Raw genomic sequence first — 223,840 nt, forward strand, 5'->3', positions numbered from 1 at the left:
ATACTTAGACTTCAACAAACAAAATTTGATAACACAATCCCAAGGGAAAAAATGGAACTCTCTGCATCAAAATCCACAGTTAATTACCGATTTACCACGAAAATCGTCTGTAACTGCATTTAGATTGGCAACAGGCCATGATTGTTTGGCCAAACACCTGCATAGAATTGGAATATATCAGTCCCCTAACTGCCCATTGTGCAACTCAAACCAAGAAAGGATTCGGAACACCTCAAAATCTGTGCTTCAGTGGCTGGCCATGGTAATATCTTTGAAAAATATTGGAGTGCAAGAGGTCAAATGACTTTATTGTCAAACGCCTGGCTTTAGAAAACAACAACATTTTAATGTGAAAAATCACCACCCCTAGCCACACTTCATCAAACCGGATAACACAGAAAATCAATTCTTGATAAAATTATACTCGCCAATTAGTGCGTTCGCATTCCACACCCTATTAAAATCCATCTGTACTAGTGGTCAACCCTATACATAGTGACACCCGATTTCTGTTAATTGAATCATTGAGTTAAAATCTGAATAGATATGAACAAGACTCATTCTGTATTATGACCGTGATTTTCACGAATTTTACTTGTTTTTTTTTTTTTTTTTTTTAGTTTTTTGGGAATCTGGCAATTTTTTATGAATATTACTGAAACATACATTTATCGGGTCACGAAATTCAATTATTTTATTTTTGACAATGAAACTTAAAAAAAACACAGTAAGAAAATGGGTGTCTTTCACGTTGTTTCACGTGAAAAGCACGGCTCCTCAGCTGTGAAAAATGAAATTGTGTTCGTCACACATGCACAGTTTTTAGGTTCATTACACACTAAGACAATAAAAAGAAATGTATAAAAGATTTTTACCACATTTTCAGGAAGAGTATGCAACGAAGACTAAGGAATAATTTATTGTGGTCATTTGGCAAGTTGACCTGGTTGGCGAGCTGGTATAGCACTGGTATGCCCAAGGTTGCGGGTTCGATGGCATTTAAGTGTGCTTAAATGCGACAGGCTCATGTCAGTAGATTTACTGGCATGTAAAAGAACTCCTGCGGGACAAAATTCCGGCACATCCGGCGACACTGATATAACCTCTGCAGTTGCGAGCGTAGTTAAATAAAACTTTTTCCTTAGCATCGCCACAGATACACTTGATTGTACTTGTCACTAGAAAGTTATTGAAATTTATATTTTCCCCGCCATTCATAAAATATTTTGATATGATACCTCTTGCACAAAAGGAGTGATCTATAACTGAAACTCGATTAATATATTTCAGTATCATTTGTATTTATCCTGGTAATAATGAACAGTTTGACTCGTAGACATTTTGTTTTTACAGCATTAACTTCCCATGATTGTACGAGAAGATTCGAAGAGAACGGCAGTTACGTAGACATTCAGCTCCCCACTACTACCAATAATGCACAACACAATGTCAATACGGCGGTTGCTGTCGTCTGCGATACATCGAACTTTTCTGTTCATTTTCGAGTTCGGCATTTTTTCCGGTTATTATATGCTTATCTAAGTTTTGTTAACTCTCGCTAGTGGTTTTATATTTTATTTTATCCGTCTTAGTATTTATTTTATTATTGTAAATATTTTTGTTTTATTACTATTATTATTATTATTATTATTATTATTATTATTATTATTATTAGTGTTATTATTATTAATGAATTATTTTGTATTACAATATTTGTATCATTTCTGTCACTATTATTCTACTACTATTATTATTATTATTATTATTATTATTATCATTATTATTATTATTATTATTGTTACTATTATTTTATATCATCAGCATTATTATTTGAACCCTGTAAAATTTATGTAGACAACTGGACTGTACCCGAACACGAGCATATGCTCATTTCGGGTATCTATCCAAATGTAAATTCAAATGTAAATTGTAAATAAATTTGAATTTGGCAGCCAAGCAGGTCTATCATTGTGTGCAAATGAACATAGGTCTGTTTTTTTTTTTTTTTTTTTTTTTCTTAATATTCACGTAACACATTTCTCGATCTTGTATGTTGCCAGCCTTATTAAAACTGGGAAAGCCTGTAGGGGGAATGAGTATTTTATTACCGGTACTATTTTTTTTATTTATTTTCATGTTTAAATTCAAACTTTTCTTCACGATTTACATGTTTAAATATAATAGAGTTTTTTCATGACATATATTTAAATAGCGACTTTTTCACGATTTACATAAGTAAATAACGACTTCGCCCATGGATTTCAGTAGTTTTATTTATCGACTATGATGCAATTCATTCACCTTTCACTGTGTCCCTACCTTTAGAGTATAATGTTAAATTATCAAAAGATGTTTTAATTTCTACTCTCAGCCCCTTCTTCCTTATACTTACTCACTGGCTTTTAAGGAACCCGGAGGTTCATTGCCACCCTCACATAAGCCTGCCATTGGTCCCTATCCTGTGCTAGATTAATCCAGTCTCTATCATCATATTCCACCTCCCTCAATCCATTTTAATATTATCCTCCCATCTACGTCTCGGCTCCCTAAAGGTCTTTTTCCCTCCGGCCTCCCAACTAACACTCTATATGAATTTCTGGATTCGCCCATACGTGCTACATGCCCTGACCATCTCAAACGTCTGGATTTAATGTTCCTAATTATGTCAGGTGAAGAATACAATGCGTGCAGTTCTGTATTGTGTAACTTTCTCCATTCTCCTGTAACTTCATCCCTCTTAGCCCCAAATATTTTCCTAAGCACCTTATTCTCAAACACCCTTAATCTCTGTTCCTCTTTCAAAGTGAGAGTCCAAGTTTCAAAACCATAAAGAACAACCGGTAATATAACTGTTTTATAAATTCTAACTTTCAGATTTTTTGACAGCAGACTGGATGATAAAAGCTTCTCAACCGAATAATAACAGGCATTTCCCATATTTATTCTGTGTTCAATTTCCTCCCGAGTATCATTTATATTTGTTACTGTTGCTTCAAGATATTTGAACTTCTCCACCTCTTCAAAAGATAAATTTCCAATTTTTATATTTCCATTTCGTACAATATTCTCGTCACGAGACATAATCATATACTTTGTCTTTTCGGGATTTACTTCCAAACCTATCTCTTTACTTGCTTCCAGTAAAATTTCCGTGTTTTCCCTAATCGTTTGTGGATTTTCTCCTAACATATTCACGTCATCTGCATAGACAAGCAGCTGATGTAACCCGTTCAATTCCAAACCCTCTCTGTTATCCTGGACTTTCCTAATGGCATACTCTAGAGCGAAGTTAAAAAGCAAAGGTGATAGTGCATCTCCTTGCTTTACCCCACAGTGAATTGGATACGCATCTGACAGAAACTGACCTATACGAACTCTACTGTACGTTTCACTGAGACAAATACAAAAAATAAATAAATAAAATAAAATGTAGCAGGAGCGGAAGTGAGGAACATGGAAGAATGTATAATTTTGCGTTAAATCTCACTTCCGAATTTATGGATTTTACATAGAACAGTAGAACTTGGAATGACATTTTTATTTATTAAATATTATTTTGGTGTTATACAGTTTCGGTAAGTCAGCATGGTACATGTTTCAAATATAGAGGCTACATATTTCTTATTTAAATGTTCCATATTTTACAAAGAAAAAAATACAACACATACACTGTAATTAACTAACATATATATTCTCAAATTTGTATACATGATTGTGTTTGGTGGACTTTTATAAACTGTCAAAAATGTCCAGCATTCAGACAAACTTAAAAACAGGATTTGTGAAAATATCACAGCAATAGTGGCAAGTAAAATAACTGAAAATAAAATAAACGGACACATTAATTTTGGTATTTTCAACAATTCCCACCACAAAAGTATTTTTTTCCTAATGTTTGAAAGAGCAGAAATATATATGTATATTGCTCTAGTTTGTCATCGGCGACTTTATGATTGACAAAAATATCTTATCAGCACCTGTGCGACGTAATATCAGTCTTCTTAACAAAATATAAGCACAACACTTTACATAATCTTGCTTTTTATATACACTATAAACACAACCATACCTCTTGCAAGCAAGCTGAATGGTTTATCATGATTCTATGTCACTCTTTATACAGAATTCATCAAGTTTAATATGAATAAAACTACTTAATTCAAAAACATATTGCCTTAAAAATAAATAGTACATTTGTGAATAAAATGTTACAATATCTTTTTATTACAGGGAAGTTATTTTTCTTAATTCAAACTCATATCTTTCATATTTTCTGAAAATGCTTCGCACATACTTCAACAACGTTGTTTGCATATCTATAATTCTTTTTTAAAGTGCGTGTCACTGAATTTAAAGTTTAGGTACATTCGCAAAAGCTTAAACTTGAATTAATTACTTTCCATTGCCTATATATACATTTTTGACTGAGCTCTTTTATTGCTGCATCAAGATTTTCCATTAGAACGACAATCTTATTGCGCACTCCAGTTCATTACATATTTTTAAGAACTTTTTTGTTTCTTAACATTCTGTTATGTGATCGTAAATGCACATCACTAAATTTCAAGTTTAGGTATATTTATAAAGACTCAAATTTGAATTCATAATGAAGTCCGTACGCACACTTCAGTCTGAGTTCTTTGAATATTGAAACAAGACTCATTTTTAATCAATAACATTCTGTGCAAGTTAATGAACTTCGTAATTTTGAAAATGAACTTATCCCTGTACATATTCTTTTGTGTATCCGTAAATATTCTGGAAGTGTGTTCTAGAATTCCAAGTTATGTATGTTCATAAAGGCTAAACGCCTAAATTGACGATTTATCATAAACTTGTGTGTATATTTTTGTCCGAGCTCTTTGAATGTTAAATCGAGATTAAATTTCAATTAAGATTATGCCTATACCCATTGCAGGTATTTATCTATTATCTAAGTACAATGCACATAAAACATTGCCATTTAACAACAGTTTACGTCTTGTGAAACTGTCACATGGCTGTTTACATGTATTCTCAAGGCTTTTAATCCAGATTATACATGAAGAAGCGATATAAAAACAAAGTGGCTAAAATAATATTCAAGCATACATCCTAAGGTATATTTTGTGTCTGTATGCGACATATATTTTGAACATAAATAAAGCTGGAATTTGATCATTAATTTAACATTTTCAAATAGCTCAAACTATTGTCTTAAAGGAGAAAAATTAATTTGTATCTTGCAATAAACTATTACTTCATGTAAGTAATTGGTTATGTCTGTTACGATTTGAGCACATTTCATTATTTTTCTACAAAAGATAAAAGAAAGACATTTTTTCAATACATATTAACTCAAAACAATATATTAGAAATATGTCTTTCCAAATATTTTTATTTAAAAAGTCCTGCACAGCCTTTTGTTCAGAATGCTGTACACTGCTTTTCACCTATGATCAATGATCACAGTCAAATGGCTCTTACTCTCATCTGTCATTATTACAAACGGGGAGGGGGATATTTTTTCTTCTAAGAAAAATATTCATCAAGTTTTCTAGGCCAGGGCTGAGGCTGGTAATGAACTGTGTTTTGGTTTCATTTTATTGAGAAAAACTTTTATGCAGCCATTAAAATCAGCACTAATAAGGACATAACCTCCACAGCCTTTCGTGCGTTGAGCTACAACTGGGTCTTCTACTTTTAAAGACTGATTGGTGTCTGTTGTTCCCTCCTGATCTTCAATCTGTCTTATAATATTATCTGGATTAGGAGCAAATACAGCACAGGTAACCACAGCGTTATGAGCCTTGATTCCTTCCCAAAAATCATTCCTGTCTCTACGAACTGATGAGAATTTTGAATAATCATGGTGCGTTTTCCATATGTAAATACATTGATTTTCAGATCCACTAATAATATATTTTCCGTCATGACTGAAACTAGCTTTTATCTGACTGCTAACATTGACGTAACCTTTGTATTTACAGGAAAGGTTGAGGTCCCGGAGGTCATACAGTCGAATGCGGCTGTCGTTGGAAGTGACAAGAATCTTGTCTTCACCTGGCATCGGTTCAATACCACTGATCTTTCTCCCTGTTGAGTTCTTCCCACGTGTTGATCGAACATGTATTTGCGTGTGGTACTTCAGTTGGTCAGTATTGTAAAAAATACAACGGCCGTCATATGACCCCACAACAGCAAATTTACCATTCTGGCAAAAATTTGCAGCAGTAATGAGTTTTGTCTGACCGTCCACCTCGTTCCACACTGCTACTTTCTTATCAGGAATGTTCCACAGACGTAGTTTTCCATCCAGAGAGCCGCTAAGAAAATAGCGGTCGTCTCTAGGATGGAAAGCAATGGCTGTCACAAAATCAATGTGTTGGAAGCAACAAAGACATTCTTTCCTTGATATATGCCACAGTCTTACAGTTTTATCCATCGAAGACGACAAAACAAAGTAATTCTTGGACCATGACACATCTAATAAATCTGATGTATGACCTGTGTAAGTGCAGAAAGGTTTTGGCATAAATGGACTTCGATCATCACTTTTCATGTCGGCAAATGCAGCATTCGGATCTTCTGCTGAATGTTGTGATACCAAGGACTCTTGAGATGGTGTTGGAGAAACCTTTTCTGCATTATATTTTGTTCTCATATCCTATAACAAAAAGAAATATTGTTACAAATAATTTTTAATTAAACATTTAGACAAAAAATTAGAGAAACATTTTCTGCATCACAGTTTGTTCTTGTATGCCCAAATGTTGGATGTCTACAAACAAATGTACGAATTGTATCATGTAAGTAATGAGGGCATGAGCTATTCCATCTCAAATCAACCGAAATGTAGAGAAAATTGACTTTACAATTTCTAAATACAATAAAACTTTTTTTTTTGTACGTAGAGAACTGTGATACAATACTTTGTGCAAAGTTTGACTCATCAGAACTTCATAGTGTTTAAATTAATAATATTTAAATTTATCGTATTTTCATAAAATTAGCAACTTTAAACTGTTGTAGCTCCGAAACCCTTTCACCCAATGATCAGAATCATGGTTTATTTTGATGCTGAGAAGTTAAAGTTTATATTGACATATAAACATATTTTCTTACTTTTTATGGAAATGGAGAAATTTAGATTTTTCCTCATTAAGACGCCTTTGCCAAGGAAAAAATATTTTAAAAGTATATAGTTAGATTCCGCTTTGAAAGTACAAATAAACACATATTTTTTACTGATGGCAAGTTGATAAGAATGTATTGAAAATATCAAATAAAGGAAATAAATAGTACGCGCATGAACTAACCAGCTGACCGTGAGGCGAGAGCTAGCCGAGGTAAGCAAGGCCAGGAGACATAAACACGTGATGTGTCATCTAGCAGTCATGACTGTGCTAGCTTTATCACAGGTTTTCATAAACACAGGAGTACAATGACGCCCAATGCTTGCTTATCTTCAGCTCTTGGGTTGTGCGTGCGGTACTGCGCCGTTCAAGACTAGGCGTGTGAAAATAATTTATTTCTGTGGCCGGGAGGAAAAAGGTCTGAAGTCAATCTTTGGTGAAAATGAGAATTTAAAATATTCTGAAAGCGGAAACAATTCTCTACAATCTGGTAAAATGGTTAAAGTCAAATAAGACTCCTGACTGGATTTATAGAGCGTTACTAAATGTCTAAGTACTTTTTGAATCAAGCACACACAGAATAAAGGACTTAAGAATATTTATTTTAATATTTTATTCCTTTTTAAATTATAAAAATCTCCTTTTCACAAAAAATTGACTTAAGACCTTTTTCCTCCCGGCCACAGATTTAATACCCTCGAAACTTATTGCTGTACCACTAAACAAACAATGCCGAATCCCTCTTAATAATGCAAGGTTTTTTCTCAATATTTTTTTACATTTTTACAAATTAGCAAAAAGCCTAAAAGTAAGTAAAATCAGATTATCTGTCTTCTGTATACAATAAAAATAATGATTACTTCTTAACATAACCTACCAAATGTCAGCTTCAAAATAAGCTCTCGTTCAATGTTCTGCAATAAATGGTTCCAGAGTTCTGAGCACTGAAAGAGGCTTGTTTTTATAAAATATGCTAAATTTGTTGGTCAATAATACGAAAACCGTTTGACTTTCGATAGTATATTTTTGAAAATGCACTCTCCTCAGCACCTTGTATAAATAGGGAAAAAAATTAGAGTATAAAAAAATGCGAGGTTTTTTACTGATCGATTTCATATGGAATAGCCCACATAGAAACTTCATTGATAAACATCAGCAGTAGAACCTATTAAGTTTTAACAAAATATTACTAGTTTTTCACATATACTCTTTAGATGAATCACGTACTAAACAGTGCTAACGAAATTACAACAAATGTGATCTCATACATAACAAAAGATTAGATTATAGCTTAAAACTTAAATATGAGATTATTATTATTCCATTCAGAGAATTGCTAAATGTCTATTGACATCTCTTGCCACTAAAGGTCTCATCTGGTGCAGGAATGGAGGAGGTACAGGCCGAGATCTGCAAATGGTTCTTTTTGGTGGGATACAAAAGGGAGTACATATGCAACAATGTGTCAAGTTCTTAGATTTTAGCCTCTGCCAATGTAATTCAGGATCTTCCAACACCAAAGAGGAATGTATCTTTTCCAATCGTCTTTTTTTAATTAGTTTATTTTACGATGTTTTATCAACTGCAATGGTTATCTAGCATCTGAATAAAATGAAGGTGATAATGCCAGTGAAATGAATCTAGGGTCCAGCGCCAAAAGTTAACCAGCATTTGCTCTTAATGAATTGAGAGAAAACCCTGGAAAAAACCTCAACCAGGTAACTTAACCCAACCGGGATTTGAACCCAGGTCTGCTCATTTCACAGTTAGACATGTTGTTACTCCACAGCAGTGGACTTTTCCAATAGTCAGACAGCTTTGAAAGCAATGAAAACAACGAAAAATTTATGTGTGACATCCAGGTGACGAATGGGATTGCTACTAAGAGATCAATAAGCTGTTTACTGATTTATACATGGTCAGGGAATTTCATTGCAGATACTCTTCATTGTCATATCTATAATGTTCTACTGAGAACATTTCATTTTCCACATTTGCATACCTTATATTATACACTGTATCCAGCTTAAAACAGCGATAAAAGACATTGTTGTAACTGAAAATATATATGACAAACAGACATCATTCTACCGAGATTTGGTAGTGCACCTCTTGTAAGTTATGTAACAATGATGTGGCTGTCATGGACTCTTAACTAGATTGAAAAATAAACAAAATGTTAATTTTGTTTTATAAAGCTACAGCCATATGAATGCTTCAGGAGAAAATCTCTGGTGTTCTTTGCTCAGTAGAAAAAAAGGTGCCTTGTCAGAGAAACAGACACGACCCAAAAATGAGAGCTGTCTTCGTCAAGACACTCTTAGCAAAAGCCAGCCTTCTAACTTTATCTTCTGCTGTGATCAGCAGATTTTATATATTCGCAGATATAGCATTTTGTACAAAACATTATTAATTATACTGAAGGAAGTTGGAAGTTGCAATCTTTGTTGTCGATTTTATTTTCTTAGGCTTCTTGTAAACGAGTTCGAATCCATTCAGTGTCTTTCTTCTTCAATACATTTTCGCTTGGAATGCTTACTAGTTTTTGGCAAAAAAAACTTCCAGCTTGCTTAAACTTGTCATTATTCTCTTGAAATCAGGAATAAGATTGTGTCTGAAGGTTTAACTCCCTAAGAAACTGCCACTGTACATAATTAACAGACTTTATCTCTGCTAACCAAACAACACACAAGATTTTCTACTGATGCATGCATGTGGCTGTAGATTTATAGAATTAACAGTTTGTTTATTTTTCAGTCTAGTTACGACTCAATGACAACCACATAATTGTTAAATAAATTGAAAGAGGTGCTCTACCAAACCTCGATAGAATTATTTATATTCATTGCATACATTTTCAGCTATAACCATTCTTTTATTTATATTTTTTATATATTTTGATGTACCGAAGTACATATGATATTTCCATGCAGATATTCTGCGTCATCATATGATGAAAGAGTGATGGAACGGAGAAAAATTCTCTCCGGCGCCGGGATTTGAACCCAGGTTTTCAGCTCTACGTGCTGATGCTTTATCCACTAAGCCACGCCAGATACAACCCCGACGCCGGTTAGAATCGTCTCAGATTAAGCTCCATCTCTTGGGTTCCCTCTAGTGGCCGCCCTCTCCACTACGTCATAGATGTCTATGAACGCAGGACCGAAGTCCATACATGTGTTGAGGTGCACTCGAATGAGTGACTGGTTGGCCGGGATCCGACGGTATGGGCGCCGTCTTAAATCACAAAGTGATTTATTACGCATATCATACATATTTTGATGTACCGAAGTACATATGATATTTCCATGCAGATATTCTGCGTCATCATATGATGAAAGAGTGATGGAACGGAGAAAAATTCCGTTCCATCACTCTTTCATCACATTCTTTTATTGCTGTTTTAAGCTGGACACAGTGTATTTAAGAATAACAAGTATTTTCTGCACTACAATTTGTGCTTATATTCTGAAATAAAATGGAAAAAGAATTAAATTCCTATTAATAATCTCTATCTTTTAAATTAGTATGGATTCCACTAAAAAATGGGAGAAAAATTTAATCATTGTAGTTTGTGCACATAATCTAAAATATAACAAGTATTATCTGTCATTTTCTATTAATAATTTCTAATTTTTAAACTCAACATAGCATTCTCACCAACGAATCAAAATTTCGAAAATAATTTAACATCTTTATATTTTTTTCTTAATTTGGTATAATTTCCATATTAAAAATTAGACCAAGAAACCACATTTAATTGTAGTTTGTTTTATAGAATTAAAAGTAATTCAAATATTGTGTTATATTCAGCAGGGCTATCTTCGATATGGGGCTACAGCCCATGGAGCATGGGGGGAGCAAAACATAACAAGTAAAAGATATGAAAGACAACCTGGAATTGCCCATTGTACAAACCATCACCATTATCAGTCATTATACAAGCTTGTTGTAATAAGATTGCATTCTTATTTCTAATCAGTTATTATGCTATAGAACAACTGGCAATAAATTTATATTTAAAATATAGGTAGGTGTTGACCAAGGGAGGAAGAGTTTTCCTTGAGTCATGGTTATTTCTTATGAAAAGACAGGATCCTGATGTTCATAGAAAGAGAAAAATGAGGAAAAAGGGAGAAAGATTAGAAGGGGGAGTAAAAGTAGAGGTCCATACTTGTGGAGTAACGGTTAGCGCGTCTGGCTGCGAAACCAAGTGGCCAGAGTTCGATTCCCGATTGGGGTAAGTTACAGTACCTGGTTGAAGTTTTTTCCGAGGTTTTCCCTCAATCCAATATGAGCAAATGCTGGGTAACTTTCGGTGCTGAACTCTGGACTCATTTCACCGGCATTATCACCTTCATCTCATTCAGACGCTAAGTAACCTAAGACAGCGTTTCTCAAACTTTTTTGCAGTGCAGACCACTTTTTCAAGTCAGAACAGTTCTGCGGACCACCTTACTTTTGTTCCCTTCAAAAGCAAATTCATAATTTTTGTAGCATATTTTAATACCAGTATACTTACTGTATATTTTAAAAAAGAATTAATTAATTAAAATTAATTTATTTCAATTAATTTTATATTACTATTAACTAATTAAGTTAATGTTAATAGAAGAAAAGTCATTTTGGTTTTTTTTTTTTATAATTCAAGGTACTAGAGTTTGGATAATCTTTAACTAATTAACTAAAGAAAATAAATAAATGTTGGTACTCGCATTAATGAGAAGAATAAGCCTGCCGATTCTTCCACAGTTGTTCTATACTTGGATGTATGCTGGTAAGTTTAAGTCGGAGATAGTCACATACATCATCTTTTTCGGTACCGGTACTTTGTTTTTATTAGAGTTAGTGATGAAAACCCTTTCTCACACAGATATGTAGAAGCAAACTGAATTATAATCTCTAAAGCATCATTGTACACTTCACTATATTCTCCTTTCACTTGTAACAAGGTCCAGAAATTAAACACACCTTCCGCTTCGAATTTCATTTTAAGTGCGGTGTCATTCGAGAGTTCAATTAACTGTTCTCTTTCACTCAATGAAAGTTTGTTACTTTCAATATCACAATGAAAGTGATCACGGACCCATGAAAATTCGTCATATTTACTTGGAAAATAAGTTTCAAATTGTGACCTCAGAGCTGTATTATTGATTATGACATACAGTATGTGACCATTTCAATGTGCAGACTGGGTGTCGGCAAAACTATTTTTTTAGTAGGTTATTTTACGACGCTTTATCAACATCTTAGGTTATTTAGCGTCTGAATGAGATGAAGGTGATAATGCCGGTGAAATGAGTCCGGGGTCCAGCACCGATAGTTACCCAGTATTTGCTCATATTGGGTTGAGGAAAAACCCCAGAAAAAACCTCAACCAGGTAACTTGTCCCGACCAGGAATCAAACCTGGGCCACCTGCTTTCATGGCCAGATGCGCTAACCGTTACTCCACAGGTGTGGACAGGACAAAACTATTAAGAATGTTATAAATACATGAATAGGTTCGGTACTTTGGTCCTCTGTTATGAATTCTGGTGGTCCCTGGCTGGGTTACAGGCACCAGATGAGCTATAGTGTGATACGCAATTCGTTTGAATTTTATTTTTTCTTCTGTCTTTTTTGAAGGACCCCAACGGCAGACCTCGAGGACCACAGGTGGTCCGCAGACCATAGTTTGAGAAATGCTGACCTAAGATATTGATAAAGCGTCGTAAAATAACCTCCTAAAAAAAAGTAGGGAAGACGATGCAGAAGAAAGGGATAAAAAAGAGGGGAATGAAGGAAGCAAAGTAACAAGAAATCTCCATACAACAACAATTTTTCACAATTCCAAACTAAAATATATATATATATATATATATATATATATATATATATATATATATATATATATATATATATATATATATATATATATAATTTGAACTGGTAATGGAAATTACGAGAAAACGGCTCAACAGATTTTAACGAGTGACCCATCATTTTGAAGCTTGGCATCCAAAGATTTTCAGGAAAATAGTAACTTTCAGTGAAGCGTTAGCTTTCCTACATAATTTTCCTATTTTTCAAAATCCATCTTTTGTCAGTTTTGAGAACTAATTCAGAATAAAACACGAAGGCCATGACTTGCAGGATTGCTGACATATTTAGAGTTCAGATGACTCAGATTCTTTCACAAATCTTCATTTGTGTAATTTTTTGATAACGTATAAAAATAACTTACAGGTCTGATTCTCTGGTCTGTAGTTTTCCGAGTACAGCTGTGTATTGGATATTAAGAACTACAAAACTTAAGAATGTTTGATGACATTATTACCATTAAAAATGAAATATTATAGTTAATGCAATTATACACATAATACTATACTGATGATATGAAAGTGAAACTTTTTGGGGTTTATATAAGTAGACGAAGAGAAACAATATTTTATATTAGACCTTCATTTCTATAATTTACTGAGTAACAGTACATATATTTACTGGAAACTTATAACACTTACGTAAGATAACAATATTCTTATTAAAAATGAAATACTTTTACAGTTATTAATCAAGTGATGTGGGTCTTTTCCATATATTTAATGGTGGTGTGGTATAGATATTTATATGTCTGATTTTCTCATTTTCCTTGGTAGTAATTGAGTCATGCTTCCTATTTTAGCTGCGTCTTTAAACTACATCAAAATTAATTTCATATTTCTTTGGTTTAATGAATTAGATTTGTAATCGCTGCCAAGCATATTTAGTTGTAGGGAAAATAGCAGGCCATTTCACTTCTTGCTACCGTGATGAGTAAGTTTATTTCCCGCAACCAACAACGAATGAAACACTGAAACTGCTAATTATTTACGATGAACAATTTTATTTAGAGCGCATGTAAGATTCTACAGCTCTGACATATCATTCACCTCATTTTCCGCATCTCAGCAATAGATTCCTCACAACAGCCTATATTACTGAAAATAAACGGGATAACATTCATTGTTACACAAATTAATCCAGCTGTATTTGGTAGATCAGTATTGTCTGGAAGAAGCCCAAAAATTACAATTCCTAAGAAAAGACCAAAAGGTATTATTTACTGATAAAATAAGAGACTATAAGATTTTGTAATCTCTTGATCACCTCAGCAAGATGTCTTAGTGGGAAAAAGTGATTCTGCCCTCTACATTTCAAGGTAGTTCACGAAACATGCAGCAGCTATACCAAGATGCTAAGTCTTTTGTTCAAAGCATGACAAACCTTACATTTTCTTAACTTTCACCTACAATCCGCAATGACCTGAAATAGCTGCAGCATTACTCCCACATGAAAAACTCACTGATCGTCCTGACATTGTTACTTAAGTTTTCGCATTGAAACTCAAGAACTGAAGACAGATAGATTCAAGGTAAAGTATTTGGCAAAAAAGAAACATTCAGATGGAGTATGTTTCACTATTAGGGAAGCAAATAACTTTCGAAATGTCTGGTATTCTTCATTGAAAATAAATCTGAACAATTTTTATTTGAACTTCTTATGGACTTAGTGCTGCACAGGGCACTAGTTTACATATAAGAGCAATGAAAGAAAAGAGTGAAGCAGAAAACCTTATATTACCTGGAAGTAGGTGAAGGCATTGCGCACTACCCACACACGCAATACTCGATCTTGGCCAGCAGTAGCTAAGAGTCTCCCACATGATGAGAACTTCATACACCAAACTGGACCCACGTGTTCTCCACCCAGATCTTGCACGTGCTGTAAACTATCAAATTCATAAGGTCCCTTATGGCTTCCAGATGCTTTCAGTTTAATATACTGCTCTTCTGGGTAAACGTCATCCACAATATCCATTACATCTTCTTTGTGCCGGGCATGGGATACTTCCTGAGCAATTGATTTCGCCTTATTCATAGTTTTCTTTAGCTTAGAACCAAACATTTTTTTCAATTGTGCTGCTCGACTTATCTTGTTGACATCAACCTCCTCACCAGATGGTACTTCTAGTTTCTTACTATCAACACTCTCTTCATCAGACTCCTTTTCTCGTTTCTCCAGGCTTGTATTGCTCACATACTCAGAAGTAAGCCTCATGATATGCAACGAGAGTGGATTTATGCACTGAGGTAACTTATCTTCAGCAATACTAAGTGGTACACGTTCTCCTGTATCCAAATTAAGGACTGTAACTTGTTCCAAGATTTCCTGCACATAAAAAGAAAACAAAATCTTAATATCGAGTTTTGAAGTCCTCTGATAACTAAATGTGAATGAAAATGTTTTTAAAACAGGTATTGTTAATAAATTTATTATTTAAACTACTTATGACTATCGAAAATACAGTGTAGATAAATTTTTACAAAGCATGTTATTTGATAGCTCATGGAGGAAGTTTTATTTGTAAAGAAATCGTGAGATTTACTCCTATATTTCAAGGTATGATAATTAATATATAATATAATATAATTAAATATGTACCAAACCTACATGCACATAGAATTATTCCAATTCCGAAACAACTAAGTAAACTAAAAGAACTCCAAAAGGAAATAACATTTCAATGGATACCTAGTCACTGTGGTATACCTGGAAACGAGAAAGTCGATAATATTGCAAAACAGGCAACATATTTGCAACCAAGACCTCTTCAAGTGATATCTCTATCCAATGCTTTTACTTCAGTAAAGTCTCATTTTACAAACCTATGGATTAACAATTGGCTCTCTTCTGACAAAGGAAAAATTTTACAGTCTGTACAAAAGAAACCAAATGATCTGGAAATGTACAAAAACTTGCCAAGACATTTTTAACAAGAGCCAGAACAGGTCACAATTGTACCTACACCGATTTCACATTTCTGATAATCCTACTTGTCTGTGGTGTAATAATCATGATGAAGATCTGGAACACATTCTGCCATACTGTCCATCCATAAATCACAAAAGAAGTAAATTAAAATCATCAGTACTGGTTGCAGAAGGCACAGCCCTGCAGTATATATTCACTACACCCCAACTCTGGCAACTAGCTACAGGCATCTATAATGAACACCGATCAAAATACCCCTCATTTCTCGTGAAAAACAACAACTTAATAGACTACAGTGGACTATAGTGGACTTTATGTTGTCAGCAAACAGCTGGATACATTAGGAAGATTGATTGATAATTAATTATGTTTATTTATGACAGTATATTTTTCTGTAATGAAGTCTCAACTGGGAAGCACCGGTACCACCACTGTCACCACATACCATCATCATTATTAAGTCTTACAAATTATGTATTCTATTCTGTAGCAGTTGAATTCACAGATTCAGGGCAGATATTTATGACTAGAGGGGTCTGATTATTCTACGCTCAGTTGCCAGGAATAGGCATATGTAACGAGCCCAACAGAGTGCAACTCCTCTGGTCATACCTACCTGCCCTGATAATGGAACATGTATGTAGCTCCGAAATGCTGGAAATGTTAAATTCCAGGACATGGTGGAATACCCAAAACTTTATTTCTGATATTAAAATTGCTGTTTAAACAAGTAATGTGTATCTATGCATAGAGTTTAATAGCCTATATCTACAAGTGTGTGGCCGGGAGGAAAGAAGTCTTAAGTCAATTTTTTGTGAAAATGAGATTTTTATATATTCTGAAAGGGGAAACAATTCTCTACAATCTGGTAAAACAGTTAAAGTCAAATAAGACTTCTGACTGAATTTATAGGGAGTTACCAAATGTCCTAAGTACTTTTTGAATCAAGCACACACAGAATAAAGAAAGGACTTAAGAATATTTAATACTTTTCAAACATCACATGTTTACTTTCCATGCTTCCCTATTAAAAAGGTCTAACTTGTATTTTAGCTATTTTATCACATGCTGATGCCCTTTCCTTTTAAAACTTTAAGCACCAGGTAAACAGTCCTATATTGTTTAAGCCCTATTTTGCATTCCTAATAATTTACATTTCTCATTTATTTTGACACGAAAAAGGTCTTACGTTTAAATAGTCTCTTCTTGTCAGTTTGGGTTGGTAGTCTTAAAAGGGCTTAAGTGCGGCTATTTTTGGAAATAATCAAGGAAATTGTTAAATGAGCAACATTACCTATTTTAGAAAAAATATAAACAAATAATACCCAGGAAAAGCCTCTTGATTAAAATAACTCTATAATTGACACCAATTTCAATCTTTCTACTGCTCTCCTGAAAAGTATAAAATTTTTACTTAAGATCTTTTTCCCTCCTGGCCACAGAAGTAGACAATGTAGACTACGTAATCTATTTTTTAGCTCGGTGAATTTGAGTCTGTGCAATGCAAGTACAAAATAAATACATGGAAATACGAGGCGCATCCAGAAAGTAAGTTTCCCTATTAAAAAAAAAAAAAAAAAAAGAACACACACTTTCAGGAAAACATTTATTGGCAACAGGTACAGCAATGTTTCAGCTATTTTTCAACATAGCCACCATCAGAATTGAGACACTTGTCGTATCGTGGGATCAACTTTTGTATCCCTCTGTCATAGAACTCTGCCGCCTGTGAATGGAACCAGAGTGTGACAGACGTCTTCAGCTCGTCGTCGTTGCCAAAACGCTCACCGGAGGACAGGAATTTCTTGAGGTACAAGAAAACGTGAAAATCGCTGGAAGCAAGATCAGGACTGTAGGCTGGATGATCAAACTACTCCCAGCCAAATTCCGTCAAAACAGCTGCCGTGCGCCGAGCCGTATGTGGACGAGCATTGTCATGGAGGAGCACAACACCTGCAGTAAGCATTCCACGCCTCTTGTTTTGAATGGCACGTCGCAATTTTCGCAGTGTTTCACAGTAATGGTCAGCGTTCACTGTTTCACCTCTTGGAAGGAAGTCAATGAGCAGAATGCCCTTCCTGTCCCAGAACACCGTGCACATCACTTTCCGTACCGACAGCATCTGTTTGAATTTCGTCCTGACCGGAGATCCACTATGCCACCAATGCATTGACTGCTGCTTGGTTTCCGGGGTGAAGTGCGAAATTCAAGTCTCATCGCCCATGACGATCCTGTCGAGGAACTCGTCGCCGTCATTGTGATACCGTTGCAGAAATGTCAGTGCTGCTCCTAAAAGTTGCATTTTGTGTTCGGGTGTCAGGTTTTTCGGCACCCACCTGGCACACACTTTTTTGAACAGCAGGTGCTTAGTGACAATCTCATGCAACAAGGATCGCGATATCTGTGGAAAATGGCTGCTCAGCTCCATAATCATGAAGCGATGGTTCTCCATGATGCACTGCCGCACCAGCTCAACACGATCATCATTGATGAGGGACATTAGCCCACTGCGCTCTTCATCATGGACACTTTGACGACCTTCGGAAAACAGCCTACACCAGCGACGCACCATCTGCTTACTCATGATGTTCAGCCCATAGACCTGACAGAGCTGCCGATGAATTTCAATTGGCGCAATGCTTTGTGCATTAAAGAACTTTATCACCGACCGAACCTCGCAGGCGGCGGGAGAAGGAATAAGAGCTTCCATTTCGGACCACTGCTGCCACACTACTGGCACCAGGCGGGACCTGTCCGGCTGGCATATGATTGATACATCATAGATCTGTTACGCATGCACAATTGACACGGCTAATTACGTTTACTTTCAAGGGGAAAAAATCGGGAAACTTACTTTCTGGATGCGCCTTGTACTTATTACAAGTGACAATGCATTTAAGGAAGTAAAACCAGCTGCCAAAGGATTAAAATTTGACTATGAGTTTCTTGTTGAGGTACAAGATAACGTTTGCCCTTTTGGTCCAATTTGTACACTAATAACTCTTCTCAGAAACCAGGCACTTCAACTGCAGATACAGTACATTTGTGGTTGGACCTCAAAATTCCCAGCTAATTTCTGAAGTTGGCAAATAATATGGAATCAAAGAAAGAAATGATCATTAATAATTAAACTCTGACTGTTTTCTAATGCCAGGCGTTTGACAATAAAGTCATCTGACCTCTTGCACTTCAATATTTTTCAAAGATATTGTCATGGTCAGCCACTGAAGCACAGATTTGGAGATGTTCCGAATCCATTTCTTGGTCTGAGTTGCACAATGGACAAAATGCACAAATAATGTAGTGATGCCCAACTTTCGCTGTCAAGTAAAAATTTTCAGAAAGTACAAGATTTGCTATCAGATAAGTTGAATCATGAAGGAATAAACAGTCCTTATGAGTTTCAACAAAGAACTGGGATGTTAAAAAAATATCACTAACCCAAGTGTTTCGGAGTATGGGTAAACTTCATCATCAAGCTTTATCTAATTTAGCTTTGAAATTTCAGAAAACACCTGCTTCTTCTGCACAAGTGTAACGTGTATTTTCTAACTGGTCATACATCCAGAAATCATACAGATTTTGGAAGATCATCAAAACTACAGCACATCTATTATATTCACAAAATGATAGATAACAGTGATGCTGTCGACATTTGCCATGTTCCTGAAGCTTTAGATAAGTGGTCCGAAAAAATGAATAACTTTGCTCCTCCCCAGAATCCAGCCATTCAAAAAGACTGGGATGAGATTATTGCAGGTCAAATACTTGATTCCCTTATTTCCTCTTTCACATCTGACAAGGACATCGCTCATATTAAAGCTCTCCAAGAGAAGGAATCTGGATCTTGGCTCCATGCTCTGCCTTCCTCCTATGTTGGTACCTTGATGGACGGTAAATCTTTCCAAATCGCTACTGCATTGCGTCTGGGCTGCAAAATTTGCCATGTACACCAATGTATATGCGGAGAGACTGTGGATTCTTTTGGACACCATGCCTTAAGCTGTGCCAGAAGTAAAGGTCGCATTCCTAGGCATTCTGCTATTAATAACATCATTAGTAGATCTTTAATCTCCTGTGACATTCCAACTCTTCTTGAACCATCTGGTATTAGCCGGTCGGATGGTAAATGACCTGACTGCTTGACATTAATTCCTTGGTGCAAAGGTAAATCACTCATCTGGGATTTTACATGTGTAGATACATTAGCCCTTTCCCATTTAAAATCTTCTGTCAATTGTGCTGGATCTGCTGCTGAATCCGCTTATCATGCTAAATGAAGTAAATATGAACATTTAACATCAAATTACATCTTCGTCGCTTTTGCAGTTGAGACCTTTGGTCCATGGTGTAGAGACGCTAAAGATCTACTGACCCAAATTGCTACATGCCTACTGTCCCATACCGGCGATCCTAGATGTATCAATTTCCTTCATCAACGCATTGGAATAGCGGTTCAGCAAGGGAATGCTACCTCCATCCTGGGATCATTTCCTAACTCTATTTCGATGGCTGAGTTCTTTCTCATTTAATGTGTACCTGCTTCAGCACAGGAAGAAAGTTCACAAGAAGATAACTTCCATGAAGAAAGGAAAGAGGAGTCTGATCTTTAATGAAGCCATGATCTTCAGTGTGCCCGCTTACACATTACAGCAGTCAACGCAAACCACGCAACGAAGATTCAATTAAGTATTGGTAGGCCTACAATAGTTCTATTCGGACACAAGTATTGAACAGTGCAGATAATTACTGAAAATATTTAATGCTAATGTTACTTTGTAAAAAAAATAAGTATAAAGTTGTCGTGTACACAGTATAATTAATATAATAAGTATGTATGATTTTATTCATATTTCACGAGCAATGCCTTATTGGTGTCCAGTTATGATGTTCAAACCTATCTTCGGACAGTTGACTAAACAACAACAATATAGGCCTAATATGTTCAAAACATTTTGCTGAACATAAAGTGGAAAAGAAAAGTTCAATTTTGTAGTTATTTATTGATTTGGTTTCTCATAAAACAATAAAACTACATTTTACATATATTCACTGATAGATTACATAGTGTAATAAAAAAAAAGCCATGCAGACTACACGTAGAAAACATGCATATGACTTGAGGCTTTCTCAGCATTTGATGTAGAATAACTCTTCTCGGGTTCTCAGCCAGGTGAGTTGGAGATTTGCTTCCAAGCTTTTGATGGCTAGCTCTGCCATCTTCTTCAGGGAATGAAGTGATGTGGGACCATGTCTAGCCGGTATATATGCAATAGTAGGGCTTCCCGCTGCGGGCCAATCAGGAGCTAGTTCCTAGTCCCGACCACCAGGCGCATTCTGAATGGTGGAAGTGATAGCCAATCAGGAGCTAATTGCTGTGCCCGACTGTCTGCTGTGTGCTGGTGATCGAAGCGTATTGATGGTAGGTTACCATGCTGTACTCAGCTGTAGACCCTGTCTCTGTTGAAACTATTGCCATCTAGTTGGACAAACCACCCGCAGAAGAACAAGAGGAGATGAAGGGCATGGCATACATCCCTTTCTATGGCCCCATCTCGGGCAAGATTGGCAGACTGCTAAGAAAACACAGGATTAAGACCATCCATAAGCCGCCCACAAAGATCCAGAATTGCTGAGACCAGTTAAGGACGACCTTGGTCTTAGGACACCTGGTGTCTACAAAATACCTTGTGAGTGTGGGAAATGCTACATTGGGCAGATGGGACGCACCATTATGGAACGCGGCAAGGAACATCAATGCAGCATAAGACTATATTACCCCGATAAGTCTGCAGTAGCCCAACACAGCCTAGAAACAGGTCACAAGATAGATTTCGGCGCCACCACCATCTTGGACAAGACATCAGGTTACTGGGACTTGGTTATCAAGGAAGCCATCGAAATCCAGCTAGATGGCAATAATTTCAACAGAGACGGTAGTCTACAGCTGAGTACATTGAAACCTGCCATCAATACGCTTCGATCACCAGCACACGGCAGACAGTCAGGACCAGCAACTAGCTCCTGATTGGCTACTGCTTCCACCAACCACAATGCGCCTGGCGGTCGGGACTAGGAATTAGCTCCTGATTGGCCCGCAGCGGGAAGCCCTACTTTTGCATATATACCGGCTAGACATGGTCCCACATCACTTCATTCCCTGAAGAAGATGGCAGAGCTAGCCATTGAAAGCTTGGAAGCTAATCTCCAACTCACCTGGCTGAGAACCCGAGAAGAGTTATTCTAAAACATGCGTAAATGCAATATTAGGGTCTACAGCACTTCTTTAAACTGTTCCTATACCATAATCAAGGTCTTAATTAAGTAAATATTGTCTTAAAAGAGTTAATTCTGTCTTCAAATTTAAGGGTGATTTTCAGAGTTCTTTACGAATAAAAGCAAAAGCTTACTTTAATTTTTTCTATTAATCTTTCTTCTCCCAACTATAATCATATTTAATGTCATATTAAAATATAGGGAGGCCGAAATGTATTATATACTGCTTCTTTCTTTTGTTTTTAATACACATAGATATTGCTTCCAAACTTTAAGGCTGGATTTTGTAATGATATTTTATAGCAAATCATAATTACAGATTGGATTTATGCCCAATATGCATGTTACATGTAACACTCTGTAACATGTTCAAAAGTAACATTCTAGGACGAATATGCCTTAATCAATGATTCTACATTAATATGGTTGTGCACACAGGCACACATCTGAAATGAAGCTTACTGTCATTTTTTTAAAGAAAAATCCATATCTCACTAATATTTCATGTTTTGCAACATCACATCATATAACAATATCAAAACATAAACGACCGAAACATTTCTTACCAGATCACTAAGCTGTTTTCCTGAGTCAGTTCTTGTCCTTACAAACATGTTCAGTTGTGACATCATTCCTTGTTCATCTCCTGCTGAGCGTCTTCTCTCCTTAGAACCTCTAGGACTTAGAGCCTTTTTCCGAGTCCCCACACTGGAACGTCCAATACTGTTGCTACTCATGGAGCCTACTGGGCTACTAGATGCATGACTTGATTTGGTACTCAGAAGTTCAGCTTTTAATCTTTCCAATCGCTCAAGCTCTTCAGAGGAAGGCCCTTCTGCTTTTGCTCTGTCTTCATCCTATATAAAAAAAATACATTTATTCAGTTTGTAAAAAGACACGAATATGAGATTCGAGAATTTATGGCTATAAGGAAGAGTAATATAAACTTTAAAGCTATCTTATTTGGAACACCAAAAATCATACCATCCAGTCAATCAGCCAAGTTTAATATTGAAAAGAACCATATAATGAAACAAAGAGGCAAATATAGTACCAAAAGGATTGAAGTATGGTGTCAGTCCAATGCAGAAGCAAAATCATTCTCTGTAATATAAAAAAAAAGAATAAATTCCATGTTTCATTAGGTAGTACATTTAAAGACCGAGAATTAAAACGAAAAGGCAACATTAATGAAAGACAGAGACACTCTAAAAATTTTACGATGGAACTCTAGGTCTTTAAGAAACAAAATGGATTTCGGAATATGTATGATAAGACTTTCTTGTGTTAAATTCTAACGTACTTTGTTTACATGTTTCGACCTTTTATGAGTCATCCTCAGAAATGGTCGTTGTTGGTCTTGGCGCCTCTTGTTTTGTTTCCTGTGAGGGTGTGTTCGTGTGGTACAACTCAATTTCAGAACACACACACTCTTTGACTCTACATTATACCACACGAACACACCCTCACAGGAAACAAAACAAGAGGCTCCAACACCAACAACGACCAGTTCTGAGAATGACCCATAAAAGGTCGAAAAATGTAAACAAGGTATGTTAGAATTTAACACAAGAAAGTCTTATCATACATATTCCGAAGTGATACAGTGTTAAAAGTTGTGTAATCAAGATGTATAAAATGGATTTATTACAGCTAAAAGTTCAAGACAAAAAGCCTTCTACTAAGGTTGGATAAAAAGTAATGCCAACAGTTCGTTGTTTCTGACATGGCTTTATTCACAGGGGTACAACATTTACGTACCTTCTATACAGCCACCCCCCTTATTTATTACCTTTTGCCAAATGTTTGGAAGGTGTCGTACACTATCAGCACGTCCATCTTTGTTGATGTTTCGTATTGACCGCCCTATAGCACGGATAAGTTCATATCTGGTATTGTACTGGGTCCCTCGCAGTGGTTCTTTCACTTTGGTGAAAAGATCGTAATCGCATGGACTCATATCGGGTGAGTACGGTGGATGTTCCAGAATCTCCCATTACCAGCAGCGCAAGAGGTCCTTGACAGCAGCAGCGGTATGACACTCATGAAGAATGATGGGATTCTGTACCACCAAGTGTCGTCGTTTTCTCCTGAGGGCTAGACGAAGGTAGTGCTGCAAGAACCTGCAGTAGTAGTCCGTGTTTGCCGTCTGCCTTGGAGGTACAGCATGGTGCAGTATTACCCCAACAATGTCATACGCCACAATGAATATCACCTTCACAGCACTTTGTGTAGGGCACACTTTCTTCGGACGAGAAGAACCTGGATGCTTCCATTCATTTGATTGACGTTTCAAGTTTGGTTGGTTCGTATGAGCGAGCCCAGGTTTCGTCCATAGCGATGATTCGTCCAAGAAAGTCGTCATCTTTCCTTTGGTACCGGTCCAACAAGGCCTGTGCGATTGCATAGCGGTGCCATGGTTAAAACTCGGAAATTTCATGGGGTATCCAACGCCCTGTAATTTTGCGGTAACCCAGAATGTCTTGTAGAATGTGCAGCACAGTTTGACACATACTCCGACTTCCGCTGCTAACTCACGCGCAGTCCATCAGCGATCAGCATCCAACAGGGAAGCAAGGAGTTGAACTGTGTTGTCCTCCATGCTGGGTCGTCTTGTACAGAGGTTGTCCTGAACGGCATCCCTGTCTTCTTGGAATGCTTCTACGACCTCGTGTCACTTCAATTTTGACCCAGGAACGTTGCTCTAGTTTTGTAAACATGGTCTTAGGGAGCTCGCACTATCCCTCTGAAAGTCAACGTTCTACACACTGCAGTAGATTGACAGAGTACTGTCGCTGCTGGCTGCACTAACTCATCTAACAGTCCTTGTTCATGTCCACACAGCTGGCAGCTCTCGAACGCACCATCATCACGTGACAGCAGTGTTGCCATAACTTTTTATCCAACCTATGTATAATATGTATACAAGAATCTTTTCAGATTGATGATATTTTAAAATTTTACAAATTTACTGGCAACAAAATTTTTAATCTTTTTTGTGAAGATAGAGCCAGTGGAGTGTTGCTACTATGATCCACAACTCCTTTCATGTAATTGAATCTAAATAACAATTTAAAGGCCAAATTAAATAATGGATGTATAATATTATGTTACCGGTACTGGCAATTGAAATTTGTAAACAGGTTTGAAATTGATTTTTAGATGTGCACATGGCGAGAAGTACTTGATGTCACGTCAGTACGACGCCAAGTCTTCACCTAAGAAAGAACTGGACATGACCATGAACTCCATGCAGAGTCAAGCCTGATTATTAGCGACTGCATACATCACAGTCAGCTTCCAATTATTAAATATAAAATCACTGCTTTCAAATGAGTTTCATTTGCTGCCATTTCATTTTACTTTTTTTTTTTCAATTTCTGTTAGTTAATCATTTATTATCACTTTTTTTGAAGTCGTACAAAATTTTGTCCAATATTCTTTTGAGAATATTAACTCCATATGTAGATGAAATTATTGGGGATCATCAGTGTGGTTTTAGGCATAATAGATCAACTATTGACCAGATATATTTTATTCGACAGATAATGGAGAAAAAATGGGAGTATAAGGGTACAGTGCATCAGTTATTCATAGATTTTAAAAAGGCATATGACTCAGTTAAAAGAGAAGTATTATATGATATTCTTATTGAATTTTGTATTCCAAAGAAACTAGTTTGATTAGTTAATATGTGTCTCAGTGAAACATACAGCAGAGTTCATATAGGTCAGTTTCTGTCAGATGCCTTTCCAATTCACTGTGGGCCAAAGCAAGGAGATGCATTACCACCTTTACTTTTTAATTTTGCTCTAGAGTATGCCATTAGGAAAGTCCAGGATAACAGAGAGGGTTTGGAATTGAACGGGTTACATCAGCTGCTAATCTATACGGATGACGTGAATATGTTAGGAGAAAATCCACAAACGATTAGGGAAAACATGGGAATTTTACTTGAAGCAAGTAAAGAAATAGGTTTGGAAGTAAATCCCGAAAAGCCAAAGTATATGATTATGTCTCGTGACGAGAATATTGTACGAAATGGAAATATAAAAATTGGAAATTTATCCTTTCAAGAAGTGGAAAAATTCAAATACCTGGGTGCAACAGTAACAAATATAAATGATACTCGGGAGGAAATTAAATACACAATAAATATGGGAAATGCCTGTTGAGAAGCTTTTATCATCCAGTCTGTCAAAAAATCTGAAAGTTAGAATTTATGAAACAGTTATATTACCGGTTGTTCTATATGGTTGTGAAAATTGGACTCTCACTTTGAAAGAGGAACAAAGGTTAAGGGTGTTTGAGAATAAGGTGCTTAGGAAAATATTTGGGGCTAAGAGGGATGAAGTTACAGGAGAATGAAAAAGTTACACAATACAGAACTGCACGCATTGTATTCTTCACCTGACGTAATTAGGAACATTAAATCCAGACATTTGAGATGGGCAGGGCATGTAGCACGTATAGGCGAATCTAGAAATGCATATAGAGTGTTAGTTGGGAGGCAGGAGGGAGTAAGACTTTTGGGGAGGCCGAGAAGTAGATGGGAAGATAATATTAAGATGGATTTGAATGAGGTGGGATATGATGATAGAGATTGGATTAATCTTGCTGAGGATAGGGACCAATGGCGGGCTTATGGGAGGGCGGCAATGAACCTCCGGGTTCCTTAAAAGTCAATAAGTAAGTAAGTAAGTTAGTAATCAGTTATGTTATATCTAGGGCTGTCAACTCTCTCATATTTCCCAGGATGTCCCGTATTTTGCCCCAAATTTTTAACGGACTTCCAGCTTCCATATTATTCTTCTCTTCGAGCATTTTTCCCCCTTATTTTTGCATAATATAACAATTTTTATTCTGGACATTTGATTTTGCCATGAATAATGATCATCTGTATGATGAATTCTGTTGTTCAAACCAGGAATTAAAATGTGCAGCCTTTTTAGAAAGTAATGTTTGCCAGAAATGGGTTTCAGTGCTCACCCGTTTAAAATCAAACCATATTAATGTTATAAATTTGGAAAAAGTGGTGAGTATTGTTCTAAGCAGTAATGCTCATACAAAGAGGGTGATTTATCTCAAACAATAATTGGACAGATGTTCAAAACAGGAGCATGACACAATTAATCAAATCAGAGCTACAAATTGTCGTCTAATTCAACTATTACACGGGACAAAATCTGTCTCAAACTACTTTTAATTTAAACCTAGCTGCCGAAGTGTAGAATAAAGTTGTATTTTAGTAACTGAACCGAATAATTTGTCAATTTTCTATGTGAAATTTTGTCGATTCCTTAGCCTCCCATATTTTTTTGGAAAAAAGTTGGCATACACATAATTTTCTTATGTGTGAATCTGTTATGTATAAAATAGTACGTACAACAACTGCAGCTGCTGAGGATCATACATAGTCAAATATACGAACCAATAATTTAATAAGAAATCGCACAAAGATATTGCTGCTTTTCTTAATGCTGCAGTAGTTGTGCTGATCTGTGAGGCCACACTAGTTCCTTTTCGTTATTGCAAATAAGACTGTAAGTCCATAGTTCTGATATGCTATATAACTTTCAACAAACTATTCATAATTGACATACTAATGCTTGCCACATTTAGTTCACTCTGGTGATATTAAGTCATTGTTACATGCATATCAATAGCATCTGAAGTACGAGGCGTGTTCTTGAAGTAAGTTCCGTTTTCAATTATAGCCGTCGCATTGCTGCAATCGTTATTTCGTCCATGCGTGTTTTCTTCTTCAGTCCTCAGGCAAGCTGTGCATGCAGTTTCAGAGCTTCAGTCCGTGTGTGTGGTTAGTTGTGATCAGTTGAAATGTTTAAAGTGATCGAGCACCCCGCCAACTGTGAGATGTGGTCTGTTATCAGTTTCTTGAATGCGAGAAACATCAAACCAGCTGACATTCATCGTCAACTTTGTGAGGTGTATGGTGATGATGCCATTAGTAATGGAATGGTCAGGAGATGGGTTAGGAAGTTCAACAAGGGCTGCATCTCTGTGCATGACGAGCAGCGTACAGGTCGGCCATCTTTGATCAATGATGATTTGGTGCGTGCTGTCGATGAAAAAATTCATGAGGACAGGAGGTTCACAATTTCTTCACTTTCCTTGAATTTTCCACAAATGTCGCGGAGTGTTCTCTACAAAATTGTGACAAATTGATTACTATACCGAAAATTGTGCTCATGATGGGTACCCAAGATGCTCACCGAGGAACACAAAACCAAACGAGCTTCCAGTGCATTGAGCTTTCTCACACATTACAGTAAGCAAGGCGATGAGTTTCTTGATCATATCGTGACAGGTAACGAGACTTGGGTGTCTCACATGACACCTGAATCGAAGCAGCAGTCCATGGAATGGAGGCACACTGCATCACCAAGGAAAAAGAAATTCAAACAAACCATGTCAACACGCAAAATCATATGCACTGTTTTTTGGGACAAGAGGAGTCCTACTCATCGAATTCTTGCCTCGGGGTGAAACCATTAATAGAGAAACCTATTGTCAGACCTTGAAGAAGCTCTGTCGTGCAATTCAGAACAAAAGACGTGGGATGCTGACCGATGGAGTTGTGTTGCTTCATGACAAAGCTCGGCCACACACAGCTCGTGACACTCAAAAATCTCAACTCGAAATTTGGCTGGGAACAAATTAACCATCCCCCCTACAGTCTGGATTTGGCTCCGAGTGACTTTCAAGAAGTTCCTTGGTGGTCAACGTTTTGATGGTGACGATGAAGTGAAAACAGCAGTGCGGGAGTGGTTCACATCACAGGCGGGCGAATTCTACAATGAGGGGATAGAAAGACTTGTGCCACGACTCGATAAATGCCTCAATAATGGTGGAGATTATGTTGAGAAGTAATTGAAGTGTGGGGAATACAATGCAACAAAAATGGTTTGTAAATATCTTCCCGTTTACTTACTACACCCTTTTGGAACTTACTTTAAGAACACACCTCGTAAGAAGCCACGCGAACTTTACCATTACAAATTAACTTACTCTTCTGAAGTATTTTATTTACAATTATTGCTGTAATTATTGATCCAAATGTCCCAGACTGCAATGTTTCTTGCTACAAAATAATTTTGTCATACATTTAGATTTGAAAATGAATCAAAAGAAGAGAATATGTTTAATCATGATATCCCTAACAAGATAATGGTGCAGAGTTAGCAGAGGCAGATGATGAAATTGACTATTATAGTAATGAGAAGGAATATGTTATAGAAACAAGACATGAGTGTGCAGACACTGAACAAGAAACAGACAGTAATGACTTCTGACACAGCTGTATGCCTTTATGTTGACTTTTCAATTCAATTATTTTCACAAAGTACTTATTGTGCTGTTGTTTAGCCAACTGTCTGTCCGAAGACAAGTCTGAACCTCATAAGTGACACCAATAAGACACCACTTATGAGGCAACCAGGCCAGGAGATAGTGGGGTAGGGTGGCCAGTTTCTTTCCCCCCTCAATTGCATACATCGCCAACTAGCTACATATTATAATAATCAGACTTCAGATGTATACAAAAATTGTTCTTCCTCTGACACATATCACATATCATCAAGTGAGCTGTACTGCCTGATATAGGATGACCAGATGTCCTCTTTTGTCCGGACATGTCCTCCTTTTTAGGCCTTTGTCCGGGGTCCGGGCAGATTTCTAAAAAAATCAAGAAATGTCCTCCTTTTTGTAACTTGTATGCTTGATATTTTTAAATTATCTGATTTGACGCCTTTTTCAAGTAACTTGCCTGTAGGTGGCAGCAGCATTGATGGAATATATTCTTTGCCAACGATTATAATAACTCTCTTTGCTCTTCTTGTCATGGTCGTTGCTCACAGGTAGCTAGTAAATCGAGAGATTGAGCTGCGAATGTAAATCTAAAAATATATTTTCTGTCCTCTTTAATAATTATAGTTCCCTTGACTTTCATATGTAGCTAACTGTAAAATCATTATTATTAAGATTTTTCATAATTATTTTGTAATAAAATAGATATTAATATATTTTTATGTATGATATAAGCCTAAATCTATACTGTAAATATTTTGTAATAAAATAGATATTTATGTAACTTAAAATATAATAAAGGCCTAAGGCTAAATCTAAGTACATATTTTCTGCCAATGTCCTCGTTTTCGAAGTTTTGTGTCCTGTTTATCGATGTGGATCTGGTCACCTTAGCCTGATAATAGATGTACATAACAGCCAGAGCTTCAATCAGAGATAACTTACTGTATGTTCATTCTTAATTAGTTAATTGTTTTTTTATATCAATATAATCAACTAAATAATTGATGTATAATATTTGAAAATATCTAAAAATCAATTTCAATCCAGTTTAAAAATTTCAATTACCGTACCAGTACTGGTAACATAAATTCCTCAAAAACGAAATGGCATCTGTCAGGCATGACCTTCTGTAACTCTGAATTGCCTGCAAACACTGCAGGGTTAACAGAATATAGATAATTGACAAAATATAATATGTCTGAGGAAAAAGAACAAATAAATACGACGAAATCCCGCTTTACTGAACTTCACTTAACTGAAATCTGGTTTAACCGAAACAATGGAGTTAAAATACATCATATTTTTGGATTATAACAGGCACTTCTTTATTAAAAAAAATATTGTCTAACATATAACCAGGGCTGGGCAGTATTTGAAATACATTTGTATTTTGTATTTTGTAATTTGTAAGGATTTTCAAAAGTATTTTGTATTTAAATACATAAAATTGATGTATTTTGTATTTCAAATACTCAAAATACTTTCTTCTTCTTCTTATTCTTCTTTTTGTCCTTTAAGTTTTGGATTTGGATTTGAAGAATGAACTTTTGTCTTATTTGCCTATCCATTTCAGATGTGCTAGCCATACACTTAGTTTTCTTGCCACAACTGATTTCCTTAATGCCATAAAGAAATCTCCAACAGCATCAAGGATCCATCTCCCAACACTTGTTAAATGTTCAGTATTATGCAATGCGTTTAGGAGACCCAAATCCTCAGAAATTATATCAGATGTCTTGAAATATTCATTAAAGTTTCCTTGCCAAACTCGATGGAATTCGCTTCATGACTCAATCTCTCAAATATTGCAATTCAAACATGATATAAACAGTATATGTGAAAAACTGGGATTGCCAACCTTCAAAGATGTTGATTTCAGTACCTTGAAGTACATTTTGCAGTTCTGAAACCCATTGCCGTAGTCCTTGATTCAATGGAAAATGCGAAGATGTGCTAGTATGGTCAATTTTTGCCCACATTAATTTCCCTCAAAAACAGATTACATAGCCTATTCTGTTATCTAGTAATCTACGCCATGTATTGCAAGTAACTTCAACCCTAATAAGTTCGCTTTCATCAAGATTTAAACCGATATTTGATCTGACCCCAGAAGCAAATTGAACTATTTTGGCACCTTGCTTCCACCCATCATTTAAAATGGATGGCTACCTGACACTGCCTCACCAAATGATAATAAAAGGATACAGAATATGTGTGTGAAATCGGCTGATCAGTTCTCTGCTACACTTTTGGTCAGTTCAGACGATGAAAACAATTTTTGATTTCAACTCAAGTGCACCAGACTTTGAAAAGCAAAAAGGAAAGAACTTGTATACTGCGGAGTATGAGCTCATACAATTCTTCAATGGCAAAGGGACAACCTTGTGCACTCTGGAGAATTACCCAACAGTGAAACAAGCTTTTATAAAGTATAATGCAAGTTTGTGTTCCTCTGGGCCTGTAGAAAGATTGTTCTGTTTTGCAGGATTTATTCATTCATCAGCAAAGGATCCTCATCTGATTAACTTTTTGAGAAACTATTGTTTTGAAAGGGAGCAGTAATTATTTTCAGATGTAGCATAATTTCATTGCTGACTGGGAAAAGGAAGAATGTTCAGTTACAGTTTATATAAAACTTCGAGATAAAAATACTTTTAATGTTAATATAATATTTCAGATTTTCAGTAATATTCTTATTTCTCTATATATTTTATCGAGTATTTGAAATACAAATGTATTTTGATTATTTGAAATACATTTGCATTTTGGTTAATTTTTTAAAAGTATTTTGTATTTGTATTTCAAATACTATTCTTTGAAGTATTTTGTATTTGTATTTGAAATACTTGGATGTCAGTATTTTGCCCAGCCCTGCATATAACTGCGTCTTGTGTTCTGAAGTCTGTCAATACATGCCAATGGGACAGCTACTGTCTTGTTCTCACCGCAAAGCAAGGTTACAAATAAGGGTTAATGCTCTGTTGAATGCAGTAGGTAGAAAAATCTTTCCATTCCTCAGTTCACAGGTGTATGTTGGTCCCATTATGTGAAGTTATTCTTTGTTTATGTACCTTTTATTTCATCTATTCTCCAATCCAAAAATTGTGAAACCAGTTATGGCTGAATGAGAGATGACAACTGAATCTGTATTATTCACTTCCGTGATGCTATAGGTGTTAAGTAGTTCTTAGTGCATGTATGTTAAATTATTTTGTGCGAGATCGTACATATTTGCTTGGTTTCCGCACAAATCCAATCAGCGGAAAGTCTAAAATTCCACATTCAGTACTCCCAACCTAACACACATAACAATTTCCCTCTTCTTACCTCTTAAGTGACATATTGATTTTACTGCTTTAGGCTTTTAACATATTATTTTTAGAGACGTTCAATATAGTAATAATTATAAATTGGAAACTTACCACTGCAATTTCACCTAAATTGCACTGTTAATTATTGTTTTTAAATATTTGCAAAAATTAAGTAAGTTAAACTCTACAACTCCACTAAAGTTACTGCATTCGTGATGCAAGTAACATTAAGGAAGCCGTGAAAAAATCAACAAGATTCCAGACTCATCATAGACTGGGGGGAAAAAAAGACAAACGTATATCACGGCCTGCTGGAGTATAGTAAACACAGAAAACATTTTAAAGCACCAATGTTGAAGATAGGTATTTTTGTTTTGCAAATTTGCCGTCATTGAACAGAAACCAAGATGGAGATTTCATTGCAACTAATTAGAAATTCCTCTTTCAGGTATGTAATAAACGATCTTCGCACAAAATAATGTACGATACACGAGCGGTATGTTTTCTTTCAATTCTCGGAAATTAAAAAAAGCTTAACTACGTTTCGCTTTTTCAAACTTTTTCTCGAACATGAAAACTTCAACATACCGCTCTTGTAAAGCATATTACTATTACCCATTTTATCAAAATGTGTGCTTTTACGATTTCAACAAAATGTACCGGTAAATGTATTATTACTGATTATAACCATCGAACAAGAACTTGAAGCTGTGAGATGAGTGGAAAATGACGTGATATTACGGAACACTACAGCAGATTATGTAATTAGTGCCTCAACTGTCTCGGATTGGACAAGAGCAAAATCAAAACTTTTAATTCCTCTAAAATATTAATCTGCAGCTCTATGGTTAATCTACCTAACAGTCTACAATTCATGAAATAATGAATGAATTCAAAACTACAGAATCGGTATTGTACAAGAAAAGACAAAGGCGTCATGTTTCAACAGAGGAAAAGTTGGATGATATCAGTGCTCGATTGGAACAATTGAACAATTGCCGCAATAATTCATCATGAAGTCAGCACAACAAGCAGGGGTCAGCTGTACATCAGCACATAGTGCTATAAAATTACTAAAATTTCAACTTAACAAGGTTACAGAAGTGCATGTCTTATTAGTCTGGAGATCCGCAGAGGAGACTCAATTTTTGCAACTGGTTTCTTCAGTCTGTAAATGACGGCCATTTAGATTCATGATTAGTGATTTTAGTGATGGTTCAATTAGTGAAGAACCGTAACCTGCTCGATTCCCAGACCTAACACCATACAATTTCTATTTTCTATTTATGGGGCAGTTTAAAAACTAAGAATATAAATCAAATCCACTAATATTGGACCAGCTGCAAAAAAAACATACGAAAAGCAGCCCACATAGCAGAGCTGCAACGTGTGAACCAAAATGTGTTTAGATGGTGCAACACCTGCTTCTCAGCAAACGGGTAACACTTCTAACATCGTTTTTTTTAACACTTTCACAATTTCAAATTGTAAAAAACTGTTCTGTTCTACAGTTTATCTTGTCTCTTCTTGACTTACAACCAAGTGCTCAGTGTGCGCAGCTGCTCTGTGCACTGTCACTTCCACTCTACTTCTACAAGCATGCAAAGATAAAAGGTATGCACTATATACCAAAATTCATATTTATGTAAATAAAAGAAACAAAGATGGTTTAATGTAACAGTGGATAAAGCGTGAAAAGAAGCAGGAAAAAACATATACCTGGAAAACATGGATAAAAATCATGTTTCAACACATGAAAAAAATATTATGTTTTATAAAGTAAAATAAAAGTAAAAGTAGACGACATCCTGCCAAATGTAATAGGGCAGTTTTAATGTGACAATTAGTATATTCATGCAATGAACATTCATTAACCACTCTCTCTTGTAAACATAATTTACATAAATAGCTAAGATTCAAGGTTTAATTATCTATTATATTAATTACAAACTAAGTATTTTTCCAGACGATCAATTTTTTCACTATTGACTTGTACGGTACTTGGCTGTTCGTCATTCACCAGGGTTGCCAGATTTTAGATCTATCAAGGAGGGACATCCTTTTCCACCATAAGTAGTACTTACATTTTGTCTTAAAGAAAGAGTGATATGAATTTGGGCAGAGTTGACATTTTCATGACTATACAAAATAAATAAAAATTTTCCCGCAGCTGAAAAAAGTAATATGAATCTCAAAATTGCAATTTGAATAAAAGCCATAATATAGATACAGCTATCCAAGTACACACAATATTTATCTGGCTGTTAAGTTATAACACATTTCTCTGGCGTCTTTCTGCAGGGCTTGTGGCAATAATATGTTATGCCAAATTATTAACCTAAATGACTTAATAATAGCTCTGTCTGGCATCACATGTGACAAAATATTTAAATTTCAATGTTTATTAATTGATAACAATGGCACAACTTATTTACACCTAAATTCATATTTAATTTGTGCCTTAGCATATTAATGCTCCAAACACATCATTTAGCATACATTTTTAGAGCTTCCTACATATTTATCACTGAACTTTAGGATTTTCAACAAGCTTCTGTCCATTCTCTGTGCCATGCATTTCTGATGAACGTCTCTTTTTAAATGTTTAGAAATATCATATTCACCACTGAATTTGCTGTTACAAACCTTACACTTGCCAAAATATTCGTTTTTTTCCAATGTGCAAACCAACATTGTTAAGAAAATAAATTGAAATTTAATGTAATTATTTAGGCCTGGAAGAAAATAGTTACTATGTAATGATAAAATTATTCAAGTGATGTTAATTCTCTAAAAGAGCGACTTTTTGCATCCCATCTCGAATCGAGCGGGACCTGGGACTTTTATATGAAAATCAGGATATGTCCCGCCAAATCGGGACATCTGGCAACCCTGTCATTCACCCATATGAAGTCAACTGTATACACCAATTTACTGACAGAGTCATTGCACATGGTGTGCCATGGGAGGCTGGTCTACATTACACCCACCATGAGATGATGGGGATTTGTTGGGATGCCATAGGGAAACCAGAGGTCCCAGAAAAACCTCTCAGTTACCTGGACCATGGACTTACTCAACACAAGTTCAAAATCTGAGGTACACCAGGGCTCGAACCCAGGTTTACAGGATTATAAGTCCAGCACTCTAGCCACTAGACTACTATAGCGGTTGATCAAAGGAATGTAGGATGTGGTAGGTTATTTTACGATGCTTCATCAACATCTAAGGTTATTTAGCATCTGAATGAGATGAAGGTGATAATGCCGGAGAAATGAGTCTGGGGTCCAACACCGAAAGTTACCCAGCATTTACTAAAATTGTGTAGGATGTGGTAATCAGTAATTGAAGCATCGGCTGGAACAACATTGTAAGTTACAAAATTTTCATTCAGCATGTTTCCATGTAATAATGTTGTATGTCATGTTACTTTGCTATACTCTTTGGCTTGCAACTGTCCATCAATGCAGTACGTGAAATTTGTCCACTCAAAAGTTTGCTACCCTATAAGAACAACGTTGTACGTGTACACATTTTTGCAGCTCCTGTAAATTTTACTAAATGTAACTTATAACGTTGTTCCAGCCGATGCTTCAATTATTTATTTAACACCTCTTTTTAACTACAGGAAATTATACAGAGATAACGGAACAACAACATTAAAGCAATGCAGAATAGAAATGATATGTAAAGTTCAATGTATTTGCAAAAACCTTGCCCTGCTACTTCTTTGTCCAGTACAAGTCTCACAGAATCTGCCGTGAATTGAAACCCAATTCCTTTTGGAGAGCAGAAATCATTTAACTCACTAAGTCGAAGATAGGACTGTAAGCTACTTTGTAGTGATGATAACAGACAGGTACAGATCTTTAGAGTCCACAATGTTATTACAATAAGAAGGTGAGTGACAGACTATTATGTTTGGGCTTCAGTTATTGTTGTCTTTTAATATACAGTAAAACCTCGATAAGACACACCTGCTTATTACGCTATCCCGTGTAATATGCTTTTTTTGTCCGGTCCCTGCACATTTCATATATAACGCCATTATAAAATACCCCATTTGTTGCGCTCAAGTCCCACATAATATGCTGATTTTGTGGAATATTTTCGATGTAATTTTCAGCAATGTACTGTAACAGCAATAAAACATCTTGGTCATTGAACTCACTGGTGCCATTAACCTGAAAAGTATTGGTATTCGACCCTTTTACTTGCGCATTTAAACCTTCATACCTTAGTATATCCCACCCTCTTGTTACGCTTTCTTATTCGACTCCTTACCTGCACGGTTAAAGCCTACATACAGTTACAATACCCCATCCTCTTGCTAACCCTCTCTCTCAAACACCATTCCTCACTCAGTCGTAATAAAATTCTGGAAATTTTTGCTGGCCAGTTTGTTGTCCTTTAGTGTATTGAAGTGTCTGTGAATGTGATTACAATGAGTGTTAAACAAAAAGCGCTGTGTCGAAAAAATTGGAAATCTTACGAAAGTACGATGAGAACAATACTCTTACACAGAAACAACACTCTGATCCATTAGGAATCTCATCATCGACATTAAGGACGATAACAAAAAATCGCGACTCAATCACTACAGTTGCGACGTCGGGAGGATGTAAGCGCAGGAAACTGAAGTGTGGTAAACATAGAACTTGGAGTACATGCACACGGCAAACAACTATGGGTACTCCCATTTCTTCTACCAGTATTCCACCATTGCTCCAGTAATCATCATGTGGTGCTATGTAGTTCACTTCTCATAGTGAATTGAGGGCTACAATGTCTATGGTAGCAAAAAAGAACTACAACTTTGGTGGATTATTCATAGATGACACTTGGCAGAATGGCACACCTGGATAAAATAAAAGTTTCGGGAAATGGCTTAGAATATCTTCAGGCAGTATTTTCTGTCTCAAATAACAGCAACTGTCTTTCTTTACCAAATTATTAACGAACTAACATTATGAGCAGGGAAATAATCAAGAAGACAAGCATATCTAACAAGTTTTTAACATAATAGTAATGCAACATTTCTAAGAAATTAGATGTAATTAAAGTAACATTATCTTGTTATGGGTATTGTAAGACAACTATAGACCCTGAATTTTTTTATAAATATTTAGGGTTACCATATCAAAGTTTTATTTTAAGAAAGTATGAGATTATTAGAGAAATAAACGGAAGTTCTTGCTGGACCAAGTAACACACTGCACTTATTAAACGAGACATTTACATATCTGTTTCTTTTCACAACTTCATTACATTTTTCTGTTGATTTTTAAATGCCTTGCTTAATGACAAGTCTATTCTCGTTTTACCAAAACATGCTACAAAAACAACAGATGCAACATGATTTTTATAATTTTCAGGACGCGTGTGCAGCATACAGAAACTATCCATATTCTTGATATCATCTTTTGTCCAGGCGTTTTTTTTTTCACTTGAAAAAAAGTAAACACGGCCAGCAAAAGAGTCGTATACAGTGATTCTGTATACCAAGATACATTAAAATGTCTTTCGAAACCTCCACATTTTGTTATTTATTGTTCACATTGTTGAATAGATTGTAATGCTGCTGACAAGTAAAATAAAGAAAACCTCCATGTGATTTAGTCTTCAAGTCTTTTAATTCAGGAGTTGGTCTGGCATTCAAAACAATATTACTTTTTCTCACTAAATGTACATGATCCTAAAGAACGGTTTTAAAAGCTCTCTATAACAGCCACAATCATAGATAGGAAAATACTTCACCAGTAAATTTAGAAGCCATACTTGGGGAGTGAAGGGAAAGGAAGAATAACACATGTTTGCCTTTATGTCTAACCGGCAAATAATCACATTACAGTCACACCATGGCACTGAAGATCACTGACACCCAGCCTTGGCGAGTTTGCCATTCAAGCGCTGCAGGCAACATGTGGCGTAAATCAGAAACACGTACACATGTATTCCATTATGGGAAAGTCGTGGATTTAATTGTTGACAGAAAATACAAATTAAGAAACTTATTTTAATTGGTTATTTAACGATGCTGTATCAACTACTAGGTTATTAAGCGTCGATGAGATTGGTGATAGCGAGATGATATTCGGCGAGATGAGGCCAAGGATTCACCATAGATTACCTTGCATTCACATTACGGTTGGGAAAAACCTCGGAAAAAAACCCAACCAGGTAATCAGCCCAAGCAGGGATCGAACCCGCACCCGAACACAACTTCAGACTGGCAGGCAAGCACCTTAACCGACTGAGCCATGCCGGTGGCCCAAATTAAGAAATTATATAATAAGGAATATACTTAATTTCTATTATTTTGTATGTTGCCGGCGGCAACATTGGCAACGTAGATGCCACGCCCCTACAGAATGTACACCTAATATTTAAGACAAATATTAATTCACTTGACCACACTTAATTGAAATATAGGCATATGAATGATACAAATATATGCGTGTATGTTTAAAACTTGGAAAAGACATATAAAAATTAAGATATGAGCCATTCAGAGAAGTGATGTAAGTCAAAATTGGGTAATGAGGTTTAAAGTAAAAATTCTGTAAAATACAGCGCAAAATAGTAATTAATATGAATAATTTCGAGGGAAAAATTGTTCCGGAGCCGGGTATCGAACCCGGGACCTTTGGTTTAACGTACCAACGCTCTACCACTGAGCTACCCGGGAACTCTAACCAACACCGATCCAATTTTTCCCTCTATATCCACAGACCTCAAAGAGGGCTGACAACCGTCAAGCAACCAACTTCAAGTGCACACTAACTCCGTGTGACTTACAGTTGGGACGTTCGTTCTGTGCCGGTGAGAATCATGTGGTAGCTAGCCAGTGAGCCTACACTCTCGCGCATGCGCGGAATATGGCAAGTGGCCAGTCTCGCAGAAAGCCTTGGCTGTGTAACGTCGTCCTGCCACGTGCTTGATAATTGCTGTTTGTTAGTTTAGTTAGTTCATATTCATATTGTTTATTTATTATCGTGGCAAATTGCAGTTGTGTGTGTTTGTGTAGACTAAAATGCCTCCTATTCAGTCTAAACTTGGCGCAAAAACACTGCATAGCCAAACTCGGGAAGTTGTGAACAATATACATTCTTTCATGAAGAGTGAAGCAGCTTCTGGAGACTTTTTAATACCGCTGAAAAAGGTGCAAGAACGAGTGAGTGCAGCAACTAAAGTGCCCGAAAGAACAATAAGAAAGATAATTAAAGAAGGGAAACAGTGTGAGGAAGAAGGGACCTCTTTTGGAATGCCCGGTAAAGTTCATTGTGTACCGAAACGCATCACAGATGTTGATGATTTTGATAAAAGAGTTATACGACAGACAATTTATAATTTTTATATAAATGACAAAACAGTGCCCACTGTCAGTAAACTGCTACCTAAACTAAAAGATGCCATAAACTTTAACGGCGGTAGTACAAGTTTAAAGATCATTTTACGTGATATGGGGTTTAAATGGAAGAAGACAAGAAATAATAAAGCGGTATTACAGGAAAGGCATGATATTCGAGAACAGCGCGTATCGTATTTACGCGCAATAAAGAAATACAGAGAAGAAGGTAGGCCTCTAATATACGAGGATGAAACGTATATTCATAGCACGCATACAAGACCAAAAAATTGGAGTGCTGACAAAACCTCAGGTTTACTGGCGCCTATTTCGAAAGGACCTAGGCTTATTATTGTTCATGCAGGGGGTCGAGCGGGTTTTGTACCTGGCGCATTTCTGATGTTTAAATCGAACAGGAAAACTGGAGACTACCATCATGAAATGAATGCCAACAATTACCAGAAGCGGATAACGGAAAAGTTGATTCCGAATTTGCCCCCTAGATCTGTTTTTATAATAGATAACACACCTTACCATAACGTGCAGTTGCATAAAGCTCCCTCAAGTAATTCAAAGAAAAGTGATATGCAGGACTGGCTTAGAAGAAACAATGTGCAGTTTCAGGAAAATATGCTGAAAGTGGAGCTTTACGGGCTCATTAAAACACATAAGCCACTTCATAAAACTTACGTGATTGACAATCTCTTAGCTATGAATGGACATTGTGTACTCAGATTGCCACAGTATTCACCTGAGCTAAATCCATTGGAATTGATTTGGGCAGATATCAAGCAGTGGGTAGCCGGTCAAAACTCAACTTTTAAATTAGAGCAAGTGATGAAATTGTGCCAACAACGGGTTGATGACATCAGTGTAGAAAAATGGGAAAAAGTATGTGAACATGTTGAAAAAATCGAAGATGAATATATTGAACAGGAAGGAATTATGGAAAATGTAATTGAAAGCTTCATAATTACGGGCGGAGACAGCAGTAGTGAAAGCAACGACGATGAAGATGATGATCATAACGAAAATCACGACGACAATGGTGGTGATATATCTGGTATCGAAAGTTTGTCTGATGATTAGATATATTGATTGCATCTGTTTCTCTTCATTGCTATATAATTGAACCATGGATATCATGTTATGTTTATAATCAGTTTGTATTTATTATGATAACACGTGTGATGTGATAAGTGATACTGGACAACTGTGAGTGGAATGCACCGTTCATCGCACATCCTGGAACCAACTGCGCATGATGATGTCACTACATGCTGCAGATCCCAGCCGAGGCGGTAAGTCACGTGTTTCTATAAACTCACTCTGTTGCTCAAGTAACCAAGCACACCGGCACAGAACGACCGTCCCAACTGTAAATTGTGGTTTTCTGTTAACGAACAGTGACGTGTATTATGCAAATCAAGATTTCAGGTATAACTCCCTGTAATTAATATGTTCTTCGTGTTATCCACTGACTATCACTAGTTTAAATAAATTGAATATTAATTGCTACTTTGCGCTGTATTTTACAGAATGTTTACTTCAACCCTCATTACCCAATTTTGACTTACACCACTTCTGCTCTAAATGGCTCATATGCAAAATATAGTGATGACGCTCCAGAAGACACTAAGCCTATCAAATGCCAAATCTCACCTTCCTGTGGTACATCCTGCTCCCAAAGTAAGACGATGGTGAAAGAACTCCAGCAAGCTGTTCTATCATATAACAAGTGGAGCAAAATGTATAGTACATTTACATAATGAAACTCTGCCTAGAAGTTTGTTTATTCTAGGACGTCCATAATTTCTTTTGCAATGAATCACTGGCTCATAAAGTTACCAATTCAGGCCATGAAGGCCTTTATTAATTTAAAGAGTGTTACTGCTGTTCAACATTTCTTATAGGTACCAGCAGCATCCTCAAAATCATTGCATTTCTGACAGAAGGACAATAAAACATGCAATCGGTTCAGTGTTGGAAGGAACATGGGACAGTACAAAACCAGAAATTGTCAGGTAGGCCAAGAACTGTCTGAACATCTGAGAATGTCAATCGTATTCGAGCATACATGTAGCGAAGCCCACAGTGCTCAGCTTTTCGACATTTGCAGACAATGGAAATCTCTTGGTGATCACTTCACTGCATATTGGAAGCAGATTTGAAATTAAAGCTGCAGCTTCTACAGATGTTACATCCAAATGACTGCCAAATGAGAATAGCATTTTATGCACAACTTCGAGAAATGATTCCTGTTAAGAATGATATACTGCCTAATTTGCTTATGTCAAATGAAACACATTTCCATTTAACCAGATTTGTCACCAACAAAACTTCCGGTATTGGTCAGACACAAACCTTCCAATGCTTCACAAAACCCCACTGCACAGCTCTAAGGTCACAGTGTGGTATGGGATAATTGCCCCATCGAGAAGTCTCAGGACTATACTGTTACAGTTAATGCAGAACAGTATCTCCACCTGTTCAACACCTACCTGATACTCGAATTAAGAAGATCAGGGCTTCATGACACTATGTGGTTCCAGCAAGATGGGGCCACTGCCTACAATGCCAGAATCAATATGAGAAGACTGCAACAGCTGTATCCACAACAACTCATTCACAACTTGACGATGTCCAGTGGCCTTCCAAATCTCACGACCTATCAGCTCTTAGATTTTTCTCTGGAGCTACCTCAAAGCAAGGACTTTTCCACTCGCCAGCAAACAATTGGAGAATTCCAAGCTGCCATCCCTGTTGAAATTGCAGCCATTCCGTAGGACATATTACAGACAGCTTTCAAAATCAACTACAGAATTGTGAAGTGAAGGAAGGGAGGCATTTACCACATATCATTTTTAAGAAATAAGGATCTGTTGACATTAACATAAATTGCACTGTCTACACACTGTTTTCAAATAAGTCACAAATCTGGGTCTGCGGACATTCTTTCATAATTTTTTATTCTTTTCGTACAATACATTTTGCTCCACCTTGTCTAAGGAAATTGCTGTGTAAAAGAGGGATTAATGTCCTCCCTGAGTGGTACAAAATGATGTGAAATGTTTTCATAAAGTCCTACTACATACCAGACTGTAGGATTTTCCAATTGCAAAGCCAGACACACTTGCTTAGCAGGCACATCTGCACGGAATTATTGTAATACTAAACTGTCTCTATTGTGTACTATGTAACAACTTTTCATTAATCAGGGATAAGGAACATTTACTTCAGTGTTGACTAGAAGAAAGTAAAAGACAAAATAGTCTACTTAATAGCATTATATAAGGCATACATGGGCACAATTTTCGGTTACGTGAGGCACTCGATTTGAAATAGTTTGTTTACTAGGAGAGGAGACTGCAGAGTAGGATGGGAAATATAAACTGCTGTGACCTGCGTCACCTTATCGTAATCGCTAAGGCGGTCAGTGGCGAATTATTAGGAAAGCGCCTGGTTAATGTGAGAGACTCGAAAACTTTTATTCAATTTGGCAAATTAATTCGGCGGCTTTAATCATAAACCTCTTTACTATTTCTCCATCACTGAATTGATTTAAATCACAGGCGAGAAATTGCGTAACTAGCCAATAATATTCCATCATGTTGTCTACGTTTATTTTCTTGAATATTCTGGCATTTATCAAGATTACTTAATAGATTTGCACGTTCTCGACCTAAAATAATTTCAGAAAATCATATTTCCTTTTCTACACACATTTGATATTTTTTTTATAAATTTCTTTTGGAAATAATACGTACAAACAACATTTAATTCCTCGTAGGCTACTTTTTAATGGAACGTGTTTAAGGTATAATGTCGTATTTAGTATACTATGCAAATGTTAAGATCATAAATTTTCTTCGGAATAGTACGAAAAATAACATTTAATTTGTCTTACCTTCTAATTCAGCATGTTCTTTATGATATAAGGAGTAATGTCGTTATATATTAAATTTATTAATGCCTAATAGGATTTTCGAGCATAACATACATCGTATGTTCTCCCCTTCTAAACAGCAAAAAAAAACTCTTCCTCCAATTTCTCATGAAATAATCATTTTCTAACGCGTACACACTGCTTTGATAATGCCATTATGCCACCACTAATATTGCTTATAAAACTGATATAGAACCTGCCCACGCCTAGGAGCTGCGTGAGGGAGGAACGGGGACTGTGAAGATGATGTCACTCAGAGCGATAAGCTCCGTGAAGGTCAGGTCATTATTTCTCAAGTGAGGCACGATGCCCATCTATGATATAAGGGGAGTCCAATGCAAATGATTAAATTAAGACAATTAATACTACCACGTAAAAATTAATGAACTCTTCATCAGTACTCTAAACCTATGAATAAAAACCAAACCATTAACATTTAAAGGACAATGGGAACATCAAATGTAGTCACATGCTTTGTATAAGGAGCATCACAAATAGCATTATGTCGTCAACTTTTACCAGTATCAATATAAATATCTGATATCCATACAAAAGCAATAAACTCACTTGTGGTTTCACCACATATTGTCCTTTGGTTGCAGACCTAATATCTAACGAATGTTCAAATTCCCTTGTCAATGACTCGATTGTGCTGGCTGGACTTGGAAGAGGTGATGTCTGTGGATATGCTTCCTCTGAAGGTGGTGGCTGGGGAAGAAGTACAGCATATCATGTATTAATTGTGTATAACAAAATTAGCTGGTTTCACCAATCATAATAATAACCACATTGGTATCATAAAATCTTTAAATCGTGAAAGAGATCATTTTCATTAAAATGATCTGTAATTTCCGAAATTCGTCAAAAGAAAGGTCAAATCTGAAGAAGGGCTTTCATGCTAACAACTGAATTAACAATTATTGCTGAACCTGATCGGATCAATGACGAAGTTTCACACGGTTGGTGATTTTCATTATATTTTGTTTTAGATGTAAGTTGTGAATTATTTTAAACTATTATACGAATTCTGTAGTGACAGCCATTCTGAGATATATATATATATATATATATATATATATATATATATATATATATATATACATATATATATACATACATACATACATATACATACATACATACATACATACATATATACACACCAGGTGTTTCAGACCACACGTATCAGCCTTTTTTTCTCGAAAACTATATGATACTGGTTGTTCATAAAAAAATTTTGATAACCAAAATCTATGTGAAGAATCGATTGGTGGCAGTACCATTTCCCGTAACAAACCAAAGTAGGAGTACCTGTGGTCAACTTAGAAATTTCAAATGAGAACATGGGTCATTGAAGGTGCCACTGGAAACTACTTTTAAAAAGAAACAACTTTTACTGAAACTTTTTTTTCTAATCTTTATTGTTTACTCACAAAGCAAGAAAAATGGTATTTTCTGAGAAATGTATGTTGTTTATATATGTACACTTTCCATAGTAAATGTTCAAAATATCCGCCACCCTGTGCTAAACAATGTTCTGATCTCCTCCTAACATCCGTGATTGCATGGAGACCTTCAGCACAGCTGAGAGACGTACAGGCTTCTCTAATTCTTTGTTTCATATCTTCTGTAGTTGTTGGATGCACCTGGTAGAATATGTCTTTAATTCTCCCCTTCAAGAAGAAGTCATTTGGAGCGAAGTCACGAGATAGGCCAGGCCAGGCCATTGGTCCTCCTTGTCCAATCCACTGTAGAGGAATAACTGGTTAATAACTTGCCGAGCCCTATGTGAAAAGAGAGCCAGACAGCCACTCTGTTGAAGCCACATCGTTAACCAAAGTGCAAGGAGAACATCACGAAGCAACTGGTGCAAAATGTTTCGGAGGAAGCGTGTGTTCTATCATTCAAGTTCTCCTCAAAACAGTATGGTCCTATGATTCAGTGTCCAAGGAGATCACACCATGTGTTCAGGCTCCACACGTGCTGGTAATCCACTTCATGTAGCCAGTGTAGATTAACCGGAGACCAGTAATGGGAATTGTAGAGATTCACCTGACCATTACTTTTAAAAGTTGCTTCATCAGTCCACAGAATTCTGAGCTCGAAATCACGGTCCATGTTTAGAAACCAGTTGCAGAAATCAACACGAGTCTGGAAGTCCTGTCCCCCAAGTTCCTGATGGAGATGAATATGGTATGAACGAAATTTGTTGTCTTCGAGAATTCTAAACACTGTATTATGATGCAATCTTGAGTCATGGGCAATCCTTCTTGTGGGGGAGAATTAAAGACATGATCTATCAGGTGTCGACCTGGTTGGCAAGTTGGTATAGCGCTGGCCTTCTATGCCCAACGTTGCGGGTTCGATCCCAGGCCAGGTCGATGGCATTTAAATGTGCTTAAATGCGACAGGCTCATGTCAGTATATTTATTGACATATAAAAGAACTCCTGAGGGACAAAATTCCGGCACATCCGGCGACACTGATACAACCTCTGCAGTTGCGAGCATCGTTAAATAAAACATAACAGTTTAACATTTTCTATCAGGTGCGTCCAACAACTAGAGAACACATAAAACAAAGAAGTAGAGAAGCCACACCATGTGTGTCCCTCAGCTGTGCTGAAGGTCTCTGTGCAATCACGGATGTCAGGAGGAGATCAGAACATTGTTTAGCACAGGGTTTGAACACTTACTATGAAAAGTGTACGTACATAAACAACATACAACATTTCTCAGAAAATACCATTTTTCTTGCTTTGTGAGTAAACAATAAAAGTTAGAAAAAAAAATTCAGTAAAAGTTGTTTCTTTTTAAAAGTAGTTTCCAATGGCACCTTCAATGACCCATGTTCTTATTTGAAATTTCGAAGTTGACCACAGGTACCCCTACTTCAGCTTTTTTACAGGAAATGGTACTGCCACCAATTGATTCTTTACACAGGTTTTGGTTATCAAAATTTGTTTATGAACAACCAGTATCATATAGATTTCGAGAAAAAAGGCTGATACGGGTGGTCTGAAACACCCATGGGCGCGCGCGACGCACGCGCACGCACACACACACACACACACACACACACACACACACACACACACACACACACACGCACACACACAAAATCTCAATATTCTTTACCAGAAAGGAGTAGCACGTTTTTTGCTGGATAATAATGAGTTTATAAAATACAAGTGGTACTGTCTGTCAGAACAAGTCATGTTGAAAGCTCTGTAGACATAAGTTACCTTGTTTTCATTATGCTATACTCTCCAATCACAGTTATCATTAATGTCTTATCAGGACTGAAGTTCCAGCTTTTCTGTAATATTGTTTATATTTGAAGTTGTATTTCTACCAAAAGTCCAGCACTTATATCACAACAAATGCATATGATATAGCATTAGTCAATCCTTAGTGTGACTTACTCTGCTAGACTTTCCTATCACATAATCTTTGCTTCTAAGGAAATACATACCCTGTTATATGCTTACACTTGACAGTTTTTTCTAGCACATTTCCAAATGAAAGTTGCATAAAATAAGCCTATTTAGCCTAGTATATTTGACGTGTTCTCTTCTCCATCACAAAATTATAACAACTGAAAAGCTTATAATCAGATTCTACATCGCAGTTTTACAAAGAAATCTGCACACAGAATCATATTCTCAGTATCAGACCAAAACAGAGGTTCCATAATACATTTATTAACTATGCCGCATTGTAACAAATTTTTAGAAATATTAATGTTACTGATTTCAGGAACATTCTCGTTCATACAATCAGAAACTTATCTCACAATTTATCATATTTGTAAACACAGGTTATAACTTTAATAATGGCAAGTATTTATTTATTAGGAATATACAAGTGATACATCTGTGAAACTTCTACAGTCCTTGAATGTAGTAACCAGCATTGTCTACAACTCGTTGCCAGCGATGTGGAAGTCGTAGTATTCCTGTACCAGCTTCTGTTCTGTTGATGTTTCTGATGGACTGCCCTACCCTGCAGAATATCGAGAACAGTCCGGAATTGAACGTCGCGAACTGGTTCCTTCAACTTTGGGATTAAGTCATAATCACAGGGGCTTAAGTCCGGTGAATGTGGTGAATGGAAAAGCACTTACCACCCCCAGAGATGATACATCAGCTACAGGGTGTGCCGTATGCGCCCTTGCGTTATCCTGCAAAATGATGGGAGGGTTCTGAATAACATGTAGGCGCTTTCTTCACAATGCTGGTCTCAGATTATGCTCCAAAAAATAACGGAAATATTGTGCATTAACATTCTGTCTTTGCGGGACAGTATGTGTTAGGATGACGCTGTCAGTCGTACACAACAATCTGCATAACTTTCACATTCGTAGGGGAATGACGCACCACTGTTTGCGTGGTGACCGTAATGACGCCACTCATTTGATTGGCACTTAAGTAGAGATTCATATGACCTGGCCCATGTCTCATCAAGCGCAACAATACACCATAAGAAGGCGTCTTCTACACGATCATAACGCTCCAAGTGAGTTTGAGTGATGCCGTATCGTATCCATCGCTGTGCCTCCGTTAAATCCCAGGGAACCCACCGAGATGCAATTTTTCTCATTTTTAGGCGATTCTTTAGAATACAAAACACAGTCATATGCGATACTCCTATGTCTTGGGCTAACTCATGTACTGTCTGTCGTCGATCGTTGTCTAATAGCGCGGAAACTTCCTCTTCACTAACACTCGGACAACCCAGCCGAGCCATGTTTTTCATGCTGTCATGCCCCTCGTTGAAGGCTTGAACCCACCTCGCCACAGTCCTGTATGGTAACGCCGTCTCTCCACATGCCTCAACAAGACCGTCATGACATTGTTGTGCTGTACAACCACAGGCAGACTGAGTTTTCAGCCAAGATCGCTGCTCCTGGTTTGTAAACTTGGGGAAACACAACTACTTAGAGCTGTAACTAACAGGAGACTAACTTCAAATCTCCACAGTGCATGCGCTGTGAGTCAGATGGAAAAGTTCTTTTAGGGGGGAAGAGGGCAGACATAGAGTAACATGTGGTAGAAGTGACAACAATTAACTCCGTCTCGTTTCGCTTTTACAGCAGTGTTGCCACTATTACAGTTACACCACAGTCTAGTATATACAGTCGTGAAGCTCAATACGTAGTAAATATGCAAACATTAGATAGTTGCTCACCACTAGGATTGCTAATATCGCCTCATTACAGGCAATGCAAAATAGTACAGGCACAGTCTATTGTTTCTAGCACCCTCAAAACTCAAGCTTCGTGACTGTATATAGTAGACTGTGGTTACACCCCATGTAATACTAAGAGAACGAAACATAAGGAACTGGCACTCCTACCACCTCTCAGCATTATAGTCAGGCAAGCAGCACACCAGCTCTTAAAGATAATCTTCTTGCATAACTAGTGACTTATTTACTTGTATTTAATGAAATGAAGAAAATTTTACCTGAATTTCGGAGCAGTTGCTCAAAATGTCGTCCATTACATTCTAAACACAAGATGCAGCACTGTATAAAGTTCTGGAACACTCCATACATATAGTCAGGAAAACTGTATGTACTAATATCGTCTCACAACAATCTCGCACCTCAGTAAGAATGACAGCAACTTAGTTTAGAGATCAGCCCAGGACACAATGCGTGGGTTTTTCTTATCAGTTATTGCATCACATTCGTGCCTAGACAGCCATCTGAACTCTACTGAGAAATAAGTATGTTAAACATGGTTATATATACAGAACAACAACGTATCTACTGAAGAAAAAGTCGTGCAAGTTGTGTTCACTCAAATTTTGGCGGCACTCTTCAGAGACTATACAACCATCGAAACACTCCATTGTTAAATTATTTAATAAGTGGTGAAAAACAAGTTCCATTCTCAATAAGAAGAAATGGAACAATGGATAATACCCACGGCAGAGCAATGTCGATAGTCGACGTTACTCGCTGGCCACTAGTCACCGGGCCGTACCGAGCCATGTCAAACAGAAGACAATCTTAATGGTGGTAGTAAAATTCGCGACTATATTCTTAAATAAATCACTCTATTAGTCAAGTGCAAGATTTATGCAGTACAACGACGATGTTTTGAATGCACTAAAAGAAAATGCTTATGTAGTAAGATCTTAAAGTAGGTTATGACAACGAAATGAAGAGGAAAAAGGTGTGGTTCACAGAATATCATTTAAATAACGGAAAGTAAATTTCTGGTTAATGTTCACCAAAGCATTAAGTACATAATTATGACCACGTTGCAGTTTTATTTGTGGCCTAGACAAAATACCTTGACTTTTACGAAAAAAAAAAAAAAAAAAACTTTTAGGGGCCATGAAATTATTCACCGCTTTAATTATATTACCATCTATCAATATTACGAAACAAAAACTGTCATAAAGGCCATGACCAACTAGAAACATCGATACCGAAGAGATAAATCCATTTGGCCATGATGAAACAAAAGAAAATGCGAGAGAGATTTTAGTTCGAGATAAAATGGACACACAATTTTGATGACCATACTGTTAGTAATTGGAGATCACTTGTAAGATCTGTCTTAATCTTCTATATGTAGAAATGTCGTCCAAGCAAATTGGTAGTCCAGGGAAAAAATCATTGCAATAGATAATAGTAACAGTGGTGCTATCTCTCAGTAATGTTCAGAACGAAGGAGTTAGAGAGAAAAAGAAAAAAATTTCTCCTTCTAATGACACCACAGACCAAAATCATGTTCTTATGTTGGCAACATTGTGTATGTAGTTAAATTTGGTGGTAAACGTAACATCACGGTTCAAAGATACTGTGGTAATTCTCCAGTATAGTGGAAGAAATAATGTTACACATGCCTAATACATAATATTAGCAAGAATGAGGTCCAGCGAGTGGTCCAGGACTTCATCACTGCACCATGTGTATAGAACATAATGGAGGTCCCTTTGAACAACTTCTCTGAAATTTCTGTACACTTAAATAAATAACTCACTAGTTACACGTAAGATCACTTTCCACACTGCAGTGTCATGAGATGGTAGGTGTACTAGTTCCTTATGCTTGACTCTTCTTTGCTATTTTTATTAGTATAAGTAATGCCATTAACAGTTGAAAATAATCATTTTAAGGATTATTTTTGTTTGATAAACGTAAACATTGATTACTTTTATTCTATTAATTATTTTTGTTATAATTGGTGTGGCTTTTTTAACTTTTAGTTAGAAATTGATGTTTAAATTTTGTTGCTTTGCTTCTACTGTATTTGCCAGGTCTTCTAATCGATATTGCTGTCATGAAAAAAAATTCAACTTCTAATGAACTTAACCTAAATACTCATTATACTTAAAGTGCTAAAATGAAAGTTTATTTTCTTAAACTTCTCTGTCACTTTCACTGTTACCACTGGACCATACATATCTATCCTTTCACCTACAGAAGAATCAAGTAAGCTATTAGTACAAATACTTTTATGCAACAGAACAATGAAATGTCACTTGTAACTAGTTAAGTACGGATATGGAATAAAAAGACGGTGTACAGTCTTTGTGGAACACAGTTCTTCTGATTTATATTAGTCACAAACAAATTCACTTGTTAAATATCACTCCATACTCTTCCAAAATAGGCCACATTTCCTCAGTTGTCTTGATAATAATAGGTTGCTTTGTAAGATAACATTATGAAAACTATTACATAAGAATTAGTCTACGCTGACAAATAAGAAATTGCATACAGAAGACAATAACATGGAAAGTAAAAACAATATACCTAATGTTTTGATGATAAATAATCAGTTGATCAGGTACCTAAAGTTAGTGCGAGATCTACACCATCTCTATCTGCCAACAATATCTCGGTAGACCAAGTTCAACGTTGTTGAATAAAAGAGTACAATGCGGTTAACCTCAAAAAAAGAAAGATGACAAAATGATGGTGACAATGCAACTGATAGGCATAATGGCCCCAGTAATTAATTTACCTTCTCTCGAAACAAACCATCTTTTGGTATCACCATAAACGTAAAAAATATTTGTCCAAAAATGAATGAGTGGAAGAAATATCATGGCATAATTTTCTAAACTATTTTTGTGATCAAAATAAAACATCTAAATTAGTAATAAATCAGTGATATGCTTCCTGTTAACAATAAGGTTACAGAATATTATTCTGAATATAGCAAGTTTGGAGAAAGGATTCCAGAATATCATTTCAGTGCATGCCAGCTGAAAATGCTTCATAATGAACGAAAGCATTATCGAAATGAGAGAGAATTCTTTTAGTAAATGGCACTGATGAAACAATTCTGGTTTTGTATGACATTAAAAAGAAGTACTATTTTATTCGAAAAAAAAAAAAGTAAATTCGAAGTACTATTATACAGATGATTATTCATTACTTCGGAGCAAGCATTCTTGAAGATAATCCATACCGAGGTTCTCCAAAGGGCAGCTCTGAGCTTTACCATGCAGTCCTCAGTACTCCTGTTTTGTAGTTTAAAATAAGAAACAAAGTAACATTCTTTAAAAGTAAAATTTCAATTATAGAGTATTCAAATAATTGAACATTTTGGTTTTCTGTAAAAGAATTTACAGTTCTGCATCATTTAATAAGTTAAGAAACTCCAGTCAAAGATCAAGTTTCTAAAACCAAAATTACAACAGAATAGATAGATAATGCTGAATCATAAGGAAGTCACAAAATTCCAATGTTTTATTTTCGACAATGAAACATTCAAAATAAATTCGAAATTAATGGGTTTGTCTTCCATGTTCAATCATGTGGAAAGCATGGCTGTTCAGCAGTAAAAACTAAAATGCGTGTGTTGCGCATGCACAATGCTTAGGTTCGTGACACATTAACACAACAAGAAGAAATTTATAAAAGATATTTACCATATTTTCAGCAAGAATACGCAAAGAAGACTAAGGAATAATGTATTTTAATAATTCAGCAGCCAAGCGTGCAAATGCACAAAGGCCTAATGTTTTTGATATTCATGTGACTTTTTCTCCATCTAGGTAGAATATAACCGGCCTTATTAATATCAGTTTGCTCATTAAGGTCGCCATTTCCCTGTTGCGGAAATTGTCTCTGGGTTAAATTTGAATGGAGCCATGCTGTACTAATGATAAAACCAGATTACTTAAGTTCTACTGAATACAGGGTGTTTAAAAAATACAGGGCATAATTTCAGGTATGTATTTCCCACATGTAGACAATCAAAATAGTTCATTACAACATGTGTCCGGAAATGCTTCATTTCCGAGTTATGGCCTTCACAACATTGAAATTCACCGGAACGTTTTTCTTTCTGCAGGTCGTTGTCATTACAGAAGATGTTCAAAATGTCCACCTCCTGTTTGAATACAGACCTCATATCGATGTCTCATTGACCTGCGAACACGATCCCAAACTCCAGGAGTATTGCGTATGTCCTCAGAACATGCCACAATTCGATTCCGAAGGGATTCCAAATCAGGCACCGGAGACGAATAAACCAATGATTTTAAATGGCCCCACAAGTAGAAATCGAGAGGGTTCAGATCAGGTGAGCATGGAGGCCAAGCAATTGGGCCACCTCTACCTATCCATCGATCAGGAAACCTTCGATCCAAGTACCGGTGAGCCGTACGACTGAAGTGTGCAGGAGCGCCATCATGCAAGAAGTGAATGTGTTGACGATTGATCAGTGGAGTGTCTTCTAAAACATGAGGTATGGTGTTTTCCAGGAAGTTTGTGTACGCCTGCCCCGTAAGTCTGTTTACAAGTACATGGGGTCCAACTAATCGATCACCAATGATACCGGCCCACATGTTGAGGGAGAACCGCACCTGGTGATGAGATGGAACAGTTGCACGTGGGTTTTCATACGCCCATACATGCTGATTGTGGAAATTTGTTATGCCATCTCGTGTGAACTGTGCTTCATCTGTAAATAATACTAAGGCAGGAAAGTTCGGATTTACACCACACTGCTGCAAGAACCAATGACAGAACCTAACTCTTGCAGGGTAATCTGCTGGTGACAGGGCCTGTACACGTTGCAAATGATAAAGATACAACTGATACTCTTTCAACAGTCTCCAGACAGTCGTATGAGGAACAATGACTTGCAACGCTACCCTTCGTGTGCTGATAGAAGGAGTCATGTTCACAGCCTCCAGAATCTCCTCCTGTACTTCTGAAGTTGTAGATCTTGGTTGTCCCCTTCCCAAACCAGGAGAGTTAAATTTTCCATACTCGCACAGACGCTAATGGAGACGTACAAATGTCTTCCGATCTGGACATTGTCGCTGTGGGTACCTCTCCTGGTACAAACGACGAGCCAGTGCAGCATTGCCGTCCGCCTTACTGTACATGAAGTGTATCTCTGCCAGCTCTTGATTTGAATACATGTCGCACAGTCTAACGCCTACACAACACTGAATGTAACCTTCACCTCAGAATGAACTGTCAGAGTGCCCTCTTAATGTCTCCTTTGACAGCAACGACCTGCAGAAAGAAAAACGTTCCGGTGAATTTCAATGTTGTGAAGGCCATAACTAGGAAATAAAGCATTTCCGGACACATGTTGTAATGAACTATTTTGATTGACTACATGTGGGAAATACATACCTGAAATTATGCCCCGTATTTTTTAAACATCCTGTATAATGATCGATAAAGTGTAGCATCAAAATACTTTTACTATATATTTCATATAACGAAATGATGTTTATCAGATGTAATCTGATGAATGTTGGTGAAACCAGCTCTATGTAAATTAGCATATTAATTATGACCACATTTTAACTGTTAGTCGAAATGTTAGTTGAGGTAAGCATGTAATAAACATTATAATTATTAACTGCACGGGATATAAGGAATATTATGTTTAGAATTCTGCTCACAGTCAGTGTTCTTGGTGTTTGAGGTTTACATTTCTTTTTTCTTCTTGGTGGTGCAACAGGAACTGGAACACTTGACTCCATTCCTCCATCAAAGCTTATCCCATTAATGTTGTTCACATTCTTTGTACTTGCTATGACATCAGGTTCTTGTAAGGGAACAGTCATTTGTGATGAATGAGGCTGTTCATTCTGATCATCTCGGACTAGTTGACAAACTTTAGATGTCTCTTCTCTTTCATTATTACCACATTTCTGAGCTGGTGTAACTGCAGAGTCAGTGGAAAGATTATGTGAACTCTGTGATGTTAAAGATGATGTTTCTGGTAATGAATCATCATCCTTCCCAACTGATGCAGTTGGTAACACAGATGGAGGTAATGTTTGGCTATCACGACTGATAGTTCCCACTGGAAATGTAAAACAAAACAAAGATTTAAAAATAAAGCAGTACTATAATAATGATACACATTAATCAATGTTTGGTCCCAGCACTGTTGGGGTAATAAATGTGACTCAGGGTCCAAGGTTATACTTAGGTGTGTGTTTGAATTTCAGTTGGACCTGATTGGGCTTCTTTCCAAGGATTTCCCCAATTACAAAGGCAAATGTTAGGTAATTCCATGATTCATCTCACCAAATACCTTTCACTTTCATCATTCTAAATGATACTAAATAGCCTCAGAATTGATGCATTGTTGTTAAATAAAGGATTAAGATAAAAAAGTAATGTTAACTGATTTTGTATCTCACAATTTAATGGAAAATACATTCAATGAAGTTCAAAATATAACTCTAAAGTCAACTTGAAGCACGAAACACTACTTTTGTCCTTGATATTATCCTTAAAAACAAGTTCCGCTGTCACTCAATATCAGCTCTGCAAATTTTATTGCTGCTATTTCAGAAGTAAACAAATATCCTTGTTAAAAGATGAAAACCATAACGCCACAGCACAGTGGATAACAGATCAATGTAACACACATGCTAATGAGATTGCTAAAATAACTAAAATGCTTTGAAATTACTGCCTGTTCTAAAGAAATTCCATATATTAGTTATATTACCAACAAAATAAATTCTTCACTTGTGAATACAGACATGGTAGGAGAACATTATATTAAGCTCAAGGAAAAAAAAAATCTCTATCTCTCTCTCGCTATCTCTTTACCTCTCTCTCTCTCTCTCTCTCTCTCTCTATATATATATATATATATATATATATATATATATATATATATATATATATATATATATATATATATATATATATATATATCTCCCTCTGTCTCTATCTCTCTCTCTCACACGCACGCACACACAGCCACAGAGATATAAAATGGTTGGATGTGTTTTTTTAACTGAGCACCAAATGGTAGTTGTCAGCATAAATTGAACATGCATATAAAGCACAATCTATATCTATACTAATAATAAAACTGTAACCTAAATTTTTCTGGTAATTTTCGCTTTTACAAAAATAATTGGTGTTAGCATGCATAATGAACTGTCCTGAAACCGAAAATCTCATTTTTGAAATTTTTGTTTGTATGTCTGTATGTTTGTTACCTTTTCACGCAATAATGGCTGAATCAATTTCTATGAAAATTGGTATATAAATTAAGTTGGGTCTCACTCAAAATTTAGACTACATGGCATTCAAAATACTTTCTTTAAAGGGGGGGGGGGGGTTATAAGGGAATCTGAATTAAATAAATCGAAATATTTCGCTTATTATCGATTTTTTAGGAGAATGTTATATAACAAAATTAGATTTGAAAAAGGTTTCCGACAAGTTTTATTCAATGCAAAATTTTTGATAGGACTAATATTTAATAAGATTTATCAAATGCAGTTGCCATCATTCTGCAAACCATCCAACTTAAGTTATCGCGCATAACAAAATTGGTGTTCTGAAGTACATCACAACAATTTGGTGTCAGAGAAGCAACACGACACAACATTATTATTATTATTATTATTATTATTATTATTATTATTATTACTATCATCATCATCATAAACAATGAAAAAAGAATCAAGAAGAGGACCAACCAAGGATTCACTTTATCATTCCATAATGCTGACAGCTGAAGAAACTAGTGTGTGAAAGTCTATTGTATTTCACCACTTTGTGAATAATATCAGGTGAACATGATGTTCACAGCATGATAATACATCCTTACTATTGCTTAACAGCTAAAAGAAAGAAAAACACGTTCTCTCTCTCATTCCCCTTCACTCTCTCCCTCCTCCCTAACCCTCATATTAACATATTAATAATATAATATATCACCTGTATTATCCATTGAACCACTAAGTATTCTACCCACTCGACCAAGTGACGTCATACTCTGCAAACTCAAGGCATCATGTTCAATAATACGGAATGGATGGGAGGTTTTGCTTGAGATAGCAAAGACTCCTTCAACAGATGAAGTCTGACTGTCAGGAGGTGAGGCATTATTAAGCCCAGTATCTTCATCATCTGTTTGCATTCTCTGACGAAGTTCCTGAAATCGACGTCGACCCTGATGGCTTCCTGCAATCTTTTTTTCCAGATCCTGGAAAAGAAATAATGCTAGTGATAATGAAAGGCACACACAGCTAATAAAGTGTCTTGTAACTACTATTTCTGTACTGCTCGGGAAAAGTGGCACAAGTCAAAAATGTTAATTTTACAGGAGAAGGAAAAAAACTGTCTTCACACTGGTTTATGTCGATTTGATTTTCTTCTGTATGAATTATTGTAATGGGAGAAATACTTACGTCTCTTTTCCCAAGTGAGCAGATGTTCCATAAGTTATCAATAAATTAATAAAAAATGTTTGTGGAAATTGACTTATGCCACTTTTCCCAAGCATTGCAGATTTATTCCTGTCTTATAAAGGCTCTTTCTAAATACCACTTTGGGTAAAATATAGAAATCAAATAACAACTTGGACCATTATTGCACACACTCAATTACAGTTGCACACAGCAGATATCTCTTATACAAAAAATTAGGTTAGGTTGGCTAAGCTTAGTCCCTAATTCAGAAACAAGGTTACAAGATTTGGTGAGGCGATAGTTATCCATTGTAAAAATGATTATGTTACCTTGGCTTAACTTAGCCCGAGACGAATGACAGGATTAGGTTAGAGGGTTTGGTTAGAGCAGCGTTTCTCGAACTTTTCTGAAGTGGGGACCACTTTTTTAAGTCAGAACAGTTCTGCGGACCACCTTATTCTTGTTCCCTTCGAAAGCAAATTTATCATTTTTGTAGTATATCTTAATATCAATATACTTATATTTTGAAATAGAATTAATTAATTAAAATTAATTAAATGAAATTAATTTTATATTAGTATTAACTAATTAAGCTAATGTTAATAGAAGAAAATTCATTTTTGTTTCTTTGATATTTGGATAATCTTTAACTTAAAAATAAATGTTGGTACTCACATTAATGAGATGGATGAGCCTGCCGATTCTTGCACATTTGTTCTATATTTGGATGTATGCTGGTAAGCTTAAGTCGGAGATTGTCACATACATCAAGTCGATTTCGGTAGCCTACTTTATTTTTATTAGAATTAGTGATGAAAACCCTTTCTCACACAGATACGTAGAAACAAACTGAATTATAATCTCTAAAGCACCATTGTACAGTTCACTATATTCTCTTTTCACTTGTGATGCTGTCCTGAAATTAATCATACCTTCCGCTTGGAATTTCATTTTAAGTCCGGTCTCATTCAAGAGTTCAATTAACTATTCTTTTTCACTCAATGAAAGTTTGTTAGTTTCAATATCTCAATGAAAGTGATCACAAACCCATGAAAATTCATCATATTTACTTGGAAAATAAGTTCATTAATATTATATTTTGTGTACGACACACAGTACATGACCATTTCAATGTGCAGACTGGGTGTCGGCAAAACTATTAAGAAATTCATAAATACATGAAAAGGTTCGGTCCTCTGTTATGAATTTGGTGGTCCCTGGCTGGGTTACAGGGGTGGCGACAGATGTGCAGGAAAAAGATGGCGAGAAACACCACGTTCATAGTGCTTTAAATCCCTCTTTTGTTGTTGAGAGTAGAGTGGGAAGTCGGTAGACGGATAGGGTAATAAATTTCATAAATATCAGTACTGAGAGAAAAAGTGAAAGACGATTGCCATGTGTCATTTCCAAACTCTGAGCTTTTTGGCTATAGAGTGATATGCAATTCATTTGAATTTTATTTTTTCTTCTGCCTTTTTTGAAGGACCACAAGGGCAGACCTCGAGAACCACAGGTGGTCCGCGGACCATAGTTTGAGAAATGCTGGGTTAGAGGATAGCTAACTTTTGGAGGAAAGATTAGGTTAGCTTAGCTAACGATACTTGGGGATGGAGTGGAATAGGTGGTTCATTAGATGTCTGAGGATGAATACAGTAGCAACATCCTTAAGGGATGTCACGAACTTATGACTATTGTATACACTGTCGAACTGGATGAAATAAACCAAGTACCCTTTCTGATACTTTGTCATTTCATATGACGACTACGAACATCTCCAACACGACAGTAGTCGGCCTGGGTAGCATACTTGGAATAGCGCTGGCCTTCTGTACTCAAGGTTGCGGATTCGATTCAGCCCACATAGATGGCATTTAAGTGTGTTTAAATGCGACAGGCTCATGTCAGTAGATTTAGTGGCATGTAAAAAAAACTCCTGCAGGATAAAATTCCGACACACTGGCGATGCTGATATAACCTCTCCAGTTGCGAGCGTTGTTAAATAAACCATAGAGAATAAAAAAAAAAAAAAGACGACAGTACCACGTATACCCATTGCTTACATCAGGGCTGGGCACATTACGTGATTCTGAGAAATGAGCGCTGTGTGCTTTAAAGACCGGGTCTCGAAAGCGGTGTGACGTATGCATACTGTACATCATTCAGTGTCGGTGCAGTGGTGACTCTGCAGAATAAAGGTGAACTTTGAAGACGGAGCTTTCGCTCATACACTAAAGCGTCCCGCTACTCCCAATGCTTTTAATGTATCATGGGAGGAGGAGTTCTTTTTGGTAGAGAGAAGTGGATTAGCAAAGTGTTTAATTTGGCATAAAACACTCCAACTGATTAAGAGGTTCAATATCCAACGACATTATTCTTTACAACATGCTACTGAATATGACAAATATGTTGGTAATGAACGCTTTAAATTAATACAACTTAAAGAAAATGTTTCTCAGGTACATTATATTAGAGTATCTATTCGATATTTGCATTGCATTATAAGTTATTATACACTTAGTAATATATAATTTTAAATTATACAAGTATTATGATATATAATATTATATATCATGAACTGTAATATACTACACTATGATATATCATAATATTTGTATAATTTAAAATTATATATTACTAAGTGTACTATAATAACTTATAATGCAATATAAATATCGAATAGATTCTCTAATATAATGTACCTGAGAAACTTTTTCTTTAAGTTGTATTAATTTATGGTCATATCATAATTATCATATCATATATCATATCATGTCATATCATATCATATCATATATTGCATCGCATCATATTATATTATACTATATTATATTATATTATATATTAACAGGATGACAATAATACACTTAGTGAATCGGCTATGAGAATTAGCTACAAAATTTGCCACGAAATTGCAAAGGAATTGAAAACATTCAACGAAAGTGAATTCATCAAGCGATGTTTAATTATATTGGCAGATGAACTCTGTCCACAGCAAGTAGGGGAAGTGGAAGCCATATGCCTGTCTCGTAGAACCGTGGTGAGGAGGTTGCAGTATGTGCGTATGGTTTATGTAAATAAGCCTAATGATTTGTGTGTGTGCATAGAGCGAAGTTTATTCCATTAAATTAATAAGAGTGTTATAAAGTCTGTACTGTACAATGGATTGATGTAATATCCTTATAACTTATTATGTACTGACAGACTGACTGACTAGAACAACCGTGGCTCTTGTTACATTAATGCAGGGAAGGTAGCTGTAATGCGAGTCCGCCACTGCGTGAGCGTTCTGCTCTGGCTTGGAATTGAAGTGCCTTGCGGAGCGAGAGCAGCTCTGGCCGACTAGACTGAGCCGCTCTCATGCCTGGCCCTGGCTTACATCGACCTACGAAATAATTTCGTGAAAATGAAAACACTGGGTAATTTTGCGAGAAGATCCGTCTTGCAACCACTCAGTGTAATTACATTTCTAGCATCTTGACACAACACTACTAATCCTGATATACACCAATAAGATCTGTTCTGTCTCTGTTATAGCTGCTGCAACTGGCAGTCCTTGTAAGTACTCTAGATACATGTAGTGTATTGGATGCTGGCTGTCTTGGTCATAACTGATATTTTCCTTCTCTATTAATTTCACTATTTTTAACAAATAACCACCTGACATATCATTCTATCAATTTTCGGATTCATAGGATCTCAACCCAAACGAACCAAAATTTCAATCAATATCAATTTAGAACAGGTTTCAAATTTTAATTACCTAGGGTGTAATGTTACATATGACCAACCAAGCGATCAAGAAACTATCCAGATTTCTACAGCTCCTGGGAACAATGAAACGAACTCTAATGAAAAGAGTCTGGAAGGAAACAATACTGAAATTTTATAAGACAATGGCAATACCATTGTTAACATATGGAGCCGAAAATTGGGTACTGACCAAGCAACAACGTAGAAGAATAGAGGTGGCAGAGATGAGATTATTAAGCCATCTTGCTGGTTACAGATTGAAAGATCAGAAAAGAAACAGTGAAATTCGTGAAGAGTTACAAATACAAAGTCTTCTTGACTTCATAGGCTTTTCTAGACAGCAGTGGTACCAACATCTGATGAGAATGGACATAAACCGCACTCCTCTACAGATGTTCCTGTATCAACCAGTTGGTAGAAGGGATCTTGGCAGGCCCAGAAAGAGATGGAAAGAACAGTTCTGATTTCCTGGAAATGGAACAGGCCTAAGGGCCTAAACCATGATGTATTTGATGATGATGATGATGATGATGACGACATATCATTCTAACCTCTTACATCGACTGTGATGTAATATAAGGTAGGTGCCAGGAAAGAATTGATTGTAATTTTCTTCAACCGCTTCTATGACTCTGTGATTAAAAGCATTATTATGTTGGATAGTATTGGTTCGAATCCTATCTGCTCCAGTGCAAAGTACATGTACAATGTAATATATAAACTGTGATAGATGTAAGGTTGATTGACTGTGTGGGATAACTCATATGCATGGAGACTTGGTGTTACGTTACCCAATAACACTTCATAACTGCCTTATGTCACCAGAGGTCATTAATTGTTATTGGACAAGATAATGCCATGCCTCTACACAGGTGAGTTCGCCAATGCAGTGTAAAACACAACCTTACATAATTCCCAGTATAATAAGATCGTTTGTGATACAGAATGTAACAGTTGGCTGAGATAAATGAAGACAGAAAACAGTAAAGAGAAAGAAGAAAGAGACTTGGAGAGTGGAGAGAAGAAAGAAAGGAATAGGGGTGGAGGGAAGAGATGAGGGATGACTCTCATAAAAAATCATTTTTCAACCAAGTTTCATTTTTTGTAAGCTCTGCAATATATTGTGCGCCATGTTGAAAGACCTGGCCGCGTCAGGAGTCGAATGCGCATCCGGCAGAAGGGAGGGCGCGCGGGAAGGCAGGCGGCAGAGAGAGGAGGGCGAGCTTCAGTGGGCACTGGGGCATGGCGTGGGGAAAGGAAACGTGGGCTTTGGCAAGCGTTTGCGCCATGGTGGAGAGAGAGGGAAGGAAAATCGACTGCGGCAGAAGTGGAGAAACGTTCCGAAAACGATTTTTGTGGAAACAGTTTGTTCTCGAAGATCGAAGGTACGAGTTCGTGTGACTTAACAGATAAAAGGAAGCCAGCTTTCGGGTCTGAAGACAGTTTTGTGAACCAGTCATGAACGAGCAAGGAAGCCAGTCTTCGGGACCAGAGTTCAATGCGGAATAGCCGCAAAGCTAGTTTTAGTTTGGACAGCAAGTTCAGTTGGTGAATCAGCAGTGCCCAGGCGGAGGCAACGCGTCCAGGAGTCTTGGGATCGATATGCAGTAACTGTGGCAGCGTCCAGGCAGAAGCAACGCGTCCGGGAGTCTTTGGTTCAATATACTGTGAACTTGAGTGAATGAGCTAGAAGAACTAGCCAAGGTAAACGAACTGTGAACTGAGAACTGACAGTTTTGTTTTGTAAATAGTGCTTTGTGAACATTAGTTGAGATTAGGAGTACATTGTTGTTCTCAATAATCCAAATGAATTGTCATTGTCGTCTGTGGAGTGCAATAACGAATACTGTGTGGAGTGGAATACCCATTGTTGACAGGTGTATGGTTATTGTTGTGAATAAAAGTTACATTGGTGGAGGTGAATTAAAGAAAATAAAAGCACAATATGTTTCTGGTTTTGCACGACAACTCAAGATGCATTATATAGATTCCAAACTTTTACCACTACATTAGTCCAAATGAAGATGTGACAATATACTTAAATCAGTAACTATAATATTTCGACAAACTTTACAACTAGCATTCCCAATAAGGCAATGAAATTCTAAATATAATTTAAAAAACAAATGGTATAAGAATTAATATCAAACTCATATACTCTACAAATCTAACAAATGATAATCTGAACCTTTAAGTTTGTAATCTACATTAGTAATTCAAAGAAGAAACCGTATCTACTTCTCAAGAAATTGTATTGTTGTCAGATATCTGTGTACAATGTCAATAAATGAAAAACGGTAATTTCCAAGGAAAGATGCTCTCCCTTTCTCACCAAACATAATTTAAATTAAACGAAACAATGTCAGATTAATTAAGTTTGGTGAGAAAGGCAGAGCGATCTATACTTGGAAAATAGTCCTTCCAACTGCCAGATCCTCCCCCCCCCAAAAAAAATAATTTTTTTAAATAACACCTGGAATAGAGCTCTGTATTCATTAAGAATGATCAACTGAGAGTCATGATAATATGCGCGATCGGTTGCTTGTTCCACAGGTTGGCAGCAGCGTGTCCTGACTCCAATGAAAGCAAAATATCCAACCAAAGCATCACAGACAACCAGTCATACGAAGGGTATCATAGACTGAAAACTGTCTTCAATTGATGTGTTTACAGTAAGCGCTATGGAAATTATTAAACACCTGTTAACCTAGAAGGTGTACAAGCTATTAGATTGAATAAAAAATTACAATAAAATATTTAAATAATAAAATAATAAATCAATAAAAATAAAATAAAATTTTAACAAACTATGTTGTCTATGAGAATATACTCTAAATATAAAGTATAGGTAAGCAACACTAAAAAAAGATAAAAAAAAAACATGCTAGTCTTTATCCTCTAGTTGAACGGAACAGTTAACTTATCACATTTTGTAACAGTGTTGGTGGTAGAAGGCACAAGACAAAAATAAATACAATAAAGAAACCAATGAGGAAATTAATAAAGAAACCAACGAGGAAATTCTAGATGAGAGTGAACAAAAATTATTAATTTTAAAACCAAATGGCAATTTTTCCATTGATTCTTTTAATGTTGGAATAACTTCAGCACGAATTTTGTTTGCTCCATCTTGACATTTCGTGATATGGTCGTTAAATGTGGAATAATAGAATCTGCATACATGTTACCGTAAGTAGCACCGAAGTCAATCATAGTCTGCTATTAAGCATCTCTTAATATGCATTACTCTAAAAATGTTAAGCAAAGTGAACATGTAGATTTGGTTTATTTTCATTAAATACTGTGACTGAAATAGATTATGTCTGCTTTTGAAGAAATTTGACGTGCATCACAAAATCTCTGTTCTTTTTATGCAATCACATATTTACTAAGTTACATTAAACATTTTCGTTACTAATATAATGAGTTTAACAAGATGGATGCTGAATAACTCTTAAAGAATTGTGTTATTCAAAAATGTTTTCTTGTTTAAATGTTCAAATACTTCCTAATTCTCGTGCTACCTGAAATAAAAACAAAATGGTAACCTTCTTAAGCAGGCTGTTTTGGGTATCAGGCATTAAAAGGTGATGTAACTGCAGTGCAAGAACCTTGAGCTCTTGCGAGTGACCAAATAAATGTTTCAACCGACTAGTTATAAATTCTCAACTGTATGCGCTCGGGCATATCATTTCCCGGCTGCCTTCTTCACAACCGAGAACTGATCAGCAAGTTCAGTCAGCTGTTTTCAAGAGAATGCAGAGGTCTAATCTGGAAAGAAGACATGCTTATCTTTCAGTATAAAACATATGAAGAGAGACACGACTTAGTCAAGTTAAGGGAATGGTAGGTACATATGGGCAAATCATAAAACAGTGAATGCTAAGCTCCACCCACGACCCCTTTCCACTTTTACCCTACAAGCTCACCACACACTCTAGCAGGAAAGAGTGGAAATAGGGGTTTAGGATGGGGTGACATCTAGTGGAGGAAAGTGGAACAAAAAGAGTGAATGTGGCAACTATGAAGCAAAATAGGAACTTCGTCCTGTTTCCCTCTGTCTCTTCTCTCTGCTTCATGTCTTTATTTTTTTTTTTTTATGACTTTGCGGAGGGCAGTATTCGATCCGTCGATCTTCCTAACGAAATGCACGCATGCTTTTTGGTCACGCTTTAGACCTCTCGGCTACCGAGACGAGTTGGTGGTAGAAGGGAAAATGAATCTATTTATGTTCAAGGAAACTGCCATAACGTATTGCAGAAATGCAATGTATGTCGGATAAGTCTTGTTGTCTAATGCACATTAATTTGGTTGTATTGTGTTGTGATGTGTTGTAAAATATGAAATACGTGCGAGGTGGAAGGCAGTGATCCGCCGAAGTGGGGAAGATAGTAGGGAGAGAGAGAGAGAGAGAGAGAGAGAGAGAGAGAGCAGGCGAGCGAGGTGCCGAGCCGCAAGGGTGGGGATAACTTCCCCTACTGGCGTTCCCTGTTTTACAATTTATCCGTACATATATACAGTAATATAGTAAATGAATTCTCTAAATTATTGGGTACTGGTATTAATATTTAACAGAGCCCTTAATGAAAATAGGATTACATACGGAAACCTAATATAGGCTACTATCTGATAATAACCATGCACTGCAAAGGACTCAGGCAGATATCTTGAAAAAAATATATAAAAAAAACTATGATGTACTTTAGTAAACTAGAAAAAAATAACACAAGATACATATTGGTTACAGGAAACCACCACCACCACCATTGAGCATTTCTCAAGAAGTGCCTCGTCACATGAAGTTCCCGAATCAAACCACAATGTACCAATACAAAAAAAAAAATCTTAACTTAAAAAGCAGACCAATGGTTTATATCAAAGGCAAGCCATCAGTGCTGAAGTTGAGTGCAGAAGAGCAAAATATGGAATAAGTGGAAGAATAAGAAGTGTGTATTAAAGCTAGTAATGCAAGAAGGAAAATTTTCTGCCTCACCAAATTATTGCGGCTTTGCTCCCTTCCTTACAGCCTCAAGAGATGCACATGTATTGATCATTCAATATTCTCATTAGTCATCAGCTTAGGCAAGTGGCATACTGCATCACATGTTCCATCTCAGACAGAACAGTTTTGTCTCGGATCATCTGATGCAAGTGTTTACACATATTGCAGCATACTGCATTAGACATTCGTCCCAGTCAATCATGGACCATTCTGATCTTGAATGAAATGGTGATGTCATTCACTGACAGAGGCCATTGAACATTTCATTCTGCCAATACTTGTCTGCTCACTCCCTTACCTGATTTGCTCTATGTCCAGTGTGGGCTATATTCAGCGGTAAAATAATTTTTACATTGTATTTGCTAGTATTTTCCATGTGAATTTAAAATGACTGTAGATGCGAAGACACTTGTTGTTTGTGTGTATGCAAGGCTCCCACATTTTAAACATACAATGAAATCAATCTTCTTAATGTATCCAGCTATTTGCTGACAACATATGGGCTATTCCATCTCAAATCGACCGAAATATAGTGAAAATTGATCTTGCAATTTTTAAATACAATGAAACTTTTTCTGTCCGTAGACAACTGTGATATAATGCTTTGCGCAAAGTTTGAGGCATCAGAACTTAATAGTGTTTAAATTAATGATATTTAAATTTATCGTATTTTCATAAAATTAGCAACTTCAAACTGTTGTGGCTCCGAAACCCTTTCACCCAATGATCAAAATCATGGTTTATTTTGATGCTGAGAAGTTAAAGTTTATATTGACATATAAACAAATTTTCTTACTTTTTATGGAAATGGAGAAATTTAGATTTTTCTTCATTAAGACGCCTTGGACCACGAAAAAATATTTTGAAATATATGGTTAGATTCCGCATTGAAAGTACAAATAAACACATATTTTTTACTGGTGGTTCGTTGATAAGAAAGTATTGAAAATATCAAATAAAGAAAATAAATAGTACGCATGAACTAACCGGCTGACTGTGAGGCGGGAGATAGCCGAGGGAAGCAAGGCCAGTAGACATAAACACGTCATGTGTCGTCTAGCAGTCATGGCTGTGGTAGCTTTATCACAGGTTTTCATAAACACAGGAGTAAAATGCGCCCAACACTCGCTTATCTTCAGCTCTCGACCATTGCATGCTGGACTGCATCGTTCAAGTCTAGGCGTGTGAAAATAATCTATTTAATACCCTCGAAACTTATTGTCGAGCCACTAAGCAAACAATGCCGAATCTCTCTTAATAATGCAAAATTTTTTCTCAATATTTTTTTACATTTTTACAAATGGCCAAAAAGCCTAAAAGCAAGTAAAATCAGATTATCTGTCTCTCTGTGTACAATAAAAATAAGGATTACTTCTTAACATAACCTACCAAATGTCAGCTTCAAAATAAGCTCTCGTTCAATGTTCTGCAAAAAATGCTTCCAGAGTTCTGAGCACTGAAAGAGGCTTGTTTTTATAAAATACGCTAAATTTGTCGGTCAATAATACGAAAACCGTTTGACTTCCGATAGTATATTTTTGAAAATGCACTCCCCTCAGCACCTTGTATAAGTAGGGAAAAAATTAGAGTATAAAAAAAAATGCGAGGTTTTTTACTGATCGATTTCATATGGGATAGCCCATATAGTCTATTCAGTTGTTGTTTTTCACGAGAAATGAGGGGTATTTTGATCGGTGTTCATTATAGATGCCTGTTTCTAGTAGCCAGAGTTGGGGTGTAGTCAATATATACTGCAGGGCTGTGTCTTCTGCAACTGGTACTGATGATTTTAATAAACATAAAAGTACTTGGATTTATAAATGTATTAATTGCTTTCGCAACTTCTTCTCACAATTTATCTACTGGGTCCTTCTTGTGCTGTTCTTTCATTGTATGTTTGTACATTTCCAGGTCATTTGGTTTCTTTTGTATAGACTGTAAAATTTTTCCTTTGTCAGAAGAGAGCCAATTGTTGATCCATAGGTTTGTAAAATGAGACTTCACTGAAGCAAAAGCACTGGATAGAGATATCACTTGAAGAGGTCTTGGTTGCAAATATGTTGCCTGTTTTGCAATATTATCGACCTTCTCGTTTCCAGGTATACCACAATGACTAGGTATCCATTGAAATGTTATTTCCTTTTGGAGTTCTTTCAGTTTACTTAGTTGTTTCTGAATTGGAATAATTCTATGTGCATATAGGTTTGGTACACATTTAATTATATTAAATATAGTCTCCTCCAGTCTTGACACTGAATTGCTAGCTATTGATGCTGCTCTTCAGTGTGTTACTCAAATTTCTGAAAAATCTATCTGTATACTTACCGACTCCAAGGGGGTTATATTTAATATAATTAAATATGTACCAAATCTATATGCACATGGAATTATTCCAATTCAGAAACAACTAAGTAAACTGAAAGAACTCCAAAAGGAAATAACATTTCACGGATACCTAGTCATTGTGGTATACCTGGGAATGAGAAAGTCGATAATATTGCAAAACAGGCAACATATTTGCAACCAAAACCTCTTCAAGTGATATCTCTATCCAGTGCTTTTGCTTCAGTAAAGTCTCATTTTACAAACCTATGGATCAAAAATTGGCTCTCTTCTGACAAAGGAAAAATTTTACAGTCTGTACAAAAGAAACCAAATGACCCGGAAATGTACAAACATACAATGAAAGAACAGCACAAGAAGGACCCAGTAGATAAACTGTGAGAAGTTGCGAAAGCAATTAATACATTTACAAATCCAAGTATGTTTATTTTTTGGTTCGAGGGATGAACTGAACAATTTCTATATATGTGGTTTTCTTCTTCTAAGTACATAAAATGATATATCATTGTTACGATTTTGTCACCAGTAGGGAACAGATTTCTAGGTCCATATGTATTTTGTTTGCTATGTACTAGACTATGTTATTCAGATAGGCCTCTCTCTACGTTTATGTACACAGGATCCCCCTATTAAAATTCAATAGGACCCAAACTGTCTAAATTAACCATAAACTCCTATAAATGTCTGTTCCTAATAAATGTCTTCTTAGTACTTTGGATATATTTAAAATAAAAATACCGGTACTAAAAACACTAACATTTCTAAAAAGCTACAAAAATGCTATTTAAAATGTAAAAAGAAATTATCTTATGGACAAATGTTGGTCTGGCAAGTTCGTCCTATATTGGTCTTAGAAGGGGAGAGAAGAAGATTTTACAAAATTTCAATGGAACCGAAGTTCGCTTGCAAAGTCCATCCTAACATGAAGCTGTTCCACTGAAGTTGAAGCATGATCTAGTCATCTCACGCAGACTACGTGGGCGGCAGCATGTGGCAATCTTATGGAATATAAGTATTTTCGTCCACAGCGTATCCAAGGTCATGTTTCAACCACAGTGGAACGACCTGTAGGTTGTTCAATTTAGACAAAAGGTTACAAATTAGTTTTTGCGTCAATGTACCCCCGTTATACAAAATGAAACTGACCAATCAGTCATCAGTCTCTCTCACTGATATAATTTGAGTCTTCAGTTCAGTAGCACTCATTGTCAGCACCAGTTCTTTGTACAGACACAGAAACAAAATTTGGGCCATCTGAATTTTCCAAGTTCCAGTTATAACATACTGCACATGTTCAGTGTTTATGCTATCCCGTGTAATACGCTTTTTTTGTCTGGTCCCTGCACATTTCATTTATAACGCCTTTATAAAATATCCCGTTTGTTGCGCTCAAGTCCTGCATAATACGCTGATTTTGTGAAATATTTTCGATGTAATTTTCAGCAATGTACTGTAACAGCAATGAAACATCTTGGTCATTGAACTCACTGGTGCCATTAACCTGAAAAGTATTGGTATTCTACCTTTTACCTGCGCATTTAAACTTTCATACTTCATACCTTACCTTACCTCACCCTCTTGTTACGCTCTCTTATTCGATACCTTATCTGCGTGGTTAAAGCCTACATACAGTTACAATACCTCAACCATCTTGCTAACCCTCTCTCTCAAACGACATTCCTCACTCGGCCGTAATAAAATTCTGGAAATTTTTGCTGGGCAGTTTGTTGTGTATTGAAGTGTCTGTGAATGTGATTAGAATGAGTGTTAAACGAAAAGCCCTTTCTGTGTCGGAAAAATTGAAAATCTTACGGAAGTACGATGAGAACAGTACTCTTACTCAGAAACAACTCAGATGCAATAGGAATCCCATCATCGACATTAAGAACGATAATAAAAAATCGCGACTCAATCACTACAGCTGCAATGTCGGGAGGATGTAATCGTAGAAACTGAAGTGTGGTAAACATGAGGACTTGGAGAACACGCACACGGCAAACAACTATAAATGTTTTTTTTTTTTCGAAAGAATTAAGTACAGTACATATTGTAAATGTCTTTGACGTACAGTACAGTAATTACATAATGGAGTAATACTATATTACCTTTCATGAATCATGTATTTCAATAAAGAAAAATGCTAATAGATACTGTATATAAGTCAAAATTAGTATACCCGCCTAATACGCAGTCCCGGTTAATATACGTTTTACACCCGGTCCCTTGAGCAGCGTCTTATCGGAGTTTTACTGTATGTTATAACTGAAACTTGAAAAATTCAGGTGGCCCAAATTTTGTTTTTGTGTTTGTACATAAATTCCACTTAAAATGGAATATTTACTACAATTAAAATTATTAATTTTATATAAACTCCTAAAAGTCCTAAATTTCTGTTTTTAACGCTAGAAATCCGTTTCTTAGTCATCAGTTGCCATCATGTCATAATTGAGAGTAGCAATATAATGTATGTCATGACAAAACTCTGTTCAAAGATCATTTAGAATATTTATTTGTTTAATCTGAAAGGATTAAGGCCATAGGGCCTTCTCTTCCATCCTGTCACATAGCACATACATCATCGGAGACAGATGGAAACAGTTTTGTCCAGTACTGGTGTATCCAAGACAGGATTAACTTGACTGAGACACAATGTCCAGTACAATATGCTGTCAGCCTAAGTCGTAAGTCATTTAACTTTTGATGACTGTGTCAATACTGACTCCAAAATAATGCCACTGTACTAACTAAAACAAGAACTAACAAGTATAATTTTCTGAGAGCTTTACTGATCTAATCTAAATTATCACGACAGTATTTGCTCCACATGGGGTTGATGTGTACCTACCATTTTAAAATAATTAGTTATTCTTGGCTGAGAAAAAAATAATATAATGTGTGGTTCGTGATTTTCCATCCTCTGTTACCATAGCAAGTGCGAAGTTCTGTTTCATTGACTGTGGTCTACTAATGCCTGAGAAAATGCTTTTGTCTAGTTAATTTGCAAATAAAATTTATTTTTAAATTCTGATCAGTTTTGAATTATACGGGTACAATTTTCATATAACTATTAGAAAAAATATGCATTGTGTAAATCAGTGTTCCGCAACCAGTGTGACGTGGCACACTGGTGTGCCTCCACAAGGTGAAAGTTGTGACGTGAACTTTTACCTATTATTGTGAGAAATTAATAAAATAAAATTAAAGTAAAAAATTGCCTATTTTAAGTAAGATGGTACTTGTTTTATCTTTATTACATGCTGCGAATTTTATGTCGTCAAAGAAATTAAGTGTAATTTATTTACTCAACACTGTTGTTGTATCATTGTTTGCTTAGTGATATATTAATTTTTGTATTCTCGCCTCTACCGCTGCGCCAGCTACAGTGCGGTTTCTTAAACACTTACCGTATGTTTTGTGTACCATACCCAGGCCTTTCGGAACATTATATTTTATTACTTTATTGTCTGCCACTTTGTCAGAAGCTGAGAGCATGACTGATCTGACTAGGAATTGTTGCCAGGTTTGAAGTTTCCCATTTCTTACAATAACTGACAGCTTAAGATATTCGTTATAATAAACGACAATAACCGATCCCTCTCTGACATTTTTAAAAACATTTATGATTTTCGCAGACAGTATATCTGAGTTACTAAACCCTCTCAATGTCACGTACAGGTTCAATAAAACGTGTCAGATTACCCTTAGCAGAGGATTTTTCAAGAAATGTTTCTGCATGATTTTTCCAAATTCCAAAAATTTCGCTAGAAGGTGGTGTGAGAAAAATGTTTGACAAATAAGATTGGTCATTTGGATGGCCAATCACAAGACACCAATTATTTCATGTCTCAAAGCAACAATAGTTACAATTATTTCAGTTCTATCACAGTTGTGCTCTGAAGTGGTCATAAATTGTAATTGTGCGACAGTTTTACTATTTTCTATTAATAGTGATCTATTTTATACTTTCAAGATGGACAAGTCCTTTGTACAGAGTGTTTTGTCCGTGAGTGCAAGTAGTGAAACCATTGAGCCCAAAAAAAGGAATAAAAAGTAGTGCACCGGTAGTTTAGTGATAATTATTTATCTTACAGGTTTTTTTGGTGTAGTGTCTGTGGTGAAAAACTCAGTAATGCCACTATGGTTCCCAGTAAACTGAAACCACATTTGTTAACGAAATTAAAACATCAAAGAGGGAGATACTCAGATCCATCGATGAAGAAATGAGGCTTGCAGTGTCAATGATTCCACCACAGATCAGCCACCTGTGTGCAGCTAAGCAGGCCCAAGTATCACATTGAAGGTATGAGTAAAGTTATTTACTTTAATATTGGTAATAGAAATGTGTATTTTCTACAGTGAATTAAAGTTCATAAATTGTTAATAAGATAATGAAAGAGTCGCTTTCTCTTTTACAATAATGATGACAATAATAATAATAATAATAATAATAATAATAATAATAATAATAACACTAATAATAATAATTTTATTATTATTAATATTATTATTATTATTATTATTATTATTATTATTATTAACTTGATTCTATTACGTAATTATATGAAGAGAGTCACATCATAGGTTTTGAGGGGATTAACATTTTGTGGTGCCGTGTTGAGTCTAGGCCCGTCTAGGGTGTGCCGTGAGTAAAAAAAGGTTGCGGAACACTGGTGTAATAGTGGCTATATGAGCAACAGTTCATATACCAATCAGGATAAAAAGTGGATAATACCATTATATTGTTGTTAATTAATGCTGTGTTCTTGGCAATACAGCCATTAACTCTCTTGCTTTCCAATATTTCATACACAGTGTGTTTAGAGGAAAGAGCTGGACATCACTGAAAATGATTCTGAATCATATCTTCCAGTGGACAAAGTGATGAAGAAATAATTCTAATTTTGTTCAAGTGTTTTGAGTCATGCATGCCCTGTGAATAATCAAAAGGATGCAACTGCATTTTTCCTTGAATACTCAGGAATTATATTTTGTTGTATACATTAAGACACTATCAGCATTTCTTAGCAAGATAATCAGCAGCTAAATTACCAGACAATCTACAGCAGCTGTCATCAGCATACTGCACTCTCGGGCTAGTGTCTCTTACCTGCAGGTCTCTTACAGCACCAACATGCATCAGTGGTTGCTGCATATTTTGTTGCACTCCTTGCACTCTACCCATTTCAAAGAGTGCTGACGACCACTGATCTACAGTGTGCTGGTACCAATTGAAAAAGCATCTTTTTCTTGAGCTTCATCGAATGGTGTATAATTTTGAAACAATTCTTTTTTTTTTTTTTTTTTTTACTTTAAGTGACATTGGTTGTTATAGCAATAATAGCGGTTTTAGAATCATTGAATATAACAGTTTGTTGCAAATAAGAGATTCAATACAACATATTTTGAAGCGTCAAATAGATGGCTTTAACTTCTCCATCAAAATTTGTAGATCCAACCTGAAGATTTATAAAACGAGAATAGTGCACATGTAGCACGAGCAGCTGCTCCAATTTGGTTGAACAAAGGGATCCTTCAGTAAAAATATGAAGTCTTTTTTGTCAGGAAATTCACTACTATGAATGGTTTTCCAATGCTAGCAATTTTAGGATATCACAAACCAATCAAAATACCCTCATTTCTCATGAAAAACAAGAACTGAAAAGACTACAGAGGACTATAGTGGACTTTATGTTGCCAGCAAACAGCTGGATACATTAAGAAGATTGATTGATAAAACTTGGAAAAACCAACAAGCTAGGGATCCACACCTGTTGAATAATGATTAGCGCGTCTGGCCACGAAACCAGGTGACCCGGGTTCGATTCCCAGTTGGGGTAAGTTACCTGGTTGAGGTTTTTTCTGGGGTTTTCCTTCAACCCAAATATGAGCAAATGCTGGGTAAATTTAGGTGCTGGATGCCAGACTCTTTTCACCGGCATTATCACCTTCTTCTCATTCAAATGCTAAATAACCTAAGATGTTGATAAAGTGTAAAATAACCTACTTAAAAAAAAAAAAAAACAAGAAAAGTCTTAGTACATACAGAGTGATTCACGAGGAAAGGTAAAGAATTTAGGATACGATATCTTAGGCCATTTTGAGTGGAAAATGTTCATATGAACATAGGTCCGTTTTCGAACGATGGCGGAGCTAGATGCATTTTTTTGGTAAAACGGCTCGCCCCAATGTGAATCAGACGTTACCATATGCTACGTCAGACGTGAGACAAGGTCAAGTTCGCAATGAATAACGTAACATTGGAATCTGCATTGTGAGCGATGTAGATAACAGAGAAAAACCTGGTGGTGGAGCATTACAAATGTCCAATCGCCTGCCCTTGTCTGATGTAATGACACAGAACCCGCACATAACACAAATAGCCTATACTGTCATCAATTCACAGCAGTTGTCAGATACCTACAGTACAGTAGTTATACAGGTACAGTTATCGGAAGTGTTAAGTTGTGTTTTTCAAGATGCCTTATAAACTTTCGACTGCAGAATACGCCGATATTGTGTATGTTTATGGTTTGTGTGATGGAAGTTCCTTGCGTACCGTCGCTGAATATGAATGACACTTTCCGAACAGAAGGGTACCATATCGAAGAGTACTTACTGTCTATGGGGTTGGATGAAAGACTTGGTATAGCAAAGGAAGGGGGAAACAAGAGAGGCGCTAATCAACTGTATTTTGGATGCAGCATTGACAACAGTTATGTGCAACTCTCCTGAGCGATGAGCGCGATTCACGCCCGAGCGCAACAGTGCATTGAAGCAGAAGGAGGTACTTTTGAAAATGTGCGAAAACATCGACCCCAACGTCTAGAATATTAGGTAGTAAGCATACATGAATATAAACTTTAAATTTGTCCATTATCTGCCTCTAAATGCGAGTTAATAAAATGGAATCTTAGAAGTTTTTGTGAAATCAAAGAGCCATATCTCTGTCACCATTCGAAAACGGACATATTCATATGAACTTTTTGACTCAGAATGACTTCAGATTTCACATCCTAAATGTTTTACTTTTCCTCGTGAATCACCCTGTATATATATTAAAAAACCTTAGGAGAAAATGTTCAGGAAAATTCGCAATTTTGTCATAAAAATGATAAAATATAGCAGTTTTAGAGGCACAGAGGTAGAGCTTCATACCTACTCTCTTGACCTCAGCACTAAAATGAGGTGATATTGTCGTCACTATGCTTTGACTGCCTTTAGAGAAGATCCAGTTCTCAATTTATAGGAGACTGAGCGAAGTCATCAGCAGTCAATAAACTCATCAAACATTCTAACACAAATTCATATTTTCTACCTAAGCCACCACAGTGGTCTAGTGGCTAGATCGTGGGACTTGTAATCCTGTGGACCCGCGTTCAATCCCCGGCATATCCCCAATTTATAATTTGCAACAGAGGTTTTTCCATGAGCTCTGGTTCCCCTTTGGCATCCCAACAGATCTCCATCATCATCTCATCCCATAATGGGTGTAGTGTAGACCAGCCTCCTATGGCACAACCTGAGCAATGACTCCATTGGCAAATTGGTCGACACAACTTGCTTCATATAGGTGAATGATGAACAGTCAAGTACGCACCATTAGTAAAAAAAAAAAATCTACCTTCTTTTTAGGTAGTCGTGATTAACATGATAAATTGTTGAAAGTAAGTCTAACAGCACCACTATGATGGGCTATGCATTAAGTCTCATAGTATTTATAAGTCACATCAGTATTTCTGTCTGCTGTGAGGAGAGGTACTGTTTGCTAGTTTATGGGCAATAGAATAAGCATGAATCATAAATCACGAATGTATAACATCATTAATGTGTTGAAGTTATCAGTCTCTATAGTCTTGTAATATTGTAAGATGCAGTGTGGTTCGCTACAATCTGGAACAGTGTATATTTATTTACACCTGTTAGGTAAAGTACAAAAGTTAGGAAAATCGAATGGAAAAAGTCCACTGAATGCAGTAAAAGAAGTCTTCGATGATAGCATGATTAACAGAAGATGGTGGTCTTCAAGATTACTTACTTACTGGCTTTTAAGGAACCCGAAGGTTCACTGCCACTCTCACATTAGCCCGCCATTGGTCCCTATCCTGAGCAAGGTCAATCCAGACTCTATCATCATATCCCACCTCCCTCAAATTGATTTTAATATTATCTTCCCATCTACGTCTCGGCCTCCCTAAAGGTCTTTTTCCCTCCGACCTCCCAACTAACACTCTATATGCATTTCTGGATTCGCCCTTATGTGCTACATGTCCTGCCCATCTCAAACATCTGGATTTAATGTTCCTAATTATGTCAGGTGAAGAATACAATGTGTGCAGTTCTGCGTTGTGTAACTTTCTCCATTCTCCTGTAACTTCATTCCTTTTACCCCCAAATATTTTCCTAAGCACCTTATTCTCAAACACCCTTAACCTATGTTCCTCTCTCAAAGTGAGAGTCCAAGTTTCACAACCATAAAGAACAACCGGTAATATAACCGTTTTATAAATTCTAACTTTCAGATTTTTTGACAGCAGACTGGATGATAAAAGCTTCTCATCCGAACAATAACAGACATTTCCCATATTTATTCTGTGTTTAATTTCCTCCCGAGAATCATTTATATTTGTTACTGTTGCTCCCAGGTATTTGAATTTTTCCATCTCTTCAAAGGATAAATTTCCTATTTTTATATTTCCATTTCGTACAATATTCTCGTCACGAGACATAATCATATACTTTGTCTTTTCGGGATTTACTTCCAAACCTATCTCTTCACTTGCTTCAAGTAAAATTCCCGTGCTTTCCCTAATCATTTGTGGATTTTCTCCTAACATATTCATGTCATCCGCATAGACAAGCAGCTGATGTAACCCATTCAATTCCAAACCCTCTCTGTTATCCTGGAGTTTCCTAATGGCATACTCTAGAGCAAAGTTAAAAAGTAAAGGTCTTCAAGATTGCTTGATTTAAATCAAGTGAGTTTGATTTATGGGGAACATTGAAGAAAAATTGTATGAATATTTTCGTGGGTTATTTTACGACACTTTATCAACTTCTGGGGTTATATAGCATCTGAATGATATGAAGGTGATAATGCCAGTGAAATGAGTCCAGGATCCAGCACCAAAGTTACTCAGCATTTGTTCTTGATTGGTTGAGGGGAAAACCCTGGAAAGAACCTCAACCAGGTAACTTCACCCAACCATAATTTGAACATGGGTCCGCTCATTTCACAGTCAGGCATGCTAACCGTTATTCCAAAGCGGTGGACTGTGTATGAATATAATCCGAATACAACAGAAGAATTAGAAGATAATATTCTCAAGTTATAACAGCTAGAGCTACACCAGTTGAACTTCAAAGAGTACCCAGAACTTACTCTAGAGATACTGTGTCTCGATTGTGATTGGGGGGGAGGGGGGTGAGGGTGGACATTTTCAGACTCTCGTGTATAGGTAAGAGTGAATTATTGAACGAATATTCTATTGTTCATACACTATTACCCAATGCTTTTCACATGTGAAACCTGCTTCATTACTTTCCACAGAGTGTTCAACCAGAAGATGACTATAGTCCAGATCAGCTTACTTCAAACCCTAAGGGTGAAACCTAACCATTTTTCCCCCATTACTACATATGCTAGTGGATTATGCTGAATTTCTAGTTTGCAGGTTGAATTTTCTTTAGCCAATTTCGTTTCGAATTTCGATACTAACAAATACTACAAATGGTAGTGATTTTGTAATTGGTATGTTGGCAGCTGAGACAACTATCGACAATATTTCTCGGTACTGGAGTTCCATGAATTAAAATTGTACTAGATTTCTGAGCCGGTTACTGGAAGCTAGTGAAATTTGAACATACCAATAATTAATATCAGTAATAAAAAAAAAACTGAACAAATATCAGAAGTTAATTAGGCCTATACTTGAGAGTTCAAATAAACAACAAGACTTTAGAACAATAAATATAGAAGCAAACACACTGAAAAAGCAGTCCAAATAATTATCAGAATGCATGAAGAATGACAGTAGAAAGTAAAGTTCGTAATAGCCTATTTACAAAATAGCAGTTCGATCAATTTTAGCATATACAACAAAGTCGAGGGCAAATACAGAAGAAATCAAATTATAGAATGAAAATTTTATGGACTAGCTATTCAAGGAAAAACATAATTTGACAATACAGAAATTAAGTAAAGTAACAGTAACATTCCAAGATAGAGCCTTATTACTAAATTTATTAAAGACAAAAAGAAATGTATCTACCAGCAAGAACACATTAACAGAGACTAGTGAGGAGAATAACTAAAGATCGACCCTTAGTTGGGAAAGAGGAAGGCCACTTAAACAATGGGTGGGAAGTGGGTACACATCATCATAAATACCTGTATAGAAGCTTGAACTGGGGGAAAAAATACGATGCATATCCTACAACAGAAGATGACTTCATAGCACATCCTTCGTGTCTCTCTTATAAGTTGAATACCGTACCAGTACCTCGGATATTAGCCTACTATTAACAGTTATACTCACAGAACAAAACAGATGTTGATAAATAAAAATTCCAGAAGAGTAAATAGAATCTGCATTTAAAGACAGGTTTAATGGAATACGCAGTTATGAAATAGTGCTGCTCAACACTGAAATTCTCTCAGTTCATGTTAATATATTAACCTTTCTAATCTACCGATAATACAATATTTTATATGTGCTGCAACGGTAAAGTTAATTCTCAAACTAGTGACAGTCATGACTTACAACATTTTCATTTTTTTCCGAATCTATTACAGAAGATGTTTGTGGAAGATCAGAATTGACAGTGCCACCTTCATCTAAAGCAGTTTCCGTTTCTGGTTCATTTTCTTTGACCGACACACTGCTTTCTGAATCTGTTCTTGGTATAATAATTGTTTCTTTACTACTTCTGTTTCTCCTGAAATAAAAAAGAACATCTTTAAATCTGGGGGATCTTCAATTAAATTGGGAATAGGTTAAGTGTCTCATTAACGAGTACATAGCATCGATTTACTGCATGATAAGCTTGACATATGCATTACAATAAAAAAATTATTAATTTCAGCAGGTAATTACTACAAATAATACTATGTCTTTGATAACCCGCGACTTGGAAATAAATAAGAAGGGTTTAAGCTCCAAGTCAAATCACAAATGATCAAAACACAACATCGCGATCATGTTTACCGTGAACTACGATTTGGCGTCAAATCTTCTGCGTCATAAAATTCCTCAGAATCACTACTCCCAGACATGTTTGTCTTTTAATGTTTTTCCGAAGAGACATAAATTCTACGATAAAACACTACTTTGGTCATCACACTCTCACAACCGACAGCCATGTCTAACCTGTAATGAAGGAAGTACCCAATAGGGGAGATACATTTTATGCATATTTTTGTTTGATTGGCTAATACTGATATAACCTCAAACCCGAAGTTCCCATCGTACAAAAGTAAGATGGAGGATCTCGCAGTCGAAGTATGCGGCGAGAATGGGGCCTATTATAAGGTTTGTATTAATTAAAGTAAGCTAAAGCGGCAATATTTTTTATTTTAATTTAACACAATTACATAGCGAGCACATTCTGCGAAGAGATTTAGGTCACAAAGGTGTTACTTTATGAGAATCGTGGATTTAAATGGCACCAAAGAACGCGGCTAGGACGCCATGTCTCATTTGACAGGGCGTGATTTTCCCCATGTGCCTCATTGTCGTCCTTATTTAAGCTTGCTCGGGCTTTTACACTCATCTTCTACCCATAAATTGTTTATATTTCAATGTTTATAGCATACTTACTACTTGAACAATTCGTTGGCTAACATATATTCATTCTGTTGCCTACAACTTCACTAACCTAGCCTCCGTGGGCAAGCCCAAGATCTACCGGTTTTGTTGACCTGCAAAGATAAATGCTTCAATATCTGCAGTCCTGGTGACACTTGAAAGAAATTTCGTAGTATGAAAAACCTCTCTGAGCAAATTAATTTAATGTTTTAAGTTGTATAATCCATAAACAGTTTACTTAGATATCTGAAACTATATATAGCGATATCAGAGGCTATAGGTCAATGGTCCAAGAGTGTCCCAAAATTATTCAATTTGTTTATATTTTGATGGACATTATTTTAGTTTTGAAATGTACAATTGTTTAAGCGATTGAAAACCACTAAATCAGAATTAAATGATTCATTAACTTTAATTATGCTCTAGCGTTCATAACCTCTTACAAATTATGACCAATGTAAATGGAAGATGGCTGATTCTAGCAACTAAATGCTAAATAGAACATACATATGGATATGAAATATCGTAACATTATATAATACTGTCTTTTGTTATGAATTAATACCTTTATTTTACATACCCCATGTCTCTTTTTTTCAGGCCTTTGTGACAGATGTGTTTGATGAGGAAGTATCAGTAGCCTTTGAAAATGAGTAAGTAATATTCTGTTCTCTTTTCTTTTCAGACGTATTTACGTTTGTTTCAGGACTGTTCATTTTACTGCACTCTGCATTGTTCAATTACTTTCATTAATTTGAGCACTTCTAAAAAATTAATTGTTGCATGTTTTCAGTTGGCAGCCAGAGTCAAAATTTCCGTTTTCCCAAGTGCGTCTTCCTCCAGAAGGTGTTCCAGGGAAACCTGACTTCACAGAGAACCAGGAAATCGAGGTATACTCTCGGGCCAATGAGCAAGAAGCGTGTGGTTGGTGGAAGGCCATCATTAAGGTGAGATGTTATATAAAATTGTCTTTGACATGAACTGGGAAAAGCATTTTGCTTATAAGCTACAGTGGGTTTCTCTTGTGAATAATATGGCATTTATTTACCACGTGAGGTTGTGAATTATTTATTATTGGAAGAAGAATGGCCCCATTTCATTGTAATTTGTTTTCCAAATAGAATTAACCTAGGTACAGGGCAAACATGATTAGGCTACTATGTTACTGGGTTTTTTTATTCGTGGTATTATTTAATCTAAAACAGAACAGTGATTACAGAAATATTTAATATAGGTCTTCTTGCGGTAATTAGCATGCAACCCCCGATCTTTTGCAAGGTATGTGACAAGGTTAGTGGGTTAGTTGAAGGGATATCTAAGTGACGTGAGGCCGAGGAATATGTGAAAATATTTCAATGATTTAAGATTCTCGGCCTCAAGTCACTTAGATATCCCCTCAACAAACCCACTAACCTTGTCACATATCTTGTAAAAGACCAGCGGTTCCTTACTAATACCCTTTTTGCACACAGAAGTATCCTCTCAGTTTGTAAAGTCTTGCAAATTATGGTAGGTGAGTTAAGCAGATATAATATGTAATCTATAAAAGTTAATGTAAGTTTTATAAAATTAATTACATAACAGTATCCTAAAAATTGTAATACAGATTTGCAGTTTACAATTCAGTACACGACAATATTGGTTTATATGGCAACAAGAATTGTTACAATCGACATAATTGAATTAATGTAGTGCAGTTACATCAACTTAAGTCTAAAATTTTTTATTGCTATCTCGTATTTTACCGTTTGGGTAGCACATAAATTACAATTAAAAATTAAACAAAAAATAGGGTCACCAAAGAACCATAAACATTTCCACTTCATATATTTTTAGTATTACTCGTACTATAACAATTTTATTTATAGTAAATAAACTTACGCACACATAATCGAGTATAAATATATAACGTATTGATTTCCTATCATAATTTAAAGACATTTTAACAATGTAGGAATGAAAGATACATTTAATCTATAGAAGATAACTTGTTTGCTACAACATCTTTAGTCATCTTTGGTGATCAGAAAGTCAACATGACTGTATAGGCCTGTTGTCCTAACTTTTCAGATTAATATAAACAAATTTAATTTTATGGATGTAAGTTAGTTTCGTAAGTAGGTCTAGGTACCGAGTTTGAATTGATTTTAGTTTTAGCAAGAGTAAAATATTATGATAGAAACAAACTGGAATGTTGTGATAATGTAGCAATTTATTCTCTGTTAAGTGAGCAGAAGTATAAGAATTATTGTCTTTTAGATGTAATACAATTTGAGACAGTTATTGTTGTTATGTAAATACTAAATATTAAATTTTAAGACCCTTAAATTGGTAACAATACATTTTTAAAATGTGAGGAGATAAAATTATTTTAAGTCTCACTTGACTGACAAAAATGAAGCTTTTACTTAGCCTATATAGGCTACCCTGGTGTTGAAATTGTCTCTTAGCGTTTTTGTGTTGAGTAACTTGAACAAGTTTCTAATAGGGAGATATTTTTCGAAATATTCAGAGTTCCGAGATTTTATCTGAAAAATTTTTAAAGATGCCTATTTCATATTAATGTAAATTTTCATGGAATATTGTTTTGGGATATCTGTTGAGGCATACTACATACTACTTAACGAAGGACTACACTATTAGAGGAAATATTTTAACATTAAGTGCAGGATTTCTGTTTCTAAAAGAAGTAAATTATTGAGAGTAAATTTTCTCCTCATGTCTGTCCTATTAGTTGAAGATTAAGCACTACAAAAATATATTACATTATTGGAAAATTCTTTTGTTTTCGTGTAGAGATTGACTGCAACAAGTGCCTGAAAAAATATGCATCTGACTTTCTGATGCTGGTTTCCCATTTCACCAGTAATACTAAACAAATTTTAACTTTTAATTAAGTAATGTATTTATTTTTGCACGAAATATGTAATTTTTTGTGTGTTTGGTTGCATGGAGTTCAGATATGCCATCAGACCTTACCTAGCATTACCCTTGTGGTCACTCAAAATTCTTTGAGCTGATGTCTATAATTTAGAATTTATATATATAAACACACATAACTAGTATTGTATTCATCACAGTAGGTTGTTCTGACTTGAATAAAATAACAAGAGAACTTATCTAGGAAGAATTTTCAGGTCATTCTCCCGCTCACCCTTTTTCACACTGCACATTGTAGTCATTGTACTTTCCACCATTTGCTTTCCTTTTTGCGATCATCTGGAGTTTTTCTTTTGAGTGCCCAGTGCTAATCTGCAAGCGTTCCTGAGTTTCCATCTCCTTTGGTACCATTTTTCCATTTCAGCAGTATCTTACCATGTTCGTCATTAACATACCCAAGATTTCAAGGGGAAAGAAATCTAAATGTGAATAGAGGAAGTACTTTTTGAGTAACAAATTATAACCACAGTCTACTATATACAGTCACGAAGCTTGGGGTGATTTTTTGCATTTATCGCGATAGTTGCTAGCCGCTTGGAGCGCTGTTAGTACTAGGAACAATAGACTGTGTCACTGCCATCGTGATCTAATACAGGCCGTAAGGCAGACCATGTGACTCACTTAACCCAATCACGAAGGGCAGCGTTTCAACCATATAAATTAATTGGAATGCATAAAGAGTAACATATATTTCTCTAAAATGTAGTGTAATTGCATTAATAAAATTTAAAGCAATGATTAGGAGACACTTCAGACATAATTCCTTAAGAGTTAACCCGAATCTGCCTAGCGGTACCGTATGGTACCACAGGTACATACAGTAGTTTCCAGTCACTGTGTTGGCAACAATGATTATTTTCACAATTTCTCATTGTTTAATTTACTCACTGCCATTCCAGTCCTTGTTAGGAAAATAATATTTTGAAGTTATTTGGCTTGATATGCGTAGTGGCGTTCGGTAATTATACACATTTTCTTGAATCACTCAATTTTAGTATCTGTTTGAAGTAAATATTTGAATACATTCAATTAGCATTATAATTTTGAATAAATTCTGATTTCATATATTGGAAAAGGCTTATAGTAAAGCATTCAATTCATGTTTTCACTATAAGTATATGAACTGCCAAATATATATGACGTAGAGTTAGTCTGGTACCTTATGATACCACTAGGCAGATGCCGTAGCATTTTGTAAGGAATCCATTTTTCCTCTTTATAGATTCATATTGATAATTTATTATGGTTCCTGGGACATAACACTTACTGAAGCTGTAAGAATCATAGAGGATGACAGTATAATAATTTAAGTACTATCTGTATTGAACCATCAGATGCCACAGTGAATTCTGATGAAGATTACAGAGAGGAAGGTACAGGTGGTTTACTTGATAATCTCTTAGGAAATCAATTTTATTACGGTGAAAGGCATATGATTTATCTAACTGTGATGAAGATAGTGATGTGACAAATAAAGAACGTTAGAAGAAATAAGAAAACACAAAGAAAACTTTTAATTTGAAGAATCGAAAGAGGTTTGAGTCTAAGAATGAAGATGAGATGAGGACAAGTAGTTCAATTCCGTGCTCACAAAATACAGAAAGAAAGCATAACCAAGAAGGAAACAATCAAACTCACACGAAAACCAACTTCATAGATACATGATGAACATCTCCCTTCTAACAGTAGCATTTTATAGAGGAATAGCCTACAGAATTATTTGAAGTATTCTTTGACTTTAATGTTATTGATTTTATTTTGTAACAGAAAACCAGTGTTATGCTTTATTTTTAAATGGTTTACAAATAACAGATGAAGAAATGAAGTCCTTAATCGGAATTCTTCTCTTCAATGGCTACAGTTTTGTACCTGGCAGAAGATGCTACTAGGAAAATGCACTGGACACGCAATGAATTAGTTTACAATTGCATGTGGTGTGATCGATTTCAAATATCATGTGATTTGTCCATTATGCCGATAATACCAAATTTTAGATCGGCAAGACAAAATGTGAAAGCTCCGACCTCTGATAAATCTGATGAAGGAGAGATTTATGAAAAATTACATTCTGGCATAATGTATGAATTTTGATGAATGTATATAGACGTCATCTTGCAAACATTTCATCAGGGGAAAGGTTCGGCTTCAATTGTGGTGCCAAACATTGCTTATGGGCATTTCTGATATCTTCCGACTGTACGCACTTTGATAACCTGTGAGGACTAGCTGGCTGGCTGGCTGTCCTCGTATACTCAAGCAATGCATTAGGAGTGAAGTGGGAACTCTATGTAAAATGTTTTGAAAAATGATATGTAAAATCTTAGGAAGTGCAACTAAAACAAGGAGCATTGAGGTGCAAACCCTTGCTATTTGTAAAAGCTAGCTCCATTGCCCTGTTATTATCATACAAGAAATAAAATAATAAAATATAGTGAATGATATAGTGAAGTTTTTCTGTCATTCCAATAAATAACGACTTAAAATGATGAAATCTGAAGAAAAGAAATTTTGCACCCTTATCTGCCTAGCGGTACCGTATGGTACCACCCCTTATCTTTGAAAGTAGATGATTTTAAACAAAACCGAGTTTAATTCCATAATAAGGACCTAAGTTTGAACAAATGTTGAAGAAATTACAAAAATTGCCACATGTCAGAAAACCAGGCAGATTGGGGTAAGGTGTAATATTATTTTTGGTGTGAAAATTACGTTGTTCGTATGTGTAATACCAGCCTTTATTTCGATTAAATATTGCGAAATTCTAGTACATTTATTTATCCACGATTCAATAATATTCAGTTGCACCGCACGAATATTTAGATATATTGAAATTATAGGTTATGTTTACTGTACCAGTTGCCCATTTCTGTCTAATTTTAGTGGTCTCCAATGCCCTGCCACTACATATGTATGTTATGTCATATGGAAATTACAGGTTATGTTTACAATATTTAACTTATTCCTATATTCGCAATTATACATTATAATTAAACATAATGTCATGTATGATACCCGTCACATTCTATTTGTCTGCATTTTAATACTACAATTGAGTACTGAATTATTGTAAGTATTTATCTACTACCTAAGAGACGAAGTAACACAATCGTATGTACACTAATTTCATAGGAGTGGTATGGTAAATTTTCTGTCTACAATTAAGGAAGGTACATGTGCTAAATTAAAATCACAATATAAATTCGTTTTTATTGAACCTCAAAATAGCTTCCATTCTAAACTATGTTGATGCGAACAGATTATGTTAACACGTAAAATTCTCTTCACATTAAAGTAACACAGTTTCGTAATTATTTCTGCAACATATTACGCAACAAGAAGTAAACAGAACTTATGGATACATTACACTAAATAAAACTTAGCAATGATACGCAATAAAGTTATAATATAATATTTCACTGAGCTCCATACACTGAAATAGAAAACCCGAACATACATTACGGCCTGGTCTAGATCGAAAAGGCGTTGACTGTGCCGTATTTTGCTTTGTTGTGAAAAGTTGTGTAAACTGTGAAATGTTCGTTATCAGTTGTAATAACTGTAAATGGCTAAAATACAATAATTTAAATAATAATATGGAACAAGGAGACGTTTGTGGTACTATAAATATTGTAAGAAAAAGAGGTCAGAGTTATCCTTCTTCCGAAAGATCCAGGAAGGTGAGTTTATAAAATATAATATATACTTTATGAAAATAATATATAAACCTTATGTATTTCATATTTCAATAGTGGAAGGAAAGTGTTAATTTTTTTCAAAAGAATACGATATCGAAAGTACAATACATTTTATCGTCTGCTGGGGAAAGGGTCTGTGCTGAGGCGATAGTAGCGATCCTGGTGGTTAGCAACTATCTATGGATGCGTATTTCAAGTGTCTGTGTTTGCATATTTAGTAAGTATTGAGCTTCGTGACTGTATATACTAGACTGTGTTATAACCAAGGTTTCTAATCAATCAGCCAGTCACCATGGAACAGTGAACTCTTCACCAGTCCCACAAAGCTCCTTTACTCTGTTCTGTCAATTGCTAGGTCTTCCCAGTTACCACCACTTTGTTCCAGACATTCTTTTGTGTTTTCGTCCTTCTATTTAATCACACATTGATCTTCCTGGAGGCCTTTTGCTTTCGAATGTTCAGATTATATTTTTCATTTTTCTTTCATCATCCATATGAAGCATTGCCCTGCTTCTTGTAATCCTTTTGCAGTTATGCATGTTTGTGACTGGATACCTATTAAATATCATGAATATCAATGTTACTTCTAATTTTTAACTTACTTTCTGCTGAGGTTATATTGATTATCTAAAATTATTTTAAAACCTTAAGAATAATTAGACCTGTAGTTCAATGTGTGACAAATGTTTTCTTATCTAGAAGCCAGGTAATTTTCCTAGTATATATATATATATATATATGTATATATATATATATAAGGGCTATTCATAAAGTGACTTCCGTTAATTTTTTACAAACCTGTGAATGATGCTACAGAATTGGGTTACAATACGTTTGAAAGTATACACGCTAGTTTATTTTTCCACATAGTTTCCAGTCACATTGAGACACTTGTCGTAGCGTTTGACGAGCTTTGAAATTCCGCAATCGTAGAATTCGGCTGCCTGCGACTGAAGCGAACCTACGACGCTGGTTTTCAATTCTTCGTCATCGTCAAAGCGCTTCGAGCCAAGCCACGTCTTCATGTGCATGAAGAGATTGTAATCGCTAGGTGCCAAATCTGGGGTATAGGGAGGGTGATCCGATACTTCACAGTTGAACTCTTGCAGTTTGGTCGCAGTACGACGCACTGTTTGCAGCTGGGCGTTGTCATGCAGGAAAATCACCCCAGAGCTCAACATGCCACGTTTGTTTTAAATAGCCCCTTTTCAAGTTTGTTAGTGTGTTACAGTAATGCTCAGCATTAATTGTGGCATTCCTCTCCAAGAATTCCATCAGCAAAATTCCTTTTGTGCCATGAGTTTCCTCGTGGAAAGTGTTTGACAACACTTTGTGAGTTTTTTCAGGGAGTGAATGTGGCCCCACTGCATTGATTGAGGCTTTGTCTCATCTACTGTCACAATCTGATCGAGAATAGCATCACCTTCTATTTCGTAACGCTCGAGAAAGGGCAGTATTGCTCCCATCTGCTGAGCCTTTAGTTCCCCAGAAAGGAGTTAAGGCACCCATCTGGCAGAAAGTTTCCGGTAGCCCAAATCTTCGGTAATCACTCTGTACAGAAGAGTACAACTAATCTGTGGAAATTCCTCACTAAGCTCCGACATGGTGAACCTGCGGTTTGCTCTAACCCTTTCATCAACCAAACGAATCAGATCTGCATTCACGATACTCGGTCGACCACTTCTCTCTTCATCATGGACATTGGTTCGCCCATTTTTGAACATATGGCACCATTGTCTTACACCACCTTCACTCATTACGTCTGGCCCATAAACTTCACAAAGTTGGGATGGATTTCACTAGCTTTACAGTTTTTGGCCACAAGAAATCTTATTACACAACGTACCTCACGCCTGGCAGGACTTGCGATTGCAGCACACATTTTGACAGCATGTGGCTCAGAGAGGAACAAAGACACGACCTTGACTCTACCGCTGCTCGACGCATACTACTTCAAGGTACACTCCACTGCAAGAGCGGCGCCACTGTCTCTGTTGTTATGCACACTATATGAAAACGGAAGTTACTTTATGAATAGCCCTCGTGTATGTATGTATATATATATATATATATATATATATATATATATATATATATATAGTAGAACCTCTATTATCCATGGTAATGAAGAGGGTGGACTGGACGGTTAATCGGATAATCCATATCATAAAATATTTTCATAAGTCCATACTACAGTCTCATATCTTCCTCCATAGTGCTGTGTTTAGCATGCTAGATACTGGATCAGAAGTTCACTATTTTAATTCTGATTGTCAACGACGGATTTATAAGGGCCAAGGAAATTCCTTAAGATGGTTGTTTGCAGAAGAATAGGAATAGTAGAGGGCTTCTGTTATAGATCTACATACTGTATGTTATACACTTTATCATTATTTTTCATCAAATCGCGCACAGTTGTAACGCCAATCACGTATTCTGATGCGAAATGAGCCCCAGTTTCTCTTTTCCCAAACCTCTCAATTATTTGCATTTTTATTTCGACACTTAGCAAGACACTTTTGACATCCGTGGAAGATATTTTGCATAGAAGTTATAAAGTACGGGCATTCGAACAGTAGAACAAGGACTGAATGCTGCACAGGTTTGCTGTATAACTATTGTGCAGAAGTTCTTGGGACTATTTTACAAGTTGGGAAAACACCTTCAAGTAACTGTTCTTATTGCCTGCAGTAGTACTATGTAAAAGTCAAGGCTTGTAATAAAACACTGTAGAGAAAATAGGTACTAATATAAGGTATAGTACTAAGTTTCTTACATGTTTATTTCCGCTTTAAAGAAAGAAAGGAAAGGGTGACAGAAAGACTGTTGGATAATCTGCTGATTGGTTAATAGGGTGACGGATAATCAAGGTTCTACTGTATATGTCCTTAAAGTCGGGAAATGGATTATATATATATATACACACACACAATAATAATCCATTTCCCGACTTTAAGGACATTTTTACCATTAAATGTAAAATTACGAATTAAAATAGACGGGGGAATACACAATGAAGAAAGGTCCAAGACCATTATCTCGTACAGAACGAAAATGATATGGATTGAATTGATTTGTAAAATGAAGGATGCTCAGTATGCCAGCTTAATGTTCGATGGATCCATAGACAAAGTAGGTTTTGAAGAAATTGAGTAGTTTAATATCAAAGACGGACATCTGTCGTCTCCAGAGTTTTGATCTAGAGGCAGTTTTTTGTTGCACAGTGTTCTTTGTAACATTTAACACAATTTATTTTATAAATGTAGTGTTAGAATTTTCATACGGTTTCACTATAACTGGAAAGGGCATGAAAAATTGTATAAAAATCCACAGCTATCTAAATTTCGATCTGAGGTCAGATGTCCGCCTTTGATATTAAGCTACTCAAATGATTTTGTATGTATGATGTGAACAGAACACTGAACGTACAAAACATTTCCTTCACTTGTATCACTTGAAAGGGCAACAGCTGATAGTTACTTATCCTATTAAAAACTAGAAATACATGTACTTTTGAAATGGTTTTCATCCGAGTCTACTAAATTAATTGTTAATTGACATACAGCATCTACTGATAGTGCAGCGAGTATGATTGGTTCTGAAAGGTGTTATTGAGATAAAACATAACCTATCTTTCCTTTCTACCAATGAACAAATAAGCTCATTTTCACATCATACAAATCCATAATTCTTATTTGCTCCCAAAAATATATCAATATGTATCGTATAATAGTGCGATATTCATACTCACAGATTCTAAGGCAGCAATCTTTGCACCTAACTCACATAAAATTATGTCAGTCCAAATTCAGGAATGCCAGAAAATGATACAACTATACTCTTTTCGCTGTAAGAAAAATCCTAATGTAAACACAAGCACATGGCTGTCATACCCGTGATTGGCTCCCAGTCAAATCACTCGCACAAAGCAGGAAAATATAGTTCCATATTTGAAACTCGCGACCTTGTATTATTTTAAAATAAAAATTGAATTCTAGTTATTAAATACGACGAAACATATAACTTCACTCATATGTAAAACGCTACGTCAAAGAAAAGCTATTTGTATATTTTGTTATTTACTGTGTAAGCGGATGAAGACTAAGAGTAACACCAAGGTAATCTGTTCTTGTAATACTCTGGCGTCACTTGAACTTGTTCTCGTTAGCACGTGATAATATGGCTTCTGCAGCCTCAATGTGTGTGGTTACTGAACATAAAGTGAAGAGAAAGAAATAGTGTTGAATGTATATAGTTAGTTAAGTGAGTTGAATTCATTTAATTAATTATAAAGTAACAGTTTCCTAGGCAAAGAATGTATAGTAGTGAGGTTAGGTCTACTTTGACGAGTAACGGGAAATGTTTAACATGAAACAGAATGTACAACAGTGGGCAGGATCACTTACTGAGAATCTCTGATGCCAAACGGCGGCCAATGAAGTCTCACTTCAGTCACATGCCATTGTTTACTGTAGGATTATTCTTAGAACGAAAAGATTATACTTCACAAGTTACAGAAAAAAGACCACTTGCAATGGATACCTGTACATTGTGGAATTGCTGGCAAAAAAATTGCTGATCTCCTTGCAAAAAGAGGCTGCAAATTAATTCCAAGTAAAACTAAGAATTTACCTTTCATATCTATAAAACGACTAATTAAAAATAAATATAAAGACAAATATACCGGTACAGAATTTATACACAAACAAGCTAAGGATAAAAAATGGGATATTTTAATCAATAAACCAGAAATCATTCTGCAAACACCCCATAAAATGGCAGTAGCAAAATTTAAACTAATTACCGAGCATGATTATTTAGCAAAACATCTAAACAAATTCGGTATCTATGCAAATTCAAATTGTCCCTTGCAACAAAGAAGAGGATATGGCTGAAGAACATCTTCAAACCTGTGAAGCATTACCTGCTGGATCCATCACAGAGAGATACTGGAGAGCGAGAGAGCTAATGGCTTCATTACCAGAGCCAAGCATTTGATAACAACAACTTGTGTCTAGGGCCCCAAATCCTGAGAGGCTAGGCCAAGGAAAATGATGATGATGATGATAATAATAATAATAATAATAATAGTGGTTGGTACACTAAATAAAAGTAAAGTTTGTTTTTTGCTAAATTACCAAAAAGGGAGTCCGACTCTTTATCTGTCTTGGGGCCCAGGATCTCTATATCTTTGCCTGGATATATATGATATGATATATATTTCTCAATATACTCGGTCCTGCTGACCCTTCACATTTCTGTATTTGGGCCAGCATTTCCTTACTTACACTATTTACAATTTTAACATAGCCGTGATGTGACCCTTGAAGCCTGTTCCTCATGTCCTTTTCACTTTCACTTACCAAAATCATTTCTTGTCCTATTTCTATATTTCTCTAAACACACACCTTCATCTCAAACAGCAGAAATAACTAAAATGCTCTCTCAATTAATATCACTCAATAAAAGAATTGTATTCCAATGGATACCATCCCATTGTGGAATCCTGGGAAACGAGAATGCTGATGCTTTGGCAAAGAAGGGCAGCACTGCTACTTACAGACCTGTTACTAAATGTATGTATTACTCTGTGAAGAGATTTATTAAATCTACATACTTAGATTTCAACAAACAAAATTTGATAACACAATCCCAAGGGAAAAAATGGAACTCTCTGCATCAAAATCCACAGTTAATTCCCGATTTATCACGAAAATCGTCTGTAGCTGCATTTAGATTGGCAACAGGCCATGATTGTTTGGCTAAACACCTGCATAGAATTGGAATATATCAGTCCCCTAACTGCCCATTGTGCAACTCAAACCAAGAAATGGATTCGGAACACCTCAAAATCTGTGCTTCATTGGCTGGTCATGATAATATCTTTGAAAAATATTGGAGTGCAAGAGGTCAAATGACTTTATTGTCAAACGCCTGGCATTAGAAAACAACAACATTCAACTTCATTCCCCTTTCCATAACTAAACTAAATACTGCCGTCTTGTAGATAACATAATACATTTAACCTTATTTAATATAGAAAACCTAACCTTCGTAGAATATTTCCCTAAAAATTTACCCTATTATAAACTACACTGACTAAGCACTTCTTATATTACACATTTGCGCTCATAGCCTAGCACATTTGTTTCACTTTATTTATAACAATATTTGAACAAAACTATTATTCAATAACCCTGAAAAAGTGTCACAGTTCGATTTCAATTATCCATTACATAACTTACATCTGCTATTGTTTGAACCCACTAACACACCATTTTCTGAGATTGTAAACAGTTTTTTCTTCTCTATTGACCCCTCATTTCGCACTCGTAGTACGATTTGCACTCTCAGTACTTCCCCTGCTATTCCCCGCACTTCTTTCATTTCCTTGTTCACTACTCTTCGATGGTTCAGCATTCTTCTCTCCCCCCTTCTGCCTTCTAACTCCAAGGTCTCCAACTCTGTTGCTATTCGATGCTTTGCTAGTTTTGCCGACTTGGCCTTGGGGTGACGTCATTCCTGCTCGTCTACTTGATGATGCAGCCGCTGCCTTTGAGTTCATCGCCTGAATGGAATCTGATGATAATGCTGATTTTCTCCGACATCCTTCTATCGCAATCTCCTGTGTCGCTGTCCTCTTGCCTTCCGCAACTTTACCTTTTCTATTCATTCCACTATTATTTACAATTTCTCTTACTCTCTCTTTTATCTCTATTCTTTTTCTTTCATCAATGTTCTCCCCATTTGACGATTCATTTAAGTTTTCTAAACAAAATTCGACATCGAATAATTCTCCATTAATTTTCAATTTATCTTTAATTAATTTAGCGTAATGTCCATTTTTTCTAGCTGCTTTCATAAACGGCACTAAGACACTCCTACACCTCATCTCGTATTCAAAATCTTCATCTATACTAATGCTTGAATCTTTCAATGCTTTCTTGCTATCCATGATCTTCTCTTTAATCATCCTGTTTGCCAGTTTCACCAAGATGGGCCTATTTTCCCCATGACCCATTCTATACACCTCTTTCACTTCTCCATTCCCAATGTCAATACCTAACCACTCCCAGCACACATTCACTTCATACGTGTCCCAAGATTGTTCTTGCACTTGCTCGTCAACACCAAAGAAGATCAGATTGTTCCTCCTTTTCTCTTCTTCTAAATATTTGACCTTCTTTTTTAGTAGAATGTTTTCCTTTTGAAGATCTTCCAGTTTGCTGTTAATACTATCGATTGTCGCCTTTAGACTTAAGGTATCCATTCTCCACAGATCCTTCACCTCACTTATTATTCACTATGAAACGGCTTCCGTATGCTACTGCACTTTGCTAAGTTAGCGGACTCGCTGTCAATCACATCTTACTCGGCTGCTTGCTCATTGAGAACTGGGATATATATCAATTATGTGATGGTGAAATTAATCATTTCAAATAGCTATGGGATGCTGTTTTTTTTTTCTCCAAAAAATAATACCTTAAAGTAAATATATCTTTTCTGATATATGTTCTACGATAATGAATAATGATTTACTAGAAGGTAAAGGTATCCCCATCACATACTATGAAGGCACTTGGGGGCATGGAGGTAGAGCCCCATGCTTTCCATGACCTCGGCACTAGAATGAGGTGGTGTGGTCGGCACCACGCTTAGAGTTGATAGTAATAGATATAACCTAAATGATGAACTGTAAATCATTTAATCTGTAGTCATTCTTGATTCAAACACTCTTAACATTTATATATCACTAATAATAATTAAGACTTTTTAAATTAACAGTTTTATACCTCACTGTGTTCACTTGTGAAACTAAACATGGTATAATACTTTAGCTTAGTGGCTAGCTTTGGCATGATTTCCTGCTATTTTCAAATTTGTAGTAAGGTTTTGCTTGGTGTCATATGGGGAATGTGTGGGGTAGTGGTGGGTGTGTGATTGCTATTGATAGTGTTGTGTCAAAAATGGTTTGCATTCTGGAATTCACTATTGAAAAACATCACAATCCTTCTGCCGTCTCCTTTCCTTCCCACCACAAGTGTGATGTTGCACAGAGGCAGAGATAAAATAATTATGGAGCCTATAAGATCTGTACATTGATCTGAAACTGTGCATTTCACCTAATTTCAAGCCTGTGTGTGCTTTCACTTGAATTTCAGAGAAAGCTGACAATAAGTAGGGAGTTCCCTTGTTCCCAGTCTGAAGCTGTTGGGGTGCCATTGTGAGCTAAAATTTATCTCTCTATCAGTCGTACCAAAGAATCAGTATAGAGTATATTATACAGAGTGTTTATTAAGTATGGAATATTGCTATTAACTCTTTTAATAACTCTCTGTATATTCATTTTATGAAAAAAATACCAAAAACAAAAGTTGTTCGAGATATCAAACTAAAACTTATGGCTGTGATCTCACAAAAGTATTGATTCATGTACAGGTGTGGCAAAAAAATAACATTTTTTTTAAATGGCATTCTATATTAAATTTTACATGTTTGAAATCTCCATTCAATTCTACATAGAAATAGAATATGAATGATGAATACACTCTTGTAAATGTTATGGTTCTTTCAAATGCTTTGATAATGTAACATAAAATAAATGTGTGTATTCATATGGAGTAGGCTATGAAATAAACAAAACAATGTGCACCTCCACATTATGGTAGAAGAGTAATGGATTTCCTCAACCAAATGTTCCCTGGTAGATGGATTGGAAGAAGAGGACACATTGAATGGCCAGCTAGATCACCTGACCTGAATCCATTGGATTTCTTCCTGTGGGGTTACTTAAAGTCCAGGGTGTATCATGATAGATCGAACAGTATTGAAGACCTGAAATTAAAGATTAGTAATGAGATGAAACTGATCACTTCTGAAACTGTGAGAAAGTGAATGAACTGCTTTCGTGATAGACTGGGGCATTGTTTGGCCGTGAATGGTTCTAATTTTAAACATTCTCTGAAACAGTTGCAACGGTCGGCCTCTGTCTACTTTGAATAGTTGGTAAAAATAATAAGTAAACAATACTTAAACAATTAAGTATTACCCTGCCGTCGAAAGGTATGATAGGGTCGACTGTCTCTTTGGTGAGGTGGTACAAAGAAAACACTCCATATAAATCATCAACTCTCTCTGTTCACATTTATTACTAACACTATAGAAAAAAGGAAATAAACCAAGGTCTCCAGTAAAAATACAATCACTGATAATTCACCAACGCATCGACACTGGCTTGCCACTAAAGGTCACTGAACTGGCATTCACCATTACACAAACTAGTAACGCCATCTGTACTCACAGATTGTAATCATAAGTAACTTGCTAGACAAGTTCCAACTTGTCTGATATGGCCGAAAGGCACTAATACACAACCAAACACGACCAATGTAAAATCACTTGATGAATGCCAGCTTATTCATGAATAATCTCATACTCCATATGAAATCAAAATCTTTCTACTAATCATAACAAACTTAACCTTACTGACTTATAAAAACCTGTTATGATTCCTGGTAGGCCAGTCTCGAAACCACAACAACAATGGTCTCTCTCTTCAACACTCACGCCTCCATAATCACACAGCATACTTCACCGCAGCTTTGCCACGTTTCTGCCTGTAGTAAGTCACAAACCCTGTTCGATCCCAGACTACAGCAGTCCACGTCCCTCCCGAACTGGGTTATCCGTGATCCCAACACTGATAGCCGTTACACCAACCCACAGCTCTCCACAGCTGTCGTCCAACCTTACTCCACGAGATTCTCCCCCAAACTAAACGTGTCGAAATTCTCCCCCAGGAAAACCGACGCTAAAGAAAAAATGAAGGCAAAAATGGCCAATGAAAATCAAAGCCCCTGTCACGTGATAACTTAAATTCGCTCCTTATACGTGAGAAAAGGGAGACCAAGAATGGCGGAAATAAAACAAGCTATCTACAGGAGGAAGAAAGGCTAAAAATGGAGGGGAAGGAAGCCACTTATGAACAGTAAGGGTTACTAATAATAAAAAAGGAAATAACAAGAATAAAGAAAAAAAGAAAAGAAAGAAAGGAAGATAGTGTGCTGAAACTAAAACGGCACACAGTTATGTTGTTGTTATAGTTGTGGCACTTCCAAACGTCGTACTTAAACTGAGTCTGCCACGAAGCATTGAAACAATCAAACAAAAAGGCACACATTAGAACAACCTAAAAACTTTGTAACTGACACACATCTGAAGTAATTTTGTTTTTTCCTTTCTAATTTCAAGAAGAATAACATCTCTTGAAGTGTAATATTAAGGAAAGTCTCATCTAAATGTCATCGTTACTAACGTTACATATTTTCAGATTTCAAAATAGGCACTTGTATAATATCAACAATACATTTCTTCTAGCTATGATTAAAGATAAGGGTGAATATTAATGCTGGGTTGCAAGAAAACAGGCCTATAAATAATGTATTCCTCCATTAGTTAGTGGACCTTTAAAGTTAGTGGATTGTCGGGTTGCAGAAGAGGAATTTAACGGGCCACTAGTTATTGGATCGTTAACCAAGCATCTCTGGATTTTACAAGTGACGTAATAGGACGTGAATGAATAAAAAGTGAACATCGGCTGCTTGACTGACGTGAGCAATTGCTTTTATTGTTGTCAAAATTTAGACTAATAACGAACCAGAAAGAAATCAGGAACAGAAGTTTTAGTGAGAAAGATAAATATGCCTATTTGTTATTAGAAATGGCGCACGACTGCATTAATTTTATAGAAAATAAAAAGTCAGACTACAGAGCACATAACCCCATCCTCAGACGATGAACTAGAATCTGTAATAAAGAAATAAATAATAACTGCGCTATTTGAAGAATTAATGAATAAATAAATAAAATAAGTAATCAAATTACCATATATCGATGGCTAAGAAGGGATACCTCATATGTACAAAATTAGTAATTCAGTTTAACTACTTTATTACTATTTACATTAGCTACATTATTATTATGTTCACAAAATTGGACAGTGTACTAATATTTTGTTCTCGAATAGAAGATTTTGCAAAGCAGAAACATACATAAGAAGTATGTCTATTTTGTCAAACTAATTTCTAAAACCGTTTTTTTATTTACCTGTATATGTACAGATACGAGGTATCACTTTGTAGCCATCAATATGTAATATTATTTTAATATTGTGTATATAGGCCTATATACAAAATATCACATGCCTGAATCTCATACAGGTAACATTATGATGAATCAGAATATATAAACTACTCGCCAATACACAAAATGTACGTAAGATGGCTGTCTAACGGAGGAATAAATATAATTATAGGAGGGAAATCAGATCTCTAAGTTAGTGAATCATTTAACAGACCAATAACACTAAAGATGTTTGTTGCAACGCGTCTTTCGAACTTATTGGCCCGTTAGCAGCTAACGAAGGAATAAATGCGTTGTTGCAACCCACCATAAGAGGTTTAAACAATTTAAAAGATAGATGTGATTAAGATTATATACACATGAAAAAATAGCTTATTTTCGTAACTTGTGTTATGCAGCATACAATTGTATTTAACTTTCATTATAAGTAAAATGGACACGTAATATTCAAGTATAAATATGGCATAACTTACCTTAGACACTGTCTGTCTGTTTACAATAATATGTATAGCCTATATAATATAAATCTCCAAACCAGACAATTTTGCACATTGAAAGAGTTGCTTGTAAACTGGTGTATCAAGTGCTAATAATCACCAAACTAACTCACTGGAAAATACAAGAATAACGCATTCCCAGAAGAAAATATATTGTTGTGAAAGTTCACTTCATGTACTTCAAGGAAATATGGAAATTTTAGACAAACTGTTAATTTTAAAATTCAACACTGTTGTCCTTATTTCGTGGAATGACCCTGCAGATTTGGAAGTGTTTTGTGTCAATTATATAAGTATTTATAAGATTAGTTACGAATATTCTTATTTTACACAGATGGGAAGCATACCATTATATCCACTTCAGAATATAAAGTATATATAAAATACTTTCTCGTAACTAGGTTACCTTGTTGACTAGTTTCAGCCTATGGGCTATTCTCAGAACTGGGTTGTCTTTACACCTTCTGATTGCATTTCCTGTGGCAAATACACAAGAAAATGGATACAACCCTAACATAATAGACAACATAAGAAAGACAAAACAGAATTACAAAAAACATAGGAATATAACACAAACACAAGAACACAAAAAAATACATCATACTTACAAATAGCTTTTAAGGAGTCTGCAGGTTCATTGCTGACCTCACATAAGCCCGCCATCGGTTCCTATCCTGTGCAAGATTAATCCAGTCTCTATCATCATATCCCACCTCCCTAAAATCCATTTTAATATTATCCTGCCATCTAGGTCTCGGTCTCCCCAAAGGTCTTTTTCCCTCTGGCCTCCCAACTAACACTCTATATGCAGTTCTGGATTCGCCCATACGTGCTATATGCCCTGCCCATCTCAAACGTCTGGATTTAATGTTCCTAATTATGTCAGGTGAAGAATACAATGTGTGCAGTTCTACGTTGTGTAACTTTCTCCATTCTCCTGTAACTTCATCCCTCTTAGCCCCAAATATTTTCGTAAACACCTTATTCTCAGATTACATCACAATTTTTTGGTGTTTGGCAACCACTGATCTACCTTATACTTGCTCTCCCTCCTCCAGCTTAGAAATTAGGTTGTTCACACTGCCAGACTCATATAGGTAATAAATAATGGATCTTGAAAACCAGTCCATTGGTGACCACTGAAACAGACTGTGGCTTTTATGACAGTTTGATATAACTGAATTTTTGTCATCCATTTCATGTGCACATTTCTAAATAAGATGGCTAACATTTACTGACTTGTTGAGAGGTATCTGCACTACTAGCACACAAAATGAGAACTGCTGAAATCCATGAAGTAGGGAGCAAATGGGCAGAATACAGAGTTTTTTTAGATAGCCATTGTAAATACATAAGATGACACCATTATGACATGGATGATGCAATTATCGCGAGAATAGAAAGTTCAAATCTAAGGGGGTGGCACTTTTCTCTCTCTCTCTCTCTCTCTGCACTACAGTCTGACAAGCATATTGGCAGCTCTTGCAGATAATGTTCTTACCATCTCACAGAACTACATGTGGGAAGTGGTGTCACGTAATTAGAGAAGTACAGTAAAACCTCGATAAGATGCGCCTGTTTATTATGCTATCCCATGTAATACGCTTTTTTTTGTCCGGTCCCTGCACATTTCATATATAACTCCTTTATAAAATACCCCGTTTGTTGTGCTCAAGTCCCGCATAACACACTGTTTTTGTGGAATATTTTCCATGTAATTTTCAGCAATGTACTGTAACAGCAATGAAACATCTTGGTCATTGAACTCACTGGTACCATTAACCTGAAAAATATTGGTATTCGACCCTTTTCCTGCACATTTAAACTTTCATACTTCATAGCTTAGTATACCCCACCCTCTTGTTACACTCTCTTATTCGACTCCTTATCTGCGTGGTTAAAGCCTATATACAGTTACAATACCTCACCCTCTTGCTAACCCTCTCTCTCAAACACTTGGCTGTAATAAAATTCTGGAAATTTTTGCTTGACAGTTTGTTGTCCATTAGTATATTGAAGTGTCTGTGAATGTGATTACAATGAGTGTTAAACGAAAAGCCCTTTCTGTGTCTGAAAAATTGGAAATCTTACGAAAGTACGATGAGAACAGTACTCTTACTGAGAAACAACTCTCTGATGCATTAGGAATCCCGTCATCGACATTGAGGACGATAATAAAAAAAATCGCAACTCAATCACTACAGCTGCGATGTCGAGAGAATGTAATCGCAGCAACTGAAGTATGGTAAACATGAGGACTTGGAGAACATACACACGGCAAACAACTATAAATGGCTATTTTTTTTTTCGAAAGAATTAAGTACAGTATATATTATTGTAAATGTCTTTGACGTACAGTACAGTAATTACATAATGGAGTAATACTGTATTACCTTTCATGAATCATGTATTTCAATAAAGAAAAATGCTAATATATACTGTATATAAGTCAAAATTAGTATATCCGCCTAATACGCAGTCCCGGTTAATACGCGTTTTACACCCAGTCCCTTGAACAGCGTCTTATCGGGGTTTTACTGTATTCCAATTCTATGCAGATGCTTGGCCAAACAGAAAACTTAACACACTAATTGCCACACAGCAATCTAAGAATGGCAGCAACCTAAGTTTAGGGTCAACTGAGGACACAATGTGTGGATTTTCTTTATCAGTTGTTGCACTGTTCTCACACTAATGCCTGGTTTCTAGAACATGAGATATAGATTCTATAACACTATTGGGTTCGATCCCGGGCCAGGTCGATGGCATTTAAGTGTGCTTAAATGCGACAGGCTCATGTCAGTAGATTTACTGGCATGTAAAAGAACTCCTGCTGGACAAAATTCCGACACATCCGGCAACGCTGATATAATCTCTGCAGCTGCGAGCGTCGTTAAATAAACCATAACATTTATAACACTATTGAATGGATAACTGGAATTTTTGCGTTGCTCGAACATGAAATAGCAAAAAGTCGTCTGCTAACTTACAGGTCCTAACCAGGAGATATCCATTCTGTATGTTTTTTAATGGTTGAAATAAATTATCATCATCATTATCATTATAATGATAGTAAATTCAGAGACAGGTTTGGGCAAGATAGAGATAATGTCACACATTTAGTTGAGGTTATTGGCAATAATTTATGCCCTGTGGCTGAGAGAAATTTTTCATTTTCTCCTCTTGATCTGATATTAATATCACTACGCTTTTATGCCATCGATTCATACCAGGTTGTTGTTAGCAACTGCATTCATATCCATAAAAGTACAGTTTATAGAGTAATTAAGAAAGGGCTCACTTCTGTAGAGTAATGGTTAGCATGCCTGACCGTAAACGAGTGGACCTGGGTTCAGATCCTGGTTGGGACAAGTTACCAGGTTGAGATTTTTCCAGGATTTTCTCTCAACCCAATAAGAGTAAATGCTGGGCAACTTTCAGCATTGGACCCTGGACCCATTTCGCTGTCATTATCACCTTCATCTCTTTCAGATGCTATATAACCATAGCAGTTGGAAAAGCATCGTAAAATAACCAATTTAAAAAAAAAAGAAGAAGGTACCGGTAACTTACGAAATAGCAATGCAATCTCCTTTTAACTTTTATTATAACCCAGATTTCATAGTCAAAGGATTTTTCTTTGAGTATGATGTGTGGATGTAGATGTTTTACCAAATTCAAATATTGTACAGCTCTTAAGTTTGCCCTTTGGTTGAGGTGGCTGTTTATCATTAAAAATTACTCTGCATATTTTTATTTTGGTAGGAGATATTTCATCATTATTTCAGGTTTCAGTTATTCCACCTTTAAAATGATAGGACACAATATTTCTCTCTTTATCCTCTTGTATCTTTTTGTTCAGTCTATCCCCCTATGTCCAACATATGAAAATTAAAACATTGTCTTACATTGAAAATTAGTGTGGTACAGTAATATGTTTAATGAGTTACAGTACATCCATTTATTGTACAAGTGGATAGTTTTAATTTTGCATACTGTATATTGTCTAGTAGTTCTAATGGGACTGTGATAGGTCAACTTCATATATTTGATTAAGAAACACTTGCAAAGTTTAACAAAGTAATTTGTAGTAGATGCATTTTCCTGCTGATCCTGAGTTGTGCTTGGACATGAGCTGGATTTCACTTGGACTGGTTATTTGGTTGGATGTTTTCCGATATTTTTTCAACTGTAAGGCAAATGTTAAATGATCCCATGGCGAATTCTGGGCCACATTTGGCCAGATATCATCTTGCTATCACTACTAATTCCTTTGGCTCTAACTTAGTAGTTGATACAGCTCTGTTAAAGAACTAAAAATTTGCTCTTTAACCTTTCAGTCAGATTACAGCAATAATTGAATGTAGTTACCAGCTCTATTTTGTGAATATTACACGTACTTGCTCGTACATTACTCTAAAGTGAATTTCATCACACTGTGGAATAGCGGGGAACGAAACAGAGTCCCAACTCACGAAGGAAGGATCCCAAATCCTACAAGCCAAAAAGAAGTAGTACATGTTATATGCCTCATTTAAAAGTTGCATCGAAGCTAAGACTAGAATCTTAAATGAGCCAAGATTGAAAAGATTACAGTGAGTCTTACACTGATCGCTAATTCTTCCAGAAGATCAGCAGTTATATTGAGTACTGGCTGTGACTGTCTAGCACAGGCATGTCAATTGATGCCCATAGGAGCAAACGCGCGCTTTAGAACTCAGGAGAGCCTGAGCACTTTACAACGGAAAGGAAAGAGACAGACGAAAGAGGTGGTATATGCCACTTGGTCGAGCTGCATTCAGGGATGGCCAGCACTGATTCAATAGATAAAGGGAAGAGAACTTATTAAAACTGTATCCATGTTAATTTGTAGATTTGTCTAAGAAGTATAAGTGCATTATAAAAATGTAAGTTTTAATTTTAATGCTCATTTTTCACAAGTTTGATTTTTTTATTCAAAAGAAATATTTTCTCAACTTTTCGTATAGAAAAGTGAAATTTTCAAGTATAGGCCTATTTATTTAGTAGCCTTTCAGAATGTTTTCGTAAATCTAATATACCGTATTTACTATTACTGAAGATAGTGTATTGAAAATTTTGAAAATTGTTTGTAAGGAAATGAATTAACAAAGCAACTACTGTTACATCATAACCAAAAGATACGTGCCCATGTGTTGTAAAAATGTCAGCTCTATAGCTTCAGCAGATTTCGAGAAAATAATTTAATATTCTGATGATAGGAAGTTGCACACAAATATCACCTTAAAAGCATAATGCGATAAGAGTTTTGTTATGGAATATTAGTTACACTTAAAACAGATACAGTACCTAGGTAACTTTGCTTTGTACTGTAATATTGTTTTGATTAGTTTATTGATTACTTTTGTAAGGCTAAAGATACCATCAATATAAATTCCAACTTATCATGTCATACTCAAGCTCTTTCTTTGGAATATCACTTTCTTTATGAATGATGTGTTTCATTCACTTAGTACAGTATAATTATACTACTATGGAATTTAAGTGAATATTCCTTCTTAACTCTCTATTATGTTATTAAGATTTAAAACACAAGTGCAATATTAAGAAATCAGTGTTAGTACTTTTGTTTTACAGACAATATAGATAATATTAAACAGAAAGAAGCCATATAAAAATAACGACATAAAATTTCACGTTCCGTTTGAAGTTTGTGCACCATTGTTTTCTTAATCCAACAGGTTGCTTATTCATATACAAAACCCTTCCTCTTTCAATACTTAGTGCTTGATGCCCACACACGACGTCAAGGTCAGAAAAATGTGCTTGCTTTGACATCACTGGTCTAACACATCATCTTTGCAAACTAAAAATCTTATGCTCTCCAATCCTACCAACCATCCTTCTCAGACATTTTTTGTATATTGCAAGTTTTATTTTATTTTCATGAAATGTCATTTAAAAGACATAAATTACATAAATAAAACCGTTTACCCAAATAACATAAACTTTCGTTTTCTGGATTGCACACAAGAAATATTTTTATACTAGTATAATTCCAAAATAATGAGATTTGTATCAATTATAAATAGTATAATTTCAGTAGATTAATGTAATCAAATTTGCACAAATTCACACCTCTTCGATTATAGGCATAAATTTATTCCACACTAGCCATACCCGTGCGCTCCGCTGCACCTGTTAGAAATAAATATAAAGTAATTACATAATTAAAATAGGACGTTTGATCCAGGGAACAACTTTTACAACAGCGCAAGATAATCTGCTTCGCTCATTACCCAATTTTTTTGTATTGCATTTATTGCATATATATTTTATGTATTTTAACACGATTCAATTGAGCATAGTTAAAATTTGAATTATAAAATAATGGATTGCTAAGCTAACATACTATTACTGCATACTAAATCAATAAACTCTCGTTGTTCGTTAATTCTCTGAGATTAAAATGAGTGTACATAAATGTTATTTTAAGAAATACAGAAAACGAATGTACAAAATAGCCTATCAAATTTTCTGTGCATAAGAAGCTATTTTAATCTTACCTGTCCTCGATTTACTCAGACGTTACTGTAATAACATTATAGCATTATGTCCATCTAGAGAAACTACACTTTCCAATGGTGAAATAATAATTAATTATACAAATCGGTTAATTTAGCTTCTGATATTACTTCATACAAAAACAGAAACATTCTCTGTAGGCAATATTTAATAGCTTTCGATTGTTGATGTCCAAGGCCCCTGTTTCGATTGTTGTTGTCCAAGGGGCTTATAGACGAAGCCATTTGTTCTTAATTCATTGCACCGTCTTAGATGGCATTATTTTAATTTTAAAACTCATTTATCTCATTAAATATCAGTTCTATCAAAATTTTGTAAAGAATAAAACTTATCAGAAATCATTTTTAAAGAAACTTTTGTTATGGAACATTTTTCACAAAAATCAATAATAAGCGAGATATTCGATTTATTTAATTCAGGCCCCCCTATAACCCCCCTTTTAAATAAAGTATTTTGAATGCCATATAGCCTAAAATCTAAGTTACAACGAACTTAATTTATATTCCAATTTTCATATAAATCGGTTCAGCCATTATCACGTGAAAAGGTAACAAACATACAGACAGACATACAAACAAAAATTTCAAAAGTGCGATTTTCGGTTTCAGGGTGGTTAATTATATATGTTGGGACCAATTATTTTTGGAAAATCGAAAATTACTAGAAAAATTTCGGCTACAGATGTATTATTAGTATAGATAACAGCAAGAGTAAGAGAAATAATTACTGTAATTGAATCGTTTAAACCCATGGTATAGCAACAATAATTTGTTCCAAAAATAAAACCTAATCATATATAAACATCTTTCTTTCATGGTTCTTGCTGAGTTCTTGACAATAAAGCCATTCACTCTCTTGCTCTCCAATATTTCTCACAAAGAGTGGATTTAGAGGATAGGACTGGACATCATTGAAGATGGTTCTGATCTGTTTCTTCCTGAAGACTGCATAATGGACAACTAGTGAAGAAATAATTCCAATTTTGCTCAAGTGTTTTGACCAATAGTCATGCCCTGGAGTAATTGAAAGGATATAACAGCATTTTTTCCTTAGATAATCGGGAAATATATTTTGTTGTACATTGAGACACTCCTGTCTTTTCTTACTTGAAATTTCGTGGAAATGGTACGATATTATATCTTCCTTTTAGATTATAACTTCGAATAAAATAGTGTAATACAAATATCAGCTTTTAATCTTATCACGTTTATTTATTGATAAATTATCAAAACCACTACATTTCTATAGTACTTCAACAGAAAAGCCTAATTCAGTAAACACTGAATCACTTGTTCTAATGGAATGCAGTGTTGATTTACTGACATATAACGTTGAAATTAACAGCTGATATATTGTTAAATGCCTTTGTCAGAAGGACATCGAGCCTACAGAATCCCCTGATCACATACAGAAACAAAAAGCTCATTTACATTATGTGACTGCAAGTAATAAAACCACCATTTTAGCTGTGAACAGTGAACAAACTCTATTAATAGCTGTTTTCCAGCTATGCAATAATCATTTGTGAAGACTGTGAATCCCCACGACCAGGCCTGGCTGTGTGACTCATAGTACAAAACATTTTTGCATGATTATATACTCAAGATTCTGCAAATGTCATCCAGGAGATATATATCAATCAGTACATGACTTGCTAAAACCGACGTTTAGCAGAATTTAGACAGTCTAATGTAAATTAATAGAAATTACAGTGGACGTTCTACTGTAACGCAACCAGTTGAAAGAAAACATAAATTATACCAATCTTCCTATCCTTAGTAATTCGACAATCTCAATCACTATTTCTGAGACCATTTCATTTATTTCTTGAGTGACTGTACTCACTCACAGTTATTCAGGGTTTTTTATGCGAAAAAGAAAATGACAATACCAAGAAAAAACTTTTTAGCAATATAATTTTGTGTCAACTATTTCAGAACTGCACTTGCTGAAAAAGCAAGGAATGTGTTTTCATAAGATATTTCTGAGATTAAAGATTATCTACCACCTGTGTGCATACTTATCTCTGTCCATGTACATTTATGTCTTCCTGTCTATCCATTCATCTATCTCAGCCTTTTTTCTTCTCATTACTAATCACAGCAGTGTGAAGAAAATCTTAACAAAGTTTGAAATTTATTTTATTTTTTTTTACTTGGTTATTTAACGATGCTGTATCAACTATGAGGAGTTCACACCTGTGGAGTAACGGCTAGCGCGTCTGGCCGCAAAACCAGGTGACCCGGGTTCGATTCCCGGTCAGGGCAAGTTACCTGGTTGAGGTTTTTTCCGGAGTTTTCCCTCAACCCAATATGAGCAAATGCTGGATAACTTTCAGTGCTGGACTCCGGACTCATTTCACCGGCATTATCACCATCTCATTCAGACGCTAAATAACCTAAGATGTTGACGCAGCATCGTAAAATAACCTACTAAAAAAACTACGACGTTATTTAGCGTCGATGGGATTGGTGATAGCGAGATGAGGCCGAGAATTTGCCGTAGATTACCTGACATTTGCTTTATGGTTGGGGGAAACTTCGGAAAAAACCCAAGCAGAAATCGAACCCGAACGCAACTTTTGATCAACAGGCAAGCGCCTTAGCCGACCAAGCCACGCCGGAGGCTTGAAATTTATTTTGGTAAAATATGAAATATATACAGGATGAACCGTAACTAATGTCATTAATTTCAGGAGGTTATTCTTTGAGATATTTCAAGCAAAAAAGTTTAATACAGTTTTGCTTGTTTTTGTTTCCTTTTCAAGAAAAAAAAAATTGTTTTTTATGAGACATTTCATAGTGTTTTGGGAAAACTATTATTGAATTTCCAGTATGCTCAGTCAATTTAAGAGAGCAGTGTATTATGATAATATATGATTGAAAGAATTTTAGTTTTGGACTTTAAATATGTGCAGAAATTTGATCTGAACAAATGTAATGTTTAAAAAATTAATTTGCAGAACGTAAGGTTACATCTGTACTTTCTGGTAAAAGATCACATTTTCTGTCATTTAATATTTTGTATACTGAAAAACCCATGAAGTTGCAAAAACAGGGGAAATTAAGTAGACAGCAAAATTGGTGGTCAAAATTTTTTTTTTTTTACAGTCATTTCATAATGACTTTTCGATTCTCATTTTAGTATCGAAAAGTAATTGATTTCCGCATCCATAAATTAGTGTGCTTAAAAGTAAATTTTCGTGCCTAAAAGTACTTTAAAGTACGTTAATTAGAAATACTCCACTTAAACAACTTCCAAACAACCAGCAAAACAATCACCATAGCCTACTACATATCCGAAGGCTGTGGAATCTCTCTTTTTCCATATGAATGTAATACTCTTTCGTCTTTAACATCAGAAGTTCGCGATTGCGAGAGAACAAATCAACAGTTTTATTCTCTTTAAAATATAGATACATTAGGGTTTCTCGAGTGACTGTCTAAAAATTTTTGTATGAAAAATGTGTGAAACTAGTGTTTTAAGCACTCGCCATGTTGTCCGATGGACAATCTTCACTTCTCGTGCTTAAAACACTATCATTTCGCGACTTGTTGCATAAATAATTATTAAGACATTAATTCACACGTACGTAAGTAGACATGGCAATGCTGAAAAGACTTTAACTGGATTTTTTAAAAATGAGCAAAGGTGGAATAGGAATCACTTATTTTTTACTTCTGTTTAGACTTCTCAAATTCATTGGAACTACGAGTACAGTAATTGTTATTGGTAATAATAATAACAATAATAATAATAATAATGCAATTTATACACAAAAAATTAAAAAGATTACTGCAATTTAAAAAATTGTAGTGAGAAAGGAAGTTGTGCTGATCTTGACTCTAAAGAGGAATTTGGAGATTTTACTTGTCTTTGGGAAGTCCGAAATGTTAGTGGAATGATTGGCATGGGTTTTTCAAGTGTTCCCTGGAAAATATTTCTATTGTCTCCTTAATAATGTCTGAAAAGGCAGATTCAGTGGTAGGTTATAAAAATATTAATGGAGGAGGAAAAGTCGTGCAAAACATGAAAAAATATAAAGATTTTTATGAAATACGAAAATTTTACCAAAACATTACGAAATATGAAAATCTTTTCAGTCCTAATTGCATTCTACAAATCATCAATCGTGAAAGTACTTGTTTTCATATTGCTAGCAGGATGGTTTAGACTTTAGAGTATGAAATTTCAGATTTTATCTGTCACTGTTAATCATTGATTAGTCAGTATTTTTGAAAACGTAACTGATGTTTTCTATTTAGAACAGAGTTATTAATGTTTACAAAGATTACGTTTTGGTGATTCGAGATTTCTTTTTTATGCTTATGGACTGTCCGACACATGATAAAAATTATTTACAACAATACCATGATTCATTTCTTTCAAATATTTGTATGCCTATTGAATATGTGTTCATGCATGAAGGAGTAACTGTAAGTAACGTAATTTATTCTGATGGATGATTTCTTTAGTAAAGAGCAAAAAAGAATACGTCAAATTCCATTTTGCTATGTTTTGAATTGTTTTCCAGAAAAATATTCATTTTAAAATACATAAATTGTGAGATCGTGCAACGCTACAGTCAGTAGAGAATGTACATCAGGTTATGTTGCTCTTAACAACACCTTCATCTGGCTTGTTTTGAATAGGGAAGTGGAAGGTCGTTGCCATGTACATTGTTTTTAAACTTGTAAGAAAAAGTACAGATGCTATACTGTTTAATTTTTGTGTAAGACATTTCTACACTCTCATTTCAATTGAATATTGTAGAGAACGTGAGTAATAATGATGCTTATTGCACGCTATAAGAACAACATTTTAAAACATTTAAAACTTCACGGGAAAAAATAAAAATAAGATATGCTTATTTTACATTAAATGAACAGAATTAAAAATATTTTATACTCTTCGATTTAATTTTAATTAAATATTCAGTGAACACAAGCAATAAGAAAAGCTTATTAAACTTAATTAAATCTACTTAATGATTTAAAAAGACTCCATATGCATTTTCTTCAGACAATTAGAAATAGTTTCCTCCCACTTTAATTTTAAAGTAATAACATTACATACAAGAAGTCATTTTCTTCAGACAATTAGAAATAGTTTCCTTCCATTTTAATTTTTAAAGTAGTAACATTACATACAAGAAGTCAAATTTCCTGAGTCGTCTTTAAAAGCAATTGTGTGTGTTCTGTTTACATTTCTCGTCTCATTCGTCCCTCTCACAAATGCACACACGAGCTGTTCAGGATACCTAAGCCTACATATCTGCCAGCTGTTCAGGATACCTAAGCCTACATGTCTGCCTCTCTCCAGGCATTAACTTTTACAACATTGTCAGAGTGCATAACATTTTAAAATTGCTTGCAGAACGAAAAATTACATTTGTTCGGATCAGGTTTCTGCACATTTGAAGGACAAAACTAAAATTCTTTCAGTTGTTTATTATCATAATTAACAACTCTCTTTAATTTACTGAGCATATTGGGAATTAATGTAATAGCTTTCCCAAAGTAACCATTCTCGAAAAGGAAACAAAAACAAGAAAAATTGTATTAAATTTTTTTTGTTTGAAATATCTCAAAGAATAGCTCCCTGAAATTAATGGCATTACTTACGGTTCATCCTGTATATATTCATTCATAGTTTTCTGCCCAAGGATAGGTTTTTCACTGCAAACCCAGCATTCTTCAATCTTCTGTTTTCTACCTTACTCTTAGTCTCCTCATATGATCCATATAGCTTAATGTTGTCTATCATCTGACATCTTCTTCTGTCCCTAACTTTCCTCCTGTTCACCATTCCTTCTAGTGCATCGTTCAGAGGGAGTTTCTTCCTGTTCAGTTTGAGCATTATTCTTTCTGCACCCATCTTTCTAGCACAACTTCATTTCTTATGCTGTCTGTCCATTATATTGACATTTTCAATTACAGTCCTCTTGATTCTTATAATAATAATAATAATAATAATAATAATAATAATAATAATAATGATTTATTTATAATTATAATTAGGACGTACAAAGACAACATTGAATGGAAGAAATTTTTTAAATTCTTTTTGCGGAAATAAATATCTTAGGTGATCTTTTCAGTGAAAGGAATTTTATTTAAAACTTCAAGGCAGTAGCTCTTTCATTAAAGCATAATCAGCCTAGAAGGTTGAAATTGTTTCATCTTACCATAACAGATTTAGTCAGATGATGTTGGCATTGCTATCTTGAAGTGGTTTAATGTCTCTAGTATACCACCAGACCATCTATTGTGCTCAATGCGATAAGAAACATTTGTTGCTGGAAATCTTTAAACCAAAAGACAGAGTACAATTGTCGATTTTTTTAAACATGCCTGATGTTTTGTACATCAAGTAGGGTAATTAAAAGGTAAGTAACTTAAATGTTGTTTCATAGTACCAATATGTAATGTTGTCTTATATTCTCTTTTATACCATAATGCTGGGTAAAATTTGATAATCCCTGAATATAATAATAACCCTGATATAACGATATAATTTTCCTATTAATATTTGAGGAGAAAAATTCGCTCCAGCACCAGGGATTGAACCCGACACCAAGCGCTCTGACCACCGAATCCAATCCACAGCACCGAATCGAATCTTCCTCCTTCAGTGTTTCCCTTTGTGGCTTGACTCCAAGTTAGGCATATATGTTGACGTATATGTCTAGTGTCAACTGCCATTATACTAGGAGCGCACTCAGTTGAGTGACTTGTTTGGCCGGGATTCCGCAGTTATGATGCACTGCTAGCTATGAGATTATTATGGATTTATTAATTTGTCCTACAGAATAATCTCTGTAATGTTGACAATTAATATCTGAGGCGTAGCTCAGTGGTCAGAACGCTTGGTATGTAGAACCAAGGACCCGGGTTCGATCCCCGGCGCCGGAGCGAATTTTTCTCCTCAAATATTAATTGTCAACATTACAGAGATTATTCTGCAGGACAAATTAATAAATCCATAACAATTTTCCTAGTTCCAGAAAATGTAACATCGAGGTTCGACTGTATTACTTTCTTTCCAATATTTTGAATTTGTGAATTGTTTGTAACAGTATGTTTTGTTCAATACATTTTCTATTTGAAGTTGGAGTTAATATTTGCAAAATATTATTTTGTGTTCGGTGGTAATGACATTTAGCTGGCTTGAGCTATTTTACCTCTTGCTTTCTCTTCTGTCATTTTATTGCATTCTTTTGCAGATGATAAAAGGCGATTTTCACGTGGTTGAGTACTTAGGCTGGGAAAATACCTACACAGAAATTGTTGCAAGTGAAAGGTTGCGGCCCAAAAACCCAAATCCTCCCATAGATAAAACCACATTCTACAAGTTTGAGATTGATGTACCTGAAGATCTGCGTGAATAGTAAGTAACAACACCACTCTATTATTTGAATGGGAGACATGCATGAGTTTTATTTTACATCGAAAGTAAGTTCTTTCAGTTGGAAATATTATCTCATAAAAACATTTGACTTTTCTGATTAAAAACACAGAAAAAAAATCGAAAATATTTCTCAGTTTCATTACATAATTTCGACAGTGTAATAAGCTATTTCAAAATCCTCTTATATACCACTTTTAACAAGTGACTGCAGAAGCATTATCGATCACATCTTATCTGACCAGAAAGGGTTAAATTTCATAATTGAAGTAGGTTGCATGATAAGTAGAACATTTTAGCACTTCTTTTTTGTTAATTTTGTATGTCGAGACATCATAATAGATAGAGATTTTTTAAAGTCTGTTGGTCTTCTTATTTATGATTTGTTTTTATTTTTGAGTTTTCTTTGTTCCAGTGCGAAAATGGATAATGCTCATAAGGAGTTTCAAAAAGCCATAGGTGCAGCAATCTGTCGGTACGTCCCAGAAAGAGGGGTATTGAATGTGATCTCTAGGAGTGAGCACTCGAAAAAGCGTTCATCTATGCTTCAAGAAATGCACTTTAGGAATCTAAGTCAGAAGGTGCTGCTCCTGAAACGCACTGAAGAAGCAGCGCGGCAATTAGAATCAACAAAGTTGCAAAATGTCGGAGGGTAAGATTCCAGCACCTATTTGGTTCTTGTAAAGTATGTGTATGAAACTAACAAGTTTGTTATTCATTGTTTAAAGGAGGCTTGAGATGTACAACAAACCTCTTAAGTTGTCCTCAGTATTCCAATAGTGACCATGCTCACAAACCCAAAGATAGCATTTTCAATCCAAAATGTTGCTTCCTTCAGAGAAAATGTCAGATTTATGACATAAAAAAAGGAATCCTTCTCTTGATGGGAAGGATCCAGACATAATTTAATGGCTGATTGTTGCCCACAAAGTTTACTGCTTTGCAAAGAGATATCTTTGTAGTTTTAAATTGAGGACCGTTTTTGCAAAACTTGCTAATGGCAAAATTTGCAAAATTGAGATTTTGATGGATTCGTTAACATAAGGGAGGCCTCTACATGATGTTCAAAGCATCTTAGTAAAATTAAGTTATTTCTCTTCATTGTAGTGTGTCAAAGTGTGATCGTTTTTTTTTTGTTTTTTTTTTTTTTGTTTTGTTTGTTTGTTTGTTTTTTTTTTTTTTTTTTTTTTTTTTTTCAAAACTTGCTTTCTTCTAAAAGTGAGAGATACAGCAAAACTTGCTACTAATAGTGTTTTGTCTCTCCTGTAAAATTTAGTTTTTTCAGTTAGCAAGTTTTGCAAAAACGGTCCTCAATTATATAAGAAAGCAAAGATCAAAGTAGAAAGGCTAAATAAAAAATAAAATTGTCTAAATAAAAAGGCTGCCATGCATGGAGTTGAACAACAGTTTGACCCTCAAACTTTTTGTCATTTATAGTTTAATATGGACCTGTCCATGTTGGTATTCTTTATTTAACATTCTTTAAGTCTATAGAAGCTATTCACAGACTGTGATAATGTTAACAAATAATTATGCAATGCGGTCACTATTCAACAGTGTTCATGAATTTAAGTTCTTAAAATCTCATTAAAATACATTGACATCAAAAACTTTTTCCTACATTTTTATTGTACCTTGTTTTTTTTTTTTTCACCATACCATGCACGCTTTCTTAATCGTAAGTTTTAGTTGCCATGTAATATTTTACTCTGCATAGGTACAATCAGGACATTGTTAAAAATGCATGGAAAAAGTTTTTGATGTCACTTTACAATTAATAATTAAAACAGTTGTGTGAACACATTTCATGAAGGTTCTTTAATTAGACATGTTTCGGGGTTACCGCTTTGCCATCATCAGTAATTAACAGTGACTGTAATAGAATTACTTAAAATTAATTATTGCAAAAATGTTTTAATGAACATGAATCTCTTATTAGTTACAATTATACATGATAAAATTTGCAATGTTGTTTTCAGTTAAAATTGTTAAAAAATTACTATAAAATAATTTAAAATTTCTCATCTTAACATATTATGAATTTAACAGTACAGTAATAGAATCAACATAATCTCTTGCACTCCAGTAGAACAAATAATAATGGAATAAACACACTAATATCATATCGCAACTTTGTTCCCAAGTCCGCCATTTCAGTAGGCACTGACACACTTGTATTGCCATCATCATCATCATCATCTACAGGGATTAGGCCTTTCGACCTGTTCCGTCCTCTTAAAGAAATTAGTATTGCCAACATAAAACACTAAAAATCACTAGGTTTTGTCGAGTGCCACTCAATCGTTATCATATTCATTTCCACATGCACCACTTAGATAGAGTACCTTGACGTATTTTATAATATCGTTGAGAGGATCTCGGCAGAGCTATAAGCAATCCTTCCGCCATAAATATTCACAGGGTGATTACTCAGGTCGTCCTTGTGCCCACTCCCCAAGACAGACTTTTTCTAAGTGCACACCAAGCGTTTTCGATCAGATTAGTGCATGCACCAGTTGCTGGATCTATAAAGTTCAGGCTGTGATAACTGTCATGTGATAGACTGAAAAAAAAACATATAGGAAACAAAAGCCTAAACTAACCTAACCTGTTACAGTTTCGTATATGCAAGGCATAATAAAGGCTTAAACAAACTTAACCTGTCACAGACTCGTGTATGCAAGGCATAACAAAAACCTAAACTAACCTAACCTGTTACAGTTTCGTATATGCAAGGCATAATAAAAGCCTAAACTAACCTAACCTAACACAGATTCGTGTATGCAAGCCATAACAAAAGCCTAAACTAACATAACCTGTCACAGATTCGTTTATGCAAGACATAACAAAAAGCCTAAACTAACCTAACCTAACCTGTCACATATATTTTTTTTTTATGTACCAAAGTACATTGATATTTCCATGCAGATATTCTGCGTCATCATATGATGAAAGAGTGATGGAACGGAGAAAAATTCTCTCCGGCGCCGGGATTTGAACCCGGGTTTTCAGCTCTACGTGCTGATGCTTTATCCACTAAGCCACGCCAGATACAACCCCGACGCCGGTTAGAATCGTCTCAGATTAAGCTCCATCTCTTGGGTTCCCTCTAGTGGCCGCCCTCTGCACTACGTCATAGATGTCTATGAATGCAGGACCGAAGTCCATACATGTGTTGAGGTGCACTCGGATGAGTGACTGATTGGCCGGGATCCGACGGTATAGGTGCCTATACCGTCGGATCCCGGCCAATCAGTCACTCATCCGAGTGCACCTCAACACATGTATGGACTTCGGTCCTGCGTTCATAGACATCTATGACGTAGTGCAGAGGGCGGCCACTAGAGGGAACCCAAGAGATGGAGCTTAATCTGAGACGATTCTAACTGGCGTCGGGGTTGTATCCGGCGTGGCTTAGTGGATAAAGCATCAGCACGTAGAGCTGAAAACCCGGGTTCAAATCCCGGCGCCGGAGAGAATTTTTCTCCGTTCCATCACTCTTTCATCATAACCTGTCACAGTTTCGTATATACAAGGCATAATAAAAGCCTAACTAACGTAATCTAATCTGTCACAGTTGCGTATATGCAAGGCACAACAAAAGTCTAAACTAACCTAATCTAACCTGTCATAACACTCCATTTTATAACCTCTACACAAAGTGGACACTTCATATTTGCTGGAAGCAGATCTTTCTTACGATACCATAGTTGTGCTTCTTCAGTTTTAATAATGCTCAGCAAAGTAAGATTGACCTAATCACCTACAACAGCCATTTCAGTAACGCATATAACTATCAATAAGCCCGTCCTACCAATAATCCTGCGAGAATCGGCATATTACAAGTGATTATATATTTTTTTTAATTTCTGCTGAAAAATTGGAAACTAGCTTGGAAGTTTCGTAATGTCACTTAAGTTACGTTGGTATGAAATGTGTTGTGCTCGGTCCTACCGAACATTAGTTGTCTTATGGTCACTTCTGACACCAAATTTGTTGTGGCCAATGCTACCGGTCACGGTTATGTTATGTTTAAGTTCTGATACCAAGTTAATGTGGCTCTACTTATTAAAGCACACACTATTTAAATCAGAATAATCAGGAGAGTAATGGTCGAGCTATTACCTTAGATCGGTACTGCGTATACAAGAACAGGATCACAGGCTAGGTCAGGTGCAAAGAATATTAGCTTAAGCAAATCAAATAATTCACTTCACTGGTTACACTATAATATATTGTAAAACTTTCTTGTATACATGTATTACACATTTAGATATGTCATGAAATTACTACACACAAAAATTTCCAACAGGTCTAGTTAGATACATATCCAGTTACTTTACTTGACCAATAAAAGAGAATCTTGGGTATACCTACTCAGTTACATATACATATGTTCGTAAATTTATTTCCGGTATTTGTGTTTTAATACATTTAATTTAAGTAGCTGCTTAGTAATAAATAAATAGGTAGAGCTGCATTCTTCAGTATGTCATAGTAGAAAATTGTTTCATGTGCAGCAAGTTTATTGAAAGTATGGGAGGGCTTCCCCAAGCAAGCCATCAATTCGTGTTTGATGTAAGGGTTTTGTTAGTGATGACTTGTATAAACACGAAAATAATGGTAAAATATACGTGGATGAAGAGCTTGTTAAAGTCATTGAGTAATCATTTGTGAGCAAAAAAAAAAGTGTGGTGAAATGCAGGTGTTGCAACAACTGAAACCCACGAACGGTATTACCTCATTGCAACTTAGTTATGAACAAGTTGTTTTCCAGGCATGAGATTATCACCTTCCTATATGATTAGTGAATCATCACAATTAAATAATCTGAGGCACTGAAAATCTCCACCAATTTGTTGAACACTAATGGGACGTTCCCAATATGTTTTTGTAGCAATTTCTTCAGAAAAGCTGTTTTGGCAATTCTTTATTGAATCTCTAGTGATATGTTGGCCTAGAAGCTTGCAGGTACAGAGCCAGGATGGTCAGTGAACCCTTGTTCATACTGTTTTAGAAGCTTAAGATTGTCTTGTGCAGTTGGTTACAGAAGAAGTGTCGTGGTTATTGTCAGGATATGCCATAATCATTTTGTTGGAGCTGTAGTAGTAGGTTTGTTTTTTTTACGTTGTATTATTTATTAATTATTGCTATATCATTTAATAAATAGCCATACTTTATTCTTGATGTTAATATTTATTATGCATTTGAAATTAAATCTGCATAGCAAAATTTTATGCACTAAGGCTCGGAAACTTGTGTTTAAGGTGTACACTTATTTTAAAAATCGACGTTTATTATTATTATTATTATTATTATTATTATTATTATTATTATTATTATTATTATTATTATTGATATTAATTATTGCTATATTAATATCGTTTATTAAGTAGCCATACTTCACTCCTAGTATTAATATTTATTATGCATTTAAAATCAGAGCTGCATAACAAAACTTCGTACAGCCAGGCTTGGGGAAATTGTGTCTAATATGTACACTTATTTATTTTTAAAATGAATGGGAAATGCGAAACGAAATTCCGGCTTCAGGATGAATAAAAGAACTGACTAAAGTACAGTACCAATGTCCAAGAAGATGCATTCCCACGAATCCCTTAGCCCGTAGTGTTTTTTAAGAACAACATTGTTTATGAAGAGGAAAGCACAAGTTTACAAACATTATTGAGAACATGACTTCAAATGAAAGAAAACGAAGATCAATAAACCAATATTAAATGAAAAGTTTATGTATAGAAAATGAGGACTTATTATTTTTGGCATCTCAGACAAAATGGGTGAAGGACATTCTACAGCGTATAAGATGTAACTTACATATTGTCGGACCATCTGATCTGTGCACCTTCAGCGCTGTCGTCGTTTTTGGAAAAGTTAACGCCTGTACTCACTCCATTCCACCAGCTTTCCTCCCACCACGCCAAACAGCAGGCCATGAACCTTGCCGAATAGGAATGTTGCCAAACTTCCGTCATACAGTGTCATGTCTCTTGAATATTGCTTATTAATAATGTGAGGTTAATTATTACTTATAATTTGATCTAAGTTGGTCTAATGACGCTGATTGACTTCTACGATTATTTGGAGATAATTATATGATCATAGTGGATATTTGTTGGTTAAATGGAAATTACGTGAAGGGAATCTATTTCGGTTTTAAAGAGAAATGCTTTCGTCATAAATACTTCTCCTTTGCCTCATTATCTTATTTTGTTAGATTTGAAGTCCTAATAAAATTATAAAATTGTAGGAATGAATGAATACATAGTCATGTACCCTCTTTCTTTCTCATCTGAGCTAGGGACCGGCATGGCGAAGTTACTACATGCTACGATCTTATTTACATACTATATAACATAACATACTGATAATGTGCAGGAGTTCTAATTTATGCTTATGAAAATAATTTACATAGTTACAAAAGACCAATAGGCTACTTGTATTAGGCATGAAATTACAGAGGGCATATCCCGGACATATCTGAATCTGAGTCACTATTATTACTGCTGCTGCTGTCTTCACCCAAGTTGATAATAAATCTAGCCACTTCCTCTTCTATTAATCTGTAACGTTTCCCTCCAATCTTGGAAATTTATTGCTTCTCTCGCAACCTTAAAAATTTTTTTCAAAGTCGGAACTTCTTTCTGCATGGTATAAAATTCTTGTGTCTTTCTTCTTAAAATACATCGGTCCATATCATCTACAAGAATTAAAGGTTCCCTTGGTCTGTTCTTCTCTGGTGATTCTAGCTTTTCATCTCGTGCACAGACTCCCTATCTCCTGATTTTCTTTATTAGGCGCTCTGACCTGCCTGTATAAATTATAAATTACATAAAATTTTTGTATTACATCAGTATTAGTTAAGTAATTTTAATACGTAATCAATTGAAATAAATTAAGTCTCACCTGTGATCCCAGCTGCTCTTTTCGTTGCCTGATTTATAGAAACAGATATTGACCTGTTTGTTCTCTTCTTCGAAAAATACCATTACTTGCTTAATAATATTTTTTTCACCACTCCATGCTACAGTAGGCTATTCATGTTGAGTTGACAACACTGGACTGCAAGTGCAAATAACTGTCATGCAAGAAGGTTCAAAATTGTGAGTAGTGGGGGAGATAAAGGGAGAGAAATGAATTACTGAGGCTGAGAAGGAATTAGGGTTCAGTTCGCATATCTTACAGGGGGCACAGATCCGATGGTCCAACAATACCAGCCATTCCACACCAAAGGGCTGGTTAGGGTCTATTGACACTTATGTCTAGGGGATTAAAGATGATTATTTTCATTGGCATTTGTTCCGATTTTGTTCCTTATATTGTTAGACTGCCGAAACACATATGTACTCATACTACTAGAAATTCTTGATTTGTTGCAATGCTACCACTGTACACTTTGTGTAATTTAATGTTTCAGAGCTTAATATAGAGTGACGTTAGTATAGTGTACTTATACATTGACAAAATTATAGTGGTCCATTATGAATTACGAACTTATTATACTGCACCTTGCACTTTTGACAAGAGCATTTGGAGTATAAAGGGGATGGGACACTCATTAATAATTTCATGAAGAGCTGAGAAACTTATTTTTCATCTCCTTGTGTATTTTACCTTTGTAAATCAATGTTCATATTGTTTTGCGAGACTTGTATCATTTATCTGGAATGATCTGTAAATGGTTAATATCACAACTGGACATTCCACGCCTAATTTATCAGTAGAATCTTGTGTCACTGCTTTCCATAATGATTGAGGCCTTATATAGCAAGTGTTTTCCTCATTGTTCGTTCACAAACAGAGGCTTGGAATGACCACCTAAAATCATCTAAATTGATGGCACTTGACTTATTTTTGTAGTGTTTTGTGAAAGAGTGTGTTTACAGCCTTCGACTGCCAATAACATTGGACTTTGGGCATATATTGCCAGTAAATATAACTCATACAATGGCAAAAAGATATTCCTTGCTTAAAATACATACATAATACATTCTCTGATAGAACTATTATGTTTTATTTTACGTCTTGAGAGAGTATTTAAGAATTGACTTGGCTATCATATCAATTGGAAAATATAACATTCCATATTATATTCCATTTCTATTCACATAATTATGTCCTCATAACTTTAACACCTGTATTTTGCTTGAAAAGGTTTGTTGTAAAACATTGTCCTTCTGTTTTTGTCTTAATTTTTTTTCATAGCTGTAGTTTGTTACCCACAAATGGTTAAAATTCTGAACAATTGATACAAAAGATGGAGTAATCTAGGAAATGACCTAATGCAATTCTTATGAAAGGGGATATCCATGATTGAGGATAGAGGAATAATATAGACACACACACAGAGTGGAAGTGATACAACTTGCCAAACTGAAGGGGGCAATAGAATACATGAAATTAAATTTAAAAAAATTGCGTTATGTAATAATTAAGTAGATAGTTAATTAGAAAATTAGTAGAAAGTCTCCGTAGTTTGGTAACAGCCTATCACTAGCTCACCTACAAATACATACATGAACTCAGGTCTGAATAGGAAGACCTTCCCTTAGTCACTGCAGTAGGGTTGCCAAATTTCCTAATGGCAGGAAATAATGATATGTGTTAATCTTTTTTTTTTTTTACTTAATTTTCAAGAAAACTGCCCATTTTATTTTAACACTGCAAAGGAATAAATCATTCCTTATCAGTTTCTCTAGTGATAAGAGCAGTGGCGGGTATTCCTGCGGCATTGCCTCAGCGAAGCATCAACCTTACCCCTTATCTTCCCCTTCCCCACCCCACGAAAATGTCGTGGCGGATTGTACTGGACTGCTGTACTTCGGAGCTTCATTAGTGATACAATGTCTTTCGCAGAAACAACTGAATTGAGAGGATATCACACTTACAAGAAAGGCAGTTCTTTCATTTCTCATGTTTAGGATCAGCTACAAATATTCAGGACGCTAACTTAAATAAGTACATTCTTAAAATAGATCATCTATTATATGAGTTCAAAGAACACAGATTCAGTGATTTTCAAAGGATGGAGAAAGATTTCAATATTTTTGTCACTCCTTTTCATGTTGAAATTTAAAATGTTATCCCAGAATTGCACTTAGAGGTACTGGATTTGCAAAATGATAGTTTATTGAATGCAGAATGTGAAGGTTTGCTGGGGGTTAAAATGTTTAAAAAGCTGTCCAATACTACATATCCACTGCTCAGACAGTTCGCTTAAAAAATAATGAGTATTCATCAACCTACCAATGCGAACAGCTGTTTTCTAAAATGAAATTTATGAAGTCTAGCCACAGATCCCGCTTAAGTGATGCTCATCTCCTTGCACAACTGAAAGTAGCATATACAGATATAAATCCCAATTTCGAAGAAATTGCTTTGAAAAATGATTAATTAAATATCACGTGAATGAACTCTTCTAATTAGATATGGTAGGAAGGAGTGTATTGGCGCAACTGTCTGTAAATCCGTCACTGCACTATAGAGTGCAACCCCTCCCACAGTAAATAGTTGCCATTTAAATTCTGTCCTGTGGGTTGCATTCATTTTGCCCACCACTGGATAAGAGTAAAAATCAGAATTTTATGGATAGTACTTATTGAATAAAACTGTGTTAACATTTAGGGGGAAATTATTTTTTTCTGAGAAAAATAATCATTTGGGACTAATATGGTATTAGAATTTTTTTTGTACTCTATTCTAAGAATAAGCTGTTGAAATCTGTACAGTTATATTACGTCCATCGTGTGTTATATAAAGTATGTAAAATCAGTATTGTATGCTTAAAAGTATTAGATTTTAATTGATGATGTGAGTTACTATAAACTAATACATAATAAATTAACAAGTTCATTTCAGTTTCGTGTAAATGTATGTTCCTTAAAATTGTTAAGTAACATTGGTTTGTTAGTTACAAGGGTCATTCAATAAGTATGGACACTAATTGAATTCAAATTAAATTAAAAGGAAAATATTATTTTATAAGTCAGCAGCACTGTTAGCTAGTAGTTTAGTTTGTTAACACCAGTGTCATTTATGTGCATTGGTTGATTGGTTGTAAAATAAAATATCTATGTCAACAGTTTGAAAAGTGTTACATACTTGAACAGTATTTTGTTAACATTTTCGTTTGCATAACATGTTTTGCTTGTAGATTATGGTAGTGCAAGATGTGGAATCTTTTACAAACCTGAAAGAAATTATATATGGGTACAAAGAATAGCTTGTATGTTCTCTGCTAGTGGAAATAGGACTGGTGTGGCAGAGCAGTTGCAGTTTTCACTTGTGGGCTCAACTGAGAATCGAATATAAAAGGCTCAATTGTGTTTGGCTGTATAGAAGTACATAGAATTCCTCTTAACCGGCACCAAAGGGACCAGGCTAGTTCTGGATACGAGATTTTGCCGGATAATTGAATAAATACCGGTATATACAAAAAAACAGTTCGTATTTCATGGTGCCAAATGTTGAAACTGCAGCTTGGAGCTTATTTCTCTATCACTTGCTCATAACTTTAATAAACACAAAAACTGTGTGAATTTTCCTTATTAAAACACATCACACAACACAAATAATACACTAATTCTAGGTTCGAATATTCACTGCAAATTAAAGTTCATGCGAACTTCCTATTGTGGCAACAATGACAGCCCGAACATAATTAAATAAACATAAAAGCTGTGTGGATTTTCTTTATTAAAACACATCACACAACACAAATAATACACTAATACTAGGTTCCGAATATTCACTGAAAATTAAAGTTCATGTGAACTTCCTAATGTGACAACACTGACAGCCGGAACATAATTTCTTTATTAAAACACATCACACAACACAAATAATAGACTAATTTTAGGTTCCAAATATTCACTGAAAACGAAAGTTCATGCGAACTTTCTAATGTGGCAACAGTGACAGCCTGAACATAAGTAAATAAACATAAAAACTGTGTGGATTTTCTTTATTAAAACACATCACATAACACAAATAATACACTAATTTTAGGTTCCGAATATTCACTGAAAACAAAAGTTCATGCGAACATCCTAATGTGACAACACTGACAGCCGGAACATAATTTCTTTATTAAAACACATCACACAACACACATAATACACTAATTTTAGGTTCCGAATATTCACTGAAAACGAAAGTTCATGCTAACTTTCTAATGTGGCAACAGTGAGAGGCCTAACATAATTAAATAAACATAAAAGCTGTGTGGATTTTCTTTATTAAAACACATCACACAACACAAATAATGCACTAATTTTAGGTTCCAAATATTCACTGAAAGCGAAAGTTCATGCGAACTTCCTAATGTGAAAACATTGACAGCAGGAACATAATTATATAAACATAAAAACTGTGTGGATTTTCATTATTAAAACACATCACACAACACAAATAATACACTAATTTTAGGTTCCGAATATTCACTGAAAACGAAAGTTCATGCGAACTTCCTAATGTGACAACACTGACAGCCGGAACATAATTAAATAAACATAAAAGCTGTGTGCATTTCTTTATTAAAACACATCACACAACACAAATAATACACTAATTTTCGGTTCCAAATATTCACTGAAAACGAAAGTTCATGCGAACACTGACAGCCGGAACATAATTATATAAACATAAAAGCTGTGTGCATTTTCTTTATTAAAACACATCACACAACACAAATAATACAATAATTTTAGGTTCGAATATTCACTGAAAACGAAAGTTCATACGAACCTCCTAATGTGGCAATAGTGACAGCCCGAACATAATTAAATAAACATAAAAGCTGTGTGGATTTTCTTTATTAAAACACATCACACAACACAAATAATACACTAATTTTAGGTTCGAATATTCACTGAAAACGAAAGTTCATACGAACTTCCTAATGTGACAACACTGACAGCCGGGACATAATTATATAAACATAAAAACTCTGTGGATTTTCTTTATTAAAACACATCACACAACACAAATAATACAGTAATTTTAGGTTCGAATATTCACTGAAAACGAAAGTTCATGCGAACTTCCTAACGTCACAACACTGAGAGCTGGAACATAATTATATAAATATAAAAGCTGTGTCGATTTTCTTTATTAAAACACATCACACAACACAAATAATACACTAATTTTAGGTTCCGAATATTCACTGAAAACGAAAGTTCATGAAACTTTCTAATGTCACAACACTGAGAGCCGGAACATAATTATATAAATATAAAAGCTATGTGGATTTTCTTTATTAAAACACATCACACAACACAAATAATACACTAATACTAGGTTCGAATATTCACTGAAAATTAAAGTTCGTGCGAACTTGCTATTGTGGCAACAGTGACAGCCCGAACATAATTAAATAAACACAAAAACTGTGTGGATTTTCTTTATTAAAACACATAACACAATACAAATAATACACTAATACTAGGTTCGAATATTCACTGAAAATTAAAGTTCGTGCGAACTTCCTAATGTGACAACACTGACAGTCGGAACATAATTTCTTTATTAAAACACATCACACAACACAAATAATACACTAATTTTAGGTTCCGAATATTCACTGAAAACGAAAGTTCATGCGAACTTTCTAATGTGGCAACATTGACAGCCTGGACATAATTAAATAAACATAAAAGCGTGTGGATTTTCGTTATTAAAACACATCACACAACACAAATAATACACTAATACTAGGTTCGAATATTCACTGAAAATTGAAGTTCGTGCGAACTTGCTATTGTGGCAACAGTGACAGCCCGAACATAATTAAATAAACACAAAAACTGTGTGGATTTTCTTTATTAAAACACATAACACAACACAAATAATACACTAATACTAGGTTCGAATATTCACTGAAAATTAAAGTTCGTGCGAACTTCCTAATGTGACAACACTGACAGTCGGAACATAATTTCTTTATTAAAACACAACACAAATAATACACTAATTTTAGGTTCCGAATATTCACTGAAAACAAAAGTTAATGCGAACTTCCTAATGTGACAACACTGACATAAAAGCTGTGTGGATTTTCTTTATTAAAACACATCACACAACACAAATAATAGACTAATTTTAGGTTCCGAATATTCACTGAAAACGAAAGTTCATGCGAACTTTCTAATGTGACAACACTGACAGCCGGAACATAATTGTATAAACATAAAAACTGTGGATTTTCTTTATTAAAACACATCACACAACACAATACACTAATTTTAGGTTCACTGAAAATTAAAGTTCATGCAAACTTCCTAATGTGGCAGAACTGACTGCCCAGACTGTGGCAGTGTGGCAGATTTTTTTTGCCAAAAGTGCCATTGTTTTGGTATTGCTGGTTATTTGAGTGCCAGTTACAAGGGATTTTACTGTATATGATTAAATCTGCAGTTATTTATAAATATTTTGCATGTTAGAGGAGCAGTGTGTTTTTGTTCTACACAATAATGCTAACTTATGCAATGTACAACTTACCCAACAAACCGTTACTAATATTCACCGGAGAGCAGCTGCCTCAACTGTCCTACAATCCAAACATATAGCCATACGATTTTCTGCTTTGATGAATGGTACTTTGTATGGTGCAGCTGTAGGACCAAGACAAAGTATCCCTTGCTAAATTGATAAGGGACGTAAAAAGACAACATGTGCATGGTAGTATATGGGTAATGGCTTTGAATCCCAAACGCTCAGCAATGGCATTAGCTCTTCTCATTTTGTGTCTGCTTCATTTATACCCGGCGGTCGGGTAGCTCAGTTGGTAGAGCAGTTGGCTACGGACTGGAAGGTCCGGGGTTCGATCCCAGGTGTGACAGGATTTTTTCTCGTTACCAAACTTTAAGAATGGCCCCGAGGTTCACTCAGCCTCCTATAAAATTGAGTACCGGGTCTTTCCCGGGGGTAAAAGGCGGTTAGACAACCACACCACCTCATTCTAGTGCCGAGGTCATAGAAAACATGGCGCTCTACCTCCATGCCCCCCAAGTAAGGCACTTGGCATGTTACGGGGATACCTTTTTTTTTTTTCCTCATACTTGCATATAAGTGGGTATTATTGCACAGAAGACTGTGCCAGTGAGGTATTAAATTGCATGTTCCCACTCTTTTATCAAAGGCTTCCACACTTATTGCCTTGGTGACATCTGGTACCAACAGGTGGGAGCAGAGTAGTGGCAGATCTACGCATTTTTTTTATTTATTTATTTTTTTTATTTTTATTTTATTTATTTTTTTTTTTTTGTGTTAATGAATGAAATTATATTTACATGCAGTAGATTTGTTACTTGAAGTGTAAAGCTTTACTTTCTTATCTAATAGCAGCTTTACGATTTTTCCCATCTAAAAATCCATTGTCCTGAGCCAGGATTGAGCCTGCATACCTTGGGACCTTTGGTTCCAGAGCCAAGTATGGTAACTACAAGACACCAAAGTTGATAGATAGTATATAATGTTAACAAAGGGTTATGTAGAAATCTAATAAGTGTTTCGTAGATTTATAATGAACCATTATTTGTGTAGACAAAATGTATCTTTACTTATTGAATGACCTTAACACTGAAATTTGAAATCTTTTAGATATAATAAAACTTTATAGGATTCATTGTTAACGGGCTGCAGTTTGTAAACTAACTATTACTCTCGCTTCAACACCACGTTTCTTTTCATTTCAGCAAATTTAGGCCTTCAAACTTTATATATCAGCGTGTCTCAAACTATGAGGCAGGGGTGAGAGCAAATGCAAGGTGAGGCGCGGTACTTCTTGACAATTTGGCCTTTTTACTATTTGTTGTTGATGAAATACTGCATGCTTCTACATGAAGAAGTTACGATTCATTGTAGCGTACTATTTCAGTGCTCCAGTTCGTTCATAGAAACCTCTTTTAATAAGATTTCCTTCTGCAGTACTTGTAGTTTGGGTTAGAGTTTTGTAAAACACAATATAAAATTATAGATTATGTGAATATTTCTACAGAGTTGGCAATTTAAGCGAGTGGCCTGCCACAGAGTTTGAGAACCACTGATATATGTTTACAGTGCTCTTGTTTTAACACTATACCAATCTTTTTCATGAATATTTTCCATGTTAGAACCATGGAGGTTGTATTTTGTTACTGGAGATTCTTATGTATTTGTGTATAGATTAGTTTTGTCACTATATATTAAAAGATATGCATTGTCCATAAAATGCATGTATGTTAATATATTAAACTTAACATTTCCGTTCTTCTGTGGTATGTTATTATGAATGTAAGGGTGTTTGTTTTCAGATACTCGGATGAGTTTAGTGTACGTGAAGATCTCATGGGACTCGCAATTGGTGCTCATGGAGCGAACATTCAACAAGCACGGAAGGTTGAGGGCATCACGAACATTGAACTTGAAGAAAATTCTTGCACATTTAAAATATACGGAGAGGTAACTTTCTTATTTTACTAAAATCATTATTACTACTATCATTACCACAAACACCACCGCCACCATTGTTGTTATTCAAGCTATGTCCTATAAAAGCAAATTTTGTTATAATGTTTGAAACTTTAGAAGTAAAGTGTTTAATTTTATGTACAATTTACTTCCAGACTTCTGAATCTGTTAAAAAGGCTCGTAGTATGTTAGAATACAGTGAAGAATCAATTCAAGTTCCTCGGATTCTGGTGGGGAAAGTGATTGGAAAAAATGGTCGCATTATTCAAGAAATAGTTGACAAAAGTGGAGTGGTAAGTAATAAGCAGCAACATTTTGCAGATATATTGATCACGATCATCTTGCTTCCCATCTACATCTTATTTTTCCATTTTTTGCATCCAATTTTTTATTTTTAACAGTGTCATGAATTGGGACCACATTTGTTTAGTATTCTTAAGAACCTTGCATGTAAGGTGAATGGTGTTATTTCAAGTGTCTGGAGTGGGCCTCGGTAGTATAGTTGATATAACGTTGGCCTTCTATGCTCGAGGTTGCGGGTTCGATCCCGGCCCAGGTCGATGGCATTTGTGTTTAAATGCGACAGGCTCATGTCAGTAGATTTACTGGCATGTAAAAGAACTCCTGAGGGACAAAATTCTGGCACACCTGCAACACTGATATAACCTCTGCAGTTGCAAGCGTCATTAAATGAACCATAATTTAATTATTTTTAAATGTCTGGGAATTAAATAAAATAGAAATTTCCAATCTTTGAATCACATTCATAAGTATATTTTCATTCTTTGTATGTGTTATATGTTTCTCTAATGTTATTTTTGTTTTCTACATCGAAAACTTACTACTGAATCAATAATGTAAATTCATTGTCATGCATATAATTTGTTACCACGTAATTGTAATGTAATCATATATTTAAGGCAAAATGAAGTTATGTAATTAATAGGGCCCGGATGTTGTTGTTCTCTAATGGCCGCAATTTGGGATCATTTAACCCGGATGTTTACAACCTAAATATTTCCAAAAGAATGATGTATAAAATTCCCCTAAAATTCTCTTAAAATTACCTAAAACAGTAAAAAAAAAGGACCTAATGAAGATTATCAATTTTGGTCTGCAGTATATAATTAATAATGGTCTAATGATTACTGTATTGTAAAACAAACTTTTCTAGGAATTATTGTATTACTTACTGAAACAATAATTATCACTAGGTCACTTTTATTAAAATAATATGAAAAAAAAATAATAACTAAACATACCTCAGCTAGCATTGCAATACACCACCATAATCATCCTCGAGTTATCAAAAGAGAAAGATCAACGGTTGTCAGCCAACACTGTTTTGTACTCGTAGAAACTTCTTTCTACTTCCACAGATGTTGTTGTTTTCTAATGCCAGGAGTTTGACAATAAAGTCATTTGACCTCTTGCACTCCAATATTACTTCCACAGATGTAATGGGAGTTTATTTGAAAAACACAATGTCACTGACTGTTGAATCCTCTTCAAAAATGTCAATTCTGAAGTCTTCTCGTGACAAAATACTGGCTATTTGGCACACTGTCTTATACACTTTATTTTTATCCAATACAGATTGTATTTTCTATCCCACTGTGTCCCCATTCTCACCTTTTACATTTTATATACAAACTACAGTGTTCTTGACTAACGATTTGCCCAATGCCATGGCACTTTCTTCTAGGCAGGTTATGGTTTCTGACAAAAATGCAAAATTTGATTTAATGGAAGCCAATTTACCTTCCATTTGAGTATCGGATAACAGGTTCTGTGTCCTACCTATTGTCTTAGCATCTGCCCTATCAAAACTTCACTATTTCTTTGACTCTCTGAAAATTGTCATGATGGTATATGCATGCAGTCAACCATACATACAGTATCCCAACTTGTTAAAATGGATGATGGGGGCAAAGCTGCGTCTGGGCCTTGTCATTGAAATATTTAGTTCAGGACGAACCTTTCAGAAAGATTTTCTTTACTGTGGAAATTAGTCTGTCTACTTTTGAAAATTTTGATCTCATCTCCTCCGCGATTCGATGCAAGCAAGTAACATGTACCATTTTACTGTAAAATGATTTGATAGATTTAGCTGCCTTTAATATGTAAGGCACTGCATCTGTTAGGAAGAAGAGCACATTCTCATGTTGTACTCCATTAGATCATAATAAATGCACGGATTTATCAAACAGTTCGCATATCTGAGTATGGTTAACCTCTGAGGTTAGAACAAAAATTTGTCTGGGACTATTTGTTTCTAGAGTGCCCATCACTACATTAGCTACATAATGAGTAGTCTCGTTCACATATTCACGTAGCCTGTTTGCTTTAATATGTTTTCATAACATTTTATTAAGTAGAATTTACGCAATGTTGATTCATCTGAAATTATATGATCAGTGCGGCATTCAAGGAAATCATGCAATTTAGAATTGCTTAGTTTTCCTAGCGAAATATTCACACTAACAATTGCTTCACACAGTTCTTTATAAAAGGAAGATGACTTGCTACTTGATGTGGAAGCAGTTTCTTTTAACAGTAATGGAGACACTTTTCTTTTGTTCACATTTTCAAGATATTGCAAATGTTTCTAGTGCCTGATATGTTGTTGCACGGTAAACTGCTTGTCTGCAGTGACTTTTATTTCACACACTTTACAGAATAATATAGTTCTTTCGGTTCAGAATATATTTTCACAGAATTCTGACACATATGCATTTGACAGTTTTAATTTTGGAATGTCAATTGCACTGCACTGTAATGTAAAAGTCGCAGATCTCACAAGTGGTAAATCTAAACTGCCACATATGACAATTGAGGTGGTAGCCGGAAAAAGGGCCCATAACCAAAAGTCATGTTTCGAGAAAACAATGATTGAAAGATTTATTTGTATGTCATTGCGATTTGGATGTGCTTTTATCAAGATAACAATTTTCATACTGCTACAATATTATTTGTCTACAAGATTTTGTTAAACAATACATTCCGACTTTAATAGTGTTAATAAAAGAATATATTTTATTGAAGCATTTTATAGGCCCTTTTTCCAGAGAATAAGTTTATTTTATCAAAATACTTTCAATATGATTATATTTTAGCAGAAATTTAATATCAGGATTGAACAGTGCACATTACTTACTTACTGGCTTTTAAGGAACCCGGAGGTTCATTGCCGCCCTCACATAAGCCCGCCATTGGTCCCTATCCTGAGCAAGATTAATCCAGTCTCTACCATCATATCCCACCTCCCTCAAATCCATTTTAATATTATCTTCCCACCTACGTCTCGGCCTCCCCAAAGGTCTTTTTCCCTCCGGCCTCCCAACTAACACTCTATATGCATTTCTGGATTTGCCCATACGTGCTACATGTCCTGCCCATTTCAAATGTCTGGATTTTATGTTCCTAATTATGTCAGATGAAGAATACAATGCGTGAAGCTCTCCGTTGTGTAACTTTCTCCATTCTCCTGTAACTTCATCCCTCTTAGCCCCAAATATTTTCCTAAGCACCTTATTCTCAAACACCCTTAATCTCTGTACCTCTCTCAAAGTGAGAGTCCAAGTTTCGCAACCATACAGAACAGACGGTAATATAACTTTTTATAAATTCCAACTTTCAGATTTTTTGATAGAAGACTAGATGACAAAAGCTTCTCAACCGAATAATAATACACATTTCCCATATTTATTCTGTGTTTAATTTCTTCCCGTGTGTCATTTATATTTGTTACTGTTGCTCCAAGATATTTGAATTTTTCCACCTCTTCGAAAGATAAATCTCCAATTTTTATAGTTCCATTTCGTACAATATTCTGGTCACGAGACATAATCATATACTTAGTCTTTTCGGGATTTACTTCCAACCCTATCACTTTACTTGCTTCAACTAGAATTTCCGCGTTTTCCCTAATCGTTTGTGGATTTTCTCCTAGCATATTCACGTCATCCACATAGACAAGACGCTGATGTAACCCATTCAATTCCAAACCCTGTCTATTATCCTGAACTTTCCTAATGGCATATTCTAGAGCGAAGTTAAAAAGTAAAGGTAATAGTGCATCTCCCTGCTTTAGCCCGCAGTGAATTGGAAAAGCATCAGATAGAAACTGGCCTATATGGACTCTGCTGTAAGTTTCACTAAGACACAATTTAATTAATCGAACTAGTTTCTTGGGAATACCAAATTCAATAAGAATATTATATAAAACTCTCTCTTAACTGAGTCATACGCCTTTTTGAAATCTATGAATAACTGATGTACTGTACCCTTATACTCCCATTTTTTCTCCAATATCTGTCGAATACAAAAAATCTGATCAATAGTCGATCTATTACGCCTAAAACCACACTGATGATCCCCAATAATTTCATCTACATAAGGAGTTAATCTTCTCAAAAGGCTATTCGACAAAATTTTGTACGACGTCAACAAAAGTGATATTCCTCGAAAGTTACTACAGTTAGTCTTGTGCCCCTTCTTAAAAATAGGTACGATTGTGGACTCCTTCCATTGTTCTGGTACAATTTCCTTTTCCCAAATTGCAAGTACAAGTTTATAAATTTCGCTAGATAATGCCCTTCCACCCTCTTGTATTAATTCTGCTGGAATTTGATCAATACCTGGAGACTTGTACTTTTTCAGATTTTCTATCGCAATTTCGACTTCAGATAGTGTGGGCTCTGTTATGAATGGCTCAGCAGTTTGTATTTGAATTTCGTCCTGATCATTTGTATTTGGCCTATGTATATTTAGTAGTTGCCCAAAATAGTTTTTCCATCTGTTCAGGATTGAATGAGAGTCTGCAAGTAAGTCACCATCCTCATCTTTGATCACTTTTACCCTTGCCTGATAACCGTTTTTAAATTCCTTTATACCCTTATATAAATCTCGAATGTTTTTATTCTTACTATTTGTTTCTACCTCATTCAATTTTTCCTTCAAGTAATCTCTCTTTTTATTCCTAAGTGTACGACTTGCTTCCAGTCTTTCATTGAAATAATTATCTCTATTCTCCACAATTGGATCCTGTAAGAATTTCAATTTTGCCTGTTTCCTTCTATCTACTACAATGGAACAGTCTTCATCAAACCATAGTTTCTTTTTCTTAGTTTCATGATAACCTATGCTCTGCTCAGCTGCAATTTTGATATTATCTCGGATATTGTCCCACATGCTATTAACATCTAACTCTTTTTCAGCTTCGTCAGCAGTTGCTAAAGCAGCAAACCTATTTGAAATTTCAACCTGATAATGTTGTTTAGTTTCCTCGTCCTTTAATTTCAAAATATTGAATCTACTAATATTAGCTTGTTGCTCTACTCACTTGGCTACTGATAGTCTTTCTCTTAATTCTCCAATTACCAAATAATGGTCAGAATTACAGTCTGCCCCCCTGAAAGTTCGAATGTCTGCTATACTAGTGTGCCTTCTTTTATCTACCAAGATGTGTCTATCTGGTTATGAGTCATTCCGTCTGGAGAAGTCCACGTATATTTATGTATATCCTTATGGGGGAATGTTGTACTCTTGACAGAGGTGCACATTACAGAGGTTTACAATTTCATAATAATTTTAGTAAAATTATATTTCTTACATATATCTCATAGTTACGCCATAAATGGTACCGAATATGTAAGAATCAAGAATACAGATTACAGGTTATTTAATATTAATCTAGAATGGATTCATACTCAGTGCAGTTTACACTTTAATGCACATACCGGATGGACTCACACTCACTTTGAGAATCATCTTCATTGATGTTTTCTTCCAATGCAACTCTGCTCTCTTCAATAATCTTATCAAGTCAACTATTTGAAATATTTGTACTTCTCATTCAGTTTGTCACCAGTCTTTCTTTGTAATAATCGCAGAATAATCCAAAGAGAATCTTGAACATTTAGCTTTGGGAGTGGACAATAGTGGATCTTGCTATGAGGAATCGATTGTAGATGTGACTGCAGTAAATCTCATTATATTGTTGTTCATTTTATATGATCGGTTTTCATGAGAATCCCTTTTTTCCTCAAATGTTTCACCTTTTAATATTCTCCCTTGTATTATTCTCAGTCTTTTGGCAGAAATTTTGAAGAATCCCAAAATCATTTGATGACACACCTCTTGCTGAACCCGCTTCGACGCAGAGAATATCTCCATTTATTTTCACGACTTACTTTTGGATTTTAAGTTACATTTACGGCTAGTAGATTTTTTTGTAACAAGCCTGCCACTGTAACATCCTGCAGTAACTTTGTTTGCCCACTGTAAAATATTTCGAAGAGATCTTCTTGTTCATCAGCAGTGAACTTGGAGAAACATTCCTTCTGGCAGTAGAGGTAATGGGTGCAAAAACTTACCTTCAACAACAGTACCTTTACAAGTTACATACGTAATATGTTGTTTATTCATTTTTCTGTCTCGTTTCAAGTTCATTTTCATGTCCTCTCTCCTCTTGTTTCGTTTATGTCCATTTCTTTACATTTTGAAACAATTCAGATCGCACACAGATCACAACTGCTACATGCAACACAATTATACTGCCTTCAGTGCCTGCCTCAAGCTGGCTGTGTTGATGTTTGCTGCATTTCACAACTACGCAAGAGTGCATGGCTTCATTCAATTAGCTACCCTGCCCTCTGTTTACAAGATATTGAAACGAAACTTCGTAAGCAAGTAGATTTTAACAAGGAGAATCGAATTAAACATTCTCCCGAAAAAGGGCCTATAGACCCATGGGCCCCTTTTCCGGCTACCGCCTCAATTCTTCCCTGAGGTTAATGTAATGCAAGAGCAAATGTTGCACAATAATAAAATGGGTATTCACCAGCACCATAGCTGCTTATGTGGCAATTATTATTGATAAATATTAATATTATTATTTATTAATGTGTTAGGTTTTTAAAGTATTCATAAAATTTTAATATAACAAAGGTAAGATTTTGAAAATGTGTCCAAAAATTTTGTTTTTAGGTCGTATTATTAGTCATATTTTAGCCAATTTTAAGTCATAAAGGTTTGCATATTTCAAACATTTTTAGGTCATAACATCCGGGCCCTAGTACTCTGTATACTCTGTATCAAATTTGGACTATGTAGATTTATTGTTTCTCATGTTATTAGCATTTATTCCTTTTCATTACTAATGCATATGAAAAGTCTCTTGTTTATCAGTTTTAATCTGAGCTGAAATTTTGCACAAATACATATCACATGTGTATAAACAAAAAATTTCTCTGGGTTTTAATATTTTATAGTAGAATCCCTCGTATCTGGCAACTACAGGACAAAGCCAGTGCCAGATAAGTTTTGCCAATTAATTGGAAAATATTTATAGCTTATTTAGAGACATATTGGTACACTTGTATAGAGGTGCCACCATCTTGCAATTGCTGTTTTCAGACCTACTCAGATTGCTAACTGGCTCTCATGAAAGCTTTAGGGACCAAGGCTGTGAATTAGCTTTTCCGTCATTTGTTAAATGGGCAAGAAAGTACATATTACTCACGTAATAGGTGTTTGTTTATCCAAAACCTTCACATAATATTATTTTGTGATATTATCACACTCAATGTCTGTAGGCTACTGCACATACATTTAGAACAGAATAGAAATCTGTAGAACAACACAGGTTCTTGCCTCTTTCAGCCTTAGTTCCCAATGCGAAGTTAGCAGTCTAGATGGCTTTCTTTGTTTTGTTTTTGCGCATATCGATAATACTGCCATCTAGCAGTGATAGCTTTAGGCACCTCATTAAAAAATGTAGATTGCTACTTCTTATTCTTTTTCAGAGGTGCCGTCGTTTTGGAATTGCCAGTAATTTGGTGCCAGATATGAGGGATTCCACTGTATGTATAATTTACTCTACACAAATTTTTCAACTTTTAATTTTATTGCTATAAGCTATTTTTAAAAAAATTGCATATTACTGTAATTCAACCTGTCAAAATTTATACTAAAAACTAAAACTCTATGGGTTATAAAAATTCCGCAACTTCTAAGCTTTGATTTATATTACATTCTAAGAAATTTTATCTAATTCAGATAAGAATTGTCTTGCAAGGAGTATTTTATACATAGTAAAATGCTGAAAAATAAAGAACTGAAACAATCTTTTGTCCAAATTCTTCAAAGTTCAGGCAAACACTATGCTTAAGGGAAAGATAATTGGTCTCCAGAGATTTGTTAAAAAGGGATTTTACTGTATTAAACTACTCCAAGTATTTTCATTTGAATACTGATGATTTGAAGTTTTTCCATTTGGATTGTAGGTTAAATTTTTCTGACTTTTGTGCATGTAATGACTATAGAAATTAGAGCACATAATTTTTATATTTTAAAAAATTAATTAAAAATCATTATTTATGACATTAACAGTACAATAGTCATCCTCTTCTATTTCATCATCATCCCACACTTTAGACCACCTGGTCTCTGGGTGCAGTCTCAATCCATCATTTTGTGGGTTATCATAAAATATCTTTTGAAATAAGTTTTGAAGCTCTGACATTCTCTGTCCTCTCGACATTATGTGTCAATTTAATCTACAATTTTTGGTTAAATCCTGCATTTTTAAATCATCTAGAATTCTTATATCTGTAATTGATTTTATGTCCTCAATAGAGTACAAGAAATTGTATTGATATGAAATATTTTGTTTTAGGTGCGGGTTAAAATTGAAGGAGATAATGAGCCGCAACCAACAATCCCTCGAGAAGAGGGTCAAGTTCCTTTTGTGTTTGTAGGTACTGTAGAAAGCATAGCTAATGCAAAAGTTCTTTTGGAATATCATCTAGCACATTTAAAGGTGAGTCATCTTAAACTTTGCAATTCATTTTATATAAAATTCACTATTATCATAATTAGTAGGAATCCAAAAATGTATGTGTAAACTAAAAACACGGAATAATCAAGAACCCTTAATTTTATCAGAAATTGTTACAACTCATTTGCATTTTTTATGCTGTTTCTCTCTCTCCTATAGTAATGTCAGTTGCAGTATACAAAACACAAAATAATAACATCCGCCAATATGTTTTTAAATTAATGTGTATAGATTGGGAAGGAGGCTTTAACAATACTTTCATACTGACACCATTTCTTTTAATTCGTACAATAAATTGGTCTAAACTCTTGGAGGAAAGGTGCTTTTGAAACGGAATAGAGGATGGGAAGATAATTGCGTAGAGAAACATGGTAAGTTCTATCACAACAGAACATTTGTTGTTCCATTGTCTTCATTTTTTAACAAAAACAAAATATGTACCAAACCTATATGCACATAGAATTATTCCAATTCAGAAACAACTAAGTAAACTAAAAGAACTCCAAAAGGAAATAACATTTCAATGGATACCTAATCATTGTGGTATACCTGGAAACGAGAAAGTCGGTAATATTGCAAAACAGGCAACATATTTGCAACCAAGACCTCTTCAAGTGATATCTCTATCCAGTGCTTTTGCTTCAGTAAAGTCTCATTTTACAAACCTATGGATCAACAATTGGCTCTCTTCTGACAAAGGAAAAATTTTACAGTCTGTACAAAAGAAACCAAATGACCTGGAAATGTACAAAAACTTGCCCAGACATGTTCAAACATTTTTAACAAGAGCCAGAACAGGTCACAATTGTACCTACACAGATTTCACATTTCTGATAATCCTACTTGTCTGTGGTGTAATAATCATGATGAAGATCTGGAACACATTCTTCTATACTGTCCATCCATAAACCACAAAAGAAGTAAATTAAAATCATCAGTACCAGTTGCAGAAGACACAGCCCTGCAGTATATATTGACTACACCCCAACTCTGGCTACTAGCAACAGGCATCTATAATGAACACCAATCAAAATACCCCTCATTTCTCGTGAAAAACAACAACTGAATAGACTATAGTGGACTTTATGTTGTCGGCAAACAGCTGGATACATTAAGAAGATTGATTGATTGATTGATTGATTGATTGATTGATTGATTGATTGATTGATTGATTGATTGATTGATTGATTGATTGATTGATTGATTGATTGATTGATTGATTGATTGATTTAACAAAAACAAAAATATAAAAAATTGTAGATGGAAAATTCGCAAAATCTGATAAGTTGGATGCTGATAATTGTTAGTTTACTGTACGAAAAGAGATATCAGAGTATATACTGGTACAGGAAAGATTTCGAAATTGCTTAAAAAATGCAAAGATTCTACCAGGAGCGGATATTGACTCAGATCATGTCCTGCTGTTAGGTGAAGTAGATATTCATCCGAAGAAGATGAGAGTAAGACATGTGACAAAGAAATGTGGCATGGAAAAACTGAAGAATGAAGAGGAAGAATAGATATTACCACGATAAATTGTATTTTCAGTAAAATATGAGGGATTTCGAAGAATGTGTAATCTTTTTTTTTTTAAATTCGAGTAAATCATTTAGATTTTGTTTCAATCTTCAGGATATGGTCAGGAACTCATGTGCAGTATTAAGCTTTCCTTTTGTCTGCTACAGAGCATGTGGACTGAAGTATAGCTCTGATCCTCTCTTACATGGAAATGGATATTGTTTTTGTGCTGTTTGTAATATTTCGATTGTTGATTTTTAAATTAAAATAATTGCTGTTTCCATTGAATTCATGGCCAACTGCATTCATTCAATGTTTATACTATTATAGCAAAATGGGTCATCCTCAGCATATAACTATGCACATTATCTTTGGCTAGACTCTAGAATACTGGTAAAAAAATTATTCTAGCATTACTGACTATTCTGTGTTGAGCTGGAGGAAAAAAAAGAGGAGTCATACGTGATTTCATTGTTAATTTGTTTAAGTAACATTACATTCCTTTCCTTTCACCATAATATAATTCGATAGCAGTAAAAAAGTGATTCTTCTTGCACCAAAATGCATGGTAAATTGATTACAATAGTTTTTCTAGGGAAATGTCTATTTCAATATCATTTCATCATATCAGAGTATTGTACTGAAGTGCAAAGGATGAATGAGAGGATCAAAGGGCTGTGGATCAGACTTTTTGCGCAGTTGGCCATGATTTCTTGCAATGTTACGGCATGTTTTAAGAGACTTGTTATATATTCTAGAGTCGTTTCATTTTCTTTTTGCAGTTTTATGGTTTTTGTTTGTTTTTGTCTTTTGGCAACATAATTGAAATTATTATTTAACATAATGTTGTAATATTGATTAGGTATGTCCGTTACCATATATACAGTATCTTATTATAATTTACCCCTCATATTTTGCTATAAATACAACAATTTAATTCTATAATTTCACACATTTATAAATGAGATACATGACATTCCCAAAAGGTTAATGCTACTTATTTATGCTATTCCACCTGGCCAGAGACCAAAAGAAACTGTAGGTTTTATGCGCCATAATTTGACTCTGCTATTAGGAAGCTGCTTGGACAAATAAGAAAAAAGGATGAGAAAAGGATAGATAGGAGAGAAAGACTTTCAGATCTGGTGTACATAATTGCTAGAATAGAATGATGTCACAAATCAATAAACAAAAGCATTGATTGTAGCAATACAAATGATGTTCACACAAAAATGAAAAATAGTGTACATGTTACAAGCTAAAAGACTGACATACATAGAGACTTACCCCTCACCTCAATGTAACGTAACTTAATATAATTTACAGTTGAGGGAATAATTACTTATTTAGAAAAATGGATTTTCCCTTATCAGTAATCTGCATGGATAAATAAATATCTGATTATGTTTATAGTATAACTTATTTATAATTCTCTGAAAGTTTTAAGGCTCATAAATTGTGATTCTCATAACTTGATGTACTTTTCCATTGTTCTCACTTATAGGAAGTAGAAGCGTTACGGCAAGAAAAATTAGAAATCGATCAGCAGCTACGCAGTATACATGGTTCCACAATGGGCTCAATGCAAAATTTTCCAATTCAAAGGCGCAATGACAGGTAAGAAGTTTACTACCCATTAGTGTTATAAATATTCATATACATTTATATTACTGCTACTGCTACATAACAGCCCAATGTCAGGCCCTAGCCTCCTCTATTTTCTTCTTCCATTTCTTTCTGTCATGTGCTATTCTCCATGCTGCAGTTTCCAGGAAATTCCTGGAGTCAATTGTCGCTGCATCCATCCATTTGTTCTTGGGTCTTCCAGCTGACCTAATCCCATATATTCTTCCTTCCATATATCTCCTTGGTACTCTTTATTCTTGCATCCTGTAGACATGTCCAGTTTATTCCAGTCTTTTCAATTTAATATGTTAGACAATATCTAGACTTCTGTATTGTGGATACAGCTCACGGTTATATCGTATTGTCCACTGAGTTTTCTAATATTGGTCCAACAATTCTAAGGATCTTTTGCTCAACACCCCCAGTCTAATTTCTATTTCCTTTGTTAGTGTCCATGTTTCACTTGCATAGCAGAGAATACTTCTAATAATGGCTTTATGTAGCCTAAATTTTGTTTTCTGATGTACGAGGCGCATCCAGAAAGTAAAGTTTCCCGATTTTTTCCCCTTGAAAGTAAACGTAATTAGCTGTGTCAATTGCGCATGCGTAACAGATCTATGACGTATCTATCATATGCCAGCCGGACAGGTCCCGCCTGGTGCCAGTAGCGTGGCAGCAGTGGTCCGAAATGGAAGCTCCTATTTCTTCTCCCGCTGCCTGCGAGGTTCGGTTGGTGATAAAGTTCTTTAATTCACAATGCATTGCGCCAATTGAAATTCATCGGCAGCTCTGTCAGGTCTGTGGGCCGAACATCATGAGTAAGCAGATGGTGCGTCGCTGATGTAGGCAGCTTTCCGAAGGTCGTCAAAGTGTCCATGATGAAGAGCACAGTGGGCGACCGCCCCTCATCAATGACGATCGTGTTGACCTGGTGCGGCAGTGCATCATGGAGAACCGTCGCTTCACGATTACGGAGCTGAGCAGCCATTTTCCGCAGATATCGCGATCCTTGTTGCATGAGATTGTCACTAAGCACCTGCTGTTCAAAAAAGTGTGTGCCTGGTGGGTGCCGAAAACCTGACACCCGAACACAAAATGCAACGTTTAGGAGCAGCACTGACATTTCTGCAACGGTATCACGATGACGGCGACGAGTTCCTCGACAGGATCGTCACGGGCGATGAGACTTGGATTTCGCACTTCACCCCGGAAACCAAGCAGCAGTCAATGCATTGGCGGCATAGTGGATCTCCGGTCAGGACGAAATTCAAACAGACGCTGTCGGTACGGAAAGTGATGTGCACGGTGTTCTGGGACAGGAAGGGCATTCTGCTCATTGACTTCCTTCCAAGAGGTGAAACAGTGAACGTTGACCGTTACTGTAAAACACTGCGAAAATTGCGACGTGCCATTCAAAACAAGAGGCGTGGAATGCTTACAGCAGGTGTTGTGCTCCTCCATGACAATGCTCGTCCACATACGGCTCGGTGCACAGCAGCTGTTTTGACGGAATTTGGCTGGGAGTTGTTTGATTATTCACCCTACAGTCCTGATCTTGCTCCCAGCGATTTTTACGTTTTCTTGCACCTCAAGAAATTCCTGTCTCCGGTGAGCATTTTGGCAACGACGAAGAGCTGAAGATGTCTGTCACATGCTGGTTCCATTCACAGGCAGCAGAGTTTTACGACAGAGGGATACAAAAGTTGATCCCACAATACGACAAGTGCCTCAATTCTGATGGTGGCTATGTTGAAAAATAGCTGAAACATTGCTGTACCTGTTGCCAATAAATGTTTTCCTGAAAGTGTGTGTTCTTTTTTTTTTAAAAATAGGGAAACTTACTTTTTGGATGCACTTCGTGCATACATTTGTATTACTATTATCTATAATTTTTGGCATACTGTGCGTCATAATGACTTTCACAGCTGGTTTAAAGTTCAAAATCTAAATAATAATGTCTTAAATGTAGGCAGCACAGGAGACTTACCTCATATACCTCTTTCTATCTTCTCCCCATGCACATACGAGAATTCATACAAAAGTAATAATTTCTATTTCTTTCATTTCAAATCTAGTGGTGCATAAGGTTGTGAATTTGACTGAGTGACAGTATCATTATAAATTTGTATGGAGATAATATCATTATTTCTCCAATGTACCAAACTTAAGAAAGAGATGCAACAAACCATATCTGAGCACTCTCTGCTGGGAAGCAAGAAACAAAATGGATTAAAATAATCCCAGATGTGACCATTAGTATTAGTATAGTCATACTTTGGATGAGATCCTTCAGGAGTGGAGAAACAAACATCATTGACAGACTTTGAAGTGGCCAGTCAGTAATAGCAGTGCTAGAAAATAAGAGTAAAATAGCGCATTCATCAAAGAGAGGACTGCCACATCACAACATGCACACTATATAGGACCCCATACACACAAAGACTTACCTGAAGGCAAGTCTGTGCAGACTTACCTCCAGGAGGGATACTCGAGAAATAGAATTCCTCCATGGTTCTGCGCTCATTTGTTTGCTATTTCTTAGCACTGTTTTTAAATAGTATGTCTGTAGTTTGGCTTAAATGTGTTATAACTCAGTGTTCCACAACCGGTGTGTCTCCGCAAGATGAAAGGTGTCACGCGAACTTTTACCTATTATTGTAAGAAATTAATAAAATCAATTAAAATTAAATTCCTCTCTCTGCTGACACGATCAACCGCCCAGTTAATGACATGGCCAATGACATTCAAGACATTATGAAGGATAAAATAAAGAGCAGTCAGAAGTTCTCACTTCAGATCAACGAGTCCACTGATATTAGTGGTCATGCACAACTTCTTTCCTACATTCAGTACATTGATGGGGATGTAATTGCAATTTTTTTGTGCAAACTGCCCGAACAAGCAACCGGTGAAGAAATGTTTCGTACAACTAATGAATATGTGGTTCGTAATGAATTAACATTGGAGGATTGCATTAGTGTTTTAGAGATGGAGCCACTTCTATGACAGGCCGAGTGAAAGAATTCATGGCTAAGGTATGTGAAGTAGGCCTATATCATAACTTACAGGCGACCATTGTCTCATTCACCGCGAAGCCATTGTTTTGCCATCTCCTCTGAAAATTGTGATGGACGTAGTAGGCCTAGTAAAAGTCGTGAACTTCATCAAATCGCGGTCCCTAAATATGCTGCTTTTTTCTGTCAGGAAATGGGATCAGAGCATACTACACTCCTCCTACATAAGAACATTGAAATTAGAACTTCTCGAAGTGCCTTTGGAAACATTTTGATTGTCAATAAGGAGTGAATACCCAGCTATCTCTGAGATGACAGCTAATATGTTATTGCCATTTTCAACTACATAATATATGTGTGAACTGGGCTTCTCAACGTTAACGGAAATTAAAACATTAAAGAGGGAGAGACTCAAATCCATCGATGAAGAAATTAGGCTTGCACTGTTAACGAATCTACTGTGGGGCAGCCACGCATGTGCAGCTAAGCAGGCCCAAGTATCACATTGAAAGTATGAGTAGAGTTATTTACTTTCCTATTAGTAATACAAATGTGTACTTTTTACAGTGAATTAAAGTTCATAAATTGTTAATAAATGCAAGAGTCGGTTTTTGTTTAATAATAATAATAATAATAATAATAATAACGATAATAATAGTAAATTTGATTACATTATGTAATTATATTAGGAGAGTGACATATTTTTGAGGGGATTAACATTTTGGTGTGCCGTGTTGAGTCTAGGCCTGTCTAGGGTGTGCTGTGAGTAGAAAAAGGTTGCGGAACACTGTTATAACTTATTTGATTTTCCATAAGCATGAAAAGATTTATACACTTCTAAGAAAAATGCATGAGAATAGTTACTTGAATCTAAACTTTTATAGCTTGCCACTATTTCACTACAGAGAACTGCATAACGTAACAATGAAACGTTGATGCTCGCAGTGTTATTTGTTTCTATGTTTACTTTTTCTCCCACTTGATTTGGAGAGTGCTGCAGTTGGAACATTTCAAGCAGTCCTGGTATGGGTCTCAAGGCCAAAAGCCTTGATACTTTTCGCCCATACAGTCTTACCATGTATGAGCCCTTATGGTGCAGTAAACATCAGAAAACCGGCTGTTAGAAGCATCATTAAGTGGCTCTCGAAAATGCTGAGGGGCAAGCACAAAAAAGCCCGAAAAGTTAGAAACTTCAGGGACACACTGAAAACAAGGGAGAAACTTTTCTTCATACATCGTCACAAGAGACAAAATCTTGGTCCACCTTAAGATGAAGAGATAGAGATAGTCGAAATGGCACCACAAGACTTTAAGATACAAGAAGAAAATTGGAAATAGTGCCTTCTGTGAGTGGCAACAGTGTCCTGGGACAACGCTGGAGTGCTGTTTTTGGACTTCATATAAAGAGGCACCACAATGAACTCAGAGCAATGTATGGAAATGTTAAAAAAAGTCGAAAACTCATTCATAGGGTTTGACCCATCAGAAACTTGAACTACGTCCTGCTTTCCCCAACAGTGCAAAACCTCACACCACTTTGCACATAAAGGAAACAATTACAATAATGGGGATGTTCTGTTCTTCCGTTATTCTTCGTATAGTCCAGTTCTGACATCTTATGATTGTCACCTTTGTGACTCCTTGTGGTCATTATGTTGCAAAAATTGTTGTATTCGTGATGACCTCTAGAACCGCAGTAAGGAATTTTACTGGGTTGGAATACAGGATCTTATTCACAGATGATGCAAGCAAATAACTTACTATAATAATACCGGACAGCTAGCAGTTTTGCGTGCAAACGACGCTGGTGCTGCTACCTACCTGCTGGTGTGGAGATACTCGCGAAACAAGCTGTAATCAACTGCAATGTATATTGTTGCTGGGCTAGTTAATAGTTTTAGTAATTAGTACTGTGTTAAAATGTCAGGTGTATGTGTGCTGTTTATAATTGTGACAATTGCAGCATTACAAATTGCTCCAAATCGTACTTTCGATTTCCGACAGTTCATGAAAGGTGCGTCAAAATTCGTTATTAGGCCTAATGCCTTTGTCTCTATGTTGATAGAACAATAAAAATTAGCTTTTTATTTAGGCCTAATAAATGAATAGAAGTTAAAATATATAGGAAATTTTAAGGTTTTAGCAAATTAAGTTTTATTGTTGTCTACATGCCTTTACTAATAATTACTACAAGCATCAGAATACTACCATTTTTATTTTTGCAGTTGTCAGCAATGTGTATATAAAGCATTATTGTAAATTCATTCCTAATGTCATATCTGATTTTGTCTCACTAAAGCAAAGAAAAAATATGTAACAATTAATAATTACGGAAAGTAATATGAAGTATGTAATATTCTCATAATATGCAGCTCTGATATAAGGTAATAATTTTACATTAAATACTATTCAACATTTCTTAAGTGTTTCATATATAATTCCACATTAGTAACTCATGTTTTAAACAATAGTCCGAATCCCGCTATGTTAATATTTGTATATGTGGACGTAATTCTATCCCGCTCCGCTAGATGTCAGGTCCGCGATATTTTGCACTCATGCCAGTGCTACTAGTATACAGCTGTCCGGTATTATTATAGTAAGGTATTTGATGCAAGTACATAGAAAATTGTGACTGTAGAAAAATAATAGGATGGTTATAAAAGATACAGCTGTACTTCATGTAAATACCATAATTTTTTTTAGCATTAATGTTTTTGAGAAAAAAATAGAAGGTATTGCTTTCATACCAACCTATGTACATTTGCTTCATTTAAATCATAAGTTACAGCAAAGAATATTTATCATCCTTGCCTCTCTGTCTGTATGATCTCCTTATAAAATAATAATAAATCATTTTAACCGTATTACATATTTAACATTTTATCATTTTTATTTGTTATATTGTGTTTGCGTTTATTTTTATTCGAATGGAAACTCTTTCTAATTTCAGGGGCTATAATTCAGACATGGATGGAGGCAGTAGCAGGGGCCGAGGTGGCCCAATGAGAGGACGTGGGCGGGGTCGTGGAGGCCCCGGGCGTCATGGTGATGCCAGATTCAATGCCGGTAATACCATCACAGACTATATTAACAGCGTTGAGGGTAAGAAGGGGCAAGGCCCATCAACAAGCCGTGGACGGGGGGGTAATGGTCGAATGGGTAGGGGTAGTGGCGATAGGGGGAGAGGCAGTAAGGGAGGAGGTGGTGGAATGGATAAGGATCGTAAGTGATGGCTCCTGACCCCCTCCCGATACTGGACCGATCCTCCTGATCACAAGGTATCCACTGATCTTTGCTTGAAACTCTAGTTGAAGATGTTGAGACAAAATAACCACTCTCCTAACATCAGAGAATAAGACTTGCATAAAATATCCACGGAAGCATAAAATTTACATGGAATTGTATACTTAAAACTAATGACAAAGGAAAAACGTAAAGTGAGATTGGTTTCAGATCACAGGTGTTTCGGTGTAACAATGAAGGAATTTGTCTTTGCAAAAGAGAATATATTTTCAAACGCTGATCAGTATGCCTTGTGGGTAATATTGACTTCCCTGGCTTATGACTTATGGCTCTTGAAGTAATGGCACTATTTATAGGCAGGATCCAATGAGTTTTGAGATACGTACGACTTTTGAATTAAGTTTGTTGAGATAAAAATTAACTATTAGAAGAGTTTTAACACTTAATTGATTCCTGCCTATTAAAAATTCTTGTCAAATAATTCTTGTCATTGTTATAAGTACAGTATTAGGATGTGACGCAGAGTAGATGGCAAAAAAAAAAACTTCCCTACAACATAATGTTGCTTGCAACATGAGTTAAAGAGACCCTTGCATATCCCAAACACTTGGTGTGGTATATAAATGACACAGATTGCTCTGTTCAGTTTTAATTTCTTCAGAGCTGCGATCACGTTGAAATTTATTGTGAAGAGGGGAAATTGTGTATGACCCTCTTAACCCTCTCCTCCCCACCCCCTTTTTAATACATAGGAACAAGAACAATTTTTCCCATGCTTCTCAAATGATGACATTGGTTTGGTCAATTTGTATAATGTTGTCACAAGAACTTAAAGCATTAAATTATAATTTCTTTAAAGCTTACCAAGGTAACCTTTTTTTTTTTTTATTTTGTGCAGCTCTACCACACAATTTATTCAAAGTGCAGCCGTACATGTTAGTGGTCTTATACTGTCCCATCATGTTTTGTAGGTTTTTGCAGCATACAAAATTTAGTGTTGGAACTGGGTACTAGCCTACATTGGAAATAATTTAATATAAATGAATGCTTTGATTATGTTGTGGGGGGAGGTAAATTGTTTGAAACTTTCTGATGCAGAAATCCAGGTTTAACACTAAATAATATACTGGCTTAACAGAGACTTTTATAGAATGTATGCTTAAATAAAAGCTAATAGCAAGTATTTACTCATTTCATCTTTTATTTTTATTCTCTGTTAAGTTGGTTAAGATAGCATTTGAAATACTCGAATAATAGTATTTATATACTTTAATTGTAATAACTGCTAATTCATGGTGTGCTGAAAAATCTATGAAATGTCATTGCCTCATTATAGAACTTCTGACATGGCTTGTGTAGATTGTGGTTTGACTGTGTTAATGCAATAAAATTTTTAATGCCATTTAATTTCACTTGCAGTACAATTGTGTTCTTTTTTGTTTAACATGCAGGCTATGTTAAATGGACAGTGGAATTTGCTGTTAAAGTTAACAGTGGACTGTATTTCTGTGACTGATTGTTATTGTTTTATTCTTGTTTTGTTCAGTGATTGGGATGTTAGTTTAAACCTGTCTTAAATATAAAACTTGGAAATGAGGTTATAGATAATTTTAATCTTACCTGTAAAGTGTTGTAGTATGCTCCCTTTATTTTCCGTGATGAATCAATCCAATATTTAAAAATGTCCATGTAAAAAATGGATGTACACACTTCATACACGAGAGCAAATAATAAAATTTTTGTGGGAGCTGTTTGCTATATTTGCCCTTTGTCAATTGACGAAGGTTTATTCACATTTGGCGCATGATGATTATGCCAAATATCAATGCTAAAATTTTTGCAATGCTTCATGTTGCAACTCCCATGTTAAAACTTGAAAGTACTCTGAAAGGTACAAAATTTAGGGAAATTTAAAAGCAAAAAAAGATTTCTTGTTTATAATGCTGTTCTTGCTAGGGATTACTCTATCTTACTTCTGTCTGTATGTGTGTTCAGTTTTTGTTGAAAGGTATTAGATTATCAATATGAAAAAGTATTGGCCTATAATATTAGATGACATATGACATCCGGAAGTGTGTAGCATATTTTTGTGGAGGATTTCTAAGCAAAAAAATCATTGGCAACGATTCTTTATATGAGAAATTAAATATTTCTCAAGTATTTTGGAGGTGTTGTGAATTCAGTTTCACCTGTAGAAACATATCCAGACACCTCTTTGAGTTGAAAATAAATTTAAGTAACAGTATCATTTTTATTGTGACTGCTGTTTTTATTTTCCATATTAGAGAAATTTCTTGCATCACAGTTAATAAATTATACTTTATGTATTTTACATAATATAATAACTGAAATATTATGAACAATCTTTTAATATGTAATGACTCCTCTGTTGGTTTCTGGAAGATTAGAAAATGTGCTGCACAATTCCAAATACAGACTTGTAACACTTCATTCTCGATTGTAGGCTTTATAATATTAATAATAATGTTTGTAATATCGACATAAGAAAAAGAAGACAAATGCAGTGTAACTCACAATAGATTGCCATGGATTTGTAAACATTGTGTTCAGTTCTTATTTGATACAGAAAGAGGATGGTTATTTTCATGATACGTTTTGATATGGTAACATTATGTTAAGAAACAAAAATCACATAGTTTTTCCCTCCTCCAACTGTGAATTTGTTTAAAATTCAACTGTTATTCTTTGTAATGTTCAGAAAAGTACTGTTAAAACTTAAGTTAATATTCGTATTACAATATTGTCAAGTTTCCAGTATAAACTCTGTTTGATGACATGAGAGTATGAGGTTTTCTTATTGTTCAGAAATCTTTTCAACTTACAAAGTTTAGATCTGATACAATGACAGATTGTTAATATGTTTTCATGTGTAAAAAGTTGATCTATGTACATTGTTCAGAATACACTGCATTTGACAAGAGGTCGGAGATGAACCTTCACATAATTTTGAAAGGGAAGTGTAATAGAAGACAGGTTGGAAATTATTGTTGCAAAAGATGTGAAGATGTTTACCTTAGTGCTTTTTACTCTCAGGGAATTAACTCGTTGTACATATTAATACCAGAGTACGGCTAAGAGGTGAATAATCATTGAGGTTTTGTTATCATCTGTAGAAACGAATCTGTATGGTTGAGGTATGCATACTGGTGAAGATTTTTTTCCGACCTCTACTATATAATTTTTTGCACTGGCTAAACTTTGCTCCCTAAACTTGAAAGAAACTGAAACCAAGCTGGAAGGGTATAAATTATAGATGGCTTTTTAGTTAGATGATGGAAAGACGAGGATTGTAAGATTGATTGGTTGGTTGATCGTTTGATTGGTCTAGACCAGTCAGTCTATACATAGAGGTAACTAGGAATGTGTACTGAAACCACTTCGTCTTGGTTATAATTGTAATTAATTGTTCAGGACTGGGTGAGAGAAGAAAATGAGGAAACTAAAAAAAGAAAACAGACAAAAAATGTTGCCAGTTTACGGACTTGAGGGCATTTTTTCGTATTATCGTACCTCTTTATTATTTACAGAAATTTTCTAAGAAATAAAATAAAAAATACTGTACAGTGATTAAAAAATCTACAGAGTGTCTTATTAATTTAAATGTTGGCCTCTGTTGCAGAGTTGCAGAATTCAGACTCGAAACTTGTGCTACCCTTTCAGCTGGGGACTAAGTTCTTTCACAAAATTAACAAAACGTGCAAAAGCCAGTAGCATATATATTGAAAGATTTGGATCCAAATTTATATTTTACAGCTTGGAAAAGAAAGGAAACAAGAGCCAAATAATACTAACCTTTTTAATTCCTGCATGGTTTAACTACATCTTTGTTTGCATGGTGTGGTGCCATTAAGCCATGAAAAGTTTTATGAAAACTCGAAGCCTGAAAGGGTATGCCAAAAGTATGTTCGAGTCCAGCTGTCAACTAACATCTTGCAACTTCCTAAAATCCTTTTCCATGCCCTAAATTGTCTTCACATGATCGTAATTGCAACAGGCTTTTGTTCAGTTTATTATTACTGAGATTTTCGTGTCTCTGAAATGCATTGCTTTACATTATAAACAGTGAAGAACATGCTATTTAAAAAAAAAAAATGCCACAGAATTATGGAAATGCCAAAAATTAATTTTGAGCACAGAAATTTTTCAAGCAATTCATTGCACAGTTTTGACAACAGTGGATTTGTTAACATTCCAGTGGCAGTTTAACGTTTCACATTATCTTGTTCTATTATCCAAACAATATGCAATAATTAATTCACTTAATGGTACTACTCTATTAAGTACATGTTGAAGGCAATTTTATAAATAACCGAGAAACTTCAGTATGACAAACCAGTAATGTTCTAGACTCTTCACAGGCCAAGCTGTGTTCTTGGACAAGACCTTCTAGATGCATCCCTTCCATTCCTTGTCAGGCTGTAGAAGACTTCTTCCAAACCATTGCCTTTGGTAACCATGTTAATGTTTTTGCAACTGAAGGTACCACTTAAATGCATTCAGATATCTTACGTAGTTATAATAATTATATAACTTCATGCTTCTGGCATACTTATTAAGGTATTGTATTTCTTGCAATATCTTTCTTTAAATTTTTAGTTTCGAAAAGTATCGAAATTCCTCTTCTAATGGGAATGCAAGGAGGTAGAAAAAATCACAGTCTTATATTTTTATGTGAAAGTACCTTTATTTATGTGTTAAAACAGCCAGAAGGATGTCCAGTAGAAAATTATGTTGTGTATGTTTGAATGGTAGTTATAAAATACATACGCATTGAATGTATTTTGAAATGTAACATACTTAGTACCATAGCACTAGACACATTATTTACCCCACATCCATATTACTTATCTTACATCACAGGTTCCCGTCACCAAACGCCAGACACTGCAGATGAGAGGGTAAGGGATTTACCTCCGAGACAACACCAGTACCAAGCAGGACCACGGCCAAATACACATCCTTCACGTCAGCCACTACGTCGTGATCATCGCAGAGACGAACGCAGGCGTATGACAGATGAGGAAGATACAGTGATGGACAGTCAGGATGTTTCAAGTGTGGATAGAGGTGAGTTATTCTGTGTTAGCAGTCTTGAATACTTCTCATGCAGTGATGGATCTAGGGTCGCTGATATGACGATTGATATAATTGCTGAATACTGTGATCCTTGATGGCCTGGTGATTGTCATGTCTGTTGTTAGATCTGATTTGTGGTTTCAGGCCCAATTAAAGACAGTGCATTTTTTAAAGATGATAAAAAATTCTTAACGTGACTTTCTTTAGAAGGAGGTAAACTTAAAGCCTGTCGCAGATGTATGATATGTGAAAGAACCATATCCCTGAATGGGAATACTTCAGTCAAAATTAACTGACCGTTTCGACACCACACAAAAATGTGATTGTTCTGCTCCTCATTCCCCATTTATCATTTTGTCATCTGGGCAGGGACGGCTCATCCATAAGAGCTGCGGAGCTGCAGCACTCCCTGCTTTGACAGGAAAATAAAAATAATATTTATTTTAATTTCTAGAAGAATTGTTACAGCGTTTATTGGTAAATTGCTTTATATTTCATCTGGCCGGGAATATGTACTATTATCTTATGCATAACCTCTCTTCGCGTCGACTGTATTGGAATTGACACTGCATTCAAAGTCGTCCTGGGATCTGCAGGGTGGGACAGCTCATAGAGAGTATATCTTGCATGGTCAGGGGGTAGAGAGGTGAAGGGAAGCAGAGGGAAACTGCCACTGTTTAAAACCCATATTTCGCTACAGTGGCTTGTAGAGCCAGGCGACAAGGGAAGATCTTTCCTCCACTCCCACATCGCTATTGTAATGCTACGTCAAATGGATTCTCTATTCCCTTGAAACTTAATGACAAAATTTTTATTTTCTCTTCACATAGTTACTGTTGTAGAATCTTATCGAGTTAATATAACGAAATTAATATTCTCTTTTGCCTTAACTGAAAATGATTGCACGAGTAGAATCCTTTTAATATACGAAAGAGACTTCTTTTCCACTTTTAGAACATTGCTTTGGTGTGACGTCTTAGTACCGTAAATTAACCAGTGCAAATGTGCAAGCATGAGTATGTGTGAATTACAGAATATTAATTTTATTTTTCTCAACTGTCCCTTGCGGAGAAGATTGATGTAATGAAGTGAAATTAAATGGTCGTTTGTTACCCGACTTAAATCTTACTCAAGCTTCATCCAGCCGAAATAGCGCATATACAGTATGTAAGGAAGTATAACAATGAAATTTACGCTAAGCATTTGTGGTTACGTGGATGTGAACAAAAAAAATTCTGTATTTTGTTTTCCTTGCCTCCTCTTTGGTGGTGATACTGCATAGACAGATGGTCACTGGTGTGACAGATTTAGGACATTTGCCCCTAAAAATAAAAAAGCAGGAATCTTCGCTGTCTCACCTGAAAAATGTTGTTTCATTGGCAATGTTAGGCAAAACTAACATTGCTGCGCAACTAAGTGAAACGAACAGAACAAACATTCTCAAACATAATCAAGAAATGAGAAAAAATCATGAAATTATTTTTAAAATACTGATTTTGTGGCCAATATGAACTTCCCCTTAGGGGACATGATGAAAAAACTATTCGAAGAACCCTGGTGTATTTCGTGGGTTGCTACAGTTCGTTAGTAATCTAAACGAGCCTCTCAAAAATCATTTGGAACATGCCACTGTTTAAAGGTAGTTCTAAAACAATTCAGAATGAACTGGTAGATTGCTAACTAAGTCAAGAAGTTTTGATTTTTCGATATGTAGTGCATTTATTTTTGTCCTATACTTATTAGTAATGATATCAAGCAGTGAAATTTGTATGTACCAAAATCTACTGCAGCTCCCCCAATCCACAAGTTCACAAGCCGCCACTGCATCTGGGTAATAAATTCTACCTTACACCTTCCTCCCAGAACTAGAATTCAGCACTCCCAGACTGAAGAATCCAGGAAGGTGTTGGTTGACATATTGAGGGTTGTAGAAACCAATCTGTTGTTACTACTACCACCACCAGCACCACTACCATCGCCATCACTACTATTGCTACTTTTAAATTTAAAAAGCAGAAGTTATTCATCATTTGGATGTTTAGATGATTTTCAAAATTGATGAAGAGAAATGTATCCAGAAAAAGCATTTGTAACATTTCCAAATAATGTACAGTAATTTCCCTAAAGAAACTTGTAAGAAAACATGAAAATCTCAGGATCCTCGATGGTTGAACTCTGAATCTGAATTTAAAACCAGCATGTTTCCCCACATGTTCATTGAGGAAGAATTTGTTTTGTTGCAAACTGTCCATCTTGAATGTTCTCCTATTTTAAATTATTAAGATACATAGTGAGCATCTTTGAAACAATTCACATGTAATATGCCTCCCTAAATCTAACACTGCAAAACGAAAAGTATTGTTACAGATGATAGCATGCCTTATCCAGAAAACATGGTGAGTGACCTGACTTCATTAAATCTACAAGTGAATGTTGGATATACAGTTCAGATACAAATGTAGTTCTCAAATTAAATATTCTTATCACGTATTTAATGTTAGGAAAATCCATTGGCTTTAAATGGTGACAGTCTGAATGCATTGAAATTTTCTCTCAAAATGGTATATTTAATGTATAATATATATATATATATATATATATATATATATATATATATATATACACACATATTCAAGACTAAAATGGATACTTTAAATAACAAAGGTGGTGAATGCTAAAATTAAAAGTTATTACACTAGACTGCTGCTATATCCCAGGCTTTATCATCTACAGCCTCTGCAAGTCATTCAAAATTATGCCACAAAATTTTAGGGATATGAACTCAGAAGATATTTTGTAAAAAAAGAGTTACCTCATGATGGTGTGCATTATTACTCTGTTATAAGTAATCATTATCAACATCCCTAACTTTAGTTAAATTTTCTTACCTGTATCATGCAATGTCTATATAATAAACAGTTTATCTAATGTAATGTATCTCAGGTTCATTAGTTTAGCACATTTGTTGTTTAAAGTATCCAAAAATCAAAATGTGTCTTTTGTATTTCCAACAGTGTGCTTATTTATTACCGAAGATTCTTTCATATTGCATTTTCATACCTGTTCCTAATTATTAGATATAAAATTTCCTACACATTTTTCATTTTGTCTATTTGCTACATTAATTGCAGGTATTTGCTTCTATCATTTTTATACCTATTCCTAATCATTAGATATAAAATTTCCCACACTTTTTTCATTTTATCTGTTTGCTACATTAATTACAGGTATTTGTTTTCGTCAAAGTTTCCTTGTCTAACCTTTCTCAGTAAAGTTTCAAAATATTTTTTTTATTGTGTGCATTGCAGGAAATCATAAATGTATAACAATTTTATTTTAAATTTCACCAATTCAGCATGTAAAAGACATTCTCTAAGAGTGATAAATAATTCTTAATTAGTTTTAAAAAATTTATGCAGCAATTATAGGCATTCTGGACATTGAATGTATAGGCACTAAAATTGTACAGACTATATTTACAATACACTTACTGTCAAAAACATATGAAGACCTTCACAGTTTCGTAGCATCTTTTATATTCTCATTTCCATAACTACATTTATAACTACACTGTAAACTTAATGTATTTTCATAATTTTTATTCTCAAATGTATGCTGTTTGTTGAACAGAATTGCTTTGAAAGTTTACTAAGGTGATTGACGTGTATTTAAATAAACCTGTTCTTCTTATTCCTCAGTTTTTTTATTGGCATCATGTTGAACATTTACCAGCAAAGAACCTACATGGTTTATCAAGCTTAATAATATTCTTGCGATATTGAGATCTTTAAGAAATTACACATTTTGCCCCAATTTTGAGTAAACAAACTACAGACATGGACAGTTTATCAACAGTAATCTCACTAGAGGTTTTGATTTATCTAGACAAAATCAAAACTCGAGTGGGATTTAATTGACTATTACATGATTAGAAGAAAGTATATAAAGATTAGAAGTAACGAAGTAGTCCAGTACAATAAAATATTAATTGACTTACGAAAATACAAAACTGTCTTCAAATTTGTACCATCTCAACATTATAAGTATTACGCTAGTAGATGGCAGTAGTGTGTTATTATTAACTGTTTTCTTGGTATCAGTTGTGCCAACTATGGAATCTTCATTGAACTCTGTGGAAGGTTACTGGTCAAGAAGGCTTTGTTGATTCAGTTTCATTTTTATTAAAACAGTTGCATTCCACTTCATTTATCCTGATCCCAGTAATCAACGTCACTTGACAGATGATTTTCAATAAATCTTAGTATTAAACAATCTCTGAACTTGAAATCCAGACGTTTGAGATGGGCAGGGCATGTAGCACGTATGGGCGAATCCAGAAATGCATATAGAGTGTTAGTTGGGAGACCGGAGGGAAAAAGACCTTTAGGGAGGCCGAGACGTAGATGGGAGGATAATATTAAAATGGATTTGAGGGAGGTGGGGTATGATGATAGAGACTGGCTTAATCTTGCACAGAATAGGGACCGATGGCGGGCTTATGTGAGGGCGGCAATGAACCTTCGGGTTCCTTAAAAGCCATTTGTAAGTAAGTAAGTATTAAACAATCTCTGATACGTGACTATTCATAATATCATATAGCAGAAGCTATAACATAAACTAAATAATATAAACGAGTGTTAGAAAAGTTTTAATTAGGGATGATGAAATAAAGAAGAAATGTTTTAATCAACGATGATGAAATAAAAAATAAACATAAATAATTTTAAAAGAAACAATTATTGAAAGTACAATTTTCAAATTTGAATGTTTTAGTGGTTGGTGGTTCAGTTGATGTTATATTGGACGTGTGCGTAAAAGAAGTGAACTTGTTGATGTACATGGTGTATCCCTCAACTTATTCAGGATTTCCGAATGGTGCTCTTCATTTATTTGTAAATAGGGTTTCAGGGAAGATGCATAGCTATGACCAGTGATCTTTATTAATTCTTGTTCTTGAATGCCAATGTGAGTCATATTTGAAAGTGCTGTGCATCGACTGGAGTGGTTTGTAATTTTCTGTTTTTTGACGTCCAGACCAGTGCAGTTTGAAATGTTGGCAAACAAAGAAACAAATGCTAGGGTAATGATAAAAATAAACAAATGCTAGGGACGCGATAAAATTAAACAAATGCTAGGGACGCGATAAAATTGTGCGATAAGCAGCCATGATTGGTTGAAAGACGTCCTTTCGTACCGTTTTATTGGTCAAAAGTAGTGTGACGTAGTAAAAGTGTAATAGTCAGCAAAACTGAATATCTTTATTATATACTTTATTTTTACAAAACTTGGCATTTGTGTACAACATAAGTTGACATATTTGCTTATTTCCACCATTTTGGTGTTTGGTATTATCCTCTGTGACAGTTAGTGTTAGTTCTTGCATGTATGCTTTGAATTAATGTTTCACCTAAATTAATATTTCTTCATTCTTCCTAAAAATAAAAATGTTTGTTTTACGAATTCTGCCTTATTTATAGGCTTTCTCTTCTTAACTTGTTTCTTTCACACTTACCACAAGGACTCAATCGAATTCATGTCCAGATTATTTTATTTCTTGGCCAGTTAACTATAGAAATAGGTATCGGACTCATCAAATTCATGTCCAGGCTATTTTATTTCTTGGCCAATTAAGTATAGAAATAGGCATCATTAGGTTTAAACTCGTCACACGTTTCGACCAGTAGCAATATGTTCTCCTAAACCTCTTCTCACATATTGAAGCCTTTATTCCTATGTATAAATGTATTCATCAGTGAATACAATCTGATTGTGTACCAAATTTTTTATTGATCACACGTCATTCAGAAGTATGATTTCACCTTCTTCCACTGTTGTACAGGTCATTCATTACATAATTTGGTCCATTCAAGCAACTTCTTCGACATAGCTTTAGTGACTTCGTTTTGTGTATTCATGGTTTTAAACCTCCTTTAAGTAGTCTTCATGTTCCAGTTCTAGGTAAAACTTCTGTACTGTGTGTCTGGGAGATGCATTGCAACTGCACTGGAGTTATGTCGAGTTTCACTTGCTTTATATAGTTAAAAATAGTGGAAAACTTTGTGGTACCCTATTTTCACCATCCTCAAGGTCTTGCAGTTACCATCTCGCCATTGGTTCAAAGGTTTGCAGCCTCAGACTCATTTGACAATAATGTATTTAAAGAGCAATAAAAACCTTAGTGACTTCCTCTGGGAGGGAAACAAAGCTACTAAGAGCCCCATGTCATAGATTATGTTGTTGTTTTCTAATGCCAGGCGTTTGACAGTAAAGTCATTTGACCTCTTGCACTCCAATATTTTTTAAAGATATTATCATGTTCAGCCACTGAAGCACAGGTTTTGAGGTGTTCCGAATCCATTTCTTGGTTTGAGTTGCACAATGGACAATTGGGGGACTGATATATTCCAATTCTATGCAGGTGTTTGGCCAAACAGTCATGGCCTGTTGCCAATCTAAATGCAGCTACAGATGATTTGCGTGGTAAATTGGGAATTAACTTTGGATTATGACACAGAGAGTTCCATTTTTTTCCTTGAGATTGTGTTATCAAATTTTGTTTGTTGAAGTCTAAGTATGTAGATTTAATAAATCTTTTCACAGAGTAATACATAGATTTAGTAACAGGTCTGTAAGTAGCAGTGCTGCCCTTCTTTGCTAAAGTATACGCATTCTCGTTTCCCAGGATTCCACAATGGGATGGTATCCATTGGAATACAGTTATATTGAGTGTTATTAATTGAGAGAGCATTTTAGTTATTTCTGCTGTTTGAGATGAAGGTGTGTGTCTGGAGACTATTGATAGAATGGCTGCTTTGGAATCTGACAGTATAACTGCATTCTTAAATTTATTGATGTGGCATAGAAGATTCCTGAGACTTTCACTTATTGCAATGATTTCTCCATCAAAACTTGTTCCATATCCAAGAGATCTATAAAATGAGAAGAGACAGCACGTAACACCTGCACCGCGCCTTGTTCCCTGGAGATCAAGGATCCGTCAGTGTATAAATGAAGCCACTTGTGTGGAGGGTATCTAATATTAATTGTCTCTAAAGACAATTGTTTCAGTATTTCAGTGTTTACTTCTGATTTCAGTATTTCTTCTGTTAAATTTAGATTATACTCTATATGTAATAGAGTTAAAGGGTTTGGTTTAATTTGTAAGTTTTCTTTTAAATTCGGATATTGATTTTCTGTTTTAATTCTTGAACCATGGATATGAACTTTTTTGAGTTTTTAATCTACAGAGAGGACTGTATGAATGCCAATTGTTTCCTGGTAATCTGATGAGTTTTTCATATTGGATCAGTGCTTTTTCTTCTATTGTCATTTTAATGCTGTTAATATTAGTGAGGAATCTCATAGAATCTATTGGAGTTGTTTTGATTCCACCAGTAATGAGCCTGAGAGCTTGGTTTTGAACATATTCTATTTCGTTTATGAAAGGTGAAGTAATTAAAATTTCTAGAGCATCTCCATTTCTTTCCTGCTAGTCTTTTCAGAAGGGAGAAACTTTTACGACATAGATTATGGCATATAAAAGAACCTTGTCCTTGATAGATCAGGACAGAATTCACCAGTCATTTCTTGACCACATTGAATTTCTATGCTGAATAACCTTTGCAGTTCAAAGCGTTGTTGGGGATGTATCTTTTTCCGAATCCATCATTCAAATTTGTTTGTTTCTGAACAAGTTCTGTTTAAACTACGGGTGTAAAACTCGCATCTATCATTCCTCGTTTTATCATTTCCTGCATTCTATTGGCCAGAATTTGTAATCTTGAAGAATGTAAAGCCCAGATTGATCATTTTAAGAAAGAACAACAAGCATACAGAAGTTTGTAGCAGTTGATGTTTCCAGAGTGTCCCATAGCAAGTTGCAAGTTCTGTGGTTATTACCGTGCTTTTGCACAGACCTTCACAGTTTGCCTGTCAAGACAGTGTGAATAGGTCCATGTTTACAAGCAGTATACTATTGTGAAACATTCCAGTCCACACTTTCAGTGAGTTGTATATGCAGTCTATCACACATTCTTGATTCTCGGCAAGTCTTCATATTTTTTAACTAGGCAATTTGTAATTCGATTTTCTCAAATATGGTATTTTCCAATAAAAAGAGTTGGGTTTAGAACGACTTCATATCATAAAAGAGGCGGAGAAAAATCCAAAAGAGAAGAAGATTGATATAGCTAAGTGCGTAGGCCTACCATCTTCTACCCTAAATTTCATTTTTTTTTTTAGTTATTTAACGATGCTGTATCAACTGCTAGGTTATTTAGTGTCTATGAGATTGGTGATAGCGAGATGACATTTAACAAGATGAGGCCGAGGATTCGCCATAGATTACCTTGCATTCACAATACGGTTGAGGAAAACCTCGGAAAAAACCCAACCAGGTAATCAGCCCAAGCAGGGATTGAACCATCCAAACACAACTTCAGACCGACAGGCAAAGATCCTTAACTGACTGAGCTACGCCGGTGGCTTACCTTAAATTTCATAATTGAAAAGGAAATGAAAATGAGAGAATATTCTCATAAGTGTGGGACATCAGCCGAAAAGAGGACGACAAGCAAGGAGTCAACTTACAGCGACCTCAAAATGTCCCCTTTCCCTTGTATCAGTAGGTCCGAGCTTCAGGCATTCTCTTTGATGTGAGCATTCTGAAGGAGAAATCTCTCAAAATAGTTGAAATAATGGGGATTGTTGAGAACTTCTCTACTTTGAATAGATGAATATCCCCCTTTTCAACCAATGTCATGGCTTGGTGTTTAACACTTTGCGCCCTGCCATAATAATATAACCATGCGTTTAAATTCTCCAAGATGGCAGACATGATACTATTACCATTACAAGTTTAAAAATGTACTACGCTAAAACCGCTTGAGTTTTCAACATGAATGTTGCACTGTATTGTAGGCCTGTCTTTCTAATTTCACTTTTATATAGCAAAGACATCAATTTAATTAGACTTTAAGTTATGCCCTCTGGAACAATGTATTGCAGCTTCTTCAACCTCAGCAACTTAATCAAAGCTCGCGTGCAAAGTTCAAACATTACCTATGAGAGAACCATATGTGGTATCATTGTGAATCTTGTGCCATATTATAGCTTTATTCATATTGTGACTTTTTTTAACACAACCGACAATAGTCGTTATTACTCACAACACAGCAACATTGTCAATTCACGACATGCAGAATCAAGTAGAACAACAATGTCATTCTAATTACAATTAATGTCCACAATGCACTGTGTAGAATGAATCTTTCAGTTCTCAGCTCACAGTTCACTTGTCTTGGCTAGTTCTTCTAGCTCACTGTGTAAGTTCACTGCACATCGAACTCAGGTCTCCCGAACTGTGTTGCACTCGCCTGGTGGACACACTGTTACAGTTACGGACTCACTCACTGCGGTTTACTGCACGTCGAACCTAGGTCTCCTAGCTGCGGTTCACTGCACGTCGAACCCAGGTCTCCCAGCTTTCAATTCACTGCACGTCGAACCCAGATCTCCCAGCTGTAGTTCACTGCTGCTGCTTTCGAAGGCTGGTTTCCTTGCTCACTCGCTTGCTCGAAGACTGACTGACTTTCGAAGACAGAATCACTCCGTTATTTATACACCACACACAACTAGAATGTTCTGTGTCGCGCGGCTTCTGGACGTTCGAGAACAATCTGCTTTTTTGCCCTCTTCGCTCCTTGCTGTCATCTGGAGTTCCTCCTTCTCCACGCCTTGCAGTCGCTAGATGCGCACGCACACTTTCTGAGGCGCCATTCTTCACAATATAGTATTAGTTTTATAAAGCAGAGGCTCTAACATATGGCATTTACATGCTGCGCCATCTGGAGTTCTCTGGTAGCTTGACATAAAGAGAAACATTTTTTGAAGTAAAGAATCTGCAAAGTCACGATATAAACTAAAAATAAATGGTTTCATTTAATATTGATTCAATATTGAAGGTCTTCATGTAATTTGTTATGGGAGATATAAATGCAAGCAAAAATTTTAATTTGTTGCAACAGGTATTTCCTCCTAAAGGATGTAACGTCACTTGCCTAACCTGCTGCAAGCTTATTATGCTCATTTTAAGCCTGCATATATTTTGTATATTTCTAAGCTTTCCAGTAGATTGAACATTTGCTGGATATGCATTTATAACAACTTGTCTATAGTAGCAATGCAGACATCATAAGTATACTAATTTTAATTTTACATTGTTTCATATACAGTATTTCACTTGTGTGAGTATTTGTAGAAAAGTATACCTTTACTTTCTCATTGTACAGAATATAGAGGAAAAGTACAGTGGTGCTGAAAAAAGAATTGATTTTCATAGATAGTGTGTGTTTGTTCACTCACATATCCAGCCATCTTTGCATAATTTTCTCTAATGTACAGTAAGTTACATATTATTGTTCCATAATCAGTATACATGAGGAATCTGCAATATTTGGAAAGTGATAGTATTGATGATTTTAAGCAAATAAGGTCATTTGAATATAGGTCATATTCCAAAGAGTTATCAAGATAGCAGTGTGCAGTTGTTGATAGTTTTGTGGCTGGATGTGAAATGGTAATTACTTGCTCATAGGTCATGTGAACACAGGTACCACTATACAGTGATGTGCAGTTGTTAGTAGTTTTTTGGCTGCATATCAAATGGTAGTTACTTGCTCACAGATCATGTGAACACAGGTACTATTTCTGATAGTTATCAAGATACAACAGTGTGCAGATGTTAGTAGTTTTGTTGTAGCTAGATGTCAGATGGTAGTACTTGCTCACAGGTCATGTGAACACAGGTACTATTTCCGATAGTTACCAAGATACAACAGTGTGCAGATGTTAGTAGTTTTGTTGTAGCTAGATGTCAAATGGTAGTACTTGCTCACAAGTCAAGTGAACACAGGTACTATTTCTGATAGTCACCAGGATACAACAGTGTGCAGATGTTAGTAGTTTTGTTGTAGCTAGATGTCAAATGATAGTACTTGTCACAAGTCAAGTGAACATAGGTACTATTTCTAACAGTTACCGAGATACAACAGTGTGCAGATGTTAGTAGTTTTGTTGTAGCTAGATGTCAGATGGTAGTACTTACTCACAAGTCATGTGAACACAGGTACTATTTCTGATAGTTACCAAGATACAGCAGTGTGAGATGTTAGTAGTTTTGTTGTAGCTAGATGTCAGATGGTAGTACTTGCTCACAGGTCATGTGAACACAGGTACTATTTCTGACAATTACCGAGATACAGCAGTGTGCAGATGTTAATAGTTTTGTTGTAGCTAGATGTCAGATGGTAGTACTTGCTCACAGGTCATGTGAACACAGGTACTATTTCTGATAGTTACCAAGATACAACAGTGTGCAGATGTTAGTAGTTTTGTTGTAGCTAGATGTCAAATGCTAGTACTTGCTCACAAGTTGTGTGAACACAGGTACTATTTCTGATAGTTATCGAGATACAGGAGTGTGCAGATGTTAGTAGTTTTGTTGTAGCTAGATGTCAAATGGTAGTACTTGCTCACAAGTCGTGTGAACACAGGTACTATTTCTGATAGTTACCGAGATACAACAGTGTGCAGATGTTAGTAGTTTTGTTGTAGCTAGATGTCAAATGGTAGTACTTGCTCACAAGTCATGTGAACACAGGTACTATTTCTGATAGTTACCGAGATACAGGAGTGTGCAGATGTTAGTAGTTTTGTTGTAGCTACATGTCAAATGGTAATACTTGCTCACTGGTCATGTGAACATAAATGCTATTTCTAACAGTTGAGATATAGCTATATGCAGTTGTTCGTGGTTTTGTGACTGGTAGTACTTGCTAATTGGTCATGTGAATGTAAGTATTGTTTGTAACATGTTTTTTTTTTTTTTTTCAATGATTAATATAGGAATGGCGCACACTCATCTAGCATAATTCCAAAAATGCTGTACAGCATGCTTAAGCAAGTTTAAACATAATTGAGCATAAAGCAAAAATACTGTCTATCATAATACAGCAAGTTTGCATAGAGCTGGGACTGCTCGTAGCACAAACACTGACCATTGTTTGAAGGCAAAACATTTGGTTGTGTGCATGTGCTTTTAATATGCAAGTGTCTCTGTGACATGATTTGCAGTGGTGCAAGATTATTACAGCAGGTAACCTAGCAGTGTCTTTAGTGAGTTGCGAAGAAACTTTTGTGTGAGATCGTGCGTATTTGCTTGTTTTCCACACAGAACCAATACGCGGTAAGTGTGAAATACCACATTCAGTATTCCCAACGTAACACACATAACAATTTCCCTCTTCTTACCGCTTAAGCGCGACATTCATTTTACTGCTTTAGGCTTTTAACATATTATTTTTAGAGACGTTTAACATAGTAATAATTATAAATTGGAAACTTACCACTGCAATTTCACCTAAATTGCAATGTTAATTATTGTTTTTAAATATTTGCAAAAATTAAGTAAAGTCTACTACTCCACGAAACATATTGCATTCCTGATACAAGTAACATTAAGGAAGCCGTGAAAAAATCAACAAGATTCCAGATGCCGATGTTATTACTGCAATATGTTATATAAATAATATTGTTAAAATATTAAAATGAAAAATAAATCATTACATAACCTTACCGTTTGTTTTAAGTTCGCATTTATAGACTGGGGGAAAAAAAAGACAGACGTATATCACGGCCTGCTGGAGTACAGTAAACACAAAAAACATTTTATAGCAACAATGTTGAAGAAAGATATTTTGGTTTTCCGAAGTTGCCGTCATTAAACAGAAACCAATATGGAGATTTCATTGCAACTAATTAGAAATTCGTCTTTCAGATATGTAATAAACGATCTTCGCACAAAATAATGTACGATACACGAGCGGTATGTTTGTTTTCATGTTCTCGGAAATTAAAAAAGCTCAACTACGTTTTGCTTTTTCAATCTTTTCCTCGACCATGAAAACGTCAACATACTGCTCTTGTAACGTATATTACTATTGTGAATATGGAAACAGACACTGAAAAATTAATTGTCCTTTGTGGAAAGTGGATGATAAGGGCTATCTTCTGTCTGTTAACAAATAAACACCCTTCAAGAGTTCCAAGCAAGCAATCTTTGAAAGCATTTTATTTTACCCATTGACCACCACCTGGAGTTTTTATATGGACTTCATGTTCAATGTACTTAGTTTTGTTTGGAAAAATTTACTGTCATTAGTTTCAAAATTATTATTATTATTATTATTATTATCATCATCATCATCATCATCACCATCATCATCACCACCACCACCACCACCACCACCACCACCACCACCACATATTTAGATTCAAATTTAAATTTTCAAAGTCAAGTGACCTACATATATAAGAAAACTTTTTCCATAATTCATTCCCTCAGACACTTAACTAATGTTTTACCTCTCAGCCTTAAAAAGAACCTGATCCAAACTTTAGTGATGCCCCACTTCGATTATTGCAATTCTCTATTCACGGATCTAAATACTGATCTTGCCCATAGATTACAGCGTGTTCACAATATCTGCGTTCGTTTCGTTTGTAATATTAGAAAATTCGATCATGTAACACCATCACTAGAATTGTTGTCTTGGAGTCCACTTAAAGAAAGAAGATTCTTCAACTCTCTCTTATTACTATTTAAAATTATCCACACCTCCACACCCTCTTACCTAGCATCTCGTTTTGTTTACCTTTCACTACCTCGAACCCGGAACATCCTTCTACTCATCATCTTTCAGCATATCTATTCCACGCCTCTGGAATTCTCTCCCTGACCATGTCAGAGACTGTCAGACAATATCAAAATTCAAATTTAAATTAAAAAATCACATTCTAGTTCATGGAATTGCTTGTTGAACACCTGTCAGGTTGTGCAACTTCGGCTTAACCCATGACATATAGTAAATATTGTAACTATGCTGTTGTAAAATTGACAATTAATATGTAATGCATTTATTATTATTATTATTATTATTATTATTATTAGTTATCAGTATCATCATTGCTATCTCTGTTTTTCTTTTCTTTCTTTTTTGGTATAGCTCGATGAGAGCTCTATAGTGTTCTTTTGACCCTGTTGACCCTCTATAGGGCTTTAATTTAATTTGTACTATTTTCATCAGCGTCTGTATTTCTTTTTTGTATTTATATGAGCTATCTGGTAGAATGGAAGAGAAGGCCTTATGGCCTTAATCCTGTCAGATTAAATAAATAAATTATTATTACTATTATTATTATTATTATTATTATTATTATTATAACACTATTTATAGCATGTGTTCATTAATTATTACACACTTTTCACTACAAAACTTAAAGTAACATCCCTGGTGTTGTTGGCATACTTTAACGAATCCTAGAGTCACATTTTCTTATTTTGTCATTAATCAAATGTATTTATAGACATTTTTGTAAAATTACGGAAATTGTTATCCTCACTCCAAAGTTCATTAATAAAGTTCTCCAAAGTGTTTTCTTTACTTCCTTTTTCATTTATTGGATGCATCCATAAAAGTTTGTCTGGGTCTTCTGCACAAGCAATTTCCATCCAGTGTCATAACACAACTGCATCATCCTCCACTGCCTTTGCAAGACTGATTTCTGCTTCTGCTTCTTGTCTCTCATGATTTCAGTGTTATCAGAAAAAGCAAAAATGTGTTTGTTTCTAGCAGAAAGTTAAAATATGAAACAAAGTGCTTTTTGGTAAAACAAAGTTGTTTTCGTTTTCAGCAAAAGACATTTCTGCTTAAAGCAGTTTTGCTATAATAAGTATGCACCCAGCCTTAGCAATGTGATGTTACATTTACATATAACATGATGGAGCACCATCTCATTATACAAGAAGGGTTACCTAGCAGCATCTGAATCGCACATTTCCTTAAGTCCAGTTTATGTCGGTATAGGATTTTTAGAAAGACAAGGAAATACTTTCCCTCTCACTTGCACACATCATTGCCATAACATCTCGGCAAATATCTTAGGAAAGAGTTTATATCATGTACACACTCCTGAATTCAGAATCTATTTCATCTCAAAAACTAAAGTAACTCACAATGTGAAGAACACTACCACTAATGACCACCAATTGACTGACTGAAGCGGTGTGTTGGCTAGGAAGAAAGTATGACATCCATGTTTAGTTCTTCTGGAAAATCCTCAGCTTTAATGAGGGTCCTTTTTCTTTTAATTGGTTTATTTTATGACACTTTGTCAACTGCAATAGTTATCTAGCATTTGAGTGAGATGAAGGTGATAATGCCAGCGAAATGAGTCCAGGGTGCAGCACCGAAAATTACCGAGAATTTGCTCTTAATGGGTTGAGGGAAAACCCCGGAAAAATCCTGAGCCAGGTAACTTATCCCAAGCAGGATTTGAACCCAGGCCAACTGAATTATATTTCAATAGAAGTGGAAGCAATTCGTTGGTGAAACAACTTTCTCCTTCTAACCATGTATCCCTCTGCAGGCAAGTAGATAAAGTTCTTGAACATATTCAAGTAATAGAACTTAATATAGGGTTAAGATTTGAGAGTGCACAAAAAGTCTTTTTAGGCTTGGTGTACAACACCTACTAAAATCAAATCAAAAACCGTCTGTGCCAACATAAACCAAAACAAGTATAACTGGTGGATTTGTTGTGGCAGTCTCATACCCTGGCCATCACTGTCGCCAGAGCTCACACCCTTACTTACTGCATTAGAGTGAATACACGTGATGAACTGACAATTCGCATAACAGATGCTGTTACCCAAATCAAGGAATGTCAGGATGGCCTCCACTGAGCAACCTGTCATGTTCTGACACACATTCAGAAGTGCTTTCATGTGGATGGTGGCATTTTCGAAAATCAGTTGTAAGATATATTACATGCCCCTCTGTATCACTTCTACAGTGAAACTGTCTGAGATATTCAGTTCAGTCTTCATTTTATTTCATTTATATCCTTCCTTACACATAGTGCCCATTTTATGTTATAACCAGAATATCTCAATAACCATTAGGAATAGGAAATATGTTCATATTGGAAACATCAGTACTATCACTTTCTGGAATATTGCAGATACATCCTAAATTACTGGGTATATCAGTTATTTCATATGTTTATACAAAAAACACTATTTTCATTAGGTGAAAAAAATAGCTGAAACTAGTAATTTAATTTTGATACAATTCAATGATTTTAATTTTCTTCAATCTGTTTATACCATTTTTCCAGAAATGTCTTAATTAAAAAATACTATTTAAACAAATCAGAAGTTCGAAGTCCTATACAGTGACTTCCTGCAAGACTTACACACTTCTATAATCTAATCCATGGCAGGGTTTACCTGTGCTTCTCATCTTGTTTGTTACAATATAGTTTAATTAGTTTCTGAGAAAACTGCAAAATGAGAAAATGTGTATATTTACAGGGTGCTGTTCATTTAAGTAGGAAAGAGAGAGAATACCAATACTTCGCAATATGAATTATGTAGACATACCTGCCTTAGTATCCCATTTGTCATCCTATGTGTGTGCATTATTTTCTAGTTCAAGAGAATACCAATACTTCGCAAATATGAATTGTGTAGACATACCTGCCCTAGTATCCCATTTGTCATCCCATGAGTGTCCAGTATTTTCTAGTTCTAACTTGTCATTGAGATAGTACCTACTTCATTGCTAATGTAAGTGATAATGTTAATTGTGACATTTTTGTTACTTCCTATTCATCATTATGCTACTTAAATATATAGGGTGAGCAATAACTATGGAATATTGTTAATAACTTCTTAAAGTCTAGTTTTACAAAAAAAAGTTTATACAAAAGCTGTTGAAGATAAACCATACAATATGATACCAGTGTCCCAAAAAAGTTATTTAGGTATAGAGAATGTGACAATAAACTTTATTTTTTAATGGCACTCTATATTAAAATTTACATATTCTGAATCTCCATTAAATTGTACTTATGAATAACATGTAGAAATTAAACCCATTCACCCATTTAATGTGGTTTCAGTGGTTTTTCTTGGCAAGAAGCATATAGAAATGCTAATATAGGTGCTAATATTGTTAAAAAATGGCTTAATTCCAACTTCCTTTCTTTAAATATATCTAAATCAACTTTAGTTCCTTTTTCGTTAACAGCTGCCAGTGTTCAAAATTTAAAATTTAGTGATGAATATAGACTAATAATACACAGTGAAAATTGTTTAGATCCCAAAAGTTGTAAATGTCCACCATTGCAAGAAGCCACGTATGTGAAATATATGGGTATCATTATTGATCAGAATTTAAAATGGCCTCATCACATTACTTATCTTTGTAAGAGGCTTCGTAAAACAATTTATAAATTCATTAATCTTCGATGCTACTTACCCATTAGAGTTCTACGAAATGTTTATTTGGCTATTATTCAGTCTATCATTCAATATGGTATAAATTGTTTGGGGTGGCAGTACAAAAATTAATCTTAGTCCGTTAAATTTACTACAAAAACGAATAATTAAAATTTGTTTGAAGAAATGTTTCGATTATCCAACTAAATTAATTTATTCTGAATTTAATGTATTTAATATTGAACAAATTTATAAGTATATGCTGTTAAAATTTTATCATAAAAATCGTAATAAGTTTATATTACAGACACATAATTATGACACAAGACGAAATATTAATTCAACATTAGTAGAATCTAAATGTCTCACATCTGCTGGTCTAAAGCATAGCATTAATTTTGGCCCTCGGTTGTACAATGCTTTAGCTAAATTACACCCAGAACGTCTAACATGTAACCCACTAACATATAACAGGAAAATTAGAAACATGTTAATATCATCAATTTGATTAAATAAATTTATAGCCTATGTGTATGAATTAATCAACCTATATTATATTTGAATCACTTATTTAAGAAAGGCCCTTTGTCCACAAAATAGGCATTTTCATTTTATTGTATGGATGAAATCCTTATACCAAGGCGCTTCAAATAGGCAAGAAAGTCCACATGTCCAAGTCATCGTGTGTGTAATATGGGGTTTCGTAATAACTGTTTATTTACGAATGGCCCTATGTCCTGGAGTAAAGATCTTTCATAAATAAACTTGGGTTGTAATGGTTGGTGAACGGAAATTGGAAGTATGTAAGAAAGCATTCCTGAATCTGTTAGCTGTTGGTGAGAAGGTTCCAAAAACTCATTTTATTGGATAAATCCCCAAAGGACAACAGAGGCAAACAACAGAGCCAGAAGACTATTCCAATCACTACAGTGATGCAAGTAAAAGATCACATTGCAACTTTTCCCTTGAAAACAAGTCATTATTCTTCCAAAGAAGTACACTACCTTGATGCAAAGTTAGACATTAAAAAAATGTATACTCTTTTTAAAGAAAAATATTCTAATTGTTCTGTAAAATATAGTTTTTACTATAACATTTTTAAAAAGCATTTTGACTACAGGTTTGGTAGATTGCAGATAGATAGGGTACATACTGTGAATGCGAGGAGCTTCACTCTTAATGAAACTGCTAAGAGAGTGACAGAAGCTCAACTAATTGTTCACAAAAGGAGGAGCAATTAATTTTATGCATCACTGAAGCAAATGAAAAATGTTATGTTTTATTTGACGACGCTTGCAACTGCCAAGGTTATTTCAGGATCGCCGGTGTGCCGGAATTTTGTCCCGCAGGAGTTCTTTTATATGCCAGTAAATTTACTGACATGAGCTTGTCGCATTTAAGCACACTTAAATGCCATCGACCTGGCCCGGGATTGAACCCGCAACCTCGGGCATAGAAGGCCAGCGCTATACCAACTGCGCCAACCAGACCGACGAAGCAAATGAAGGAATATTACAAGGATAAAGACAATGTTTTATGTTTGACGATTGATTATATGCAAAATATGTATCAGCCTCATATTCCATCCAGCAAGTGTTTTACTTGAAGCCACTGACACAATGTATTTTCTATTTACAATGTTAAGTCTAGTGAGGCCTACTTTTTTGTATATCATGAAAGCATTGCAAGGAAAGGGAGTAGTGATGTGTGCTCTTTCTTCCTCATGTATGTGAGGGAAGAAGTGTCAAGCAACATCAATGAACTGTATATTTACATTGGTAACGCAGCAAAGCAAAACAAAAATCATTCCATGATTTGCTTCTTGATGACACTTGTGCATACGGGTCGCTTTTCAAGAGTTGTGTACAGACTATCAATATGTGGGCATTCATACCTGCCAAATGACTGGGATTTTGGTACTGTGGAGCGCAGCCCAAACAAAGTGGATAGATATTATACAGTCAGAGATGTGATAGAAATTATTGCAAGTGCAAGTCACAAATTTCGTGTTAGGCTTGTTAAAATTGAAGACATCTTGGACTTCCAAACCTGTTGCTCCACTATGTATAAGAAATCTCCTGTATCAGAAGAAAGCCAAGTTCACAGATTGAAGAATTCTAAGAAAGGAAAGAGAAGTCTTTGCAACATCAACTCCTACCACGAGTTCATCTGGACAAAGAAAGAAATGGATACGTAGAGGCATTACCTTACATTGGAGGATTACAAACCAAGTACTTTCTATTTGCATTTGGAGCAGAAATAACTTTGCCAAACCAAAAGGCTTACACTGGTTGTCAACCAATTACAGAGGACAAAGTTCGTGACCTGAAATCGCTTTTGCCAGACATTCTTGAAGACAAAAGCGAATTGTTCCGCACTCTCACATCTTCATGGCCATAAAGCAAAGTAGGAGACAAGTGGAAGAAACAAAGAAGAGAAGGGGTAAAAAAAATAAGGAAACACAGGCCTACATCTCATGTTTACTGCTTATTTTTGTAATAAATGTTTCACTGAAGAACGGAAAAAATGTGTTTATTTAAGAAAGGCCCTTTGTCCAACCTTTTCAAAAAGCTGTATGCTTGACAGTTTCGATGATAGTAACTGAAAATTTCATTAACATGTTCCCTTTATTTTGTAGTATAACATATCATGTTTTCAGATTTTTTTAAACAGTTTTTTTTAATTTTCCACAAAAATATGTTTTTGGACAACGGGCCTTTCGTAAATAAGTGATTCATTTGTATTCTATAATTTTGAAAAAAAAAAAAAAAATATATATATATATATATATATATATTGTCCTACTTTTCACGTGCGATATTATTCTTCTCTAGTGTTAATATTATATTATATAATTCCATTGCCGCTGAAATTTAAATTTTAGTTCCTATTTCATTTTATTTATTTATTTTTTATTTTCTATATTTCTCTTATATTAATATTGTTTTATATAATTTCTGTAACTGTAATTTTAATTTTATTTCCTATTTTATTTTATTTTATATTCTCTTATAGGCCTATTAATATTATATCTGAACTGCGACCGAACACGAGCGCTGCTCATTCGGTCTCAGATTTTGTTAATACTACTGTATCTCCTTTTTTATATTGATTGTATTATTTTATTTCTATTTCTCTTGTTTGTAATTCTATTCTTTATTCTGGATATTTAAATTTAAATAAATAAATAAAATTTATTTTAACTATTATTGAACTCGTTTCGTGAACTTCAAACTTGAGACAAATAAGTATGTAAAATCATGTTGAGTAGGCCATAAAACTAAACAAAACACTATGACTAAACAAAGTTGACAACAGATCCTCAAAATGAGAACCATTCACAGCCAAACAATGTCCCAGTCCCTTGTCTTTCTCACAGTTACATAACTGATCTGCCCCATCTCATATTTACAGTAGATTGTTTTCGTGATAGACTCGAACATTATTCGGCTGTGAACGGTTCTCATTTTGAGTACTGTGGTAAAACTTGGCTAGTCATAGTGTTTTATTACCTACTCAACATGATTTTTACGTATTTGTCTCAAATTTTAAGTCCACAAAACAAGTTTAGTAAGTATTTAAAAGATATAAAATGGGTCAATGGGTAAAATTTCTACACATTCATGCACATATTAGAAACAACAACAACAACCAACTTTCTTGGCTTAAAAATCGATAATGTGTTAAATTGGAAAAAATCATATTAAAGAAATTACCCCCAAACTAAATTCAGCTTGTTTTGCTATTAGTTCTATGCAGAAGATAGTAAATATCAATGCCTTAAAAACAATATACTTTGCATACTTCCACTCGGTAATGAGTTTTGGAATAATATTCTGGGGAAATTCCACAGATAGTAACGGTATATTTCTATTACAAAAAAAGAGTAATTAGAATAATAGTAGGTGCCAAATCTAGGGAATCGTGTAGGACTATTTTAAAAAAAACTACAAATAATGCCCATGGCTTGTCAGTATATCTTTTCATTAGTAATCTCCCTCGTATGTAATCGTGAAAATTTTGTAACTAATTCAACAGTTCATAGCATAAATACACATAAAAAAAATGACTTTCATACTCCATCAGCAAATCTATCGTGCTATCAAAAAAAGAGTGCGTTATATGGCAGTCAAAATTGTTAATAGTCTCCCTATTGATATAAAAAATGAAACTCAAAACATAAAATTATTTAGGGCCAAATTAAAGAAGTACCTAATTTCTCACGCCTTCTATTCTGTAGGTGAATTCATGACATTCAATAACACTTCATGAAATTGATACAGTACTAAAACTTTGTGTTTGTACTAGTAGACTATATTGTAAATCTCGTCTGTATATATTTCATCTAGACTGTGACTATAAATTAAGACTTTATAATAGTATTAAGTTTTTTGACTTGTTCTATATTCTAGCTGTAAGCAGTGTTTGAATACCATGGAATGTTAATAAATACAATAAAATTTAATGGAGATTCGGAATATGTACATTTAGAGTTCCATTTAAAAATGAAGTTTACTGTCACACCCTGTATGCCTGAACAACTAACTTTTTTCGAAAATTGATATCATATTGTATGGTTCATCTCCAACAGCTTTTGTATAAAACCTTTTTTTGTAAAATTAAAATTTAAGAAGTTATTAGCAATAGTCCATACTTATTGTTCACCCTGTATACCTTTACCTGCAGCACACAAGTATTTCTTCTATGTGACTGAGCTTTCTAACTTTTATGTACTGCTGATGATTAATTGTATAAACTATTGCTAAATCCTTGACGTGTGTGTAACCATTGCATGTAGGGAAAATAGGACAGTTCTCCATTTGTGACCATCAGTAACATAATCAAATAGCAAATGATACTGCTATTACTTTAGATAAATGCATGTTAAAATGTTACTAACCTTACACAGGATATTTTCTGCAAACATAGTTGCTAACTTTCTACCAGTAACCATGAAAGAGTTGTAGCTAATACTTTTGAATAAATATTTTGAAAGTACATAGATATCTTTAATTGCATAAATACTCATTATCGGAGTACCTTTAATGAAGATGTACTCCAACTCTCCATTTTAAGCTGATAATATCTAAGTAATATTATTTAACATACATTTCCTTTCATTTTAATTTGAGGGTTTGTCATTGTTATAAAATACACTGCAGCCTATTGGCGTATTGTGTTCACCCTAGTATTTTTAATCATTTCCTACTTAGTGAAGATTTATGCAGTCTTACAAGACGTTGCCTTGCAGAGATATCTTTCACAAAGTAAAAAACTTTGAATGCAAGAAACTGATATGTAAATTTTAGCTGAAGCTCTTAAAAAATCGAACACCCTGGGCCTTGTTTAAACAGACGAGTTTTATATGTCAAGCAAGCATGGTAACTACTTAATTACTGTTAACACACCTTACTCAGCTGAAACTAAGGAAAACTGGCTAATCTTTAAAAGTTTGCAAGTGTGTTAACATATTCCCAGAATGTCACCATTTAATGTGTTTTTTTTTATTAAAGTAATTGGGGTGAACTTGAAAAAAAAATTTTAACGTCATGAAATGATTAGAATAGGTAATATTGTAATTTTATAAATAAATAAGATGTGATAGGGAATTTGAACAAATCTATCTGTATGTCTAGTAAGTTCCTAGATGAAATCAAAATAAACATTTGCTATTAATACGAAGAGAAGGTAACAACAGGTTTTTTTGAGGTTATTGCTGGTCACAAACGGTTGTGCGTCCTCTCCCATGTAGAGTCAGTGTCGAGCGTGGAGGGTTCCCGCACCCGTCGGCGCCGGCGTAGACGTAGGACGAGGCCCCGTAGCCAGACGCCCTCTGGCGAGCATGTGGACTGCAGACCTAGTGACCACCTTCAAGGAAATAGTGGTGACATGCAGGGTGAGTGATTTTAATCGGCTGGTGCAGAGAAAGAGCCACTACATCAACAGGACATGGTTGGACAGATGTCAGTTTAAATAAGATATGTAACTGTACTTGAAGCTTTAAAACCATTCCCGTTGTTTAAAAACTTTTAATACAATTTGGTAAAATATATGTTGTTAACGTGGATCAATGTGTTAACAGGTGGTGGTGCAGCCCCAGGCCCCAGCGATCAGTCAGCATTCACAAGCAAAGAAGGAACACCAGCTGCAGAAGGGCCACCAAAATCACAACGGGAACCAAAATCTCGCTCCCAGAGACCACCAACATCTAATAAGAGATCTGAAGGAAAAGCCAAGGAAACGATGGTTAATGGCACATCTGCCTAGACTGTGTAATTTGGTCTCAGACGCACAATGTTTGACAAACTGCACATTAGTTCTGGACATCTACGATAAACAAGAATACATGGAAAAATGTATGCATGGTTTATATTGACAAAGTGCCAAGAAAAAAAGAAAAGTAATAATTGAAACATACCATGTTCAGAGAAGGCTAATGGCTAATGCTTTAGCTCCATACAGGATTGAAAAGAGGGGGGGTTTATAAGTCACTAAAAGTTTTATTCTGTACATTGCCCAGCGGTAACAAAGTAGAATCTTACTCCTTGATCTGTTATCCTTGAAATCTTGCATCCTTGCAACCATATATGAGAGATATTCATGCAAGATTTTGAGCCCAAAATTATGATGTTAAAAAAAAAAGTTTTGTTTAAGAGCTGAAGAAAATTCTTGCCATCTAGTTTGATACATAAATGGAAACCCTAAGGAACTTACTCTTAAGGCTTCCATTAGTAAGCTTCCCCATCACATTTAATGATGAAAATTAATATGTTATGAAGGCACAGGAATTAAAAGAAAATAAATAAATAAGTAAATAAAAATAGTGTGATGGATGCTCATCTTGCACTTCAGGGGAGTGCAACAGTGCCTCTTGAAAACTGGAATATGTAGCCTCAAATAAATCACAAGACATTTCCCTCTTGTTCAGGGCTAGCTCATGGTTGCCTTTTTTATACTTGCTACTAAAAATTGCTCCCTCCCTTATTTTCTAATTTCATTTTGTAGAGCAGAATGAAATGTTACTTCTTTTTATTATTTTTTCTTCTTTTGTTTGTAATATAGTAATGGGCAAGATTGTTTCTTCCTGATGAATGACAGTTTTGTGTGAATACTGTAGCTCATTTTGTAGAAGGCAGCTGTGTGTGGCGTTTTGCATAACAGCAGTATTCAGATGTTCCTTCTAGTATTTATTGTCTCAAGTTTGGTTACTTGCGTAGTGGAGTTACTTAACAATTTTTACCTGTAGTTGCAACAGAGATTGGAATTTGTTGAATGCTAACAAAACTGGTGGTGAGAAAAGAGCTTTAACTTGTAAGCAAAATACAGAAGAGGAAATCAGTTAAAATAAATTAAAAATAATCTATAGCATTTTTCATTGTAAAAAGATAACTGGGAAATTGGCACAGTGTTTTAAAATTTTTGCTGCATATAGTGAATACTAGTTGGGGCAAATATTTGTTTTGCTACCAGTTACATTTAAAATGCATTTTGCAAGATCTAAAGCATAAAACATGAACACAATTCTTTCTTTAATTAATTATACCAATATTCTTTTTTGTTATTCGTAACATTGTTACCAATAGCAATCTGATGTAGGTATGGTCGACTTTTGAAGCTTCCTAGCATTCTTAATATTGCATACATTAGTACCATGCAATTATTTTGATATTTCTGGCTTGTATCTTTGCATCTCTACCCTGATTGACAATATTGCAGTAAGAGTGCTCTGCAAACAAAATAGATCTTACATGAACTTCCTGTATTTATATTCTGCCACTAAACAATAGTCTCTTCTTTAAAAAGAAATTGGCCACTGAAAGAAAGTAAATTTTTATAGCTCAATCACATTGGTTGTGTTTACATGTTTACTCTTCGGTAAAGTTTGCTGCTCAACAGGATGAGCTGATTGGTGAAAGGTGTCATTTTGGAAATGTGTGAGTGAAGCTGTAATAATCCTTACTCTGAGTATGATGGAAAATGTTGCTACATCCCACACCCCTCTATTTTTTAAGATTGAGATACGTGTGGGTTTCTGACCTCGATAGTGTCACAGCACAGAATGCGTGTGTTATCAATATAGAAAACAATTGATCATGTAGTAATATATGAAAACTCGATCTAATCTTATTCAGGAAGAAATTTGCGGAATTCGATATTGACACAACATTTGTCGTTATTTCTTTCTGAGTAGTATTTTTAGTTTCAGTTGATCAATTGTGTATTGGGTGCTATTATCCAAATTTGTTTTGAGGTGTATATGTACACAAAAATTCACTTATGGCAATTCATAATGAAAACATAAAGATTGGATAAATGGAAGTGCCCTTTTGTTTTTAATAAATTAAATTAAAATTAAAATTTCTTAAATTTAAACATTTCTTTTTTATGAATAATTATAGTTTCTTTCTCTTTTTTTTCCCCCTGGAAAAAATATAGCTTGTTTTTCAGATAGTTTTAATTTCAGTGTTTATGCCTCATTTCTTTGATGGTTCATGTGCACAGTACTTGCAAACTCTTACTTGATATGTCTGTGTAATGTAGATTTAAGTACCATATGATTGAAAGACGCTTTCTGTCGCATGTTGAAAAAGAAATCAACTGTTGTAAAATTCAAGAAATGATGTATCCACCTATATGATTTAATATACCAAGTACGAATGGAGAGAATGAACTCGCAAGAATGATAACATGTTGTACAGCTACAATGGATTGTTCAACAGTGTTCAAAGAAACACCACACCTGTGTCTTACTCGAGTTGTACATCTTTGTGTGAATCTCCAAAAACAAACATGTCCTGACAGAACAAAAGAGACTATTTGTCTTAATACTGCGAGTGATTTTGATTTTGAATATAGAACAGTCAGCATCAGTAACATTGCATTTGTTTAAAAAGCAATATCGTAGTTTCTTCCCCAGTTTGCTTGTTGAGATAGGTTTGTATTGATCTTGCAATGTTTGCATAATTTAAGAATAAACCATTTCTGTACATAAGCTTGCAACTTTTTTTTTTTTTATTTTATTTGATGGCCCTTTTAAAATAATGGTGTTACTCAGATATGCATGAAGTTGAAGCAACAGTGAAGTGAGAAATTGTACATATTGGAAACTAAAGTATCTGGAGGAAACCTATCCACCGCAACTTGAGCCACTAAAAATCACCTCTCTTTTATTTATTAAGCGTATCTTTTAAAATTAGAGGGGCTACTCACTCATATGATGATGTTGAAGATGAATTACATTACAAAACTACTGTAACCTTTAGCCATTATGGTAAAGAGGGCTTCATTTTTCTGAAAGAACTTTCCATATTTAGGCCTACATTTTGAATTGAAAATTGTGTCACAAAAACTTTGTTTCAGATATCGCTTTTCACTACAATTTAAAAACCGCGAAAGACCACTCTTTATAAAATAAATTGCTTTCCATTCCTTTTCTTTCCCTCTCCCTCCCAAAAGTGCAAAAGATTTCCTTGGTCATAGAACTCATAGGTGAATGTAACATAATATTTGTTTAAAACATTCCCTTGAACAGTCTAGTTACACAATATTGTTACTTGACACATTTCAATAGCTATCATAGATGACTGAGTAAAATTAATTTTACTTAAATTTACTGAAATCGCACAGGTCATAAATGAAGTGTAATATTTTCTGGGATTATAAAAACGTCTTTCGTGATGGAAAACTACTTAGGAGAAATATGTTCTACTGCTGCTTTAGTCACCGAAGATCATATTCCACTTTCTTTGGTAAGAGTTGTCTAATGAATGATCTAATATGTGGTCTATTGTATTGTTGCGTAAAGAACAGTCAACATTGTATTTTCTGATCATTTAATGTGTTACATAAATTACATTTGGTATCACTCTGGCAATTTTACACTGCTTTTGATGCAAAAACCGTTGACTGCTTTATAAAAGCGTCCAGTTTGTTCTTGAAGAGTTCACTCTTTATCGGTTCTTTCATGTTACACACAGGATTCTTTACTACATATTCTACATAAATTTGACTGTAAATCTGCTGCAGTAGTTCTCTGACGTGTTGAGCATTCACATCAGTGTTCAAGATAAACTTCAAACCAGATGGCGTTTCAAAGTAATGTAAGGCATATTTACTTGTTTTGTAGTACAAAAATCCATCCTTCGTATCGAGAGGAGATATCTTACTAACAAAAGACTTGAGTGAAAATAACATTCCATACATTAATTTCGCTTCCTGTAAAAGAAAGAGTTCAATTAAAAATATTGATATTTTGAGAAAGCTTAACAGTCGTGCATTAGAAATGACCTGTACATAATTTAATATCCATTCTCCTATTAAAATAAACATTAGAAAGTGCCGATAGTAGCAGCCACATCGGTAAACTATTCCCCTGGGGATGTTCTGCTAAGGAAATATATTTAGTCGTTATTACATATAAGGCACTTACTGTGTAAAGTTTCAGCTGGTTTAACAAGCTACTTATGAAAAAGTAATCTGTAACTTATCACGATCCCCCAGAGATAAACATTTACTACACATTTCACACAAGCTTCAAGAGGGTACTGAACCATAAGATTCAGCTATTTCCTCACGCAACACTAACAACTACCATAAGTAAAACTATATATTCGTACATAGAAAACAATTACCTCTTCTCTTGTTATACCGGATTGTTTTAACCTATTCCATTCGCTGTAATACAACATTGTTCCAAAACGGTCAAATATGTACAGGTTATGTACAGTCATTTTTTTCAAGAACTTTGGTACTTCACAGACTATTTTGTTCTGGGGATCTACTTAAGTTACGCTTACAGAGAGAAACAAAATTAGTGAAATATTGAATATAATTTCTATGCGACAGGTTCCAAAAACTTAAAAATCGTTAATGAAAAGTAGCTCCTATGACATACCGACAATACAAGACAAATATAACTGACAGACATGGAGACTGGGATTATAGAACGGTTGCAGTAACAAATTTTTACAGGTTGCCAATGCATGAGCTAACATTCCTAAACTTCCCCATATTCTCTGTAGTGAATGACGTAGGACCAAAGATATTTAAGGAGAAGACAGTGATCTCTCTGATAACGACTACAGCGCACCTGGTGCAGAGAATGTAACAGCTAAGCATATTGTAAATGAGAACTACTATACAAGAAGAAACGAGAGATATGGCCGGATTTCTTCTCCACAGACGCGATGATCTACAGGGATTGGACACAAGCCAGATACGACTTGCGACACGCAGTAACTAAGCTAACCACACATACAATGACATAAATACAGACATGGAAATCCTACATATACAATCCAAAAACTCAACACACTAGAACAATATGAGGTGAATGTTACTTATGTCCCGCCCACTATAGAGACATAGGCCAGTTTTACACTAATAGTATAACTTGTTGCTTGTGGGCCATTCCAAACCCCGACCAGCGAATAGGGATTATAAAGAATGGACACTTCGCGTCGGTACCTTTGATGTAGCCGGACTGATTTCAAGACCTTCAAGCCAGCTAAAGCGTGAGATTCTGCTTTCTCCCTAGAGTTGGCGTTGAAATCACACCAGCTAGCAGTCGACACAGCGGAAATATAACACATAATTATGTAGGTTGTGTTGTAAAATTAGGTGTTTTATTTTATGTTTTATTATTATTGTGTTAAATTGTATTGTGTATTCTTATTGTATTGTGTATAAAATTGTATATGTGTTGTAAATTGTATTATGTATTGTAAATTTTATTGTGTATTGCTTATCATTTTATTGTGTATTGTTAATATTGTATATACCACTGCCACCGGGTGCTTGCCCACTTGCAGTGTAAATACATACATACATACATACATACATACATACATACATACATACATACATACATACATACTTATAATTAATACATCTAGGTACATTATGTACTCAAATAAAATAAATTGGAATAACTACTGAAGCTTTCCTGGCGACATGATAATTCGAAATTTTCTCGGGCTTCCAGCCAGGTCATAAGTTGGTGATCCACCGACGTTCCTCGGCTGACTCCCTCTGGCATTATAAATAAAGGAGCTGGGTACCCTCAGATATCATTTAACCCTGAAGATGAGGAAGATGAACATCCTCGAAACGTCGGTGGATCACAAACTTATGACCTGGCTGGAAGCCCGAGAAAATTTCGAAAATAAATTGGATTCATAAAATAATAAATCCCTCATTAACTGTAATGTCTATATGCTAGAGTTCCTTAATAATGAGAGTTGAGACATTGACCCCAACAACAATTAAAATGTGTAATGATTTGATAGCGCAGAAAATGGAAAAACAAAACTCTTACGAGAAGTAAAACCATATACCTATATTATATTATATACAAATATTAAACGAATTCGATACTTAATTTTATAATGTATTATATTATTATATAATATAATTTATTATATCTGAAATATAAAATATTATTATTACAACTAGTTTGTCACTGAGAAATAAGGAAAAGCTATTAACTTGAATTTATTTGAAGCGACGAGTTAGAAAGAGAAAAGCTATAGAGTGGTCATTGCGCCGCCATGTTTGAAGAAAATTGAACGACCGTCAGTAATGAACTTATGCGCCCAAAACAAAGTGGGCGTGGTGATAACTGACATTAGAATCGACAGCTGTCTTAATTTCGTTTGCATAAATCAGTTAAACTGAAGTGGAAAAACCTAGTATTTCGTCAAATACGTGCTAGGAACTTAATCTAAACTTATGTACGCTAAATTTAAAACACTTGAGCTATTCCTAGAAGGAATGCTTAAAAGAATAACCTAAGCAAAATTGTCATGTAGTACGACAAGAAGTCCTAGCAAATATACTGAAGAAAATGTTAATATTCCTAGGTTCTTTTAAATGCGACCTGCAAGATTGCTTATTAAATGAACGAGTATGATTCGGATGATTTTATTAAATTGTTTTCCCAGTCTCTACACGTTGCAAAACTATTTACTGTACCATAAGATATAGAATGAAAGTAAGCCCTATCTGTAGTAAACAACCTTTACCTCCAAGCTTGTAACGTGGTCATACTTATCCCATTATTGCACGTGGGTACTCAATTATGTTCCTTCATGTCCTGCCAGTCAAAATACTAACAACAATACGACCTACCCCAGAGTTTTGCGTTATTTTGGATGCGAGTGTCGAAATACAATTTTAATATTTGATTGCTATTACTAGGTTTGAAACGGAATTGTAACGGTTTTATCCTTATTTAGTTTAACATTATTACTAGTGAACCATTTATTTGATTAATCGTTTGTCTTCGAAATAGGCCTACTTCTTATTAGCTACAGCTCATCGTCTTCTTGTATAAGCAGTAAGGACAGAAGGAGCAGAAATAAAGGATGCCGGTGTCGAAATAGAGTTTTAATATTGTATTGCTATTTGTTTTTCACTGGGTCTGAAACAGAATTGTATTGGTTTTATCCGTATTTAGTTTAAATACATTACCAGTGAACCATTTATTTTGTTTATGCCGGGCGTTGTTACACATTTATGGATGAAAAAAAAAATGCTGCTAATTAACAAGACTATGGACTTAACTTCATAAAATTTACATGAAATATGATATATCAGTTGTCTTTTTCCTTTTGACATTGCAGTTATATGCAGCACACACAACAGGCATGTTTTTTCTTCGTTTTATTGTACTTCTTACCTCCGTTATACAACATTGTAAGCAGACGAATTTTTACAAAGGTGGGCGCTTAGCTCAGATCGCCGTGTTTCGCGGTGGGACCGCAAAGAGCGCTGTACAGGACAACATGGCCACTCTATAGTCTTCTCTTTCTAACTCGTTGATTTGAAGCAAAGGGTTACTGGATTATGCAATAAGGTAGGCGATGTTTGGATCCTGTGTCTCAATCAACGAGTTAGATACTATAGAGAGGCTGAAGACCTCTGATAAGCGCTCCCTGCGGAGGCCAACAGTACTATGGATCGTTCCCTAAAAAACATGGCGGTCTATAGCACCGCCAGCCTCCGCAAGGAGTGCTTATCAAAGGTACACTGCAACGAGTTTGTACATGTATTATATTCTTCAGATACATCAATATTTAACTTAAACATTTCGCTATAGGTTTTGTAAAAATCTGATTTATAAATGAAAAAGTAATAATTAAGACTTTAAAATTTCCAAAAATGTCTCATTCCCTCGGATTTAAATGAAATGTATCGTAAATCATAATATTCGTTGCTGGATAATTAAACCCTCTCAATACAGGTACCATTGCCGCCGAGAATTATAAGATAAGACGGACTGAGCATAAGCGAAGTATCTGTATTAATAAGTTTGTACCATCAAGAGTTTAGTATTTATTGTGTTTATAGGGCCTACTCCAATTATCTTTTTATTAATGCGTTAGGGCTCTTTTTGTTACCAAGGAGGAAAGTTAGCACTTGCATCACACACAATTTGTCATTATTGTTCAAAATAATGACAAATTGTGTGTGATGCAAAAGCCTCTGCCTAGTTGCGAGACACGTGTGAGAACGTTTGTTTCAAATTATATTAGACTACACGATGTCTCCATCACGCGACAATGTTTGTTTCAAATTATATTAGACTACACGATGTCTCCATCACGCGACAATATTTGTTTCAAATTATATTAGACTACATGATGTCTCCATCACGCGAAAAGAAGTGTACCTAGCTGTGGCTCCTGTTGTTTCTGATAACAATGTTAATCGTAAGTATCTTATCGTTTCAATAAATGTGGTGAGTTATGATCACGAGTAACTTTCTATTAGTGTCATTCTTTAATTATTATGTTGCATGCTAAGAGGTTATTTGTAGTTTTAATAATTGCAGTTTTCAAAACTTCTCTGTGTTAATTCTAATGTCAAATGAATTTTTCTCAATAACTTAATTACTGGATATATTTTTTTTTATTTTCGCCACTACTTTTCCTCTATTTTACTCCTACTAGTTGCATACGTCGTCTCTCTTGAAATCACCTGGTGAGCACTGAATTACATAATTTCATATTAGGTTAGAAGAGCTGTAAGATAATTAAATTTGTGACGAAGTCAAAAAATTATTTATTTTTCTTCTGCCGAATACATTCATCCGTCTTTAGGTGCTTTGCTTTGGTTGCATCGAGTATAGCTTGTCATTTAATATCTGGGCTATATTTAGTGAAACTAATAAAACATAGGCCTACAGCTGTTATAAAACGTAAAGTTTTGTGTGTATTTTACTTTTTACTTATTAACATAGTCTTAATATGTAGCTCAGTTCCCAGTCATTTCCTACAACATCCGAGCCACGCCCCTTTGTTTTGACTAACCGAAACATGGCGGACCAATGTTCAATTGTCTTCAACTTTCTGAGGTCTTTGTCCTCTCTATAGTATCTAGCTCGTTGGTCTCAATCGTTGCTTACGAGATTACACAAGCTGGCGCATAGAGCTTGAAAAACGAGTCTGAAGTGGTTCCCTCGTAATGCCAATTCCGCCGCTCGGAGCGCTGTTCTGCCCTATATATTCATAGCAGAACACTTAAAAGACATTGACATTTGGGACATTTAAAGGACTCACCACTGCTTATTAAATGCTTCGTACAATATTTTATGGACAATAGACGTAATTTGCAAACTTCTACTCCTCAATTATATTACAATAAAAGGCTGTCATTCTTGATATTAAAACATATTACATATAAACTGAGGGACTGTCTGCTCTGTACTTCAGTTCATACACCAAACATTTCCGGAAATAAATTAACTTGACATCTTACATATACGCACTATAGCCTACCCTTTTCACCTAATATTATTAATATTGTTATTAAATAAGACATTGCAACTAATTAAGGTACTGCATTATCTTTAATTTCCTTGAATTCATAATTAAGCATTTGCAAGAAGGCGTAACTTTTCCCTCTCTTTTAAAAAAATACGAACGTCACAATAATTGAGAAGTATAATTATTACGCGATTTTTTCTTGCAGTGGTGAAAACATTTCTATAGGCCTATTGATTAATCTATTGAGCATAGTAATAGTAAACGCTGTAGTATTCTTTTCTGAAGCCAAGATTTTCGCAAGAACTGAAGTGCGACACATGTAAAGATGAGAAAATGTCCCTCTTTCTTTTGGGAAAACTTGTGAAGCCACTACTGGACAATATTGCCAAAGATATTTCCAGTAAATACGAAGTGATTAGGAAACTTAATCAGAAGCCCCTAAATAGAAAAGTGCTGAAAGTGCAATAAACTGGGCCATTTCTTAATTACATATAGAACACTGGAACTGACTATCTACAAGGACCCTCGTGTTATAAATATTATGATTATTTCAGATTGTGATACAGTTATAAGCGTACATTCCTGAAATTTAAAAGTAACAATGAGGATACCCTATGTTATAGGAAAGTTTTAAACGTGTACATTTAACTTTTTTATGAATGATTTCCTAATCAAGATTTTCATTAACTATGTGCCAAACTTTTGGACATCTGATCAGTATTTTAATCATGTGCTGGTTACAGTACATTAGATGTCTTCTTGAATATACCTGATGAGGTATGTATATGAAGTTTGTATCGTCAGTATTCAAGTAGCCTACTTATGTATGTAATTTTTATTATCTGTACAGAAAAAATTTAACTTACGTGATAGTATGAAGTAATCTCTCACGAAATAACAAGGAAGAGAAAGGTGCTTAAATTTAAATATTGAAAACAGGATGATAAGAAGAAAATAATTTTTACTTCCTTTCAATTATTAATGAAACCTGGCCACTCACCATTCGCAGTTGATTTCTATGGTTACAGGTCTATTCTTCATATTCTGTAGCTTTCAAATAATTTCTAAAATAAATATTACGCCTACTTAGCTCTTGTAAAACGAAATTTTCACTTTCACTTTCAACGGAACACTCACTTATATTCAGTTCTTGTATCTTGCAGTAAATTATCCATTTGTGATCATCTTTCCAATATAACCTCCCATTGAAACGACCACTTAAAATCATGAGCTAGAATTTATTATTTTAAAAACATTTCCACGTACATACTGTTATAATTGTTATGAACCACAATACAAAAGACAACACAGTAAAATTGGATTAATTTACCAAGATCAACATCAATACCGGTAGTATAAAATCACATATAGGCCTAGGCTATATTATTTCATTACTTTATGGTATTAATTAGAAGAATTAATTTTGAAGAATTTACAAATATGCTGAAATAATTTATGACACCTCTTATAGAAATGTAAAAATATGTATGTACATTTTGAAACAATGGGTATAGCACCACTTGAAAATGTTGAGCACTTTAACAGTAACTTGTAAATTGTTCCATCACGTTGTCTATAGTGTTCATTTAATGTAGCACTTTTAGAGTGAACATGGTTCACATACATAAGAAGAAATGACGATGGAATGAGTCGAAGACATACAGTTTTCTTTAATTTTAGCAAATGATGAAATTGAATATATACTGTTACTTCATATCCTAACATAAGTAGAGTTGCCACCATAGATGTAACACCTCCGTAACACCTGAAATGAATATAAAATAAATTAATGTATTGATAATGATACAAGAATAAAAAGAAATTAGGCTAGACATAACCTCACAAAATTACAAACACATGCTAAAACAAAAAAAAAAAAAAAAAAAAAAAAAAACTTTACGTATCTGTATTTAATAAAACTAGATATTCTAGATATAATTTGATTCACACGATAACCACCTCAGCCTATTTCGCAGCAGCCATTAGTTACCAGTTTGAGGTGCATTACCTAATCTCATACTAACCTTGTTAAGTTCTCTTACCTAATTCACTGATAATTACGTAACAATACACAGGTCTAAAATACAGACAAATACACATTAATTACCTAATAAGTACAGCATGAAAATAATTCATTACTTTTGTCGGTATTTTCTAAAAGAGAAAGGGAAAACAGTAACAACATTATCTTCAATGTTTACATCACGTCGTTCACATTTTCATTAGGCCTATATCAGTAATGCTTGGTAAGTGAAACAATGCATGAAATTATTTTACATTTCGGGTCACATCATTCGAGAGTCGGAAAATGCAATTCGCCACTTTTAACATAGCATTGCTTGTTATATGAGAGAACTTTGACATTTACCTTAACCTATAAATATACGACCTGTTGGTACAGAGTTCTTCACATAGCAAAACACAGACAATTTTCGAATATAACTTAGCTGAACAAACTTCAAATAACACTGTAATATGCTTGGCATATTTGTAATATTCGTACTCAATGAGTAATGCACAATTAATCGAACTATTTTCACGATGCACAATGCTTTGTAATGGTACTATTCATCATTTCATAGGGCAGAGAGGCGAACCTAGCGGCAGAAATTGTCATGACTCACAGAGACCTACTCTCGATCGTGCTATGCGCCAGCTTGTGTAATCACGTGAGCAACGGTCTCAATTCTATTCTCAATTATTAACTTAGCGTGTGCTCGATTACACTAACCTCTAGCGCTTGAAAGTGGAACTAAACGCTGCGCACAGAGAAACAAAACACAGTAAAATTCGCTCATTGTCCATTCTTTATAATCTCTATTCGCTGCCCCGACTTCCACCGTTAAGAGCGTCAGTCTTGGTCTTTATATACCCGTCAGTCAAGGCCTTCTGACAAATAAAAGCAATTGACAATAGATATCTCAGTCGTGACAACCTCATAAAATATCCTATCAATTGAATAATCGATCTTGCTACGTACAACATAATTACACGACAGTCTAATAGATACAGTCACGCAACTCATACGTATAAAATATGCCAACATTTGACAGCTGGCGGCAGGCAAGTTAAAACTGTGCACACGACATATGATAACACATCAGAAAATGGGTTTTGCGTAATTCATTTTATATTTTTATGCTATACAGTAAGTGTATATGGTTCTTATTAATTCTACTTTAGAATCCTGGAAGAATTTCACATGCAGTTAATCTACAAGTTTCAGAAGCTGGGAATAAACGTAATTCTTTCTGCTCCTTAAGACTGAATCATGGCCCTGATCACGTATCATGGTTTGAAATAATATAATTGTTTGTACGTGGACGGTTAATTCAATTCATTCCTAAATATATTTATAAACCATTGGAACTCTATATTTCCTGTGAGAAGAGTCAAAATTGTAGGGCATATCTCGTAGGGTACATCGCGTGGTGAATTCCTCTCCCTATTTCCTGAGAAATTAACTATTTTCCATACCGCAAATTGGGGTAAACTCGGCCGCTGAGGTAAACTTAAAAATAAAAAAGGGGAAGATTTAAACCTTAATTTGACAGACATTGATTTATGAAGTTCATTATTTTTCAATTTTTTTTATTATTATTTTGAGTCGCTAATAGTGCTGATGTTATGGTTTAAATTTTTATGGAAAGTTTACCGCATTTTACATTACATTTCCAGTTTTCACACATAAGCTTAATTTTAACTTACCCTACCTATATAATATGTAATTTACATGCACTTACTGTTATTATGACGTAGGTGAGAACAAATGAATACACAACTTTGTTGGAAAAAATTGTAACTTCAATTAAATCAGAAAATGTAGGCCTAATTTTATTTTCAGAGCAGAAGTGGTGTAAGTCAAAAATGGGTAATGAGGGTTAAAGTAAACATTCTGTAAAATACAGCGCAAAGTAGCAGTTAATATTGACTTTATTTAAACTATTAGTAGTCAGTGAATATCACGAAGGATATATTAATTGCTACTTTGCTCTGTATTTTACAGAATTTTTACTTTAAACCTCATTACCTAATTTTGACTTATACCACTTCTGCTCTGAACGGCTCAAATAATCACTGGTAATGTAAAATCAACACCAATAACAGTCATGCAAATTATTACAGAAAAGATTGCTTTTTTATATTCAATTTAAAAAGGCTCTTTTATTTCTTGAGAACTTAATACGTCTGCCACATGAATCTACACCAACACATCAGAAATTTATCGACACAGTCTGGATTTATTCAAGAAGTGAATATTTTGCAAAAGGATTATAATACGCCATGAATTCTTGAAAAAAATAACGCCATAATCCCTACTTGAATGCAATATAACATTCAACTTTTGAAAAATATAAAGAAAAAAACACGAATACAAAAATTATGGAATCACTTGCATTAAAAACTGTAGATATATTATCCAAAATCGGAATGGTTACACATTTACACATGATCTCCGCAAAACAATAATATACTGTAACAGGTATTTACTTTGTTTTTATTTAAACTCTCCTTCCTGACATACAAATAGGTAACTGATAACTACCTACAGCGTGGATTATAAGTTATGACTGAGTTATGATTTTCTCTTGGTCTTTAGGGAATCTGAAGAACGACAAATTCGGAGATTTAAACTTGTTACTGCAATTTTCGTCATTGCCCACATTGCCTTTATTCCGACGCATGATTAAAACGTTATTATAACATCTCGCATACCTTTAAAGCACGTACTGGCTGTATCAACCCTATGACCAGTGCCTTGCCTGCCGCTTGAGCGCTAGTGTCGTGAATGTTGGCAAAAAAGTGTTGAAGTTGCGCGACTGTATATATTAGACTGTGATAATTATATTATATTATTATCTATTTCAGCGAGTACTGACGACCACTGCAAAATACGACGATTTGGTCCAGGGAGCATTTTCTTTTGGCACAAGGATGATTTATGTATTATGTTTCTAAATTTCTTTAATAAATCACTGAAAAAAAAAATGTGAATATAGGATGTGGCATGAGTACGAAATTATTATTATTTTTGGCGCATAATTTTTACGTAAATAACGACAAATAAAAACTAACATGTCACATAACATTATTTTAAGTAATACAGGAAACAAGCATGAATAATATTCACCATTCTTAATGATCTTGGGATAGAAAAAAAACGTATGGAATAGAAATTTACATACAATTAATGTGCGTGTAATAAACAATAAGCAAACCATCTTCGATTAATCATTTCAAAACAACGTGAATATAGCGTGGATTGTGTAGGAAAATAATTTCTTATATGTTGCTCCCAATGTGCATCATTGTTAACTTATGAGAAATCAAAATAATTAACATGGCATATAAACACTATTTGAAGAAAGATAGGAGATATTAAGTAATATTCAGCGTTCTTAATGATCTTTGGATGGGCAATAACAATGAAATATGTATAAAATAGAAATTACATACAGGTGAGCATATAAAAACAGTAAGTAGAATCATATCTGATTAATAAGCTTAAATTACTCCAGTTTAGTGTAACAGTGGCCTATATCTAACGATGTCTCCCAGCAAATTACTTTATTATTTAAAAACAAAAAAATCGTGTTAGAAGATTGAATTTGTGCATTTTCTCTGAAACTATCCAAATATTTGTAGGCAGTCTTTTACATTAAATTGCCGAAAATTGGTTCATAGCACAACATTGGTAGTGATAAAAGTGAAATATTCGTTCAGTGGGCGTTGGATACTCTACATTGACCACAATATGAAATATACAGACACACTAAAACACACCCTAATCAAATTCTCAACACACAGATCAATTTCAGAACATACACTATTTGACACAACTCTTCATCACACGAACGCACCCACACAACAGGCAGCGAAGTTGAGATGGCGCCGAGACACAGAAGGCTCTGAGGATGGTGTCAAGTAGCACCGAAACAGCTGTAAGCCTCACATGCTTACGTAATTAACACGAGTAAGATCGCCATTTAATCAATTATTTAAATAAATAATGTTAATAGCGGTGGGGACTGCCTGCCACCTAGCGGAAAAATAACTTTGATTGAGCAGGCACTATAAGCAGCCCAGTGGTATTGAGCTTCGTGACTGTATGTAGTAGACTGTGCTCATACCTTCTACACAATTATTGATTATTTGTTTACTGTATGCTTGTAAATTGAATTATTCTACTTTATGTGAAATGTATAATTTTGTATAGCTCATCTAAAATATATTTCTATATTGACAATTTGTTTGCTATATACTGTATACTTTGTTTAGCTTAACTGATGAATTGTATATGCTGTAAATTGAATAGTACTCTGTACAGCTGAACTGATGAATTGTATATGCTTAAATTGAATAGTAAGTAATCTGTATAGCTCAAACTAATGAATTGTATAATTATGCTGCAAATTGAATAGTACTCTGTATAGTTCAACTGATAAATTGTTTATGGTTATAAATTGAATTAATCTACTTGATATGAATGTACAATTTTGTATAGCTTAACGAAAGTATGGTTGTAAATTGAATTAAGCTGTTTACTATGAATTGTATATGCTTTAAATTGAATGTCATTTGTGTAGCTCAACTGATGAATTGATTATGCTTGTAATTTGAAGTAATGTGCATGATATAATACATTTTTGTATATCTCAACTGATTGAATTGTTTATGCTTTCAAATTGAATTAACTTACTTCCTATGTATTATATTTTATAGCTCAACTGATGAATAATTGTTTAGGTTTGTAAATTTAATAATCTGATTGCTAGGTGCTGTATATTTTTAGTTGAGCCACCAATGTAGCTCAGTCTGCAGACTCGCTGGCTTGCTGATCTGGAGCTGCGCACGGACTTTGGTTGGATTCCCTATTTGGTCTGATTGAGTGGTTTCTCCCGAGGTTTTCCCCAGACGTGGGGAGGATGCCGAGTGATCTATGACGAGTCCTCGGCCTCACCTCACTTCATCCCCGTTTGGTTTGATTACCTGGTTGGGTTTTTCCGAGGTTTTCACCCAACCATAAGGCAAATACCAGGTAATCTTTGGGCGAATCCTCGGCTTCATCTCATTATATCTCGCAAAAAAATTGTAATTGTAATCTTGAAACATTTTGACATGTTCCACATCTTAAAGCTTCATTGTTAATGTAAGATCTGTGGAATACAATAAATGAAATTAAAAAAAATGAGATGGTATTAGTTAATTTTTTTAATCGTTCATTGGGGCTAAGAGGGATGAAGTTACAGGAGAATGGAGAAAGTTACACAACGCAGAGCTGCACGCATTGTATACTTCACCTGACATAATTAGGAACATAAAATCCAGACGTTTGAGATGGGCAGGATATGTAGCACGTATGGGCGAATCCAGAAATGCATATAGAGTGTTAGTTGGGAGGCCGGAGGGAAAAAGACCTTTGGGGAGGCCGAGACGTAGATGGGAAGATAATATTAAAATGGATTTGAGGGAGGTAGGATATGATGGTAGAGACTGGATTAATCTTGTTCAGGATAGGGACCAATTGCGGGCTTATGTGAGGGCGGCAATGAACCTACGGGTTCCTTAAAAGCCAGTAAGTAAGTAAGCGTTCATAAGATTTTTAATTTGTGACTATTTAACTTACCTATGTAAAAGATTATATTACTTATAACATAAATAGCTTAATAAAAGTAAAAGCAGCAACCAGAAACCATCTATTTAACACTGCATACACTACTCAATTATATATTTAAACCTAATATTTCTAAATATTAAAATGTTTTTGTGAGACATGGGAATGGTCAATCTGTTATAACATAATAATGTGATCGGGGTAGTAGTAATGTTCTGACTGTAGGGTCGCTGTCGTCGCAGAAGTATCCACAGATTATTCATAAAGTACTGGCTGGATGGAACAGCATCACAGGCTATAAAGAAGAGGAAAGAATAAATTATACATATATATAAAAGTGAAAGAATGAGTTCATTGTGATGTTCAGTTGTTTATTGATAGAGGAGGAGAAGGCTAGAATTGGCTGACATAACGTGTGTGTTTTAAGCTTATGAGTGTGTAATTTATCGCTATAGCATGCCGAAGAGGAGTTCAATAGGTGGAATTAATAAAGGTGGCAATATTAAATATTAAACATTTATTTTACAATATTAAATGCAATATCTAGAAATAAAAGTTTCTGTAACATTGGATTCTGTTTGAAAGTGGATTATGTCATTACTTAGCTTGTTTAAAATTTATTGTGTAAAGCATTCTGTAAAGCATTTAAATTCATTGTACTTCTGCCATGGTACCACAAAATGAGCGGTACCAATTTGGTTATGAAAAAGGCAAACTTAAAATTTAGTTAGATATTTAATACTCATTTACTGCGATTGATGTCTACTATAGACTCAGAAATGTATCGCATTATCGACAATCATGGCCTAGATATCGACAATACACATTTAGGGTATTTCCCGTTTAAAGTTATTTACTAGCACTACATGTCTTTATAGATATACACAGAAATAATCCTAACCTCACCTTATTAGTTCATTACAATGGTAATCTGAAGGCTAACGTAAGAAAATGCTATTATGCTAGACGCATCGACCAGGCTGCCTCATTTGGTAAATTATTTAGGTAAATCTTCTATCCAGCTACGCACAAAATCGTAGCACACCATTCTAAAAGACGCGATATGATCATTCCGAAAGCTATAAACCCATCCAACTCGTCCCCAACATTTTTATGGGAAATCATCACGTAACCCATTGATACCACCATTGTATTGCACTACGCTGGGAAAGCACTCCTTTCTTGTGTCCACGATCTATTTGTGTATCATCTACCAAAAAGTGTACTTGCAAGGCATACTAAATATCTGAACAACCTAACCTAACCTATCATTGATCTTCGACTTTACGAACTCGCTTATTTTTTTGCCAGATACTTATATTTGTAAAGTTATATCATTTATCATTTTCATTTCATCATGAAATAAAGCAACACAAATCAGACGTCAGCTCTGTGTATGTTGCGTAGCAAAATCGAAGGTTTAATTTTTATTTATTTAGGAAAGGGTAAAATTTCAATATGGGTCATTCCATGAAAATGCGACATTTTCACGAAAAAGAAAAATCTCACGAATCTCTGCTTGTTATGTCATTTTTTTCGTTATGATCCGAATTTTTTGAATCTGACAACACTGATTGTGTAACAACACGTAATGTGGTAGAAAAAGCACGGGTTTAAGAGCGCGAAATTATCTGTTAGAAATCACATATTTGAATGCATATTTAAGGCAAATAAATCATTACTTCTGTATGTTAAATTCAGTTAATAATGAGTCCTGACCTTTGTTAATAATTACAATGCATGGAAACCGCAATACAATGATTATTTCGTACTTGATTAGAATTATTACAAAGAAAGATTGAGAGTTCGTGTGACACGCTCAAATGGACATTTGTTTATATTTCTTCAAAACCATTTCATTTTTTAATGTTTCATAAATGTAAAAGTGAGACACATCACATAACAATTAACATCTTATATGGACAACATTTTGATTTATGTACAAATTCTACAAGAAAAACACGTGAGAGACAAACAAAAATGTTATGTTCGTGTGTCACTAAATCAATCAATCTTTTTAATGTATCCAGCAGTTTGCTGACAACATAAGGTCCACTGTAGTATTTTTTGTGTGTCATTAAAGTTTATCCTAAAATCCAGTTACAATTTTTGTTCTTATTGGAAGTCTTTATGCCTAAACATAATTAGTAGTGAGATTTCAATACTTATTGTTGATTTCGATAATTGTGTGTGTGTACACACGCACCTGTGCGTTTTTTTTTTTTCAATGTACGTATACTGTGTCCCGCGCCGTGGCGTTGTGGTCTAAGGCATCCTGCCTAGAACTCGCGTTACGAAATGCGCGCTGGTTCGGGTCCTCATAGGGAAGAAATTTTCTCATGAAATTTGGGTATTGTATGGGACTGGTGCCCACCCAGCATCGTGATGCACGTGGGGAGCTATGATGGGTAGCAAAATCCGGTTATGCAAACAAGCTATACCAGCTGGGGGGCTCATCGTCCTAACCACACGATACCTCCATTCTGGTTAGATGATCGTCCACCTCTGCTTCGGCATGTGGCCGTGAGGCCAGCAGCTGGCTGGTGGGTCTTGGCCCTTAGTGGGTTGTAGCACCACGGATTATTATTTATTACGTATATTGTAGGTTAAACACTCTTGAAAATATGTGTTCCATAACTGTTGTAAGGGGGAAAGGAACTGGCCATGCTACCCCATTATCTCCTGGTCTAGTTTCCTCATAAGTGATGTCTTCTTGGTATCACTTGTTTGGTTCACACCTGTCTTCGGACAGTTGACTAAACAACAGTTGTAAAAATATAGTGTGTAGGCCTAAAATTAGTATAAAACATTTAATTTATGCCTAAAGTTCATATAAAATACCTTTTTTTAATTCCTTGAATTAAAAGCTTACAAAAATTGGTTTTTGTTAATTTATTTCATATAAAAAACAAGCTTATACAGTACATTTTGGAACAACTGGATAATGCCCACGGCAGACCAATATCGATAGTCGATGCTACTCACTTTCCATTAGTCACCGGGCCGTACCGAGCCGTATCAAACAATAGACAATCGAAATGGTGGTAGTCAAATTCGCGACTATATTCTTAAATAATTCACTCCATTAGTCAAGTTCAAGGTTTTATGTAAAACAACGGCGGTTTTTTGAATGCATTAAAAGAAAATTTAGGGACCATGAAATTATTCACCGCTTTCATTATAGGCCTATCATTGTTTATCAATATTACGAATCAAAAACTGTATATTATATAATTTTAACTACTACATGGAAGAATGAAATCAAATTTTATGTTAAAATTAAAAAGTTTCGTCAAATACATGCAAATGATAGCATTTATATTACATAATATGTAAATGAACTTCATGTTAAAATCTCCTGTCACTTCCCTATCCCTAAAGTAACCTAATCAAAGCTAAGCTAACCTAACAAAGCTAACCTAACCTCACCTAACCAAAGCTAATCTAACCAAAGCTGAGCTAACCTAACCTAACCAAAGCTAACCTAACCAAAGCTAACCTACCTAAGCTAACCTAACCTAACCTACTCCCATTCCTCGACCTCATATCAATTATCACGTGCAGCTCGCGACAGGATCATATTACCTGTCTGCGCATGCGCGGACTTGATTAATAAAAACCTGAACTAACTAAACCTAACCTTCGTATATGCAAGGTCTGTAACCGGAGTAAGAAGAGATCTCAATCATTTAATCTGCAATGTACACGCGAAAGTAAGAAGGTAGACAGAGAGAAAAAAGAAATATAGCAAAACTGTTTTGTCTCGAGACTCTCATCTAAGCCATGTAATAAGTCACGTAATCTACTTGCAATATATTTGCGCAACAAGAAATTGATTCGGAACACCTCAAAATCTGTGCTTCATTGGCTGGTCATGATAATATCTTTGAAAAATATTGGAGTGCAAGAGGTCAAATGACTTTATTGTCAAACGCCTGGCATTAGAAAACAACAACAACAACATATATTTGCGCAAATACACCTTGTAGCTAACACTGGTGCTATCTCTCAGTAATGTTCAGAACGAAGGAGGCAGAGAGAGAGAGAAAAACAAATTTCTCCCGCCAACTACGCCACACACCAACGTCATATTCTTATGTTGGTGACATTGTGTATTTAGTTAAATTTGGTGGTAAACGTAATGGCACGGTTCAAAGCGACCGTGGTAATTCTCCAGTTTTAGCGTACATTTTTATGGTAAGTAGGTAGCCACCATACTAGGTCTTACTTACTTACAAATGGCTTTTAAGGAACCCGCAGATTCATTTCCACCCTCACATAAGCCCGCCATCGGTCCCTATCCTGTGCAAGATTAATCCACTCTCTATAGTCTCATTCCGAGGCTTATTGTATGGATTCGTAACAACCTGTTTTTTACGGTGATGGGTTGTTAGCCCTTCGCGCAACGCCCAAGCTGGAGGACCACCCCTTATCAGCTGTCCACGACTGCTTATTCAATATATTCGTATATTCGCAGTTACCCTCCATATCTGGAGGCCGTCTCCTCTATCCACAACCTGAGGACATGCCATGCCATGGTGATGGGGACCCACAGTACATGGCCATTCTAGGCCTATGTATAAATAAATTGGTGTAATTATTTGCACATTAGGTAAATGGTACTAAATTTCTGATATTAATTTAAAATCGTTTCATTTAATAACATTAATTAGGTATCATAATATAGCAATTCTAAAAGATAGGCCTTTTTAAAATCTATATTAGTTATATTGATATCATAAATATTTATACATTTTGAACATATTTTGATAGTATTTTCAAGAATTTAAGTTGGGCTGATTACTTGGTTGGGTTTTTTCGAGCTTTTCTCCAACCGTAAGGCGAATGTCAGGTACTCTATGGCGAATCCTCAGCCTCATCTTGCCAAATACCATTTTGCTATCACCAATCCTATTGACACTAAATAATCTAGTTATTCATGCAGTGTCGTTAAATGACCAAGTAAAAAAAAAAAAAGACATCAAATATACAGGAGAAGTTACAAAAGCTTGTGGTGGTGAAGAATTTAAAGTATCTGTGATAGGGAAGTTACACAAGAAAATCACTACATATGGTTGTAAACAACCGTGGATATTTTAAATTTGAAAGTGTATTTTAGTGTAATCTAGTGTTGTTTTGTATAATAAGAACTGTAGGCATAGTGTATAAGTCTTTCACAAAAAGTGATGTATTATAGCGCATTTAAAACAATTAGTAACCAACATGACAGAAATGTTCGTGTGTCACGTTCATGTGTCACAATATGTTTGTAATATTTTAGTTCTTAATGGCACTGTTATTTTATTTTTTTTTTAAGTTTGTGATTTAGCAGTTACATGTATTAGCCCCGGTTCACACAAGTGGAATGTCTGCAGAACGGCAGCCGTGTGGCGGTCGCACCATTTTCTATGGCACACTAATTTAAATGTAGCAGTTCACACAGGACAAACAGTCTGTGGCAGCGGAACATCTCTGCATGCCAGCCGCATCGCCCATAGAGGAACGGACGCTGCACAGTGGCCGCAAGTTCGCTATGGGCTATTGAATTATATTGTATCAATCACACAAGCGGACGCGGCAGTTTGGCAGTGAGTGTCCAGACGACATATCTTGGCTTTTACGAGAGCTGGACTCGGTACCTTAGGCATGCTTTGGCCCTTTGTGTGTGTATAGGCCTATATGCGACGATTATCCAAATCAGACAGGTGACCTGAGTGACATTCGTGAATCTGATGCTGACAGGTGGGCCATCCTGCATCAGTTCCTAAAAGAGCTAGGTCCCATTTCACGGCCTGATAAGTCTCGGGAGCTGGAGTCCCAAGCCCTTCCTGTCATCGTCGGCTGACAGATAGGCATCCTATATGAGCCCCAAACCCTTCCTATATCAGCATCGGAAATCCGTAAGCCCTTTTACTATTGCAGATGATAGATGAGGGGAAAGTGGAGAGTGTTGGTGGAATGATAGAGGGAAACGGGAGTACCCCGAGAAAACCCTCTGTAACGTCTGCTTGAGTCACAGTCGACATATCACCGTGTATTGTAGTACTGGCTGTTGCAATTTTTATTAACTTGTAAGTGGTGCATTGCACATTGTGATTGTATTCAATGAGTGATATAGATGTAGAGAAAGTTGACGTTGAGGCGATCGAGAATGAGAAAAGGCTATCTATAGATTTAGGACATTCAAAATGAAGAGTACAAGGACAGTATGGTATGAAATTTGTTGTGTACCATTTCTCACTTTCATGGAACATTCCGACGCAGAAAGGAAATGTGTTAATAAATAGTCCTTGTCAAATATTTCTCGCATAAGCCTATACAATAATACATAAATTATTTTATTTTATGAGATTTACCTTTTACTTCATTAATTTCTCTATGTAATTTTTAATAAAAAGTGATAACACTGATAACCTTTCAGTTTCTGAAAATAAAACAAACGGTAACCTTAACATATTTCATGCCATTGAACTTTATTTATTATTGATAATTCCTTCTAATCCCCTTCTACTAAAGTATCGGTAATATACGTACAGTAATATATTTTCTCCAAAGTGAATACGAAATTAAATACACTTATTACTTATTCATTTCAACAATTAAATGCATACAACTATTGGCATTAATTTGCCATAAATGTTATAGAAAACATTCTATTGGAGGTATAGCCAGTGTTACGTTAATATATTCTTTCTGAAGGCATTTTTCAGAGTATGATGCAATAAAATTCATCGAAGCTGGGAAATGTCATTTTGAAGTTAATTAAAATAAAGTGATTCCTCCTTGCGCAACTAGTTAAACAACACATGAAAAGTTCCTTGTAATAAAGGACTATTGACTATTGGATGTACTCAATGTCTTCATCTTTACTTTTCTTATCAATAATTGCATTTCGAAGTACACTAGTACTGCACGGTGATTAGCATCTATGGCAACTGTCCACCTCAAATCCTTCCATCCGTCTTTTATCCGCTCATGTGGCCTCAGAATGGTGCGGCCGCCATGCGACTGCCGTTCCGCAGACATTCTGCTAGTGTGAACCGGGCCTTACACAAGTGTCTTAATTGTTTGGAAAACAACAGTGCATCTGTGTCATTTGGCACAATAATATAAACATTTTCCATTTTGGTAATAAATCAAGTGGTAAGAAAATGTTCGTGTGTCACACCATATAATACACTCAGGGACAAAAAAAACCGGACACTTCTATATTTGCTTGTATTTTGTTGCCAATTATTTCAAAATGAAACAAAACCCATTTAAACAAAATAATGTTTCATTTAGCACCTTATACGACAACATTTGAAAAAAAAAAAACTCTGAGAAAATTTACAAAAAATTACAAAGGGCGTATAACTATGGCATCGTTTGGTCTAACTGTTTTTCATTTTATGGTGCCTTAAACATTAAAAAACTTTTTAGTAACGGGTATGGCTTGAATAACTGCATCCATACGTCTTGGCATGCTCTCAATTTGGTTAGCAATGTCTTCTTGAGGAATAAGTTCCCATTCTTCGCCAAGTGCTCGCCTCAACTCTTGTAACGATTCTGGTCTTGGTCGTCTAATCTTAAACACGCCGTCCCAGCATGCCCCACACGTGTTCAATTGGGTTCATGTCTGGACTCCTTGCTGGCCATGGAAGAACATGGATTCCCACTTCTTGGAGATAATCTCCGACCACATGGGCAATATGCGGCCATGCATTATCATGCATTAAAACAAAATTATCGCCTACAAATTGGCCAAATGGCACAACATGATCAACCAAACATTCATTTATATACCTATCAGCTGTTAGTCTTCCATTTCCAACAAAAACCAACTCTGTACGAGCATCCGTATACACTCTTGCCCAAACCATCACTCCACCACCTCCGTATGGTACATTTTCGGAAATGCAACACTGTGAAAATCGTTCTCCCCTCCTTCTCCAAACTCTTTCACGTCCATCAGGTGAGCACAGATTGAAACAGGACTCATCGGTGAACAGAACACAGCTCCACTGTCCATTTCTCCAATCCCTGTGATCATTTGCAAAACGCAGTCGTTCAACTCGATGCATCCTGAGAAGTCTGGGACCAGTTGCAGGTCTACTTGATATCAGTCCACTTGCTTTCAACCTCCTTCTAACTGTTTTGGCCGAAATTGGGCGTCCATGCATGTTAAAAAATTGCTGCGCTACACTAGTAGCTGGCAGGTTGCGCTCCCTAAGAACTCTCAACACCATATACCTGTCTTCATTTGGATTTGTAGCTCTTGGACGACCCAAACTTGGTCTTTTGGTATATTCTAGGGTCTCTCTATACCTTTTATGGCATCATGAGTTGTGCTTCTAGCCATATTCATAACATTTGCAATGTAACGTACACTGCGTCCATCATCGTAAAGGGCTACAGCTCAAGCCACATCTTCAGGTCGCATCTTGTTTTAAGACAAATGTTACAACCCCACTTAAACTCAGAAAATGTAAAAATAAAGAAATAACGAATGATAACGATAATGAAGCACAAAATGGTTGAGACAAAATTGTTATAGCTGAGACTCCGAAAGCAAAATTGGAATATTTGGTTGTAATGGCTTGTTTATAAAACAAAAAACAATCAACAATGTATACACGTCTCCATAACAACAGATGGCTACCATAATATTGTATGAGAAGATAATGTTTTGCAAAATACCAGAAAAATATTAAAGTGTCCGGTTTTTTTTGTCCCTGAGTGTATTTCAAATTTTTTACATTATTAATTATTCCTTTTCATTAAGAATTATTGTTTGTATTTAGGAATGCTAATGTTAAAAGACAGTAATGTTTTTTTCATGAACTATTAAGTATTTAATTAAATATCCTGTGAAGATCATAGTTAGTTACCTACTTCAAAAATGTTACATGTGTCACTATGGGATGACCCATATCTCACAGACAGTTATCTTAAAATACAAAAAAAGAGCAAATTTGTCTGTGTTTGTCGAATGTGCATCATCATGCTTATGAAAAGGCACACTTCAGTGCCAATAATTTATTTTGTGTGTACAAGGTTGGAATTTTAGAGTAAGAGGGAAAGGAAGGTGTTCTGAAATTTGGACCTCTATTATGGGAAACAGTCGCGTAAGTATGCAAGCTTGTGAAATCTAATATGCAGTAATACACAAATGCGAGAAAAATGACGGCATGGTCGATGCATCATGCATAATTATCGAAAATTCAATTATTTGACAGTGTTTTTGTGAGTGCTGTACAAAATTAAGGGCATTTATTTATTTTAGCAGCACCTATTGTGGCCAGATGCTCTACCCTTTTATCTAACCCACCCTAACCTTGTTACAATCTTCTGTCACTTAGCTATCCCCTGATCTAACCTACTCTATAACCTTGTTACATAATTCGGCCTCATGTCACTTAGCTGTCCTCTCATCTAACCTATAACCTGACATTTAACTGACTATTCATGAAAGTGAATGCTAGTGGAGGGTAAAAAGTAATGCCACACAATCCTCCACAGTCACATGCTGTCACTAATATGTGCCAAATACGGTAAACCCATGATGCTTTTGAAGTAAATAATTTCGAAACTAAGATTACATACACAGAGATTTATTTTTACTGATGTAGGATAATTTTGCATGGTCTTCTTGTACATAATAAAAATAAGTGCATTCATGTCAACAAATTTCCTCTTGTCAGAATCATATTCTTTGAAATTCTATATTTCGTCATAATATGGCTTGATGGTTTAAATTTGAAAGTGAGGAGAAGAAAGTATACAAAGGGGACCAGTAAATTTAATAAATGTTCGTATTATTGTCATTTTCGTTTTTGCCTAATTTTCATAAAGATCATATTTAAGTCACCATAAAAATTATATTATAACCTAGAAATTATAAAACTACATAGGTGTAACACAGTATAATCTTCTGCAAATTTTACGACTGCAGCACTAATAGTTGCTTAACTTACATAGTAATATATAGGCCTATTGCTTTCATTATGGCAAGGCTATAGGCCTATTTAGATGCACATTGAGCTGGCAAGATTATTCTTAGAAACATATATTTTATTTCGAAAAATATACAGTACCTAAACCATGTTACTTAAGGAAAATTAATTGAATCTGTCTGGCAAATGAAATTAAGAAACTACAAGAACTTGTAATTATTTACCAACAGATAGGTATAACAAGATCACGGTAAATAGATATTTAATATAGTTTGCACACTGCTTAAGTCGAAATGTACTTTAGCAACAAGATTAAAAATAACACATTTGTTTAATTAAAACAATTCGTGAACATTTTTTCTATTTGTTTTCATTTTGGCAGGTGTCATACTGACTTCTAATTTCATGGACACTTGAAACAATCTATTACGAAACAATTTTTATTTGTCTCTTCAAACAGCATAACAAGCCTGTGTATCTTCAGAACTTATTTTTTGAAAGAATGAGCTTTCTTTGTTTCTTAATTTATTTTCGCAATATTCCGATTAAGATATTTTAATGCTACTAACCGCAAAACAGCTTTTAATTTTGTATCATTTATGTTTGCTCTCAGCCTTGGCTTCATATGGTTCATTATAGAGGAAGAAATTTTCACAAGCATGTGTACTACCAAACACGGACAGTACATAGGCTACAAATTTACATAGTATTGTTTTGAATTATGTTTTCTGCACATCATGTGTTTCTTCATATTATACAGAACAACTGTCAAAAAAAAAAAAAAAAAAGTGGCCGCACTCGTGAACAGCGAATATTTTCAAAGTCCACTTCGGGTCGCGGCGATGTTACACGATGTATGTGCTTGTACAAGCAGTTCCGTAACTATGAAAGTGTTCCATATCTGCGCCTCGTAGACCAGCGGTAGAGTGCTTGTTTAATGATTCAAAGGTTGTGGGTTCGGGCCTTCTTCATGTCAGTTTATTTTTTTTTTAATCGTTCTTTAGCGATGTAAGTGCTATTCAAATTATCATTTATATTCCGTTATCGTTCTTTATGGATATCACGTTATTTATATTTTGTTATCGTTCTTTAGAGATATGAATAAAATTCAAGTCATCATTTGTATTCTGTTATCGCTTTATAACAATATGAATAATAATAATTATTATTGTATCTCCAATGGGGGTTAGCCCTATTTTACATATGTATGTTAGGGCTATAGTTTCATACACAAAAAAGATAAGCATAAAGAGAAATGGAAAAGAAAATTAAACTAGCTTACGCGATGTAAACAAAACATAAACAATCCATAAATTAGGCATTGCGATTGCAAAACAAATATCAGGTATCAATTTGAAACATACAAAAACATTAACAACATACCTACATACGTAACCCTTCTATAACACAAATATGCACCTTTCCGTACCATACATCATAAATTAATACACAATAGTCACACAAACACAATCAAACTATAATTACGACATTGCGACGACATCAAGCATCCCATAATTGACTCACATGCATAACAAATCAAGCATCCGTTACAACACATACACTTCAACATAGTAACCACAATTTTAAAAGTTACAAATTTGGCTCCAAGAAGAATAAATAGGACACTGTTACTAATTACTATTCTTCTACAATTTCTTAAATACTTCTCTAATAAATCTGTGAAATTCCGATATGAATAATATTCACGTTTTTTATATTCTGTTATCGTTCTTTAGCGATATAAATAATATTCAAGTTATCATTTATATTCTGTTTTCCTTCATTAGCATTATAAAATAATATTCAAGTTATTTATGTTGTTATTGTTCTTTCGCAATATAAATAATCTGTATTTTATGTAAGTAATTATTATAACACAAATAACCATCTTTCCTTGTAAAATAGGTTATTTTATTTAGATAATTAAATACGTATTATATAATATCTTATATTAATTAAACAAAGTGATATTTATCATTTATATTCTGTTATCATTCTTTAGCGGTACTGTATAAATAATATTCAAGTTATTTATATTGTAATCGTTCTTTAGCGATATAAATAACATAAATTTAATATTATGTTTGGAAAAATCCAGTTGCATAATACTGGTATTAGTTTTTCTTTTTGTATTATTACATTATACTATCTTGAACCACAATAAAATGAAAAGGAGTAACGAGGAATTGAACCTGAGACGTTGACATCTAAATTCCGATGTTCGTCCACTAAGCTACGAGGGCAAAAGTGTGGAAACATTTTCGGAAAAATTGGCCCAATCACACTCTAAGATTTTCTGATGATTCGTAGAAGCTAGTCCAGGATGCGGGAGGCAAAGGCTAATTGAGTTTTCCCGGCCTCTGATCGGGTCAAACATCCTGATAGAATTAATATTTAACCCTTGCCGTGACTTTCGGTGAAGTCCGGAGGGCCCAATTAGTCAAATCCACTCTCCTCATCTCCACGCTTGGGCCCCCTGGAATTTAATAAGATGCGAAAGAGATAGTGGTGTGCGGAAAGCAACGGGATGTTACCGCATTTAGGCCTATCCTTCCCAAGAAAAACTGCAAACATGAACAAAGGAAGCTTTTAATAGAAGAAGAAGGATCTTCTGCAGACCTCTGGAAAAAGAACTAAGGAAGAGACTAGTGAAGTGCTTTGTGTGGAGTGTGGCATTGTATGGGGAAGGAACATGGACATTACGACGAAATGAAGAGAAACAAATTGAAGCATTTGAAATGTGGATGTGGAGAAGAATGGTGCGTGTGAAGTGGACAGACAGAATAAGAAATAAAATTGTGTTTGAAGAAGTGAGTGAAGAAAGAATGATGCTGAAACTGATTAGAAAGAGAAAACGGAATTGGTTGGGTCTCTGGTTGAAAAGAATAATAGACGACATTAGGAAATGAGGATCATATGCGGAGACTAAGAGGAAGGCAGAAAATAGGAAAGATTGGCGATTGCTGGGTTTGCAATGAAAGACCTGCCCATGGACAGAACACTTCGATTCCATGCCCACTCGACTGCAAGATGATAGAGATAAGAGGAAGATAGACTAAATATTGAATTGTGGCTTTTTGTTTTGTTTTTTGAACGCTTAATTGTTTGAATGTTTTAAGTCCGATGCCAGTAAATTTGTTTTGTTTATGCCACGAAAGATATTTTTATTGAGAATAAAACCTTTTTCTTTCCATTTGCAGCCACAATATCATAATGATAAAGTCATGGCATAATATATTAATGAACCTGATTTTAATTACTAAAATAATCGTAAAAGAGAAAGGAGCCATTATGTATAGTTTGTCTCTCTCAAAAACAGAACAAAAAAGAACATAAAAAGCACGAGGTTGTAATCGAACGCAGGGCCTCACGAATAAGAGGCCTGAACGCTACCATTACGCTATCGAATAACATGCAGAATACTTCCATTATAACTGTAGATATCAGGCAACGTGGTCCAACAACATGTAACATCGCCTGTCTCCGAATTGTAGCGGAGATACCCGAAGGGAACTTTGTTTCAGGAGAGCGGCCACTTTTTCTTTTGACAACTGTACATTGGACATTTCCCCATTTTCCATTTCTAAAAGAAAGTTCATCCCCACTCAGGGTTAAAACGGTTAGAATATTTACACTTCTGTACTTCTAGGTACACTCTTGAGTGGTAGTCTTTTTTTCATCAGGTGCTCTTGGTATCAGTGGAGCACGTATAAGTGAGTGACAGACTGCTACTGACCCCTACATGCCACTTGCTCATATGTGCGCCTGTTACCATTCCTGGTCTATAGTGATGTCACTTCCAAATGAAAATTTATATAAAACTAGCTGTACCCGTGCGCTCCGCTGCACCTGTTAGAAATAAATATAAAGTAATTACATAATTAAAATAGGACGTTTGATCCAGGGAACATTCGTGTTTGTTAGAAGGATAAATCGTGTGCATTTTAACACGATTCAATTGAGCATAGTTAAAATTTGAATTATAAAATAATGGATTGCTAAGCTAACATACTATTACTGCATACTAAATCAATACACTCTCGTTGTTCGTTAATTCTCTGAGATTAAAATGAGTGTGTACATAAATATTATTTTTAAGAAATACAGAAAACGAATGTACAAAATAGCCTATCAAATTTTCTGTGCATAAGAAGCTATTTTAATCTTACCTGTCCTCGATTTACTCAGAAGTTACTGTAATAACATTATAGCATTATGTCCATCTAGAGAAACTACACTTTCCAATGGTGAAATAATAATTAATTATACAAATCGGTTAATTTAGCTTCCAATATTACTTCATACAAACACAGAAACATCCTCTGTAGGCTATGTTTAATAGCTTTCGATTGTTGTTGCCCCTTATAGACGAAGTCATTTGTTCTTATTTCATTGCACCATCTTAGATGGCGTTATTTTAATTTTAAAATTCATTTATCTCATTAAATATCAGTCCTATCACAATTTTGTAAAGGATAAAACTTGTTGCAAATCATTTTTAAAGAAACTTTTGTTACGTAACATTTTTTACAAAAATCAATAATAAGCGAGATATTTCGATTTATTTAATTCATGCCCCCTTATAATCCCCCTTTTAAATAAAGTATTTTGAATGCCATATAGCCTAAAATCTAAGTTACAACGAACTTAATTTATATTCCAATTTTCATATAAATCGGTTGAGCCATTATCGCATGAAAAGGTAACAAACATCCAGATAGACATACAAACAAAAATTTCAAAAAAGCGATTTTCGGTTTCAGGGTGGTTAATTATATATGTTAGGACCAATTATTTTTGGAAAATCGAAAATTACCAGAAAAATTTCGGCTACAGATTTTTTATTAGTATAGATTTGTTATCCATAATGCACTCCCAACATTTTTTAGACTTTCCCTAACAGTCTCAAGTTAAAATATGTAACATTGACTCTTAATACAACGTATTTGTGTGTCAGGAACACATCACCTTAATTCTGTAACAATGTTAACACTTTTATAAATATGAAACCTTTATATATGTGTAAGATTTAAGAATACACAAAGCCTCAGAGTGAATCTAAGAATTTATTATGAATGGTTGAGAACGAGGCTAATTATGACATCGTCTCAACTTTGCCAGTGTTTCACCTTGCTCAGGGTCTTCCCAGAATGGATCGGAATCAGATCAGAGTCCAGATGATGCAGCTGGAAAGGAGGACAGTGCCAAGAAACAGAAACTTTCTTTTGGTTATGGAACAAAAAGCTCTACAAAACCAGACGTGACTGATACATCTGCAAAGAAAGGAATTCAGATCAGATTGGGCTCTCAGGTATTTAAATACAGCTAGTAATACATATATATTAAGATATGATTTCTGTAAGAATTATTATGTATCGGTGACTAATAAGATCAAGTTAAGATTTTCCCAATTTTAGTTTTTGGAGTGTGCTTGGTATTTGAATGATTACCATAATTTCTATTATACTTGTACGAGGCGTGTTCTTGAAGTAAGTTCCGTTTTCAATTATAGCTGTCGCATTGCTGCAATCGTTATTTTGCGCATGCGTGTTTTCTTCTTCAGTCCGTGTGTGTGGTTAGTTGTGATCAGTTGAAATGTTTAAAGTGATCGAGCACCCCACCGACTGTGAAATGGGGTCTGTTATCCGTTTCTTGAATGTGGGAAACCTCAAACCAGCTGACATTCATCGTCATTGTGAGGTGTATGATGATGATGCCATTAGTGATGGGATGGTCAGGAGATGGGTTAGGAAGTTTAACGAGGACCGCATCTCTGTGCATGATGAGCAGTGTACCAGTCGGCCATCTTTGATCATTGACGATTTGGTGCGTGCTATCCATGAAAAAATTCATGAGGACAGGAGGTTCACAATTTCTTTGCTTTCCTTGAATTTTCCACAAATGTCGCGGAGTGTTCTCTACAAAATTGTGACAGATCGATTACGATATCGAAACTTGTGCTCACGATGGGTACCCAAGATGCTCACCAAGGAACACAAAACCAAACGAGCTTCCAGTGCATTGAGCTTTCTCACACATTACAGTGAGCAAGGCGATGAGTTTCTTGATCATATCGTGACAGATGACGAGACTTGTGTGTCTCACATGACACCTGAATCGAAGCAGCAGTCCATGGAATGGAGGCACACTGCATCGCCAAGGAAAAAGAAATTCAAACAAACCATGTCAACACACAAGATCATGTGCACTGTTTTTTGGGACAGAAAAGGAGTCCTACTCATCGAATTCTTGTCTCAGGGTGAAACCATTAATAGAGAAACCTATTGTCAGACCTTGAAGAAGCTCCGTTGCGCAATTCAGAACAAGAGACGTGGGATGCTGACCGACGGATTTGTGTTGCTTCATGACAACGCTCGGCCACACACAGCTCGTGACACCCAAAATCTCATCTCGAAATTTGGCTGCGAACAAATTGACCATCCCCCCCCCTACAGCCCGGATTTGGCTCCGAGTGACTTTCATCTCTTCCTGCACCTCAAAAAGTTCCTCAGTTGTCAACGTTTTGATGGCGACGATGAAGTGAAAACAGCAGTGCAGGAGTGGTTCACATCGCAGGCGGGCGAATTCTACAATGAGAGGACAGAAAGACTTGTGCCACGACTCGATAAATGCCTCAATAATGGTGGAGATTATGTTGAGAAGTAATTGAAGTGTGGGGAATACAATGCAACAAAAATGGTTTGTAAATATCTTCCCATTTACTTACTACACCCTTTTGGAACTTACTTTAAGAACACGCCTCGTAGGTTCTAACCAGTCAGTGGTAATGGGTTTGTAAGGATGATGAAAATTCTTTATTTAGCTACATTTAAGAAGTGTTTGTTGTAAAATTATAGCCAATACAGCTGCATAAAAATAATCCCCAGATGAAGGAGCTACAGATAAAATTTACAGACCATTTCTAATCTACTTCAAAATTAATGTTTCAAGTCGTATTTCTCGTTTATCACAGAATATAATGCATTCAACCTGCCAGGTTCGTCACTTTGCCAAAGTAATAGAATTCAGGCAGGACTTTGAGCTTTGTAGCTCAAGAAATGAGAAAATTAATATTCGTGTTGTGTGAGATGGTTTCAGTTCAATTGATATCAATTTTCGTACTAATATATGAGCAGGATCTTATCACAGGTGGCTCTCATCGAAATTTAAAACCATGTTAAGCTGTGTTGTAATTCCACACACACATATTTGTATACATGACTGTACTTTACAATGAAGTTTTGAAATAATTGTGTAGTGTAGTTAATATGTAAACAGTTGTTTATTTTATGCCATCTCATCTTCAGCAATGATTAAGTGACATTGCAACAATTGTAAATGGAACTGGCAGAGGAAACTGAAGTTCTTGGAGGAAATCTGCCCTATATCCAGTTTATCACAAATCACATGAGATCTCTGCTGGTTGAATGCCATTCTGCTTTAGTCATAATGATAAGTAGGGCCAGAAAGTTTATGCATTTGCGTATTTCTTTCCATTGGCTATAATTAATTGCTGGTTAATTATCTTCACGAGTCATCAACATTTAAGCTATTGATTTTATATTGCGTATATTTGCGTATTTTGGCTTTTTTATGTACACAATAAAATAATAAGCTTCTACTGGGAAGCAAGAAGGAAGATGACGTTAATCAGGATCCAGCCATTGGAAAATGACTATATACACTTAATACGAGGCGTGTTCTTAAAGTAAGTTCCAAAAGGGTGTAGTAAGTAAACGGGAAGTATTTACAAACCATTTTTGTTGCATTGTATTCCCCACACTTCAATTACTTCTCAACATAATCTCCACCATTATTGAGGCATTTATCGAATCGTGGCACAAGTCTTTCTATCCCCTCATTGTAGAATTCACCTGCCTGCGATGCGAACTACTCCCGCACTGCTGTTTTCACTTCGTCGCCATCAAAACGTTGACCACCGAGGAACGTCTTGAGGTGCAGGAAGAGATGAAAGTCACTCGGAGCCAAATCCGGGCTGTAGGGGGGATGGTCAATTTGTTCCCAGCCAAATTTCGAGTTGAGATTTTGGGTGTCACGAGCTGTGTGTGGCCGAGCGTTGTCATGAAGCAACACAACTCCGTCGGTCAGCATCCCACGTCTCTTGTTCTGAATTGCGTGACGGAGTTTCTTTAAGGTCTGACAATAGGTTTCTCTATTAATGGTTTCATCCTGAGCCAAGAATTCGATGAGTAGGACTACATTTCTGTCCCAAAAACAGTGCACATGATCTTGTGTGTTGGCATGGTTTGTTTGAATTTCTTTTTCCTTGGCGATGCAGTGTGCTTCCATTCCATGGACTGCTGCTTCAATTCAGGTGTCATGTGAGACACCCAAGTCTCGTCACCTGTGTCACCATATGGTCAAGAAACTCATCGCCTTGCTTACTGTAATGTGTGAGAAAGCTCAATGCACTGGAAGCTCATTTGGTTTTGTGTTCCTCGGTGAGCATCTTGGGTACCCATCGTGAGCACAATTTTCGATATTGTAATCGATCTGTCACAATTTTGTAGAGAACGCTCCGCGAAATTTGTGGAAAATTCAAGGAAAATGAAGAAATTGTGAACCTCCTGTCCTCGTGAATTTTTTCATCGACAGCATGCACCAAATCGTCATTGATCAAAGGTGGCCGACCGGTACGCTGCTCATCATGCACAGAGCCGCGGCCCTCGTTGAACTTCCTAACGCATCGCCTGACCATTCCATCACTAATGGCATCATCACCGTACACCTCACAAAGTTGACGATGAATGTCAGCTGGTTTGATGTTTCTCGCATTCAAGAAACGGATAACAGACCACATCTCACAGTCGGCGGGGTGCTCGATCACTTTAAACATTTCAACTGATCACAACTAACCACACACATGGACTGAAACTCTGAAACTGCATGCACAGCTTGCCTGAGGACTGGAGAAGAAAACAGCATGCGCAAAATAATGATTGCAGCGATGCGACGGCTATAATTGGAAACGGAACTTACTTTAAGAACACGCCTCGTAATATTTGTATGATTGTTATATTATTATAGGATATTTTTGCTTTAAAGCTCATTAAAGTTGATTTAATATTGCGTAAAACTATGTAGTTTGGCTTTTAAATAAAAGCTTCATATTTTTATCATTAATATTTTGACTGGATATTTAGTTCATTTTCATTTTTGTCACAACTGTACTTTTAAGGTCTGTGTAGTGTGTGGGAATATTTATCGTTTGGTTGAGGGTTTGGGAGGTATCCAGCCCAAATTCCAGCCCATGGCATTGTAGGGGAAAGACTTACCCAATGAACTCGTATTTAAATTCTCTGCACTCGGACTGCACTCGCATGTAATGCCCAGTTTGAATATGAGTTTGCAGTGTGATGTAAAAATATTGATAGAAAAAATAACTATGCAAGATTTTTGATGCAAAATTTATCAGAAGTTACGCCGAAAGTATGTGGTTACTGATTAAACCTTAATATTAACGAAAATAACTACGTACTTTCAAAGTCGTTTGCATGAATTTAAATAATTTTTGTGAGACCAATGTTAAAATATGCTAAGTTAGAATATATTCATGAAAATGTGTTAGTTCTTCAGCTTAGAGTGTAAACCTGCTAACAGCCAAAAAGAAAATTTTACAAAGGAAGCAAAAAACTAAGTTTAAATTAACTCTGAAACTTTAGGACCAAATCCAAAGTACAGATGGCATTTGACCTTTACTTTAGATTTGGTCCTAAAGTTTCAGAGTTAATTTAAACTAAATTTTTTGCTTCCCTTGTAAAATTTTCTTTTTGGAGGTTAACAGGTTTACACTCCAAGCCAGCGTTTTTCAAACTTTTTTGAAGTGGAGACCACTTTTTTAAGTCGGAACAGTTCCATGGACCACCTCACTCTTATTCCCTTCGAAAGCAAATTTATAATTTTTGTAGCATATTTTAATACCAGTATACTTATATTTTAAAATAGAATTAATTAATTAAAACTAATTAAATTGAATTAATTTTATATTAATATTGACTAATTAAGCTAATGTTAATAGAAAAAAATTCATTTTCTTTCTTTAGTAATTCAAGGCTATTAGAGTTTGGATAATCTTTAATTTATTTACTAAAAAAAATAAATGTTAGTACTTATGTTAATGAGATAGATGAGCCTGCCGATTCTTGCACAGTTGTTCTATATTTGTACGTATGCTGGTAAGCTTAAGTTGGAGATCGTCACATACATCAAGTCGATTTCGGTAGCCTACTTTGTTTTTGTCAGAGTTAGTGATGAAAACCCTTTCTCATACAGATACGTAGAAGCAAACTAAATTATAATCTCTTAAGCACCATTGTATAGTTCACTATATTCTCTGTGATGAGGTCCAGAAATTATTCATACCTTTCACTTGGAATTTTATTTTAAGTCCAGTCTCATTCTAGAGTTCAATTAACTGTTCTGTTTCACTGAATGAAAGTTTGTTAGTTTCAATATCACAATGAAAGTGGTCACGAACCCATGAAAATTCGTCATATTTACTTGGAAAATAAGTTTCAAATTGTGACCTCAGAGTTGTATTATTGGTGTATGACATACAGTACGTGACCATTTCAATGTGCAGACTGGATGTCAGCAAAACTATTAAGAAAGTCATCAATACATCAAAAGGTTATGAATTTGGGTGGTCCCTGGCTGGGTTACAGGCGCGGCGTTAGATGTGCAGGGAAATACCACATTCATAGTGCTTTAAATCCCTCTTTTGTTGTTGAGAGTAGAGTGGGAAATTGGTAGACAGATAGGGTAATAAATTTCATAAAATGTCAGTACTGGGAGAAAAAGTGAAAGGCGATTGCCATGTGTCATTTCCAAATTCTGAGATATTCAGCTATAGAGTGATATGCAATTCGTTTGAATTTTATTGTTTCTTCTGCATTTTTTGAATGACCACAAGGGCAGACCTTGAGGACTACAGGTGGTTCGCTGACCATAGTTTGAGAAATGCTGCTCTAAGCTGACGAGTTATTTCAAACTGTAAAAGTATTTATTTGTATGTGCAATAAAATTCATCTAGAAAGCTAGAACATGTGTGATTCACACAGATAATTAATTAGCATATAAATAACGATCTTAAAAAAATGCTACTGTATGAACTTCTAACGCTAGTGATAAGCCACCAGCTAATTGATAACTGCAACAATATGTTCTGCCTAAAGACAAATTACTGTATGCATCTGTAAGTTGAATCTCAGGACTGAGTATCAGAAATTGAGGACGTAGCTGCAATAAGGGCCCATAGCCCCATTAGGCCCTTTTTCCGGAGAATGCATAAATCGATTCTCTGTAGTTTCTTTGTTATACCCACAAAGTTTCGTGGAGAAATGTTGAACAGTAATGCTGATAAACCTGTTTATTTTAATATATTTTATATGGCCTGCACTGTTTTTAAAAATTTCAACTCTATATATCTCAGAACAGCATTTTGGAGTATGGGCCCTTATTGCAGTTATGTCCTCAATTATGCTGTGGTACAATTTTACTATATAGATCGTTGATTTTTTTTTATTCTCTCTTCAGTTCTGCTCCTTATGTTAGAACAATTTTTAATTCTAACACTATTGTATTTAGAAACCAATGCAGCCATCCAGTGCTGTTAAATCTAAGTCCAGTTCCGTGGCAGCTGCATTTAATTTGGATGAAGAGGAGGAACCAGAAGAAATGCCTCCTGAAGCACGAATGAGAATGCGAAATATTGGCAGGTAAGATGTACAGTAAAACCCTGCTTAACCGAACTTGACTTAACCAAAACAGTGACGTAAAAATACTTACCTTATTTTTTGGACCATAATACGCACTTTTTCTTTAATGCTGTCTAAAATATAACTAGGTCTTAATGTTCTGAAGGTCTGTTAATGCATGCCCATTGAGATGGCTACTACCTTGTTCTCACCCCAAAGCAAGGATGACTGCTCTATAAGGAAAGCAGTAGGTAGAACAATCTGCTTACCATACTTCAGTTCATGGCTGTATGTTACTCCCATCAAATGAAAGTTATTCTTTGTTTACATACCTTTTATTCCATGTACCCACTAACCCAAGAATTGTGGAACCAGTTATTGGTGAATGAGAGATGACAACTGATTCTGCATGTATTCACTTCTGTGATGCTGTAGGTGTTTTTATTTTAGTATGTTATTTTACGACACTTTATCAACATCTCTGATTATTTAGCGTCTGAATGAGATGAAGGTGATAATGCCGGTGAAATCAATCCGTGGTCCAACACCGAAAGTTACCCAGCATTTGCTCATATTGGGTTGAGGGAAAACCCCGGAAAAAACCTCAACCAGGTAACTTGTCCCTACCGGGATTCGAACCCAGGCCACCTGGTTTTGTGGCCAGACACGTTACTCCACAGGTGTGGATGCTATAGGTGTTAAATAGTTGTTAATGCATATTATGTTACATTAATTTTATCAAGTGTGTGCTTTTACATTGTCGACAAAATATAAACATGTAATTATAACCATCAAAATAAAGCTTGAAGCTGTGAGATAGTGGAAAATGGCGTTTTATTACGAAATGTCGCAGCAGATTATGGGATTGTATCTCAACTGTCTCTGGTTTTCCCAGCAACGTGCAAAAGGGATACCATTATCTGGACCTATGTGCGGTAAAAAGATAGTAACTGCTGTTTACTTAGTCTTTTTACTTAATTACTGAATAGTGATAAAGATTTACAGCTTTACATACCGAGAAGAAATTGTATTACAGATTTTTTTTATAATTTTGGACAAAAATTTTCGTCATAAATGCCATCTTTGAATGTGATTTCATAAGTAGCCTTTTACACCAGCCACTTAAGACCATTCTTCTTACAAGGGAAAGTATGTTTGAGAAAGATGTCACAGTCTGATAACTAGGGCTAGGATATTGATGACTTATAAATCATGAAAAAAAGTCCTAAAAACAATGCATTTATGACCCAAAAATCTTTAAAAAATGCCATTAAAAATGCTCTAAAAATTCATCTTACATAATTGGCTTAGTAGGAAAAGAGGTTTTGTACTACTTAATGTTTAGACTGGTAATTCAATTAAATTCTAGTACTAACATATAAGTTTATTTAATTTTACATAATTTTTTCCAAGTAGTTCACTTTAATTAATTATTTTACCTGATGTAGTTTCCATGTAGTCCACCACACGGCTACTCTTATCCGGAACTAGCACGTATATTGAAGAGGTGATTGGACTGATCCATTACATGGGGTCTAGTACGTTAAAATGGCAATATTTGTGTGAAAAAACGATTAAGATATTACACAAAATAAATGGGTATTAATGGACAAAATATGTAGAGAAAATATCAAAGGAAATAAACATTATTTTACATTAACAATGGAGATTTATGGCCAAAATTAAATGAAAATGCCTAAAAAATGACCGAATAAAACAAAAAATGCTCTTATGAGTTGAAACAGGCAAAAAAATGCAAAAAAATCCCCTAACAGATATGTCTTAAAACAGTTTATCACATAACATATAAATACTAAAGCAGCTATGTTTCTGGCTTACTGGAAAAAAGATGCAATTTCATCAAAATCCTAACCCTACTGAGAACTAATTTCTTCAAATATGAAGCAAGACAAATAGATTTCATTTGATCATACCAAATAGTAATTTTTTATTCAATATATGAGTAGCTTAATATCAAAGACGGACATCTGTCATCTCCATAGTTTTGATCTAGAGGCAATTTTTTAATTCACAGTGTTCTTTGTAATATTTAACACAATTTATTTTATAAATATAGTGTTAGAGTTTGCATATATATTCACTATAACTGGAAAGAGCATGAAAAATTGCATAAAAAAACCACAGCTATCTAAATTTCGATTGAGGTCAGATGTCCGTCTTTGATATTAAGCTACTCATATATTTTCACTACAAAAATACTATGAAGAAAGAATCTCGTGTACACTGAATTTACAGCTAATTTTCATATATTTGTTTTCAGAGAAACTCCTACTTCAGCAGGTCCAAATTCATTTGGAAAGACTAAGCAGGGATTCTGTGATGCCAAAAAAATATTTGAAAAAACAATGAAGAAAGCAATGGATAATACAGATAATTCCAAAAAATCAGCAGAGTGATGTGTCGAAGTATGTTATACTTATTATAAAATCTCCAAAGTACCAGGATATGAACCTAGGAGAACTAATACATTTATGGAGATTGACTTAAAAGACTCTGGGGCATTGCAGTGCCTAGATGGAATGAAGATCGTTATAAAATACGCTGACCAGTAAGCAGTGTGGTCATTCTATTGTATAGTTATTGCCAGTATCACATCATAATAGATGCACTTTACTTTCCTGTAATTATATAGGAAATTATTGATCTTTTCTTCTTTATTTGTTGTTGTGCACTGCAGAAAATCTCATTAAGTACATCACATTATTTTTTATTCATTCCTTCAAAATTTAATAAATAACAATTGAATGTGAAGTATTGTACATTGAATACAGTTCGGTGAGGTTTGCAACAAGGAATAATACCACGGTCTAATATATACAGTCGCGAAGCTTGGGATGATTTTTTGCATATCTAGCCATAGTTGCTAGCTGCTTGGAGCGCTGTGAGTACTAGGAACAATAGACTGTGCCATTGCCATTGTGATGATGTGATCTAATACAGGCCATAAGGCAGACCATGTGACTCCCTTAACCCGATCACGAAGGGCGGCTTTTCAACCATATAGATTAATTGGAATGCATAAAGAGTAACATATATTTCTTTCAAATGTAGTGTAATTGCATTAATAAAATTTAAAACAATGATTATGAGACATTTCAGACATAATTCACTTCAGAGTTAAGGTGTAACATTATTTTTGTGTGAAAGTTACGTTGTTCGTATGTGTAATACCTGCCTTTATTTCGATTAAATATTGCGAAATTCTTGTACATTCATTTATGCACAATTCAATAATTTTCAGTTGCACCGCACGGATATTTCGATATGTTGAAATTTACTGTCCCAGTGCCCGTTTCTGTCTTAATTTTAGTGGTCTCCAATGCCCTGCCATTACATATGTACCGGTATATTATGTGGTATGAAAATTATAGGTTATGTTTACTATATTTAACTTATATTTCTATATTCACAAATATACATTATAATTAAACATAAAGTCATGTATGTTACCCCTCACATTCAATTTGTCTGTATTTTAATACTACGATTGAGACTGAATTACTGTATTTATCTACAGCCTAAGAGACGAAGTAACACAATCGTATGTACACTAATTTCATAGGAGTGGCATAGTAAATTTTCTGTCTACAATTAAGGAAGGTAAAATATGTGCTAAATTAAAATCACAATGTAAATTCTTTTTTGTTAAACCTCAAAATAGCTTCAATTCTTAACTTAAAATGTTGATGAGAACAGATTATGTTAACATGTAACATTCTCTTCACATTAAAATAACACAGTTTTGTAATTATTTCTGCAACATATTATGCAGCAAGAAGTACACGAAACTTATGGACACATTACACTAAATAAAACTTAGCAATGATACGCAATAAAGTTATAATATAATATTTCATTGAGCTCCATACACTGAAATAGAAAACTCGAACATAAATTACGGCGGTCCAGAACGAAAAGACATTGACTGTGCCATATTTCGCTTTGTTGTGAAAAGTTGTGTAAACTGTGAAATGTTCGTTATCGGTTGTAATAACTGTAAATGGCTAAAATACAATAATATGAATAATAATATGGGACAAGGAGACGTTTGTGGTACTATAAATATTATAAGAAAAAGAGGTCAGAGTTATCCTTCTTCCGAAAGATCCAGGAAGGTGAGTTTATAAAATATATGCTTTATGAAAATAATATATGAACCTTATGTATTTCGTATTTCAACAGTGGAAGAAAGGTGCTAATTTTTTCAAAAGGACATGATATCGAAAGTACAATATATTTTATTGTCTGCTAGGGAAAGAGTCTGTGATGAGGCGAGAATAGCTATCCTGGTGGCTAGCAACTATCTACGGATGCATATTTCAACTGTCTATGTATGCATATTTAGTAAGTATTGAGCTTCGTGACTATATATACTAGACTGTGATAATACTAAATATTGGAGGAAAGTGATAACACATTACAAAATTCATTTGTATTATTGATAAGAAAAATTGTGCAGCAATTTACATTGGTTTGCTTGTTTTGGTAAGGTCAGCAGGATGTGGCATTTGGATTGAAATGTATTCCTACCCTTTGTTTTTACGTCACCTTTCTTCACTAGATCTACACCCAGTTACAGTTGTTATTCCACATGTCCACTTCCCGTGCAACTGGCAGCAACAGATTGAAGATCATGTTCCACATGATGTCTGCTCGGATGTTGTCATGCCAACATGCTCCCACATCTAAAAAAGAGTTTGTAAACATTGTAGCCATGTAGTCATATGACACATTACGTTATGGCAACAGTGGAGAGGGAGGTAAATGGTTTTGAGAGAAATGTCTTTTGTTGGGGTTTGGCAGAGAAAAGGATAGAGAATGAAGACATAGGAGAACTGTTTTTCTCTGTCTATCCACCATTTCTGACTAGCCGTAGTATAATCACTAGGGACCGGATTTTTATGTAATATCAAGGTGTGAAATATGTACATATTTATGTAAGAAAAATGAGCTGAATATGTACCAAAATATGTAAAATCAGGTGTGGAATAGGTAAAACTCTCCAGTTGTGATTTCATAGAGCACCCGACTTTTTTACCGCACACTTGACACATTACTATTTTTCCATCTGTAGTGAAAGCTTTGTCCATTGCAATCCATGATTTTATTTTTGTCATTAGGGTTGAAGATACAGGGGCCATTTTAGTTAGTTAAAGGCAGTAGATAAACTCACTTGTACTTTATAGATACTGTAAGTACTAAAACTATAGAACTGAGTGAAATGAATGACACAACAGTACTGCAAGCACTGTTTCGCTTTACTGGATTAGGAGAAAATTAGAGATGTGGGACACATGCATTTTAGCGGCTCCCTGTAAGAAACAAGTACCTATTAAAACCTCAAACTATAGGCATTTACAAACTGTTGTTTGAAAAGTGACATTGCTGTCTCATTCAGAAGGGTAGGATTATCCCAGTCGAGAACCATACTTTCTAATTGCTCTGAAAATCACATTTGCATATAGGTCTACTAAATTTAAAATAAAGAGGTCAAGCAATAATCGGAAAGTCTCATGTCAGACTTGACATGGGTTTTCCCTGGAAGAATTAGGAAGAGTGTGGGTAAGGTTGCAAATTGCATGGGAACAGCTTGTTAAGACATGTGCAGAACAATTATAGTTTGAGACAAATCATGTCGTCTTCGTTCCATCCACTGCATGAAGGCAACACTACTTTCCGAGTGATTTTTACAATACAAGGTAGTTGTATGAGAAAGGTTGCCTTTTGTTCACTCATATTTACAGTGGGTGGTATGGGGTGAGTGCCTCTATTACTTCCTGGAGCTAAGGACGTTATGTTTCATCCCGAAATATATCCTTTCTTGGGTAGGTAAAAAGGCTTTTTAAATCTGTGTATTTCAAATTGTAAACTTCCCCAGCAGAAGTTTTTTTTTTTTTTTTCTTTCAGGGAAGTAAAAATGAATAAAACTTCTAAATATGTAGACTTATGTAATACCAAGCCATAATATGTAATGTGGAGTAAATATGTAAAAATATGTAGTATCAAATTTTAATATATTAATGGTGATTACAAGATTCGTAAAGATTTGTTATTTATATACTGTTAGGTTGAAAGGAATATAATATGTAATTACATAAAAATCCGGTCCCTAATAATCACTTACTAAGAGCGTCAGTGTACCAAATAAGTAGACGGTATTCTTTTTAGTGAGATTTTACTGTAATGCAAATAACTCAAAGAGGACAGAGAGTGTAATAACCACGTAACTTTCTATTTCACAACTGAATTATGTCAAGGTCCCAACTTCTATTAGTTTATAGTAAAAATGGAACCTTCTCATGTTTAGATTGTGAATTAATGATCAGTCTTTTTAGTTCATATTTTTAAATGCCTTGTTACACGAGTAATTATATCATTACTGCAAGTACATGGTAAGAGTTTTTATTGAGTTTTATGTATTTTCAATTATCTGTTTTATGTATATATCTATCTCACTGTTTTGCATTGACTAGTGCCTCACACATCTTAATGGCATTCTTAAGATATTAAACACTCGTATAATTGTGAAGTTGTTGAAATTATGCTGCACAGTGCTTGCTTCTGTCGTCGAAAACATTTCAGTACAAATATTTTCAGATTGAAGTATATATTATAATGTTTCAAGCATTGGTAATGAATATGTGAAAATGTTATTGGGAAGGCATTAAAGCAAAGCTCGAAATCTACAATACATTGCATGTGCCAAATTTTCTTTCCAAAACCTATTCTTTAAATAGACTTATTCAGAATAGTTTTATATTTATAATGGTGTGAAATTTTGCACCATGTCACGGATGTAGGAGCATTTAACATTTCAGAGCTACATACAGAAAAGCAAGGATAAGGAAACCTACATTTAATCTCTTAACAAGAACTAATCTCAGCTCTGATAGTAGAATCAATACATAGCTCCAAAATGTTGATCTATAAGCAGGTCCTGGTATTTATGGAGATCGCGAAAATCACGACATAATAGATATACAATAGATTTTTACTAGTCTTTACGAATTAAGTGATTCTGATTAATAATATGTGGATAAAACAATCGCAACAAATCTCAAAAATAGAGTTCTAATAGTGAAATATGAACACATTCGCGAATTATTACTATTGCATCGTTTTATAGCGAATTTTATATTCAGAGTTTTTTCGGTTTTTTTTTCCATTTGAATTTGTTATATATCCAAGTAGGCTACATTACATGATATTCCAGGTGTTCTGATTACATTAGTGAAAATCAAAACTATAATTTGAAAATGGTAATTTGAGGGCTGCAAGTTTTTTTCGTTTTTAATGAATGTTTGTTAAATACAGTCTCAATCCAACAAATATTGTCTATTGGCCATACCGCACCTTTACCAGAATCCAACGAACTTTTGAAGCTAATTATTTGGAAAGTAATATCCACACTGAGTTAATACTCCAATTTCAAAATAATTGTATTTTCCAAAATTTTCATTAATCTCCACCAAGAGTACAAATCAATCTCCAAAAATCTCTGCTGACACCAAATATTAAAAAACACAAATGATAAAATTAATCTCCATAAATACCTGGCCCTGTCTATAAGGAAGTGCAAGAACCCAGAATTTTTGCACCACGTTGAATACTGTTGAAGTTTTAGATCTTATTCAATTATGCAGTCTTTGAAAATGAAAATAAATGCACTTGCGTTATTTCTGCAAAATAATGAGTTGCTGTGAATAATGTAAGATATTTCATCCCAAGAAAGGTCTTGTGTGGAGTTGGAGAATGATATAGTTTTAAACATCTGAGATAATTTACCTTAAGAACCTTTCTCTTTACAACTGCCTGTTCCTTTAAGTGTTTTCCAGACAGAGCTCTTGTATTATGATGAAAAGCAAAGTTGAATCTCTTAAGATGACACTCTTCAACTTCATTTTCCTCTGCCTTTTACTCCATATGATTTGAGTTATCTAATTTACCCCATTTGACAATTGTATATTCCTAACATTTGTTTTTACTGATTCGTATTAATTTCTTTTACCCCATTTGATTACTGTATATCTATTTTATTTATTCTGTTCGACTTTATCTATTTATTTAATTTGCTTTATATTCATATTCATATATTCAGGGCCATGAATATTATGATCTCTTTTATGTTCTGATGTTTAGCTGGTACAATTAATACCACTCTGTATGTTTGTCGAAAAGCAGATTGTGGAAAATATAATGAAGAATTTTACTTCTGCATCAGGTGAATGTAAAGAGTATGTGTTTGTGTTATTAAATGTAGAATCTTCAGTATTACCGCAAAAATTAATGACCTTGAAATGTGAGATGGTCTTCACAATTAAGTATGTTAGATTTCGTCATTCCAAGGATAAAAAGCGCAGGTCTTGTCTGTAGTTATGTTATAATTACGAGGGTACTTCAAAAAATACGGTAATAAGATCTCTCGTGGACAAACTTTATTTCACAGGCATGTAATATTAGTAGTAGTAGGGCACTGGTATGCATTACTTTTCATCACAGTCTCATGCTTGTCCAAACACTTGTTCCAATGGTAGATCAAGGCGTCAGTGCCAGCATAGCAGAAATCTGCATCAAATTCCTGAAGCCACATTGTGACAGCTTGCTGAACAGCCACATCGGTGTTGAATCGCTTACCACCAGATGCTTCTTCAATAGTCTGTAGAGATGAAAATCACTGGGTTCCAGGTCAGGGCTGTAGGAGAATCGCCCAGTACCTCTCACCGGAAGCACCACATTTGCACTGTATACCTCAACAAGTTGACAAATTTCTGCTAGTGATATATCCTTCAGAAGCAAAAACTGGATAACACTACGCACTTCCACTTTTGAGCATGTTTCCGTGCATACAGCCATCTTACAACTGATATTACGAGGGTCTAAAGCAGGTGTCCCAAGGCCAACGCATAGAAGTTGTTGCAGACAGCAAATGTAGATAGCGTAGTCAGCTGAAACGATAAGCGCAATAGCTGAAGATAGCCAATCATTGATTATGTTACAAGCGTGAGCAAGCTAAGTTGTAACTGTCACGGAAGAAATGCTACAAAGCTGTACTTTTGTGTTTTACTTAATATGCATGTCATAATACATGGTTGTTTTCGGAAGGAATTTCTTAAGTAATTATTTAAGCACAAGGAACTGACCACCCTACCCCATTATCTCCTGGCCTAGTTGCTTCATAAGTGGTGCCTTATTAGTATTACTTGTGAGGTTCAGACCTGTCTTCGAACAGTTGACTAAACAACAACAATACTTCATTTCTAGTAAATTGTTTTTGGTATTTCTCTTTTAAGTTTATATTCTATTTAAAATAATAATTAAATTATTAAACTTGTTGGTTGTTAAAGTACATATTGTTATGATATGCCAATATTAATATACTCATTACAATAATAGTTATTTTAATAATAATAATAATAATAATAATAATAATAATAATAATAATAATATGTTTCGTAATGTTTTCAGTAGATAAAAATAACCAAAACAGCTTAGGAATTCACAAACAATTATTTAAAATTAGAAGTATTCAAATCTTAAATCTGGTCTCAAATTCTTTTCTCAAGTCCTTCTGTACTTCACTATAATAATAATAATAATAATAATAATAATAATAATAATAATAATAATAATAATAATAATAAATTTATTTTCTACTAACACTGGCCAACAAAAAAAATTTTTTTGAATGTTTCCTGCACTTCATGTGTCA

At 35.2% G+C, this 223,840-nt stretch overlaps 3 protein-coding genes and 1 long non-coding RNA gene across 13 annotated transcripts; 2 read left to right on the top strand and 2 right to left on the bottom strand.

Moving 5' to 3' along the window:
* Positions 1-3,523: 3,523 nt before the first annotated feature.
* On the bottom strand, positions 3,524-80,257 carry LOC138691175 (WD repeat-containing protein 44). Of its 2 annotated transcripts, XM_069812946.1 has the most exons (8): positions 80,080-80,257; positions 79,636-79,810; positions 57,308-57,575; positions 55,015-55,421; positions 44,685-44,825; positions 22,750-23,040; positions 14,717-15,304; positions 3,524-6,646 (listed from the first exon to the last, which is right to left on the bottom strand). In XM_069812946.1, exons 1-8 carry the CDS (start codon positions 80,145-80,147, stop codon positions 5,537-5,539), a joined length of 3,048 nt encoding a protein of 1,015 aa, XP_069669047.1. In that variant the 5' UTR covers positions 80,148-80,257; the 3' UTR covers positions 3,524-5,536. The 2 variants fall into 2 exon arrangements, with proteins under 2 accessions (XP_069669047.1, XP_069669048.1); XM_069812947.1 differs by lacking the exon at positions 44,685-44,825.
* Positions 80,258-80,286: 29 nt separating this feature from the next.
* Positions 80,287-178,068, top strand: Fmr1 (synaptic functional regulator FMR1). Of its 9 annotated transcripts, none has more exons than XM_069812948.1 (15): positions 80,287-80,403; positions 81,280-81,332; positions 81,473-81,626; positions 112,743-112,906; positions 113,340-113,576; positions 127,639-127,710; positions 128,236-128,383; positions 128,548-128,685; positions 136,201-136,257; positions 137,073-137,216; positions 140,257-140,369; positions 146,346-146,497; positions 151,520-151,726; positions 174,829-174,972; positions 175,159-178,068. In XM_069812948.1, the coding sequence occupies exons 1-15, from the start codon at positions 80,353-80,355 to the stop codon at positions 175,341-175,343; spliced, it is 2,019 nt and encodes a 672-aa protein (XP_069669049.1). In that variant the 5' UTR covers positions 80,287-80,352; the 3' UTR covers positions 175,344-178,068. The 9 variants fall into 9 exon arrangements, with proteins under 9 accessions (XP_069669049.1, XP_069669054.1, XP_069669056.1 ...); XM_069812949.1 differs by having other exon boundaries at positions 80,288-80,403; positions 146,346-146,461; XM_069812953.1 differs by lacking the exon at positions 174,829-174,972.
* A 7,719-nt stretch (positions 178,069-185,787) lies between these two features.
* LOC138691177 (uncharacterized) lies at positions 185,788-187,518 on the bottom strand. The gene is made up of 2 exons (XR_011329759.1): positions 187,212-187,518; positions 185,788-186,608 (listed from the first exon to the last, which is right to left on the bottom strand). It is a non-coding gene; the product is annotated as an uncharacterized lncRNA (long non-coding RNA).
* A 5,283-nt stretch (positions 187,519-192,801) lies between these two features.
* LOC138691178 (PEST proteolytic signal-containing nuclear protein-like) lies at positions 192,802-222,402 on the top strand. The gene is made up of 4 exons (XM_069812957.1): positions 192,802-192,951; positions 207,532-207,704; positions 214,001-214,131; positions 216,392-222,402. Exons 1-4 carry the CDS (start codon positions 192,915-192,917, stop codon positions 216,525-216,527), a joined length of 477 nt encoding a protein of 158 aa, XP_069669058.1. The 5' UTR covers positions 192,802-192,914; the 3' UTR covers positions 216,528-222,402.
* Positions 222,403-223,840: the final 1,438 nt, after the last annotated feature.

Source organism: Periplaneta americana, chromosome 16 (assembly GCF_040183065.1).
Source record: "Periplaneta americana isolate PAMFEO1 chromosome 16, P.americana_PAMFEO1_priV1, whole genome shotgun sequence".
Classification (NCBI taxonomy): Eukaryota; Metazoa; Arthropoda; class Insecta; order Blattodea; family Blattidae; genus Periplaneta; species Periplaneta americana.

Bases quoted from the DNA above. Each gene is read 5' to 3' on its own strand.
- LOC138691178 (XM_069812957.1), top strand. From the start codon at position 192,915: ATGCCGAAGAGGAGTTCAATAGGTGGAATTAATAAAG. The intron at 192,952-207,531 runs GTGGCAATATTA...CACCTTGCTCAG, and splicing joins AATAGGTGGAATTAATAAAG to GGTCTTCCCAGAATGGATCG. The intron at 214,132-216,391 runs GTAAGATGTACA...ATTTGTTTTCAG, and splicing joins AGAATGCGAAATATTGGCAG to AGAAACTCCTACTTCAGCAG.
- Fmr1 (XM_069812948.1), top strand. From the start codon at position 80,353: ATGGAGGATCTCGCAGTCGAAGTATGCGGCGAGAATGGGGCCTATTAT. The intron at 112,907-113,339 runs GTAAGTAACAAC...TCTTTGTTCCAG, and splicing joins CCTGAAGATCTGCGTGAATA to TGCGAAAATGGATAATGCTC. The intron at 174,973-175,158 runs GTGAGTGATTTT...ATGTGTTAACAG, and splicing joins AAATAGTGGTGACATGCAGG to GTGGTGGTGCAGCCCCAGGC.
- LOC138691175 (XM_069812946.1), bottom strand. From the start codon at position 80,147: ATGTCTGGGAGTAGTGATTCTGAGGAATTTTATGACGCAGAAGATTTG. The intron at 55,422-57,307 runs GTGATATATTAT...TTACATTTCCAG, and splicing joins TGGTTCAATGGATAATACAG to TGGGAACTATCAGTCGTGAT. The intron at 6,647-14,716 runs GTAATATAAGGT...TTTTTGTTATAG, and splicing joins ATGCCTTCACCTACTTCCAG to GATATGAGAACAAAATATAA.